The sequence below is a fragment of the Cupressus sempervirens genome, chromosome 8, assembly GCF_028749045.1.
Source record: "Cupressus sempervirens isolate cs-2001-9-10 chromosome 8, ASM2874904v1, whole genome shotgun sequence".
NCBI lineage: Eukaryota > Viridiplantae > Streptophyta > Pinopsida > Cupressales > Cupressaceae > Cupressus > Cupressus sempervirens.
Window position 1 is genome coordinate 821,093,923 of NC_143125.1, and position 288,358 is coordinate 821,382,280.

Here is a 288,358-nt window from a genome sequence, read left to right on the forward strand (position 1 = left end):
GGTGTCTAACCTAATAAATAATAAAATAATACATTTATCCTAATTAAACTTAAGTAAAGTGTAAATAATAATTATTTACACTAACAACAATAGATTGATACAAGTATGATCAATATGTTTCAATCATTGTTTTGGCATTAACGCCAAACCTACTATTTTTTGGTAAGATAACTACTTATATGATTTAAATACTATCACTTATTTGATTGATGAAGAGGATTTGATCAAAAGATATAACAATAGCACCTAAAGGAAAGGTTGAGTTATGATTTTGTAAAGGAGTACAAGAATTAGTTAAGACAATGATAACATAATGCATTGATAATCTACTTAAGATTAAAAAGGCTAGTTACACTAAGAAAATTTAGAAGAACAAGTTACACAAAGGATTTCTACCAAGCTTGACCAAGTTGATAGTAGGTGCCGAGAAAAGTCAATACAAGCCAAGCAGAAAATTAGTTAGAGCCAAGTAAAAGTTTATTCTAGTGTATGCTGAGCAAAATAATGGATGTCGAGTAAAGTTTAGTTGATGTTGAGCACCAGTAAACTTTAGTTCATGTCGAGTGATTTGATAGAGGATATCGAGCAATGCAATATGTGTCAAACAATAGAAGCTAGATAATGCCAAGTGGCTACATTATTTAAAAGATTGTAAATTCAACAGATCTAAACTGACAAGTTTGTTTTCTTTGAATGTGTGAACCAGGTGGAAGATAAGGTTGATGAGTTGGTGGCACAGAATTCAAGTTAAATCATTTTTAGGAAAACTCAAAGAGGATTCAAGGAGAATTTTCTAGAAGAGATATGAAATGAGGGGTAGATTCATTGTATCCTACCTAATATGTCTTAATCCTAAATTGGACGACGAAGAATGAGCGGAAAAAGATTTCAATTTCATATTTATAGGAATGGTTGGTTAGAAGAAAAGTGTGGCATGTGCAAGAACTTAAGGAAAACAAGGAGTAAATGGTTTTTCTTTATCAAGTGACCTAAGAGAAGAGTCTGCATTGACATGTTAAGCAAGAAGGCTTAAGGGTATGAATGCTTGAAGGGTGAACAAGCTATTAGAGCTAAAATGTATGAAGGCCAAGCAGAATGGAGGACTGAAATAGAGATTTGTAATCTACAAATAGAGTTGTAAGTTGTTCTCAATTCAAGCCTTACTATTAGTCTCTAATAATTGTATCAGTTTAGGGTAAATCCTTTGGATTAAGGTTGACCTAACATTCATTTGTAAATCCTTAACTGGGTGACATTTCAAGTGAATGGTCTAAAGTCCTCTAACAAGGCTCACTCCTAATAGGATAATTGAAATCCTTTAATAGGGTCACATTTAATAATGTGTATTGTAACCTTCAATAGGGTTGGCCTTTCACAGGGCATCACTTCAGAAGAGTGAAAAAGAGTAGCATGTTACTGGTGATTTTCTCAAATTGGGTTTCCACATAAATCATTGTGTCAAGTGTGTTGATGAATATGTTATGTTTCATGTTTGCATTTTTGCAAGTTGATTTAATAGTAACCTATAAGTTTTAAGTGATAGCATAATCTTATGGATGCATGTATGAAGATAAATGTTTTATGGGTTTACTAAGCTGTGAAAAGTTTTATTTATACATCTGGACCTTAAATAACTTATTCACCCATCCCTCGCCCCCCTCTCAGTTATTCTAAAAGAATTTCAACACCCCCTCTATACATTACTAGAAGGTGACGATCTTTCTAATAATGTACACTTATATTCAACATTGTGAGAAGATGACTTTACAATGTTAACTATCATGATGAATACTATGCTGACTTGATATTCATGAAAATGTCTTGATAGTTAATATCTCTTGGAATTATTGATAGATATTATCTTGACTTGATATCAAATGTGTATCAATACACTCTTTATGAGATAATCATGGGGGATATTATGTGGCGTAATATCCATGGGCATGCCATGATATGTAATGGTAGACATCATGTGACATGATGTCATTGCACATACCATAACTAAGATATGTAAATGTCATGTGACTTGTTGTTTTGTGTAGTCCTTGATATCACATGTTAGGTGATATCTAAACTATTTCATGATTAGTTATCTTCCCTAGCCATGAGGGAGTATTAAGATATGATAGCGTTGGTTGGAATTACCAGTATGGAAACTATATGTACCTGTGTGTGCATGCATGTATAGAAATTCACCATGTAAACTGATATACATGCATACACACACATATGCATAAATATTAGTTTTACCTTTTTGATATCATCCTAGTATTAAATTTTTTTTATTGTCATCAAACCAAGTATGAAAATCTAAGCAATCAGATTATAGCTCTCTTGGATTAAAAAATTATGCTCTTGATATAAAATATCGACCAAGTATTAGATCAAGAAAATGATCTATTTCCTTGTTTAGATAGGAAATCATAAAGGAATCTATTTAATAAACTAATTACACTTGATTAAGGATTGAGTCCTTTAATGATTTGTTAATTATACCATTGTGTCTTTTAATGGATGAATAGACTTGTCCACCCATGTCTTGACTATTGGGGTGGATATAAATATGAACCGATCTAAGAGATCATAATCATTGAAATCAATAAATGATATAGATCAGGACTGTAGTACAGTGATCGAATAAACACTAGTTCATTTTCAAATCTATGAATCTATATTCAATATTTATCAATATTGATTTATCATCATCTTCATCACATATGAATTAGATACATGAATAAAATTGCAAATCATAAAGATGAATCAAAACTAAGAGAAATAACATAAATGTAAAGTCAAACGGTGGGTGATTGGGCACAAAGTGTCCATTGGAAATCACTAGCTAGGTTAGGTTAGTTGCATTATTATTGTTGTGATCACTAGAAGTTAGAGTGCTAGAAGTTAGAAGATGGGTTGTTAGAAGGTGTCCACAGCCTCGTTGACTAGTCAATACTAACATTAGGATGCTCAAGTGGTAGAACCAAAATGGTGTACATGTACCTTAGCCTAGGTAGGGAGGGTCATTCTTAGTAGAGAATGAATGAGAACTACACTAGGTCCAAATGCCTATACTTACATAGTATAAACCATTTTCTTCTTTTGATGTGGTGTAATCTAAAGCTTGATTGTAACTAGTTATTTCTTTTAGTTTCATGTTTTTAGCATTATATTTTATGCAAGTACATTCACCTTCAAATGGTAGCTAAGATTTTGTTATCCATTTTTAAACTTGAATTGAAAATTTGAACCATGAATTTGAGATTCTTTGATCTTGAAGTGGCCAAGGGTGCCTATATGTTGCTAGTTTTGTATTGTAGATTGATGTTATCTTCTAATGATGATTAATTGATGAGAAGGCCACACTTCACATTTTGTGCTCTTGTAGGAAGTAAGCACATTTGTGTAAATGGAACCATCAATGCTTATTTATGATAGGATGAAAGTTTTGTTTGACTTAAATTTTCTTTTACAGTGTGGTGATGAGATGGGCATGGAAACATAGGTCACATGAATAGGGAAAGTGGATTCCCTAATCTTTATAGGTGATTAGTGAGCATGCCTAGATGATCTACCTACCCAAGACATATTATGAAATTTGGATTATATCAAAGCATATTACTGAGAAAATGATTGCGGATAAGCTAGTGGAGCTAACCACCTTATGGTTAGGATTTCTTTTGTGGTATATTTTGGTCATGCTTCTCAATGCATTGTTATAGATAAATGGTACACATGTTGTATTGATTTCATATGGTAATAAGTTAACACAATGTGTTGGAAAGCTTATGTTTATATTGAGCACAATTGTATTGCACTGGTGAAATGTGGATGCTTAATCATATTAAGATTAAAGACTCGTAGAAATTATATTGTTATAGAGATGAAAATACATATCTATCATGTAATTATTTAAAATTTCTTTTGAAATATTGTTGTGATTAGATAGGTATGAAGGCCCAAGTCACATAAATGGAAACATTGGATCCACTAACTATTTTATGTGATATGTGAGCCTACAAGGATGATCTACTGATTTAATATGAACTATATACCAGATGGTATATATGAATGATTTAATTTCTATGACCATGTTATTATCTAGAGCATGTTAGCTAAGGAAATGCAAATATTTGAATGATCATCTTACTCTTGATTATTGAACACTAAGAATTCTCTTTCACAAGATATCACTATGAGAGTTGAACTAAAAATATTTTAAAATTCTACATGAGTATGAAAGGAATATGGTTTAGAATATTCTAAAACATGACCAATTCAAAGTGATGCTAAAGTGGGAACAGGTAGAGTAAACACATATAAGTGTGTGTTTTCTTTTTTGATTTTATGAAATCATGTAAGAATTTTTTTGAAGGCATTGAGATAAGAGAATGATAGACCATGATTTTGATCATGGCTTAGATTTTTATTCAATTTTGAAATGAGATGATTTCATGATTATATATATATATAGTATTTGGAATATTATTTTAGTGCTTAAAATTGCACAATTCATCGAGGACAATGAAACACAAAGGGGAAGATACATTATATCCCAAATTTTGGCCCAATTTTAAATGTCATTTATAGTTTTCATTAAAATTGAAAATTTCATTGAGGACATGAAACACAAGGGGATGGTATGTTGCATCCCAAAATTTTGCTCAAATTTAAAATTTTCATATAACCATTTTGGTTTCATGTGAAATCAGCTAAAAGGTAAAATTAGTTATGATCATGTGAAATGGTAAGATGGTTAATCATTATAATTTCATATCAAGATGGCATGTTAATCTTGGAAAGTTGGTCACTTATCATGAATTCGTGGGAAGAGAAATGGTTGTTAACCATTGTGATGATTTATGAATAATCATTTGTCATAGTAATTGTGATTATATTGAGGAATATGATATTATTGTGGAGAATTTCTTTCCTTGCACAAGCATGTCAAGGGGTGGGGGGAGGGGGGAGGACATTTCCATAAGAGAATAGGGCATGGGGGAACCACCTACCATTGAGCCAATAGGTATGAGTCTTTCAAGGGAAATGGGAGCATCACAAAAAGCCATCTGAAATTAGTATGCACACCCTATATCCAATACTTTCTTGAATAGATTCTAATAAGAAAATACAAGTACATATTACTATGTCATCAAAGTGGAGACATACATAGTTGATTTCCCATAGTTAAAATCTTAAAGGAAAGTGATTTCAACTTACAGATATATCAAATTTCAGCAACATCATAACATATAGATTATAATTCTACAATAATGAAATTAGAAGAATGAGATAAAATATAGAACACATATATACATGGGGAAAATCTTTCCAACTAAACACTCCACCCTCCAAACCATCAAGTGAATGTATCATTCAACAAAAAAGTTACAATACATTTTCATTCTTCACATGGAAATTTACATCTTACTCCATTCTAGAGAAAAATTGGTAGTATAACCCTATGTAAAGAACTTCTCATCTCTCTCTCTCTCTCTCTTTTACATCTCTTCAACAACTCAATGTATTTATTGAGTTTTCATACAAAGGAAACAATTTGTAAAGCATCTATATTCAATGTATTTACAACTTATTTAGAAACGTCCTTAAAAAAGCAAAGCAAAGAGAATAAAGCCCAAAAAACAAACTTTCTATTTTTTTCTCCAAGTCCATTCTTGTGGAATATTTGGTCTCATTTAACATTTTTTGGAAAAAGCACAAATACAAAACCAATAAAATATGATAAGGTTGAGTTACTATATCCCAGAAATCTCCCAGTTGACAAAGACCTTATAGGAGTCTAACTAATGAAACTATATCATCACAACCATCCATGGAACCACATAAATCTTAAAACCATGCTCTCATGCTCCAACTAGACACCTATCCAAACATCAAAAGCATAAGATCCTAGTGATGAAAAAGGCTACAAAATAATTCAACCAATCCACTACACTCATGAGCTATACTAAATCATAAAAAAAATCACCTTCTTAGCCCAACACATTTGTAAAGTAATCCTCCAAAAAATAAGATAAAACATCAGCCATAACAACAACCAAATTGATTGCACCAATCCAACTAATAAACCCATGGGATTGAAAAATAAAATCCACAAAAAATGTTATTCCATCCAATCACCCATACCTAAAAGGTATCCAACACCAAAAAAACTCATGCCAACAAAATAACCAACCCATAAATTGCAATCTCAAGCTCTAAGTGCAAACCAGTCGATGAAGACCAAACACATACAAAAACTCTCACTGCATGGATAATGTCAACTATGAAAGATCAAATGCATACTACGTCTATTGATAACAACACAGAGAAAGTGTAACCATGTAGTACCAAAGACCATCCACAAAGATATGCAAATTTTGTAGTAAAAACACTACAAGAGACATCTCTCTCATCTAGTCTCCACAACTCTCCCACGATCTCCATGTCTAACAAAGAAAAATGATAAATGAACCACAATAAATCATAAGCATATAACACATCCTTCCACAAACACTTCTAAGTGTCAACTGTGCAAATTATGATATCCTTCACAATCCCAAGATAAAAGCTATCGCCAACATCCAAAACCATTTAACCTCAAGAGATCAAACATAATATGATATCATAAATCTACATGGATGTAAGCCTCTCAAAGAAGATCAAACAACTTCACTTCTCATTTCAAGAAATCAGCCCACTACTATCTCCTACTATCATCATGAATGAAAAAATACAGCACAAGAAGATAAACATGTTATCCACACCTCAAAATGAATCCTTCATAACCATCTAACTGCAACTCAAGATCCATGAATATGAAATAAAACATAAAGCACCTAAAAGTAACATTCAATAATACCTCTCAAGTGATAAACTTTTAGGTAGATCAAGAGGAGGGAATGAGAATGCTCCTCCAAGATATGCAAGTCACCATGACTTATCCAAGAACAATCCCCTCATAGGCCTCTATTCAACTCACGTCTAACCAAGGTGTAGGTTCCTCAGACTTTCTTCTAAAATCTCATCAAGATTATTTATCTCAACAACATGTCTCACATATCAAGAGAACTCTAGCCTCACCCAAGTCTCCAAGTATTGATGAACACCTGTAATCAATCACTTCATGTCAAACTTCACTGAAGCACTATCATGAATTATCAAGAAAATGATCAAAATACTCAATACCAAGAAATTAAAACCAAGATCATTGTCAAAGCTCCAACCATGAAATTAGGCACATGAACATGACAACATGATCTAAAATATCTCCTACAAAGAGATAACACACTCCACATGATCATATCAAAAAACTATATCATTTCACAACTCTAAACCAGTAATAAAGAGAAAACTATGACATAAAAAAACCATGATAATATATCAAATGAAAGCATAAACCACATCTCTACCAAGGACCCCTTGAATCCTAAAGATTTCAACATCTCCAATCACATGAAGATGCCATTTCTAACTAGTGAACCAAAAAATGTGGGAGACCCTTTCTCTAGCAACAAGATCTAAGGCATCCTTCAACATTTGTAACACTAAAAAAGATCATTCATCACCATGTGATGAAAAATATAGCACTTCTAAAGCTCCCAATGAAATTTGATACCGAACTCTCCAACATATGACTCACCATTCTCCAAATTTGAAAATCATCCAAGCCTGCACATCACACTAAGTGAAACCAAGATTTCCAAACTAAATAAATTCACCATGTTATAGGATTCCATAGATGACTATCCAAGTACTGAATTATCATTCATCCTCTCATCCCAAAGAAACCACACCAATGTATAAGTGACCACAAACAAGGCCAACTAACAAGTCTGTTCCAACACTAAATCAAATATGGTGGATTTATATAGACCACATCTAAGTTATCCCACTGCAATTAAATGGATAGCCTACCCACTTGACTGAATAACTTGTAGATCCAATCATTGCAACACGCAAACTCACTATCACATTAGTGACATGTAAAAATAAGATCAAAGAGAACAATCAAGTAGACAACATAAATCAAGCACTAGATTAAGCACAAATCTTATTTGCCAATTATGTCTACATCAAGCACCATATTCCATGAATCCAAAAAAGAATCACCATATAAATGTTGAGTGATTGGTCACGAACCAATATCTCCATGTAGAGGAAGAAACACACCTCTCACTATGCACAAAGAATGCATGCATGTAGAACTACAACTATCTCATCCAATAACACACTGAAAGATCTAGGGTCTAGAAAATAGCTCTTCAATAGATCCACTAAAAAAACAAAAGTTTTTTCTTGGACGTTGAAGAATACCCATGCACATGCACATCCACACCCACTTCTCATTTTTAAGACTCAAAAGTCTAAAAACACCAAAGAATTGAAACCAAGACAACGGATTATTATAGATGAGCATCACCATATATTTTTAAGGAAAATCTATAAACCCCTCAAATCCAAGGAACAAGAATCCAAGCCATGCAAATACAATTATCCAAGAAGAAAATGTAGTATACAAACTCCAGGTCTACTTGTATATCAACTCCTCAACCACTACTAGCACATGCATTTGAGAGGTAGACTATCCAAGAGTTTCCAGATCATCCAATGATGATCTTCATAACCTCTATGCATTCTAGGTAACAACAGAGAGGCCTTTTAATACCCATGCATCAAGAATTATTCTACTGCCAACCAAGAGCTCCAAATCAATATCATTTCAACATGACCAACTCTATTTTCTCTATCTTCACCATCCTTCAAGAAATTTCTATTGTCTCTTGCAACACTAAATCAATTGCAAGACTTCCACTCATCAAAAAAATTAATTAGTAGCCAAATTCTTCAAAACAAATTCCTTCAAGCTCTGCAATCTAAGAAATATTAATAGAAGAAATATCTCAAACCAAAAACATTGTGAATCCTCATATGTAAGAAACATGCAATTCACAAAACTGAGCTCCAATACAAATTGAAGGTAAAATGAAAGCATTACAGAAAGCCATCTAAGATCAGTATGCACACCCTATATCCAATACTTTCTTAAATAACTTCTAATAAGAAAATACAAGTACATACTATTATGTCATCAAAGAGGAAACAAACATAGTTGATTCCCCATAATCAAAACCTCAAAGGAAAGTGATTGCGACTTCAAGATATATCAAATTTCAGTAGCATTATGACATACACATTATTATTCTATAACAATGAAACTAGAAGAATGAGATAGAATATAGAACACATATCTATGTGGGGAAAACCTTTCCAAGTAAAAACCCCACCCTCCAAACCATCAAGTTAATGTTAAACTCAACAACAAGTTACAATACATTTTCAGCCTTCACATGGAGATTTACATCTTACTCCATTCTAGAGAAAATCAAACAACATAACCCTATGCAAAGAACTTCTCATATCTATATTTTTTACATCTCTTTAACAACTCATTGTATTTATAGAGTTTTCATACAAAAGGAAACAGTCTCTAAAGTGTCTATATTCAATGTATTTACAACTTATTTAGAAACTTCCTTTATGCACAACTTTTGCATAAAAAACAAAGCAGAAAGAATAAAGCCCAAAAAATAGACTCTCTATTTTTTTGCTCCAAGTCTATCTTTGTGGAAGATTTGGTCTCATTTAGCATTTTTCAAAAAATGAATAAATCAAAAACCAATAAAACATGACAAGGTTGATTCACCATATCCCAACAGTCTTGACCACCATGGCTAAGGGATGAAATGGCTAGACAAAAAAGAATGTTCAAAGGACAACCATGAGCTAACTAGTTGAAATTATAGCATTAAACTATAAAAGAAAAGATTGCCTTCATAATGTGGTTGATCTCATAACTTCTTGCAATTTTTATCACATCGTAATATAATCATATCGTACCTATACTCATACTTGTGTGGGTATAAAATACATACATACATAGATGTGTGTGTGTGCGTGAGACACACACACACATATGTTTGTGTGTGTGTAAAGATACTCCTACAAGCATAAGTGGTGATATCCTTATATTAAGACATGAGTTTGAAACATTATTATTGCTATCAATATTAATTTGGACCTTGGCGATAGTTTAATTATCTTGTCGAAAGAGGCCACCTTCTCTACTCCATTCTTTTCATTGGGACTTATTTTGTGGAATGTTTCCTTCAATTTATTTGAATTGATGGCCTTGCCAAATGCCTTTCCACCTTGATTTTTCTTGCATAATTAAGCATGCATAGCAGTGAGCCTTTTAGTCTATGCTCACGATGGGACTCGTACTCATTCTACTTTGTTGGTCTTCGATATTTTCTTCTTGTCGCGAGTTTCTAAATTGTAGAGCTATTGTTTTAAATCAAGCTAAAACTTATTCATTCCCTTCAGTTGTTTGAGTGCTCACAATTCATTGGCCATATTATTAGCATCCACTTTGAGGACAAAGTTGTTCTATAATTCACACGGGATTGCTGATCCCATTTTCAGCCTCGTTGTTTGAGACTATTGCCATAAATTTTATCAGTTTTGGTCTATAAAAGGAAGGGAACAATATCTTTATTGACTCTAGGAAAGTGGAATGATTTACAAGATTGATATATATCTTCCTTTATTTCTTTTAATCTAAATTGATATAAGAAAATGCAAACTTTGAATATTCTTTAGTATTTTATTTTATCTATGTCAAGTGTGCCAACTTATACAAATGTATTGCCAATATACCTCTAAGATTGATGTGTAAACTAGGATTTAAAAGTTTAATAACTTAATCCAAAATATGAATTTAATCCTTGATCCAGGTAATAATTGCATGGCTATGTGTTTTTAACTGTTGAAATTGCAAGATTTGTTCTTTAAATACTTAATTTAATTGTGTTTAATTACATAAAAGTGATTAGTTTAAAGAAACTAAAAGAATTGATTGAAAAAGAAAGAGATAGAAAAAGATGCACAAACACTTTGATAACAAAGTTCATCAAGTTAGGACTATGTCTTCAGGTCCACATCTCAATTCAAGGACTGCTTTACTAATGTTGTCAGGAAAAACACCTTATTGCAACACCCATGCTCCAATCTTGTTCATAGTCTCCTTTCTTGCACTTGAAGAAACTTTGCAAAGTCTTTGTGCTTACAAAAAATATCTCACAATGATTTGTCCTCCAAGATCAGTTTCTTCTCCCACTCTTAATTGCCCTTACAAGGAAAAATTAACCCCCTTTTATACAAATAATTTTCCTTATTTTGTGTAAAACCAAATAACAATTTTACAACCAAACCTTTTTTTTTAAAACTTCACCTTTTAAATGTATGGCTTGTATTAAACCATTTAACATTTTAAATCTTTAAAATATATCCTTTTCATAACAAACTACATATGATTAGAGGGGAATTTTGATCGTTTAAGACAACAAATTTGTTAACAGATCTTTGAATAGCTATGTATGGGAGTTCAACTTATTCATTTATTATTATTTTTGTTTTGATTTCTTTTAAATTATATATGGGGGATGATTCAAGGCCCACACCATAGGTATAGTTTTTTTTTAAAGATTTTATCCACCTGAAATCAAAACAAAGACAATATGCCACTAACTCTAAGGCTACTTGAATGGTGCAATAGTGGAGGATTAAAGTAGAAAGTGGGAGGTTTGGTGTTCAACTCCCACAAATGCCATATTTTATCCTACCAACCCACCAGCCAAATTTATGTCATCATCATGTTTTCCATGTCATGTTGACATCATCAATATCCACTTGATTATTGTTTTGATCTGAAAACTTCATTTGGTCATAAATTTTGCATATAGACTTAGATTTTGTCTGTTCAAAATGTGTCAGAAATCTCTTAATGAACCCTTCAATTTGAGACACATTTTGACCAATTTTGAGATAGTCAAATTTTTATCTTCTTGGTCAACCTCTAGTTCGCCTATTTGACCAAGCATATCTTGAGACAACAAAATCCTTTTAACATGTTGCAAGTTGTGTTAGGAACATTTCGCCATGCTTTATGGGTTGATGTTGAAATTGAGAGACTCTGAGATAGTGAATTTTTTCAAGTTCTCTAGATCCATCTAGATCATTCCTCCGCACTAAGAAGCTTTTGGACCTCCAAAAGTTTATATTACATAGAATGAAAGAGAGGGCTTGTTCGCCTCACTTGTCTAGTAACATTTGTTCAACCTATTGGAATTTTGAATATCTGACTCATCATCAACATAAGGAAACATGAGATAGCATTGTTGACACAATTATTCATCCATCCATCACCCACATAGTTCCAATTAGTAGAAAAATAAGTAACAACACTGAATAAACTGATGGAAATGAAAGTGTCAACATGTTGGACCCTTTGAATAGGAACATCACTAGAAAATGAATTATTCAAACCCTCTTTTACCAACACTAGTTGAAGACTTGAATCTACTTGCACCTGATCCTCATTAGCTATTGCTAGCATGAGAGTCAGTTTACTACTTGCATTAAAAATTGTTTTCAAATGCCCCAAATTTACAATTGATCCATCATTCTTCATCTAATAAGCCTTTGCAATGTATTCAATCACATCCTTAAATAAATGATATGTATTATGCTCCATGTAGAAGATAGCTAATATCTTTGTTTCATCATCAGAAGATAGCTAAGTATGGGCTACCCAATACAATCTCACAAATTTTAAGTGGAACCACATCAAAATCAACCTCATCTATGTACTTGGATGTTATTGCAGATCTTAACCTACATTGCTTAGTTACTCACAATTTGTTATCACTGCACACCCAAACTAGTGGATAAGGTCTCTTATGTGGCTTAGTTTTCAATCCCAATTGTTTAACAACTTCCTCTACAATTAGATTAACTTGGGACCCAATATTTATCAATGTGTCAATACTAATGTTCTTTGAAATAATCCTTATATGAAAAAGTTCACACCTTTTACTATCTTCAAAAACAACATGAGTTTTGGAAGTAGAACATGAAATAATAGTGGTAGAATATGTACCAAAAAAAGCTTTATCTTTCAAACCCACAACTAATATCTTTGTTTCATCATCAAAATCTAATCCAAGATCCTGAATAACAGTTATAGTCTTTGCCTTCCCCTTATGATCCTTCTTAAACCACTTTGGTTTCAATTCTGGGAGCAATTTCCAACACTTTGTATCTGTGTGCCCTTTCTTCTAGCAATGTGAATATGTAGGCTTTGCATATTCATATTTCTTCACAACAACTACTTTCTTACCCTTCCTGTTGCCTTTAGAAGGAAGAATTTTTTTCTTTAAAGTGAAACTTGTGTTTCCTCCACCTGCTTCAGTATAGGTTTCTTGTCAAAGTTAGAAGGACTAAACATCAATATTGTATATTTCAAATATGAATGCATCCCACCTATATACTTTAACAAAGTATCTTGTGTGTAAAGAGGAATCCCAAGAGTTAATGTCTTCTTCCTAAACACCTGTTTATTCTCTTACACAAATGACATGTACCATGCTTGAGATTTTTTCAATCCATAATGGCTTGTTGTATATAACCCAAAGGGTAGAATTGTTCTTTACGGGATAAGTAAGTTTGTACCAAGATGAAATGATTTTACCATGTGTAGCAAGATCATCCTAGATCTTACTCTCCAACTAGACTAATGTAGTACCTCTCATCCTGAGAGTAGCTACCTAGATTTTGGAAGATCATCCAAAATATTTTAAATCCTAAAATACAGTTCAATCTACTTAAGCAAGTTATCTAAATTTTTTGCATCCAATTCACCATTATATATAGGCAAATCAAACTTTACATCCAACTTTAAGAAGGGTCTCCTCACATGTTTCTTTTTAGATGTAGAAAAAGAAAATGAAGATGATGAAGATGGAGATGAAGGTTCAGGAGGGCCACTACCACCTCCTACTCCTTTTCCTTTGTCATCTTTTGATGAAGATTTAGCTTACTCCTTCCTATTCTTATTTACCTTTCTCAATTTTCATTCATGCCTCTCTTGGAGAAGAATGTCCACCAATGACTTTATTTCCACAAAAGCTCTCTAGCAGGCTTCCACATCAAATGCAAGAAGAATTTGTTCATGCACCATCTCTCAACAAGGAAAAATCCTTTCAATCTCTAGATTGAACTCTACAAGCTCACCTTCTCCTTTTTTTAACCTCAACCTGGTTAAAATTCACCACCTATAACTTTACTGCAAAATGGGCTCTGATACCAAAATTGATCTATAAACTACAATTTATAAGTTTAATAACTTAATCCAAAGTATAGATTTAATCCCCGGTCCAAGTAGTAATTATGTGGTTATGTGTTTTTAACTATTGCAATTGCAACGGTTATGCTTTAGACACTTAATTTAATTGTATTCAATTACGTAAAAGTGATTAATTTAAAGAAACTAAAAGGATTGATAGAAAAAGAAAGAGATAGAAAAAGAGACATGAACACTTTAATAGCAAAGTTCATCTAGTTAGGACTACATCTCCAGGTTTGCTTCTCATTCGGGGACTGTGTTATTAATTTTGATAAGCAAAACACCTTATTACAACACCTAAGCTTCAATCTTGTTTGCTATCTCCTTTCTTGCACTTGAAGACACCTTACAAAGTCTTTGTGCTTTAAAAAAATCTCACAATGATTTGTCCTCCAAGATCAGTTACTTCTCCTAGGCTTAGTTGCCCTTACAAGAAAAAAAATAACCCCCTTTTATACAAATAGTTTTCCTTATTTGGTGTAAAGCCAAATAACAATTTTACAACCAAACCTTTTAAAAATAAACACCCCACTACAACATTTGGGGCCAAATTGCGACAACAATTTGCGACGATGGTGTATTTTTAGGTAATTTTCATGCTTTCTTTTTGCAGTTGTCCCTGACTCTATTGCAATACTGACATTGGCATCACAATTGTGACTCCTACATGAGTATTAAAAAAAACCACAACATAAATCATTCCCCCTTTTTTTTTATTGTAGAAAGTTGAGTGCAAAAGAGGGTGGAGAGCTCTGAACATCGTCATGCCCTTGTGATCTCTGCATTTCATTGTCGTGCCCTTGCTTTGTGATTTCGTTGTCATGTTGTGCCCTTTCTCTATGATTTTTCTCAAGGGATTTGTAAAGTTATTTTATTTTCCTTCTAACTAGGTACCTATTTATATTTCCTTCTAAACATGTATATCTTAGAGATCTTTTTTAAGGTGCTTATTATATCTTAGCACAACAACAAAATTGATCCAGATGCATACATATTCCAAAATCTAAATAATAAAACAATAAAACTCACTCAACTCATTCTAATTGACTTACTTCAAGATCTTGCACAAAAATAATGTAGACCGGAAAAAAAAGGGCAAAATTTGCAAGAAATTTTACAAAAACATATCATAGCAAATATTTTTAGAAAGAAACTAGAAATTTCATCAGATTAGGTATAATAAAATGAATATTAGTTGTTCCCAGCTAGCAAGATCAAATACAGTTTTCCAAGGTGATAAAATTGCATATGCAGATGCATCACTTGCATGACAGGCATGAAGTACATTCTCCAATTTATAACAAATGGTTGGACATAAATGCTCCATACATTAGCCCAAAAATGGAAGCCAAGGATGTAACCGTGCATGTATTAGCACACTCTCCCTACGAGGATCCCAAGTATCTACTATTGCTCTTAATTTGGGCATCACTATATGATCCAAAATGTTATGAAGTACTAAAGTCGGCAGTAACTTATCCCATGTCTCCGAAAAATGTAGCATAGGTTTAGGGTCCCTTGGCTCCTATGAATTTGTAGTAGCTATTCTCACTACTAGAAGAATAACTTCAATGAAGAGTTGAGTGTAAAGAGTTGAAGAAACAAGTTCTACTTTTGTGTAAATGTCATAATCACGAGGCTCATTCCCTTGCAGAAGCCTCTTCCATAATTAAATTACATCTAAGCCATGCAAAGTATGTTGAAGTGGTTCCCAACCTTGAACCACTCTTATAAGCAATTGATACTTGGGATCATCATAGGGAGACTGTGCCAATACTTGAAACACTCTTATAAGAAAATGCAGATGTAATACATGACAAATTGCACAACTTGTAGTCCTCTCGATATTTGGACTATAAATTCTATAAGATATTTGTAAGTGATTTCAATGTCATAGTATCTACTGCAACATTTTCTTGGATTATATCTAGTGGCTCCCATAATATCCTCTATGTTGTCTAGTTGTTGTTTCTATCATGCAGTCTCTTTCTAAAGTCGCTCCTTCTCCTTCTCTCTCGTGCCTTAAATTTTGATTATCAAACTTCTAAATATCTTCCTTTACCACATCTAAAATCAACCTCGCATTGTATTGTAACTCTGGCATAGGTTTTTGATCATCGATAACTTTCATTTCAGCATTCAAGTTTGCAAGATTGGTCAACACCCTCACTTGTGGACCTCTCATGTCAAGCACTTTTTGTACTGTTTCAACACCATGTTCTTGCTTCTGAGCTAACAATTCTCTAGGTGTGTTTTCTTGTAAAACATTAATTTTGTTGAACAATCGTAAACCCTTAGAAAGTGCATTGTTATTTTCATATATGTATGTATGTATGTATGTATGTATGTATGTAGATATGTATGTATGTATGTATGTATTTATATGTATGTAGATGTATGTATGTATTTATATATAGAGAGATCTTGTGGATTATGGATCATGAATTTTTATTTTTATTTTTTAAAACACAAAAATAATCATTCCCCATTTGTTTTGATCGATTGCAGAGAGTTTTGCACGAAAGAGGGTGGAGAGCTTTGAACAAAGGTGGAGAGCTCTGAACATTGGTGGAGATCAATGGAGATCTAGAATTTTGTTGTCGTTCCATTGTGATCACTACATTTTGTTGTCATGTCATGCCCTTGTGATCTTTGTGCCCTTGCTTTGCAATTTTTTTCAAGTGGAGAAAAGGTACCTATGTAAATGTTTTTTTTTTTCCTTCTAAACATGTATATCTTGTTGAAATTTAAAACTTTGGTCAGATTCAAGGATAATTGATTGTGATGATTGTATGCATATGTGCATGCGTGTATGTATATCAGTTCACTATGTGAACTTGTTTACATGCATACATACACACTTGCATAGTACTTGTGCTAAATTAAATTAATCATTCATGTCTTGAATTCACACAAGCAATTATCCGTGCATTTAATCAAAACAGTTCATACCAAACTCTTGCATTCAATCAAAAAAGTTGATACCAAACTAAGTATACAGAAATTTGTACTTACAAATTATATTATCTCTTGGTGATTGAGTAAAGATCTCATGCATAATATTGTCTAGGTAATGATCAGATGCATTTACATTAAGTCATAATAGGATTGAGTAGATGATCCAGTTATGTTTATATAGATCAATGATTAAATATAAATCATGTTTGGTTGAGCATTAACTAAACTAATTAGTATAAGGTTAATAATTGTTTATATTAGTATTCATATCATGAGTGGACATGAGAGATTCCTCTTGTGACATGCTTTTAGGATTTGTGTCTTTTGAAACAATACTTATACCCAACTGAAAAACCAAGAGAGGTATAGAAATCAATAAATGTCTTGCCCTTTGGGTTCAGTTTCTTCAAATATAAAGACTAGATATTACTAATAATTATGTTATGAAAATAGAAAAGACATTCATAGTCAAATTTGTAAGAAATCTAATCACCTTCAACATCTCTTTATATTTCCCTCAGTAGGTGTATAGAGTAACTTGTCTTTATGTATATGTATGTATGTATGTATATATAGAGAGAGAAGCTTCTATTTATGTATATGTATGTGTATATATGCATACGTACTCACACACATATGTGTGTGTCTAGGTATGTATGTATGTATATATATATAGAGAGATTTTTTTTAAGGTGCTTATTAGATCTTAGCACAATAGAAAAATTGATCTAGCTACATACATATTCCAGAATCCAAATAATAAAAAAATAAAACTTACTCAACACATGCTAAGTGACTTATCTCAAAATCTTGCACAAAAATAATGTAGACTAGGAAAAGTGGGCAGAGTTCATAAAAATATTACAAAACCATATCATAGCAAATATTTTTGGAAAGAAACAAGCCATAACCCAATTAAATGGGTCTTTTTGTTGATTAGTTGGGTTGATTACAAATTCCTATAGAACTATCATCAAATTAGGTACAATAAAATGAACAATCAGTTGTCCCTAGCTAGCAGGATCAAATACAATTTTCCAAGGTGATAAAATTTCATATGTATGTATGCATGTATGTGTATATGTATGTATATATTTATGTATGTAAGTATGTACATATATATACATACATAGACACACACATATGTGTGTGTGTCTATGTATGTATGTATGTATACAGAGAGATCTTGTGGATTGTGGTGACCAATGGAGATCTAGGATTTCATTGTCATGCCCTTGTGATCTCTATATATGTATGTATGTATGTATATACATATGTATATGTATATGTATGTGTGTATATATACATACATGCACACATATGTGTGTGTTTCTATGTATGTATGTATATAAACAGAGAGATCTCTATATATATATACTTACATACATACATAGACACACACATGTGTGTGTGTGTATGTATATATACACATACATATACATAAGAGAACCTTCTCTAATCACCTTATAACAAGGAATATAAAGAGATACATTTTTAAAAGGAAAAGAAAATATTTATATAGGTATCTCTTCTCCCCTTGAAAATTGGAGAGCAAGGGCACAACGATCACAAGGGCATGATATGGAAACAAAATCACAAGGAAAGGGCATGACACAACAATGAAATGTAGCAATCACAAGGGCACGACAATGAAATGCATCGATCACAAGGGCACGAAAACAAAATCCTAGATCTCCACTAATCTTCACCAAGGGCAAGGCAATGAAATGTACAGATTATAAGGGCATAAAAAATGAAATGCAATGATCACAAGGACACAACAATGAAATCTCCACCAACATTCAGAGTCTAGAGCTCTCCACCCTCATTCAAATCTCTCCACTCACTTTCTCACGCAACTCTCCATAATCAATTTTTAAAAATGGGGAGTAATTTATGTCATTTTTTTTTTTAAATTCTCACGTGGGCATCGCAATTATGACACAAACATTAGTATTACGACGACCTCAAGGACAATTGCAAAAAACATGAAATCCACAAATTACCTTGTCATCGCAATTTGACCCCAAATGTTGTAGTGGCTTAAGTGTTTTTAAGACTTTCAGTTTGAAGATAGAGAAGAGCTAAAATTTTTGATCATATAGTTGGTTGTAGCAGTAAGTTTGGAAAAACTTCTAGGATGATTGATGAAGATGATTTGTGGATTAAGAATGTGCATGGGATATATGTTTTGAATTTCTTTAGATGTTAATAAGTCCTTATGGAACATCTTTTTTTTGAAACCTTGGGTGCCTAATATAGGTGCATCCTTGGGCTATTGACAATCTAGTGATCCTATGATTTCTCATGACCCTAATCCTTCTATGGATCATGACTCTTCTCATTCATCTCATGATTAGGATGAGGCTTTAAGGGTTCCTTCTGAACAATTTCATAAGATTGCTACTAAAATTGATAAAACACATGATTGACTTCTTCTAGAGAATCACAATATCGCTACTATGGCTAATTTTGATGCTCTTAAGAAAGTAATATGTAATGATGGACATGGATATTTTGTGTGGTCTTACTCACCTTGTTGACACTCACATTAAGCCTTTAGCTCAAGTTACATATGAAATAGGAATGACTTCACATATCATTAGTGTTGAACCTACATTGTCTCTTTCCACACCTATCTCTAGCATTCCTTCTTATACTGCTCCTATTGTGACTACTTATACTCAACCATTTAATCCTCCTATTAGTAGTCTTAACTATTTCTTCTCTACATGTGAGTGTTCCACCTGCTTCATTTCCTATCTCACAACCTTCATACAATAATGTTCCTTGTGCTTATCCTAATCCTCCTACTATGGTTCCTAATGTCCCAACTGTAGCACCTTCTATTCCAACTAATTTTTACACTCTTCCTAGTGTGTCGAATGTGTCATTACCACCTATTTCCTCTATTGATTCCAGTAACATTAGTAATTCTCAAATTGTTTCTTCCTTGAAACAACAACCTACTTCCCTTACTCAATCTAATTAATGTGCCTACATGTGATATGGGTAGTCCTACACAAAAATAATCTAGACCAAGAAAAATCGGTAGAGTTCGCAAGAAATTTTACAAAAATATATCATAGAAGATAATTTAAAAAAAAACAAACTATAACTTAGTTAAATTGGTTTAGTTGTTGATTAGTTGGGTTGATTACAAATTCTTGTAGAACTATCATCAGATTAGGTACAATAAAATGAACAATATGTTGTTCCCAGCTAGCAAGATCAAATACAGTTTTCCACGGTGATAAAATTGCATATGCAGATGCATCACTTGCATGCCAAGCATGAAGTGCATTCCCTAATTTATAATGAATGGTTGGATATAAAGGCTCAATACATTGGCCCAACAATGGAAGCCAAGGATGTAACCATGCATGTATTGGCACACTCTCCCTATGAGGATCCCAAGTATCTACTGTTGTAGTTAATTTGGGCATCACTATATGATCCGAAATGTTATTTAGTACTGAAACTGGTAGTAACTTATCCCATGTCTCTAGAAAACATAGCATAGATTCATGGTCCCTTGGCTCCCAAAAAATTTTAGCAACTATTCTCACTACTGGAAGAATAACTTCAGTGAAGAGTTGAGTGTAAGGAGTAGAACAAGCAAGTTTTGATTCTATGTAAATGTCATAATCATGAGGTTCATTCCCTTGTAGAAGCCTCTACCATAATGGAATTACCTCTAAACCATGCAAAGGATGTTGAAGTGGTTCCCAACCTTGAAACACTCTTATAAGCAATGGCAAAGGAAATGCAGATACAATACATATATTACTATTATTTATGTATATGTATGTATGTATATACATATGTATATGTATATGTATATGTATATGTATATATTTGTATATGTATACATACATACACACACATTTGTGTGTGCCTATGTATTTATATATACATAGAGATCTTGGCACAATAGAAAAATTGATCCAGCTACATACATATTTCAAAATCCAAATAATAAAACAATAAAACTCACTCAACCCATTTAAAGTGAATTAATTACATCAAGATCCTACACAAAAATAATGCAAACCACAAAAAATGGGCAAAGTTCGCTAGAAATTTTACAAAAACATATCATACCAGGAACAATCAGTTGTTCCTAGCTAGCAGGATCAAATATAGTTTTCCAAGGTGATAAAATTGCATATGCATATGTATGTGTGTATGTATGTATGCATGTATGTATGTATGTATGTAGAGCTCAGTGAAGATCTAAGATTTTGTTTTCGTGCCCTTGTAATTGATGCATTTCATTGTCATGCCCTTGTGATCTCTGTATACGTATGTATGTACATACATATATGCATATGTATATGCATGTGTGTGTGTATATACATATACACACACATGTGTGTGTGTCTATGTATGTATGCATGTATGTATATAAACAAAGAGATCTTGGCACAACACAAAAACAATAAAACTCACTCAACATGTAGCATGGCCACAGATACGATGGCAACGCCTATTGGTAAGTAGATTACTCTTTTTCTCTCTCATTTTTTATGTCTTTATTTCACTTGAACTATTATTTCTTAGGGGGCATTTTTTACTATTGATTCAATTTATTCAAGACACAATGAGGACATTCTTGGATGTACCTGTGTTAGATGTACATGAATCACTAAAGAATTGTGATGAATTGCTTGTGAGCAATGAAGATGGAGTTCCCTTGAGAGTAGCAAGAGGTGATGAGGACATTCCAAGTACTTTAAAGATTGATCCTTTCTTAAAGATTTTAGATGTTAATAGAGATTTTAGATGTTGGGGGAGGGGGGGTGCGTAGGCAGGAGCGGGATCAAATAAGCTTTCACCTTCACGTGGTCGGCCCTAATTAGTAGAGAATATTAAACTATTCTCGAAACTAAGTGAAGCTCAACATTAACCTATGATTGCATGACAACTAACTATGTGAATCTCTTAGTTTCAAGAAATGTAGAAGGAGATCATAGTTCAATATGCAATCTCAATTTATATGCATTTATGACATTAGGTGGAGCTGAAAAATGCAACAAGTTTGCATTTTTGTTAGAGGTCTTTAATTAGGTATTTTAATTTATAGACCATCATGAACATTGTAACTTTGACTCTGATTGGCAAGGGTAATGCCTTCAGCATGCAAGCAAATCAAGACTTTATATGTGTTGGCTTGTTAAGGATATTCTCTCAGCCATACCAGCTAGAGTTCTAATGTTCATGGTGGCCTGTAATTTAAAAAATTGAATAGACCTACTAAATAAATATAATTGTGATGTGTTTTTTCAGCTCCACCTATTGTCCATGCATATAGAATGCAGTTGCACATGCATTCTTGATTCAGAGTGGCATAATCTTATTTTGGATGTGACGAAAAAATGACATGCACTAGAAGATGGGAAAATGATGTCACTTTTGCAAGTCTGGAACCTTTTTTTGTACTTCAAAGATTGGTCCTTTCTTAAAGATTTTAGATGTCAATGAGAATTCAGATGTTTGGCGGGGTGGGGGGCCACAAATGAGCTTCCACCTTCATGTGGTTGGCCCTAATATGTAGAGAATATTGAACTATTCTCAAAACCAAGTGAAGATCAACATTAACATATGATTGCATGACAACTAATTGTGTGAATCTCTTGGTTTCAAGCAATGTAGAAAGAGGCCATAGTTCAATATGCAATCTCAATTCATATGCATACAACATCAGGTGGAGCTAAAAAAACTCAACAATTTTACATTTTTGTTAGAGGTTTGCGTAGACCTATAAAATGAATGTAAATGTGGTGGCTTTTTTCAGCTCTGCCTATTGTCCATGCATATAGAACGCAATTACATGTGCATTCTCAATTGAGAGTGGCATTCACAAGTTTATTAAATCAATGGTATGATGTTAACAAGGAATTTATTAATGGAATGAATGGATTTTAGATGTTAATGGAGAATTTAGATATTAGGGGTGGGGCCAAATGAGCTTTTCCACCTTCACGTGGTTGGCTCTGATTAGTAAAGAACATTAAACTATTCTTGAAATCAGGTGAAGCTCAACATTAACCTACGATTGCATGACAACTAACTGTGTGAATCTATTGTTTTCAGGCAATGCAAAAGGATGCCATAGTTCAATATGCTACTGTAACTCAAATAGATTTAAAGTTTTGAGAATAGAGCCCTATAAACAATTATATGTGAATGACAACCAAAATAGATTGATTTGATAACAAAAACATGCATCGACATAGATGCCACAACTATAAAGGATACACTGATATCAATTTGCACTTGTATGACAAATGATTACAAATAGCCATTTACAGACATTTGTAAGACATGTCAAATCTTTGTCCATTGTATAACAATTCTTATATTATTGAGTTTTGCATGTCTAACTTAGTCATGTAGCCTCTAGGATTGCTTCAAATCACTCTACTCTCAAGATGATCTAAAACTAAACACATATTTGGCTCCTTTTGCCTATGGTCCCATGGTATTTTGTACATAGAACATCTTTAACCCACTGAGTTTACAAGTTGGCAATGTATAACTAATCTTCACTTGTTAGAAGTAGTAATCTTTCCTTGGTTGTATTTATTTATTAAATGGGATAAACCAAGATATCCCTTATGTATTTTATCCTTTAGTACACATGTGAAGGACATGTTATTTTCTTGTCCTCTAGTCCACATGTGAGGATAACTCTCTTTTGTAATTCCTTTAGTAAGGAAAGTAGTTTATTCCTCCTTAAGAGGATATTGACACTTTGCACACACTTATTATGAATGGTGGCATTCATAGAAATGGGAGTTAGACATGCAACTCCTTTCTCATCTCTATAAAAGACATGCCTCTCTCATTCTTCTACAACTACTCCTTCTTTACATCTTCTTGATGTTATTGTAATGAGCTAATTTGCTCCACTATCTTTCTTCCTTCTCTCTCCTTTCTTAGGCTTCTTTGCCACATTCGTAATATTACACAAGGGGTTTTCTTTGCTTTCCCCTTTCAAAATATCTTGTCTCCATTCTTGTTGATCCATTGAGAAACTCATTTGGTTTATGGTAATATTCTTCACATTAAGCTCTCTTGGATTGTTTTATTAGTTTTCATTTTGCTCGATTCCTTACATGGTAACAGAGCTTTCTAATCCTTGTTTTGAGCTTTTGTGAAGGTTACCATATTGGAGATTTTTTGTTAATAGAGGAGAAGAGGAGCAAAACTTCATTTTTTAATCCTTTGTGTTGTGAGTTTTTTTTGTATAATTTTTTTTCTAACCCTCTTTGGAAGGCTTGCCGCCAAAGGGTATTTTTTTTAAAATCATTTTTTTACTCTTGTTTTAACAAATAACATTTATAAATTATTAGATTAATAGCATTATTTTTTATGTTTTATTTTTTTTTCTAAATATTCAAAATAAAAATTTATTATTCTTTCCCTAACATTTTATTGCAGGAAACTTTTAAAAAAAATCTTATTCATGATTAAATTTTTTTTTATTGAAATTCTATTTATAGGTCAAAACCTGTTCATATTATTGTTGAAAGTTTAAATATTTTAACTCTAACTATACTTCTTTTATTCTTTTTTATATTCTAATTTGATTATTTCTTTAAGTTTTTTTTGGATCAATTTCTAAACTGATCTTACCTTTTCAATTTTTTGTTTACTTGACCTAGCTGTGAGCCTATCCTTGTGCAGCAAAGTGTGGTGTGGTGAGATTCTCTCTCACCCTCTTTTCTGTGAACTGTCTCCTTCTTGCTTGTTTTAGGATCGCTCGTTCCTTCGAAATTCGAGGATTATCGAGAGGCTCGTCGTCATTGTATAATGGCGGCTCCTGAGAAAAGTTTTGGTGATGTCCCCTAAAGTTTGTAATAGAATCATCTAGGATTCTCAAAACCTCATCCTACCAACTCTAATCACTCTGTAACTTTTGCTTCCCTTTTTTCTACCAGCAATCCATACTCAATAGTTAAACATTAAAGACTTTCTCAACATTTTCTCCATGATGGTGAAGATTTATTCCAAGCATTAGCCATGTGAAGAGTGGTGGGTTGTCATTGTCTACAACGCCACCTCCGATCCAATCGTCTCTACTCGTTTTCTACATTTCTCAAGGTTTCCTCCTTTTATCGTGTGCCTGTTGTCATTTCGTGGGACTCCCTGTCGCCGTGCTAAACCTCTCATCCTCCCCTCACGGCCTTCTCCTCTTGCTCTGCATAATCATTTGATGAGAACTTGTTTGCAATAACTTGTTGGTATATCTTCACATCTGGCAAAATTTTGTAACGCTTTGCCATCATTTATTCAAAGACTTCCATATCATTATAGCTGTAAGAAACCTTTTTTAAGAATACTATAATTCCTTTGTTATAATCATTGCCACCAACTATAATTATACTATTAATGTGATCAAATTTCCACAATCCATCATAGTTATGTAAATCAATTTTTGGATTAGATTGTGTGGAGATTTTTGCCAACATTTCAAATCACACTACGTGATCCATCATCAGGATGAGAGAGCAAGAGATGTCAAACTCTTGCTCTCTAATCCTGATGATGGATCACGTAGTGTCATTCAAAACATTGATGGTAAAAATCTCCACACAATCTAATCCAGAAACTAATTTACATAACTATAATTATATTGTTTTGTATGTTTTCTTTTAACATATTATTATTCTCCAAATCCAAAAGTAATAGTTTCTAAATTTAGTTTTTAGTTATTTCAACATATATTCAATGAGTTAATTCATTCTCAGGAAAACACGTGGAAAGTTGGCTTTAATTTATCATTGTTTAATAGGTTTCAAATTTATTATAAGTAGTAAATGAGAGCATGTATTGTTATGTAGTCTTGACCTTACTTTGACTTGAAGGTAAGGAATGATGTAGTAGACTTTTTTATAAAATCCTTTTTAAATATTAAAAGTATTCTTTCAAGCTTTTTTAGTAAACTTTAAAATTATTAGAAAGTTCTTAATATCACTCATTTTTTTAAAAAAAATTCTAATTAAGTTTTTCCAAAGAATAATTTATTTAAGATTACAATTCTTGTTAAATACTTTAATTTATTTAATAAAATTTATTTCTTTTATATTTTTATATTTTATTTTATTTAATCAAAGAAGTTTTTTTTTTTTAAATCATAATTTTATTTTATCAAGGAGTTTTTTTTTTTTTTTAGTGGTACATTAATCTTCTAATCATGTCGACTTTAATACTAGAAATTAGGTTAAATAATTCGAACTATCATGCTTGGAAAACACATCTTTCTTTTATTTTTCAATTCAGACATATTTTAGATGTTGCTACTGACCCTTCTGTAGTTCTCGGTACCTCAACTACACAAGATGAACAAAATGCATGGAATACTAAAAATGAGGAAGCCCTTGGCCTCATTGGTTTATCTCTTAACCCAGATTTATATGTTCTAATTGCTCATTGCACTAATGCCCACAAAGCTTGGGATATTTTGAAGCAAATGTATGACAAACCATCTAAATCACACAAGATTCAATTGCAAGATAATTTAGAAGACTTGAGGTATATTGATTTCAAATCTATGGATAAATTTTTATTTAAATTTGATTATATTAAAAGTCAACTAATTGGATTAGGTGTTACTCTCACTGATATTAGATTAATTACCATTATTTTAAAGAAATGTCTTCCTAGACAATTTTAACAATTTATCACTAATGTTCATTCTCAACTTGCTATTCCTACTTTGTCTACTCAATTAACTTATAGTATTTTTTCAAAATTTGTTACGTCAAGAGGAAGCTAAGTTATTACAATTTGGTACTCTTAGATCTAATGAACATGCATTTGTGTCTAAAAATCAAAATCAAAATCTTAGATCGTCTAATCATGCTCCCAATAATAATCAAAATCAAAATTTTAATACTCACAATTTCAATAATAATCATAACAATCATAACTTTAATAATCGTCACAGTAATAGCAACCTATTTAATTCTAGAACTTCTTCTAACAACAACAATAATCAAAATACAAATCGTAATAATAACCATCCTAATCAATATAATAGTCCTAATAAGAAACCTCATTGTACTTATTGCGGGAAAGGTGGTCATTTGACTAACAATTATTTTAAAAAGCAAAATGATAAGCAACTTATCAATAACAATAATAAAAAATCTCATGCTAATCAATCTCGTCATGTTTTTACTGTTAGTTACAATGCCTCTAAACGATTAGAATGGATAGTTGATAGTGGTGCTTCTCAACATGCTAGATCTCATAAAGAAGTGTTTGATTCTTTGCAACCCGATCCTTCAAATACTCCAATTCAATTAGCTGATAATCATAGTTGCAAAGTTGAAGAATTTGGTGATGTTAATGTTCCAAATGGAAAGTTACATGATGTTCTTTATGTTCTTGATTTGAAAACCAATCTTCTTTCAGTTGCTAAATTATGTCAAGATTATAAAGTTGAATTTCACAAAGACGTGTTCTATTATTGATCCTAGCACTAATGCCATTGTTGCTAATGCTAAGTTGGGTCATGATAACTTATTCAAATTTTATGAGTTTACCTCTTCAAGGTACTCTTTGCAAGAAAATATTGATTTTAATGTGTGGCATGAAAGGCTTGGTCATTTGAATTCTGATTATATATCATTGATGTTAAAATCTCATATGGTTGAAGGATTACCTCATATTGTTCCATCTAAGATTACATGCACTAGATCATGGAGGGCATCTCATAAGTTACAATTGATTCATAGTGATCTTTTAGGACCTATGGAAAATATCTCAATCCAAGGTTCAAAGTATGCTCTTACTCTCATTAATGATTTTACTAGAAGAACTTGGATATATTTCTTACATAATAAAGATCAACTACTTGATACATTTTTTGAATTTCATATGTTAGTAGAAAGGCAATCTGATTCTAAGATAAAGATTCTTCGAACTGATAATGGTATTGAATATGCTAATAATGCCTTTCATTCTTACTTAAGATCATTTGGTTTTAAACATCAGCTTACTATTCCTTATACATGACAAAAAAATGGTGTAGCGGAAAGGAAGCATAGAAATATTGTGGAAATAGCTAGATGCATGTTACATGCAAAAAATATGGATTATAAGTTTTAGGTCGAAGCTATGTCTTGTGCCACTTATATTCTTAATAGAACTCATACTAAGGCTTTGAGGGATATAACTCCTGAAGAAGCTTGGTCAGGTAGAAAGCCCAATTTACAACACTTAAGGATATTTGGATCTGTTGCTTATGTTCAGACACCCAAACAAACAAGGCATAAATTAGATGCTAAATCTTCTCCATTTATATTTGTTGGGTATGATGAAAATACTAAAGGTTATAGAGTCTATAATCCTCTTACTAATAAAGTTCAAATTGCAAGAGATATTTGTATTATAAAAAATGAAGTACATGATTGATCCAAGGTTCAAGATGATGAATTTAGTGAAAGTAAGATTGTAGTAGTGGAGGACCAACCTCCTTCTCTAAACCCTACTCCTCAAGTATCTTCTTTTATTCCTCCTATTTCTTCTAATTCTAGTAATGATGTTGATACTAATGATGCATTTATAGATCATGACTCTTCTAGTGATGAATCTATTACTACTAAGAGAATATCTAAATGGGTTCAAGGTTTACTTAATGAAAGTGATGATTATCTCACTAGATTTGGTGGACTTAAACCTAGGAGAATTAATTATTGTAATTATAGTTTGATGACTTCTCTCATGAACTCTAATGATCCTCATACTTTTGAACAAGCTAAGATTCAACCTCATTGGCAAAAAGCTATGCAAGAGGAATATGATACTTTAATCTCTAATGAAACTTGGGATTTAGTCTCTTTGCCTCATGGTAAGAATTTAGTTTCATGCAAGTGGTTATATAAAACCAAACTCAATGCAAATAATGAAATTAGTAAGTTCAAAGCTAGACTAGTAGCTAGGGGATTTTCCCAAATTGAAGGTTTAGATTACAATGAAACTTTTGCACCAATTGCTAAAATGCCTACTATAAAAATTGTGCTTTCATTAGCTTCAAAACTTAATTGGCCTATTCATCAAATGGATGTTAAAAGTGCTTTTTTAAATGGTGATTTACATGAAGAAATTTATATGGCTCAACCACTAGGTTTTATCAAAGAAGGTAGTGAGCATTTAGTATGTAAACTAAAGAAATCTATTTATGGTTTAAAGCAATCTCCAAGAGAGTGGTATTCCAAAATTAATGCCTTTTTTATTTCTCAAGGTTTTGATAGAAGTAGAAATGATCCTAACTTATACTTTAAACATATTCAAGATGATATTATCATTATTATTGTATATGTTGATGATTTGATTCTTACTTCAAGTTCTAACACCTTGATTTTTGATATTAAGTTTCAACTCAATCAAAAATTTCAAATGACTAATTTAGAAATTTTACATTACTTTTTAAGAATGCAAATATGGCAAACACCTAAGGGCATTTTTCTTTTTTAAAGAAAGTATGCTCAAGATCTTTTGGACAAGTTTCAAATGAATGATTCTAACCATGTTTCTATTCCATGTGAATTAGGAACTAAGTTAATGGTTGATACAAACACTCCTTTTGTTGATGCTACCTCTTACAGACAACTTGTAGGAACTTTAAATTATCTCACCCTTACTAGACCTGATATTGCATATAGTGTTGGTTTAGTTTCAAGATTTATGTCCAAACCTCAACAAACACACTTTAAAGTAGCTAAAAGAATATTAAGATATATCAAACAAACTCTTAATCTAGGTTTATTTTATGATGCCAGTTCTACTTTTACTTTACAAGGATTTACTGATTCTGATTTAGGTGGAGATCACAATGATGGGAAATCTACTTGTGGTTATTTTTTCTTTGTTGGTTCAGGTGCTATATCTTGGAAAAGTAAGAAAGACACCTCTGTTTCTCTATGTTCTACTAAAGCTGAATATAAAAGTTGTACTTATGCATCTAAAGAAGCTCTATGGCTTAGAAGAACTCTTGAAGATTTGGGTCTACCACAACAAGAACCTACACCTTTGTATTGTGACAATCAAAGTGCAATAGCCTTAGCAAAGAATCCTATCTACCATGCAAAGTCAAAGCATATTTCTCTACACCACCACTTCATTAGAGAACACATTGAAGAAAAGAAAGTGTCCCTCATCTATTGCAAGGGTGAAGATCAAGTTGCTAATATTTTGACAAAACCTCTTTCTAGAGAGAAATTTGAATTTCATTGTAAGAACTTGGGTTTGATACCCTTTGAAGTAATCTCCCCAAGTAAAGATTAAAGGGGGATGTTAGAAGTAGTAATCTTTCCTTGGTTATATTTATTTATTAAATGGGATAAACCAAAGTATCCGTTATGTATTTTATCCTTTAGTACACATGTGAAGGACATGTTATTTTCTTGTCCTCTAGTCCACATGTCAGAATAACTCTTTTTTGTAATTCCTTTATTAAGGAAAGTAGTTTATTCCTCCTTAAGAGGATATTGACACTTTGTACACACTTATTATGAATGGTGGCATTCATAGAAATGGGAGTTACACATGCAATTCATTTCTCATCTCTATAAAAGAGATGCCTCTCTCATTCTTCTACAACTACTTCTTCTTTACATCTTGATGTTATTGTAATGAGCTAATTTTTTCCACAATCCTTCTTCCTCCTCTCTCCTTTCTTAGGCTTCTTTGCCACATTCTTAATATTACACAAGGGGTTTTCTTTGCTTTCCCCTTTCAAAATCTCTTATCTCCATTATTGTTGATCCATTGGGAAACTCATTTGGTTTATGGTAATATTCTTCACATTAAGCTCTCCTGGATTGTTTTATTAGTTTTCATTCTGCTCAATTCCTTACATCACTGCTGCAAAAAAGAACTAATAATCTTCTTACCAGTAAAAGGACCTCATTGGACAAGCTGCAATTTTTTATTAAATAATCTGGCTATCCATCGTAATTGTGACAGATTGTTCTGACAGATAGTGATCACTCTCACAACAAAGGTATTGCATACCCATCGCACTTGTAATGGCCTTCTCCAATAGGTAGTTGTTGCTCCCACAGCACGACTATCACAAAATCGTCACAATTGTGACAGTAGATTGAAAGCTTACGTCATTGTAATTGCGACGATCTATTGTCGCAATTGGGATGATGTGAAGATGAACTCTTGCCCTTGCCCTCTTCCAAGTTACGATAGTTTAATCCATCACACTTGTGTGGATGCCCTTGCCATCGCAATTTGTGATAGCAAAAGTCTGACACACATTCAATTGGAGCCAATTCGTGGTATTGTCACTTGGGTGACAAGCTGCCATCGCAATTAGGGCCCAAATGTAGTAGTGCCCCACTTTAAAATGTATGGTTTGCATAAAACCATTTAACATTTTAAATTTTTAAATATATCTTTTTCATAAAAAACTACATATAATTAGAGGGGAATTGTTATCATTTAAAATAAACAACCAAGTTTGTATGTATGGGAGTTCGGCCCATTCATTTTTTTCATTTTTTTTATGAATAGTCCTTTTCTATTAATAAAAAATACTAATATTACAATTCACAAAAAAGGGGTCAGGCGATACTAGATCACCCCACAAGAGTTCACATGGCCGAAGCCGGAATTACAAACTATTCATCAAAAAAAATACATATAAGTAACTCCTCAGGCAGCTAAAGCAGTGCCAACTGAGGGGGGTAGTTTCATCTCGATCATGAAATCTCCTGTCATCCTTGGAGTTGGTAAGCAGGCTAGGAACAGTCTAATCGTCAGCAACATCATCAGGGGCCTGGTCAACATCGTTTATATTAGGCCGCAAAGGAGAGATGGCCAATTCTAGGCAAAAAGGTGACTTTCCAAAACCCACCCGCCATGGACTAGGAGGAGGAGTTGGGGACCAACCAATGTCACCACGGGGCGAGGAACCGAGCGGTACCTCCACCCACCATCACCATCACTACAAGAGCGGTGGCCTAAAGAAGTATGCCTCTGGCGGCAGCCTCTAAGCATCGAGGTATCAACTGAAGCATTTATAGGTACCCTGGCAACAGTACAAGGGGCATTGCCCTAGTGATTAAGAAGCTATTGAATGTGGGCCACCTTGTTTGCTTGTACTTGAATCTGCATCATTACATTATTACAAATACACACCTTCATGTACATAGCAATATTTATATCAAGAAAATTGTGAGTGAAAAGAACAACATTTCTATCTTTCCGCAAAGTGAACAAAATATCCATCTTGAAGGTATGTTAGATCTGGGTAAATTTTCTAGGGATCCTGGAAGAATCCCCCAAAATAACCATGTGCCTAGAAAAGGGTTTAGGTCGAAACGGCTTTAAAAAATCATGAATCCAGTGCCAATAATTTTGAGCACATCTGCAAAACTAGAAAATATGTAGGAAAGACTCTAGTTGGCCACAAAATGGACACCTAGGATCCGAAACACCAATATGCTTGAGTCAAGGCCCAAGGGGAAGACCTTGAAAAACCAGGCACAAAGAAAAATAGGCAATCTTGGGCTCTATAATGGAACTCCAAATAGTGTCAAAGCATTTTCTCCATTGAGAAAGCGAAGATTACAAATGCAATCTCTGATTGAGCGTATCCACCATCAGCAAATGGGGAGAAATCCATCTATAACCTAGCCTTGGTTTGTAACTAGTGAAAGGATTGGCAAGATACCACTTCTAATCATTCCACCAAGGTCAAACAAACTGGATACCCACTTTATGAATTGACTTGGAATTGCAAAAAGCAATAAATCAAAAGTTTGTCGATTTGAACGAGCAAGAAAAAATTGGACTTGCATGTCTTCCCAAGATCTGAGACTCATTGAGACCCTAGAGAAAAGATCTTTAGGAGTATTGATGCCTTGTTTGAAAAAACGCAAAGCACTAGCACCATGAGTCTTGGCTAGGGGAATATCCTGGATGGCAAACAGGGGAGACCACCAAATGTTATGCTACTTCAAAGAGAGCCCATCACGGAACTCATCACCAAACTAGTGAAGCCAAGGCTTGACAACTTCCCAAGCTTTCCATATGCTCTTGATAACAAAAGAGCCCTATATGTGCATGGGTTCTTGCATGATGAGAAGGGTTTGAAGCCAATACCCTTCCATGTAGGTCTGTTAAAAAGAAACCTAGACGAAATGTAATGCCTAACCAGAATCTTCCAAGCTTCATCTCCAATGATGGCACGAATAATCCATTTGGCACATAGAGTAAGGCCTTGCTTATGAGTGGAGAGAAGGCCAAGGCAACCAGACTCTTTAGGGAGACAACAAAAGTCCCAAGCAACTCTGTGAAAGCCATGATGATCGGAACCAGAAGCCCAAAGAAAATCACGTAGCAACTGCTCTAATTTCTGATAGGAGACTTTTGAAGGAGCCCAACAAGAAGAACAATAGACATGCGTAGCAGCAAGAACTTTAGAGCAAATATGGAATTTTCCCACAAGAGAAAGCAGTTTCATAAGCCAATAATCCAGCTTCTTAGTAATCTTGGCAAGCACAGCGTTCCAAAGATCTACTAGTGATGCTTGAAAGGTAAAAGGAATGCCTAAAAAGTGGAAAATCTCCCCATGAGTGACCCATTTCCATTCAAACTGGTTAAGCCAAGGAGGAGCTAGCAAAAAGGATTGGCGATAACAAAGCATTTTATGCCATTGAATAGCAGAGCCAGAGGCTTGACAAATTCAAGGCATTATTGATGTTCTGTTCATCCTCCAAAAGAGTGAGAAAGGAATCATCAATAAAATGGCCATTGACCAACTGGGAAGAGGATTCTAGTAAAGAGATGCCACGAACCAAACCTAAGGACACAAAGTGGGCTAACAAGTAGCCAAACCTTTCAGCAGCAAGAATATAAAGCGTCAAAGTGAAAGGGCAACCTTGCCTGATGGAATGGAAAAGCCCAAAGGTGTCAGATTGTGAGTTATTGATGGGAATGCAAGCATTAGCATCTCCAAAGAGCATCTCCACAGATTGCAGGAAATTGGGACCAAAACCAAGAGCCTGGAGCATAGCCAAAATGAAAGGTCATTCAATTCGGTCATAAGCTTTAGCAAAATCAATTTTCAAAAAGACAATTGACTGCTTAAATTTGCGAACCCACTTCATACCTTCCTAGACAGCAATGATGTTGTCAAGAATATATCTGGACTTGATAAAGCCTATTTGTTCGAGCCACACAATTAAAGAAAAGAGATGGCAAATTTTGAGAGAAATTGCCTCAGCAATAATCTTATAAGACACATTAAGAAGGGTAATGGGCCGCCAATTGCAAATATCCTCAAGATCTCCAACTTTAGGTATGAATTTAATATTTCCTTTGTTGATAATAGCTCCTAGGCTCTTAGAATGATAGGCTTCAAGATAAACTTTGTGTAGATCGAGACCAATATACTCCCAAAGGTGTTTGTAAAATTCATAAGGAAACCCATCACACCCAAGGGATTTATCATCTACCATGGAGAAAATCGCCTCTTTAAGGTCTCGGAGGGTAAGAAGTTGCTCACAAAAAGCATGTTTCTCAACTGCTAGGCGGTTTTGAGTAACAGAAATACACTTTTAAGAGCTTCCTCTAGAGCAACCGAATTTCCCTGCAAAGCAAACACGTTCTCACAGTGATGAACAAATGCTTGCAGGATGTCAGGGAGATTAGAGAGAATAGAAGTACCTTGTTTAATTTTTGTAATCCCAAAATTGGTATGATGGGCTCAAAGAACCTGAAAGAACTCTTTCAAAACTTTATCGCCAACCTCCAACCAGTAAAGGCAAGCTTTGATTTGGGTCCCTCAAGTAGCATAATTATCTGCAACTTGTTTGAGATGACAAAATTTGGCAAGTTAATTTGTAAATTAACATCAAAAGAGTTAAGGGTGAGAGCCTTAGAAGCTTTTTTGAGAGTAGTGGTAGTGAATTCATAAGACGGCCTTCTAAAAATCACTAACTATTGCCCATAAATGTGCATAAAGTGAGCGGCTCTAGTAATGGCATCATTCCACCACTAAATCCACCCTGTTTGGGAATGTGGGTGTGGCTCCAAATTCTGGACACGTAGGATATGAGCAATAGTGGAGGCATGCATCAGCACTGACATGTTGAGGAAAATTTGAGATCTGACAACTCTCTGGACAGTTGTGTGCCACGAAATAGCAAAATAAATGGGATAGTGGTCAGATAGTGTCACATCTGGCAAGGGAATGACATGTAAATATTGATCCTTAGAAAAGAAAAAAGATTGTGCAATAATAATGGCACGATCGAGACACTTTAATATGTGGTCAGAGCTAGCTCGAAAGTTGGACCAAGTGTGCCAAACACCATTATGCTAGCAGTGATTAGTATTGGGATCAAAAAGGCCCAATTTTATGCGCATGCAGTACCAGGCTTCCCTTTCCCCAATTGTCCAGCAAAAAGGCAAAATTTCATCTTTGTCAGAGGCTAGCTCAACCATATTGAAGTCACCACGCATAACCCAAGTAGCTGGAGGCAAGTTGTCAACCATCCAGCCCCACAATTGAGATCTCTCCACAACATCATTGAGAGCTTAAACATTAATGACTGCAAAAGAATGATTGTTAATGGAAAGCAAAAGCCAAATGATTCTATGCATGGGGTTAGAACCGTGCAAAATAATAGCAGAATGAAGATGAGGTGACTAGAGAGTAACTACACCACCCCTACCAGAATCATGTTGAGAGGGAAACATAATGCCATCCGACCAAATAACGTGACATGCAGAAGAAAGCATGAACCCAGAGATCTTAACTTCTTGCATACAGAGAAAACCTAAATTTTTCAAGTCTATAACAGGTATCCCTGACATAGTACATTCTGGAGAGGTTTGTAAGACCTTGCACATTCCATGATTAAAAAAATCATTAAAATTCTTCCATATCTTCCTTGTCCTTGAGAGAGGAGTAGTTATTCTGCAAGAAACTTGAAACTAGGTTAAAGCCAAAAGGAAAGTCCTCTAGACTGATGGCTTGACGTTTCACCTTTGGTTTCTCAGCACGTTCGAGAGGACTACGAGAATGCCACACATTCTAAGTCATTATGGAAGAAGCAGCAAGAGGGGTGCAAATCAAATTCAAAAAGCCACCTTAATCCCCTGTGAACCAGGGTTTGAAACCTATGAAACACCAAGGTTTGATTTCGAAAAAATTGTTTGCGTCCCTACACTAGTTGGGGTTTGCGCTCCTGTTGAGATAGGAGAAACCGAAATGACAGCAACATATGACTGTTTAGGAGTTGAGGGAGCCTTTCCCTTGCACCCAACAATAGTTCATTCTTCTTTTTCCCATCTATTGGTTTGGCAAGAGCCTCTTTAGGCAGGGGTTTAACCCTAGGCACAGCCAAAGGGCAATCCCTAATCTTGTGTTCTGCTGACTGGCACCTATAGCTAGTGTTAGGCAGATTCAAATAAAGAACCTTCTAGGAAAAGGTTTGGGAACCAATCTGGATTTCCACAGAATCCTTAAGATCCTTGGAAAGATCAACCTCAATGCAAATGCGTTTCTGAGGACGAGCATTAAAAAAAAATCATGTTCCTTTGTAATAATTTTGCTAAGAGTATTGGCAATGGACTCAATAAAAGGTCAGCATGGCAAGAGTAAACCCAGGAACTCTACCCACACAAGAATCCTAAGCTTTTTATCATCAGACACGGTGAAATCTCTCGACCATCTTTGAAAAACAAGCATTGAAGAACGCAAAGACCAAGGACCATTATTAAAAATCACATCTACTTGCGACAGGTTAGCAAAGCGAAATAAAAAAACTTTTGGTAAGGTTTTGCACAACGTCAAGGCGGACTCCATGAGTCCAACTCTTGTTAACCCCATTCTCAGAGCATAGCTTTAGGAGTCCTACCCACAAAATACCCTATGAAGTATGTTGTTCTAACCAATCACAAGCAACATCAAATTCTTGCAAAGGAAGGATAATATTAGGATTACCTCATGAAAAACCTTCAAACAAACTTGCGAGGACATTTGTCCAATGGAGGCGCCATGGCTTTCCAAAGAGCAATGTGAATACCAATATCAACAACTGGGTCACCACTAATCGGAGCCATTATAAACTAGCCTAAAAACTCCTGCAATAAATGTGGTTTGACAAGTGGAGAACACAAAAGGAAAGCTCAAACAAAGAGTCGTACGCAAGGAAACTCGAAGATCACATAAAACCCTAGTAGAGCGAAAAAAGATCCAATTAATTTTTTTTATTTTTTATTTTGGTTTGTTTTAAACCATATATGGGGGATGAATCAAGCCCCACACCATATTTATAGTTTTTTTTAAAGCCTTTATCTGCCTAAAATCAAAACAAAATTAATATGCCACCAACTCCAAGGCCGCTTGAATAGTCTAATGGTGGAGGATCAAAGTTGAAAGCAAGAGGTTTGGTGTTCAATTCCCACAAATGGCATGTTTTATTTGGCCGACCTGCCAGTCACATTTATGACATCATAATGTTTGCCACATCATGCTAATGTCATCAATAGCCACTTGATTATCTTTTTGACCTAAAAGCTTCGTTTGGCCATAACCTTTATATAGACTCAAATTTTGTCCGTTCAAAATTCATTAAAAAGCTCTCGACGAGCCCTTCAATTTGAGACACATTTTGGCCAATTTTGAGATAGTCAACTTTTTACCTTTTTGATCAACCTTTGTTTGCCTATTTGACCAAACCTTTGACCAAGCACATCTTGAGCAAATAGACTCCTTTAAACATGCTTCAAGTTGTGTCAAGAACATTTCACCATGCCCTATGCATTGATGTTGAATATAAGAGATTTTGAAACTATAAATTTTTTCAAGTTCTCTAGATCCTCCTAGATCAAAGATGGGTATGACAACCATATGCCAATGAAGCAATTTGGATAGAACGATAAATCTCATTGGTAAGCCATAGGCCCAGAACGAGAAAAATGCCTTGGTTGTAAATATAACATGTTTCAACACCCTTAAGAACATCAAATATTGTGAATCCTTTGTGAAGCCATAAGCCCAGATTGGGCAGAGTGCATTGGCTATTTAATGTTAAGCAATCACTCCTAGACATTCATCCAGGAAGACAAGCATGGTTGAGATGAAGGGTGTGTATTGATATTCATTGAACCAAATGTATATCCTTGCATAATAAGAGAAACAATAATCAATAACAAATAAGTAATAGAGATAATATTAAATCAAGTTATCTCATGGTAGTCCAATGTATAGATCTTGTTGTCAAGATAAGCTGTGGGTTGAGACTTTAACACCAGGATGCTCAATGGTTGGATAGGGTGTCCCAAGCCTAATCCTGAGTAGGGAGGGCCTTTCTCGATTGAGATTGTTTGTGGATACTTAACATTTCACAATTTAGAGATTAAGCCCTTGGCAATACTTATCTTCTCTACTAGATGCCAAGACAGAGATAATATATGCATTCAAGTCTGCTAGTAAAAGGTATTTTACTTTTATGAATTTGCAATTTCAAGTTGAAGATATGTTAGATGGTTAATATCGTTTAATCATTTATTTTCTTCCAATTATGCAAATTATAGCTTTTGGTTCTCTTCCATCTAAAAATGTGTAGTTGTGAAACTATCATGTGATTATGAAAAGTAACGTATCTTTATTTGTAGAAAAGATCTATCTTCCATTAATGCTTGGCTATGATGGCATTTATATTCACCATATTTATTGAATGAATACTCCTTCAACTATTAGTTAAGTTGGATATAGTCGTTAATCTCTTTCATATGAAGATATAAAATAGTTGTTAGAATTTCTCATGCTTGTGATTATGAAATGTAACTGCCTCAACAATATGATAGTTGTTAGCTAAGGCCAAGAAAAGGGGATGTTAGACATGCCCAACAACTTGTGGCAAAAACAATGATCCATAGATCTTGCTCAACCAAGATATCTTCAACTTTAAGTTTCCACAACTAAAAGTTTGTGCCATTGAACTTTTCAATGTCTATTCTCCCTAATATACCTTCCATCTTAATTTCCAAATGAACACTTTGCAAACTCTCACTAGAACCAAATTGTCACAAACAACTGACCCTACCCAACAAGGATAACGAGATACTGGTTTGGGTTTGATACTACTTGTAAAGAAAGCTACAATGTAGAAATGCCTTCCTAATGCCAAATTTATAGGGGAAACAGTAATTAGTTTGAATCTACTTCAAAATATTGAGATAAGAAGAAGAAACAAGAACATAGAAAATTCCAAGCACACAAAATAAACAGAGAGCACTTGATTTTACATGGGAAACCCTTTTGGGAAAAACCCACCACCCAAGAACCCAAGTGTCTTCTTTGTATTATAGTAACCAATGTTACATACAAACAACAATGGATTCGCATAGGCTCAAATTGCATTACAATCAACTTGATGTTAGACCACTTTAACACTCTACCATTCACCACTTCAACTTGTCATTCCTAATGAATCCCACAGACATTTATACACATTGCAATTCATTACAAAATTTGGTATGTTAAACGTCACTTTACAAAATGGTCTACCAACTACCATTAGTCCAATCGTCGATCACAATAGAACCATGTGCCATAGCAAACACTACTCCATAAACATCATCATTCGTCATCATGTTGGCACTAGCTTCATCGACGTCATCATACTATATTTATCGTACTGTCTTCGTCATACTCATACTCGCCATCACCTTTTGGTAGACTTAGTACTGTGAAACCCATACTCCACATGGTGCACACTCATCGTACTGAAACTCTCACTATACCGAAATTGTCACCGTACCAAACACACTGATACTAACATTGAACTTGCTTTAGCTTATCGTCCTCATCATATTAGCACCATCTTCACTATCATTTGTACCACTTCAATGTTGTACCAACTTCATTGTACTTCTTGTCTTACTGCTCCACCACCAATCTCACTGTAAAAGGCCTCACTATAAATGGTTGTCTTCCGAGAGGTTGTCATTTGTACCATACGGTGGAACTCGCCCGTACCTACCTCACCAAGAGATTCGTATAGTACGATGGAACTCACCCGTACCTACCTCACCAAGACATTTGTGCGATGCCTCGAGATGGTGGAAACACCATATAGTGGTCTCACCATACCTACTTCAACAATCTAACACATTAAAAACACATCCATTTTCAGACCATAAGTGTCATCTATTTCAAATACTATAAAAGCCAATTCAATGCCATTGTGATAGTTTAAAGAATGCCCATAATAATCAAATGATTTATAAAGGTTACTTTCCATTCTCTTCAGTTGGTTTTACTAATTACTCACGCTACTTATATCAAGTCTCTCTAAGATAATTTACTGAAAATTTTCCATTCACTAAAAGTTTTATATAAATTCAGTCCTTAGTTTAGCCTTCCCCATCACAAACTAATTTTCCTTATTTATGTATGTTTATTGACTCTTAACAATGTCATTGTTCCACCACATTTCAGATTTTTCCTACATGGAAAAGTTTGAACTCTGCGACAGATGACTATGAAGATTCATGATAAAATAAAATAATTATGCTTTCATAATTTTTACCCTTGGATGCCTCATGTAGAAATTAGAATCAAAGAATATTTATCAATACAAGACAAGAATAAAAAGAATATTTAACAATGTCATTGTTCCGCCACATTTCAGAGTTTTACTACATGGAAAAGTTTGAACTCTGCAACACGACCGAAGACGACTATGAAGACTCATGATAAAATAAAACAATTACGCTTTCATAATTTTTACCCTTGGATGCCTTATGTAGAAATTAGAATCAAAGAATATTTATCAATACAAGACGCGAATAAAAAGAATATTTAACAATGTCATTGTTCCGCCACATTTCAGATATTTCCTACATGGAAAAAGTTTGAACTCTGCGACAACCAAAGACAAACTATGAAGACTAGAGATAAAAAATAAAATAATTATGCTTCATAGTTTTTACCCTTGGATGCCTCATGCAGAAATTAGAATCAAAGAATATTTATCAATACAAGACGTGAATAAAAAGAATTGTAGCTCTTACTGTTACAACTTATAAGCCATCGATGACCCAATTGTGCCCCTCAAACAATTTTATGCTACTGTGTAATGGTTTTGACAGTTAATAACTTGCCATGTATTACATGTGAGCCCAAGGATTGATATCGCGTAATTACTTTAAATATTACCAATGTAATAAGCTAACGCACTGCATTGTAAAAATGACATCCACCGAATTTTGGCTCATTTCTTCAACAATCTTATTGCATCTCCAATAAGATGCAAAGATCCTGTCACAAGAACCTGTAACAAATAAATGATATCCAAGGATAAGAATCAGTAATCACAAATCTATCCGATGTTTTATGAAAGGCTAGCTCTAAATTTAAATTGTTCAATAGTAATTTGTAAAAAATAAATTATAATTTTCAAGAAACAACATTGGCAAACTATAATGTTTTTGTTAGTAGCATTCATTTTACCTTCCCTAAACTACCAGTGCAGCCTGGAGTGACATGTAAGTTGGATGAGGAAGGGCTGGGCGGAAACTACTCAGGTTGAGTTATCAGTAATTGTGCTCTTTTCAGAAGATTACTGAAGGCAATCGCTTGTCATTCAGTCAAAGATTGGGTTGCAGTGTGTTGTCTTCAGTCTTTAGGAGCATTTTAGCGGAGAAAGATTTAGTGATTGCTAAAGCCACTACTTTTTACTGGGGTTATTAAATTTTTGTTATCTTCATGTTGTGACAAGTGTAACTCTTTATATTTGTGCTGGACTTCTTGTCAGCATCTCCATTTGAATTTGGGACGTGGACAAACTGCCTTCGTGGATTTGTCTAAACAAACTACCTTCAGTGGATTTGTTTAGACTAACTACCGTCAGTGGATTTGTTTATCTCTGGCATTTGTATTGTGTTATAACAGGTCTATCTTTTGATGTAATGGTGAAAGTGTTCCAAAAATTGGGATTTTGGACATGGACTAAATGCCTTCCACAGATCTTTTTATCTCTGGCATTTGTATCAGGTATTAACACATCAAAATATTGGTGCAACGGCAAATGCATTTCAACAATTTGTTGGTCACCTAGTTGGGCAGTGACATATCTTGCTCATACTGTAGTCTGTTAGAGGCATGTTGAATGATAGACTTTGGCTAGTGTAGTACTGAATAAATCAATCACAGTTACAAGAGTTGGAATTGCCTCAGTCTTGAATTTGGCAAAAAGAAATTAGCGAAAAAATTATAAAAACCTAAGAAATTCAGAGATTTTAAAGGACTTAAAACTTGTTTCATTCACCCTTTACTAAATAACCTTGACAATAACATCACCAAATAGAAGCTTATTGATCACATACACAATATAAATCGATCACCTAAGTATAAACAAAAATTGAAGTTAAAGGAAATAGTGTGCTTAGATTTATAAACATTGTCAGATCTATATAAAACTCATGGAATATTAAATCCATGACATAAAAAGTTCCAAACAAATATCAAAACAATAACCAGAAGTCTATGGCTTAGAGGAGCCTGCACCCTTCCTACACAAAAAAATAGATGTATTGATAAGTATTGAGAAAATTCAAATTGTAGATGAAGGAAATATCACACTAAAATATATAAAACAGTAAATTATGTATAAGTAAATCTAAATAATGGAATAGCAATAACAACATTTGGAACTCACGAGTTCTTTAGAGGAATGTGCATATAGCATTTGGAAATATAAGAAACGTATCTAAGATGAAGATTTTTGCCAAAGGAGTGTTATCCACAAAGAATTTGAAAATGCAACTATTAAATCAAAATGAATAATCTATTAACCACATGCTGCCTTCCACTTATCCTACCGTATAAAACACCGTACACATTTTAGCTTCCTCAGAACAGTATACAGCTTCAACCAAAAATAATTACTTAGCTTTAAATAGACATGGATTTACCTGCAATCGCACAGAACGGTTTTGCTGAACACATTCTCTTAGCCACTTGATTGTTGTTGGAAGTGAAGGCATGACTGCACTGAACACATTATCCTTGTGATTAGGATTGCTTTCCTGTGATGACTCATCGAGAAAAACATCATAAGATGGAGGCATTTGTGGCAGTTCTGACTCTTTCCTATCATTGACCTCTGTTTTTTAGGCGTGCACAGTAACATGCAACAGTCAGATGGTATTAAGCAACGCAGACTTGAGAAATCAAATGTCAGTCAACATATTATCAACATAATAGTAAAGTTTGGCCATCCTCTATTCCCAAAACCATGCAGGTGTTCACGGAAGCTACAGATTACTTCAAGTAATAAAATTAGCTTTAAAATTTGCTCTCAGCTGAGAATCGAATGTATTCCAAACGAAATATTTTTTTTATCTCCTTTGCATTGCCCTTTAATAAGTGATATTTTATTGTGAAGTAATTGCACAAAAATACTTCAAAAAGAAATCAGTACCTTTGCCTCTGCTGATTAGATTTCCCCATGTTCTTTGGAGAACTAACTGCCATGAAAGGTTGACTTTTGGAGAATCATTCACTACAGATGTCAAACTGGATCCAACTTGCATAAATGACAATTGATTTGGCACAAAAAAAGCTCCTTGGAAATGTACTCCTATATACACCACCAAATGTTAAGATAATGATTAACAGTGTAATACTGCATTCGAGTGAATTCAGCCTATGGGATAAGAAAAACTGGCTTTGCTCAACATAATGACGAATAATGACAATTGATAGAACACCCAGGAACAAATTGCATATGTCCTACACTTTTTTAAAACAGTGTGCATTTGAGAGTAGTCAGGCATCATAAAATAGTTGCTTCCAATTTCGATTCAAAGATATCTAAAATATGTTACAAGGATTGTTAATAAGGGCTATATATATACTGCTGTTGAAACTTATGTAATGGATACACTTTGAAATTGGCATGACAAATGTTTAATTAGTGTTCAGTATTCCTCTCAATCAGAGGAATAATTTATCAGCCCTTCTATTTTAATCTTTACTTTATTATCTAACTCCCAACAGATATCTAGGCAAAAATCAGTCTCCCTAATTAAATTTAATAATGCACAAAAGAAAAGAAACAAATGAAAAATCAAAGAATTGTGATTATTAACTGAAATTCAAATAACCCTAAACAAGAGAACCAACTCACAACACCTTTGAAATAGATGAGTGGAATTACACGAAATGAAAATTTAAAGCAAAATTCCTTTGAAATAGATGGGTGGAATTACATGAAATGAATAAATTTAAGGTGCTATACAAGCCTATATAATATCAGGGTTACATGAGCATGCTGACGAGGGCCTACACAGAGTGCAATGATCTTATTTTGTGGCAATGAACTTCATCCAAGAGATATAAAAACATATTCAGTCAGTATGCAATTCCCATCTGAAATACAGTACCATGTAGAGCACATGTATCAACAAGACGAGGAAGTAGTAGTTGTGGGTCCCTTTCAGCCATACAATTAAATATTAGGATCTGCAAGCAAAGAATATGAGAGTTTGAACACCATAAACAAACTTGCAATCTAATTTACATAAAACTTAAATACTCGCCACTACAGGATGAAGGTAGTACTGACCTGCTTTGTATTCTTCCTATACTTTCTGCTGCTGTAGTTCTGTTGCTCAAAATTTGATGATAGGTGTTGGTTGTCATTTTGGATTAAATTGGGCACTCCCTTAACTTGGGTAATTGACTGTTCCTTTATAGCATGTGAAAACCAAATGGCACATGCTTCCATGCTTTCTGGACTGTGTGCTCCATCCAAATAGAAAATCAATTCGCTAGAATCAACGTTCTCAACATCTTCCATACCATGTTGATCAGAGCATCTTACGTTGGGATCAAGAATAATTTGTCCACGACCTGGAAAATTGGTCATTGCGAGCCCTTTAATGAATGGCTCTGGAAAATGTCCGTCATCTATCTGCAACATAAACATCATAACCCATGTTAATCAAGGGGCTTCCATTTGCAACTTCAAACTAAAACATATTTTTAAACAGAGAAAAATAAATAATTGCAAATAATGAGCATCAACAGACATTCTCAGGAAGATCAAAATCTTTAGAATGCCCGGTTCTACTAAGCCAAGTATAACAGAGGGCAACAGCCAGGCCTGCATTTATATATTGGTGATCCCCAGCCAATCCTAGGTTAAAACCACCTAGACTTGAAATCCTCACTGGCAGTGCTACTTGGAGAGAAATCTGCATCATTCAAATTGAACATTAGAAAATGTTAGTAAAGCCACACTACAAAAATTGAAGAAGTTATAGAATGAAAAGTTAAAACTGAATTTATTGCACAAAAAAACTGAGATGTTAAGAAGACTTAAAAGACAAGTTGTATGAACTCCTGCAGGTTCAAACTCCGAGAAATGCTGATTTGTTTCAACATTTGTTTGTTTGATATTTTGTCAAACACTTAGCATGCAAGTCCTGATTCTTGTATGGCTTTTGCAATGTTTAACTTTAAACACCTTTTTGATTACTTGAAATGTATGCTTTTTGATCTTTTGAAAATGAAAACAATACATGAAAGGTAATCTGAGAACTTGCAAATGCCAGCCTAAGAGTGCCTTATTTAAATTATTAATATACGCAATAAATATCGATTGTAGATATCAAATCTGAAATAAATTAATAGCTGTTACGAAGAACCTGAATAATAATGCAGGAGTAATGGCATCCAAATGGAATTGCAGCTATCAGTTGGGTTGAAGAAATGCAACAGAGAGTCTATCCTTCTAATCATACCCTTGCAGACATCTGTGTTAATCTTGCATCATGTAGCTGCTATATGGGACTACGGCTGCCTTGTTGATGAGTCGTGCCAATTTCTTATTGCTGAAAACTTGACATGCAGAATAATTCCTTCAACCTGTAGCAATTCCTGAGATATCTTTGCATTCAAAACATCAATTCTTCACCCTTCAACTCAAACATGGCTTCTGTATAAAGCCAGATTTGGATTGCACAACTAGTTTGCTGTTTCACCAAATCAAACTGTTGAAGCCTGTGTAGATTTCACAACTCCACCATGCTGAAATTCTTCAAACCCTTGGTTTCTGGACTATGTCAACCTAGTTATAGGACATCCTTCCAAGTCAACCTAGTCCTTGACTCTCCTTTTTTTGGGGAGATTTATTGGTTTTGTTCCTTTTGTCATTCTATTCCACAACTCACTGTCAGAAGTTCAGAAAAGATTCAGATCCGGGAGTTTTGGAGCTTAAATACATGTGTACATCGTAGAAGCGATGTCTGTTAACCAAGCTCAATCTGTCATCGAGGTTGTGTTCGTCACCAAGGTCATGCTTGTTGTCGAGGTTGTGTGTTTGTCACTAATGCTATGTCCATTGTTGTGGTCATGTCTGTCACCAAGGTTGTGCATCCATCGTTGTGGTTGACTATCGCCAAGGCCTTGTTCATCGTGGTTGTATATGTCGCCATGGTTGTGTCCCTCCCTACTTCATGTTCGTCAATATGGTTGTGTCCATCACTGTAGTTATGTCCGTTGTCATCACCATATCTGTCGCCAAGTCTGTATCTGTCACCATCATTATGTCTGTTATCATCACTGTCATTGTGTTCATCACTAAGTGTGTCTATCGTCGTCATTGTGTCCATCACTGTCCTTATATTTGTTGTTGTTGTGTCCATCATCGAGTCTATGTCCGTCACCGTCATTGTGTCCATTGTCATCATCGTTGCCATGTCTATTGTCGTCGTTGTGTCCATCACCATCATCATTTTCGTCACCATCATTGTGTCTATCACCATCACGAGTCTGTGTCCGTCACCATCATCGTTTCCATTGTCATCACCATCGTTGTGTCCATCATTGCACGTGTCTATCACCATAGTTGTGTTTGTCGCCATCGTTCTATCTGTTGCCATCATGTTTGTCGTCACCATCATTGTGTCCATTGTCATCATTGTTGATAGGTCTGTTTTCCTTGACTCTCTTGCATCCTGACGATGGATCATGTAGTATGATCCGAAACGTTGATGGAAATAAACTTACACAATCTTTCCCAGAAATCATATTCAATATTTATGGATTGTGGAAATCTGATAGCTTTGATAGCTCTGTTGTCAAGTCTGTGTTTGTCACCATCATTGTGCCTGTTGTCGTCGTCGTGTCCATTGTCGAGTCTATGTCCATCACAATCGTTGTGTTCATCACCGTCATCAAGTCTATGTCCATTGCCAAGTCTGTGTCCATCACTGAGTATATGTCTATTGCCAAGTCTATGTTTTTCACCTCGTCGTTGTGGTTGTCTATCATCATCATTGTAGTCATAGTTGTGCCCATTGTAGTTTTTGTGGTTTCCTCCATTGCCATTGTGTCTATCATTGTGGCTACATCTGTCGCAAAGGCTACATTTGTCCCCATGTATGTCACTAAGGCATTGTTCACTGTTGAGGTTTTGTCCATCGTTTAGGCTTAAGCCGGGGTTTTGTGTTCCACCAAGGTTCTATCCATAGCTAGAATTTAGTTTGTTGCCGAGGTTCCTTCTGTCGCTGTAATATTCCGACCTTAAATTTGTGACAAATGCTGGTGTGTATTTGAGGTAATAATTTCATCAAACAGATCACAGACCCTCTGAAGTAAACTTAAAATCACTATACTGGTCACTGGTTTGTTAGATTAAAACAAGCTATAGAATATTGCAAGAGTCATTACATCAAACAGTTGGCAGCAGACCACAGTTAGAAATTATTAAGTGACTTAAACAGTACTGGAAGAAGTTTTATATCAGATCAAGAACAAACTGATTCCACAGTGCAAAACATTCTTTTTACCCAACTTGAATCTGAACGAGGCCACAAGCTTAAAAATAATATTCAACAATTAAAAACAAACAGCCAGTTCATAAACAAACTCAAAAGGGGAATGTTTTACTAAGTCGAACAGACCTCTTCACCCAGAATCTGCCGTAAGAGTCATATATCAAATTTCATTTCCTTTTGAGACTGCTGTGATATGTTACATTCATATTGTGGCATCAGAATGTCTCCAGGAGTACTGTTGATAACCGACTGGCAGTGTTATTAATCACCAGACCACGCCTTTCCCGTTAACTCTTTTGATAGCATAATCCGTGGCACTGACTGAGACGACTCACGTTTTTATTGTACTGAACGTTGCAGGGTGAGGAAGTTCTTTTTCCCAACTTGGAATACCTCTTTGCCTGCCTGTCATGGATACTGGAAACTCTACGCTAAGGTCTGTCTTTGTATAAAAGCCGTGGCTCAAATCTGTTGGCCTCCAACTTCACTATTACAAACATTCCTTCCAACACGTGAATGGTGGAAACCGAACCAAGAAGGAGCTCAGCCAGTGGATAAATACAATGCGTTTTTCCAGTAGTTACTGTCTCAGCCGTATGGCATTAACTGGTGCTAGTTTAATAAATCAAGTCACCCTGCGAGTAGTCACCTGTATATAACTATTCTTTCCGGATATAAATAAACAACTGAACTTACTTATCTTCTTGCCATTGCCGACTTCTGCCCACCCCAAAGCAAACTGAAAAATGGAGGAAGATTGGGGCTACGTCCAACTCCCTTAGTGTTTTCTAGACTTGAGGGGTTTCGTCCTCAATGTCTCAGACCAGTCACAATTCATGAATTCTTGTATGTTGTTAATCCCAATGCAAGCCCTCCTTTATAGCCTCGAAGTGAGGGAAAAACACAAGGAGCAAGGAATGTGGGATTAAACTTCATTTTCGTCCTGTAGTCACTTAAAGTCATTTTATAAAGTAAATAACTCATAACATTAAAAATGACTTAATTCCTCCCACTTAAATAAAGTTCTAAAGTAAATTAAATTAAACTCCTGTTGTGAGTGGTAGACATCCTGCCAAATAATATTATTAATCTATCTGGATGTGGAGATAGATTAAATTGGCGCCCATCTCTCTAGTGTTGAGAAGGGGACATGATAGTCACTGAGGTACTCTTCGTCGAGGCTCTCTCTGTAGAGGTTGCCTTCGCCGAGGTTCCCTTTGCCAAGTTACTCTCCATCAAGGTTCCCTTCACTAAGGTACTCTTGGCTGAGGCTCCCTTCATCAAGGCACCCTCCACCAAGGCTCCTGTCGCCAAGGTACTTACGGCTCAAACCCCCTTCGCCAACATATTTTCCACCGGGGCTCCCTTCATTGATGTACATTGACTTATTGATTGTACCACCTACCTATTGTACAGTCTGCATACCGTCATCAAGTCTCTCTATGTTGAGGTTCCCTTCGATAAGGTACTCACAGTTGAAGATCCTTCTGATGAGGTACTAACAATCAAGGCTCCCTTCAACGAGCTAATCATGACCAAGGGTCCCTTTACTTAGCCTTTGTCCGTCGGGTATTTTTCCAATGACAATATTCTACAGGGTTTATCCAAAGGGCATTTGCCAGTCAAGAATTTAATAGTGGTCGTTGTAGACGTGATAGTGTCTACATTTGTGCCAGCATCAACGCTTGTGCCTATGACCACACCCAAAGAGATTTTTGAACATGAGGACATGAATTATTTCATTGATTGGCATCATTCGCATCATAGTGAAGGGTATGACAATGTTTATATCAAAGTGGTGCAGCAGAAGTTGGACCACTGTACAATTAAGGTTTCATGTCGACTCACATGCTCTACCTATGTGTTTGATTTGGGATCTAGGATTTGATGGTGTGAATTGGATAGCAAATTACTTGAGGACAAGCAATCTTTAGGTAGCGAGGATTTGTCATATTCCCAAATTTTATTGTAATAATTTTAATTAATTAATTAATTTGTCCCAAAATTTAAATTTTATAATAAAAAAAAGAGGACCTTCAATTAATTGCTTTAATTAATAAATGTTGGGCCCAAGTTATTAAAATAAAAATTGTATTTTGGGGTTCTGATTGATTTATGTATATCTTGGGCCCATCCTTTATTTTGTTCGTTGGTATTTGTTGTTGTGTTAGCACTTGTTGTGCACCTCGGGAGTTTTCTTTCGATGGGTATTTATGACCGGCGGGTAGTATATTTGTTGGTATGCATTTTTGGATTATTTCTTTACACTGCAAATTCCTGTTGGAGTTTTGTATTGTTCGGCATTTAGGAAGTGAAAGATCTTCCCTACTTGGCTCTTGTGGTTTCAATGAGATTGAACCCTCACACTATTTTGTCTATGTATTGCTTTGCTTTGGATCTACCACATCTAGAGCGCCATCTTTATCTAATAATATAAATCCTATGTTCGCTAACATTTGCACGCATCCATTTTCCTTTGCGAATATCTTGTTAGTGAATGTTTGATTATATTTGTCATCCGATTGATATCGTAGTGCATATCTATTGGCATTCCAATCCTCCTATTGTTGACCCATTCTTGATTAGAGTATTTTAATGCATTTTGAACTAATTCTGGCTTGAAATCACCATACAAATCCTCTAAAATCTCTGTACGGCATTCAGTTTCACACGTTGCAGCATACTTCGGAACACCACCTCCAATTTATCATTTTACACCATCATTTCCCACTGTACTCCACCGTACAACCACTATAGTACCACCATACGATCACACATTCATACCGTGTAATGTCCCCATTTTAGCAGTTGACCAAGTGTATGCGCGTTAGCCTTGTTCTACATGGTCCCGAGGGCTAACGAAGGGTTTAATGGGATCTTGGAGTGTTTTGGCCTAGTCATTTCCAGTTTGGGCCAAAACGAAGTTGATTTACTTAGTTTCAGGCATACTTACTATTTTTAGTAAGTCGGCAGGACACAGTGCAGGTCAATTTTGGTGATTGGACTCGATACTCCTCGGTGAGAGCTTTTCGATGAGCTATCACTCGCATTATTCGGAGTCCGATTGCTGATACATTTTAATGCCTGAAGTTTTATTAAAGTAACGTCTAATTTAATTGTAAAATATTAAAGTGTTACTTTAATATATATTTTGTGGTGATGTGTACCCAAGGGAGACATAAGGGGTATTTTAATATATGTTTTATATTACACATCTTTTATCCCACATTGCCCATATGAGTTGAGGGGACCCGTGGGAATAGAATAAAATGAAGCATTTGTGGCTTCATTAGGCAGGTTGAATATGAGAAGAAATTGGTGTGTGAGTTGCAGCTTTGTTTTTGGCATTTGAGGACGTCTATCCTCTCTTGTAACATTCTAGACGTCATTCCCTTGGGGTTTGGCCTTTGGAATTCTTTCTTATTGGCTTCATTATCAGGCAGTTTAGTTGCATTTCCGGCTACAGGCAGATTTGATATTTTGCTCATATCTTCTTCACTACTTGTCCGACGCTTATGCCGCTTGGAGGGAATGGTATTATGAAGGTAGTGGACTGATTGGAGGACAAAGTATTGTAGCAGCAAGTTCGTAAGCATGGGCTGGAGTATTATGACAATATTGCTGAAGTAATTAGTGAGTTGATAAATCTGCTATGTATTTGATTTTATGAATTCTGAAAATAACATTTTGTTAGCAGCAGTTCATTTCCACCTTGCATATCATTGTAGTTGCTTTCTTGTTTATGTTGTATGATACCAATTCCATGCACGAAACACAACAAACAATAAATGTTTGATTTCCGGAATTATAAGGGGTTTAAAACATTAAACGGAGAAATAAGAAGTTGAATGCAAACTGTTTGACATAATTCCTTTCAGCAATTTGGTTTAGTTTTTTTGGGACATCCAAGGGTGACCATTACAGTGGTATCAGAGCTATAAGTCCTGCCATCCTGTGGAGGTCTTATAGGGAATTTGGAACAGCCGGATAGAGGGAAAAAGTAAGTAAAAAAAACACAGGCTAAGCATTTATGTTTGAGCATGCGACAGGGGTCTTATAATTTCCGCGATACCAGAGCAAGACAAAATAGGATTTCAGACTTGCAAAGCAAACAGTCTAGTACATCCGTGCAGGGGGACATTGAATTCAACCATACAGACACAGAGGAGATATTCTGTGATCAGGACAATAATATGGGTGATCGAGATGACAGGAATACAGGATTAGGCGGAGGCAGAAATGCTGGTCCAGATCAAGGGGAGGTACTGTTCCGACAGTTACTGGATACATTAGAGCAGGGGCAGCGTATGCAGCAGGAGCAGAATAGGCGAATGGACATGATGTTGCAGCTCATGGCTAGACAGATGGGTGTCAATATTAATCCAGGTGATGCCAACAACAGAAACAATAACAACGAGGGAAACAATAACAACGGGGGAAACAATAACCATGAAGGCCAAGGCAACAACAATGGTCCTGAGAATAACATTAATGGTAATAATGGACACGGCAACAATGGGAATGAGGTTGATAACTTTAGACACGTTGCACGCCCAGCACGGACTGTGAGCTCGAGACCTCTTCTACCCACTTTTCCACCCAGAGATCCGATTCATCCAGTAAACGAACCGCAGATTACCGAGTTACAGGATCAGTTCAGGAGGGACTGGGAGGCTAGTGGACCAGAGTTTCAGGCGGATATTTCTCTTAGAGATTATATGGACTTGAGGATGAGACACATGCCTAAAGCAGGAGAGAGGAATCAAAACTTTGAGCTGAGGAAGAAAGTTGGAAAACTTTCTTTACCTTATTATGATGCTTCAGGGAAGATGACTGCACGAGCTTGGTTGCAGAAGGTAGATACATACTTGCAGCTTAATCCTATGCCTAAGGAGGAGGCTATCAAGTATGCGGCTATGCACTTGGATGGCGTTGCACATGAATGGTGGCATCATGGCATGGTGACTTTGGGGCATAATCAGATTACATCTTATGAGGAATTCACCGAAACATTGATTGGGAGATTTGACACTAAGGATCCCGAGTTACATTTCAAGGAGCTAGCACAGTTAAAACAGTCAGGTTCTGTGGATGCTTACATTGCCGAGTTTCAGCGCTTGTCTGTACTTGTTACTGATATCTCTCCTAGGAGATTGGTGGTGTTATTTTGTGATGGTCTTGCTGATCCATTACGAGGTTGGGTGAAGGGACATGATCCACTCACGTTAGCTGAAGCAACTAAAAAGGCACGAGATTTAGCCCCTTCGGTATACAAAGGAAAAAACCATTGAACAGATTCTTCCTACCGCAAGGACAAAGACAAAAAATCATTTCAGAAAGAGTATAGCAAACCCAAAGAAGGATCAAAAGGACTAGACAATGAAACCTTGAATGAACTTCGAAAGAAGAAGCTGTGCTTCCATTGTAGAGAGCCTTGGGACTTATCTCATAAATGTTCTCTCAAGGCTAAGGCAAATCAAATGGAGTATTTTTCAGCAGAAGAGTCAGAGTCAGAAGGGGAGGATCAGCACTCCGATTCAGATGAGGGTAACACTATAGAGGAGAGCAACATTCCTAAGGATGATAGATCGTTGGCACGCTTGACAGGGGCCCAAAAGGCAATCACATTTAAGGTCAAGGGTACTATCCAAGGGCAGAAAGTGATATCCTTATTGACACTGGGGCTACACATAACTTCATAGATGCACAGTTGGTAGCCAGGAGAGGGTTACAGACAGAGGAGCATGATGGGTTTAGAGTCATGGTGGCTAACGGTGATAAGTTATTATGCACTCGGAAGATATCTAATCTTCGCATCAGGTTTGGAGATGGCTACGAGTTGGAAGATGAGTTCTATGTTGTGGACATGGGAGATTATGATGTCATCCTCGGCATGACATGGATGGCTTCACTAGTTGAGTTCACACTCAATCTAGCGAAATTGGAGATGAGATTCCAGCATGAGGGGAGAACTGTGGTACTTAGAGGGCTTTCAGATGGAGGTTGCAGAATAGTGTCCTTGAGGAGAATGCAGAGACTTTTTTGTCATGATGACATAGAGTGGGCGGCAGAGTGCCACATTATGCCAACTTCACCAGAGCCACAAGAAAAGAGTCATCCACTAGATGTCCAGAAGATACTTGATAGACACGCTAAAGTATTTAGCAATATTCCTCATGGGGTTCCTCCTGACAGAGGGATGGAACATGTTATTGAGCTCGAGGAGGGAGCCAAACCAGTTATGATTACTCCCTATCGTCATCCTAAGAAACACAAGGATGAGATAGAGAAGGCGATTAAGGATTTGTTGGAGATGGGGCATATCAGGCCCAGTAAGAGCCCTTTTGCTTCAGCAGTAGTATTGGTAAAGAAGAAGGATGGGACAATGCGCATGTGCATCGATTACAGGGCACTGAATAAGAAAACAATTAAAAACAGGTATCCCATTCCTAGGATTGATGAGCTGATTGATGAGTTGCATGGGGCATGCTTCTTCACCAAAATTGATTTGCGATTCGGATACCATCAGATCAGGATGAGAGCAAAGGACATTAAGAAAACAGCCTTTCGATGTCACTATGGCCACTTTGAGTTCATGGTTATGCCATTTGGTCTAACCAATGCACCTGCTACATTTCAAAGTTGTATGAACCAGGTATTCAGGAAGCAGCTGAGGAGATTTGTCTTGATCTTCTTTGATGACATCTTGGTCTTCAGTAAGACCTGGGAGGAGCACTTACATCATCTGGAGGAGGTGTTATCTATTCTGGAAAGAGAGTCATTGTATGCCAAGGAATCTAAATGTGAGTTTGGCATGACTGAGCTCCTTTACCTGAGGCATATCATTAGTGCAGATGGCGTTCGGGTTGATCCCGAAAAGATTAGAGCTATTGTAGAGTGGCCTACTCCCACAAACCTTACACAGCTTAAGGGATTCTTTGGTTTATGTGGTTTTTATAGAAGGTTTGTTAAGGGATTCTCACAGATTGCTACACCCTTGACAGATCTTACCAGGAAAGGAGCCTTCGTGTGGACAGGGGCAGCACAGAGGTGTTTTGAGCATTTCAAGCAGGTAATGTCTTCATGTCCAGTTCTAGCTCTACCGGATTTCACAAAGCCTTTTGAGCTTCATTGTGATGCATCAGGTGATGGGATTGGAGCAGTATTGATGCAGGAGAAGCATCCCATTGCATTCGAGAGTAGGAAGCTCCGAGGAGTTGAGAAAAGTTATTCTGTCTATGACCGGGAGATGTTGGCCATAATGCATGCATTAGCCAAATTTCGATCATATTTGGTAGGTGGACGTTTTGTGATCAAGACTGATCACAACAGTATTAAATACTTCATGAGCCAGCGTGATCTTAATGACCGGCAACAAAAATGGGTGACTAAATTGCAGGCTTATGACTTTGACATAGAGTTTGTCAAAGGTAAGAAAAATGTGGTGGCTGATGCCTTATCTCGGAGACCTCACTTATGTGCTCTGGCAGAGATTTCAGGAGATTGGAGAGATCGGATTATAGCAGAGTATGTCGGAGATGCTTGGGCTTCTGGATTGATTTCAGGTACCATACAGGATGATCGCTATGAGGTGATAGATGGATTGATCAGAGTTCAGGACAGGGTTTATTTGATTCCGTCATCACATTTGAGAGAGGCGATATTGAAGGCATTTCATGATGCACCCACAGCAGGACATCCGGGGGTCTTCAAGACCTACAAGCAGATCCAAGAGCGGTTTTCATGGAAAGGGCTCAAGGATGATGTTCAGAGGTATGTCAGGGAGTGTATGGTTTGTCAACAGAATAAGGGAGAACACACATTTCCTGCAGGTTTATTACAGCCCTTGCCCATTCCTGATAGGAAATGGGAAAGTATTTCGATGGACTTCATCACTGGTTTACCACGAGTGCAGGGAAGGGATTGCATCTATGTGGTGGTGGACCGCTTGACGAAGTTTGCTCACTTCTTTGCTATTCCGTCCACTTACACAGCAGCACAGGTGGCAGATCTTTTCTTTAAAGAGATATTCAAGTTACATGGGCTGCCCAGATTCATTGTCAGCGACCGGGATAGTAAGTTTATGAGTGTTTTTTGGCAAGAGTTGTTTAGGTTGTGTGGTACAGATCTTACACCTAGCACTAGTTATCATCCGCAAACAGATGGGCAAACAGAGATTGTGAATAAATGGTCGGAAGGATATTTGAGGAACTATGTAACTACACAACAAAAGGCTTGGATCAGATGGTTGCATATGGGAGAGTATTGTTATAACACCACTTATCATATGTCCATCAAGATGACTCCTTTCATGGCACTCTATGGTTATGAAGCCCCTAGCTTCATGGATTTAGTTTTGGGGGACAGTAGAGTGCCCAAAGCCAAAAACTTATTGCAGGATAGTCAGGACATCCTGAAAGTGCTCAAAGAGAATATACAACAGGCCCAGAATCAACAGAAATTGTATGCTGATCAGCACCGAATAGAGCGTAGCTTCGAGGTAGGGGATATGGTTTACTTGAGGCTACAACCATATAGACAGTCATCGCTCAAGAAGAGCGGAGCTGAAAAGTTGAAACCTAGATTTTATGGTCCCTACAGGGTGATTCGCAAAGTGGGCAAAGTCGCCTATGAGCTTGAGCTTCCAGAGCGCAATCGAGTGCACAATGTGTTTCATGTGTCTAGGCTTAAGAAAGCCATTGGTCAGAGTGTAGTGCCTTCTGCAGATTTACCCCCTTTGGATGAGGAGGGGAAGCTTGTGTTAGTACCTGAGGCTATTGTGGATACCAGAGAGAGGAAGCTTAGCAACAGGATAGTGAAGGAGTATTTGGTCAAATGGAAAGACCTGCCGGAGGAAGATTCTACATGGGAGAGTGAGCAGGTTATTCAGCAGGCTGGACTGAGGTTGCTTGAGGACAAGCAATTTCAAGGGGGGCGGACTGTAATGTCCCCATTTTAGCAGTTGACCAAGTGTGTGCGCGTTAGCCTTGTTCTACATGGTCCCGAGGGCTAACGAAGGGTTTAATGGGATCTTGGAGTGTTTTGGCCTAGTCATTTCCAGTTTGGGCCAAAACGAAGTTGATTTACTTAGTTTCAGGCATACTTACTATTTTTAGTAAGTCGGCAGGACACAGTGCAGGTCAATTTTGGTGATTGGACTCGATACTCCTCGGTGAGAGCTTTTCGATGAGCTATCACTCGCATTATTCGGAGTCCGATTGCTAATACATTTTAATGCCTGAAGTTTTATTAAAGTAACGTCTAATTTAATTGTAAAATATTAAAGTGTTACTTTAATATATATTTTGTAGTGATGTGTACCCAAGGGAGACATAAGGGGTATTTTAATATATGTTTTATATTACACATCTTTTATCCCACATTGCCCATATGAGTTGAGGGGACCCGTGGGAATAGAATAAAATGAAGCATTTGTGGCTTCATTAGGCAGGTTGAATATGAGAAGAAATTGGTGTGTGAGTTGCAGCTTTGTTTTTGGCATTTGAGGACGTCTATCCTCTCTTGTAACATTCTAGACGTCATTCCCTTGGGGTTTGGCCTTTGGAATTCTTTCTTATTGGCTTCATTATCAGGCAGTTTAGTTGCATTTCCGGCTACAGGCAGATTTGATATTTTGCTCATATCTTCTTCACTACTTGTCCGACGCTTATGCCGCTTGGAGGGAATGGTATTATGAAGGTAGTGGACTGATTGGAGGACAAAGTATTGTAGCAGCAAGTTCGTAAGCATGGGCTGGAGTATTATGACAATATTGCTGAAGTAATTAGTGAGTTGATAAATCTGCTATGTATTTGATTTTATGAATTCTGAAAATAACATTTTGTTAGCAGCAGTTCATTTCCACTTTGCATATCATTGTAGTTGCTTTCTTGTTTATGTTGATTGATACCAATTCCATGCACGAAACACAACAAACAATAAATGTTTGATTTCCGGAATTATAAGGGGTTTAAAACATTAAACGGAGAAATAAGAAGTTGAATGCAAACTGTTTGACATAATTCCTTTCAGCAATTTGGTTTAGTTTTTTTGGGACATCCAAGGGTGACCATTACATACCGTATAATGTTCTAACCTACATTGTACAGTCTCATAATAAATACCATATGATCTCCTAGTTTACACCATACAACAAGCAAATTTGAAGCTTTCTTTCTTGTTTGGAACAAAACATTACATTGGTATCAGAGCACCTCCAAAGAGAAAACACCTCCGAATAGGAATCATCTCCAGACAGAGATTGGCTTCAGAAGATTACAACATTCATTTGCAAGAACCTTAAAATTGAAGTTGCTGAAGTAAGATTGTCAAAACTATCTATCCTATTACCCCTGTGAGTTGCAATGTATAACAAGGAGATCAAATCATTGGACCAAAGATATTATATATGATACTTGGACTTTAGCTCTATGATATCCCTTATTGAGTCATACTTTGAAGTTTGTAGTGGACAAAGATCATTGATGGAGCTTTAGACATAAACATCTCATAAACGATAGCATTCCATATTTGATTATAAATGAACCAATCATTGAACGCTTCCCTCAAGAATCGTCATGTTTGTTAACCAGAGCTGAAAGCTCGACTTGATTGCTTCTATTTCCTCCTCTCATAGTGCAAATAGACTAAGGTTCAAAGATCTATCCAAAGAAAAGAAGTTTGCCATGTTTGATGTGACACAAAATCTTTCAACAATATAAGAGTGGGAATTTTAAATTGTGGTGGAAAATAATAACAAATGTTCCATTCCCATTGTTTGACAAATGCTTATATGGAGGCATTTTTTGATTTGATGCATATGGACCTTCGCCAGAGCAGCTTGTATCAAGGAGGAGGATGTGTAGGGATGTTCTTCTAGGAAAGGATAGGGGGAATGTTGCTGATGCATTTTTGTGGGGAATAACATCTGGGAATATGAAATAAAGTTAAGATGGGGGGCGCTTCCAAATGAGAGAGCATACTACAATGGGATTTTTTATGATCTTTGATCATATTTATTCAGATTGTACCATGTTGAGATGGATTCTCCAATGATCAAGAAACTGTAGCAGTCAAAGGACTATGATTCATGAGATGAAGTTCCATGTGCAAACTAAAAGGTCTTTATGCAAATGCCTAAACTGTAGATGGATACTTGGAATATTATTGATTTAAGAGCAGAGTTCCAAGAATCGCCATGAAATCGCCTGAATTGTTGGTTTGCCAATTCGATTCAACCTAGGCGATTTTTCATGAGTCGTGAATCAGATCAGTCGATTTTTTCTCATGAGTTGCTTGAATCACCGATTCATGCAATTCATGAAAAAAATCGCCTGAATCGGCTCCATGAATCGGCAAGGCAATGCATAAAGTAATTAAAGAAACATACAAAGGATTAAAGAATCATCATTCATGGTATGTTTGAGTAGACTTGCAAGAGTCATAAAAACATAGACAAAACAAAAATAACATGCATGGCATTGTGTATATTACTATATATACTTCACTTACCAAATCTAGAATAGGAACAACATCGCTAGAGACTCATCTATTAAATGTGGCACTGAAGGTATATGTATCGCATTCTTTATGTAAGCATACAGGTGATGGAATATTGCCCAGTATCAAAGAAGTGTTGAAGGATATAATGTACACAATAAAAATATTGTAGCAAGAAAAATATTCCAGTCAGCATATCATGAAGTATTAGTGGAAAAACGTAATACTACATACACATCATGCCATGTACAACAACCAGTTTTGCACTATTAATATGTAATAAAATAAGAGGATGAAATCAGTAAGATACTCAACAATTAGTATGAACAATTCAATATACAAGCAGAGACATACACATGGAACCTGATAAATCTAAGGATCTAGCAACAAAAGTTAAGAACTAATCAGCAAAAACAATAAAATCTCCCAAGTTTGATCAACAGCAATAAAAAGACTCAAGTTGTTGTGTGTATATGCCTATGCAGTGATAAAAGTCAAAACTGTTGCGTCAGCAAAGTAATAAGAATGTCAAGTAATTTATTGTGTATCTAATATTTCAAATGTGCCATTTATGGAACCATCCAGAGCAAGGATTTTTGTGTTTTTCAACTTTGAATCATTATGATCATATGATTTCTATTTACTTCAATTACAGCCTACAATTTACATTTTTCGTGTAACATAGTTATGTACGTGATGGATTTATCATTTATGTTTCATGTTTATGTATGTTAACTTCTATTTGATGATGTTATAATGTGTCTAAGTTATATTCAATAAAGAGTGCATGAAATAAATTTTAAATTGTTAAAATCTCTAAATTTAAAGGGTTTTTTTTAATTTGTCGATTCACAGCCGATTCATGGTCGATTCACGATTCGATTCGGCCTTGCCGATTCCGATCCAATCCCAATTCTCGTTACTTTTTTTAAGAGTACATTATCACTAAAGATTTGACAAGCGATATATCTCCAAGCCTTCTGCCAAAGTGAAGTTTGTACATTATTGAAAACAAGATTGGAGTTATAGATGGAAGCCTTTAGTGAGAGGGAGCCTCAGCATCAGTGATTACCTGACATGTACTTTCATGCATCCTTCTCGATGAGAGAGAAGTTTGAGGTGAAAGCTTTTATTCCACCCTCTGGAAATGTTCATGATGGATGTCATGGGAGTTACTAAATGACTCTATAGAAAGATAGTGGAAGTTGACCAGCTTTAATTGATGTTTATTTGTGGTCACTATAGTAAGGTGATGATAGTCTAACCTTCTATCATGATGGATATCATTTGGTTGATGTCTAAGCAGATTGTGATAGATTATACCTTGTAAATCAATCAACTAAGAGATAGATATCACCACATAGATATCTATGAGTTGTATTGTATAGATATGTCATGGTGGATTAACATCCTTAAAAAAACCATGAGTATAATGTTCCTATGGTAAGTATCATAGACTGACATACCTTATGAACATTTTGAGTATTTGGTGAATATCATGCAACTTGATATTCTAAGGTCATTAGTCCTAATATCATGAGATGATATCTAAATGGTGGGTATATGTTGATATCCTTAAATACACCATTTCGAGAATATCATATTGACATGATATCTCTTGGTATTATTTGAGGGCAAGGTGTGTTAATTTTATAGCAATCCTCCCTAGCTAAGAGGGAGTGTCAATGTAAAGTTTCTGTAATTTCTGCTATTAATCAGACTGAAATAATACCTTCTTGGTTGCTTGCTGAAGATGATCTTCTATATCAGACTTATATGAAGTGTCTTCAATGTTATAATCTCAATTCTGGAAATGTTCTTACTCTACAATAATTCATATAAGGCAGAAATGTAGAGAAGCAGACTTTATTTTGTATTGTGTGTTCTCTAACCTCATTCTAACCTTATATTTATAATGCACCCAAGAGGAGGAATGTCCTTAGAAAGGAAATGTCTCTTCCTAGGTTGGCCCTTATATATAACTTAGTTATTATACTCCAAGATTGGCGTCTCCTAGTTAACATCATTTGTTAGTAAATATAATAACAACAATCATGAAAAGAAACATTAATAAATGCTCCTAGGAAGGTCGCCGATAAGGTTAACAATCTAAGACATATTAAAGAGGCGAATCCAAATGAGGATATACATGCATTACATAATCAGTATGATCTGTAAAATCAGATCAGTATGAGATCGAAGTTACAGAATTAACAATAAATGTTGTAGCTTCAATCGGATTGATTTAACCATGAGATATAATGTTAAGATTACTAGTTAATCATTTCAATTAGGAATCATTAGACAATTAGTGTATATGTGTGTGTGTGTATATATATAATTAACAATTGTCTAAAAATTACTAATCATAAATTATGAAACAATATGTGTTAATGAATAGACATGTCCCATGAAGGGACATGTCTCTCCTTGTCTCATCCACAATATAAATACAAGAGGCATCACTGAAAGCACAAATATCACAAGTAGTGCTATTGAATTTGCTACAATCCTAAATTAACAATGAGGGTCGATATTTTTGTATGGAATGTAAACCAAGATTTATCAAAATGATACCTCCACATGAAGTTCTAGCGGATGGTGATACGATGACGTTAAGACTACAAGTATATACATTATGATGAATATTGGAATCACAATCTAGTTGCCACTTAATTCAGATTTGATCACATCATGAATATGGAACTCAGTGATGATATTGCTTGCAAATGTCATCGTTTGTAATTTCTGAATAGAACTACCATTTTGAATCTTTATATATAAGAGAAGTGGTAATAAGAATAATTTTGATATATAGAGGACTACAATTATCATCAAGTGATCATGAGTTATAATGCATATTTTCAAAGTCCTATTGATCAATAGATTGATGCAATATATTGTGGAAGTTACGACTTATCATCATTACTAACCCCTGAGAAAGGATTCCTCAACTTGAAGTATGTGAGCAATTTCAAAATAACTATTGCTTAGAGACATCAACTTGAACTTGAATAATACTATAGGTTATTGTAATGTCCCCTTTTTAGCATTCATAGCATGATGTTGTCGTTAGCCTATTTCCCCACGGTCCCGTAGGCTAACCAGGACATTAAAGGGGCTTAGAGGCCATTTGGCTTAGATAATTTCAGTTGCAGGTCTTTCTGAGGGGTTTTGAGGCAACTTTGGGCATACTTACTATTTATAGTAAGTCATCTTGGACATGGTAGGACATCCAGTGGCAGCGGTATGTCGATGGTAATTGTTTAAAATCGACAAGAAGACTTGTTTATCATTGATAAGATTTGTTATGCATTGATCAAAGCTATTTTATAAAGTTAAATTTAAATATTTAACTTTATTAATGCATAGACTATAGTTTGTGGGAAATATTTAAATTAAAAGAGTCCCCTTTATTTTATAACACATTGGAGACATAAGTTACATAAAGGGAGTTATGTTTTATCCCACATTGAGAAAACGAAAGACGGAGCTCTTGTGAGAACACTATAAAAGAAATGGAAAGAGCTTCTTTTAAGCAGGCTTGGAGATATCAAAGAAATTGGAAAATTTGTTGGAGATTATGTCTCAATAGTTTGGAGGACGAAATCCCTTCAAGCTGGAAATCTTGACGCCATTGAAAGATATGGTCTTGAGATTCAACATAGTAGTAGTCCGAAAAAGTGGAACCGAAAAAGCAGGCTGAAAAAAGCAGGTACGAAAAATCTGTCCGAAAAAAGCGGAACCGAAAAAGCTGTCCGAAAAAAGTGGGTGCGAAAAAGCAGGCCGAAAAAGCAGTTCGAAAAAAGCGAAGTAGAAGGGGCAGCATAGGAGAAAATTATTACAGCCATCTACAACCAGGTTCTTTGTTAAGTATTGTTTTTTAGGGTGTTATAAGCTTTCAGCTGTAAGTGTGCATTATACCAGCATTATCATTTTGTAATCCATGTAAATGCCAAAGTCTTGGCCATATTTCATGAGCATTGTAATTTTCATTGCAATTAAGAAGATAATAGTTGTTGGTGCCATTTAAGCAATTTAATATCATTATTTATCAGCTAGTTAGTTTGCATACCAACTGTTTGTAAAAATGTCAATTGGCTGTAGGTGTTCATTTCTCATGCTTAGATCATATATATGCACTGAATATTGTCAACATTAGTAGCACACTCATGTTAGGTCATTGTGTAGTCCATTGTAGTCTTCTAGCACAAGATTTTCATTGATGCAAATTGAAGAAAAAGTCATTTGAAGCTAGCTGAAATACTATATCAGTCATACATCCCTTGCATGTGAATTGTTTGATGAAATTCCTTAAGCTTTCATCTGCATTTTTTGAGGGCAGATTTGAGGAGGGTTATTACAGTGGTATCAGAGCTTGCTTGCAAAGTGTTTGACGAAATGTCAAACAACTGAAGTATAAAGATTTTTGGTGGTTGAAGAAGTTATAACCTATTGGGGTTATTACAGTTATCCTGAGCTTTGGGCAAGAGGAGATTTTCCCATAGGTGTTACAAGCAGTTGGCAAAGGCTTTACAAGGTTTGGATTCGTCCAATCGAGAAAAATGAAAGTGACTTCGGATTGGTCTTAAGTTGCCAAGGTGTCGTGACCTTTCATTGGAGCAACTTATATTAGGATTGTTAGTGTAAATAATTAATTATTATTACACTTTACTTAAGTTTACTTAGGAATATGCATAGTCATATGAGTCATCTTGTTGACAACACAAGAGTTAGCAACTTATTTGAGCACATGGTGTCTACAACATCTCTTTATGAGATATAATCTTATCTTCTCATCATCGCACAAACTCTTGTGCTCAATGGAGGATAATCCACCTTTGGTGGACATGTGCTGAGTTGTAATCCTTATCTCTTGTACAACTTCTAGACATATCGGTTGCCCTTAGATACAGGCACCCTCTATGATGTATTCATCCAACTATCCAATTATCCAATCATCTGATATACAATTATTTGATATCCAATCCTCTGATATCCATTTGATCATCATTTGTCTCTCGTGCTATTTACTGAGTTTCTTGATCTTGGCATTGAATTATTACCTTAGGAAAATTCTTACATGGTATCAGAGCTATACCAAATTCTTACATGGTATCAAAGCCATAGAAGTTTCATTGAATAGCCACTGGAGAGATTTTTTTTGCATGGTCAATATTGAAGCTTGCTGGTGCAAATCAAATATTGGCATCATATTCAAGTGGTCAAAAAAAACCCCAAATCGACTTTTGTTTTATCAAAATCGGACATCTGTGGTGAAATCTAGAGTTGTTTGATTTTTGGAGGTGCGATAGCAGCAATTCAAGAAAAATAATTATAGAGATGATTTTCAAACAACGATATCTCCTTCATACAGACTCCTTTTTTCGAGCAATTTTTTTTGTTTTGGGGTAGAATTTCGTGATCTACATTGGTGCAAGATGTTTAAGATCTTTGTTCCTGAATTTTTTTGCAAATCGCAAATCCCGATATTTGCAATTTCAAAGGCTTAGTTTGGGCTCATCTGGACACATATTCAGGTGTTATTTTTTTTGAGAGTGTATGATATTTTGTCTACTTTCCAGATCTAGTATCAGTATGGAGTAATTTTGAGTACTTTCAAACTTTGGTCTCATTTTGGCCTATTGGCACTTGTAATTAATTAGATCCTTGAGGTCTGGTGTCTTATCTTGTTGAGTCTAATATAGCTTCATATTTGTTGTTGTAATCATCAAAATCAAAAGTCCACTTTGGTTCATTTGGACAAGTGGCCCATTGTAATCGCACTATATCTAAAGTGCCAAATCATGCATTAGGGGGGGTTTCTTTGATTTCTTTTTTGCATTTCGAAGGTGCATACATTATTTGATCCCATGGATTCATGTCACAAGTGTCAGTTTGGTTTAAGATTTAAATTGACAAAAAGTGTAAGAATTTGCTTTAGGGCAAAATTCACCCAAGACCAAGGAACTCAAGCACAACCACAATAGTAGACCAAAGAGAGTATGATCAAAATGACAATATATTATTCATTCAATATGAATGAAAGTACACTAGGAGTGCCTGTATATAAAGGCCTCTGGAATGCTTCTAGAATGCATAGGAATCAACAACATAATAAGTCATACAACTAGGCACATGTCCACCAGAGGTTATCCTCCATTAAGCACAGGAGTAAGTGCGATGATGAGAGGATAAGCCTACAAAGGTGTAGCATGCAAAATAATGTTGTAGACACCATGTGCTAAATTAGGAGTGCAAATAACTGTGTTGTCTACATGACAACTCAATTAATTATGCAAACTCTAGTGTTGTAGACACCATGTGTTGAATTAGAGTTGCTTACTCCAGTGTTGTCAACATGACAACTCATAAGAGTACGCAAACTCCTAAGTGTCTCACCAAATAAATAATAAAATAATGCATTAACCTAAGTAAACTTAAGTAAAGTGTAATAAGTAAATACTTATTTACACCAACACCCCCCCTTAAGTGCAACTTAGGGGAATGCACTTAAGCTTATGAAAGCTAGTATGAAATGCATAATGGGTCCCAGCTACTAGGCCATGTTAGGTACCCATGTACATAATGAAATGCAATCTCTCATAAAGCAGAGAAAAAGGTAAAACCTCATGGGAAAAACCCTCCCCCAAAAAGAGAGATGAAAAGACAAGATGCATGGATGGATGGAGTAATCAAGACCCCCACATTATGACATACATCAAATATATATAGTAGAGAAATGTGAGAAGAACACTATCCCAAAAGAGGAAAAGGTCTCCCCCACAAGAGAGAAGAAGAAAAGAGACAAGGTAGGCTTCCCCCCACCAAATGTAGAGTGTCGATCAGTGATAGCTGCTCCGATGTAGAAGCTGATCCAAGACTACTGAATACTGTTCCTCTCCTTTGGAAGAGACAATGGCAAAGGTACAAATGAGATGCTCCTCCTGTGTGTAGAAAGAATCCTAATGGTCAATGATGTCTCTGAAACCTACTCAACTCTCCCTGTCAAGGATGAATGTAGAACCTGTCCCAAAGAATGTATTGTCTCTTCAAATGTTAAAGAGACCTCCTGCAACTACTGTACATAAGGATCCACAATCATATCAACATGTGAAGATCGATCATGTAGAGAATGGACATGAGGGTCAGAGTGAGCCCTCGCAACAAGTGAAGAAGGATCTTCTCCATCAAAGAGAAGATGTATATCATCAATGATGTCCCCCAAATCCACTATGTATGACTCCACAAACCTGAAATATCTGCTATGTAGTCATCCTCTGATGTTGGAGCTGGAAGACTAGGTGTACCTTGCTGTGTTGGACCTATCACTATGGCAATATATGCATGTGGAATGTGCTGATGTCATAAACTCTTACTGCAACTGTCGATAGAACCCCACGTATCTGAATCTATTGAAGCACTATCGCTGGTGTCACTATCAATTTCCACAATGTATGAAGTGCGGAGAGGATTAGAGGATAAGCTAGGTGAACTTTCCTCAAAGTGTACATTCCTCTCTACAAAAATCTCGTGTTTTAGGATCCATAAGTTTGTATGCCTTAACACCGTTTTCATATCCGACAAAAGTACAAGGCCTAGGTGGTGGTGTCGCGCATCCCCTAGAAGACATGTTTGCCCATGTTGGACAACCGAAGACTCTGAAGTGTGTCACTACTGGTTTTCTACCACACCATGCCTCAAAAGGAGTCTTGCCATCTAAGGCATTATGAGGAGACCTGTTAAGTATGTCATTAGCACTGTTGATTGCTTCAACTTCAAGTGATGGATCTAGAGACTTGGCTTGTATCATGCAACTTGCCATAGACTTAAGAGTTCGTATCCCCAGAGCTGCAACATCTGTCTTGTGCAGACTAGCTAGTGGATTCTGAAGATCAATACCCTCAAGTTTGCAAAAGTCTTTAGTTTTTTGTTCGCATATCTGCTTTCATTGTCCATTTGAAGAACTTTGATGGCTTTCCTCGATTTCTGTTCAACATGAGTCTTGAAGGCTAGAACCTTGTCCAACACTTCATTCTTGTGATGAAGAAAGTAGACCCAAGTATACTGTGAAAAGTCATCAATGAAAGTAAGTATGTAGCGACCCTGGTTGACTGATGTCACTATAAAAGGACCTGCTAGTACCATGTGAACCATCTGAAGAACAACTGGTGCTCTTGAAGACTTTCCTTTATGTAACTTCTCCTCTAGATGCATATCCACTGAACATGTTAAACATTTACCTTTGGAAAAGTTGATTGTAGGCAGACCTTTGACCATGTTATTTGAGCAAAGTTGCTAAAGATAGCGGAAGGCAAGATGACCATACCACTCATGCCATAATTGGATTTGTGCATTAGATTGAGTCAACAAGCCTTGTGAAGGAGACTTGAGCACAAAGTGATAAAAAGAATACAACCTTTTGTCATGATTAACTTTCCCCACTGCAACCAATGAATCATCTTTTAGACTACGCACCTTTACTGAGTTAGGAAGGAACTCAACTTTATGACCATCTCCAAGGTGAATGATTTGGTAAATTGAGAGGAGATTAGAACTTAGTTTTGGAACATAGAGAACATCTTTGAACTCCCCATTTTCCATCTCCACATTTCCTTTCCCTTCAACTTCCATTTTTGTATCATCTCCCACAAATATGTGCGGTACCTTTGACTGCTTCAATGAAGAAAAATCTCCTTTTGAAGAACCCATATAATATGAGGCACCTAAGTCAAAAACCCATTCTGTTGAAGAACTTGAATTTTCCATGAGTGCTTGCCCTTTACCCTTTGAATCTGAAGAAGACTCTCTCCTTATAAGCATTAGGCAATGGAACATTGTGTTTCTTTATGATATTCGTTAACTCATCAATCTTTTTATGATAACACTCGTGTTCTTCATGACCCAACTTACAATAAGCACACTTTTTCTTCTCCTTATTAGTGTCCCCCTTCTTGTTTGAATTTGAGGAAGACTTGCCTTGTTGATTTGATTGTGGTGTTGTCTTTTCTATATCTTCTGATTTGTTATTCTTCCACTTCTTATTCTTGCCCTTTCCTTTATTTGAAGATTGATCAGCTGAATTTTGAGAACCCTCATTATTTGCTACCAATGCCTTAGACTTTGGCGAATTGAGAATCCCCATTGATTTCAACTTCTTTTCTTCTTTATCGAACAATTCAGCATAATGATCGAAAGAGACTTTCTAATAGGCAGACACTAATGTAGTCTTTGAGGTGTTATAAGTAAAAACAAATGTGGAATACTCAGATGGCAGCTTATTATGTATGAGATAGATTAACCTATCATTGTCAAGTGCTAGATGATAGAGACAAGGTGGGTGGTGACATCATCTATTTCAAGAAAAAATCTATTTGGCAGTCCAAGATGAAGGAAAGTGGTCTAGAAGAAGACACTTGCACAAATATCATTGAACCAACACCCGACAACCAACTTGATGGAAATAAGAGTTCTACCAGTGACACTCTAAATAAGCAAGCTCTATCAGTACTTGTTCATCTTTCGAGTGATACAGAGTTGATCGAGGATTGTTTGCAAAAGAAATCCTTATAGTTGGTCAAATATGGATTTTACTTTTGGGGATTTTATCTTTTGGGTGGTTACGAGGCATATATGGTTGCCAACTCTTCATTTGCGGGGAATCCTCATAGAAACTACAAGTTGTACCTGAGCTATGAGATCCCTAAAGAAATTTATGAGCATGGAAATATGAATGCTTTGGATTCGATCATGGAGGTGTCTCAATGGGGTCCTAATGACTCTGTGCATGGCCATGTCTATATCAGAGTGGTGCAACAAAAGCTTAATGGAAATTTACTTATCTCGCCTACATCCAAGTGTGTGTGCATGATCATGATCTGACATGAAGACTTCAGTGGACACAACTATCTACACTTGGTTTGGGATGTTGGAGCTGAAGTGGGCAAACTGTTTGATGATGGATTGCTTGAGGGCAAGCAATTTTTGGGCGGTGAGGATTTGTAATTCCCCAATTTTTCATAAAATATTTTAAATTGGTTAATTAATTAAATAGTCCTAAAAATTAAATAGTATCACAAGGACTTAATTAATTAATTGATTTAAATAATAAAGAGGCCCAATTTTTATTAATAATCCGTAGGTGTTTGTCATATTGGCACCTTTCTGTAAACCATCAAGAGTTTTCTCCGAAGAAGTATTTATGTGCAAGACGTAGGAAGTTGTTAGTATGTGATTTGGATTATTTCTTTGTACTGCAAATTCATTGGAGTTTTGTATTGTTTACCTTTTCAGAAGTGGAAAACCTTCCTTGCTTGGATATTACGATTTCAATGGGATTAAACCCTCACCTTATTTTGATTCTCTATTACTTTTCTTCAAGTCTGGTACATTTAGAGCACCATCTTTATCTACAAATATAATTGGTGAATATCTATGTTCAATATCAATTCTTATGTGGCATATATCTTGTGCAATTAGTGTTCTAATATTATCTTATATGGCATATAATGTTGAAATTCACTGTAATTTTAGGATGGCAGATTCAACCCATGTACAATAGCTTTATTCCTCTAAGTGTTTTCTTTCCTTTCCTACAGCATTCAGCTTCCTTCCATGCGGCCTTCGGCTTCCTTCTATGTGGCCTTCGGTTCCCTACTGTGTGGCCTTCGGGTTCCTTTTGTGCGGCCTTCACCTTCCTACTATGAGGCCTTTAGCTTCCTTTCCTATGGTCTTTGGCTTCCTTTTGTGCGATCTTTGGCTTCCTTCTATGCATTCTTCAGCTTTTTCCAGTGTATGACATCTCTACTTGGTCTCATAGACTAAAGGAACTTCCATTGGCACTGAAGCAACACGGGAACATTACAATGGTATTAGAGTTAGTGATTCTACCAACCTGCTGGGAGAATTGAGAGTTTGGACTTGTCAGACTACAATACCGAAGGATGCAATGTGGTCTCTAGTCAATTAATATGCACATTTATTGGTCAAATACTCCAAGAATACTCTTGCATGCCAATTGTTGGATGGTTAAGTGCAGGATGACAGATACAAGGTGGTTGGCAACATCATCTACTACAAAGACAAAATCTATTTGGTATCGAAGTCCAAGATGAAGGAAAGGATTCTGGAAGAAGACACTTGTACAAATATCATTGAACCAACACCCAATGACCAACTTGATGGAAATAAGAGTTCTACCAACAACCCTCTGAATAAGTAGGCTCTACCGGCACTTGTAAACTTTCAGGTGATGCAAACTTGATTGAGGATTGTTCGCAGGACCAACCTTACAGTTGGTTAAATTTGGAGTCTACCTTTTCGTTGGGTACAAGGCATACATGATTGCCACCTCTTCATATGAGGGGCATCCTCATGGAAACTACAAATTGTATCTGAGCTATGAGATCCATTAAGAAACATATGAGCATGACAGTATGAAGGCTTTGGATCTGATCATGGAGGCGTCTCAATGGGATCCTAATGACTCTAGGCATGGCCATGTTTATATTAGAGTGGTGTAGCGAAAGCTTAATGGATGTTTACTTTTCTTGCTTGCAACCAAGTGCATGTACATGATCCTGATGTGACATGAAGACTTTGGTGGATACAACTATTCACACTTGGTTTGGGATCCTGGAGCTATAGTAGACAACCTGTTTGATGATGGATTGCTTGAGGGCAAGCAATCTTTGGGCGGCAAGGTTTTGTAATGTTGTCAATTTTTAATAAAATATTTTAATTATGTTAATTAATTAAATGGTCCTAAAAATTAAATAATATCACAAGGACTTATTTAATTAATTGATTTAAATAATAAAAGGCCCAATTTTTATTAATTATCCATAGGTGTTTGTCGTCTTGACATTTTTTTGTAAACCCTCAAGAGTTTTCTCTAAAGGGGTATTTATTTTCAGCATGAAGGAAGTTGTATGTGATTTGGATTATTTCTTTGTACTATGAATTCGTGAAGTGGAAGACCTTCCCTACTTGGCTATTACTGTTTCAATGGGATTAAACCTTACCCTATTCTGATTCTCTATATTACTTTGCTTCAGGTCTAGCACATTTGGAGTGCCATCTTTGTTTGGAAATATAATTGGCGAATATCTATGTTTAACATCTATTCTTATTTGGCATATATCTTGTGCAATTGGTGTTCTAATATTATCTTATTTGGCATATAATGTTGGAATTCACTATACTTTCAAGATAGTAGATTCAACACTCGTACAGCACCTTCTCTATTCCTGTAAGTGTTTTCTTTCCTTATGTGCAGCCTTTGGCTCCCTACCATGCAACCTTTGGCTTCCTCTCGTGCATCCTTCAACTTGCTACCGTGAGGCCTTCGGCATCCTACCGTGTACAACATCTCTACTTGTTGGTCTCATAAAATGAAGGTACTTCCGTAGACATTGAAGCGACATAGGAACATTACAATCTACAACTTTTTTTGAACCCAACGGGCTATGTTTCACTTTGTGGATAAAAGAGTATGCACTCCAATTCTGTTTAACAGCAAACGAACTTGCAACCTAGATAGTGTTCACAAATTTAAACATGAAATGAAAAACAAATTAAAGAATGTTAAGCACTAAATTGTAGAATACAAGTGGTAAACAAAACAAAACAAAAAGCTTACTTGTGAAACGACCTTGATTGCAAGAGGTTGTAGATACCTAAATGGTTGACATTAGAGGTACCACCATGCAGTCGCTCCCACGTTGATTCGGTCTCTTATTGCAATTGAACTAAGTTTCACTCCCAAGGAAAATAAGCCAAATATTATCCTAGATTTTTTGTTCATTTCTTCATCTTGGAAGAGTCTTTCAAGCGCTTTGTTGCACCCATTAATAACTTCTTCATCCGCATCTAGTGTGTTGTCCTACATTTTGTCACCACAAAATGTAAGTAATAACACGAAACTTTTCCAAGCTAGTTTTGTATTTCTCTAAGCTTATTTCATTATTTAATTGGTTTAGACTGCTCAATCAAATGACACCAATTGATATAATGAATCATTTTACTCAAGGCTTTCGTCAAATCATTTATTTTTTCTGTTTGTCGAGCCTATGCTTGATTTGTGAGGCCTTCATCATCCTTTCTTCCATTTTTTGGTGTGTCTTGGTTTTTAGTCCTTTGGTTTTGCTCAAATCATTGCTTTCGGTTTTCTCTTTGAGTTGATCTAACTTAGAGCTTAATCGGAGTTGTCAGTCAAAAGATATGACCATTTTAGTGCCCAAAAAGTTGACCTTTTTGATGCAACAGCACAAATTAAAAATATCATGTTATATTTTTTATTTGGCATTCACATTTTGAAAAATATAACTTAAATTCACTTTATGCTATGTTTTTAAGTTACTTTATCATTTAAATTTTCACTTAAAGTAACTACAGTGCACTTTATATTATATTTTTAAGTTAAGTTTCCTTTTTAATTTTTCACTTAAGTGACTATATTAACTATATAGTTCAATTTAATTTTTGACATTTAAATCAAATGCTCTAGTAAATATTACTTATTAAATGAAATTTACACATTATATTGTTAATATGATAATTTAAATATAATTTATGTCCCACTTAAGTAATATTTTATCAAAATTAAATTTACATGCGCTTATTAAAATCACTTAAATGTGTAAAAATCATTTGAAAGCGGACATTTTTCATGTCATTACATGTAAAAATATTTGAAAGTAGACCTTTTTCATGCCATTGCATATAAAATTCAACTTAAAGTGTAAAATCACTTAGAAGTGAACTTCTTTGATGTCATTGCATGTAAACTCACTTAAAATGTACAATGATATCAAAAAGATGAGCTACATGTGTTATATGCATATGCACCAAAAAGGTGAGCTTTTGTCTTGAGTTGCATGTGCATGTAACTTAAACATGTATTCACACCAAAAAGGTGTGTTTTTGCACCAAAGACGTGTTTGCACTTCCAAAACCCGTTTTTGGGCAAAAAAACATGCTTGAAAAACATGCATATGCACCAAAAAGGAGGATTTTTGCCTTCAAAGAGCCCATTACATGTTTTTAAAACATGTAATGGCCTGAAAAAGGTGTGTTTCAGTCTACTGTGCATATTTAAAACATGTAATCACTCAAAAAAGGTCCGTTTTGCATTCAATTTAATGCATTTGCCCTTCTAAAACCTGTTTTTTTGAGATTGAAGGCAAAACTTCCTGCAATTGGCCTCCAAGAACCCGGTTTTGGTGATTTCTCCATGAAATGACTTGAAATCTTTCCCTCGAGGTGTTTTTGCATCCTCATGCATTATCATGCATTTAGCAACCTCTTTCATGCTAAAAACGTTTTGTTTCAGCATTATTTGGAGCCACGTTTTTGTTTAAAACACTCAAATTTGGGGCAATTTTGATCACGTTTTGGCTCAAATAGAAGTCATTTTGGCATTTCAATACATATATATGCTGTTGAACAACACATTTTTGCCATTAGATGTCAAAAAAGTTTCAATTCATGCCTTTTATAAATCACGTTTTTGCTAAAAACGCCCAAAAAATTGGGGGTTTTATCCACTTTTATACATTTTGAAGTCTTTTTTTTGCATTTGGATCCATGTATTAACATTTGGGGAAGTTGTTTTTGTATTCACTAGTCAGAAATGACTCAAAAACATGCATTTTTTGGCCACGTTTTTGCAGAAACGGCCCAGATTTTTGCATAAAAAAGTCACATTTTTGTTCAAAAAACTCAAAAAATGGCATTTTCAGCCAATACCTTTGATCAAGAGGGGTTGTTTTGAGTTTTAATGCATGCTATTGTCTTTGGAGACTATGTTTTTGGCATTCTCATGTCAAATTCGACCATTGAATGTCCATTACATGCAAGTACGGAAGAAGTCAAATATTTGTTTGTAAATCCAGATTTAGAGGAGAATCGGTCTTCAAGTCTATAATTCTTGCTATTTTGGGCTCATTAATCTTCAAGTAAGTGGACATTTTCAATCTTGTTCATTAATTTGTGCTTATCTTGCTATTCTATTGCATATTATGGCTTGTTATTACACTTTTGTCCAAATATATGCCATGAATAGTGCATTTTTCCTTTAAATATGATGAAAATTCTCATTTTCATACTTTCGAATTTTCCCCAAACTCCAAATTTGAATTTGCATGTTGAAGTGGCTTACTTGTTGACATGTTTGAGTCATTTGCATAAGGTAGATTTTTCGTTTCTCTTTTGCATTTGAGTTTTGCTTGTTTGCTTTTCGATCTCTCTTCATTTTGAATAAGTTGCAAGTTCTTTCCCAAGAACTTGGTCATGTTTCACTTCACTCCATCTTCCATTTCATACGAGAGCATCATCACATTCCATTTCCATCTTTCCATGCCACAACACTTCGCATCTCATTCGTCAAATGCGATTACATGTATTTCATCTCATTCATCATCTCCACATACATGTAATCTCATTTTCCATTTTCGTTTCAACTGATCTCACTTTCTGCATCCAATCACATGACACGATTACATGAAAAGTCTTTTACATGTAATTGCATCTCTAAAATCAGTTTTTGACAAAAAGTCACTTTTTAAAAGTCAAAAATGCCGTGCATGTTTTCCCATGTACTTTGCTTCACTTTTCCACAACAACAACTATAAAGTTTATTTCACCTCAAGTTACATCTCCATATGCACTTACACCTCCATGAGCAAATACATGTTATTCCACTTCCCGTATCATTACGCATTTCATCTCATTCGTTATCTATACTTACATGTAAGCTCATTCTTCTTCCACATTTGCATGTCATCTCACTTTTCGTTCCTCATTACATGTTGCATATACATGTAATCCACTTTTCGTCTAATGACATCTTGAAACCCAAAGTCACTTTTTAAAAATTAGGAAGGTTTTCAAAGTGTCAAAGATTCCAAAAAAAAAAAAAAAAAGTTACAAGTGTTGGTGGAAAGTTGTTTTGAGTTTACATCTGGACACCGTCAAGAAGCTTTTCAAAGTGTCAGAGATTCCAAAATGTCCCAATCTACAAAGGAGAATCCACGACAACTTGAATAAGAAAAAGCTTGATCACATCAAGTTTTCAAATGACAACGGATAATTCATCAAAGAGAGTCAGAGGTTATCAAAAGATGCAACGCAATGGTTATCAAGGTGAATACAGTGGTACAATATACAAGAACTCCCAATCCTGTTATCATCTGAGATTGCATCGAAAAGTACAAGGCCCTTCACAACAATCCCTAGGATTGTTTCAATCCTCTTATGTCTTTCTTCTTCTCTGTCTTTCATGTTTGTAATTGAAGAGGATGCATTACATGAAAATGTGTAATTACATGTAATGCGAGTTGCATGTAACCCGATAATTTCTCTTTTAGTTAGACTATGTCAAAGTTGGTTGAGTTGTTCCCACTTTTTCCTCCACTTTTTTCTCAACTCCTTTGCTTATATAAATGAGTGCCCCCTCATTGCAAAAATCATCTTTTGTTGTATGCAAGAAAGCTCTGCCACATTTGTACAACATAACTTTGATTGTGTAACACGAATTTGGGAAAAAAGTGAACAAAAGAAGCAATTGGATTCAAAGCTTTGACTAGAAAAAATTGTGAAAGAGCAAATTAGAAGCTTTGGCTGTAATTTGTGTCTATTGTCTTTGATAAATGTTATTATTGTGTGTTCAATAATAGAGCATAGTGAGTTAAGAAACAATTGGAGTCGGAGCTTTGACTGGGAGTGACTGTGGTGATACAAAGACTGGAAGCTTTGCCTATAGCTTGTATTGCCATCTCAAATTCACGAATAATAGTTAGAATTTCCCTACTCCTGGAAGTTTTTGCACCCAATGGTAGAGGTTTTCCTTACAGAATGTAATAGAAATCATCTACTTCTGGAAGTCTTTGTGCCCCAATGGTAGTGATTTTCTTATAAATTAAGTAAACAAGACTTAGAGCCAAACCGGTAGACTTTCAATCAGCCTTTGAGTTGGTGTTGGTTTATTGGTATCACTGTTTCCAGCTACTAGACAAAAGTGTAGTTAGAGACTTCATCTTGCCCATTACTCGCTCCACGGGTAAGTGGATTCTTTCCAGAAAGTTAAGAGGAAAGAATATCGTAACACCTTTTTACAAAATCTCTCAACTTCTTGCTTATCTTGAGTTGATCCAAGGAATGGTGAGAAGGGGGGCCTTCCATTTAAAGTGGGAGAGACTTTGTCTCACACGCTGTGGCTGTTCATCCTATTTTGCAACTTGATTTTACCCAAAATTGTCGAGTGCAAAATATTCACCCAACATGGTACTACTCTATCTAGCATAGCAAGTATCTCGTCACTACAGTACCTCATAGATAGGGCATTTCCAAGGAGCAATGGGGTTGTCATCTTTTCCTAACGATGATAAATAATTGTTTCCATCTTATTGCATAAGGTTTTACATTTTGTGGGGTCATTGTCATGTGTTTGTATGGAAAGTTTAACCTTCTCTACCACTATGTCCATGCCACCATAGACATCCCCCTAGAAAGGTCTATTTGTATCAGCAAACTAGAGCATAGTCATGACAGGCTTGGTGAAATCCAATACAAATTGCACAAGAGCCCACCAAATTTCATCCAAGACCAATGTCTTGACCTTTTGGGCCCTCTCTAAATGTGAAGCCTCCCATACAGCTCATTGGTTGGAAATAAACCATTTGACTCAATAACCCTTGTACCTTGACTAGTCATCTCATAATAATAGTATGAGATGCAATTTGGGTCTCAACAACCTAAGAAAGTTAATAACAATACGTCAATAAATACTGAGCAAAGTCATACAATTTGATAATTGAACATGACATAAAATTTACTAAAATTAAATAAATTAATTAAATTTAGTAATTAGAATTTACCTTCAACAACTCTGATTTGGAGAATGATTTGAATATCGACTATGACATTTGACAATTCCTCGCAAAAATCTTTATCTCCTCCACCTCTTGGTATATTTGTTTCACCCAATGTATTTGAGTGTTAATCTGTTAAATCAAGAAATTGAGGGAGTGTATGCTGCACTGTGTCCAAAAAATATGATCATACCAGCCCTCAACCCAAGCATCTACACCCCTACAATTTTCCACATTGTCTATGGTTACCTGGACCACATTCTCACTACCCACCATCTCTATGGCGTCAATGAGAATTTTGGAATGAACTATGCATTTTTCACTTTTCCTTCACAATCAATTGCCATCAAAAACATTGCCACTTTGGCAGATATTGCAATCACATCAATTGATGGGCAGTTCTTGCATCTTTCCATCCATCGGAAACAATAGAAACACCCAAAGTTTTCCAAGAATTTCTAATTGGTTAAAGAGATCTCTCTATTGAAGTCCTCTCTTTTTATAGCAAGGTGGTACACACCTTTTCCTACTCGGGACCTATGTAATCAGTCGGTGTTTTATTGATGGCTACCAGCATCTCCTTACAATATGGTCATCTCACCAAGTTGAAAGGAAGACCTCTGGCATAGACGAAATGTGCAATGGCATGATCAGCAAGCTCTCTTGCCTCCATTTCAAATGTCATGCCCAATAGACCTTTTTTGCTAGTGGTAATTTCTACTTCCACTTCCACTTCAAGTACAAGTACTTGCAAGAATGGATGTTTGGAGGATACAACTAGTTCAATGGGTAATTTCATTTTTTCAGGATGGAGGTTGATAAGAAGTTTGTTTTGATCTTCTAACCAATTTATTAGCCTCTTCTTGTTATTTTATATATCTTGGTATTTATGCATTAAGCATCCCCTTCCCATCTTTTTTTGTGCATTTTCATTCCTTTACCAAAAGAGCCCATAAAATGAGGTTCGACCCGAGAATATGAACTATTGAATGGTTTATTACAACCACATACATTACACTTCAAAAGATATGAGACATGTTGTGAAACATGTGATATTCTTGTGTTACTTCTCCATAAAAGACACTCTACATCAATTTTGAATTTATCGGCTCCTTGTCCTCCCACTGAACTTTAAATAGCGCTAGCGACCATTCTTGCACAATACAATAGATTTATTGCTATTATAAGCAATTTAATAAATGTAAATTAGAAAAAAACTATGATCAAACATACAAGTGCAAGAAAAAAGATACAAAAACATTAAAATACATAGCTAAATTGTTTCTTTATTTCATGAAAATAAAATAAAAAATCTGGAAAATTTTATTTCCAAATTTGAAAAAATTCATCAAAATCTCAAAGAAATGCATTAAAGGACTGAAGAATGGGATCAAATGCTTACCTTAGATGCTTAGATCTCCTTTGTGGAAGCTATCTGGCACCCCACAAGCAATCCTCTTTGAAAATAATCACCTTGTCTTCAAAATTCCAAAATGGAGACCAAATGAGAAAATGGCCTAACTGTAAGCAAAATAAGATGAAAGAACAATGAATGACCTCTACTAGGGTCATTCTAGGTGTTAGAGCAAAACAAATGTTAAAAAAGACATGTTTTAAGTGACTTAAAGTTGTGCTTTTTTTCATTTTGATGTCAGTATTGATGTTTCTCTGCTCGGATGCCCTTGGATGCGTGCGGGAGGAGCCAAGGAAATGCATTCTAAGGCTGTGGATGCATTCCAACGCATCCATAGAGCATTCACAGCCTGGAGGTGCATTTCCTAGGCATTTATAGAGAGCATTTGGCTCCATCTCCACCTCAAGATGTATCTGTTTCTGCATGCGGGGTTGGGGGGAGAGAATCTGGTAACATAGGAAAATTTAGCTTGAATATGTCTTGGCCATATTTTTCATATTTGCTCTTAACAATGAAATGCAACAAACACTTCCTTTGCATCAAATACTAGTTGGAACTTCTAGAGAGTTACCACTACTAATCACGTGAATGGATCCACCAACTCACACATTGTGATAATGTATTAATTTTTCATCCGACAAGTAGGAAAACTAACACTAGATCACAGAAAATGTAATTGTACAACCTAATTGGTATGTGATCTGATTATTGTACCGCAGTCCCAATCTGAAGAGATGTATTCATTTATTGATTTCTATGATATTCTCTGTGGAATCGGTCAACTAATATAATATCTCCAAAAGGCATAAGGAGGAACAGTTGTAACTATTCAAGCATATGTCTCTTAAAAGAGACACGAAGGCAAAGTCTAATGCATTAAACAAACTCGTCTGGGTATGATTAATTATTGAACCTTTTGCACATGCACCCGATGGTTATCAGGCATGATTATATGCTAAAAAATATCACTAAGAGACTCTGATCTGACATGAGTGATGGATCATTCACTCGATCCATTCTGTAGCACACATGATTGATATTGATCAGGGATTTACAGCCCGATCCAAGAGATAGATAAATCTGATCACTCTGATTTTCATACTTAGGGTGATATGGATAATATCAGTTTAATACAAGGATGATCTCACAAAAATTTATGGCAAGTTAATTTTAATGTCTATGCATGTGTGTGTATGCATGTATATCAGTTCACATGGTGAACCGGTATACATACATGCACACACATGTGCATACAGCTGCCAATGTCAGTATATCCTTGGATTCTGACCAACGCTATCATATCTTAATAAAAACACATCCAAGCTACAATTTTGATTGAGCCATTCCATGCAATTATCGCTATGACCAAGCTAGATTGGTCATATTTCAAGACTTAATACTTTGATATCCTTTGTTGATCACTTGTAAAATGTAGGTAATTGGAGAAGCAGTATCGTTTTTCTTTGAAAATAAAGTTTATTGTATTAAAACCTAATATTGAGGAATAGACATAATAATGAATTAGTATGTAAATCTAAGCATTTTGTTGTTTACAATAATTCAATATGTTAAAAAACATCAAAACAATGTTGAAAATACAAAGTCCAATTGTGTTCTGAAATTCTATATTCATTAATTAGAAAGAGGAAATATAAATCACCGATAATTCAGAAGCCTTATCCTTGAGAACTTCCATTGCCTCTACTGGTTGAGGTACAGTGATGCCTGGGACTCCAGGCTGCATGTCATAAGAGATCCTAAGTAAAAATTTAACATATGCTAATGTTAAACTTCTATTTACAATGCATATTTGATTAAGGGTTAAGCTCTGAGACTACAGAATCCATAATTACATCATGAAGACAAAACCTAGTTTAATAAACCTAAACCTCATAATTGAGTTAATAAATCACACCTTAAAAATTCCTGCTTTCTCACCGGCAATTTGTGAGAGAGTATTCCCTGTTTACAAACATATGAATAAGTTGACTCCGTTGCTTTTATCTATGGTAAAAGTTCAATCTAAAAAGAGGGCAAAATATATTATTAGAAAACAAAGATATAACAAGTTAGACAAGATTACCTATATAATTATTTAGATATTGCTTATCAACAGAACTTTCCAGGCATGTTTATTTCCATTGCTATTAATTGTTTCTACAAATAATGTATTGACTCATATTTCAAGACAGTTACAACACAAACACTAGCTGATTAATAAAATAATTGTGTGTTAATGAATGACATGTGCACATGTTTTTTGTTGGACGGACGTGAGAACTGCATAAGAAACAAGATACACTTTTGGTGTCAAGTTCCACCCCAAAGAATAGGATGGCTCATAAGATCACTTTCCATAAATAAAAAATAAGACACACGTGTAAGGACAAGGGAGTATTCCCATTGTTGAAATGGCAGTGGCTAATTAATGGTATGAGAGAATCTTACTGAAGATCATTGCATATGTTTTTAATTTGGCATGTGAAGGAAAATGATTGCATAATTTGCAATTGAAGCAAAATTACGGTGCACGTCAAATCCAGTTAAATAGAGAATTATTATTACAAATTAAATCTGGATTTTCCAGCAGTGTTATTTCTAATTTCAGTTCATTCTTGAGTTTGTATAGGTGTTCCAATATTCTCTTTTTATCTACTATATTATTGTCATTGTTTGTATATAATGAGAAAACAATTCAAATCATAGTTGGAAAACTCGCCAAGCCCCCCAAAAGTTTAATCGGGAAAAACTCGGCGATTCAAAAAAAAAACTCGGGAAAACTCGGGAACTTCAAAAAACAGCTGAAATTTAATTAAAAATACATTTATTTTGCAAAATTTAATGAGAAGATGCATCTAATAAGTTAATTAAAGAGAATACAAAAGAAACAAGCAGAGTTTAGATATATATAAATGCACAATGCGTACAAAATTGCATTCTCATGCGGAATGCTCATGGCAGGAAGCAAAATAGTAAATAGTTCTTGGCATCAAACAATGCAGCCGAGTTTTTAAAAAAAAATCGCCGAGTTTTTAGTAAAAACTCGCCGAGTAATCGCCGAGTTTTTTCCCAACAGCCGAGTTTTTATTTCTACGAGTTTTTCTGGGATTTACTCGCCCAGCTTAAATGCTCGGCGAGTGTTTAAAACTCACCGAGTAATCTGCGAGTTTGCCGTCTATGATTCAAATAACTCAAACAAAATCAGAAAAAATACAAATAAAATTATAAAAGCCCAAGGAAGACTGCATATTACAAGTTCAAAGAAGACAACTTCAAAAAAAACTCAAGGAGGCTACAGAAGTTTACCTCCGTCGAATATTTTAAAAGATTGGGAAATAATTCGACTCATCTGTGTACTGCTACAAAGCTCTGATATTTTATTAGGATTCCTTAAAATTGTTAAATTTTCTTTAATATAAGGGTCAAACATAGGATAGTGTCATCAGTAATTATTATCTCAGATACTTTTGTCATTAAAACAGGCACTTTACATCTTGGATGAACGAAGACAATAAGATGAACTATATGTAATTTGATAAGTAGGAGATAATTTCCACCATGGAGGAAACTCCGTAGTTAAGCGTGCTCAGGCTGGAGTAGTACTGGGATGGGTGATCTCTCGGGAAGTCCCGGTGCTTCACCCCTGTGAGCATCACCTAGATCCAATGAGTGCTAAGTGTTCCATTTATTCTCATAAGAGATGGATTCATGTCGAATCACTACTCATGAATATATGGGTCAATGAGTTTGACTCAAAAATCACACAGTTAAATCCTGATAGCAATATCACAATTTGACTTGCTGTGGAAATTATCTCCTACTTATCAATTGATGAGCTTAAGTGGCTTTCTAATGAATGGTTCATAAGGCACAACACTTGGTGAAGGTTTTGCAAATGGGGTTGCAAGCTTTGGGTTTAACCATGGAGGAAACTCCATAGTTAAGCGCGCTCAGGCTGGAGTAGTACTGGGATGGGTGAACTCCCAGGAAGTCCCAGTGCTTCACCCCTGTGAGCATCACCTAGATCCAATGAGTGCTAAGTGTTCCATTTATTCTCATGAGAGATGGATTCATGTCAAATCACTACTCATGAATATATGGATCAATGAGTTTGACTCAAAAATCACACGGTTAAATCCTGATAGCAATATTACTATATGTAATTTGTTTTGTGCATCCAAGGATATGCATACTGAAAAAGACTTGGATGGATGTTTAACTGATTCATCTACTTTCTCAAAGCTCTCTAACGTTGTGCTTAAAATTTGTTAGAGCTATTGGCTTTTACTCAACATTAGAGAAAAACAGAGGCGTTAAAAACATTGTCATTGATGTCAATGTGCATTTTGTTAAAGGGAGACTGTTGAAGATATGGTCATTGATCTTAGAGTGAGATTGTTGGATGCGTTGTCATTTATAATGGCTTTGATTGGAGCCCAACTAAAGGAATTCTATTAAGAAAGATGATGCCTACTAAAAAATGCTAATAATTAAGTGGTTACTTTGAATTAGGCAGAACTAGAATCCTCAGAATGAATCTCTTTTCTCTGGAGATGGGAAAAGACAACACAAAAATAATTATATATATTAATGTCCATATTTATAAGAGGAATGCAAAAATAAGAAGTGGCTTTTTCATTCTAAGATTTCTTCATAAACAGCTACACAGCAATATACACAATTTATCAGTGTTCATGATTAAGAAAATATTATGGACCGTACCTAAAATCTCCATGTGATCAAATCCTAGTGAAGCTATCCCACAAACAACAGGTGACTTCACCTGACAAGAAATACCCTATTAGAATTCTTTGTACTAATCTGTGATGCCATCTGTCGTGGCTACTGATACTATAAAGATACAAAAATTTCCAAATTAGAACAAAGGAAATAGAAAGCTTATATTACCACATTTGTGGCATCGTACTTTCCTCCCAGTCCTACTTCCAAAATTGCAACATCAACCTGAAATTATTAAAATTTTACTTGCTTTCCTAAATTTAATATTCAACTATCAATTGTTCACAAATATATCTCTCTAATGAATATGATATTGTGAGAATCATGTGCAATCATAATGCATCTCTCTTATAACCAAAATAGTATATCAAAGTTAGATGTCAAAACAGTGCATTCCAGAACTGCCTCTATCACACATTCCAGTTTTGAATTACTGGTTCTCCCTTAACTACAGGAATAACAAAATTTATTATATAATTTTACTCAAAATAAATCACAACAAACAATTATAGATATATATTTCAGGAAGGCTTCTTAATAGTAACAAAAATTAAGATTTAAAATTTGTAACCCACCCCTTTGTTAGACAATTCACAATTTTATGACATCCTTTGAGTCTAGGTATCCTTTCCAACTATTATGATAAGATAATATATGCAGAAAACAGTAAATAACAACAGGAAAACAGAAAGTAATAGACTGATGACATAAACATCTAGAATGTTTCATGAACATCTAGACTGTTTCTATTTTTATCAAAACCAATTGATATAACATTTCATCACATTGCTCCATATCTATTATCTCATTATAATTTTTCATAACAGTGCTTCAGTTTCCATTATTACTTCTTAATAGTCATCATTTTAAATAAGTCAGATCAACAAGAAATGAACCCTTTTCCACCTACGATGTTCCACTTATACCAGCACTTAACATGCAGTATTAACAGGCTCATATGTAATTAGTGGAGACAAACCATATCTTGCATGGAATGAACTTCCATCATTTCTTTTTTGATCTTCCAAAAAAAATGAATTTATAATAAGCGGAATTGATGGAGAGGTTTAATTATTTCGGTGAGCTAATCCACTTCCCCAACTACAAGTGTTCTAAAACACTCAGATGACAAACATAAATATGCAAACACAATGACAGATAATCAAACAATAGTTTTGAATCAGAACAAAGTGAACCTTCAAAATAAGTGAACCTTCAAAATAACTATAGAAAAACAATAAAATCAAGCTTAAAAATACAATTCCTCACCTTCTCTGCTGAAAATATTTTGATGGCCACAAGAGTGAGTAACCGGAAATAATTGGGCATGGGCACATCCTTTGTACAATTATCCTGCAAGAGGAGCATACATCCATACTTAAGTTACTAGCTTCAAAAAGGAAATAAACAAAGATAAAACTCGAGATTAGATAAAAATTACAACAAATAAAATACTATACCAAAAAATGATTAGCTAGGAGTCCTTTTTATTTCTAGTCGTACACATGTAACAAAATAAACATCAACCACCTAGCCTATCTCAAGATCAACCACCTAGTCTATCTCAAGGCCTCTCTCTAGATATTCCTTTTACCCCATATATTTAATATATTTGGTCACAGAAATTGTTATAAAAGCAGTAGGATTACAGCAATAAGATATCAATATATATATATATATATATATATATATATATATATATATATATATATATATATATATATATATATATATATATATATCGCTCATTATTGTATCCACATTGCCACTGTTTTAAAAGCAGCTCCATTTACATTGGTGACATCATCAAGTAAATATATAAAATTTGAGTTCTATAAGATCCTTCATTAGGTCAATTGGGATCGAACGAGGGCCATCCAATGCACTCTAACCTTTTTGAGTTATTGAAATCACCTATTATTTCTAATCATACATATATAATTAAACAAACATCAACCAACCAGTCCATCTCAAGAACATGCAAGGAAATACAAAAAAATATGCAAGTACATGTAACCATAGATGTACTACTGGCAGAGTACTCTCCAAGTTGCCAAAATTGGCCAAGTTTTTTGGCCCAACAACTTTTTACAAATTTTACTGGTGCCAAAAACTTGTGGGATTTTCAGCAAAAACTCATTGAGTACTTGCCCATTTTTTCTTAAAAACATGATCATAGGTTTACATTACCACCTAAAGGGAAAAAATGGCCCAAATTAATTTCATTTCTCATTCTTCACTTGTATTTTGTTGAGAGGTAGAAAATAGGCTTCGAAACACTTGTATTTCAAACACTTGCAAACAAGTTTCTAGAAGAGGCAGGCTACAGAGGAGGGGGGTAGATTTGTTTTCACATTGGATGATATTGAATTGAATTAGTAGTCATTGCTAGTGCCAGGAGAAGCTAGAGGTAGAGCTACATCTAGGATTGAGGACGAACCACAAACTGAGTCAGACATACCAAGCGAGGAGGCACAGTCATACCCAATGCAAACTTCTAAGACTAGACACTCTAGTTCTCCCTCTCCCTTAGTTTTTACTAGAGTTGGGAGGACGAAGATGTAATCGCAATGATGTACTTACTCACGAGAATCCAATTTTGTACCCACTTTGTGTTTAGATATATCTAGACTGTTGGGTGGATATTTTGCAACCAACAATTTGGGCAAAATTCAGTCGCAAAATAGGATAACCAGCCACAACAAACCAGACACAATCTCTCCTACCTTAAAGGGAAGGTTCCCCCTTCTCACTATTCCTTGGATCAACTCAAGGTAAGTAAGGAGTTAAGAGATTTTGAAAGCGTATTAGAATATTCTTTCCTCTTAACCTTCAGAACAGAATCCAGTTACCTACAGAATGAGTAATGGGCAAGACGAAATCTCTAACTACACTTCTATCTATAGTTGAAAATGATGACACTGATAAACTAATACTAAATCAAAGGCTAGCTGAAAGTGTACCAGTTTGACTCGAAGTCTTGTTTTAATCTATTCAATAAGAATAACATCTACCGTTGGGGCGCAAAGACTTCCAGAAGTAGTGAATTCTAATTATTTTTATGAATTGAGAAGGAGGTAATACAAGCTACAGTCAAAGCTTCTAATCTATGCATTACCACAACCACTCCCAGTCAAAGCTTCGGCTCTGATTGCTTCTTAACTCACTATGATCTATGATTAAACACACAATAATAACATGAATCAAAGACAATAGACACAAATTACAGTTAAAGCTTCGAATCCAATTGCTTCTTTTATTCACTTTTCTCCTAGATTGGTACTACATAATCAAAGTCATGCTTGCACAAGTTTGGCAAAGCTTTCTTGCATACAACAAAAGATGATTTTTACAATATAGGCAAAGGAGTTGAGAAAAAGATGGAAGAAAAAGTGGGAGCAACTCAACCAACTTTGACCTAGTCTAACTAGATGAGGGAAATTGTTGGATTCCGTGTCATGAGGACATGTAACTAGATAATTTCATGCAATACATCCCCTCCAATCTATAAACATGAAAAACACTTGAAGAAAGTACGAGATTGTTGATTCTCAAAGAATCAATCTTGTAGACTATCAGCAAAAGCCTTCTACTTCATGATGTAATCACGGATGATAATAGGATCGAGAGTTCCTGTATTCCACATCACTACATTCTCTTTGATGGGTTTCTAGCTGCCATTTGAAACTTGATGTGATCAAGTTTTTTCTCGTTCAAGTTGTCATGAATTGTCCTTTGTAGATTGGCACATTCTAGAGTCTTTGATACTTTAAAAACCTTCTCGATAGCATCCACATGTAAACTCAGAACAACTCTCTATTAGCACCTGCAACTAACTTTCTTTTCTTTTCTTTTTCTTGAAGCAAAGCACTTGATGCATTCCCACACGAGCTTAGGTTCTCAGACAACCATTGGGGAAATGGAGACCAAATGAATTATTGCATCTCAAAGATCAAAGCATATCTTTTCAACGAGATGTCTCTGATCTTTGAAGAAGCTTTGACATCTTGAAGATTGCGCTGCAACATGAAGATGGAAACATCTTCCAATGAGATCGGATCCATGAAAGCTTTGGGATTTGAGTTACAATTACAAATCCATGAGGGGCGGGTGTTCGAAGTATGGGTTAGATACTTACGGAACACGTATAATGGCTGGAGATGAACCTGAAAGCATATGTGTTTGGGTGAAAGGGGCCAAAATCGGTCTCTCAAGGATTGCATGTGGGCAAAGATGGACTTTCGTGGGTATGGCCAAGAATGCAAGTTGGGATGCATATGAATGCGTGCAAAAGACGACTTTGATATTTAAAGACTACCAAAGTTGGATTCTCCAGATGTAATTACATGTAGAATGATTTATATGTAATGTGATCATGCATATAGATTCGAAGGATGGAAATGCATGTAAGTGGGAATAAAGAATGAGATTACATGTAAGTGTGCATGGAGGATGAGATGTAATCACATGTGAAGAATGAGATGCAATGTGCAACAGCATATTATGATAGATGGGGAACGAAACGATGCACTTGCATAAAAGGGTGAAAGATGGAATGGTGCGGATGCATTTACATTCTTGGGTAGGATTTCTCAACTTCTTCCCAACAAGGATGCCAAAGCAAGCAAACAAACAAGCAAAATAAAAAAACACACAAAACAAATACTTACCTTTGATCTTAAACTCAAACATGTCAACAAGCAAGTTGGATTTATGTGCAAATTCAAATTTGGAGTTTGGGGAAAATCCAAATGTGTGAAAAATAGAGTTTTTGTCATATTTAAGGGCAAAATGCACTATGGCACATCTTTGGACAAGTGTGCAACATCAAGCTAAAATATGCAACAAAATAGCAAGATAAACATGAATTAATAAGCAAGATCGAAAATGTCCACATAAGTGGAGATCAAAGAGCCAAAATAGCAAGAATTATAGACTTGAAGACGAATTCTCCTCCAAATCCAGATTCTCAAACAACAATGTTGACTTCTTCAATCTTGCAAGTGATGGACATTGATGTGAAATGAATGGTCATTTTTGTATGCAAATGCCAAAAACGTGATCTTTAAACCCCCAAATACAAAATGTTTTTGATGAAATGCATCTATTGGGACGTTTTTGAGGAAAAACATGCCCTCCAAATGCATGTAAATGAGTCACATTTGGAAAGAAAAGGCAAAAATGTGATCTCCACATGCATATATATGCATTAAAACTTAAAAACGCCCCTTCCTAATGCATATTTATGGGCTGGAAATGTTGATTCTGGGCATTTTTATAAAACACATGGCTCACAAATGCATATATATTGATCATTTTTGACTTGGAAATGCAAAAAAGTCTTCCGCAAATGATATAGCATGAATCCAAATGCAAAAACGTGTATGAAAAACCCAATTTTCTGGGCATTTTCAGCAAAAATGTGGCTCCAAAACACCATAAAATACAACATTTTTTGCATGAGATTCAACGTCTAGGTCATCAAAATGCATGGGAATGCAAAAATATGCAAAAAACGACCTTGATCTTGGAGTTTTCAAGCCATTATATGAGCAGATCTAAGCATGCTTTATGAAAAACGTGTTCTTAGAGGGGGAAAACATGAAGTTTTTGTATCTTCAAATTCAGGTTCTATCTTTTCCAATGCATAAAATAGATGCAAAACGCACTTTGGGAGTGCAATGACATATTTTAAAAACACGCATTTGCCCTTAAGATGCAAAACGCATTCTAGGAGCAATGCATTTTTTAAAAACATGTTATAATATGCTTTTTAGTGCAAAATGAACTCTTGGAGGGTGATTGCATATTTTAAAGTATGCAAGTCTCACTCTAGAATGACCATTACATATTTTTAAAAGCATATAAAATGCCTTTTAGTGCAAAAACGTGGTCTCTAGAGGCATTTACACATTTACATGTATTTGGGTTGAAAGACATGTAATGCACAACTTAAGTGATGAATTAAGCACATGTTTAATTGATTTTTGAGGAAATATCACTTAATTGGGTCAAAAATAATATTTACACTATATAGTTTAATTACTATGTACAAATATCATTCAAAAAATAATATTTAATTAGATGTTATAAATTAAAACATAAAATAACTCAAAAATAAAATCAAACTATATAGTTAATAAAGTCACTTAAGTTAAAATTTTCGAAAGCAACTCAACATGAAAATATAACATAAAGTGCTCTAAAGTCACTTAAGTGATAAAGTAATTTAAAAACATAATATTTTTCAAAAAGTGAATCTCAACTTTTAAATATAACAAGATATTTTAAATATGCAATTGCATCTGGAGAGTCCACCTTTTGGGCACTTATATGGTCATATCTTTTGACTGTCAAGTCCAATTAAGCTCTAAAATATACCGAATCAAAGGGAAAACTAAAAGCAATGATTTGAGCAAAACCAAAAGACCAAAAGCAAGCAAACAAACACATAACTTTGAAAGTTTTAAAAATTAAGCATAGGTTCAACAAACAAAAAAAACAAAAAAGACTTGACAAAAGCTTTCAGTAAAAGGATTCATTGTATCAATTGGGGTTGATTGGTTGATCAATATCGGCCAATTAAATAATGATCAAAACTCGTAGAAATGCAAAACTTAGTTGAAAAGTTTTGTACTGTTACCTACATTTGTTGTTGACAAAATGCAGGACAACATAGACTAAGCTTGTGTCTTTTGTGTTCTCATTTATTTACTTATTGGATGTATCTTCTCATTGAATTTTGTCAAAAAAATGTGTTTCTAATTAAATTTAAGCAATCTTTTAAGTTGCCAAGTTTTTGCCAAAAACTGGTTGAGTTTTCCCCAAATTTATTTTTTAGGCCTTGGCAAGCTTTTTACTTTTGTGAGTTTTCCAACTATGCATGTAACCCTCAAAAATCAAAGACTTTTGCTCAAACCAAGAAATCACACGACTAAAACCCTTGACCAGGCTCGCAATTTTCAACAAGAACCTTCGAAGACTAACTACAAAATATTCATAAAATACCTCCAACGATTTTTATTTTAAAAAAAAAACATAAACAAATTTCTCGAAAAATATTTGAGAACAAAAGAGACTCAATTTTTTCTTTTAAAAACCACCAAGTATTATAAAATCTCATTGACCCACTTTGATACTATGATATGGTAAATCAATGTTGCATTAAACAAAGATGATGAAAGTTTCTTACATAGATTTACAAAGATGATGTTTCTAAAAGAAATAATTGTAAACTAATGACAAAAATAGAAGCTAAGTAAAGACTAACTAAGATGATCATTAAAGAAGCATTACAATACTCTAATAGATATTCCATTCCAACCCATAGTATTTAATATATTTGGTCACATAAATTGTTATAAATGATTAAAATTGAGAGCAATTAGATATCAAAATTTATTTATTGAACATAACTACACCCACATTGCCACTAATTTAAAGGCAATTCCACATCATCAAGTAAATACATAAAAATCTTACTTATTTGGTCAAAATCGCATTGAATGAGGGCCATCCTATTCACTTTGACATTGTTGAGGTATTGGAACCACATAGATTTTTAATACAATTATTTTCTAAAAAGTTCAATATCCAATGCTAATATGATCTGATTCTTACATTCTTAGCAAGGAACCATAAATAGATAAACATTATTCAAATGCTTCATTGAAGATCTCATGAAGATTATTCATTGTTCTTACATCATCAAGTAAATACATAAAACTTGAACATTATTAAAAAGCTCCATTGTAAGATTTCTTAAGGGGTACTTTGATTTACCAGCCTTATGCTTCAGGCTGCTCAAATGTAGAACCCTTACATAGTTTTGCACATGATGCAGGGGCATCAGGAGCCTCATAAGCATGCATTATGTTACTTTTTGGTTTTTAGTGTGTTTAGGTGTTTTTGAGCCTAATAAAGTCATGACCATTTGGGATCATGTTGATCCATTTTGGAAAGTTTTCAAGTTGTTGTAAATTGTAAAAGGTGCACAGAAGTTGTCAATCAACTTTGTCAAAGTTGTTAAAAATATTATAATCATTAACAAAATGGTTGTCTGGTTGTAACGATGGGAATTGATTGTAAAGGAATATATGGCCTCCTAAATCAAATTCAGGGGCTAGATAAATTTGGAATGAAAATATAACTTATTTTGAGTCACTGCACACTAGTTTTCTATGTTTTTTTTTTTCTTGTTAACAGACTAGTATTTTGAATGGTATGATACTGTATGTTCCAATACAACCCTGAAACCAATTGAAGATGAAAGTAGAGAGTCTTAGCTTTCTAATGTTTTTATTTCGTGCAATTTATGAAGATTTTGTGATATCCCCAATTTCAAATTGAGTTTTAATAGGAAATAAGGATTAAATACCAATATTAGATTATTAAATTATTATTATTATCTATTTTAAAAATACAAATATTATTTATAATAAGATAAATAATATTAAATATCTTTAATATATATTATTGGATATATTTAGATCTAAAATAATAATATTAAGGTTGAATATAAATTATAATATATATATATATATATATATATATATATATATATATATATATATATATATATATATATATGTATCACTATAGACATACATATTGAAATAATAATAATATTAAATTATTATGATAATACAAATATTAATTATAACAAATAAGATAAATAATATTAAGTATATGTGATATATATATATATATTGGATATATCTCAAATATGTATAATAATATATAATTCTTTAATATAATAGTCTAATGGTATCTTTAATATAAGATTACATAATATTAATTAAATTAATAATAAATTATAAGTCTCATTAATATTAATAATAATTTCTATAATTAATATAATAAATAATATATAATCATTAAAAATAATATATAATTAATAATTACCTATTAATATAATATATGTTAATACACTTATATTATTAATATAACTATTATATTACAAAAAGACACAACTCTTACCATTGCAATATATAAAAAGAGAATAAAAAAGTTGGTAAGGGATCATCAAGAGGAAAAAACATAAAATATATGCACAGTTATGATTTAAAATTTAATGGCCCTCAAATGGATCATTACAGATTTGAATGAGTTGGAGCAATTTTTGTGCAAACAGCCCTAGATCTGACCTGACGTTACCAGTTCTGGGAAAAATTCATAACTTCATTTTCCACTGTTGGATCTTGATAAAAATTGGGGAGAGAGTTTTTAATTATGTTATCTTCAATCCCACAGAAGCGATTGAATTCATTATTTATTTTGTGGAAGCCATGGATGACTGTTCTTTGCATTTCACAGTAAAACAGCCTTAAAAATTCTAGTGCCTCAAGGGTTTGATAGGATCTATACTTTGGGTCAACAAAATCGGTTGGGAAACAATAGAATATGTTGTAAAATGACCGAAACATCAAGGAACGCATGCATCATGCTGGTTTTCCCTTGTTGAATGCACATTAGACTGCCATAATTATGTTTCAAATATGGACTAGAATGCATTTAATCATTGTTTGAAATGAACCAGTTTTTTAAAAAACACTGTATCAAAAGATTTTTTTTATCTGCATTAGTTTTGGTACAGAGCCAAAAAGGTTTGGGAAAAGAAGTTTGAGAGCCAAAAGGTCTGGGCAAGGAAAGTTTGCAAGTTTATGTATTGTTTTTGACAAATTGAAGTAAAATATCCTGAATGCTAAAAGACCTAGATGAGGTATCACACAAAGCAAAACGAGAAACTAAAAGAGAGAGCAAGATGCAACAGAAAACTCAGAAGGTGAAATGAAAGACATTAAGATATGGTTAAAGCAGAGTTTGTTAGAAGAATGGCAGAATGGGAAGAAAGTATTAAACTTGTAGTGCAGAAGTGTATTGGGGAAGAATACCAAGGAACAATTGGGAATTGGTTGATGAGAAAGAAGCTGAAGTGGCCCATAAAGATGATTATTCAAAAAAGAAGGCAAAAGATGAAAATAGTAACAATGGCTGAGTTGCATGATATGTTGAAAGGAAGGGTGCTAGAAGCATCTGAAGAGACCAGTAAATCTCAAGTTTTTGAAAATAAGAATCTGTGAGTATGTGTTTGAAGGTAATGATATGATGTTGTGGAAGGAAAGAGTAGATAGTATAAGTTTTAATAGATCGTGGTTGATGTAGACTTATCAAAGTGTTTGTTTTGTATTCTAGATTATAGTAGACTGGTGTCTTCCTTATACAATGTCAGACTTTCTATATTCTTGCTGTGATAATATACTATTCTTATCTGAGATCAGTATGTCACGCTATTGATATGGTCTTCAGATATGAGATAGGAGTTGATACATACATATTGAAGCATCACCAAGTAGGGGCATGACCCTATGTGGTCATGCCTCAATATACATATGAATTGGCACTGGTTTATCCTGATTAGTTAGCCAAAATATAAACTAATATATGTCATGGGATGGGAGACCCGACTACAAACCAAACACAATACTGAATACAGGACCTCACCCAATAACCCACGTGGTGTGACCCATTCGGTGACAACTGTCATTACTGCCTATCATTATCTTAATATAATGTTAATCGACAATAGACAGTTCTGAACTAATCAATACATATTCGGAAGTAATGACAATGTGTTTAAGATGAGAAGCGGCAATATTAAACAAACAGTAATTTTATATATATATATATATATATATAAGTTTCAATACTTTAGATGCTAATATTCTTAACACTACCTCTTTAGCAATGAGGGATTGAAACTTCTACATACAGTTAAGTATGATTATATCTGATAGGATATGGTATCCGACAAAATCTGGTCTAAAGAATCATAATAGCTGATTTTCATGATGTCCAGCAAGATCCGGCCTATAATCATGATGGATATCAATGTATCCGACAGATTCCGGCCTATAACAATGATACCAATAATTTTCATGATGTCTGGCAAGATCCGGCCTATAATCATGATGGATATCAATGTGTCCGGTAGAATCTAACCTATAACAATGACACCAATAACCTTCAATACTTTTGGTATTAAAAGTTCGGTCATTTATTGATAAGATCGTCACCTTACAATAGAGACCTTTAACAAAATATGAAAGATCGTCACCTTTCATTTAACAAGTTTGCAAACAATAATTTAATATAATATTCATGAATAAATTTACAAAAGAATGTAATTGCATATTTGTCATACCAAGTTTAGATCTAAAATACTCTATTTTCACTCTTGCAAGAGGTTTAGTGAAAACGTCAGCATTTTGATCATTTGTGTTAACATAGATCAGCTTGATCACATTCCTGTCAACCATGTCTCTGATATAGTGGTAAGGAGTCTCGATGTACTTTGACCGATTGTGAAACACTAGATTTGTTGAAAGTTTGATGCAACTCTGATTCTCATAATGGATCATAGTGGAATCTAACTTCTTTCCAAATAATCCAAATAATAGTTTCCTTAACCAAACTGCTTCACATGCTCCCATGGAGGCTGTCATATATTTTGCTTCAGTAGAACTCAAAGCAACTGCAGGTTGTTTTCTACTGAACCATGATATCATTGTTGATCCGAGGCTAAAGCAACATCGGTGGTACTCTTGTGATTTATGGAACAACCAGCCCAATCAAAATCAATATAGCTTTCAAGTTTGATTTCAACATTTATGGACTTTAGTCCAAGATCACTAGTGCCACTTAGATATCTCAAAATATGTTTAGCAACCATCAAGTGTATTTTCTTAGGTTCACACATAAAGTGACTTAGTACATTCATGCAATAACGGATATCAGGTCTAATGTTTACCAAAACATGAGAGATCTAATAATTTGTCTGTAGAGGGTAGGATCAATAGATTCTAAATGTGATGCTTCCTCTTTTAGCTTGTGTAGATTAGTTTCCATTGGAATTGTAAGTGGCTTGCTGTCCATCATCCCAAATCTATTCAAAATATCTTGAGTATATTTTCTTTGATTTAAGAATATGTAATCTTCCTTTTGACATACTTTTAGGCCCAAAAAATAATGTAGCAGCCCTAGGCCTTTCATGTCAAATTCAGCAGCAAGGTCTTGTTTGCATTTACCAATAAGATGATCTTCACCAGTTATCAAGAGACCATCAACATAAAGAACCAATATGATCATATCTCCATTAGAAGTTTTAAAATAGATATTAGGGTCAGCTTCATTTTTAGAATATCCTAATTTGATGAGATAGTTGTCAATTCTTTCATACCAAGCTCAAGGAGTTTGTTTCAAGCCATACAACACTTTCTTTAATTTACATACATAAAAATTTTCATTTTTTATCACAAAACCTTCAAGCTGTTCAAAATAAACTTCTTCATTTATGACTCCATTTCAAAATGCAGTTTTCACATCCATTTGATGCACCTTCCATTCTTTCACTGCTGCTAATGCAAGAATTGTCCTGACAGAAGTGAAATGAGCAACCGAGGCAAAAGTTTCTTCATAATCAATACCTGCCTTCTGTGAAAAACCTTGAGCAAAAAACCTTGCTTTATGTTTCTCAATGCTCCCATTTGCTACATATTTGATTTTATATAGTAATTTAGAAGAGACAACAAATTTGACTTTAGGTCTAAATACACAAACATCATTTTGTAGTATTGATTGATATTCTTCAACTATAGCATCTTTCCATGCTTGACAAGTTAGAGCTTCTTCAAAAGCTGTAGGTTCAGATTTAGTGAGCTCAGTTACTACTATAGTATAACATGATTTATTTTTTATTTTCTTGACTTCCTTAGTAATTTCATCTGGTTCAATATTATTTTCTTCAATCATTTTTCTTGCCCACAATGGTTTCTTTTTGATATTTAAGATGTTTTTATTTTCTGCATCTTGTACTAATCTCGTTTTTTCTGATATATTCTCCATCTAAATTTCAGGTTGTGGACTTTCATCTAAGTTTGTTGAGGGCTCATCATTTGTGCTTATAGATAGTTTTAAGGTAGTGTTTTCCTCGAATATGACATATCTGCTTACTTCTACTGATCTTTGTCTAGGAACATAGACTATATCCTTTTGAGTTTTCACTATAACCAACAATATTCCTTTCCTGATGGTTCTAACTTAGTTCTTCTTTCTTTAGGTATATGTATATACACAAGAAAACCAAAGATCCTGAGATGACTTAAGTCAACTTTATTTCCTGTAAAGACTTTTTCAGGTGTTATATTTTCTAAAATGGAGTGTGGACATCTGTTTTGTATGTATACAGCAGTATTAGTGGCTTCTGCCCAGAATGAAAAGTGTATGTTTTGATCATGAAGCATAACTTTTGCCACCTCAACAATAGTTCTATTTTTTCTTTCTGCTAACCCATTTTGTTGAGGATTATAAGGTACTGGATAATCCCTCTTAATCCCAACAAATGTACAAAAGGCTTTGAAATTCTCAGGGGTATATTCTCCCCCATCGTCAGATCTTAGAGTTTTAATTTTCTTTGACACTTGATTTTCCACCAATTCTTTGAATTCTTTGAATTTTGATAACACTTCATTTGATTCTTTAACCTTTAGAAAGAAGATCTAAGTCTTCCTAAAGCAATCATCGATGAAGGTTATGTAATAGGAGTAACCTCCCAGAGAGAGAGTTGGCATGGGCCCACATAGATTACAGTGACTTAGTTCCAAGATTGATTTAGACTTGTGTTCACTAGGAGGGAAAGGATTTGTAAATGTTCTTTCCTAGAGCACAACCTTTACATAAATGTTTAGAATTTAGATTTGGAATTCCGGAGGTGATTTGTCCTATCTTGGGTAGTGAACTAAAACCAATGTGCCCAAGTCTTCTATGCCAAATTTCATTAGAGTTTATTATTTCATGATTAAGAGCTTGGTTTTGAATGTTACATAGTTTATATAAGGTCCCATCTCTAGTCCCTACGGTGATAGCATTTTTTAGACTTGAGTTTTTAGGCTAGTACAAGACTTTGTCTTCATTGAATGTAACTTGAAATCCTTCATCCGTTAATCTAGAGATTGAAATTAGATTTCTTTTTATTCCAGGTACAAATAGAACATCTTTCAACCTTAATGTAATTCTAGTCCTTAATTGAATAGAGCAGGTCCCAATATCTTTGACTAGATGAGTAGACTTGTCTCCAATAGTAACTCCTTCAGATTTTTAATTTTCAAGTGTTTCAAATTTGTCCCTAAATCCTATTATATGTCAGGAGGCACCACTATCTATTATCCACACACTTTCATTAGAAAGTATCTCACTTGATAAAGCAAAGTAGAATACTAGATTTTCTTCTTTCTTACTTTCGGCTAATGAGGCTAAGATTCTTTCCCTTAAGGGACATTTACTGAAGATATGTCTGAATTTCTCACACTTATAGCATTTAACTTTGGAGAGATCAGTTTTGTTGAACTTATTATTATTTTTCTTATAGTCATGTTTCTTTCCTTTAAATTTCCTCTTTTTCCCTTGATGATTTGGAGCTGAAAAAAGAGCTTGATTTTCTCCTTCTTGATTTGATACAATACCTTTGCAAATTAATCTTGACTCTTCTGATGTACAATCAGTTTTTAGTTGATCAAATGAAAGAATTGAAGGCCTATTGACAACTTGAATGAATGCTTCCCATGATAGTGGTAATCCTCTAAGTGCTAATATAGAGAGTTCTTGATCTTCTACCTTGTTTCCAATGGAATTTAGGTGATTTTTAATTTCAGAGATTCTTCCAAAATAAGACGAGATAAGATAAGATAAGATAATAATATTAATGTCCGCAAGAAACCAACAAGGTTTATGGGACTGAGCATACAAACAAAAGAACTGGTCAAACAAAAGCACCAAACAATGATGGAGAAGAACAAAAGCAAGAAACAAAACAAGAGAGAAGGCAAGGTAAAGACTAGGGGTCTTTCCTTGCCACAAAGAAATCAATAATAGAGAGGTAAACCCGTGAATGATCCATAGTCTTAGAATTCCGTGTAGAACCACTATAGGACTGTCGCTGCCTAAAGAGGCTAGTGCAATGTCTAACTAATCTGGAATGAGAAGCACTGGAAAGCCCTTTTAGTATTCATCAGTTGATTCTTCAGAGTAATCAATCTAATTGAGTTGTTTATTTCAAATGCATTTTTTATTGTTGTGAATATTTCAATTGCTTTCTTCAGATTTGAAATGGAAGAAAGTATGTGATCCTTTACGAAGTCTACTATGGTTTTCTTGGCTTTATTGTTTCGCCTTTTCCACGTGCTTTTCTCCATTTCATCTTCAAGAATCGGATTATCAGATTCAATTAAGGATTCCAGTTCTAGTTGTTCAAGGATCGTGGTAATCCGAATTTTCCATGAAAAAAAGTTTACAGCACCTTCGACTTTGTCTTCTACTCTTACATTATTTGACATATTTGCAACACTTTTGATAGTCTCTCTACCAAGTAGGCTCTGATACCATGTAAGTTTTAATAGATCGTGGTTGGTGTAGACTTATCAAAGTGTTTGTTCTGTATTTTAGATTATAGCAGACTGGTGTCTTCCTTATACAATGTCAGACTTTCGATATTCTTGCTGTGATAATATACTATTCTTATCTGAGATCAGTATGCCATGTTATTGATATGGTCTTTAGATATGAGATAGGAGTTGATATATACATATTGAAGCATCACCAAGTAGGGACATGACCCTACGTGGTCATGCCTCAATATACATATAAACTAGCGCCAGTTTATCCTGATTAGTTAGCTGAAATATAAACTAATACATGCCATGGAATGGGAGACCCGATTACAAACCAAACACAATACTGAATATAGGATGTCACCTGATAACCCAAGTGGTGTGACCCATTCAGTGGCAACTATCATTAATCCCTATCATTATCTTAATATAATGTTAATCGGCAATAGACAGTTCTGAAGCAACCGATACATATTTGGAAGTAATGACAATGTGTTTAAGATGAGAAGCAGCAATATTAAACATACAGTGTATATATATATCAATTACAAACTACTAAGCATAAGTTTCAATACTTTAGATGCTAATATTCTTAACAGAGAAACCAGGAACGTTCACTTGAAGAGGTTGAGAAAGTCCATTACAATCAACTTTTTCACCATGGGGAAAAGAAGATCAATGAAAGCATGCTTGAGTTGATACAATCTCAAACATGAAGAGGATAGATGAAGTATGTCTTACAATGGCAGCAAGACAAAGTTATAGTATGTATTTGCATTATTTCCTATGGAGTTGAAACTGAGTATGAAGGATAGGAGAAATTCCTTTGACTAAGGGAACATTTAACTATTCAAGTTTTCATGAGGTAATCAGACTTTATAAAATGAGCAAACAATCTAAAATGCACTTTATAGTAGTAAGAAATGGTCTCCAGCATGGTATGTAATACTTGTTTTATCTCATGAAGAAGAAGGTCAAGGCGAATGAGGAAAAGTAGAGTGCATTGAGCATCAAGACATGCAAGAACCAAAAGAAAACATCATACAAGGGAGGAAGGTCCAAGAGAAAACATAGAGGAGATTTTAGGCTTGGGATGACAGTTGTAGACCTTTATTCAGATGGACTTGAATCTTTTCTCTTTGGAAAGTATGAGGTAGGGGCATCAGAATTCTCATAAGCATGCATTATGTCACTTTTTGGTTTCTAGTAGGTGTTTTTGAGTGTAAAGAGGTCATAAATGACCATTTGGGATCATGTTGATCCATTTTGAGAAGTTTGAGTTCAAGTTGTTACAAATTCTAAAAGCTGCACAAAAGATGTCATGTCGCAACAAAAGTTGTCAAGGTCATAAATGACCATTTCAGATCACGTTGATCCATTTTGGAAAGTTTGAGCTCAAGTTGTTACATAAAGTAAAAGTTGTCATGTTACAACAAAAGTTGTCAAGCAACATTGTCAAAGTTGTTAAGAAAATTTGTCAAAGTTGTTAAAAATGTTATAATCATTAACAAAACAGTTGGTTGGTTGTAACAGTTAGAATTGGTTGTAAAGGCATAAATATGGCCTCCCCATTCAAATTAACTAGTTGGAGAAGTTTGTAATGAAAAATAACTTTTTTGAGTTATTGTGCCCTAGTTTTTTATGTTTTTATTTTCGTGTTAACAATCTGCTATTTTGAACACTACGCTTTTGTATGTTACAATACAAACCTGAAACCAATTGGAGATGAAAATAGAGAGTTCGCATTCTAATGCTTTTTGTTTGGTGCAATTCATTAAGATTTTTATGAGTTAGAGTACTTGTGCAAACAGCCCCAGATTAGACCCAGGGTTACCTGTTTTGGAAAAAAAATGTTACATTCCCTATTTTGTTTAATTTTAAATATTCTATATCATAGTTTTCAGACTCGGACTCAGAGAGTACTTGACAAGCCCAAAATTTTCAACTCAGCAACTTAGAAAGAACAAACAATTCAAATCTCTTAAAGAATCATACATTTTTTGTAAAATTCAATTACAAAATGTATCAAATTAAAACTTGATGTCTTGAATGAGAAAATGCATGGTTTATAGCAAAAGCAATATGCGAAAAACACATTTCAACCATCATTTTACCTATGCCAACATTTCTATTCATGGTTTTTTGTGTCTATAAAAACACGAGAGTTAAACTTGAGAGTACTCGCCCAGCAAAAAAGATAAAGAGTACTCGGCAACTCGGGGAGCACTCGGAGAGTTTGCAAACTATGTTCTATATAGCCGTTCAGACTTCATGCGACTTTGAGTTGGTTAAATTTGTTAATCATTATAGCTTCATCTAGAAATGAAGTGTTAGTTACTCGTTATAATTTCATGGAACTAGAAATATTGGTTAATCGTTATGTGTGAATTGGAAATGGTTATTAACATGGTGGTTGTTATGATAAATTTTAATTTCATTAATAATTTAGAAATATGTTATTACCATGGTAAATTTCTTCTTGCAAGAATGCGAGGAAGGGCGGAAGCATTTTCAGAGAGGGAATTGGGCATGAGGGCATCAACCTACCATTGAGCCAACAATTATGAGTCCTAACCACCATGGCCAAAGGAAAATGAACTAGGCAAGCAAGGGTATACCCATGAGCTAACCAAGTCAATACATTCAATAAGATAATAAACATAACCGCTTGAGCATGAACATGCTAAGAACAATTGTCACCTTTATGAATTGAGTTGACCTCAAACTTCCTTGAAACATCAGACGTGTTCCAGTACAATGATACCACGCTACTTACATGTAATTGTACATATACATACATATATATGTACATGTGCGTATATTCAAATATGACGTACATGTATGTATGCGTATACTGAAATACAACGTATACACAAAAATGGGTCTATTCAGAATACTATGTATGTGTATGTGTATGTGCATGTGCATGTGTATGTGTACGAACATATGCAATTATATGTAAATACGAGATGGTGTCATTATAATAAAACATAAGGAGCAAATTATAATTTCCATCTTATGTCAATAGTTTACTTTTATTTTAATCGGCCTTTTATTTCTTTTATTGGCCTTCGAATTTTAAATCAAGAATGTAACTTATGCTACCAACTTTTAAGTCACCTTATGGGTAACTCCTCTTGGAGATTATAATTTGTAACTGAGCATGGTTTGAGGGATGTGAATCAATATACCATTCTATGCTCTGCGATAATCCTCTTTCATTCCTGTGATTATTTCTTTAAGCAACAGGAAGCCATACCAAGTTCTGATCTCCTCTTCCTTACTGACAATCCTAGCCACAGTAGGGAATTTAATTTACACAATTTGAGGAGCCAATCCAGGCAATTGTGAGCTACTATCCAGCAGTCAAAACTTGATGTATCTCTACCACTGCAACCTGCCAGGTTTTGCTGCCAGGTCGTGCATCTTTCTGCACTTTATCCTTTCTCATTTCTTATGAATTAAAAGCTCTGAGACATATCTTGTTGCATGAATGATTTTTAAAAATATATGAACTATGCTAGTCGGACTAAGATCTGTGATTGGATGTTTATTTAAATATGTTATCCAGTATAAACTGAATTTATGAAGATTACCGACCAAATTAAGTGGCACATGCAACCGATCTGATTCCAAGTTGATTTATTTTTTGTATATTATCTTGTTTACATTTCAGAACTTTAATTAATTGGAGTAAACCAAATATGCACTCTAATACAAAGGTATAAATAATAAGATGAGGCAACTTCACAGTGAGTGAACAATATCATCTTGTATTGCCACGAGGCCTTTTTCTAATATTTACTATAGGCCCAGGTTGGGAAGAGAATTATTGTCTAGGGTAAACAGAATTTATCCAAGATTCATGGACAGCCACACCGAGATTCATCAAGGATGACGAGTACGGTTGAGATGAAAGGTGTAAGTTGATAACAAGTGAATATGGGAAACACTTGCAAGACGAGGTGTAAATCAGTACAAACCAAACAGTCAATGTAAGAAACCATGTTAAACTAAGTCAGCTCATGGTGGTCGATAGGGTACAGGCCTTGTTTGTCAAGTTGAGCGTTGGGTGATTGGGTAGAGAGTGCCCATACAAATCCTTGGCCAAGGTAGGTTAGTGACAGTACTTTCAGCTATGTTCAGTAGAGATCAGGTTAGCTTGCAGACAAATAAATAGGCTGATGGGAAGGACTCCATAGTCTAACCAGCTGTATAGTTGCACTCTAACACTAGTATGCTCAAGTGACAGGACGAAGTGGTCTCCCATGCCTAATCCCGCGTATGGTAGGGCCATTCTAGTTGAGAATGAGAGTGGAAATATGTGGTCAATGGTTGCAAGGTTAAGCCTCTGATAATGCTTCTTCTCTCCACCAAATGCCAGGACTTGCACAAAACAAAGTCAAGATCTGCATTCTTGAGACTTCACGATTATTGGGTATCTTTATTTTTATATGTTATTTATGTTCAATTCATTATGAAATTATATTGTGCATGTAACAAATATTTTCTTCAAATTTGAGTAGTATTGATCAGTTGAACTTTGTAGAAAATGATCTCTCTCTTCCATTAAGTAATGGTTAGTTATGATGATAGTTTGAAACTGCATTTGTTGTTTAAACGCTCTTTTTCAAATGTTAGTTAAGATAATATAGAAATTCAGTTACTCTGTTGTAACCGTTAACCCTCTTTTTATGAATTATCTATTATAACTGTCTTTCTTGCATGTGAATACGTAAAACAACTAATATGTTGGCTGTAATTAAGACTAGGAAAATTGGTATGCTATATATGGTATAAGAGTCAGGTTCAACACTGAACCTTGGGCCATCATTGTTTTCAAAGAAACAGAAAAATATAATGTTGAATTGGGATAGGATGAAAAGCCAAATTACACCTCGGAAGAAACCTCATCATCTTGTATTCTTCTTCCTAATAAAGAAAATGCCAAAATTTGACTACTATTGCTCCATGCCTAAGGATGATGAGACTCTAGCCCATGCTTTACTCAAAATCAAGAAGGAAAGAGTCAGATGGACTACTACCAAGTATGCATCATTAGAAAAGAACTCATCCAAATTTGGAATGCTAAACAAACAAATGCACTCATGATGTATCATGTACCTTGTAAAGGGAAGGATAAGCGCAAGGAAGGGGACAAACAGGATACCCAAGAATAGAGTGTCTGATTTCCTTCACGAATTATGCTGAATTCTTCCTTTATACCCTCAAAAGAAGGAAAATTTTGCAAATAAGTATGGTTGCAATTGCAACAGACAAAAAGATTCTCTATCTTATTTATTGAAAATAATGAGAAATAATAGAATTTTGCACTTATTCCATTTTGAGCAAACAATTAATATTATATCTTCTTTCTTTTAGATGTTAAACATATTATTAAAAAATGAATCAACTATATTTCAGGAAACCTAAATCAAACGAAATGGCAAACGGTGAAACTCCCAACAACGACCTCGTGCAAAATGAGGTATCCAAAGAGGTTCACTCTTGTGGTTTCATGGACAACCGGTACAAGTATTACTAGACATACAAGCTAGAATGGAGAAAATGGAAAAGAGAGTGAATGAACTAATAACCCAACTTGGGCAGGGGTAGAAAGACACTCATTCTCACCCCATCCTAGAATTGAGCATGAACCCTCATCTTACAATGAACAAGAAAATCTACCCCCTCCAACACAAATAGAAGAACTAAAGAGAAAGCAAATAGCTAGTGAATTGTCTGCCGATACCAAGAAGAGTGAACCCCCTGAATTTGCAGGATTTGACTTTGGTGAAGCCACTAAGGCATGGTTGATTAAAATGGAGCAATATATAGAAATCAGAAGTTTCCTAGAATTCTCCAAGGTTGTTTGGGGAATATACCATCTTTCTAGGGAAGCCGCTACATGGTGGTGGAACAATAAAAAAGAATTGAATATTATTACTACCAAAATCACTTGGGATAAGTTTGTCACTATCTTTAAGAATTGATGGTTACAAACCTTCTATGATGAAAATTTATTAGACTTCCAAAACCTCAAACAATGGGACCTGACAGTGCACAATTATTGGGAAAAATCGCTCGACTTTTGAAATATGTATATGCCTATCAGTAAGATGGGGATTCAAAAGTCAAAAAGATTGTCATGGGATTAAATAATAGGATCGAGGGAGCAATAGATGTGCTAGCACCACGAACCATGGAGGAGGCTCTTGAAAGGGTCATCCATCAGGAACAAAAGGTAAAAAAGGATGATTCCAACCGGGATAATAAAAGGAAGGCCAACTGGACTGTATCTATTTCTGAATCAGGGGCTCACAAAAAGAACTTTAAAAACTTTAAGTCCAACAAATATGATTTCAAAGGGAATAACGGTAAAGATTTGAAAAGAAATTCCAGCGATAACAATGGTAACAAGGAAAATGAGAGGAAGGGACCAGCCAAAGGTTGTTTCACTTGTGGTGGAGACCACTACACTAATCAATGTCCTAACAAGGGGCACCTCCAACTCTTGCTAGGATGAATAATGTGTTTTACATATCTTATCTTAAGAAGTATATAGCCAGCCATGAACATGTTATTGATTGGAATCTCTTGCAGGTACACGATCCAAGGATGGTGGAAACAGAAACACTCATAATACTAGAGGTGCGTAAGCTCCACTTGAGAAATCGTTATATCACTCAGTGCAACCAGTATGCTAAAGAGAATGCCACTTGGGAAGATTATTCAGAAATCTTTCGAAAATTTCCACATCTTTTTCCAAGAACTTAAACTATGGATTGAAATGAATAAATTGTAATTCACACTGAAACATGATGATTTCATGCTACTATAGATTACAATCTTTTTATTTTCAAACATTCTTTTAGAATTTTTCATTGAGGATGATAAGACACAAGGGGAAGGGTATGTTACATTCTCAATTTTGTTTGATTTTTATTATTCTATAGTCATTGAGACTTGAAACAAATTTGGGTTCGTCAATTTCATTTTTTAATCATTATGGTTTTATGTGGAAATGAAGTGTTAGTTATTCATTATGATTTCAAGGAACTTGAAATATTGGTCAATTGTTATGTGTGAATTAAAATGGTTATTAACATGGTTATTGTTATGATAAATTTTGGTTTCATTAATAATTTGGAAATATGTAATTACCATGGTAAATTTCTTCTTACAAGAACGCGATGAAGGGAGCTAGCATTGCCAGAGGGGGAATTGGACATGAGGGCATCAACCTGCCATTGAGCCAGCAGGTATGAGTCCTAAACACCATGGCCAACGAAAAATGAACTAGGCAAGCAAGGGTATACCAAGTGACCACCATGAGCTAACCAGGTCAACATGTTCAATAAGATAATAAAGGTAATTACTTGAGCATGAACAAGCTAAGAACAATTGTTACCTTTATGAATTGAGTCGACGTCAAACTTCCTTGTAATGTCAAACATGTTCTAGTATAATGATACCATGGTAGTTACAAGTAATTGTACATATACATAGAAACTAAGCCACAAGGTTCGCCGAATTTTCGGCTTAAGATTTGAAATTCGGCGAACCCCCAAAAAATGAAAAAAAAAATTACTAAATTTGTTAGACAATATTAGCCTTGTCATTTTGCATCAAACAATATGCATCTAAGGGTCAAAGTACAGTGTTGTGTCTGAGGGTCGAAGCATTTATGAGGATCTAAACAAACACTGGAAATCATTTTTACATCTAAAGTTGTCATCCATCTATCCTCAGCTATCATTCAACCTAGACCAGCAAAAGCTTCTCCTCTTTGGTGTCTAAAACTGTCGTTCATCTTTGGCCTCTAAAGTTTCAATCCATCTTTGGTTGTTGTTCATCTTTGTTATTCAGCCTTGCCGCAGCTCCGCTATTTCTAGACTTGCCCAGTCCCTGATGGCCAAGTATTTAACATATTTATAAAGTTTTCATTTATTTTTTAGGTTTGAATTTTATTACCCTTTTATTAGTTCTTTTCAAGAGTGAAATATTATTATAAGTTTCAACGTGTCTTATAATATATTTTATTTTTAGGCAAGAGCTTACAACACAATGGTAAATTGTGAGCTCATATGAGAGGTCTTAGGTTCGAGTCTACTCGAGCTTAACACATAGTAATAATTAATATCCACAAATAATAGGCTTCGTCTATTTACCGATCAAATATATATATATATATATATATATATATATATATATATATATATATATATATATATATATATATATATATATATAGTTTAATTATTTTTTACCAAAGTTAAATATTTTATACATTGTTTTTAGAAAAACTTTTGTATTTTATGCATATTTAATTTATTTTTTATTTGTAAAATATTAATATTTTGTATCTTTATTTATGAAGGGCAGTTCAGATTACGAACTTCTTTACTCTCAAACTTCTAATCCTAGACTCAGTGGGTTCACAAATTCAGATTGGGCAGGCTATGTTGATGATAAAAAGTCAACTTTTGGATATCTGTTCAGTTTGGGATCTGGTGTCGTCACATGGACTAGTAAGAAGTAGCAGGTAGTTTCTCTCTCCTCTACAGAGGTTGAATATAGAGGGACTATTAAGGTAGGATGTAAAGTTGTTTTGCTTCGTTGGATGCTTGGGAATATGCAAATGTCACTTGTAGCACCAACCACTTTGTTTGTTGATAATGAAGGCGTTATCAAATTAGCAAGCATTCAAGTCTTCCATTAACGAACGAAGCATGTTGATGTTCATTGTCACTACATACAATAGTTGGTTGAAGACAGGACAATAGACTTGTAGTATGTTCCTACAATAGATCAGAGTACAAATATTCTCACCAAGCCTCTTGCTCTTGATAAGTTTGTTGAATTCAGAGGACAGCTTAGTGTTGTGGATAGATTAACCATTAAGGGAGGGTATTACAATAATAGATAGCTTCTATTATTAGTTAATGGTTATCTATTTGTAATCTATTGGAAATATTAGAATGTTTCTAATTTTAGTTAGCATATAGATAATTGTTAGTTTTCTCTTAGCTTGAATAGAATGTTTCTATTCTTTGTGATCGTTTCCAAAGGAAATATCGTCCATTCTTCTTATTTATATTGATCTATTGATCATTGTTAATAACAAGAAAGTATTTTACCAATTATTGTGTAATATCATCAATAATTGTTTCTCTTGAAGTTTCTACTACTTATATGCTAAGATAGTAGTCTCCTCTTGAAATATAGACCTACATAGGATTATAAAAATGATTTCATATAACCACCAAAGTAATTGCATGACTAGATTCAAGAAATCCAAGACAAAGAATATAAATACTTTAATCATAAAGATTCATTTGGAATCAGAGTATTGTGTAAAATAATACCAGCAAGAACAAACTTGAGAATAGAGAAACAAAAAGTCTTTGATTCCTAAAAGTGTATGTTGTAGCTCAAACAAGTTGCACAGATGAATCTTGAGAAAACAAAACAACATTCAAGAGGACAAGATGAAATACCTTTAAACGGTGCCAGCACCACCAAAAGTGCTTCAAAAATGTTTCTTGATCTACTTCCGATCTACATGATGATAAGAAAATAATAGATTTTGAAAATAGCATTAACAATATGTAAGCTTTAGCTTGTACAGGTTTAACTTTTGCACTCAGAAAGACAAATGTACATGACACATTCATTTTTACAGACAAGGATTTCAGATAATACTTTAGCTCATAATATCTCAAATTTATCAAACTCCACGGTTAATTGTGAGGTACTTGATAACTTTGCAATGTAGAATGATCTCCTATATTAGTTTGTATTCATCTTTTCATTACTTTAAAACTTGATGGGAGATAGCACATTCCAACTTGTACAAAAAATCAATTCCCATTCTCTCATGGGCAACTTTGAAATGAACACCAAATAAATAGACAGAATAAACCTTGATAAAATAGATATATTAGTCATTTCTTATGGAATAAATATAGTGTATGGATATGGCCAGGGTTTAGAACAGTGCTCTAAAAAGATTTTTGGTAAGTATTTTACAGACATGGAATTTGGTTTATAGCAATTTGTAATATCCCCTACAGTTGTAGTTGTAATGCACAATTATTTTTAATCCATGTTGTGACCCCTTGAATTGACTTCAAATCACAGTTATTATACTGTCATATGGTAGCTAAATGTATATTAAAATGATCAATTCAGCGTGCAATCCATAAGGAACCATAATAAATTCAAACCAACTATATAATACAAAGGATCGTTTATTTTTAATCCATGTTGTGACCCCTTGAATTGACTTCAAATCACAGTTATTATACTGTCATATGGTAGCTAAATGTATATTAAAATGATCAATTCAGCGTGCAATCCATAAGGAACCATAATAAATTCAAACCAACTATATAATACAAAGGATCGTTAACCTAGAATCCAGAGTGTATTGGAAGGGACAATTGATCAACAGCATGAACCTCTATTGGAATATTGGTCAAATTTCCCTTCTTCCCTTCTAAGAATTTTGTCAAACAGTTTTCTTGCATAAATGATTTGAGATCAGTTTACATTCTGCTTTATGGATCAGGTTTGATAGCTTCGTTTATACCTCAAAATAATGTAAATCATATGTTCCAAACTAGAGCCAATTACAAAGAACCGAAAAAAAACTTGCCTCTGCAAACAGCAAAGCCTACTAAAGAAGCATACAAGTTCTACCCCTTCTTCTGAACAGTTTGTTTATTCATAATGCTGATGTACATTCGTGAAGTTTGATGTATGAAGCCAAAGATCAATTATTACAACTGCTTCTGCATAAGAGGTGCTTGAGTTTTATCTACAACAAATGCTAAAATGTAAGATTACAATACCCAGAACTGAATAAAGTGGGTGCAAATTCTGACCTGTGCTCTTTGATTTCATCTATGAAGTTGTAGTAGACATTGCTGCTTCCAGAATCTCATTACAGTGACCTTGCAAATCATACCATAGACTGGCGAATGTCAACTCCAAAACTTTATATTGCTTACTAATTCCTGAAACGTAATTCAGCAACAGCCAATAGAGTCTGAAGCAACCTGCACCCTTGGTGCTACACTCACCGCAACCGCCATCATGTCATACCTTTTCTGCTTGAATGCTCAGCATATGAAGAACCCTCATGTTACAGTATTTGATCATTGTTATAGAGACTCACATTGGCTCTTTATATAATTATTCCTGACCATATATTGATTCTCTTGCACTCTAAACTTTAACAACTTCCAGACAGCTCCAACCAGATTACATTTCCATGGTTCCACAATTCAACGGAATTCCAAATGGCTTTGTTGTCGATTAATTAGCATTTTTTAGTCGAAAGGTTGCTGTCAAAGGTTTTTGTTGAGGGTCTGTAGTTAGCTGACGATTGCCACCCAACACCTCTCTATGTATGCATTGTACCTACCTTCGTGTGAGAATATGGAATGTTATGTGTGGCAATAATATTGTCTCTCAGAAATAATGTAAGGATTCTGAACGCAATGAATACACAGTTCTGAGTTCTCAGAGATATATTGTAAGGATTCCAAAAGCAATGAGTAAACAGTTTTGAGTTCTCTCAAGTACATTGTATGTGATTATTATTCTGTTTTATATGCATTCTATTATGTTCTAAACTTGAATCCTATGGGGCAAACATTTGGCGTCATTGCCTAGATTAATCTAGGAATGGTAGGGTATCACATGGTAGAAACAAAATAATGGGCCAACCGGTAAACAAGAAGGGCACAGGTAACAGTAACAAAGAATTGTTTGAAGGAGAAAGTGCATTGACGGTGGATTGTGTGATCATATTGCAAGCATTCATTGAAACTTGCATCTGAAGGGAGGCAATGTGAGAGGAAGTCCCCAAAGTGTGGTGTGGAATTACTGGGGGTGGGTCTAGGGATGGATTATTTGATGTGCCACTTACCAACCTTGCCCTTAGTAATTTATGACAAGAAGATAATAGAGAAAACCTATGTCAACAAATCTTACAACAATACAAGGAGTATATCCGAAGGGGAGAGGAGCGTGACAAGAGTCGCAAATAGAAATGCATCCTCAATCCTTATCAAGGGGGCAACTAATGCCAATAACCATAAATAAGGATAGAAATTGCATCCCAAGGGGGCAAGAAGACAGAAGCTAGGCCATTCATAAGCCATAGAGATTAGAAGACCAAGCAAAGAGGAGATAACAGCTATGGAGGCTGGTTGAAGGATTGCTTGAAGGGAAGAAGCATTATCCGAAGGGATTCAAGAAAGTGCGAAGGGTATGAAATGAACAAGAGTGCCGAAGGGGGTGCCTGTGTCGAAGGGGGTACCAAAGGGTACGAAGTGAACGATAGATTATTTTTTAGAAGTTGGTAAAACCAAGGTGGGCTCATGGGGCAACTTACAAAAATTATTCCAGGCAGAATTTTTAAATTGCTTCGGGATGACAATGAGATTGTCGCAAAGATCTATAGCACCAAGTTGAAGAAACATGAAAGTGTGAGGGCATACAACCAATAACTGAAGGAGTTACTAGGAAAAATGGAGAACTAATTAACCAACGGACTAAAGATACGTTGGTTTGTAGAGGGATTGAAATCCTTCATAAGAAAAACATTGCAAGTCCTGCACATGCATCATATGAAAATGCATACAACCACACAATAGTTATAGAAAGCGAGAGCAAGACCTCGTGGAAAAAGATGCACAAGTCTGATGACAATGACTCTTCTAAAAGGAGTAGCAATAGCAATGACAAAGAGGGCAGCAAGAAGGCACAGACATTACAGAAGGATATCCACTGAATGATGAAGGAATTCAAAGCATTGAAGGGGAGCAACGACAAAATTGAAAGGGAATTATGGTACACGAATTGCAAAGAAGAGGGCCACAGAAAGGCCCAAAAAAGGCCTTCGGCGACAATTGTCACATGACAGGACACTACACAAAGGAGTGACCATATTACATGAAGACCCAAAGTGTGCAAGTACTCTTCACACAAGAGAAGCCATCAACAGCCGTTGTCGCGGCCACCTCACAATAATCAAACAATATAACCACATTACCTAGTGGACACTGCAATAACCAAAGGAGCGGCAAAAGCAATAATACTAACGGTAACAATAGAAGACACATACAATATGATGCAAAAGGCCAGCTGATAATTCAATGTCGTGCCTATAATCAATGGGGACAATTTGCATGAGACTGCCAGAAGGAGAGCCCCCAACACATATGTCAATGGTGTGGTCTTCGCGACCACAAGGACACAAATTGCCCAAAGCTAGGAGTGAAATTGTTAAACATCGACAAGTCAAGTCAACAAGGGGTTTTGGTGCTCAGGAAGGCACAAGCAAAGAAGGCCACATACCCAGATCCTCACACTCAGAAGAAGAGGTTACGGGAGGCTAAGGCCAACATTGCGAAGTAGATGATGGCAGAGCAAAGGGAAACAAATGATAGTGTAAGCAATTCGCTATGTACAAAACCAAAACAAAATATAATGATACAAGTGTTGCAAATGGAAGTGAAGGACCTCCTGTAAACTATGCCACAGCTAAGGAAAGTCATCATAAGCATTGTAAATGTAACTACCCGTACATCAAACCACATGAAAGTTCTACTTAGTCCTTCAATAGACAAAAAACCGTGGGAGCCAGGACACAGATGCCTTGGAAGAGGGAAGGTACACTACATTAAGGTCATGCCGGATGATGAGCAAGTGGACTCTTCTACTAAAGATGAACACCAACAAGAGGTCCCTTAAGACATTGGTCTCAACCATATAGAGAGAGTAGCAACATTGACGAAATGCAGAGGAACCATCACCATTGTTGACAGCCCAAGATATACAATTTTTTAAGGTACGAGGAACTCTCCAAGGTCAAAGGGTGATTGTAATGCTGGACAACGGAGATACCTTGAATTTCATGAACTCATCACTCGTGGAGCGAAGGGGATTGCCCACAGAAGCTCACACAAGGTTTCAAGTCAAAGTTGTCGGAGGGTCAATGTTATCATGCACACACCTTGTTCCCGAATTAAACATCACCATTGGTAACCACACAATTACAAAAGACTTCTTTATAGTAAACCTGGCAGATATGGAAGTCATTTTAGGCATACAATGGATGGAATCTCTAGATGAGTGCACACAAAGTTTCAAGAGAATGGATTTCACTTTTGTTGTCGATGGAAAAAAGGTGGTCCTGAGAGGGATGACGAATGAAGGTTCGAAGGAAGTATCCGCACAGAAAATGGAAATTATTTTCTAACATGATGACATTGTGTGGGCTGCATAGTGCTTCGTGTTTACAGAGCCAATCACAGGGTCAACAAGCGTACCATTTAAATAATAAACTTCAAAACATTTTGGATAAGTATGAGCGAGTTTTTTCCGACATTCCGTCAGGTATATCTCCTTGTTGAGGTTTTGAGCATACTATTGAACTAGAAACAGGAGTGAAGCCGATTATCACCACTCCATACCGCCATCCAAAAAAATTCAAAGATGAGATCGAGAAGATTCGGGAACTGCTTGAAAAAGATGGATCCATCCCAGCTATAGCCCTTTTGCATCATCAATAGTATTGGTTAAAAAGGACAAAACGATGCGCATGTGTGTGAACTACCATGCATTGAATAAGAAAACAACAAAAAATAGATACCCCATTCCCAAGATCGATGAATTGTTGGATGAATTGCATGGTGCAGTTTATTTTTCTAAAATAGATCTTTGTTCCATTCTGGATACCCCCAGATCTGCATGAGGGAAGAAGACGTGGAGAAAACAACTTTTCATTGTCACTATGGGCATTATGAGTTCTTGGTCATGTCGTTCGGATTAACAAATGCACCAACTACTTTCCAATCTTGCGTGAATCGCATCTTCAACAAATAATTGTGTAAGTGCTTGCCGGTATTCTTTGATGATATCCTTATTTTCAGCAAAACTTGGGAAGGACACCTAAGACATCTAGATGAAGTACTAGAGATCATGAAGACTCAGTCCTTGTCTGCCAAGCAATCCAAGCGTGAATTTGGGATGATAGAAATATTGTACCTAGGGCATGTAGTCAGTAAATTTGGGGTACAAGTTCATCAGGAGAAGATTCAAGCTATCCTTGATTTGCCCCCACCAAAATCGCTCTCGGACTTGATAGGGTTCTTTGGATTGTGTACTTATTACCAAAGGTTTGTAAAAGGATTCTCTCAACTCAACGCACCATTAACAAATCTAAGGAAGGCTCCTTCCAATGAAATAAAAGAGCGCAACACAGTTCTGATAAGTTAAAAGAAGCAATGAGCACTTGCCCAGTTCTCGCCTTACCTGATTTCACTTGAACATTCATTCTAGAGTATGACATATCTAGAGAAGGCATTGGTGCGGTAGTAATGCAAGATAGACACCCTATAGCCTATGAAACTCGGAAGCTTACACAAGCAGATTGTTTATATTCTACTTATGACAAAGAGATGTTGGACATCGTGCATGCACTGACCAAATTCCAACAGTATCTGGTAGGTGTCAAGTTTGTTGTCCGTATTGATCATAATTGTTTGAGGTATTTTCTAGAGTAATGGGATTTGAACGAGAGGCAACAAAAATGGGTAAGTAAGATTCAGGCTTTTGAATTTGACATTGAATATGTAAAGGGAAAGAACCATGTGGTTGTAGATGCCTTGTCAAGAAAACCTGACATTTACTTACTGTCTCAGATTTCAGTTGACTGGAAAGCAAACTTATTGGTGAAATATTCCAAAAGCACATTTGCATGTAAGCTAATAGACGGAGACACTCAGGATGACCGATACAAGGTAGTGGATGACGTCATTTACTATAAGGATCGGATATACTTAGTGCCTGAATCCAAACTAAAGCAAAGAATCCTAAAGGAAATACATGTTGCACCCTTGGCCAGACAACCGGGTTTTCTCAAAACTTATAGATAGCTCAGGGAGAGGTTTTCATGGAAGGGACTTAAAGGAGATGTATTGCAGTACGTACGGGAATGTGTAGTCTATCAACAAAATAGATCTGAACACACTTTACCTCTTGGGTTATTGCAACCCTTGCTTATACCAGAACAGAAGTGGGAAAGTATCTCTTTGGACTTCACCACCGGACTTCCTAAGGTAAATGGGAAGGATTGTATCTTTATAGTGGTTGACAGACTAAGTAAGTATGTACACTTCATCACCATATCCTCAGATTTCGAGACTGCACAAGTAACTGATTTATATTTTAGAGAAGTTTTCGTCTACATGGGTTAAATGGTCAATTTCTCAGTATTTTTTGGACAAAATTGTTTCAATTGGCAAGAAAAGAATTGTCGCCAAGTACTAGCTACCACCCTCAGACAAACGGACAGAAAGAGATTGTGAACATGTGGCTAGAAGGCTACCTCCAGAACTACGTTTCGACACAGCAACGTGCATGGGTCAAATGGATGCATCTAGGGGAATACTATTCCAATACCACTTATCAAATGTCCATTGGGATGGCACCCTTCAAAGCATAATACAGGTATGAACCCCTTTCATTTATCTACTTGGTACTTGGTGATAACCATGCACCAAGGGCAAGGGACTGGCTCCAGTAAGGGCCAGACATTTTGAGGTCCTTGAAGGAGAACTTACAAATGGCGCAGAATCAACAAAAGATCTACACCAACAAACACCAGACTGAGAGAAGTTTCAAAGTGGGAGACTTGGTCTATCTCAGAGTCCAACCATGCAAGCAGTCCTCAGTGAAGGCAAAAGGGAAACAAAAATTGAAGCGACATTTTTATGGTCCTTATCGTGTACCTCGCCACATTAGTGAAGTTTCCAATGAACTGGAACTTCCAGAAGAAAGCCACATCCACAATGTCTTTCATGTAGCTTGCCTGAAGAAAGTTGTGGGACAGAACATTGCAATACCCACAAATCTTCCATCGCTCAATGACAAAGAAAAGCTTGTGTTAGAACTAGCCGAGATCCTTGATGTATAGGAGAAGACTCTGTGGAATCGTACCCTAAGGGAATACTTGGTATGTTGGAAACACTTGTCGTTGGACGACGCAACTTGGGAAGGTGAACACATTCTACAGCATCCGGCTTTGCATTTACTTGAGGACAAGCAAAATTTGGGACGAGAGGACTATAATGTTCCCATCGTAAAATAAATAATTAATCAAACCTTTGTTTATGGACCAATTGATTTGGCATATCTCAGACCCTTTTTGTTTAATTGTTTCCGTAGGTGTAGCCGTCGGCAATCTTTGTAAACCCTTGGGATGTTCCTCCGAAGGGTATTTAAGCACGACATGTAGGTAGTAATTGTTATGTGACTTTGGATTATTTCTTTGTACTGCAAATTCCTGTTTGAGTTCAGTATTGTTCGCCATTTTGGAAGTGAAAGATCTTCCCTACTTGGTTATTCTGGTTTCGGTGGGATTCAACCCTCACCCTATTCTGTCACTGTATACTTGCTTGGACCTGGCAAATCCACACACCATCCTATTTGCAAATATAAGTACTATTCGAAAATTAATTACATATATTTGTGATTTCTCTCTCTTGCGTACCAAGTTGCCTATGTTCAATATATCATATACAATTCACCACGTATTGGCATCACCAACTTTATCACATTAGCAAACTCCCTCAAGTATGCAAATCGCACATTTCCTCTACATCCATCATACACCTACAGCCCTCACCGAACAGGCTCCTCATTCCCACACCGTACAGCCTTCTCTTTCCCCCCACCACACGGCCCCCTCATCCCAAAACCGTACAAAGTCTCCCAACATAACCGTACGGTGTCTTTGCTACTACCGTATGGCCCTCTCAGACACAACCGTATGGCATCTCTATTATAAACTTAGTTGCTACTATACAACCCTCACAGACACAACTGTACAACATCTCTATTACAACCGAATGGCCTCTCAGACTACCTAATGAAGACAAAATTAGGCATATGGAAGAATCACACCTTCAACTACAAGAATTGGAACATTACATCGATTGGGACTTTAAAATAACGAAAAAATAAAATATAAAAACAAATTTAAAATTTCAAGAAGGCCCCAACCACAGCCACAGCCACAAGGGTTATAACCTATCAGTAGGCACACGGCGAGTGGCGACAAGACTGTCACTACTGACAGCAACAATATCAGTAGCAATGACAATCTTGTCGCCACCTGCAAGGGAGCCATCATGGGTTGGTGGTAGGTGGTGGCCCTGCCACCTCTTTCTTCACATTTTTTAATTGTTAAACTCTTTTCTAATAATGCCCTATGTGGGTAATTTTGATAATATCGGTTTTTTTTTTAATTATTGCCTCTTTAGTTTTTTGATTAATTGCATATGCCATGCAATGTTATGGTCATTTTGTGGGAAACGAAAAGCTTATATGGGGAGAGTAAGAGTTATTGTCAATGATTATAAAAGCGTGTTCCTATTTCATTCTTCTGTTGCAAAGAAGAGTGTATTTACAGAATATCATCGACTATCCGCATATAGTCACGTATTACATGCACTTATGAAATACACTACTTAGGAAAGAAATACTTGAAAAAGGTATGAAAGTGAAGGACTTTTGGTGTAGGTATGAGTGGCAGCATCAAGGTTCACCTCATGTTCATGGCTTTTTATGGCTTGATGGGGCACCTAATATGGACACTATTAATTGATCAAATGAGGATGAATGAAAAAGTGCAGAGAGATATTTTGACTCTACTATTCATGCATGGAATCCTAAGCTTGATCCTCATCAAAGAAATATTCATGTAAGTTTCATATTAGAAATAAATACATATTAAAATGTTTTGTTAACATTTACATTTCAATACAATAATATATGAATTGTTATTTTTAGGTTTTCCAGAATTTCGGTCAACATCCATGCCTCAAAATACAACACAACTAGCCGAGATGGATATTGATCAGGACTATGAACAGATTCTCAATTGTGTTGAAAGACACACTGTTTATAAGGAGGGTGCATGTCTTCGTAAGAAAAAGAGGAACAATGGTTTGTAGGTAAGTCAAAAACAAAAAATTTATATCTAATTTTTGTATATTACTATTTTGAATAAGTTGGATTAACAAGATTTGGATTTACAAATGTTTTAGGTATAATGCTCCTTGGCAATTGAATATGTAGGGGTCAAAGTTGTATGAGGATGTAGAATCACGTGAGAAAAGATTTGAACCAAAAAGAAATGATGACATAGTTAATACCCACAATCACTACATACTACAATTGTGGAGGGCCAAAGTTGATTGGCAACCTGTCCTTTCAAGACATTCAGTGATCATGTACATTGCAAAGTGTCCTTTCAAGACATGCAGTGATGATGTACATTGCAAAGTATGCAGCAAAAGCGGTGAGAAACTCAAAAACATATCAAGAAATGTTGATGCGTCTTTCAAATCTTGAAAATCTAGATGATTTAGCGGCTCGAGCCAACACAAAGCTTTTAACAGAGAGTTGTAGAAAGAGATATTGGAGCTCAAGAAACATGTCATATGCAATTAGAACTTATGTTAGTTGAGTGTAGTAGAAAGTTTGTTAATCTAAATGTTTCATGTGAAGTTTTCAAACCTGTTATACTGAATGATGATGGAAATGAGGAAGAACTCAAAATCTTTTGTTGATGGTTTCAAAACAAGACCACTTTGTATGGAAGGTATCAGTTTGATTGATGCGACAAGGTCTTGGTTGTACAATCCTAAAAGAAGAGATATCAGAGTTTTCCCTAGTTATTTTTTAGTTCCTCCGTGTGATTCTAATAAGTGGGTCAACTTTTGTTTGTCTGAGTTGTTATTATACAAACCTTTTCGTAATGTTGAGAGAGACATTGGTCATGATGATGATACTATAGTAGTAAATTGGGAGTCACTCAACTATAATCCTTGGCATGTCCAAAGACAAGCACATGCACAAAATGATGAACCTTCAAGTGATTCAGACGCAGATGAAAATGGAGGCATTCGCAAAAATACAACAAAACATCAATGGGAAATCATCTCCGGGTTGCATCATTGTCACCATTTGCCAATTTCCGAAATGGACATGTTGGGAAGAAGAGATATTAATAGAAATATAAATTGGTGCAATGAATATCAGAGTGAAGATCATACAATCCAAGTAGTAAATTTCATACCTGAAATGAAAAAGCATGGATATCTTATGTATGATGAGATCCCAGAATGCATCAACTTTACAACTCTCACTCAGAAGCAGCAAAAGGAAATTGACATTATTATGACACACTACCATAACAATATAGTGGAAAATCCTTATTTATGATCATTCAAAGAACAGCAAGAACGAGAAAGTCTTATCTGATTGGTAGCATCAATCAATCTCTTCAAATGGGAGCAATGAATAATCCTTCTCCACTTCTATTATTTGCACCAACTAGAGTTGTTTCTTTCAATATAGAAGCTTCTACCATTCATTCAAAGTTGCGGATACCAATTACAGATTTTCCGCAACTAGAAGGGACAAGACTTGCAAGTTTTCAACAAGAGATGGAGAATATGAGATATATTTTGATTGATGAAATGAGCTTCATTGGCCAGAACATGTTTGAAAATATAGATTGTCGTCTCAGACAAGCCTTACTGCAATGTCCAGACATCAGCTTTAGAGGTATACCATTCCTTACATCATATGTTGCTATTACTTTCTTCTAATGCTTGCTGATATTTATCATATAAAATGTGTATGTTATGTTGTAACTATATGATCCCAACTTAAAGAAATTCAACTATCTTTCAAGTGTATCTATTATTTTAGTGGGAGATTTGGGGCAATTACCTCCTGTCAATGAGAGAGCAGCATATGATAGCAACAGGTGGGCAAAGTTATTGTGGTAGGAATTCAAGACGATGGTTACAATGGATAAAGTATTTAGGCAAGATGGAGAAAAAATCGAGCAACAAAGATTTCGTCAGCTTCTCACAAATCTAGGAGATGCAAATCCACAATAGATGACTAGAACTTGCTCATGACAGGAACACCTATAAGGTTAGATGTTAGAAATGATGAGTTTGATAAGACAGTGCATTTGTTCTTTACAAATGACAATGTTCGTAACCATAACATGAGGATATTGTATTCTTTAAGACATCATGTTGCACGTAGCCTTGCAACCAAGTCAAGGAAGGGTAATAGAAATAAAGATTTCTCAACTGAAAAACTTGATACAGAGTTATTGATCAGTAAAGATGCAAGGGTAATGTTGACTACAAATTTATGGATAGAAGTAGGTTGTTTACCGTACTAGGTAAAGAAAACAATGCATACAGATAATAGAACAGAATAGCAGATAAGAATAGCAGAACTCCTTCGATTATATTTGCATATGCCAAGATATTACATTATGCTTCTGATATGATGATTACAGTGATCCCAAAGGGGGGTATAAATACTATCCGAGGAACCTTCTCGAAGGTATCCGTCGACCACATACAACATGTTGACTACAATAATAGAACCTTCTGGATACATCCCGATACATGTCGATACATGTCGGCCTTACGATATACCTCCCGATACCCTGACGGTTACATCCTGTTACCCCAATGGGTACATCGCATTACCCCGACGCATACATCCCGTTACCCTAACACATACATCCCGTTACCCTGACGGGTAAATCCCGTTACCCTGACACATACATCCTGTTGCCCCAACGGGTACATCTCGTTACCCCGACGGGTACATCCTGTTACCCTGACACATACATCCCGCTACATTATTTCCCGACGACATCATCCCCCCCAAAAAGAAAAGTCGTCTCTCGACGAATAAACAACAAAAAAACCCAACCACTAACTACATTATTCATAAAGCAAAAAGAACATGGATTTATACATCATGAAGCCGAAGGCTGAGTCTCTGACTGCGAAGACCGGCTGCATCGAAGCTGACTACCCTTGATAGCCACTTGTGCTACTTCCTCTACTTCCAACTCTAGGTCTCATCAACCGGTCACACTTCCCACGATTGATATCCACAACGACTGGGGGTCCAGGGGGCAACGCCCCTGGCAAAGTCTCGCCAAGACCAAATTAGCACTCTGAAACCCACACAAAACTGCATGGAACACACTTTCTGTGATTTACTTCTAATTCTACACTCTTTCTAGCAACTACTAATGCTTCCCCTTTCCTTTGGCATCATCCGTTACTCATTCCGAACTGCCTCAATCTGTCGTCGTTTTTTTTTTTTTTTTAGAAAACCTCCTGTCATCCATCACTCACATAGCCCTTCATGAATTCTTCTGCCAGTAGAAATCGATATGTATACTAGTAACGTAGATCTATCTTCCAGCCAGTGTTATGCTTGTGGTGTCGTACTATAGAATGCATTCGCTTGATATAAAGGGGTCGTACGGCTAATGCTATGCCTCCAATCTACAAGTCGTACAGTGATACATCTTCCAATCCGTGGGCAATACACTCCTTCAATCCGTACGGTGATGTGTAGGCGAGAGTAAGATGGTCATGTTGTACTGTGTTCCAACTGGGAATTCCGTACGGTGATGAAAGTGCCCAGGCCAAAATGATGTCGTACGGTGCTCACATGAGTGCCTCCGGAATTGTGTTGGTCGCCGTACATACATTCCTGTTTGCTGGTATTCCCGACGCCCACTCAATGTATGGTGCTTGGTGTGTGTGTTGCTGATAGAATGTCGTACAGTACATTTCCCTAATATAGAATGCTGTATGGTGCTTCACCTGGGGATGCCGTACGGTATTTTCTGTGCAGCTATAGTCAAAAACTTGTACGGTGATATAGCCATCTGCCTCCAGGAACATGACTAATGCCTCCAACAAGAAATGACATTATATCAACCGTATGGTTCAGCATAGCTTCTCACAAGATGTCGTACGGTATTCATTTCCTCTCTATTATGCCGTACAGTCTCATTTCCTTTGTACAGTCAAGAGACCGTACAATACTTTTTCTTTCCTTCTTTTTTTTTTCTTTTTTTTTTGTAATTTAATAAAATTCCTGTCCTTACTGATCTTACATATGTACAATATTTACATATATACAGTACTTACAGTCGTTTTTTCTCAGTTGTTCATCCATGGAGGTGCGTTATTTCTTTCATGGTAGACATTCAACTTCCACCTATTCATTGCATTGGCCGCGTCCTGTCCGTCTAGTATCCATAGTTTTATTGCTCCATTATCACCCACTTCCCGAATCTTGTACGGCCTAACCCATTTCATTTGAAACTTGCCTGGTTGGATCTCGTTCCATTCGTCATACTTCAACACCAACTGCCCTAGTTGGAACTTGTTCAATTTCAAGTGTCTCATGCCATGCTTTGCGCCTATTCTATGTCACCTCTGTGGCCCCTTGTGTCTGCAATCGTCGCTCATCATGTTTATTTAAGGTACACAATCTCCCCATCTAGTTTTCCATATCGCCCAGTTTGTTCCCGAAGCTCGGTACCATGGACTCCGTCAGCCACCCCTTCTGGCCGTCAATAACACCTCCACTCCGTACTGCTGCAACTTTTATTAAACCCTTCCTCTTTGTATCATGTGCAGACCGTATGATGTGTCTTCCTTGCTGCCAGCACCTTTCTGCTATATCTGTGGTTTGACGTCACACTTTCTTTTTACGCGGTCATATAGTGGAATCTTTCCTTTTTGTGGGTTTTCCTTCAACTTCAGTCCCAACCGCCTTTCCTTCTTCCACTTCTCCGTATTCTTTCAGACATTCATTTCTCTTTTCTTTCTCACCTTCATCGACCCTTAACATATTACAGCTCGGAAAGAGTTCGTAGTCCTCTATTTGCCAGTGGTAAAGACCGTTCACCGAATCTAGATCGTCGTTTGTCGATCCTCCTTCCAACCGTAGGACTCCCTCCTGATCTAGTTCCATATTCTGCCTCCCTTCATCCTCTTCTTCTTCAGAATCTGACGATAGAGCTTCTTCCCTGACCATTTGAGTGTGTAGATTGATGACGTACTTCCGCACTTTGCTTTCAAGGGATAAAGTATTTTTCTTCCAATCGTGCTTTGCCTTGGCTTGTATCAACCACCCCCGGCCCAAACTGGCATCATATCCTCTCCACTTTAGTGGGATCGCGACGAAATCCAACAAGAATGGTTGTGTTCCAATCGTTACTGGTTGCGCTATAAATAGTCCCAATGGCTTGATTCCATATTGATTGGCTGTTAACAACTGGAAGGTAGGTGGCCACAATGTCGGCTGTCCCAACTTCCTCCAAGTATCCTCTGGTAGCAGATTGACACCAGACCCTCTATCCACGATTGTGTCTGTTAACACAGTTTTGAGAATGCCCATCTCGACAACAGCTGGATAGCGTTCAAATGAAAGAGCTAACAGCATCGGGTCTTCTGCACTTGCATCCCCCTGTTTCTCCTTTTCAATCTCTACTAGTTGCTTAGCAATCGAGACTATATTCGTGAGTGTCGTACGGAGTTGAGGCATAGTGAGCAACATATCATTTATCCTGACGGGTACCTCGGCTTGCAATATTTGTCGTACGATGTTCTGTTCTGCGCAATTTTGTACGAAGGTACCAAGCATGTCCTTTAGGTCTGTTGTTTCTACCTACGTTGCTCTCTGAATCTCTACGCGGGCTCCCTCCAATCTCTTCTTTTCCTCCATTGGATCAGGGTAGAGCTTCGCCTGTTTCCGAGTGATTGCCAGAACTTCTTCCTCGTCCATCCCGACAGTAATCAAGTTTACTCTGGATTTCGGGCACTTAGCATCGTCATGATCGCCAAGTCCACACCATCGGCATAACAACTTCGGTGTGTTCGCCGTTGTGCACTCTCGGGCGAAGTGACCCCACAGATTGCATGCGCAGCATTGGACTATCGGTCGGCCATTCACATCATACTAGATTCGACTCCTCTCGCCATTATAGTCGTTGCCGCTATTGTTGTTGTTGTTTTGACCGCACCGATTATTTTTGTATCCTCCCGATGTGGCACCCTCTGTACTGTTGTTCCCGCTCCCTCCGGACGCGAACGCTTCCTGTGTCAGGAACACTTGTTGCGGTGTTCTTGTTTTCAGATTGAAAGGGCATTCCTTTACCGAGTATCCCATAATCTGACAGATCTCACAATATTGCTCTTTTGGGCAGGATCCCTTCGTATGGCCTTCCTTCTTGAACTCTGTGCACCATAGTTCATTGCCCTTAGTCTCCTTGTTCATGCTCTTGAATTCCTTCATCATCCGAATCATGTCCTTCTGAAGGGCACGAACCTTCTTGCTGCTGCCCTCATCATCGCTGCTATCTTCTCCTGAAGAGGCGTCGTCATCTGAATCGGATGAACTATTCTTCTTCTTCTTCTTGGTCTTCTGCTCACTTTCCAGGTTCATTGCCTGGTTATACACTTCAATGTATGTCGATGGTGGCACAATCTTCATCTTCTTTCACAGCTTTGGGTGAAGGCCTTCAATGAACCATCTTTTTTGTAACTTGTCAGCCAGCTTATTCTCCATCTTATTGATCAAGTCCTTCAATTTCCTTGCGAAGACTCGAACTATTTCATTCTTCCCTTGCTTAGTATTGAATATCTCGGCTACAATTTCATTATCGTCGCGTAGGAGTTGAAATTTTGCGATGAACTCCTTTTTAATGTTATGCCAACTGTTTAACTTCTGTGGATTGGTATCAGTAAACCAATCAATTGCAACACCCCATAGGGTTGCCGGAAATTTCCTCATCCATTCGTTTGTATCCGTTATACCATTGGCCCTCCAAATCATTTCACAGGTTTTACAATGTCGAATGGGATCAGCTGCTCCATCACCATCAAATTTAGGTAACTTCTCCTTTGGTCCCGCGATCCCGATGCTCACGCTTGGTATCCCGACGCTTACACTTGGTATTCCAACGCTCACACTTGGTGTCCTAACAGCTATGCTGCTTGGTGAAGAAGGGTCTTCGTTAAGCGAATTTGTTCCTTCTCGAAGTGGATCTCGGACGAAGAGTTCACTCCACGCTCTTGCTCCTTCGGCACTCCGAGCGTGCAAGTCGATTCTCTTTCGTATGGATTGTCTTCCCTCGGCGAACACCAATTCAAAAACTCCTCCCATGCCTCTTCCACCAACTCTACCCGCTGTCGAGTCTCCTTCAACAATGCTTCCGCGCTTCTGTGTCTGTCAGCAGCAATCTTCTAGAACCTCCTTCTGCATTCGGCCTGCTGCGCCAAAATTAGATCTCCGTGTGTTGTGCGTATTTCGTCCTTGTCCTTCAGGTTGTTCTTATTCTTGTTCAACTAATTCGGCATTACTCTTCATTCTCTTGCCTTTCTAGGTCCATCGGGCAACGGCGCCAAATGTTTACCGTACTGGGTAAAGAAAACAATGCATACAGATAATAGAACAAAATAGCAGATAAGAATAGCAGAACTCCTTCGATTATATTCGCATACGCCAAGATATTACATTATGCTTCTGATATGATTATTACAATGATCCCGAAGGGGGGTATAAATACTATCCAAGGAACCTTCTCGAAGGTATCCGTCGGCCACATATAACATGTCGACTACAATAATAGAACCTTCTAGATACATCCCAATACATGTGGATACATGTCGGCCTTACGGCATACCTCCCGATACCCCGACAGGTACATCGCGTTACCCCGACGCATACATCCCGTTACCCTAACGCATACATCTCGTTACCCCGACAGGTACATCCCATTACCCTGACGCATACATCCTGTTACCTCGACGGGTACATCTCATTACCCCAACGGGTACATCCTATTACCCTGACGCATACATCCCATTACATTATTTCCTGATGAGATAGGTCTTGTCAATGGATCAGTCAAATATATTAAAAATATTGTTTACAAACCGAGAAATGCTCCACCTAAGCCACCGACATATGTTACAATTGAATTTGATAGTTACTCTAGAGTACCATTTGATGATTATCATCCGAAAATAGTACCAATAGCACCATTACAAAGGGGTAGGACCTTCCAACTACCATTAAGGTTGGCATGGGCGTTAACAATTCACAAATCTCAAGGACTAAATTTTTCAAAAGCCACAAGCAACATAGGTCCAAGAGAAAGACCGAGATCGACATTTGTAGTTGTATCTCATGTTAAGTCATTGGAAGGTTTGAGGGTAATGCCACCCTTCACATATGACCGCTATGAGAAAATGAAAAATGGGAAACAACTTTCAAAGAGAAAAGTAGAAGAATGTAGACTGAGAAGTCTACCAAATCAATGATGTATTTGCAACTTATTATTATTATTATTATTGTTATTATTATTATTATTATTATTATTATTATTATTATTATTATATAGAGAGAGAGAGAGAGAGATTTATTTGTTCTCCTACATTATGTGATCATCATTTCAACTAATAAATTCTTATTCTTGTTACACACATTGACAATTTATATTCCACTCTTAATGACAAATACAATCACATAAGCTCAATGTAACATGTTAACATTTTTTTTTTTTTAATGGTTGCAGTATTCGTTTGCCTGAAATTATAGTATACTAATTCTCTAATTTGTAAACTTAACTATGATCATCAATTGGATCCTCAAATTCAGGTAGGTATAAGATTAATGCAACTCAAAAAGACCACTTCAATAAAAATATATCATTGAAATTGTGCTTTAACACTTTCAACCAATACATTGTTACTAAATTATTGAAAAGTATGTTTACGTATTCTTCACTATCTATGAAATAATAATTTCATGTTTCCATACCAAAATTTCATTGCAAATATCAATGCAACATGGTTTTTACATTGATACTTTCCACACTTCATTATACTAAGTGACCTATTATGTTTTTCAAAAACATCACTGATTTCAAATTTATATCCCTCCAATTCAGTATACATTTGTTCTGATTTTTTTGTTCGTGTTGATGTTTTTTAAATTGTTTTCCATTAATTGTTTCAATAATGGCAACCTCTGATACACAAACAAGCATCATCGACATGAGCCCAACTGCTTCTGTAGGCTCAAATCATTTTTTCAAGTCAGAATTTGTTAAGTGCGCACGAATAATTAAGGAGTGTTCTACAACTATTGTCAAAGCTCTTGAAAATGCGGCTTTGTCAATTGATCATGTACAAGAAGTGGAGATAATTGAGATGGAAGATGTTGTGAGATATGTACGTAACACACTTGCAAAAGTAGATGCATTTCCATCCATGCTGAAAGAAGTCTTTGATGATCATTGTACAAACAAAGGTGGCAATACACTTTTAATCTCTGAAGAATATGTGATGTACTTACATCATTATGAAGAAGTGTGTCCCATATAGTGAATTCACATGTTTCAATATTCACTTATTACTTCATGTCAATAATTACACTGGGAAATATAGTTCTCCTTTCATCTTTTAGAATAATAACATCTCATTTCACTATTCAGTTGAAGTTTCTATCAAGTATACTTGCAAACATTTCAAACATGTTACCCCAAGCTTTGTGTTTGTAATATTAAAGTCATTAAATTATGTATAAAATTGATGTCTTATTTACAACTATAAACCCAATGTAAGCATAATATTCAATTTTTACTCATTTTAACTGTAATCATTACCTCGGTAACATTAAGTAACCCTACATGCTACATTATGCGTGCTAAGCATATTTATCATTAACCAATGGTCTAATTATAAATGTATCCAAGAAAATCATAATGCTAGTTAAGAAACATTGTAATCCTTATATTGCTTTGTTATGCTAAGAGCTATGTCTAACAAGAACAAGATGTCCTCCTAACTATAACTCTAAAAATAATCATGATATTAACTATGACCCTAACTAAACTTCTAACTTTAACTGTGACCCTAACTAAACTTCTAAGTGTAATCATGACCCTAACTAAACTTCTAAGTGTAATCATGACCCTAACTAAATTTCTAAATGTAACCCTTTCTCCAATCATGTTTCCTAAGCCTGTAAAAACCCTGACTTGGCTAATTCTGATTTTACCAATTCCTTATATCAATTAGTTAGTTTGTCATTTTATCAAACACTTGGCAGTCATACTTTGATAGCTCAATATGTAGTTTCTCGTGTCTTGCAAATTCTAGATTTTCAGTAGATAAGATTTCGAACAAATACATAAATGGAAGTAAATACAAAATAACACCACAAAACAACCCATAGATGAAAGTATTCAATCTTCCATTCAGTTATTTCGAAAAACTTTTCACAGTCAACTTTACTGAATATTGCAATTACAAAGAAGTATTTTGGCATAAGAACCTGATGGAAATGATGTATTCTTCTCCCAAAATGTACATGCAAGTCTGGGCACAATGCTGGACCTTCTTCACATAATGAATTGCCAAATGCAGGCCACTCTTACTTGCAGACTCTTCCACAGAATGAATCACAAGGCAGCTGGCAGTCATAAACAATCCATAAATCACAAACGCAGGGATCCCAAAGCATCTCCCGTGACATCTACACCATCCATGGGCCTTAGATATCCAACAGCAGGCCCTGAAATGTCTACACCAGCCTCTTAAAACTGCCCAGATCAAATCGCAGGCCTCTGGCAGATCAAACACAGGCCTCAAATTCTTGATGACAGCCTTAATTGTAAAATGCAGACCCAAGTAGATGAATTGCTGCTCCTTAACTTTGCATACAGGGATATTAACATGCAACGACACCCTTCAAGAATGATTAGCAGCTCCAAATAATCCTCCAATGCTGCCACAGATAGGTATTGGCAGCCCAAAACATGCACAGTGGTATTACAATAAAAATTGCAGGTCTTGAGGAACAAAGGCAATTACAAAATCCTCATGAACCAGAATATAATAGGATCACCATACCTCAGCAGTGACTCAATAACCACCTCTCACCTTCAATTCTCCTTAGATACATAAGAAACAGTAGGGGAATGTTGGTAAATTGTATACATCAACACAATTGCCAAGAACTTCTCAGCCGAGACCCTTTTACTTCAGCAAGGGCTAACAATTCAGAACTCGGGAAAAAGCCACAAAGGCACAAAAAGCAAATATATATTTAAGCATGCTTTTTCCAAATGAAAATAGTTCTCATTTATAAGCTTTTCGTTGGCAAAAGTTTCCATAAAATTCCACTCTAGAAAACATGAAAGTTTCCCAAAAGAACTCAACACTAAAAACTTTCCAACTTGCTTTTTAGAAATATCTCTTTAAGTCATTATTATAATTATTTAAACATTATTATAATAACGTAGCTCAATGAATAAATAAATAAGAGCTCATGTAATTATTAACCTGATCAACCGCAAGTGACAACCAACTATCAAGCCATTCACTACGCTACTAAAAATAGCAACTGCTCATAATAGACATACTAAAAATAGTAAGTAATCAAGTGAGACCCCCAAAACACCCTATCAACTCACGAGGGTTGCTATGATGAGCTAAGTCAATCAACTGCACAGACTAGCCAAAAACGGGGACATTACAAAGCCTTGCATCTATCCATAACTCAATCGTTATTATAGGTCCTAACCCTAATGCTAACCCTAACCCTGACCCTAATCCTCACCCTAACCTAGCCCTAACCCTAACACCAACCCTATCCTTGACCATAACCCAGACCTAGGTCATAACCCTAACTCTAACCCTAACCCTGACCCTAACCATAAACTATATATATAACTATAAGTCAGTTGGTCTTATACATCCTAACCCTAACCCTAAACCTAAATCTAAACCTAACCATAACTATAACTATAACCCTAACCTTAACCCTGACTCCAACCCTAACCCTACCTCCAAACCTTCCCCTAACCCTAAATTAAAGTATGCTCCATATAGTGAATTCACATCTTTCAATTTTTACTTAATATGAATAATTGTACCCTAACCCTAACCTTAGCCCAAACTTTAACCCTGACTCTAACCCTAACTGTAACCTTAACCTTGACTCTAACCATAACCGTAACCATGACCATAAACCTAAATATAACTAGAACTCTAACTATAGATTGACCCCTAATTGTAACCCTATCTCTAGCCCTAACTCTAACACCAAACCTAACCCTAACTTTAACCCTAAAACTAAATAAAAAATGTGCTCCATATGGTGAATTCACATCCAACTCCAACTCTACACCTAACCCTAACCCTAACTCTAACCCTAATCGCAATGCTAATCCTAACTCTAACCCTGTCTGTAATGCTAAACCTAACTCTGACTCTATTTCCACCCCCTAATTCTGACCCTAACTCTAACCCTAACCCTTATTCTAACCCTAACCTTAACTCGATTTCCACCACTAACCCAGCCTACCACTAATTCGCCTTTCTAACCCTAAACCTAACCCTACTAATCCTGACTCTAACCCTAAACCTTTTTCGAACCCTGACTCTAACCCTAATTCTAACCCTCACTCTAACTTTAATGCTAACTCTCTAACACTAACCTCAATTCTTACTCTAACCCTAACCTTAACTCTAACCCTAACCATAAATCTACTCCTCACTACATTTATCTAACAATATCCTTAAAATAAAATAAAATAAAAGTTAGGTAAATTAAACACCATATATAGAATTAAAAAATAAAATGGTGAAGAATAATTTTATAGTAATTTTATACAACTATAATTAAAAATTATTTTAATAATTTAATGTAACTCTATACAGCTATAAATAAATAAATAAAGCTTTTCTGTTGTGCCGCAACTGCTACTAGCTTATTTATATATATATATGGCCAAGGGTAATTGTTCTTGAGGCGCCTATTTTCATAAATCCCAACTGAAAAAAATAACCTTGGGATTAAATGAAAATAGGCGCCTTGAGAACGATTACTGTCAACGTAATATATATAGGTATATATAAGCTAGTTAATTATATAACTAATATATAATCATAATGACAATAACTGTTATAACTAATTATAATATAATTATATTATCACAATAAAAATATATATTATATTATCTCACACCAATATAATAACTATTAATATAATTATACTATCAATATATATAATTATTATATCACAATAATTATATCATTACAACCTTAATGTTATATATGTCAGTCAAAAGGAATTCAACCATACCTACAATAACGTTAACACTCCCTCTTTCCTAGGGAGGAATCTTTCTTGATAACTTACAATTTGTCCACCTGATGCTAACATCAACACTCCCTCCTAGCTAGGGAGGATGTACTCAGATATCTAAGTTATAGGATAATTTCCACCATGGCTACCCCCAAAGGGTAAATCCATGGCGGTTGCTCCCACAAATGGAAATGCAAACAAACACAAGTGCTCATCGTGGAATCACTCATGTCATGTCATCATCTTATAGTGATGATCACCATAGCTGCTCCGAGGGTGACTCTACACAAGTGTTCTAGTCATGGAGCCACTCACATGACCTCCATCATGGCTACTCCTAGAGGGTGGATCCATCCTGGCTACTCCCAAAGGGTGGATGCATCATGACTACTCTCAAGAATGGTGATGCAACAAAATCTTTCACCTCACACTGCTTCATAAAAGTGTACTAATAAGGTTGACGCCTCAAATTTCTCTGTCTCAAAGAAATGTACTACAAGGGTTGACTCCCCAATTTCTCTTTCTCAAAAAAATGTACTACGAGGGCTCACATCTCAACTTCTCCATCTAAGAGAAATGCTCTACGAGAGCCAACATCTCAATTTCTCTAACTTAAAGAAATGCACTACAAGAGATGACACCTCAAATTTCTCCTATAGAGAAGAATGCATTAACAAAGGATTGCACCTCGAACTTCTCCCTCAGAAAAAGGAACTCATTAACAAGGAATCACACCTCGAACTTCTTCCTCACGGAGAACTCATAAACAAGGGATTGCACCTCAAACTTCCCCCTCATGAAAAACTCATTAGCAAGGGATTGCACCTCAAACTTCTCCCTCACGAAGAACTCATTAACAAGGGATTGCACCTTGAACTTCTTCGTCATGGAGAACTCATTAACAAGGGACTGCACCTCGAACTTCTCCCTCGCGAAGAACTCATTAACAACTCTTCATGACAATGCGGCTCTCGAAGATAGATATCAACCTTCTAAACTCCTCATCCAGAGTTATCTGTGATAAATATTTAGACTCCCTTTGAATGGAGACTCCCTCTTAGCAAGGGCTTCATTCTCCACAATTTGTAATAACCATCGACCAGTTATGGCTTAATCAGACATCATTTTCTTTCACAATTTGATGGTTTGACATTTCGTCAAACACTAGGCAAGCATTTTCCCATACCAGCTGCTGCTACTGAATATATAAGTAAATTGCTCTTAGTCTGATCTTATCAACAATTTATGTATTTTCAGCTAGTAAACATTTACAGTTAATTCCAATGCTGTTGCTCAAAAAAATAATTCCTTCTACCATTCACTGTTTGCTCAAAAGCAATTACAAATTACATTTCATTTATTAAAAAGGAGAACATGAAACCTGGAAATGGTATGCACAATAAATATTCAGCTTCACCACAGATCGCAGCCCTGGAATGATATGCTACAGCAGTCAAACATGGCACCTGTTATAATGTTGAGATTGTAAAACAAGAAATGCAAAAATTGGTCCAGCTAAATCTTCCCAGCTCCACAAGCAGCTTCAGCAATTTCCACCAAATCACTCCAGCACCTTCAAACTAGAACACAGGCCCTATAATCTTGATCGCAGGCCCCAAAAGCTGAAACGCAGATCTCTAACTTGTAATTGCAGGTCTGCCAATCAATTTCAGACTTTCAAAGACATCCCAAGCGCTGCCCAGAATCAGTGACAGCAGCCTCCAAAAACCCCAGAAGTAATCTTTCAACCAGAGAAGTATAATATCAATGTCCAGCAGCTATATAATCTCAAATTCTCCAACCCAAATCAGCTCCCCAAACACAAAATATAACAATAGGGGAAAAGACTCCAAAATTCAAATTAAACAATTCTCAGAATATAGTCAACCATACCTTAGCAGTGGAAAAACATAACCAGCTATCAACCCTTATACCTCAACAAGGGCACATTAACCAACAAATTTAGAAAGCCCTTCACAGGAAACAAAAGAAAATAATCATTCGGATACTTTTCTCATCAAATGGGCTCATATATATAATCCCCAAATGGTAGTCAGTTTCCCAATGTACTCCACTTAAGAAGCTTCCTCAACACATCATTTTATAAAACTAAATATATTAAAGTGCCATATAATATAATTTTTTAATTGCTTTTAACTCCCAAAACGACCTTTTCACCCATATCATAATTTTCTAAAACACAATTACAATACCAACAGATATAGCAACCTCAGAATACTTAGTTGAATAATAATAGTAATTCACTTCTCTTGCAAAAATGAATAAAGAAGCATCAGAATTGAAATCTGACAACACGAGTGATTTGGATGAAGAAAGACAATGAATGAATTCCACAATTAAGACCCTCAAATTCCTCTGTCAACTTACGAGGTCAGTATGATGAGTTGACTCAATCAATCGCAGACCCCCGCCAAAAACGGGCACATTACACAATTCCAAGCTTGTCTTGAAAGTGCACAAACTTCATCCTGACAAAAGGCTTGGTGAGAATGTCAATTGTTTGTCCATTAATGCTAATATACCTTAACTAAATAGAATTCCTTTGCACTATATCTCCACATACTTTGACCTATCATTAAATACAGGTTGGAATCTACATCACTCTTGGTGAAACCCAAGTCCTCCAACTGCTAATCACTAGAGTAACCATCTCAACATGGTCCACTCCCTCTGAACCAATATGACCAAGATCCTTGGAAAAAAATCCTCTTAGTTGCTCCCTCTGAAACTCCAAGTACTAACATCAAGTGGGCCAAGGTAATCTTGTTGGCAAGCTCACACAGTTTGTTGTCTAGGCCTCTGTCTCTCAGGTAGAGGCCTACCTCTAGTATGCTCCCACTTCTATAATGAGGAATCTATCAAAGTTAAGATTTTGCTTGATGGTTTGTGGACGAGCATCCCACTCTAAAAGGTGAGCCACAACATTATCCACAAAAGGCATGACCTCAGTCTCAGTTTTGACCATGTTAGTCTTAGATCTCAGAATAGTAGGTCATTGCAGCCTATCATATGCACCAATATACCTTGTCTTGTCAATCATGTTATCAATCCTAGCCCAGTCCTCAACTCTAAGCCTGTCTCCAACTCTAGACCTGCTATTAACCCTGGACCTCTGTGAACTGACAAAATCATCTCTGGTACCTTTCTCCCTACTTCGTCCTCTGGGGAGTGCAATACGTTGCAACGTATTAGACAGTTGTTGCAACACATTGGCAACATGATGTTGACCAACTGCAAGGTCTCTATAAGTTTCCCTTGCCTCTCTATCAATGTCAAGCCTGTGTCAACATCTTTCTATCCAGTACCACTAGACCCTCCTAACCCACCAACACCCTTGTCACCAATACTGCCAAATTGAATATCAGGTTCACCATCACAAAGTGGAGAGGTACGTCCTTTGCAGGTCTACCCGGAATAAACCTCTAAGCCATGTTGGAACCCAATTCCTTACAGGCTGGCAAGAAACCACTCTAATGCCACTGTAAGAGCCCTGCTAAGCGCTCACACTTGTTGTGCAAGAAGAAACGTAAATTTTTGTGTTTTTTTGGTTTTGCAATTTTTTTGTGCTTTATTGCAATATATGATTTTTGTGTTTTTTCCAAATATAACAAATACTGAACTATACAAACAAATAATTTGCTAATAAAGCCAAGACTGAATTCTAATTAAAGCTTGCAATTTTTTGATATTGCCAAATTATTACTTAATAATAATGATATTACACTTAATAGATGGGAACCTATGAGTGGCCGTTGAAGACAACCAATTGCAGCAGAGAATCAACCCTCAGTAAGTGTTTAGCCCAATGTATTTGGCATGTCTCCTTCGGCTTCAATTTCTTCAGAGAAAACAGTGTGGCTCAGTCTAGGAAGCTCACACAGCTCTGTTAATGCACGCTAGCAGGGTGGGGGAATTCCAGGGGTATTGACACCTATCAATGGCATTGGAACAGACCATCGGCTAGAATAGGAACGCCCAAGCTGCAGCGACAACACCCAAACCCAAACGCAGCACCCTCAATTGTGGTCGCAGCCTTCAAAATGATAATTGCAGGCTCCAATGGAGTGATCACAGCATGTACCAAGCTCTTCCTCAGCAGTTAAAACAATCAGTAGATCAGTAATAGGACCTGCCCAAGTCAAATAGAAAACATAGAACCAAGTTTGCTGCCCAAAACGATGGAGATTGCAGACATAAAATGATACCAAAATTAGCAGCACAATTCACCTTCCAAATCACAGTAACGACAGGCTAGAGGGTTGCAAACATAGACGCCCAATTCAATCAGACTACCAATTTAATTTGCATACAACAGCAGCAAATTAATGCTCAGTTCAAGAGGAATCAGTACTCAATAAATTCACCAACTCAACCTCTCACCAAGAAAGATATCGATATCTATAGGCAAATAGAGATGATCAATTCTTCTCATAAAGTGATATTTATAATTCAAAATGCAATTCAGCTCTCCAATACTCCTCTCGCTTAAGAGGCTTCACATTTACACTTTTAAATTATAACATTGTTGTCTTGCATTTTGTCACCACAAAATGTAGGTAACAGTACGAAACTTTTTCAAATTAGTTTCGCTTTTCTCTGAATTTAGTTCATTATTTAATTGGTTAGTGACTTAGTATTGATCAACCAATTAGTACCAACTGATATTATGGACTCTTTTACTGAAGGCTTTCATCAAGTCTTTTTCATTTTGCTTATTTGACGAACCTATGCTTGATTTTTGAGGCCTTCATCGTTCTTTTCTTTACTTTTGAGTGTGTGTTTGTTGGTTTTTAGTCCTTTGGTTTTGCTCAAGTCATGGCTCTCATTTTCCGCTTCAATTCGATCTAACCTAGAGCGTAATCAAAGTTGTTGATCAAGAGATATGGTAATTTAGTGCCTCAAAAGTGGACCTTTTTGATGCAACAACACGAATTAAGAATATCATATTATATTTTTTTTTGACATTCACTTTTTGAAAAATATAACTTAAATTTACTTTTTGTTATGTTTTTAAGTTACTTTATCATTTAAATTTTTCACTTGAAGTAACTATAGTGCACTTTATGTTATAATTTTAAGTTGAATTACTTTTTGATTTTTCACTTGAAGTGACTATATTAACAATATATAGTTTAGTTTAATTTTGACATTTAAATCAAATGCTCATTTAAATGTTACTTTTTAAATGATATTTATATGTTATATTTTTTATATGATACAAAAATTGTAACATACAAATTTTCCTAACCAATTTTAAACAGTATTCAACTAACAACTAATTCCTTTTCATATGACAATGACTTCCTTTAACTAATTAAAACTAGAAAGGAGTAACTGCTACCTAATCTAGTTTCATTTTAAATTCAACGAATGCAAAGGAAATAAAAGATACCATTTAAATCAATCCAAGATGTTCAACTGAAAAATAAAGTAACAACTACCATTTTAAACATCTAACATATTCTTGCATATATTCTACATTATCTATTTATGCTTCCATGAATCCAATGGTAAAGTGCAAAAGAACATACAGATATGATGGAGAATTCCCTTTGTCTTGTTGTTGATCAAGCCTCGGCATTGGTGAGAGAAGAAGCATTGACATAGGCTTAACCTCCCAACCACGAACCATACTTATCCCCACACATCCTAACTTAATAGAATGGCCCTCCCTACCTCGGGATCGGGCTTGAGATGTTCTTAGCTCTAGCCATCTGAGTACTTTGGTGGTTTGAGTGTCCCATCAGTTATTCCTAAATAATTGAAGCATCTGGACAAACAAAAGAGATCTCATGTTCGGCACATCTACCTTTATCTACCTTGGCCAAGGATTTCAAAGTTGGGTTCGTAAACCCGATCTCCACCACTCGACTTGACAACTAGTATCATCATTAGAACATGCATGAGCTATTAAATATGTTTGTTACTTAGTTATCTGATTCCAATCTTGATTCTTGCAGGTTATCTTCACCTCATCACCATTAATGGCATCCTTGTCAGTGATTTCCTCGGTGTTTGGTCTCCATGATATTATTTGCATGATGTATAAAAAGATCAAAAGTAAATTCAGATAGGTTCATTAATTCATGGTTATCATTATAATTTTATTTCTTCCATATCTATGGCTGAGACAATCTCAAATGAACAGCATATGACATGATAAATGACCCAATAAATTCCGCCTAGGAAGCTATGATTATGTATACATGCATTCACCATACAGACTGTATATGATTCGGCATCAGAATTTACTTAAACATGGAAAGAAGATTATAGCAGGACTCTGCTTAGCATGGCAAAAAGATTAAATGAAAGTAATGGATTCAAGACGTTTTCAATTAAATACAGAATATCTTACGTGACTTTTAACAGTTTGCTCCAATTCCCGCAGCGACTTATACCAATTTGCTCCTACTCCCGCGGTGACTTATACCAATCTACTCCTACTCCCACGGCTGGGAAGACTTGGACTCCGCACTCCCTAGCTCTATCCTCGCAAAAGGTAATGACAAGATTATAAAGGAAACGAGAGGGCAAATTATTGAGGCCAATAAAAATCTCAGAATCTCTTCTCTTGCCTTAACGTAAATACAAATGAGAAATAGAGTCACGGAAAAATGCAGAGAGGAAAATGTTGTATCAAATACGATCAAGGAGACTCTATTAAAAGGATTGCTTGGCTCTTTGGCTACCTTCAATTATAAATAAAGCCATTTGAATGCCTCTCTAATCGAATTTTTAAAGGAAAGAATAAGAAGTTGAAGAGCTTTTAATTTATTATTTTATTATTATTATGCATTCTTATAAACATTCATGTGTATGTATTGATGAAGTGACATCATTAGATTATAAACTTATAATTTATTGGTGTCACCTCATTTGTATATACATGTGTTCGTATTTGAGGGTGTATAATAATGATTAAATAATAAATTCAAATAATAAATCTTCATAGGTACGAGTTTCATATTTTTAATTCAGGTTATTTAAGTTTTAATTATATTGTTTTCCTAATAGCTCATGCAGTCCCATAATGCAACATGTTGTCAAGTCTATGTATCATTTCCAAGGTAGTCTTAGGTAAAACCTATCGATCCTGATGACTGGACCAATCGACCATCCCCTTCTGATGATCCCATTTAGCAATGCTTCCCCTCTCTTCAATTTCCTTCTTGCAATCACCCAAACAAAGCATTCTCACCAAGACATCAATTCAAAGATATATTAATCGTTAATTCCAATCAAACAATTGTCGATCAACTATTGACAGTTATAGATTTCATCAACATTTATAATAACTAACTCATGTCACATGATCATGAATGAAACAACTCATTATCAGTTGGTACAACATTTATATTTAACTGACTCTCTTCACATGATCAAGAAAGAATAAATTGATACAACGTCTATAATTAACTAATTTGTTTCACATGATCAAGAAGGAATTAAATTGATACGTCTATAATTAACTAACTTGTTTCACATGATCAAGAAGGAAATAAATAATTCGTTAAACCAACGGCTATGATCAATTTAAAACTTAGGGCAAAATTTGGGATTTAACATAAATATTGTTTATGTCTCACTCAAGTAACATTTTAATGAAATAGGATATACAAGATTGGTAATTTGTAACTTTTTTTCGCTCTGCAACTTTTCCTGTTTCCTGTTTTTTCCTGCTCTCTCAGTGTTTGAATTTTGACAGGTTTGGGTGACTCCCCAAAGACGGGCAAGATCCCAGAGATTTGTCTGGATCTGCAACTTGTTTTGACTTCAACTTGGAGTACCCAGGGAGTAGTGGATCTAGAGCGACCTTCAGGTGAGGACCCTGTGGAGTCTATAGTGCCACCTATGGATTGTTAGGAGACAGCCGCAGAGCCTCTCGCGACCCAAGGATGAAAGGATGTGGTCCTAGGAGAGAAATCGACCCAAATCCCCTTGAAAACCCCTAAGGTGATCAGCAGTGAGGAGGGGCTGGAGATTGTTGTTCTGGACAGCTTGGTTAAAAATGTGTCAGCCAACCTAACGTTGTGCCTGGTGGGTCGGTTTGTGGCCTTCCGCCCATCAATTGAGATGGTTAGGAAGTGGGTAAGCCATAAGTGGAAGGTGAAAAGGAGTGTCGTTGTTTCAGCGATGTCTGGGGGGCTCTTTTGCTTCAAGTTTATGGTGGCAGAAGATATGACGATGGTTTTGGTTGGGTCATGGTACTATGGTAAGCATAGCCTAATGGTGGCTAAATGGCAGCCTGCTTTGGACCCAACGAAAGAGTTGAATAGGCTGGCACCTCTTTGGGTTAGACTCTTGAGCCTCTCCCTGGAGTTTTGGGATGAAAGGATCCTTAAGTCAATTGGGAACTTATTTGGACACTTTGTTGTTGCAGATGTGGTAACCCTTCAGAAGTCTAGGCTAGTTTTCGCAAGGTTTGGTGTGAGTGTGGCGATTGGTGCTACACTACTTGAATCCATCGTGTTGAGCTCTAAGTGGGGGAAGAAGATTCAGCCTATGGTTTATGAGAATGCGGGTTATTTTGCCATAATTGTTCAATGTTTGGGCATCTATTTGTCGACTATAAAAAGAATAATAAGTCCTCTGAGAATGGAGAAGAGAACGTGAGAGAAAAGGATACTCAAGACTCTTTGAAGGAAAGGAAGGAGGAAGAGGTTGGTGGGAAGGAAATTAAGGAAGCATTTACTCTGGAGGTTCCAGTTAAGGGAAACGAGGAGATGAACCATGTTGCCTTCTGGTGGGGATAAACTAAGGGCAGTGGAGCTAGTCGTGCTCTCAGAGAAGATCCTGGAGTTAGGAGATTCTTTAGGAGTGGTGGAGGAAGGTGAGATTGTAGACATTGATGGGCGTGATCCTTTCCCCTTTCTACAAGGAATTGACGATCTTCTAAAAACTCCAACGAGGAATATGGTGTTTGAGGAGGTGTGCGAGGGATTGGAGGTAAAATGTAAAGAAATTTTGGAAGTCAAGGGGAATGATTTGCAGGATAAATAGGTGGCCCATGTGCTTAGTTGGAGTAATGACTGCCCCCTGGATACCAAGTTGTTGGAAAAATCCACTACCTCTACTTCCCTTCTAAGGGAAGGAGGGAAAATGGCAAACTCAAAGAAGACAGGCTAGAGTTTCAAAGGAACTTGAGGGGGGGAAGGAGATGAAGTTGGATGAGGGGAAGACAGTGAAGCAAAATAGAAGGACGAAGCAAATGACAAGGGAGGTAGCTAGTGGAAGGCAACCTACCCTGGAGTCTATGGCCAAGGGTAGAAAATGATTACTCTATCATGGAATATGAGGGGGTTGAATAGCCCCCAGAAGCAGTTTGTGCTCAAGCAACAGCTGTCTAAAACAAGGATGGATATCCTTCTAATTCAAAAACTTAAAATGACCATGGGTAACTTGGATAGTATTGCAGGTTATATTTGGCCAGGGGCTAAATATTGTTATAGTGAAACGGAGTGAGGGACAAGAGGTGTGGCCACCTTTTGGAACCCTAGTGTTGGTAAAGGGAACTTCATCCATAGTTCTAAATACTATATCATCACTAAGCACAAGAAAGATGAGGAGACCTGGAATGATATTAATATGTATGCCCCAAATTCGAGGCAAGGAAGATGTCCGCTCTAGGAGTTGTTTAGATTCCTGTCCCAATCCAAGAACTCTTTCTGCATGGGAGATTTTAGTTCCCCATTATACCCCTCTGAGAAGGCTAGAGGAGCGATGGATTTTATTGAAAGTATGAAGGATTTGGCTAAGTTCATAAGCAAAAATGACTTAATGGATTTGGAGATGAAAGGTGTCAAGTTTACTTGAATAATAGGAAGGCGGTTGACCTCATTCAAGTCAAACTAGATAGACTCCTTGTCTCAGCTGGCTAGAATGGGCTGACTTCTTCCACTCTCACAGGATTACCCAAGACGGTCTTGGATCATGCCCCCATCATTTTTAACTGGAAAGAGGAGACACGGGGGGGCCCAAGACCTTTTAGATATGAAATTATGCGGCAGTCTCATCCAGACTTTAGAACTTGTGTAAAGGAGTGGTGGAGTATAACTATTGAGGGAACTACAAAGTTTAGGCTCTCAACTAAACTGGACAATGTGAGAAGGAATGTTCGACCTTGGCAAAAGAGATACTTTGGCGATATTTTTAAGACCAAGAAGGAGGTGGAAGATAAATTGGAGGACTCCAAAAGCCGATGGGGGAGGTTTGGGCTTCTGCAGACATGATCCTTAAAGAAGAAAGAGAGGAAACATTCTAGAAGCAAAGATCAAGAATATTATGGCTGAAGTTGGGAGATAGAAATACGGAGTTCTTTCACAGATCGACCTCTAACCATGAAAGGAAAAACACTATTGACTCAGCCATGAATGATCATAATTTAGTTAACAAAAATGGAGGAGATTGGTAGCTGGGCTAGTAGTTACTTCAAAAATTCTTATAAGGAGGACCGTAGAGCCTTCAATAGGGAGGATACATAGTGGTTGATTGACTACATGCCTAATGTGATCTCAGCAAAGGAGAATGAGGAGCTTACACAATTGGTCACTGAGGAGGAAGTGCGCAGAGTTTTCTCCATGAAAACCTACAAGTCTCCAAGCCCGGATGGTTTCTCCCAGGCCTTCTTCCAACACTGATGGGATGTTATAAAGGTTGATTTGGTTAGAGCTGTGCATGACTTCTTTGGGACTGGGAAGTTACTCAAGACAATTAATAAAACTTACATAGTTTCGGTCCTGAAAATTAAGGACCTAGGGGCTCTTTCTGACTTTAGACCCATCAGCCTATGTAACACTACCTATAAGATATTCTCTAAGATAATGGTGAACCGCCTAAAGCCGCTCCTCCACAAATTCATAGGGAAAACTCAGAATCGGTTTGTTCCAGACCGATAGATCCTAGATGTTGCTATCACTACTCATGAGGTGTTACACTCGATGGATAAGAGTGGTAATCCAAGTATGGCTTTAAAGTTAGACATTTTCAAAGCTTATGATAGAATTTGTTGGACTTCAATATATGAAGTCATGGAGAGAATCGGTTTCAGTCAAGGAGTTATTAAGATCATTAAATCAATGGTTGAGACTATCAACTACTTGGTGTTGGTGAATGGTACGCCCTAGGGAAATTTCAATGGAGAAAGGGGCCTAAGACAGGGAGATCCTATTTCTCCTTACGTGTTCATCATGGTTGCTGAAGTACTAGGAAGAGCGTTCTTGAGAAAGGTGGATGGAGGAGAGATCAAAGGCATTAAACCTGCTAAATTCCTCCTAGTAGAGGTCATACAACAGTTTGTGGATGATACCTTCCTTAGTGGGGAGTCTTTGGTGTCAGAAGCTAGAACCTAGAAACATGTTTTGGAGATCTATGCTATCAATGTGGGCCAGAAGATAAACTTGGATAAAAGGAAGGTGTTCTTCTTCAACACTAAGCCGTATATCCAGAGAAGGGTGCTAAATATTCTTCGTTACAATACTGCCTCCCTTCCAGATACATATTTGGGGTTTCCATTAACTATTAAAGAGGTAAGTAATCACTTTTGGAATATTATTCTGGAAAAGATGCAAAAGAAGTTGATTGGGTGGAAAGGAAAACTTTAAGTGGTGTGGGTAAGCTTCAACTTCCTCTCCCTATTCAAAATCTCTCAGGCAATGGCTGAGAAATTGGAGAAAATCCAAAGAAACTTCCTTTGGTTGGGGGGGGAAGAACAGGCTGAGTTTGGTGAGTTAGGATACTATGTGTAAACCAAAAAAACTAAGGTGGTTTAGGTATAAGAAAGATTACTGACTTAAACAATGCTCTCCTTACTAAGATTGGTTGAAAATTGGTGAAGGATGAAGCCAACTGGTGTAAGATACTCAAAGCTCAGTACGTGGGGAACTTGAATTATATTCATTGTATCTGGAGAAATGACCTTCCTGTGGGGTCCAGGATATGGGGTAACATTTTAAAAAATAGAAGTCTGCTAAGGGAAGAAGTGAGGTGGTTGATCGATGAGGGTAGCCAAGCTAATCTCTAGGAGGATACTTGGTTAATAAACAAAGCTCTGGTCAAAATGAAGTTTGGTATCCTTAGAGAGCATCTCAAGCTGCAAGCGTGAAGTAAGGTGATGGATTTCATTGGGCCAAGTAGGAGGTGGAAGAAGTTACAACTGCACCAAGGTTATGTTGATGTAGTCTGGCGGAGGAATTGGAGGAGCTCCTCAAAGGTTACAAAATTCTAGGGGTGGCTCGGGATGACACCTTCTTTGGAAGGCAACCTCGTTTGGGGATTTTTCTGTCGGTTCTGCTTATAGGATGATTTTTGAAAAAGATTTGAAGCCTAATTGCTAGCGAAAAATCTGGTTCAATCATCTAATTCCGAAGGTCAATATTTTTTGGTGGGTCACTATGCATGGGAAGATCCTAACCATAGATAACCTAAGGAAAAGGGGATTCCAATTACCCAACAGATGTTGTTTGTGTAAAGGTGAGGAAGAAAGTATTCCCCATCTGTTCTTGGAGTGTAGCTTTGCTATTAACATCTGGGGCAGGTTGTTTTAGAAGTTGGAGATGGTTTGGGTTTTCCATAAGGGGATTGATCAATTCGCTATGAATTAGCAATGCCTGTTCCTCCACCCACTCCTTATCCAAATGTGGAAGGTGATCCCCCTGCATGTCTGCTGGGGCAATTGGAAGGAGAGAAATAATAGGGTCTTCAGAAATGAAGAAACAAGTGAGGAGGTTGTAACTAAGTTGATCTTCAAGCTGATTATGGAGAATACGTAGAACTGCAAGTGGCGGAAACCGTATGTTCCTCCCACTATGACAAAACAAAGGATTGTCAAATGGTGAAATCTTGAACAAGGTTTCATGGAGGTTGATAATTCCAAACAACTTGCAAGAGTAAAGACAAGATGGCACCCCCCTAAGGAGAGTTGGGTTAAACTTAACTTTGATGAAGCAGCGAGAAGGGAGGGTTCGGTAGGAGGGGGTAAGAAAAAGATTGTAATGGTAGAATGTTGTTGGCCTATGTTGGTAATCTAGGAAAAGTCTTGAATAATGTAGCGGAGGCTATAGCCCTCCTTTGGGGCTTGAAAATGGTTATAGGTGTGGGATGGGAGAAAGTAGAGATTGAAGGAGACTCGAAGATTGTTGTTGAAACAATAAAAGGCAACATGAAAGATGGTTGGGCAATCAAAAGGGTGATAGAAGAAATCTAGCATTTATTAACTATCCTGAAAAGGTATGATTTGCAACATATTTATCGGGAGGGCAACGCGGCAACTGACACGATGGCGGTGCTGAGTCTGAGAGTGCATGGATTTTGATGGAGAGAAATTGGAGTGTTACCAAATTTGGTAAGACTTTTAGTGAATAAAGATAATATCCCATGATTGGTTGTACTAAGAAAGATTTTATGGCTTTTAGTGACAACTCAGTGCTGAGTCAATTGATGGGCTGGTTCACTATGGATAGATGGCAAGGACTGAAGGAAAGGGTACTTTCAATAATAAATTTGCATGGTTCGAAAGTGAAACCAAATCAAAGTACAATTTGAGTGTATTTTTTATAATTTTCTTTATCATTACTTCGCACTGGACGCCGAATAACAATTCAAATTTAAAAAGGCTTCGGCGTCTTGGAAATGATGAAAAAGAGTGGTATTGGGATAAAGGCAGTTGGCACATGATAACAAATCAGAGAAGTGAAACCGGTTTTCATGACAGTAAAGGCCTTTATGAGTACTTAGTGCAACTTATTTTTTGGCATAAGTGTGACTATGTTTTTTAAAATTTTACTCTGGTCTAGAACTTTGAAAGGAGTGAGAATTGTGGTGAAGGTTGGTATAATGGGGGGAGATCTGTTGCATATTTAACCTTCGATGATCAAGGATAGTGCATGTAAAACACTAACCTAGTATATGCTTAAGGAAGGGGAATTGGTTCCGTTTATGGAGGCGCTAAATGGGTTTGATGAGAGTTGTTCCCAACAATTTGTCAATTCCTAGGATGAATGAAAGGTGACGGTTAATGGTATCTTTGGCAATGGGTCTTGCAATGAAAGAAAGGAAGTGGTAGAAGGTGACTAGGGTTGCAGACGAAGCTAGCCTAAATCGCTTTTTCCAGGAGGGCGAAGAACCCATTCGCCATCGTGGAGGGTTTTTGCATGAACAGCTCCCGGAGGCATGGAATGGAGTTTGTTTGGTGTTGATGAAATATTTGACTCTGGAAGGGAGGTATGGTGTTTGCTACTACTACCATTTTCCCCTCTTAAATTACTTCCGACATCATGATTATATTTCTATTCCTTTCTTCCTATTACATGAATTGGTTGATATTGCTTTCGATGTTAAGGAAAAGATGAAAAAGGGGTTAATTATACTATTCTCCACCAGGGGTTGATGTTACCAAATGGGTTCTTTACCAATTCCATCTGGCCTTGTTACCCCCTAAAATTGTGGAGGTAGATATCTCGGCTCTGCATAACTCCCGCCCCTACCACATCCCTCTGAGAATTACCGGCCCTGGACCCCATACCCCTCAACCTTCACCTAGTGGGTCCCCTCAGGAGAGGAAGATTTCCCCCTTGGTAATAAAGAAAAATAAGAGAAAGGGAAGGAGCTAGAGGACTTGGATGATGAAGTTAGAGGTGGGAGGCAAAGGTCTAGTAGAATTGTGAAATCTAATGCGAAAAGGAAGATGAGGTCCAATGTCTCGCACGAGGAGGGTTCGGATTCTAAAGAGACGGCCCATCCCAAACAAAGAGTGAAACAGAAGAGATTGAACTATGGCTTGGGGAATCAGAAGGTGGAAATTTCGGACTCTTTTATGTCTGGCTTGGGTGAGGTTAAAGGTAGCAAAGAGATGACCCACGTCTCAACTTCTATTACCATGGGTAGAGTGGACCTTACGCAAGACCAGTTCCCTGAAACTGTGGAAAGAGCCCCTTCCCCTACAACAGTGTCTTCTCTGGCTAGGGTGATACCTAAACAAAAGATTATTGCTAACCCCTCGATTTTGCAAGATAACGGCATGCACATGGTGGAGGGTAATCCAAGTGGTAAGCTAGAGGTTTTTGAGGAGACCCATAAATTGGAGGATAAAGATCTAAGAGAGAGGATGTAGCTTCCAGAGGAAAAGGTCGGACTTTTGTCTAAGTTCATCATTAAGGTGACACACGCAGTGGCCACTACAGTGCACCTACTGAAGGATAACCAGGAGGAGGACTTGACCCACGAGAACTCCAAAATGTTGTTTGATTTCCTAGCAAAAGATTGGGCCAACATCCTCCTTAAGGTAAGGATGAGAAAAAGCCCAATTAGGGCCTACTACTCTCTATTTTTATGTTTAATGGTTTGCTGGCTTTTCGACTTAGTCAGTTTAAAGGTTGTTCAGCCTTTATTTAAAAACTCTTTCACTTATGGTACTATTCCAGGCAATCTTAGTAGGATGCCTATAGACTTTATTATTATGCTCCTTCGTATTATGTTTTTGTTTTGATAAGTAGTTGTAGGGGGTAATTTTGTTTTGTTGGTAATCTAGTGGTTGTTGGCCAGTTTGTCTTTTGTATGGGCAAACCCCCTTGTTTTGGCTACTTTATTATTCAAATACATTTAAATTAAATTAAATTGACATGTGCTTAATAAATCACTTTAAGTTATCAAAAGTGGACATTTAACATTATTACAATAATAGATAAGACGTCTATTATTAGTTAATGGTTATCTATTGTAAATATTTAGTTAGCTTTAGTTAGCTTTCGTTTTTTTAGTTTTATTTGTTAGAATAGAATATTTCTATTCTTTCCACTTTATTCTTTTGAATAAATTGACCTCTTGGTCTCTGTTAATGAGAAGGAAGTATTTACCAATTACCTCGTAATATGGTATCAAAGCATCTTTTCTTTTCTGAAATTATCAGAGCCAATTTTCGAAATTATTATGTGAACCTTGCTTCCTAATCTAAAAACCTTGAGATTTTCAAAATAGTTTTTTGTCTGAGATTTTTGAAACTCGCGGATTTTTTCTGGCAGACCTGCGGATATTTTTCTGGGCGTTTTTTTTGAAATTGCGGAATTCTTTTCCTGGTGTTTTTTTTTGAGATTTCCGGCCTGCAAGCATCCTTCCTCCATTGGCGACCTTGTCTCCTCATGCAATCGCGTCACATGCCAGCGCAAATCTGAACAAATGTATGTAGAAAACGACGCGATTTTCTGGACCCGCAAAACGCCTGCAGAAAACAATTATTTCGAACGTCAAAGATCACTGTTGAAGCATTCACGACCCTCTTTGCCAGCATATCTTCCTTTTTCGGGTGTTCATTTATCCAAATCTGTCATTTTTTCCTGCAAATCCGACCTTCAAATCCGCCGACTAGGGTTTTGCTCAAAACCCTAATTTTTTGGGTCGAAAAAATGTTTTGTTTGCAAATTCTTGGTGGGTTTTTCGAGAGCTCAATTGGGTTGTCGTCCGTTTTTTTTGGGTGCCTCAATTTTTGTGCCTCGATTTTCGAGCCAACGGATCCAAAAAACGACAGCAGATTCCTTCTGGATTTTTCAAGCTCTCTTCTGGGTGCTTGGAAGCAGCGCATCATCGCAATCTTCGAATATCGAAACACCGATCAACTTGTTCTGGGTGTTAGGCAGCGTCCGACTTCTCCAAGTCTTGATCAAGATACATGGTATCTGAATAATCGAGAGGCAGTAATGCTTCTCAAACTATCCGTAGCTGATGACCAACTTTCTCAGATTCCATCCGGCAAGACAGCTGCCGAAATCTGGACACATCTAAAAGGTCTTCATGAGACTTCCGACAAGAGCAAAGCCTTCTTTCTGAAAAACACTCTGTTTTCTATTGTCATGGATGAGCGCACTTCGCTCCAGGCACACCTGAATCGGATTCAGGAAATCCGTGATTAGTTACTTGCCATCGGTCGCAAGATGGAGAAAGAGGATATTGTGGTAATCACTCTTCAGAGTTTACCAAAATCTTATGAGCATTTTATCGAGACTCTCAACATCACATCTACCGGTGTTGATCTAAAGTTCACTGATCTCTGCACCCTGCTGCTTCAGCAAGATCGGTGGAAACAACAGTTTGGTAGCAGCTCCAGTTCCACCTCCACTGAGCAAGCCTTTGCTGCGAAATCCTTTCAGAAGGATAAGGGCAAGTTTCAGCAACCATCTCAGTAAAAGTCTTCTGCTCCAGCATTCGATGGTACCAAAAAGAAGAACATTCAATGCAACTACTGTCACAAGTTTGGTCATATGAAGGTTGAATGTCGGAAACGCTTAGCTGCCCAGTCTAAGCAATTAGGTTCGCAACCCAAAGCAAACAGTGCAGAGCACACTGAGCAAGCGGAATCTGCCTTTTACGCCTTCATGGCTAAAAGACCCGCAGATCATGTGAAGTCATCTGCCTGGTACATTAATTCAGGTGCCTCTCGACATTTCACTCACCGCAGAGACTAGTTTACTGACTACCAGCCTTATTCAGATTTTGTTATTTTTGGTGGTGGAGAAGAGTACACGGTTGTTGGTAAAGGCAACATTCAAATTCAGTTTGTTGGGAGGAATCTCATATTCCTTGATGTGTACTACGTTCCAGGGATGGAACTAAATCTACTCTCGGTCAGTCAATTGCTGCGACATTCTCCACACTTGGCAGTCACCTTCAGTTCACATCAGTGCACCATCACTGATCGGGCAACTAAGTCTACTGTTGCAGTTGGTCTTGAGGATCATGGTCTTTTCAGACTTACTGATTTTGGTGATTCTCAGGACTTAGCTATGGCTGCTCGGCAATCTTCCATCAGCACAATTTGGCATCAGCGATATGGGCACTTAAATGTGCATTATCTCTCACAACTTGCTAGGGATGAGCTTGTTCTTGGTTTGCCAAAAATTCAAACTCAACACCTTGGAGTTTGTGACGCATGTCAGGCTGGGAAGCAACATCGCACACCTTTCCCCAGTGGCGATTCTTGGCGAGCTTCTCAAGTACTTCAGCTTGTTCATGCTAATATCTACGGCCCTATGGCCACTCCTTCTGTTCTTGGGTACAGGTATTTTTTTGTTGTTTGTAGATGATTTCAGTAGAAAAATGTGGGTGTATTTTCTTAAAAAGAAATCCGATGCATTTACTATATTTCAGAAGTTTAAACCCTTAGTTGAAAAAGAGTCTGGGAAATCTATTATTACTCTTATATCAGACAATGGGGGGGAATTTTGTTCTAATGTTTTCTCCAGCTTCTTGGATACACATGGCATCCAACGCCAATTCACCACACCCGACACGCCACAACAGAACAGTGTAGTTGAACGTCAGAACAGGACAATCACCGAGATGGCTCGTTCCATGCTCGAACACAGACATGTTCCGAAGCGTTTTTGGGCAGAAACAGTTAACACTGCAGTTTATCTGTTGAACCGGTCACCCACAGTGGCGGTCAAAGGTAAAACTCCGGAAGAGGCCTGGTCAGGTCGCAAGCCCAGAATCAGTCACCTGAAGGTTTTTGGCTCTCTTGCTTTTGTTTGGATCCCTGATGCTTCACGCACCAAGTTGGATGCCAAGAGTCAGAAACTGATGCTTGCTGGATATAGCAGTCTTCACAAAGCCTACCGCCTTATTGATGTTGAGACATCTCGTCTCATATACAGCCGCGATGTAGTCTTTGATGAGCAGCGAGGACCATTCATGCCTATTTCTCCTGTTCCTGATTCAGCAGACCAGCCTATGCAGGTTCATGATTTGGGAGTTCGGCTTCCATTAGGTCCACCTGATGGGAGGGCTCCAGTAGCTCCTGCAGCTCCAATCATGCCAGTGATACCTGTACAGACACCTCCGGCTTCTCCTACAGGATCACCTCATTTTGAAGATGCTTCACCTGAGTTTGATCCAGATTCTTCTAATGAGGATCCTGCTGATCAAGCATCTCCTAGTACTACTGTTGGTCATTCTCCTCTCCGGCCTAAGTGGTGGGCTAAGACACTTGCTGATCTTCATGATGATGAGCTCATTGATGGGAGAACTACTCGAAAAAAGAGCAAAACTTCAGATTCTGTTAACTTTGCTCTTATGGCCAACATTCACAGTGTGTTTGAACCTCAAACATATTCCGAGGCTAAAGGAATTCCAGAGTGGGAACAGGCCATGCAATCTGAACACCAGAGCCTGCTGAAGAACAACACTTGGGTCCTTTCTGATCTTCCCCAGGGAAGAAACCCATTAGCTGCAAATGGGTCTACAAAATCAAATACAAATCAGATGGTACTTTGGATAAGTACAAAGCTCGTTTAGTGGCAAAGGGCTTTTCTCAACGTCAAGGCATTGATTATGAGGAGACCTTTGCTCCTACTACAAAGATCAGCACCATCAGATTAGTCCTAGCCATGGCAACATAGTTTGGCTGGAAGGTCCATCAGATGGACGTAAAGAGTGCTTTCCTGAATGGTGATCTCCATGAAGATGACGCAGCCTCCTGGTTTCAAGGTTGCTGGTAAAGACCATCAGGTTCTCAGATTGGTAAAAGCTCTCTATGGTTTGAAGCAGGCCCCTCAGGCATGGTACATCAAGATTGATACGTACCTCAATGATCAAGGCTTCAAGAGGAGTTTTTCAGACTCAAATATGTACATCAAGACTACTGACAATGACATCATCCTTCTGGTTATCTATGTGGATGATCTGATCATCACTGGCAGTTTGGCATCTTTGATTTAGGGAATCAAACAACACTTATGCCAGTCTTTTGATATGACTGACCTTGGGCTCATGCATTATTGCTTAGGTGTTGAAGTTTGGCAACAGTCTTCTGATATATTCATCTCTCAGTCCAAATATGTCAGGGCCTTGTTAGACAAATTCCAAATGCAGGATTGCAAACCTGCATCTACACCTGTGGAGAAAGGTCTCAAGTTATCAGCCAAGTCTGATTCTCCTTCCGTTGATGATACTATGTATAGGCAACTAGTAGGCAGCCTCATCTACCTATCTGATACTAGGCCTGATATCAGCTTCGCAGTCAGCTATATTTCACGCTTTATGACAGCTCCTAAGGCTGATCATTGGATGACAGCAAAGCGTGTGCTTCGTTATGTGAAGGGCACTTCTGATTATGGACTTCTGTATTCTCGGAGTTCTAATCCTAAACTCAGTGGGTTCACAGATTCAGATTGGGCAGGCTCTGTTGATGATAAAAAGTCAACATCTGGCTATGTGTTCAGTTTGGGATCTGGTGCAATCACATGGACCAGCAAGAAGCAGCAGGCAGTTTCTCTCTCTTCTACAGAGGCTGAATACAGAGGGACTGTTAAGGCAGGATGTGAAGCTGTCTGGCTTCGTCGGATGCTTGGGGATATGCAAATGTCACCAGCAGGACCGACTACTCTATTTGTTGATAACGAAGGCGTTATCAAGTTAGCACGGAATCCAGTCTTCCATGAACGAACCAAGCATGTGGATGTTCATTGTCATTACATACGACAGCTGGTTGAAGACAGGACTATAGATCTGCAGTATGTTCCTACCATAGATCAGACTGCAGACATTCTCACCAAGCCTCTTGGTTCTGATAAGTTTGTCAAATTCAAAGGACAGCTTGGTGTGTTAGATAGATTAACCATTAAGGGAGGGTATTACAATAATAGATAAGACATCTATTATTAGTTAATGGTTATCTATTGTAAATATTTAGTTAGCTTTAGTTAGCTTTCGTTTTTTTAGTTTTATTTGTTAGAATAGAATATTTCTATTCTTTCCGCTTTATTCTTTTGTATAAATTGACCTCTTGGTCTCTGTTAATGAGAAGGAAGTATTTACCAATTACCTCGTAATAAACATGACATTACATGTAAAATCTATCAAAAGTGGACATTTTACATGTCACTGCATATAAAGTTCAACTTAAAAGCATAGGTTCATCAAAAGTGGACCTTTTTGGTGCCATTGCATATAAACTCACTTGAAATATGCAATGACATCAAAAAGGTGAGTTTAATAACTTAAACATGCTATTGAATCTAAAATGTGAGCTTTTCACTTAAAATGTGCAATGCTTTCCTAAAAGGTGAAATTTGCATCATGAGGAGTTTTTGAAACATGCAATCCATCCCAAAAGGTGCGATTTTCACCTTATGCATATTTTCAAAAATGCATTGCCTCTTAAAAGGTGCAATTTGCACTAAAGCTCATGGATCTGCTCTCAAGAAACCCGTCTTTGGATAAACACATGCAAAGAGCCTCCAAGAACCCAATTTTGAAGATTGTGGGAGATTTACTTCATGGTTTTTCACGAAATCTTCTCTACTAGGGTCGTTTTTGCTTAGCCAGGGGTTTTCAAGCAATAGAAATCAATTTATCTTGTTAAAAAACGTTTTTCCAAGCTCTACCTAAGGGCACATTTTTGGTAAAATCTTCAAATAAATCCATTTTTAGCTCACGTTTTTGCCCAAGGATGAATCGATTTGGCTTTTAAAGTGTTTTATATTGCATTGTAACCCATGTTCTGGTGTTCAACAACCAAAACGCTTTTGTTACATGACTTGGAGAAACACGTTTTTGGTCAAAAACGTCCCATGTGCATGCAACCATAAAAACGTTGGATATTAGAGCAATATTAGGGCACATTTTTTGCATCTCTCACTAAAATGCCTCATTTGCTGCCTTCTCCAATTCGAATTTGCAATGTTTGAAAGATTCAAAGTGTTTTTGAAGAAATTTTCAACACTAGAGCATTTCCCTCCATCATTTTTGGCATTTAATCTTCATGTAAGTGGACATTTTCTTTCTTGCTTATTAAATTTGTGCTTATCTTACTAATTTTATGCGCATTATTGCTTGATGATTGCCACTTGTTGAATTAATACCATGGAAGGTGCATTTTTCCTTTAAAAATGAAAGAAATGGTTCATTTTCATGTTTTTGGTTTTTCCTCAATCACCAAATTCAAAATTGTATGTTGAGATGCTTTGCATATTGACATGTTTGAGTCATTTACCAAAGGTATGTTTTTCTTTTGAAGTTTTTGAGTTTTGTGAGCTTGCTTTCCGGTTTTCTCCACTTTGAAGAAGTTACAAGTTCTTTCCCCAGAACTTGTTCTTGTTTCACTTCATGTGAAAACATCATCATATTCCATTTTCATCCTTCATGTCACAACACTTCGCATCTCATTCATGAAATGTGATTACATTTTTTCCATCTCATTCACCATCTGCACGTGCATGTAATCACATTTTCCACTTCCATTTTCACTCATCTCACTTTCTGTATCCACTTGCACGACACGATTACACGAAAAGCCTTACGTGTAATTGCATCTCAAAACCCTGATTTTGACTTAAAGTCACTTTTTGAATAGTCAAAAATGTCATATACATGTTTTCCCATGCACTTTGACTTCACCTTTTCATCTAAAACGGCTATAAGGTTCATTTTCCCTCAAACTTCATTTCATTTTCGCCTCTCCATATGCACTCACACCTCCATGAGAAAATTCAAGCTTGTCAATTTTCCACATCTTTCCATGCTTCGCATCTCATCTCTTATCCGCACTTATATGTAAAGTGCATCCTCCATCTACACTTGCATCTCATCTCACTTTTCATCCCCCATTGCATGTTGCATTTACATGTAATTATTTTTTATGCAATAATGCTTTGAAAATCCTAAGTCACGTTTTGGAAATCAGCGATCTTCATTTGCACACATTCCCATGCATTTCACCTTTATACATATTCATTTTCTTTCTTTTCATTTTTCATTTTCGACCTTCATAATACTTCATTCCACATTCCATCATTTTTCATTTTCGACCTTCATAATACTTCATTCCACATTCCATTTCCATTCATATTTCATCTCCATTCACAATATGCATATGATCTCTCCTTTGAAATCATCTCATTGGAACTCCTAAGTTTCAAATCCGCATTTGAACCTTTGTTGCTAATCGAGAATCAACTTGTATGGCGATTTCCTTTGATGATATGTTTATGTTTTGGGATTTTTGTGTTGCAGCGCAAGTGCAAGAGATGCCCTCACCATCCAAGTCAAAGGGCAAAATGAATTATCAATTTGACAAAGAGTTAGCTGATGCAGCTCCCTCATCCGTCATATCTATTCTAGACAACGTGCTGGACACGTGGACGTAGCTGATTTCTACTAAGAGTGCAGAATCCTGATAGTCACAAGATGAAGCGTATCAAAAGAAGTTACAATCACTTGGTGTCTACATTTCCTATGGCTGCCATGGAGCCTATTCCTTTTTAAATGCTCCAAACATTTTAGTCCAAAATCTAAAACAATCAAGGATGCTAAAGACAGGGTTGTGATTAGTCTTGATTCGGAGGTCATTGAACAAATCTTCAAGGTGCCACATCTTGTAGAATGTGTAGATCTAACCAAAGAGTCATCTTTGGAACTTCAGAATGAGAATAAGGTAGATTACCAGAAATATGTTAATCAACATTGGTTGGATAACAAAAGAAGTAACTTCTCAAGATGGCCAAAGATCGTTCATAGGTCAAATTTCAAGCAAGAATACAAGGATCTCGTCATTCTACTAAGCAGAGTTTGCGGTCTTACAAATTCCACTGATTTTGAGCCATGGGTATACAAGTTTATTCTCCAAATCATGAAAAACAAAGAACATATCTTTTGGGGGGAGTTGATTAGCACTGCACTCTGTCAACAGTTGCTCAATGTAGGGACTTCGGTGCCTTTTTACATGAACTTATATCTTGTCAACATTGCTGCTGCCATGGGATCTTTCTCTAGTCTTTCAACCAAAGGAGATCGTCTTCAGGTTCCAATTTGGGATTACTATGACCAAATCACTCAAGCAAATAGTAAGTTTCACTGCAGAAGGGTCCAAGATGCTTTCTTTGGACATTTTCAATGCTTGTTTGACAAGCAAATATCAATAAAACGAGTATCAGATGAAGCCTAGGAAAAGGTAAATGAATATAGTTGTATCTTCATTCAATTTCCCACATTTACATACTTGAGAATTGAATACTTTAAGGGAGAAAGTATACCTTAACTAGGTATGCTACTGATCAAATCATCCTAATAAAGCTAGCTCGACAACTCATGGAAGTGTAGTGTGATCAGCATATTTTGCCTAGGCCCGGTTCCGATATCACTTCAGCCAAACCCTTGGCAATTGGCAACTATTCGATCAACTCTGTGCACAAAGCAAAGAATATGGAAGTAGAATTGTAGTTGATTACTCTGAAGAAGTTCAAAGCTCAATTTGACTTTGATTATCGAAAAATGAATTCTCAAATGAAAAGGGCATTCACACATGTTCATCGCATCAAGGATATCTGGATTGATATGAGAACGGAGTTGGATATAATGAAGATGGACTACTACAGATTAACCTTGCAGCAAATAATCGATCTTAACATGTTGGAAATCCCTTTAGATTTCCAAGTCGAAGATGACGGCAACATCCTTAATACGGAATTTCATCAAGCATGTTTTGATAAGAAGTGTCATTTTACTATCCAATGGCAGCAAAAAGAAGGAATATCTATCCTGGATAGATTTCAATCTATTTTGGCAAACACCAACAAATGGCTAAAAATCAAAAGCCTAAAAAGAGTTAATCCTAAGTTGGGTTTGGATTGTGGAAGATTTGGCCCTCCGGGAAGGAAGTCACAGCTGGAAATAACTGGGAAAGATGGTGCTTCCTCTTTTGGTGTGAAGAGTTCCCTCAAATTTAAGTTAAAAGGGCGAAAAAGGATCTAAGTTATCTCAAATCTCTAAACCAATTCAATAAGCAAAGGAAGAATCAGACGAGGAATTGGAAACAGAATCAAACAAAGAATATGAGGACGAAGAAGAGGATGTCATAATCATATCTCTCCCTAAGCCTGCACAAACTCATGCACCATCTATGCATGAAGCACCTCTTTTGGATGAGGTAGATGATGATGTGGATTCATTCTCCACTGTTTTCACAACTTCCATTCCAATTTCAAAAGTCAAGACAATGGCTATTCCTACTTCTTATGTCATTCCTCTCGTCATGACAAATGAACAATATGAGCATTTGGGTAGCATGTTCGAGGACTTTCCGACTCTTACAAGTGGTCAAGTTTCCCAACCTGATACATCTTTGACGGGTTTTAAGCTTTTCCAGACAGAATCATCTCATCATGCTCCTATGAATTCAGTTGTGCAAACTGAATCTTGTTCAGTCACAACGGAGATACAATCAGGATCAATGCCAATGGTCTCCACTGTACTTGCTTCCACAGAAGAAAGTTTCAACTTGTCTACATGATTGAGTAAGATCACAACAAAGAGAAGAAAAGTGATTGTACCCCTGGACAATCTCCTTGTGAAGAAAACTAAGTCTAAATCTTTGAAAGATTAGATTGTTTCAAGGATCTTAGTTGATTCAGATAAGACTAAGTTTCTAGAAGTTGTTGAGCCACTAGTGGACAAGCCTGTTGAAGAACTTGCCCGTTCTGATTACAAGTTCACTAAGGTGGAAATCGGGAAATGGTCACATTTGAGTTGTTTGCAAGATGCTCAAGATGCATTAGCAAATGTATCTGAAAGCAATCATAAATTGTGGGAGAAGAAGAATTAACTGTAAAAAGAGGTTACTCATTTGAACAAGGTCATCCGGAAACAATCCTCTCAGAGTGTAGTTGTTATGTCTCAAACATCCAAGGAAAGAAAGCTGATTGAAGTCATCAAGTCTTGGATAGAAGAAGTCATCTCTAAAGGAGTCCAAACCATTACAAAGACATTTGCAGGTCTTAGACGTGTTAGAGAGATGAATGAATAGAGCAAAACTTGATTTCCTCTTTTGTTCGAGATGTAGATGATCTAAAGGAGATTCTTAGTGATTGGAATGAAATTGCCAAACTCGATCTAGATGCCATGGTTTCATGTAATGTTTTGCCGTAATGTGAGATGTTCTTCAAATATCAAGGACTCATAGGTTACAGAGAAGAAACATCGAGAAAGATGATTACAAAGTTGCAAGCAGCCCTTGGAGATTGCCAAGCAATGGAAACAAGTGTTATTTGTGATTTTTAACAAATGGGATGTCAAGTTCTTGATGAACGTGGTAATCTAATTACAAGTGAAAGAGCAAGTTCAAAATATACAATCAGGATCAATGTTGATTTAGATTCTGAAGACTTTGGTTCTTACACAATGAACAAGTTTGTACTATATAAATCTTCAACAAAGCACTCCTTAGATTCCTTGGCAGTAATTCAAATGTTATACAATTAGCATAGGCAGATGTAGTCAGGATTGAGGCCATATCAAAGACAATGGAGATTTTTGATCTTCCTACAGTGCGTGATGTTATCATCAAATGCAAGGCACTAAAGAACAATCTTTAGAGGTTGTCATTTTGTTTTTGTTTTTCTGTTTGTAGTAGAGAAAATGCATTACACGAAAAAGATGTAATTACATGTAATGCGAATTGCATGTATATGAAAAGGTGTAATGCGAATTGCATGTGCAGTTGCATGTAATCCAATATTTTCTCTTTTAGTTAGACTAGGTCAAAGTTGGTTGAGTTGCTCCCACTTTTTCCTCCACCTTTTTCTCAACTCCTATGTCAATATAAAGGAGTGCCCGCTCATTGCAAAAATCATCTTTTTTATCTTTATCTTTATGCAAGAAAGCTCTGAAGAAATTGTGCCAGTAGAACTTTGTTTGTGTAGCACTATTTTGAGAGAAAAGTGAATACAAAGGAGCACTTGAGACTTAACTTTGATTAAGTGAGATTGTTACTTGTGTGAATTATAAGCTTTGTCTATAATTTGTCTAAGATAACTTTGATTCACGTTATCTTGTGTTCTTGGTAATTGAATATAAAAGAAATAAGCAATTGGAGTCGGAGCTTTGACTCAGAGCAATTGTGGAGATAGATAGCTAAAAGCTTTGTCTATAGCTTATGTTTCTTTCTTAATTCACAAAGTAGTAAGATATTTTAACTTTTGGAAGTCTTTGTGCCCCATTAGTAAAGCTTTTCCATATAGAAGTACGACCGGACTTAGAGCCAAACTGGTATGCTTTAAACTAGCCTTTGAGTTAGTGTTAGTTTATCGGTATCATCATTTCCAACTTTTGATAAAGTGTAGTTAGAGATTTCACCCTGCCCATTACTTGCTCCACTTGCTCCACAAGTAAGTGGATTCTTTCTTGAAAGTTAAGAAGATAGAATATTGGTAGCACCCCTTTCATAAAATCTCTCGACTTATTGCTTACCTTGAGTTGATCCAAGGAACAGTGAGAAGGGGGAGCCTTCCCTTAAGGTAGGAAAGACTTTGTCTCACATGTTGTGGCTGGTCATCCTATTTTGCGACTGGATTTTTACCCAAAACTATCAGTTGCAAAATATCCACCTGACAAACATTAAATAAGAATAAGTCTTTCATTATAAATGATTCATTAATAACTTGTTATACAAACTCCATTTATTTGTCCAATCAACTACTAATGCAAACTAACCACCTGTGCCTCCACTTCACTGCTAAAAATAGCAATCACTCCAAAATTGACTTACTGAAAATAGCAAGTCTTCCACAGAGACCCTCAAATCAAACTATTAGTTCATGAGGGTCGTAATGATGAACTGCCCAACCCTGGCTACAGGGACTTTCTAAAATGGGGACATTACAATGAGTGTATGGGGGTTGAAACCTTTGACCCAACCCTTAAAGGGTTTTATCAATGCATCCATGAACAGTATGAAAAGTCTCCTCGCAAAAAAATGTCGGTGACCAACACTGAGAGCCTCTGAAATTCTGTGATTTTGTCCACCAGTCTGGTCTATCTCAACTGTGCCAACTCTTTGAAGTTGAGTTCCGGATCCATCCCATCAATGTAATCAATCTCTCCATGAAACCTGGCATTTCTACTGGGTGAGTGGAGCAAGGCTTGGACAGCACTAGAACTTCATAGCTGTGCCTGATTTGAGGAATACAAAGGGCATCCTACACATATCATACTCTAGCATGGGAATTATCTTTGCCATGTTCAATACCTGATGTCATCAACTTCCAATTCTTCGCTTACATTTTCTGCTATACATTTACCTTACCACTGCTGAATGGTGGTACTGTGTATAGAAAAAAGCTATATTCAGACCTGTGCATATGTACATATACACATATATATGAAGCATCTATTTCTGCTGCAATAAATAAAGGTCAGATATTTTGTTCACTGAATCTATAGCTCAGTATCTTTACATGAAGTCTCTAAAGATCTGAATGAAAACATTGTTCCCTGATCTCATCAGAATTCAGATTGTAACTACTTACCCATATTTATTGCTGCAATATTGATGCTAGGTAAACTATAATTGTGTGGATGCAAATCTGTTTATGTTCATTACACCCTTCATGATAAGATGGCCAGAATTTCATATCATATCTCTGCAACTCAACATTCAGAAAATATATCAAAAACACACAAACAGAAACCAAAAATGTTTACCCTCTGAAAACAAAAATGGGAAAACTTGGGTGGATCTTGGACGGATCTTACAAATAGACATGTGAGATGGCATCTTTCACAACTTCTGCTTCAAAATGTTCCTCCTCAACACCATGGTTGGGTTTCTTCCCAATGTTGCAGACCAATTTCAATCAATATAGATCCACTATTGTCAAACCACCTCTCCAATGACAAGGATAAATTCATTCTCTATGCCTTTTCACTACTATAAGGGTTACTTCAGCCTTGGCTGTTATGTGTGAACCTAGTGAGAATATCCTTCCCATGCCTTGTCATGGGACCCCACAAAGAGAATTATCAGACCTTGTGTCAGCCCTTTTACACTCAGTGATGAGAACAATAGCGACTTCACCATTTCTAGCCCAGACAATGATTATTATATTCTTAGTTCTCCTTTGTGACTACACTTTGCCCGTTGGGATTCTTACCCTTTCTATAGCTTATTTGTATCAATTCCTTAACCACTTGTTTGGTGCTCCCTTATTGTCATGTATCGTTTATATTTGTTATTCTCCTTAGTGGGACTTCTAATTCTATTTTATACTACTATTCTCTTGAGCCCCATCGACCTAATTTTGGTCATCCATGGACATATATATGATTTATTTGTCTAATTGATTTGTAAATCCAATGGAAGGTTGACAACACAACAATTGTAGAAATTTACAAAGAGGACAATCCTGGAACCCACTGTCAACAACTTCTAGTCTCCCATTGGAGAGATCAATCTGTAGAAGACCAGGTAGGCAACAAATATAATTCTGTCATCCACACATGACATATCCAAGGAGCTAAAAGGTGAATCTAATCCCAGTAAATCATCGGTTGAAAAAGGTCCAACTGGAAACAAACCAAAAGATTCAGTCGCAATGTGCCTACAGATATTGAATAACGTTTATTGCCTAGCAAGAAAAGTGTTGAATGGACAATAGGCGATGGCCCCAGGACTGTAACAAGGACAGGTAAGCAGACAATAGAAGAAAAATAAGACTCAATAATGCAGGAGGATTTTATGAGGAACAATGAAAGAAACAGATGTGGACGATGGATGAGAGACAGAGAAATATAGAGGCATGTTCAAGAAAAATGATTACCATTCACCTCCCTTTGGCAAAAGAGCATAGCCAATCAAACCAGTTTGCGATCCAGATGAGAAAAAAAAAACACAGATTTCTGGCTTATAAATTGAAAACAAAAGTACTTGGATTATAGCAGAAACATCAGATAAACATCAGATTAAATTAGACAATATCAGATAAACTAATTAATGTCACAAGAATCTCAGGCAATATGTTGGAAACACTTAGGAAAGACATGGTCTAATAGTTGTCCACAGTATATTCTTAAATGTTTTTTGCAGAGATCTGCTTCTATGTTCACAACTAACAAGACCTTTGAACCATAGTTTGCAAACTCTCCAAGTACTCTCAGAGTTGCCGAGTACTCTCAAGTTTTTTTGCTGGGCGAATACTCTCAAGTTTAACTCTCGCGTATTTATAGATGTTAAAAAACATAGGTAAACATGTTGATGCGTGGAAAACATTGGATTAGATGCATTTTTCACATCATTTTAGTGCTATAAAAATATACATTTTCTCTATTGAAATTTCAATTACTAATTTAATACATTTTACAATTGTATTCTACAAAAATATATATGTTTCTTTAAGAGATTTTAAATTTTAGTACTTTCTGAGTTGCCGAGTTTTCCCCGAGTTTTTGTTAAGAATATGTCAAGTTTTTCCTGAGTTGAAAATTTTGGGCTTGCCGAGTACTTTCTGAGTCCGAGTCTGCAAACTATGCTTTGAACCTTGAAGATTGATAATAGGAGATATTTGCAAAATGGAAAGATTATTTAATACAATAAGGGCTTAGGTGGCAATACAGGATAATCAAAGCATATATAGAAGATAAAAAGATCAATCACAATATCTACAACTGAGACCTGTTTCCACAAAATATTGTAACAATGAGAGCCATTATAAAATATTTCTACTGTTATTTCAAGACTAACCCATTTAGCCGAAATCGTTCACAAATATCAATAAGATGAGGAGATGTAAAAAGCCCTGTACGATAGCCACATGCCCGTAAGATGCTTTCTGTAAATGCGCATGTCGATCCCTGGAACCAAATAAATTTCATCAGCTATTATATAGGATACAAGTTCAAATTGATATCACATTTGCATACAGAATTCAAATAGCAACCAATATTTTGTATAGCATAACTAAGAATACAAGAATACAATACCTTTTGTATGCATTAAGTACAAAAGAGCTTCTCATTATTGAATGTGGCTATTGTTTAAGAAAATACTATTTTCATTCACAATCACCAAAGAAAAACTGAAACGTTGCATACAAGAGAGGGACACAAATCCATAAGCATTGTAGATATTTGCATTTTATTTAAAATTCAGAGATATTTTAATATTTGCACAAATTTCAATCTTCTTCCCAACATTCTGAAACATCCCGGCTGCAAGTCTGATGCGATTGCTGGTGTTTAATATAATTCTTTGACAGTGAAAAGAGGTAATGTTTGGTATTTTGTTGTTTTTCCTATATTCAGATTTTGGTGTTTTTGATTGGTTTTCTGAATTTTTTGTTTTGTATTTTTTAAAGAATGATATACCAAGCAATTACCAAGATTCTAAACAAAATTTACAACTCAAATTAATATATAGCAACTTTAAAAACAAATATCTTCATTTATTGCCAAAAAGTAGCATAGGCATTGGTACCAGGCCAAGGGAATAAAGTATCTGTGCTGGAATAAGTAATAAACACTATAATCTGAACAGGCGCCTGATATGGAAGCATGTTAGGTGGTGATATGGCATTGGCCGCTAATTGTGGACACTTAGAGAATGGCACTGGCTGCTGCCCATGCAATCTCTGTGAAGGGTGTTAGAATGCAATACAACCACCAAACTGCTCCAATCTGCTATGAACTGCACTACTAATCTGAAAACCATGTATTTCTTACCAAATTTCTTGCCGCCACTGCTATGAGAGGTCATGTGATCAACGTTAGACTCCCAGGTGACATTTCTTGTTCTCAATTCTCCAGATATGTTTGCACTAAAGCTGAACCTATTTCCATAAAGCGTGGGTGTGGAATTAAACTCGCTGACAGCAAGCAGTGATTGAAATTCTTCCTTCATCTGCAAATTGTACACTCCCAGGAGCAATTGGGGGTTGTGTCCCACTCTCCGGACCCAAGAGATTGCATTCTCAGGCCTTGAGGTCTGCTGAAAATACCTTCTTCCAGATACACGTCATTTCTCTGAAAGATTTCCTAGTTTATGTCATCCAAATGAAGTGCACGTTTGCTTTAATTTCTTCCGACGCAACTTTGCCGCCCAATATCTCCAGTTCAACTAGGACTTAATTAAAACTATTTCTCCATGTAAGCTCCATTCGCAGCAAGATTAATTTTTAAAAAAGATTGAACCTCCTCCAAAGTCCAAAGAAAATAATAAAATGGTTTAATATGATGCCTTTCCAAACTTGCGATCACCAAGTTTCCCATTCATTAAATAGTTGGCTTTAAACTTTATTTTGGCAATATTGAGGCATTCAGGCCTTTATTTAAAATTCCACAACTTATAAGTTGTGTGCTAGGGAATGTGCCCATAGCCCTTTATTGTAGTTTATTTATTAAAGTGAATTTAAAGTGTTCACTTAGCATAATTACTTAATAAAGTTAATATACTATTCGTTTATATTTAATTATTCAAAACCCACTTAGAAATTTATTTGTTTCCTTATTAATTAATAGAGAAATAGATCGGGACTCAGGATTGGCTCCCAGAGCCCCCTTAGTAAGTTCCCTATCTATCTTGTTGGCCTATGCAAACTCCATTAATATGCCAAGCTCCTGAAAGCTGCCAGATAGAGGGGACATGCTAGTCCTCCCCTCCCAAATTTGCTTTCCCATTGGCAACTACAATGTTGGGTGCTCTAAAAAGGATTCACCATCCCGGGTAGCATCCTCTATAGGAAAATCTTTCCAGTGCATCAGATACTTCCTAATAACTCTGCTCCTCAACCTCCTCTCCCTCATATCCAATATCTCGGTAGGAACCAGTATCAATCTTGCCTCCTCATCCAATGGAGGTAACTTAGGTGAAGGTGTAATATGCAACCCAAATACCTTCTTCAAGCACGATACATGAAAGACATTATGTATCTTGCTTTCTGAAGGTTGCTCAAACTTGTAGGCCACCTCTCCAATCCTTCATGCTACTCTCTGTGGCCCATAGAATCTCGGCTTGAGATTTTCTGCCCCACTCCTCTTAAAGGTACTCTGTCCCCCACCTCAAAGACCACGTCCCCCATCTCAAAAGACCTCTCTGTCTTGTGATGGTCCACATACATCTTCTACCGGTTCTTTGTGTGTTGTATGTATCCATAAGAGCCTTAAGAATATCTTGGCAATCTGATAGCATATCACACGCCCTAGGGCCTCTATTGTCACCCAATGTTAAATCCACGAATGACAATGCATTGTAACCATACAGGGCTCTAAAAGAAAAATGTCGACAGATATATGATACATAGTGTTATAGCATTACTCTCCCAGATGAAGCCAATGTACCCATGTTCCATGTTGCCTCAAGACAATGACCCTCAAGCCACGTATTCACGATCTCTGTCTCTTCATCTAAGGGTGATAATCAGTACTAAGTGTCAACCAGGCACTGACAAACCTGAACTACTCCTGCCAAAAAGTTCTCATGAATCTACTATCTCAATTGCTAATTACAGTCCTAGTGTGATATGCTCGTTCCGACATAATAATAATAATAATAATAATATTAAGATATAAAGATAAATAAATAATGATGCAATATAACTTAAATTTTGTTAAGTCTAGATTAGAGACTAAATTAATAGAATTTATTGTTTATTTGTTCAATGTCAATATTTATTAATGTCCAACTATAATCATACATTATCGAAGAGTTAATTCAATGTTTGGCAAATCAAGAAAATAATATCAACGAGCCTGACTTAACAAACCAAAAAGAGGATTGTTCAGTACACACCTCAGCGTGAAGGATTTACGTTAACGGGAAGCTACTGAGTTTATGTTGACATAACTTAGGACAAGCAAAGACAAACTAAGACCAATTCCTCTGTCATCTTCAGTAATAGCAGTTGTCTTCAGTCGCCAACAAAGGGTCAAAGTATTAAAGAATACCATATAGATAACCAAGTATCAGAAGAGGGATAGTTGACACAATAGTCAAACAGTGAAACATGACAAGAAGACTACATATATATGATAAGTAATGATAAGTAATATATGTCAACAGTAGAAATGTAATCATCAGATACCAAGTATTCCATTAAGGGAGAGGCCATTAATTAAAGTTTGTGTGTGATTAAGAAATAAAGGATGTTTAAGAGACCGACCATTAGTATTATGGATTATCAAAGTGTAAATGTAGATTAAATTTCTATCAGATTTAGAGTAATTGATATATTTTGTATTTCAGAATAGAATGTTACTAATCTCTGATTTGTTATATGCAGATTTATATCAGAAAATGTGGATAAATGTCGAAAGGATGTAATTTTAGTATTTACAAATACTGAATATCTCAAGTCTGATATGATTCTAATAATGCTTGATCTGCTCTAGATAAACATTTATGAATTTCAATATTTCTAGCCAGTTCATTTCAAGGATATATATAATATTTGAATAGGCATGTCCTTGAATGGACATCTCTCCACACGGTGGAGACAAGTCCATTCAGGAAAAGTCTCTAATATGCATCAGTTCATTACAAAGAAGGGACCCGATTATTAATTGGGATTAGTTAAGACTTCATTCTTAACTAAATACTATTTATATATAATCGCCAAACATGGAGAGATTAATCAGACTTAATCTGATTCAATGTCACCTGCAATCAATAAAGATTGAACATGAAATATTCATATTTAATCTGTATGAACAGATTTGACAATATAATTGAACTTACAATTATGACCTGGTATATGAATGATGAATAGTTTTTCAATACGTACATATATATAACCATAGCTATCATAGTTTAACACTCCCTCTTAGCTAGGGGAAGATAAAGATCTAACCAAGTATATATATTACAAAAGGCTCATCTATAGTGAAAAGAGATATCACCTAACTTGTGATATCTAAGGATATAATATGCTTAAGAATATCAAGTCACATGACGTGTGCGCGCGCGCACGCACACACATATATCCATGTTATGGTAAGTGCACTGACATCACATTTCATAATGTCTACCATAACAAATCATAGTATCTTAGAAAGAACATAATGATCTGCAACTGATATCAAGTGTCATAATATCATCAAATTGTTCAAGAGATACTATCATGACATGTCCGCGAGTATCAACTCACATGACATTCATCATGATAGAGAACTAATCATTGTAAAGTCGTCACCTTACAATGTTAGATAAAAGTGTTCATTATCTAAAAGATTGTTGCCTTTCAGTAATGTACATAGGGAGGGCCCATAAAGTCATGGAGTCACACATGACTTCCACTATGAAACAAATCGAAGGGTGGATCAAGCGTAGCTCAATCTAGAGCGTGAAAACAATGGCTTTCATCGCAAACTACTCTCTCAAAACGAAGAATATGAAGAATACAAATAATAGATTACTGATGCTGATTCTTTTTCAGCTTAAGGCTTCATTCTCCAATGTAACAAGCTTATCCCAGAAGTAAAAAAAACATCTCTTTAGCATGAGGCTTAGTGAGAATGTTGGCCATTTGTTCTTCAATGATGATGTCCCTCGACTGAAATTTAGAGACACCATCTTTGGCATGGTCTACTCCCTCTAAATCAATATCATCAAGATGTTAACTAATGTAGATCATTAAGTTGTTGTCATGTCCCCGTTTTAAGATATAATTTTGATAATAATTAAATAAATAATGATAATAAAATCATATTCAAGTATAGAAATAAGAAATAAAACTTACATAATATATTATCAATAAAATAATATTTAGTATAATATTTAAAATAATTAAATAATAATAAATTTACAATGAATTAATTAATTAATTAAATTAAATACAAGAGAATATTGTAGAAAGTATGTTATCTTTATAAATAAAATTTAATAATAAATGATAATAAACATAAAATAGATAAGTAAATAAATAATATACTATTTATTAACTAAATCAAATAAAAAGTCAAGAGATGTAATAAAAAGATGTCTCTTTAAAATTAAGACATAAAAGGGAGGAGAATTCATTTTAAAGAGTAAGGAAGACGAGAAGAAGAGAAAGTTAAAGAATGATTATTAGAAGAGGAAAGGAATGAGAAGAGAACAAGTGACTTTTTCAAATATTTTCAATGATGAAAGGATGTGACTCTTTGAAAGGGTTGTAATTATGAATAGTTGTGACTCTTCAAAAATATTTTAACTATGAAGAGTTGTGACTTTTCAAAGGATTCTGATTATGAAAGGTTGTGACTTTTTGATAGTATTGTGATTATGAAGTGTTGTGACTTTTTGGCAGTATTGCAATCATTAAGTGTTGTGACTTTTAAAAGGATTTTGATTATGAAGTGTTATGACTTTTCCAAAGGATTGCGATTATGAAGTGTTGTGACTTTTCAAAAGGATTGTGATTATGAAGGTTTGCAACTCTTTGAAAAGGACATGGATGATAAATACTCCCTTATCTATAAAGTTATGTGTAGCTCCACTATCAACCTAATAGTTTGCATGTTATCCCTTAATAACACCCTTGAGGTGAAAAGGATGGATCTTAGGAAAACTTCACATAGTGTTGCAACAGATTGTATCCTCAACACCAACCTTTGTTTACAATGTCTACTGTCTATTGTTTCTTGTCTCGTCATCTTTCTCAGCTCCATTGTCCTTTAAACCTGTGTCCTAAACGTACTCATCCTCCATAGCAGAGATAACCTCAATAATGTGTGCCTTGCATTTCCCAAGGCATCTATGACCAAGATCCCATAGCTCCTTGCCCATGAAGCTAACATCTTCATTATCAACTCATTCTGGGACTCCTGATCATGTTTGGAAGATTGAGGTGATGCACCCTTTCGCTAGGGAGAAGCCTTCTAGAAAGGTTTGGAACTCATGAAAGGTTTCTGATCCTGATGATAAGAGGATGGAAGTTGTGAGGTATCAAGACAAAAGGTGGTATCAATGGCCTCATTAAGGAATTTGGGCTCAAAAGCTTGGACCAAACCCTTGAGTCTCTACGTCACCATATGTTTCTAACGCATCTCTGGTATCACAACTACAATCCTCTGGAACTCATTAATATATGATTCTACATGTCCAATTTGTCTCATTAAAGCCAACTCTTGGTAACATAACTCTATATCCTTCTTGTCAAATCTCACAATAAATCTCTCAATTAAGTTTGCAGAAGATTGAACAATACCATGATGCTAGGTCACCAATCCATGGTGTCACCAATCATAAACAACCCCCTCGAGATGCAAAATTGCAAACTAGATTACCTCTCTCAAGCATGGGTCAAAGTAATAGGTAGATATCCAACTTGTGCACCGATGCTTGTGCACTTATACCCCCACTGCCATTAAATGGGACCAAGGTGAGCTTACCAATTCACTTGAGGTAACTTTTATGTTGTTACCTAGGACCTGTATCCCCTCGGAATCTCGTACTATCATGACACTGAGCACAACATTGAGGCAATGGAAAAATATCTCTGACCTACAGAGGAAGAGCCCTCCACTCATCTGTGGTTGCTAGTATAGCCTCCTGAAACCCAAGTTCCTCCAAAGGATCTACTTGAGCTTGTTGCTCACTAGAAGGGAAATGTGCTAGTAATGGCCTATCTATAAAGCAAGTGTGTGCTCATTCCCATCTAAGAGAACCAGATAAACTTTGATCCAATGATTGGGATATGTTGTTCCTACGGCTACTAGCAACTAAAACTAATATGCTCGCTCTACCATGCCTACAATGCTTGTTCCTATGTCTAGCCAACTCCAATCTATCTAACGTTTGTAACTCTGTACTATATTCAACTGGGTAGAATGAGAGTTCTCATCAAGTCTCTCTCCTAATCCTCCTACCAGTCCTATCAATTGTCATATTGACCTTGTCCACTCCCAACCTGAAGACCACCCATGTCTAAAGTACTTCCTGTACCCAAGTCCAATTGCGCTCTCCTATGAGCATAGTATCTGTAAATATCTACTCTACTCAAATGCATAGAAGGGTGTATCGATCCCACAAGCTAGCAGAATCATACTCTACTACCACTGAAAGATCCTAGATGGAGGTTCTATGTGATTGCTAGAGTTATTTAATAAAATTCTTTGATAGCAAGTAGAGGTAATGTTTTTGGTATTTTGTTATTTTTCCTATTTTCAAATTTTTTTGGGTATTTTTTATTGGTTTTTTGCTTTTCGTATTTTGTATTTTTTGAAAAATGATATGCCAAGTAATTAACAAGATTCTAAACTAAATATACAACTCAAATCAATACACAGCAACTTCTGAAAACAAATGTCTTCGTTTATAGCCAAGATAGCAGCATAAGCATTCATACTAGGCCAAGGAAATAATGTATGTGCCCTGGAATAAGTAATAAACACTATAATCTGATCAGACACCAGATATAGAAGTATTATGGGTAGTGATATGGAGTCGATTGCTAATTGTGGACACTTGGAGGTGATGCCAGCTATTGGCCATGCGATCTCTGTGAAGGTTGTTAGAATACAATACAACCACCAATTTGCTCGCATTCTACTATGAACTACACTACTAATTTGAAGATCGCCAATTTCTTCCCAAATTTCTTGTCACCACTATTTTCATATGATGTTTCTTGTTCTCAATTCTCCAGATTTGTTTACGCTAAGTTGAACCTGTCTCCTTAAAGTGTTGGGTGTCAAATAAGCTCTATAACAATGAATGATGATTGAAAATTCTACTTGGATTGCAACTCGAACACTTTGAGGAGAGATTGGGGGTTGCACCCCACTCTCCAAACCTAAAAGATTGTGTTCCCAAGCCTCAAGGTCTACCACAAATACCTCATCATAGATACCTGCCATTTCTCTCAAAGAATTCCAAGCTTATGTCATCTAAATGAAGCCCACATTTCCTATAATTCCTTCCAATAAACCGTGCCGTGCAAAATCTTCAGTTCGGTTGTGACTTAATTAAAACCATTTCTCTATGTAAGCTCCATTGATTGCAAGATTACATTTTTTTCTTTTAATATTTGAACCTCCTCCAAAGTCCAAAGAAAATAATAAATGGTTTAATATGATGCCTTTCCAAACTTGCAATCAACAAGTCTCCCATTCATTCGTGTTGGTGTAAATAAGTATTTACTATTTACACTTTTCTTAAGTTTACTTAGGTTAATGCATTATTTTATTATATTGCATTATTTTATTATTTATTTAGGTGGGACACTTAAGGGTTTGTGTACTCTCTTCAGTTGTCATGTCGACAACACAGAAGTATGCAACTCTATTTCCACACATGGTGTCTACAACACTGGAGTTTGCATCATTCACTGAGTTGTCATGTAGACAACACAATTATTCGCACTCCCTTTTTAGCACATGTTGTCTACAACATAAATTTGCGTGCTACACCACTGTAGGCTTATCCTCACATCATCGCACTTACTTCTGTGCTTAATGGAGCATAACCCATATCCGGTGGACATGTGCCTAGTTGTATGACTTATCATGTTGCTAACTTCTATGCATTCTAGAAGCTCTCCAAAGGCCTTTATATACAGGCACTCCTAGTGTACTTTCATATGGCATATTGAATGAATATATCATCATTCTAATCATTCTCTCTCTTTGGTCTACTATTGTGCTTGTGTTTGAGTTCCTTGGTCTTGGGTGAATTCTGCCCTAAGGCAAATTCTTACATGGTATCAAAGCTCGGGGAGATTCTCTACACATAGTCGTTCGAGACCGTTCATGCTTCATCACCTCAACCCGAATCCGAAGAATCTACAGAAATTGGGAGCGTCTAGAATCAGATCTGACCTCACCATTGCGTCTGAAATGTCAATTCAGTGAAGATCGACTATAAATTTGCCTATGCTGGGCTAGTGTCGACCGTGAATCAAAAAAAAATTGCAAACGAGCACCCAAAGGCACCGATTTGCAAACCAAGCATGATCTAATTCGATTTGCGAATTTATTTCAAATCTGAATTTAATTTAATTCTCTGCATTTTTCCAAATTTTATTTTCAAGAAATCTTCAGGATTATTTTGCCCAGTCAGAGAAAAGAAATTTTGCAGAACAGGGCAGTCACAACCCAGCTCTGCAATTTCGAAGGAATATTCTTTTTAATCGCAAGATATTATTATATTTCAATGGGCTATTCGCCCAAATCCGGCTTACAATATTCCAACACCCGTGGCCGTACAAAAGGAAATCCGCCGAACGCACATATTTTTCCCGACCCGCTGATTTCCACCAGCGAGCAGCCCACAACTCCCACCGGCGGTCTCCATATTTGTTTAAGATTGCACAGGCATAGTGTTTTAAACAACACTCAACCCGCTAACCCCATGAATGTGGGATGATTCCAAAACAATCCCGGCCCGCGAAATCAAAAACTGGCATCCCACATTTCATTCCAGACTACTTCACTCTGGCGCCCGTAGTATATACTACGGATGCGGCGTTATTAGATCCTCCGAGAATCGCCAAATTGAATTTTGGCGTCTAGAAACAGTTCTCTAGCACGGCGTTTGATTTTTCGTCGACAACACGAAATACGACGCTTCATCTCGTTGCCACGCAGTCTACAGTCCACATCCCCTCTACGGCAACAACATACACCACCACGCAGCGATATCAGCAGCGTCCACGCGGCGCTTTCTTACTCATCTGCCTACCTAATCAGCCTTGCCACAGCAGACAGAAATCCTCTCATCACCACCCACGTAGCGCCCTTTTATTGGCTCGGACAGTAGACCCCACCACATTAGCTGTATAATCAATACAGTTAGCCGCCAACAAGGCCTGCACAGTCATCAGTGACTCGTCGCCCACGCGGATCAATCTGCAAGCCAACACATGTACAGGAGTCAAATAATCTAGTCAGCAATGACACTTGGCAACACGTCAGCACCAGCACAGAACCATACCAAACACACAAACAGACACGTTTTTTCCATACCTATATGTACAATCTATACAGTACGGTCATGTGATAATATACCGCTGACATCATGCCGACATCATCATAGGCCAAGGGTATGCTGACATCATCAATCTACAAGCCTGAATTTGACGGTCGTCTAACCGTCATTCCAAGGCAAATTAGAACTGCTACGACAGTCGTATGACCGTCAAATTTAACCCTGTCTTTTGCTGATGCAACCCCTCTCCAAATTCATTTTTGATTTTGCAGTTAGTCATCTGGACTCCAAATCAAGTGCGATTTTTTTTTTAATTGGGTAGAATTTCCTAAACTTTTAAGTGGTGCAGCTCTTTTCTAATTTTGGTGCACAGATTTGTCAGAAATTGCGTCTTTTGACAACTGTACCTGTCTAATCTTACATTTTGCAACTTCAAATGCTCTATACGGGCACATCTGGAGTCGAAAATAGGTTTCTTTTTTCTGAGAGTGCGTTATTTTACGTCTACTTTCCAAATCTGCAGTCAAATTGTAGGGTTGTGTGGACAAAAGTGTCACTTTCAAAAATAGGTCTTTCTTTGCTTATATTGTTTCAAAATTGTTGTACACTGTAAAGTTCCAGATTTGTAATCCATTAAGAGGTTGTAACAAGCAAAATCAGAAATCCACGAAGGCCAAAATTGGCAAGTGGCCATTGTAATCACACTACTTATAAAGTGCCAAAAAGCATCTATTTTGAAGGGGTTTCTTGATTTAGTGAAAAAGGGGGGTGTTTTTGGTGTTGTGTTCCTTATTTTTTGCAATTTTCTTTCATTTTTTGCATTATGGGAAATTTTAAGTTTCCAAAATTAACTCCACATAACTATGCTACATGGTCCATCAAAATGTGGTATCACTTAATGCATAATGGAGTTTCTCAATATGTAGATGGTACTCTTCCTAAACTAGCAGGTGATAATGTATCAGCAAGTGATATTTCAGCTTGGGGGGCAATGGATAGGAAAGCCCTAGGTGATATATGTTTGGGAGTTGATGACAAGATCATGTATCAAATTAAGAAGTCTACTACATCCAAGGAAGCTTGGGATACCTTCGAAAATCTATATGGTAAAGTGTCTAAAGAGGATGTTTTCAAAATTGAAGACGAGTTTGTCTCCTTAGATCCTAAGTCATTTGATTCTATACAGGATTTCATCATTAAGGTGAATGAACTAAGGACAAAGCTTATTGATTGTGGGAGTTCTATCAAAGATGACAGATTGATCTATCTCATACATAACAAGCTGCCATCTGAGTACTCCACATTTGTTTCCTCTTATAACACCTCAAAGACTACATTAGGGTCTGCCTATAAGAAAATCTCCTTCAATGAATATGCTAATCTATTGGATACAGAAGAAAAGAAGTTGAAATCAATGGGGATTCTCAATTCACCTAAGTCTAAAGCATTGGTGGCCAACAATGAGAGTTCTCAAAATTTAGCTGCACAATCTTCAAATAAAGGAAAGGGTGAGAATAAGTAGTGGAAGAAGAACAAATCAGAGGATGCAGAAAAGACAACACCACAGTCGAATCAACAAGGCAAGTCTTCCTCAAATTCCAACAAGAAGGGGGACAACAATAAGGAGAAGAAAAAGTGTGCCTATTGCAAGAAAATGGGTCATGAAGAACATGAGTGTTATCATAAAGAGATTGATGAGTTGACCAACATCATGAAGAAACATAATGTTCCACTGCCTAATGCTTATAAGGACAAAGGATCTTCTTTAGATTCAAAGGGCAAAGGGCAAGCACTCATGGCTAATTCAGACTCTTCAAAGGAATGGATACTTGACTCAGGTGCCTCGTATCACGTGGGTTCTTCAAAGGAGGATTTTTCTTCAATGAAGCAGTCAAAGGTATCACACATCTTTGTGGGAGATGATACTAAAATGGAAGTTGAAGGAAATGGAAATGTGGAAATGGAAAATGGAGAGTTCAAAGATATTCTCTATGTTCCAAACCTAAGTTCTAATCTCCTCTCAATCTACCAAATCACTCGCCTCGGAGATGGACATAGAGTTGAGTTCCTCCCTCACTCAATACAAGTGCATAGTCTAAAAGATGATTCATTGGTTGCAGTGGGGAAAGTGAATCATGACAAAAGGTTGTATTCTTTCTCCTACTTTGTGCCCAAGTCTCCTTCACAAGCCTTGTTAACACAATCAAATTCTCAAATGCAATTATGGCATGAGCGGTTTGGTCATCTTACCTTCCGCTACCTTCAGCAACTCTGCACATACAGAATGGTCAAAGGTCTACCCCAAATCAACTTTTCCACAGGTGAATGTTCAACAGGTTCAGTGGATATGCATCCAAAGGGGAAGTTACATAAAGGGAAGTCTTCAAGAGCACCAATTGTTCTACAGATGGTTCATGTGGTATTAGCAGGTCCTTTTGCAGTGACATCAGTCAGCTAGGGTCGCAACATACTTGCCTTCATTGATGAATTTTCAAGGTACACTTGGGTCTACTTTCTTCATCATAAGAATGAAGTGTTGGACAAGTTTCCAGCCTTCAAGACTCATGTTGAACAGAAATCGAGGAAAACCATCAAAGTTCTAAGGATGGACAATGAAAGCAGATATGTGAACAAAGGACTTAATCACTTAAAGACTTTTGCAAACTTAAGGGAATCGATCTTCGATATCCGCCAACATTCAGTCCGCATAAGACAGATGTTGCAGCATTGAGGATTCGCACTCTTAAGTCTATGGCAAGTTGCATGATACAGGCCAAGTCTCTAGATCCATCACTTGAAGTCGAAGCAATTAGTAGTGCCACTCACATTCTTAACAGGTCTCCTCATCCAACCTTAGATGGCAAGACTCCTTTTGAGGCATGGTGAGGCAAAAAAACTATTGTGACACACTTCAGAGTCTTCGGTTGTCCTGCATGGGCAAAGATATCTTCCAGGGGATGCAAGGCATAGTCACCTCGGCCTTTTACTTTCATTGGTTATAAAGACAGTGTGAAGGCATACAGACTATTAGATCCAAAGATGCATCAAATCTTTGTGGAGAAGGATGTACACTTTGAAGAAAGTTCACCAAGTTTGTCCTCTTATCCTCTCTGCCAATCATACTGTGTGGAAACTGATAGTGACACCAGCGATAGTGCTTCAACAGGTTCAGACATGTGGGGTTCTATCAACAGTTGCAGCGAGAGGTCACTACATCAGTCCAGTCCACATGCATATATCGCCACAGTGATAGGTCCAGCACAGTAGGGTACATCCAATCTTCCAAGTCTAGCTTCAGTGACAAATTTGGGAGACAGTATTGATGATCTGCTTCTTCTTCTTGATGCAACAGCACCTTCTTCAGTTGTCACAAGGGCTCCATCCAACCCTCTTGTTCATTCTCTACATGATCGATCATCATAGGTTGAAGTGATTGTGGATACTTATGATCAGCAGTTGCAGAGGGCTTCTTCATCAGTTGAGCAGACAGACAATTCTTTGAGACACGTTCTTCAACCAGTTGAGCAGGTTTCAGAGACATCACTTACCTATGGGATTCTTTCCACGCACAGCGGAAGCGTCTCATTTGTACCTTTGGCATTGTTTCTTCCTAAGGGGAGGAACACCATTTTGCAAACTTCGATCAACTTCTTCATCAGAGTAGTCATTGGCAGACATCCTTCTTTGGGGGGGGAGCCTATCCTGTCTCTCTTCCTCCTCTCATTTTTCTCTTATGTAAATACTAGATGTATGTTGTAATGGGGGGGTCTTGATTACTCCATCCATCCATACATTGTATGTGTTTTTCATCTCTCTTTTTAGGGGAGGGTTTTTCCCATGAGGTTTTCCCTCTTTCTCCGCTTTATGAGAGATTGCATTTCATTATGTACATGGGTACCTAACATGGCCTAGTAGCCGGGACCCATTCTACACTTCATCCTAGTTCTTGTGAACTTAAGTGCACTCCCCTAAGTCGCACTTAAGGGGGGTGTTGGTGTAAATAAGTATTTACTAATTACACTTTACTTAAGTTTACTTAAGTTAATGCATTATTTTATTACTTATTTAGGTGGGACACTTAGGAGTTTGTGTACTCTCTTCAGTTGTCATGTTGACAACACAGAAGTACGCAACTCTATTTCAACACATGGTGTCTACAACACTGAAGTTTGCATCATTCACTGAGTTGTCATATAGACAACACAGTTATTCGCACTCCCTTATTCGCACTCCCTTTTTAGCACATGTTGTTTACAACATAAATTTGCATGCTACACCATTGTAGGCTTATCCTCACATCATCGCACTTACTTCCGTACTTAATGGAGGATAACTCATATCTGGTGGACATGTGCCTGGTTGTATGATTTATCATATTGCTGACTTCTATGCATTCTAGAAGCTCTCCAGAGGCCTTTATATATAGGCACTCCTAATGTACTTTCATATAGCATATTGAATGAATATATCGTCATTCTGATCATACTCTCTTTGGTCTACTGTTGTGCTTGTGTTTGACTTGAATTCTGCCCTAAGGCAAATTCTTACAATTAGAAATTTGGCTTTTAACTTCATTCAAACAACATTGAGGCATTGAGGCCTTTATTTAAAATTACACAATTTATAAGTTGCATGCTAGGGAACAGGCTCATGGCCCTTTATTATAGTTTATTTATTAAAGTGAATTTGAATTTATTCACTTATTATAATTATTTAATAAAGTGAATATACTACTCACTTATATTAAATTATTTGAAACCCACTTAGGAAATATTTATTTATTTCCTAACTAATTAATAAAAATAGAGATTAGAGCTTAGGATTGGCTCCCCGAGTCCCCCTTGTGAGTTCCCTATCCATCCTGTTGGCCTCCGCAAACTCCAGTAATAGGCCAACCTCCTCGAAGTTATTAGGCAGTCTAGTGAGGGGGCATGACACTTTCAGTTGCCCCTTATTCAAACTAAAAACACTATATTCAAAAATCATAATTTGAATAGTACAAAGGTTTGTGTCATCTAAACATTGTATCTTCACAAACCAATTTTTGGTTGTATGGTGGCAGAAGTCGAAAGTCAAAAACACTAGCACATTGGGCTTCAACTTAAGTGAGTTGGTTAAGATTTTGAAGTACTAAAAATTTAGAATATATTGAGACTGAGGTTTAAAAAAACATGTGAGGAACCTTATGAACGTACAATTTCCTTCCTAGTAATAATTTTGATGGTGCAAGCTCATATAAAACTCTTGTAAAGGTTCCTAGTTAGGCAAAGTGATTCATGGCTTCCTCTTCTTCTGTATAATCTTGATTTGCTATTCTTGTAAGCTTCATTTTGTATCCAGATATTTATTATCTATTTCTGATATGGATCCTTCTGGGAAATCCTTTTTTCAGTCTATTTCAACTTTCTTGGAAAGTTCTAAGATTCTTTAAGGGAATCTATTTTATTTAAAAATAGTTTTTTAACAATGAAAAAAGTGCTCTAGAGATCAAGAATATTAACATGATAATGTATTATTTCAATAGTCATCTTTAATAAGTTGAGTTTTATTAGATAGTTTCTATTTTCATATTTAGTTAACCATTGTTTTATTTAGAAACATCTTCTACTTTTCTATTTAAGAAGACTTACTCTCCATTTTTTAATAATATGAAACTATCAAGTTTTATAGCATTATATCAAAGTGGGTTTGGGTCTAACTCCCTCACGGGAGGCCTAAGGTTATGTGGACTACAAGGTTTTGTGGATCACATGTGCTATTTTCCAAATGTAAAGTCTCGTATTTTGCCACATGAAGATTTCTATGATGGGTTGTTTTGTTTGCTGAAGATATGACTTGTTTTCCTCTATAGTGGTGTGAGGGTTTGTGTAAAAACCCCTATCCAGCTATATCCTTAACAAACATCAATTTGCTTTTGCTAATCAACGGTTTGATATTTCCTCAAACATTTGGTAAGCAAATTATTATCACTCAATAAATAGTGCTTTAAATTCACAGCCCATTGCTCACAATTTTAATTGATTAAGTCTTTATCAATTTGGAGAAATGAACACCACTAAACAATTCAAAAGTAATTCTATAATTGATGGCAATGCTACTAATATCCAATTTAAAAATTTGACTTCTGGAAATTTACAAGCATGCAATAATGAACCTGGAAGTTGACTTCTAACAGATGAAAAATGAATCGCAGCTCTGAAGAAATAATCCACTTTACTCGTAGGTTCAGAAATACATCCTCCCTACTTTTAATCGGAGGTGCTCTAAAACCTGATCGCTGCCCTCCAATAATTAATTGCAGCCTTCCACAAAGTCTAACATCGCTGCCAAATACAAGGACGATAGCCACAGTACATTCCTCTTATAACCACGCCAAACAATAGGCAATAATGGCATTTCAAATCACAAATTCTCCAGCCACAATAAAATTCCCAGGTATAGTACATAATAGTTGGGAAATACTATAATTTAATTAAGACAATTTTCAGAATTAATTCACAATACCTCAATTGTGAATTACCAGACACTTTTTAATTCCAAACCCTTATACTTCAGCGAGGGCAAAGAAATCGGTGAACTCAAAAACTCTTCGCAGGCAACAAAAGAAAATAATCAATCGGATGCTTTACTCATCAAATCGGCTCATATTTATAATCTCCAAATGGCACAAAATTCCCAAATGATCTTCACTTAAGAAGCTTCCCACACACAAGATTAAAACATAATAAAGTGCCATTATAAACTAATTTATTAATTGCTTTTGGCTCCAAAAATGACCTTTTCCATCATAACTTCAAATTATAACACATAAGGCCACTGTTTCTTGTTCCCATGATTTACAACTTTTCCCCCAATTCCAACGAGCTATGATACTGAGGTGATCAACCAACAACACTATAAAAAATAGCAACCTTAGTGTATTTATATGAATAATGATAATAATTCGCCTGTCTTGCGAAAACAACTGAAGCGGCATCAGAATCAAAATATGACAACAACAAAGTGATCCTAATGATGAAAGATGATGAATGAACCTGACAGGGTGATTTACTATAAATAGACACTCCCTCCAAGATTCTTGGAGCTCAAACTAGAAGCCTGAAATAAAAACTAATAGCATCCTCTAACTCCTCTAACTCAATTGAGCTCATCGGAACCAACAAAATGACTCACTATAAATAGTAAGTCCCTCAAACGAAGCCAAAACACACCATAGGCTACTGAAAAGCCTATAACCACATAACTAAGATCCTCAAATCCTACTATCAACTCACGAGGGTCATGATGGTCAACTGACCTAACCAACTACAAAAACCTGCTAAAAAAGGGGACATTACAGTTTGCATGATTTTGTCCTAAAAATCATAGTTTCTTGGGTTTTTATTTTTGCTCTAAAAATTTAGTCGGAAGGTTTTAATAATTTGTTTCCCTTTAAAAAATTATGTTGGAATTTAATAAATTTGTCATCAAAAATTATATTAGGGAATGTTATTAATTTTTCCTTAAAAATTTGCTAGTGAATTTTCGTGAATTTTTCCCTTCAAAAATTCTAGGTGGGTTTTCATAATTTTTTCCTTAAAAAATTCTAGGAGGGTTTTGTAATTTGTAATGTTCCCTTTTCAGGTGACAAGAGATGAGCAAAGGGTTGCCCTATGACTCGAGTTCTCGTAGGTTAATGATAGTAGGGAACTAATTATAAGGACCACTAAGCATGATATATCTATACAATACAACTCATAGATATCTATGTGACGACATCTATCTCTCAGTTGATATTGATTTACAAAATATAATCTATCATGATCTACTTAGATATCAACCATATGTCATCCATCATGATGAAAGGTTAGACTATTGTAAGATTTTCACCTTGCTATAGTAACCATATACAAACATCAGTGACAGATCATCACCTTCCATGATGTTCCTACAAAGTCATGCAGTGACTCACATGACATCCACCATGAACATTGATCATCACCTTCCATGATGTTTCCACAAAGTCATGTAATAACTCACATGACATCCACCATGAACATTTCGACAGGGTGGAACAAAGGCTTTCACCTCAACCTTCTCTCTCATAGAGAACGATGCATTATAGTACATCTCAGGTAATCAATGATATTGAGGCTCCCTCTCACTAAAGACCCCAATCCATAATTCCAAGCTTGTCTTCAATAATGTACAAACTTCACTTTGGCAAAGGCTTCGAGAAAATATCCATCTAGGGCTAATGCATTCGCATCAAGAACTTTTACTCTGCACATATGGAGCTTCATCTCATGAATCATAGTCCTCTGAATGCTACAATTTTCGGTCACTAGACAAACCATCTCAACATACTCCCTCTGAAAAAACATGATCAAGATCCTCAATGGTCAACTAAACCATATTCTTTATCTGCTCCCTCTATCACGAAAAACATACCTCTTTGTCCAAATCATAGTCCTCTAAATACTACAATTTTTGGTCACTGGACAAACCATCTCAACATACTCCCTCTGAAAAAACATGATCAAGATCCTCAATGGTCAACTAAACCATATTCTTTATCTACTCCCTCTATCACGAAAAACATACCTCTTTGTCCAAAGTTGCCTCTAATGACATGTCAGGCTCCCTCTTGATATAGAAGGATACTCATAATCTTAATCATCAAAGATATTTGCTTCAAGAGCCTCACTTTATCTAGCATGATCATCAAATGACTAATGAATCCTAGATCAAAAATTCTTTAGAGCTATTGTCATAAGATTGAGTCCTGCACAATATTTGGTAGCATGTCTAATGTACCAATCTTGTTTTCCTGCAAGAACATCCTCAGAGATTAAAAAAAAAAGATCAAGGAAAATAACTCTTTATCGTACATATAGAAATACAAATAAGAGAGGGACTACAATGAGTAGATAAATGTAATACCCAAGGATAATAAATAATTATTTGCACATCATATGTTTGATACAAGTTGCTCCAATGGAGGTCCATATGCATCAAATCAAAAAATGCCTCCATATAAGCACTTGTCTAACAATGGGAATGGAATATTGATTATTATTCCCCCCCCCCCCCAACAATGTAAAACTCCCACACTTATATCATTGAACAATTTTGCATCACATCAAATATATCAAACTTTTTTTTGTTTAATAGATATGGAACCTTTGTCTATTCACTCTATGGGAGGGCGCAATAGAAGTGATCAGGTTGAGCTTTTAGCTCTGGTCAACAAACACATCACTATCATAATTAGTCATTTCCAACTATTGCTTCATCGTAAGCTTTTACAAAAATTGCCCTAGTCTATATTCAGTATTCTATTGTATTTGGCATACGCATTTCCTATAACATCTTATTCCAACCCATTTTCAATAATCTTTGCATGGATTTTCTGAACCTATGCATCTGTAACCTTCAAGCTAAAAAACACTATAAGAACACTAGCAAAGGTTTGATTTGTTGTAATGTTCCCATTTTTTAGCAAGTTCCTACAGTTGACCAAATCAGCTCATCATCACAACCCTCGTGAGCTGATAGTGGGATTTGAGAGTCTTAGTCAAATCCCACTTGTGTGGTTATAGGCTTTCCAATAGCCTATGGTATGTTTTGGCTCCATTTGAGGGACTTACTATTTATAGTAAGTCAATCGATTGGTTCCGATAAGCTCAGTTGAGTTAGAGGAGTTGGGTGACGCTCTCCATTTTTATTTTGAGCTTTTGGTTTGGGCTCCAAGAATCTTGGAGAGAGTGTCTATCTATAGTAAGTCACCCTATCAGGTTCATTCATCATCTTTCATCATCAAGATCACTTTGGTGTTGTCAAATTTCGATTCTAATGCTTCTTCAGTTGTTTTCACAAGACGGGTGAACTATTATTATTACTCATCTAAATACGTTGAGGTTGCTATTTTTGTTAGTGTTGTTTGTTGATCATCTCAGTATCATAGCTCATTGGAGCTGAGACGAAAAGTTTTAAATCGTAGAAATAAGAAACAATGGCCTTGCATGTCAAAATATTGAGTTATGGTGGAAAAGGTCATTTTTGGAGCCAAAAGCAATTAATAAATTATGTTAATGGCACTTTATTATATTTTAATTTTGTGCAGAGGAAGCTTCTTAGGTGTTCTTTTGGGAAATTGGTGTCATTTGAAGATTATAAATATGAGGACATTTTATGAGAAAAGCATCGAATTATTTGATAATCTTATTTTGCTTTGTCATCTTTGTAACATTTCTAAAGTTTTGATTTTTTTGTACCCTTGCTAAAGTATAAGGGTTTGAGATCTACACCTGATGTATTGTAGATTCAATTCTAAGATTGCTTGGCAAATTGTTATTTGTCATTTCTCCTACTATATTAACTGTTGCTAAGAAGAAGTTTAATTTTTCTTGCTACTGGAGGGTGTTCTAGAATTTGTGAAGGGATTCACTAGAATTGTTATATCAAATTGAGTTTTGGTTAATTTGGAATTGGTTGAGCACCAATTTATATCTGTTGTTGGGTGTTATTTTCTATCTGCACTTTGGGAGCAACATTTGCCAAATCTGCAATCGCATTTGTTTGTTGAAGAATTATTTGTTGCTGCTAGTCTTCAATTCAAACGTTTCAAGGCATGTCTTACCTGTAAATTCATGGATTGTAACTTCTAATTTTTCTAGGTATTGTTGATTTAGATAATAGGGGATATTTTATCAACTGGGTTGTTGGTGTTTTATGAAAATACTCAATATCTAAGTTGATATTGAAATCTGGAATTTCTCAGCTATATATTTCTTATGTAATATCTAAATATTTGACTTGAATTTATTATTGCAAAATCTTCTAGTTTGCTGCTATATTGTTGTATCAAAATTGCAAAACCTCAAGAACAAAAAAAAGAAATCAATTCTTCAGCACAGATTGTTTGTGAGCTACTCGGGTTATTACAATGGTATTAGAGCTTACTTGCAAAGTGTTTGACGAAATTTCAAACAACTAAATTATAAAAGAATTTGGTGTTTGACGATGTTATAACTGGTTGGAATTATTACAGTGGTATCAAAGTGGTTTCCTACCATCCTCTGGGGTAGGAAATTTATTTTATTTTCAGATTTGTTGTTGCATAAGGAGTGACCAGCACTCTAGTTTTTTCCAGCCATGGACAAATACAGGAGGCCTAGTAGTTCCGGGAGCTGGCGGAGTAGTAAGGAAGATAGCAAGAAATTGAATTCCCTGTGAGAGAGTATAGAGAAACTTAAGCTTCATCAGTAGAGGATGGCAGAGAGCTTGTCGAATCCAAAGACAATTGAGAGAGCCGTGAGATACATGGTTTCCACCTTTAGAAGGTCGGCAAGAAAGAGGCTTGAGTTTTCCCTGATAGGTGTACATGATGCAGATGTACCTATATTTAGTACAGCACCTACTAGTCCTATCCACAATATTGATGATGGACTTATTTCACAGGGACATGTGGTTGTGTCTGTGGCAACGGAGGAGAGCGACACTAAGCTTTAGTAGGTTGAGGCTCCCAAAGCTATTGCTGCAATTAGTGTAGAGATAGCTGATGCCATTTTTACTACTGATACTTCACACTCTCTTGAGGAAGGGATTATTATTGGAGATTTGTATGTGATCTGTCATAGTGTTGCTCCACTGCAAAAGGCAATCGCTTCCTCAAGTGGGACCGATGCATGTATGGAGTCACTCAGCTGTGATGTAGGTGATTTGGGTGATATAGCAAAGTTGGTAGATGTGGGTTCATGCTCTAGCATTATTGATTCACAAGTTAACGGTGAGTTATGTGTGCGAAGTCAGGTGTCACTAGTTGAGGCTTTATTAGGAGATGTGTATGCAAATAGTATGGACACCTCTAATGATACATTTGATGATGCTATGAGTTGTACCAGGTATGATATCCCTTGTCAGGTATTGGTTGATGACTCTGAGGAGGTTTTGGATGGGTACCCGAATCAGTGTTTACAGGATCTATTTTTTGAGGTGGAAGCTGAGACATGCAAGGATATTGATATTGTGAGGGCTTCCATTTCTTCAGATGAGGAGTTAATTGAGGTACATAGTAGTTGTATCTCGGATGTAGAGTTGTGCGAGGTCAATAACACACATGCAGTGAATGATCTTGTGGTTGGTAGTTCTAATTCAGTTTCCTATCACAGTGTAATTAGTGAAACAGAGAGCTTACATAGGAGGCAGGGGATACAGAGGCATCATGTGACCAGTCAGTTAAAGGTGAGTGTAAGTGACATCTCTTCAACTTTCGAGCATTATGATGTGATCCGTCAAGTGTTGGCTACATTTGGTTGCGGTGCTCCTATGTTTGATGAGCGCGGTAATAGTACTCTTTCTCTAGCAGAGGTTCATGCGCTTTGAGAGGTTGTCAAGATCTTTAAGCATAACTATTCGCAGCTAGTTGCTGACAGGGATTACCTTCTAGATTAGGGTAGCACCTGTTATGAGACATTGCTAGAGAAAGAGGAGGTGATTGAGCTCACCCAAGAGCTTGAGGTGACTATGGACTCTCTTCAGTGTACTCAGTTGACTCTTCAAGAGTCATGGTCACGATTGGATGAGGTGACCGTGGAGTTGGAGCATGTTCAGACCACACCAACCCTAGACCCTGTTCAGTTGCATATTGTGGTTGGTGGTGAGTTTGCTTCTATGGTTGGGGATGATGGACGTGATGATGTGGCAAACACATCCATTTCGGATATGGGTGCAATAGGTACGGATAAAGTAAGAGTATCAGTGGAGTCGTGCTCTCATGTTGATTTGCTTCCTTCTGCTGAAAGCGAATCTATTTCCTCATCTCATATAGCTGATAGCATTGGATAGTTGGGGGTGCACATTTTTAGAGGGATCAGTTGTGGGTTGTAGGGGAGCAAGTTGATGCTTCCACATATAATTTCTACTACACAAAGTCTTTCATGGTGTATCTTTTGGAGAGTTCAAATGTACGGGAGGATTCATAGTGTCTAAGCGTACTCTCATCTGAGGCTCTCGTGCCATTCAAAGGTTGGTGGGAAAGATTGTAGAGATTCTGTCTACCATGCTTCCCCACAGGGATTTCGAGGTTGAGTTTGTTGAAAGGATTGCCCAGGACCCTACCCGACCAGTAGTTCGAAGTCAGAGATTGGAGTCATCTTCTGATTCACAAACTAATACTAATGAGCCCTTGAAAGAGATTGGGAGTTTTTATCGACATTACACTGTGAGGAGTACTCATCACTTTTATTTTGACCCACAGGTAGAGGATTTGGTTTCGCGTCGGTGTGGGTTGGCTCCACTTTTATGCCATCCATTATGGGATGGGTTAGCACCATCTTTTGCAAATAGGATTGATAGCTACAAATCGGACCCCTTGCAGTATCTACACACCCACGACAATTTGGTAGAGGTTGGAGTTGGTGGTAGTGTTTCAGGTACCTATGGTTGTTACCATCTCCACAGTGCAGTTGGGTGTGAGTATTAGTTTGGTGGGGACTAAGGTGTGGACAGAGTTGGTATTTCAGTTGGGTTGAGTTCCGATGAGTTATTGCCTTCATCAATGCCTCAGGTCAGTTTTCAGATATTTCTAATATTGACGTCCATTATTTGGGTGTTGGTGCTACAGGAGTTGCTTGTACACAGCAGGGATGGTACCCAATTTTACCTTAGGGATCCAGGTGTATTGTGATGTCCATTTTGCTCTAGGAGGGAGGACTATAATGTCCCCATTTTTTAGGAGGTTCGTATAGTTAACCAAATCAATTCGCCACGCGACCCTCGTCAATTGATAATGGGATTTGAGGATCTCAGTTGTGTGGTTATAGGCTCCAGCAACCTATAGTGTGTTTTGGCTCCATTTGAGGGACTTACTATTTATAGTAAGTCAATCTATTGGTTTCGATGAGCTCAATTGAGTTAGAGTTGGGTGATGCTCTCGGTTTTTATTTCGAGCTTCTGGATTGGGCTCCAAGAATCTTAGAGGGAGTGTCTATTTATAGTAAGTCACTCCATTAGGTTCTTTCATCATCAAGATCACTTTGGTGTTGTCAAATTTCGATTGATGCTTCTTCAATTGATTTTGCAAGACAGGTGAATTATTATTATTATTCATTTAAATACGTTGTTGTTGTTATTTTTGTTGGTATTGTTTGTTGGTCACCTCAGTATCATAGCTTGTTGGAACCAAGAGGAAAAGTTTTAAATCGTGGGAACAAGAAACAATGGCCTCGTGTGTCAAAATATTGAATTATGGTGGAAAAGGTCATTTTTGGAGCAAAAAGCAATTAATAAATTATAATAATGGCACTTTATTATATTTCAACGTTGTGTAGAGGAAGTTTCTTAAGTGGAGTTCTTTGGGAAACCAGTGCCATTTGAAGATTATAAATATGAGGACATTTGATAAGAAAAGCATCCAATTATTTGATCATCTTATCTTTCTTTGTTGTCTTTGTGACACTTCTAAAGTTCTGAAATTTTGTGCCCTTGCAAAGTATAAGGGTTTGGGATTTACAGCTGAAGTATTGTAAATTCAATTGTAAGATTGCTTGGCAAATTGTGTTGAGGTATATGATTTGTCATTTCTCCTACTATATTAACTGTTGCTAAGGAGAAGTTCAATTTTTCTTGTTGTTGGAGGTTGTTCTGGAATTTGCGAAGGGATTCATTGGAATTGTTATATCAAATTGTGTTTTGGTTAATTTGGAGTTGGTTGAATGCCAATTTATATCTATTGTTGGGTGTTGTTTTCTATCTACACTCTGGGAGTAGCATTTTCCAAATCTGCAGTTGCATTTGTTTGTCGAAGAATTCTTTGTTGCTACTAGTTTTCAATTCAAAAAGTTTCAAGGCATGTCTTACCTATAAGTTCATGGATTGTAACTTCTAACTTTTCTGGGTATTGTTGATTTAGATAATAGGGGACATTTTATCAACTCGGTTGTTGGTGTTTTGTGAAAATACTCTGTATCTAAGTTGATATTGAAATTTGGAATTTCTCAGCTGTATATTTCCTATGTAATATCTATATATTTGAGTTGAAATTATTATTGAAAAATCTTTTAGTTTGCTGCTATGTTGTTGTATCAAAATTGCAAAACCTCAAGAACAAAAAAAAGAAATCAATTCTTCAACACAAATTGTTTGAGAGCTAGTCGGGTTATTACAGTGGTATCAAAGCTTGCTTGCAAAGTGTTTGACAAAATGTCAAACAACTGAATTATAAAAGAATTAGGTGTTTGACGAAGTTATAACTGGTTGGGGTTATTACATTTGTCAGGGAAAAATGCTTCTCCCTGACCATTTTGAGCCAAGGTTGCACAAGGACGAGGGTACTTGGGGTATTTAGGGTACGGGTATGGGTACAGCTATCTTTCATAATAGGAGACAAGTGTACTTGGGTATGTCAAACTTTAGTTTTAATTATACTTATATATTTATAGAAAATCTGAAATTATGAGTCGTGACAATGATTTTTCAAAACAAGAACACTGATAAAGTTTGCAGATGTAATGTATTGTTTTCAGTTTTAGATTTGCTATATGTTTGTAATAATAATATTATATATATGATATATGTTTAGATGCATAATAGAGAAGGCAGACTTTAAACATGAACAAGAAGATCACAAATCATATGACAATGGCATATTGCAAATGATAAACTTCTAACTTGAACAGTGATAAAGTATATTGTTAATCAATATTTTACCAAAGTTTTAAACTGATTAGATATTGAATTAAGCTGATATACAAACAAAAAACCAAAAAATAAAAATCAGAAATCTTAATCAAGATCCTTAGCTATGATGCTCTCCACTGAGTACAGGGTACATGGGATACGTGTACCCAGTACATGGGTAAGAGTACCAGGGGTGTGAGTAGGAGTACCCATGCAACCTTGTTTTGAGCATATCCTATTATTATGGCATTCCAAGAATCCAATTTGTGTTCTTCTCATGGTGGCACTTCTTAGAGGCTCCACCTGTGATGAAAGCTAATGAACTAAGAAATGCATTCCTGCATAGTCTCCATCAGTTCCTTCCAGATCTTTGCATTGGTTGGCAAACAGTGCTTCATTATTTCCCCAAAATTGGCTGTGGGCAAATATATATCTTGCTCACATACTTCATGTACTACCATTGTTGTCAGCCATTATTGATCTTGTTTGCAAAGAAATAGAGGAATGTGTGTTATTGGACAGGACACGATCAAGGCATGAAGGGAGACTAGTTTATCATTTTGTTTAGCATTATAGATCCCCATACTTGTTGGGGAGTTGGAGTTTTATATTTGTAGAGATTATGTGGATTTTGACTGCACTACACCAGTTATATCAACAGCAAAAGTTCCATTTTAGACCTGCAAAGTGACGATTTCTGATTTTGTTTGATGTTCATTGTGTTCATGTTCCGATTTTCATTTCAGTGTGTTTTGGAGTAGGTTTCAGCTTATGCAAGTTGAGTAGCATATTGGGCACACTATTTGCAATATCTTGAAGTGTTAACAATCCAGGTCAAAACTGTTATTCAATGTTTTGTTAACCACAAAGGAAGTTCAGAACATTGTACTAAAATTTGAGATGAACTTATGAAACCTACATCAGTTGTGTTTCAATTTGAGATGTGTTTCCTTCAGTTTAAAGCTTTTGTATCAGCATATAGTGGTGTTTACAGCTTATCGATTCCCAGTTGGGCAGTTCCTTAGTGGCAACAAGCATCAAGGAATGCTCATGTTCACAATCTAGTGATTGTTTTCATCCATTCTATGGACACTGGAATTTTGACTAAGGATATTGTTGATTTTTGGTAAATATTTTATTAAAGAAATTGCATTGGCTTGTATTCTTGGTTGTGGAGATGCGTAAGTAGGTTGGTTAACAATATTAAATGTAGCCACAGCTTGCAGACTTGGACTTGGAGAACGCTCAGCAAGCCCAAAAATTTGAACTCAGCAACTTGAAAAGTACTAAAATTAAAATCTCTTAAAAAACATATTCTTTTTGCAATAATCAATTACAAAATGTATTAAATTAAAAACAAAAACAAGTGAAAAAGGCATTTTAACCAGCCCTTTACCCACATTGGCATTTTTACCCATGTTTTTCCTATGTCCATAAAAATTGAACTTGTAAAAACTCGCTCAGCGAAAAAAATTAGAAATTGCTGTGTGTCAAAGAGTACTCCCAGAGTCTACAAAGTATAGATGTAGCCAACAATATAGAACAATTTCTTTTAATTCCAAGAAGATGGAATGTTCAAGCTTAGCAGTGAAAACAATAAACTTTCACCACTAATATCATTTGACACTGAAGAAATTGATTTAAAAGCATAACTACTAGTATATCATATTCATTAGGAAATTGTGGAACAGAAGAAAAAAAACCCAAAAATCAGACAGAAAATGAAACTTTTTCTTTGCAACATCGCAATATTTTCCCCAAAAACAAAAGATGGAAATTAAAAACCAAACTAAAAAAACCTATATAACTTAAAGAGCTCTTCTCTTGGTGTTTGGCTGGTTGATTCTGGAAGTTGATTAATTTCCCGTTAACAAGCAATCATTCAATCTTTTTAGTTTGTGTATGCAGTTCAAAACAGTTAAAACTAAACATAAAGTTAAACAATAAGAAAATTGTGTCCTGCAATCCACTTTACTAGCTTCCCCCCTTTTTTTTTCTTGGAATAAAATGGGTAAATATAGAATAGCTTAGGCTTATTTTTCAAATCTATATAGGAAATATTTAGTTACGCTCAGGAAAGGAGTATGAAACAAGACCTACATGGTATTACGCAAAGTAATTGGCAAAATATTTGATGTATTAACAAATGATCAAAGAGATCATTATAAAGACATTTACAAGTGTAGAAAATAGAAAGTTTCTAATAAGAAACTTAAGAAGATCGTAGAAATGATCTTATCTACAAAGAATTAAATATATTACATAATTGACCATTAAAGGAACATTATAATATTCTAATACATGGTGTGTAACACAGAAAATGATTTATAACATTGTGTAATAAAAAGTTCAAACACAAGCACATTCGTGCACACACAATTAAGTACCATGGTAGTATCCATTCATCTTCCAGGCAAAATATTGTCACTGTAATTCTAAAAGCTGTAAGATTCTCAAGAATGAAAAAAGAAAAGCAAATTTCACACGCAACATTTAATGCTTATTCAAATGTTCCTCATTTTAGATCCAAAGAAGTGTTAGGTATGCTAGAAAAACATGTGAAAAATAGGATTACCTTTCCTTTAGTTCCAGCAACATGGATAACATTGAGCCGTGATAACGATTCTTCTAGGTCTAGTATCTGTACAAAAAAATGACGTAAATTGAACATTGTGTTAAAAAATAAAATGTCAACAACCTGATATCGTGCATGATAAGTTCAGATCAAATTAATAGTTAGACCATGTGATGTTCAAGTTTAAAACTGTTTTAAAATTTAAAGCCATTTGTTTTAAAGCTTGAAACAAAAGTCAATCCAGGCCAAAATTCGCTTCTTTTGATATATAACTTTTTGGCATGTAAACTAGAAACTATTCTGTGTGTTATTCAAGTATCAATGAGAAAATAAATTGAGTTCATGTCCATAAAATAATCCTTTTTGCATTCTAGAGTAAAAATGGCTTTCTGCCTATGATTTAAAATCCATAAAATCCTTATGCTGTCAGCCATATATCTAGCCTTTGAGTTATTGGTAAAAGGATATTGGAGTGCATAATGAAGAAGGAAAATAAGATCTTGAGATAATAGTCATACACAGAAATTATGCATGAATGTCAACTAATTGGGATCTAATTTAACTGAATGATATTTTCTTTGACTTTTATTTATATGTTATATTGTTTCTGACAAAGTCGAGGAACAACTTTACTTGTTCGTCTTCACCCGTCACCTCTATGCATTTATGAAACATAGTCTCTTCCTTTTTCAATTACATAAGTTGTGTTCTGTACGAGTAAGATTTTTAGAACATAGAATCACGTCTTGAAGAGATCTAGTTTTAACTGTTGCAAGAGTTCTAAACATAAGACAGCCATTGAGAAATTATTCTAGTTCATTTCCCTAATCTAGTAAAGCACGATCCTAAGTGTCACAAACATATTACAATAGCTTTTCAAAATCCATATGCTAAGAGACATACAACCCTATTAAGTTTAAATTGTTCAGAGATTTTCATTATAGATCCAATGAATGAGCATTATACTTTGTTCTCTTGTTATGGCATCAATTGGTGAGATACCAAGCATAGACTACTGCAATATGAAAATCTGAATTTGGTATACAAATATGAGATTAAGTACCTTAATGTGGAATTACCATGATTAGATCCATCCTCTTTATGATGCTAAAACTCAGCTGACATAACATTTTAAATAACACCACATTGTGGGAACTTAAATAGCAATAAATATAACATCACCATAAGATAGCAGCAAAGAGGCACAAATCAGAAACATAAAAGCATCACATGGCACAACATTACAAGGAGAAAACCTTGCAGAAAAGAAACCACCAAAAAGAGACACCAACTATGAATTATCTTTGAAAGAAGAATATAATTTGTCACACACTTCCATACTCCTCTTTGCCACTATGGACAGGAACTGCAATAGTAGATTTCATCCTTAAATTCCTATTGTTCGTAAAAGGGAAGAAGCCGCTATTGTTTCAAAAGAGTGTGAAGGAATATGAAAGATTGGCATACATGCAAGAACAATCCATGATAGAATTTGTAATGAAGCTAAAGGAAATCTACCAAAAAGGATGTTAACAATAGAATTGTATATTGCTCTTTTTGTTAATAATGCATCAAAAGGCATTGTCCAATCATCCTTGGTGTAGAGAACGATATCTTGCTGTCATTTTGCCCACATGCATCTGTCTAGAAGCAGTCACTGGTGAAGAAGACAATGGCATGGAGCATGTCAAGAAGAAAAGAAGCCTTATGGGAATGCGTGACAAAAATCCAACACTTGAAATATCAACAAATATAGACACTCATATGTGAGCAAATAGTTTGAAGTTCATTTTTTCAAAAAAGTGGTTTTTTTAAGAAATATCCATTGGCAAAGAGATGTAAAAGCAAACCAAGGAAACTGTCAGCACAATTAAAAAGTAGACAGCTTGGTGATCTTTGTCTGATTAACAATCCCAAAGTTAGTGGCTTGGAGACCTCTTAAGTTTTTTTAATCACATCATTTTCTTTTGGTTGAATCAATTAAATTTGGTAAAGAAAGCAATTTTGGGGAACTTTTGTGAACAATACAAGACCATACAGGAAAGTTCGCACATATAGATTTTGTGTGTTTAGCATATAGATTGATTGGTGTAAGAAAGAGTTAAAATTTTAATGATGCTGGTAAAGTGATCTCAACTTCAAATTTTACTATAAGTTCCTTAACTTTATTCATGTTGTATGAGAGATGAGTTATAAGGACATTTTGTATACACACAAAGGCCACATTGTCAAAGGTGCATTATCAGTTGAGTCTAACAGCTTGAAATTAAAACTTTATTTGTGTAACCCTATGCTTGTAAAATTAACGTCCACACTACATTTAATGATGCTTTTATGTATTCCAATGTTGTATTTGATGAACAGAGGGCGACTGAATCATATAGAAGACACATGACATTGAAGGAATCAACCTGTCTCAAGTTAGCTTCTTGCTCTAAGATGGTCAACTACATGAGGCATAAATTTCTTGTTTGTGTCTCATGTCAAATCAAGGGGGAGCTGGTAGTTCTTGTAGTATTTGTGGATAGTGTGTTTATTTCTAGTTGCTGGAAGAGATGCGGTAAGGGTTGTTATTTGTTTTTATTCTCATTGTGTGGGCACTAGAGAAGAGACTCGGGACACTCTTAGAGGAGGAGGTGGACTACTAGAGGAGAGTTAATCTCTCATTTGCAAGAAGATCGAGATTTGTTCTCTCCTCTTGTGTGGTGGATTTGACGGTATACTTGTAGATATGCACTATAGTGATTTGCAAGTGGTTTTTGACATTGAAGATTTTGGAGATTTGGGGAGTTTTGTGTATGTCCAGGTTAATCAAGTTTCTATTTGGAGCTGATGTGTTTGGAAAATTCTAGGCCTGTGAATGGACTTGTTCGAAGATCAATCGGTTTGAATTGTGAATATTCATTTCTCCTTTTTTACTGCTGACTTTTTGTTTCTTATTAGTGATTGCAATTGTGCCTAGACAATAACTACCTACAAAACCAGAATCCAATATCGGTATGTCTGCTAACTTTTCTGACCCACAAAAAAAACATTTTTGAACACATCAACACCTGTAATAGCTCGAACAACATTGCCTTTTGTCCAAAGCATATGCTACAAATCTAAAATGTCGCTCATGTTTATAGTAACATGGTATTTGACCAAACAGCTTTGGTTGAGAACGAAAGTTTGAAAAAAGACAATGTTCTTCTAAACCAGGTTTAAAAATATCAGATTAAGAATATGGAGAAAAAATTTGAAACAATACTTGGCAAGATATAGAAGCTTACCTTCAAATATTCAAACATGATAAGAAATTCATCAGTTACGTTGGTGTTGTCTACCCGTGTTCGTCGGGTAATGGTGGATGAAATTGCATCTATAGCTGCTGCATATGAAGATGGTGATGTACAATCTTCATTTAGTGCTACTGCTGAACCTGCACCACCTTGAAAAATCCATTAAACAATCATGTCATTTCCTTGAATTTAAGAATCAAAACTTCAGAACAAAAGTCTTTAAATTTCAGGAAGATAAGAAAAAGGGCTACCAATTAATTTTGATTATATAGTTTTCAACAATATCTTATTCCTTAAGCTGAAAGCAAAATTGACGAGTTAAGTTTGTCTTGTAATTGTGGAATTTATTTGAAATTTCCATATGTGGTGTACCTTCTAGAAGCCTTGCATATTTAATTAATTTTCAAAACAATATGCAAGTTGTTCTATGCAAGCTGGTGAATGTTACAGGTAGAAAAGATAAGATAATGATATTAATGTCCAACAAAAGATCAAAAGAAGGTCTATGGGACTGAGAGATTACAAAAGTGAGGTAAACAACAGCATGAACACACAAAGGTGTCTAAATATAAAAGACTAAAACCAAAGCAACAAAACAGAGAAAATGCTAAGATAGACTAGGAGTCATTCTTAGGCGAAAAGAAGTCAGTCACTGAATGATATGCATGCTGAAATGTAGGGGCACTGTGCTATCTCTGGCCACTCGCAGAGGATTGTCGCTGGCTGCAGATGCTTCCACTTAAACTCGGTCAACTACAATCACCCTTGGAACCCGGCCCCCTTAAATATCCGGAACTAGATTTGACACATCTGGATAGCTCGATAGATCTAATAGAACTAGAAGGCCTTTTCACCCCACACAAAGGAGATAAAGGTGTAAAAAAGGCAGTAATGAGCTGATTAGACGAGTGCCGGTGTGGAAGCAGTCACTGGATCGTGGTATCACGGAGCATACTGGCCTCACGAAGATAAAGTGCAAAACATTTGTGATCATAATAGCTGAAAAAGTCATAGAGAGAGAAGCATTCTCGGAACAAACAAAAGAATCTCCCTCTGATCTCATGGTATATAGGGCATCGAAAAAGAAAATGAGCCTCAATCTCTACCTCCCCTAAAGTACAAAGCATACAGATCCGCTCCCCACTAACAATATGATGATCAGTCTGAGCCCGAAGATGATGAGATCCCACTCTGAAAGAACCTAAGGAGATCCGCAAGGCATGAGACCACCGCTGGGAAAGGTAGCTAGGACGGACAATAATCCCATCAGAAATCTCTATAAAGTGCTCCACATAAAAGGACACCCGTGGGCGTAACCCGCCAGAAGGTTTAACCCAGGTAGTGGCAATGTACCGTCTATAAATGTCAAGCTGAACATGTTCATTCAACTCCTATCGAGAGGGGAAAAGATGAGCAGGGGCATCCAAAGAGAACTGAAAAGGGGGGAGGCGATCACTATTAATCCCAATCGAACCTAGTAGAGAAGAAGCCTGTGCATATCAATAGCAAGCACGAGAACTAGACTCAGCCTTCGCAGTGGAAGCAGACGAACAATAAGCTAAGTAGGAATATTGGTCACGATCCCCAGCATTATCCACAAACCCACGAAGGCAATGGAAGAACCAAACCAAATCAAAGATGGCCACAAGACTAAAGGATGAGCACCAAACTCAGCCAAAACGACACTATGAGGAGTGAACCTGTGAGATTTGATGATGCGCCTCAAGAACAAAGTCTGAACCTGCTCTATCGAGGCCTAATCAAAGTTAAGAAGAGAAGGGCCCCAAACCACAGAACCATAAAGGACAGTCAGTCACACAAGAGAGTCTAAGAAAGATAGCTTAGACAAGGTATCCTGGAAGTGATGTCTAAAGCACTATTTCTCAAGCAAAGCAAGAGAACCCATACCCTTATTAACTCTAGACTGAATAGCTGGTCTCATAATGAAACGTGGACTAGAAAGCATAACCCCCAAATAAGTGTAGGATGAAGTGATCTCAATCTCCTGACCCTGAAAAATGAAGTGAAGATGAGAGGTCTTTAAGCAATTAAAGACAATAACCCAAGTCTTACCCAAGTTAACCACAAGTTGTCGCTGATCACAAAATCAAGCCAAGTCATCAAGAAGTCTCTGTAACCTGTCTGGAGACGAAGTAAGGATAACCACATCATCCACAAAAAGAAGGATGGAGATCAGGACCTGATGAAGATAACATCCATCCCCAGGGAGCGAAGACTTCAGTAGGAAGTCCTCAAGCTCATCAATATATAACCCAAACAAGGTAGGAGAGAGAGGACAACCCTACTTAACCCCAATGGTGCTATGGATCAGATCCAAGAAGCCCTCAAGAGTTCTGAATCTTCCAACCACAATCTCATACAGTCTCATAATAGCAATACGTAACATCTTAGAAATACCAACCTCTAAGTCTCTCAAACAGAGCCACCCTAGGAACAAAATCAAAAGCTTTACAAAAATCAACAAAGCAACAATAAACCTTCTCCGATCTGTGTTTGGCCTCCTCAGTAATAGCCCGTAGGGTGAAAATCTGATCCATAATCTGATAATCAGCCCAAAAACCAGCCTGTTCTCTAGCCCTACAACCTTTCCTGTCTAGCTCCGCAAAAAGCATAGCATTAAGGGTTGTCGCATATAGTTTGGCAAAAGTGTGTCCAATCATGATAGTTTTGTAATTCCTCGGATCCAAGACAGAGCTGGTCTTATGAATGGGATAAATCAGATGCTTGGACCAAGAGGTCGGAAAACCAGTAAGAATCACTCTATTAAATAGAATAGAGAGATAGGGACCCAAAATAGAGGCGCCGAACTTGAAAAGCTTAGCCTGAAAACCCTCCTCATCAATAACTCTACTACACTTCATGGATCTAATCGCCTCATAAATATGGGAGGGCGTAAAAAGGCAAGCAAAAGGAGGCGAAGAGGGGTGGATAGCAGGCTGCCCAAGAATGTCATAAAGAGCCATGGTGTGCAAGGTAAGAGAGTGAAAGTCAAGTGTGGAGGGTGGAGGGTAGAGGAGAAATATAAGGGAAAAGAGTGCACCGAAAGAGTTGGGAATTACGGATCAGTGTGGAGCAAAGAGACTTGCACTTGGAAGCAGCAAAGCAACGCTTCTTACTCCGAAAAAAGTGGAGATAAGACGAGCAAATGTGGGCAAAATCAATGGAGCGAGCCTCAAAAGCAGAACGCATAAAACGATGGAAAGACTTGCAATCCGAATCGAACCACTGGTTAATAGGGCAAGCATTACAACGTTTGCTACAAAGGAGCAAAGAAGGACGATGGGGAATGGAAAGGGTGGTCGACTAAAGGATAGCCGATGCAAGCAAGTCAAACACGGCGGTAGCCTCGCACGAGTCTGAGAAGCACAACGGGCTGAGGAGTCTAGAAAGACAAGCGAAAAAAAGCTCATAGTCACCATCGATAAAATGGAAGCGAATGTGTGAGTGAGCAATGACAAATGAATGATGAGACGACATAAGAGGGGGCGTAAGAAGAGGGAAGGGGCGAAAATGAATACAGAGGAGAGCATAGTCCGCCAAAGGAAGGCGCAAGATGGTGAAACTGCAAATACAAGGGATGAAGGAGGGACGGGCAAGAACATAATCCACAACGCTAGCACCACCACAATGAGGCCAACAAGTGAAGAACTCAGAACTAGGGAAGCAGGAGAGGTCGTTCAAGATCACAAAGCCAGAAGACTCACAAAGCCGTAGCAAATGTCTACCGTACATGGACAATGGCCCAAGAACATCCTCAGAAGACCTCTGAAGCCCTAAAGAAGTTGAATCAATCTCGGTGGTGCATATGGAATCCAAACTACGATCATAAAGTGGAGTTTGTAGAACCCTAGTTCTTGCATTGAAATCCCCGAGAATAATAATGTCCCCTAGAGCAGCAAACAGTGAGATAGTCTCGCAAAGCTCGATAAAAGGGTCACCATCATCGGTGCCATGAATAGCATAATGAGAAGAGCATAATCCGCCAAAGGAAGGCGCAAGATGGTGAAACTGCAAATACAAGGGATGAAGGAGGGACGGGCAAGAACATAATCCACAACGCTAGCACCACCACAATGAGGCCAACAAGTGAAGAACTCAGAACTAGGGAAGCAGGAGAGGTCGTTCAAGATCACAAAGCCAGAAGACTCACAAAGCCGTAGCAAATGTCTACCGTACATGGACAATGGCCTAAGAACATCCTCAGAAGACCTCTGAAGCCCTAAAGAAGTTGAATCAATCTCGGTGGTGCATATGGAATCCAAACTACGATCATAAAGTGGAGTTTGTAGAACCCTAGTTCTCGCATTGAAATCCCCGAGAATAATAATGTCCCCTAGAGCAGCAAACAGTGAGATAGTCTCGCAAAGCTCGATAAAAGGGTCACCATCATCGGTGCCATGAATAGCATAATGAGAAGAGGTCAGTGGAAAGTAGCAAACAGCCAAATAGAGATCTCTCTAACGGTGACACTTATGGTCAATGCAGACCCACATAAGCCTGGCAAACATGTCTGAGTGTACAATAGAAGTGCTACTAAAAATATCTTCCTTAATCAAACAAGCCACACCTCCCGAGCCCTGTACCCCACCAAAAACACGAACCTCCTCTCTACAAATGGATAACCACTGAAAACCGGTAACACTTGGAAGAGGGCGCATAGGACTCTCATGAGTCTCAAATATGACAAGAATATCTGCGCATCCCACCGCATCATGTAAAAGACCAGGCAATGATCATAAAGATCCATTACCATTCCAGTAGTTAACAAGAAGGGAGCAAGTGGGGGTGTCCCTCTTGTCCGACTGCTAGTGGGACCATCATTTAGCCTTGGGGGCATGACTCTCTACCCAACCACTGGGTGGGGAATCTCTAATAACTGCTTTTAGATTTCTAATAACTGCCCATTTACCAACCCGTCTTACATCTGCAAAAATACCACAAGCACATTTGAGCTCTACAACTTGAGCCTTCGTGAGATCTTCGTCTAAGAAGATCTTGGAAGGAAGAGAAAATAGCTTCCTCTTAGCACGTAGAGCCCGAAGCCTATCTGCAAGTGAAAAGAATCTAATAAAAAGGACGTCACCATGACCAATCCAACACCTATCCAATGTGGTGTCAGTAAGACCAAGTTGATCACAGAGGAAAGAGCCTCTAGCTGCGAGAGGATCATGAGTAGAGGGAAGTCCATGAACCCGCAAGTTGAGCTCACGAACCCGTCTCACCCTCTCATCCTCAATCTTACCTTGTACTATTTTGTCAATAGTAACCATAGGTTAAGAATCTATGTTACTACAAAGAGAAGCCCATGACTTGACTTTTAGTTCGGTTTTAGATACAAGAGAGGAGTGCTTAGTTGCTATGATGGATTGTTGTTCTTTGATGGCATCAAGACCCTCCAATTGTGAAATAAAAGAGCTGATACCCGTTTTGCAATCCTGCTGTCTAAGTAGTGAAAGTATCCCAGAAACATTGAAATCGAGTCGTATTGGAAGTTGTAGCACTCAAGTTCAGAAATGGTAACAATTAAGGAGGTAACTTGCTCTCTCAGTTGTAAATTATTGGTTTCAAGCTTGGAAATTCTGTCACATAACCTCTGATAAGTGAGGAGTTGTTGGCCATGGGTTGACCCTAAATCCACACTGTCTACCATAACCAGACAGAATATAAAAACCGCAGCCAAAGATATAGAAGACACCTGTACAGAACCCTAGCAGAGGTACTCCTACACACATAAAAATGGAAGAAGAGGCAAGTGCTAGAAAGATATAACCACAGCAGAAAACCTACATCAAAGCAAACGCAGGATGCACACCCAGCAAACATCCTAATACCACAATCGAAAACCAATCTAGGGGGAAAACCTACATGCAACAAACCTCATACGACAACCAAGAACAGGCGGCAAGAATACCCCGAAACCCACCAACAGTCAACACACAGACACCCCGTAGAAACACCAGCGACGAAACTCACGGCAATTTGTAATTACGCAGTTCGCATACCACAGAGATTTCACCTTGGCCGCAGCAGGAGACACGGCGAGCACGAATGATCAGACAAAGAAGAGAGAGGAAGGGTCAAGGGAAACATGAAGAGAAGGGAGAGAGGGCGATGACGACGATCTTGGGATGTCTAGCAGCAGCCATGGTCATAGGTCGCGAGCAGAAAAAAGTTGCAGAAGAAGGAATCGCAGGTCGTAGGCATGGTAGAAGTGTTGATTATGAGAGATGACCAAAAATTAAATAGCTAATGCTATGTGTTTGAACAATCAGCTACCTTCAAAATTATTGGGAGGGAAACAAAACTGAAAGCTATAGATTATTGCTGCATATGTTTTTATTTTCAGCACAGGTGGATTTGAACTATAATTGAATGCTCCTTCCATTTTTTCCACAATATAAATGCAAGTGGGTACCCACCGTGTTGGAACCAGGGACCTCACTAGCACTAGGGAAATGTTTCATCCCTGTTGTTGATGTTTGGTAGCTTATGTCTGATAAATTTATATATATGAGATATAAGTTTATATGATATATATATATATATGATTAAGCTTTTATTATATTAATTATCTAATTTATGAATAGTGTAATGATCTGAACTATTACCTACAGCAAGTCTGTTAACGCTATACGTCTGTCCTTGAAATCTGGCAATTTACTGTTACCAGGTTGTGAATGCCATTTTGTCAACCAGTTCGCAGACTCCTGGACTGACCCCCAATTTACTGTTCTTCCAATGTATCTTATAATTCGCACAACATAAATTAATAGAGAAGAGACATTACAGCCATGATAATCCTATGAGTTTCACAAAAAGCATAATACCAATACAGTTATGAGTATCCTCTTAGATTTACAATGCCATACAGCACGCTTAATCAAACAGTGCTTCCTTATATTATCATACCCAGCAATGTGACATTTAGTCAAACAGTTGGAGGCAATATCCCAACAGTCGACTCCCCTATTAACTTGAATCCATAAACATAGTTTGGTCTGATACGAATATATTTACACAATCACTTGCAACCGCAGAATGTTTACACTGTTATAATGGAAACAGCGGACTACAAAGAAGTAATGTATTCACCTGTTCCGCCCGGGAGTCGCGAGTCTGCTACTTGCTAGAGAGAAAACCCGACTGCTGACTGAGCTGTATGTGCGTGCGGAATATCCAACCCAAGAGACCCGAACTCAACTCCTGTAACCGGTGGCTCCAACGAATGTTCTTTCCCTTACGCGCTGTAGGAGCTTCGACCCCGCGCGACCCCTTCTCCTCCACGGCACTTACTGATCTACCTTCGCAATATTACCCATGGTTGCTGATGCGAGTCCCTCCCTAAACACCAGTAACCATCAGCATATGGGAAGTCGCCCTTCTGAGATCCGACGTGCACCAGCATTTACCAACATGCGAATCCGACGGGGAGGCGGTTTCTCATCACTGCGGGCTTAACAATCACAACCGGCTAGCTCTTTACTGTGCATTCAGACATTTAATCCCTATGTGCTGAGCCTGAAATACCTTCTATAACCAAACAATATCCGCTACCTCTGCCTGTCACCAATTACTCCAAAAACGAGTCTTGAAGATCAAATGTGAAATCTGGGTGATTCCACTCTCAATGCAAAGCTGAGACTACGTCCAACTCCTGCATTAATCCCAAGGGATTTCGTCCTCAGGAAAGAAGCCAGTCACATTCAAGCAACCAGAAATTTATCTGAATATTTAATTTCAACTTCATGGTGCCAATCCCAATGTAGGCTCTCCCTTTTATAACCTCGAAGTGAGGGAAAAGAGTTGGCATGAGATATGTGGGATAAAAACCACTGTTTCGTCCTGTAGTGACTTAAGTCACTTTATAAAGTAAGACTTTAATAAACATAAAGTGATTTTATAACTGGATGTCCAAATTAATATCAGATAAACCTTTAATTTAAAGTTCTCCATGTGACTAGTAAAACATCCTGATTGATGCCGTTAATCTATCCGGATGCGGAGATAGATTAACCCAGCGCCGACACTAGCGCGGAGAAGGGGACATGACAAATAGTCTCTTCATCACTATATACTAACATAAAAGCACCACTTTGCAGTAGACTTAAAATGTGCTGCCACATAAGTTGATGACTACATACTGACATATATTGAGTTATGAAAGGAGCAACTATACAAAATATGCATAAAGAAATGAAAAAACTAGGTTCATAGAAAACTTTCAAGTCTAGGATTCTTTGATACAATTGTATGATTTGACAAAACCATGGGTATTTTGGGGGCATTTCGACCCATGCTCAAAGCTCTCTGCTGTTTTTGGCAGAGTCTAGTGTTTCCACACATCCTCTATATCTGATCTGCTACCAGATCTGCCATTGTTCTACAGTTAAATCTGCAACTTTTTGGGTTTTTCAAAAACAACAAGGGTTTCTTTCAAAATTTCTTAGGTGCTTGTCCAAGGGGTTTAGCTTAGTTGGTTAAAGCAATGAGTTCTCATTGCGGAGACCTTGGTTCAAATCCCAAGACGGACATCTTTGTGGAATTCTAAGTTGGGACTCTTGGTCTTCTATTGGTTGTATTTGTATCATTGTAAAAGGTGGAATCTAAGTTGTGACTCTTGGTCTTCTATTGGTTGTATTTGTCTCATTGTAAAAGGTGGATTCTAAGTTGTGACTCTTGGTCTTCCAATTGTTGTTTCTAGTGTGGTTGCTCGTAAGGAGCTTGAATAAGATTGTAAGTCTCATGTTGTTGCTTGAATAAGCACAAGATTTGTAAACGATTTCAATATAAAAAAAAAACTCTCAAGTGCTTTGTCATTGTGAAAAAACTACATGTAGATTCTTGGTGGGTTTTTGAAGATCTCATATGGGTCGTCGTCAGAATTTTCTAGGTACCTCAATTTATGTGACTCGATTTCCATGTCATTGAAATTTCATTCCAATTTCATACTCTTTTTGTTTTTTTGAGCTCTTATGGAAATTTGTCATATTTTTTTGGGTCTTCCGATAATTTTATCTCAAAAGTCATGGCTTGATTTTTGTGCCAACGGATTTGTATTGAAATCTATACATGTTAGTGCATTGAAATTTGCATAAAGAATTTTGTGCAATCAGCATCTTTATATTCCCTTGTTTTTCGTGACTCAAAAAACATGAAGATGGCTTCATTGACCAACATCATATTGGAAGGCAGTCAGCGTTTCAATGGCAGAAACTACAACACTTGCAAGCAACGAGTGATGACCATTTTTAAGTATTGCTCCTTTGATAAGATCATCTTGGGCGCCACTCAACCAGTCATAGTGGATAAAGATCAGGAAAAGTTTGATGAGCGAAATCATGAAGCTGTCATGCTCATTAAACTTTTTGTTACATATGATGAGCTTCCACAGGTTCCCTCTGGAAAATCAGCTACTAAGATTTGGGAACACCTCAAGGCCTTGCATGAAAACTCCAATAAAAGTTGTGTGTTCTTTTTAAAGAATCGGCTTTTCTCCATCATGATGCATTAGAGAATGTCCTTACAAGAGCATCTAACAAAGATTAAGCACATATGTGATCAGTTGGAGGTAACAAATTAGATGATGGAGGAAGAAGACATGGTGGTTATTACCTTGAAGAGCCTTCTAAGGTCTTACCGTCTTAAGAACATTTTGCTGAAACTCTCAACATTACTTCCACGAATATTGATCTAAAGTTTCTAAACCTCTGAACCAAGCTTCTGCAACAGAACCATTGAAAACAACAGTTTGGTATTGCTCCTTCCTCATTCTCTACAAAACGAGATTTTGCAGCACACTCTCAGTTGCAACACAAAGGCAAAGGTCAGCCTTCTCAGTAGAAAGTCTCAAATCAACCTCAAGATAGTTCTAAGAAAAAGAACATAGTGTAATTACTATCATTAATACAGTCACATGAAGGATAGTCGACAACGATTGGCTTCTAGACAGAAGCAAAGGGTCTCAGTAGAAAGTGCATGTCACTGAGCACACTAAGCAGAAAGAATATGCCTTTTACACCATGGCTAAAAGATTTGCAGATCATGTGAAATCTTCTACCTGGTACATTGACTCAGGTGTTTCACGCCCTTTACTCATCGGCATGACTACTTCGTAGACTTCTCTCCATTCATTGATTCAGTTGTTTTTGGAGTAGAAGAATACACTGTTGTCAGTAAGGGCACTACTCAGGTACATTTTGGTAGGATGGATCTCCTAGTCCTCAATGTGTACTATGTTCCTAGTATAGAACAAAATATTCTCTCAAGCAATCAGATCATGCGACATTCTCCTTAGCTGGATGTTGTATTCAGCTCAAACAAGTGTTTGATTGTTGATCGGGAGACTCCTGCTATGTAATGTCCCCAATTTTAAATGTAATAATTTAATTTAATTAATTAATTAATTGATCCCAAAATTTAAATAATACAATAAAAGGACCTTTAATAGTTACTTTAATTAATTAATATGGGGTCCAAGTTAATATTTGTATGTGTGGTTCCGACTGATTTAGTATATCTTGGACCCATTTTTGTTTTAACTTCCATTGGTAAGTGTTGTCATCGGCTATCTTTGTAAACCCTCGAAAAGGTTTTCCTCGACAAGTATTTAAGCATGACATGTAGGTAGTTGTTATGCGATTTGGATTATTTCTTATGTACTGCGAATTCCCATTGGGATTCTCTGTTATTTCGTCATTTCGGTAGTGAAAGATCTTCACTACTTGGCTTGTCCGGTTTCGTTAGGATTCATACTGATGGAGCCCAAAATTATAGTCTCTATTTTTTGATCTTGAAGAATGAACAAATATGAATCTGGAAAGAGAAGGGGTTAGGATATTTATATTCATATGCAGGGCTCGCTGGACAGAGATAGTTTTGAATGATAGGATCTCAAATGCACTTGCATATATGGTCTGATTAGTATATTCTGGACCTCATATATCTATATCTCGCTGTTCATTTTTGCATATCCTTAATCAGGATTTTAAATATGTTGTTGATTACAGTAACTAGAAAGATGAAACATTTATAGAGAAGACGTCAGAATGCTCATCAAACTATACAAGTACAGCAGAAATCCATCATGAAGGGGATACATAAGAATTTGTATTCAAAAACTTGTATGAAAGATTCTTTCATCACATGGTATGCTCAAAACGTGGAGAAGACACATTATGTTCTCATGTCACAGGATAACCACCAAGCAGATGAGTATTATTAATAATGTATCCACACCCAACTAATATATCAGTATATGCATTGAAGATGGTCCTATAAGCAAAAATTAAAAACTAATTCATATGAGTTGATATATATAGCCATGTATATGTATCCAGTGATTAAATAGGAGACTATGTCGCATATGAAGAATCATTCATACGAAATGTACAGGTAATAGTATCAGAGGAATGGGGAATTGAAGGAAGTGGACAGTATTTTAACAGATATGAAATAACAGGGAATAATTATGTTATCTCCAGCAGCTGTCAGAAATTACCCTTCGTCCACGAATAACAACATTTACAAATCATTTTTTTTAATGTATATGTGTTTTGTCGCAAGTTCTAAGCACGGACGGGAAGGAAATTTAGATTGTGTGGAATTCCTGATGAGCCCTATGCATCACCAGTTCGGAAGCACATCAAACATCAGAGGCACCCAGAGCACTCACGCCACAATTCAGAGGTTTTAATTTGTACTTGCGGATCAATGGAAAGCCACCCATGTTAATACCTGGGAAGATTGCAGTGATTTTTTTAGACGGCAGCAACTCTGAATCATCACTCTAAATTTGATCCGAGTGTCTTGTGGAAAGCAAAGTAGAACACACGATTTCCTCTCAGTCAAAACTGGATATTGCAATAGGAAGAAGTCCAACACATTCACGGATAAAAAGTTCACAAGGAGGCAGTCACAAGAGTCAAAGAGATTATATTCGGTTCTGCAAGGAGATTCAAGCACGTATCTCAAGAATTAATGAATTCACACCCAAGTCGATGGACGCAAAGGTTATGCATTAATGCCAATGGAAAATATAAAGCACGGGAGTCTAATTATATTTTGATAAAATTAAAACATATCAAGTTTTTAACATTAATTAGTTTTTATTTATTAAAGGGTGTGATGTTTCATAAGGCAACCGACACCCTTAGATTCTTTATAAATATATGTAATAGAAAATCAAGCATACTACGAGACAATATTTATTCTTACATTTTAAAATTTTATCTATGCTATGCTGTATGATGTATTATATTTTCCAATTGCAGAGAAATGAATTTTTGAACTAAGCCAGTGATTTGAGTTATTGGGTGGATTTTGTTCGATCCGGATATATTCGTAGTAGATGGATCATCTATAAGAATGCCTTTATTGTGATTTTATTTCTGGCATTATTATTTATTTTAAAATTTGGAGTTTTAAATTATTATTAAGTTGTGTCCTTTATAAATGTTTTTTATTTATTTTCTATAAATATTTTAATATTCGGATAAGTGGACTAGGTCGTTATTGCATTTTAAATTAGATAAACATAAATATTGTAAAATATTTAATTATTTTTGTATTTATGTCTAATTTGTCTCTGCAGGAGTTAAGGTGCATTTTAGACTAGTTTAAATTGCATTTATATAATTGATCCGTCGCATCTGAATTATTAAAGTTGTTTATAGTTAAAATATATTAAACTTTATAAAGTTGTACGTTTCAACTTATAATATTGACTCTAATTGCCCATTTAATTAAGCACTGGTCTTTTACTCCTGATTTATAATCCATATGCTGGCAATTGTTTCATTTCTTTCCATTGAAGAATTAATATATTCATTTGTTGCAATCATTTGTAATAATCACTTTTATTTAAAAAACATTCATACAATTATTTACTTTTATTCTTAATTCGTAATTCGCAATCTTAAAGCTTTCTATAATTCTTGTTGTCTTGAAAGCTTTCATCGTATTCATGTTTTCACCAATCTACTTTAAGCATCCTGGATATAAGGCTATTGTCCAGGATCAGGTACCACCGCCTCGATTTTGCAAAGCTGGAAGCGCAGGGGATTTGGATCGCATCGATCAATCCCGTCAAGTTGGCCTTAACCGGTTGGATATCCTAGCATCGAGCAGGCAAGGCTCATAGGATTCCAATCTGCGGTTTTGGGAACCAACACATACCTCACCCTATTCCGTCTGTGTTGTTGGCTCAGATCTGGCAAATCGAAGTGTCTCTATTGTTTGTAACTATCATATCAACTTGGTAATAAATTGGTTGTCTATGCATATTCACTATTTGTGTGTATCTATTCGAACTCTAGCTTCTGTGAGTTGTTTGTGTTTAGTATATCGCATTTCTAATGGCATTATCGAATTTCCTCAGCACTTTCCACTGGCTGTGTTCGCCTTAAACACTCCACTCAAACTCCTGTTAAATCATCGTACGAACATACGGCATTCTGCACCCTCCAGTGGTCCTATCGTATGGCTTGCACATACTGTACGACCTTCTTGGACTTCACCGTACTTCCCTCCTCTTCACCCTTTGGACTCCTATCTGCATTGTACGGCTCACCTTCCTTGCTCCCGTACGGCCAACTATCCACCATACACCCACCCCTTCACATCTCCCATCATACGACCCTGTTTGAATCCCGTACAGCTACACTAGCTTCTACTATACGGCTCCCTGTTCATCTGCCCCTACTCACCGTAGTAGTTTCTAGGCTCCGTACAAACCAACCAATCCCACCATATGGCCTTCCTATAGCTCTTCATTGGGGACCCTCACTATTTGTGATTGACCATCAGACCACCCTCTAGGAACAGAACATTACATACTACTATAACAGTTGGCATACAGGATCATGATCTTTATCGACTTGTGGATAGTGATGATTCTCTAGAGTTAGCCATGGTAGCCAGAAGTTCTTCCATCACCAATCTTTGGCATCAATGGTATGGGCACTTAAATGTGCACTATCTCCCTCAGTTGACTCAGGAGGGACTTGTAGCTGGTTTACTTAAGATCCAGACTCAACATCATGGTGCTGCGAAGCTTGTGAGGCTGGGAAGTAGCACAAGACACTGTTCACAGATGGTGACTCATGGCGAGCCTCTAAGGTACTTCAGTTGGTTCATATCGATGTCTGTCAACCAATGCATATACCTTTTGTTACTGGTTGCAAATTGATGATTTCACTCATAAAATATGGGTTTACTTTCTTAGATAGAAATCAAATGTATTTATTGTATTTCAGAAGTTGAAGGCCTTGGTAGAAAAAGAGTCTGGTTATTTAATCACTCTTAGGTCAGATAATGGAGGGGAATGATGTTCTACTGCATTCTCCAACTTTGGTGATACACATGGTATAAAACATCAGTTAACCACACCCCACACTCCTCAACAAAACGGTGTTGTAGAGCGACACAATTGCACTATTGTTGAGATGGCTTGTTCCATGTTACAACATAGGACTGTTCCTAATAAGTTTTGGGCAAAAGCCATTTTCACTGCGGTCTATCTCCTTAATAAGTCCCCTGCACAAGTTGTTAAGGGAAAGACTCCTAAAGAAGTTTGGATTGGTCGCAAACCTAGGATCAGTAATCTCAAAATCTTAGGCTCTTTAGCTTATGTATGGATTCCAAAGGCCTAATGCTCCAAGTTGGATTCCAAGAGTCAAAAGCTTATGTTCACAGGGTACAATGACAACCATAAGGCTTACCGATTGATGGATGTAGACATTGATCATCATGTCTTTGGTAGGGATGGTGTCTTTGATGAAGCACGTGGACCTTTTCACTAGTCATCATATGTGCAAAATTCTGAGGATCAGCTTTTGGAGGCTTCTGATTTGGGTACCCGTCTTCTAATAGGTCTACCTAATGGGAGGGATAATGCAGATTCTGAGTTTGAAGATGTTCAACCTGAGTTTCCTTTGGATGATGATGATCTTCCACCTATTGAACATGTTCCACATCCAGTACCAGTTCTGGCTACTACATCTAATGTTGGTTCTTCTACTCTCTGGCCTAAATGGTGGGCTAAGGCTATTAGTGATCTTCATAAAGATCAGCTCATTGAGGGTATATCATCCAAAAACAAGAGCAAACAGCAACATGCATTTAATTTTGCTTTCATGGCCAACATTTACAGTGTTTACGAGCCTCAAACATATTCAGAGGCTTAAAGGATCCCTGAATGGGAAAAGGCTATGGAAGTCGAATATCAGAGTCTTCAAAACAATCACACTTGGATCCTTTCTGATCTTCCTTCAGGGAAAAGGCCCATTAGTTAAAAATGGGTGTATAAGGTGAAATACAAAGCTGACAAAACCCTTGACAAGTAAAAATCTTGTCTCATTGCTAGGGGGTTTTCACATAAGGAAGGCATTGACTATGAGGAGACAGACGAGTACCATTTAGCTTGTCCTTGCCTTAGCAGCCCAGTTTGGTTGGAGAGTTCATCAAATGGATGTTAAAGAGTGCTTTCCGTAGTAGTGAGTTCAAAGTAGTCTATATGACTCAGGCACCACGGTTCAAGGTTGTCAGTCAAGAACACAAGGTGTGCAAGCTAGTAAAAGCACTCTATGGCCTGAAACAAGCTCCTCAAGCTTGGGACATCAAGATTGATAAGTACCTCACAGATCATGGCTATCAGAGATGTCCATCTGATCCTAATTTGTATGTCAAACAAGTTGGTAATGAGATTCTGCCGACTATTGTCTATGTTGATGACTTGATCACTACTGGCAACTCAGAATAGTTGATTGGTGAGCTCGAGCAAAGTTTGTGCAGCTTATTTGACATGACAGATTTGGGACTTCTCCATTATTATTTAGGTGTTGAGTATTGGCAGACAGAGAGCAATATCTTCATCTCCCAGTCCAAGTATGCTCAAAATCTTCTAGATAAGTTGCAAATGCATGATTGCAAACCTGCCTCCACACCCATGGAAAAAGAGCTTAATTTGTTAGCTAAGTCTAATTCACCCGTTGTAGATGAATCATTGTTCAAGCAACTAGTGAGTAGTCTCAACGATCTCATTGCCACTATAGTCTGTACCTGACCTCAATTTCGCAATGAGCTACATTTCATGCTTCATGACAACAATTGATCATTGGATAGCAGCAAAACATGTGTTCCATTATATGAAGGGCATTTCTGATTTTTGACTCTTGTATACTCATAGTCAAGATCCTAGACTTCTTGGTTTTACACAAATTCAACATTTGGGTATGTGTTCAACTTGGAATTTGGTGCAGTCACATGGACTAGTTAGAAGCAGCAATTTGTGGCTCTCTCCTCGATAAAAGCAAAGTACCGTGGAGCTGTTAATGCAGCGTGTAAGGTAATTTGGCTTCAATGAATGCTTGCAGATATGCAAATATCTCAAGCGGGTCCAACTCCTTTGTTTTGTGATAATCAGGGAGTTCTCAAACTTGCCAAGAGTCCAATCTTCCATGATAGAAACCAAGCATGTGGAAACTCATTGTCACTTCATTCGGTAGCCTATTGAAGACAGATCCATTCAATTGTATGTTCCAATAGCGAATCAAACAACAGATATCCTCACCAAGTCCCTCAATCTAGATAAGTGTGTAAAATTCAGGGACTATTGGTGTTGTTGATAGATTGAGCATTAAGGGAGGGTATTAAAATAATGTTTTATTAAATACTCAATAATGTACTTCACAATAATTTAAGGTGATACAATTGTCTCTGATCTTATCTGTAATTTCCTTTTAGAAACTTGGTTATTTTGGAAAATTGTACACTTATTTATTGAGCATCTTTGCTCATTGTTAATACATCAAATAACTTACCAATTACTTGCATAATAGTTAGATGCCTAGTCTAAGATGTATTGCTAATATAATGCAATTATAACCATTCAACATATCGCATTAACCAAAGAGAATTAACCTAGAGAGTACAACATACAAGAAGATATGACATAATGATATGGTTTTTCACAGCATCATAGTTTCCTTCTATAATCACCACCATCATTTGCTTCCTTCCATCATAGATACAAATAGACCCAACAATCGGTTAAGTCCACCAACCAAACCTAACTGAAACCATTTAGAAACAACTAGTTTGTTATTCTATCCCTCAACTAACAAAGTATTATTATGGCATAAAAGACGCCTACATCATCCCCCCCAAGAGTTATCATCTTCCAAAGGACAGAAAACAAAACATCAAAAACTCTACTAGGATGGGTGACAGGATGTCCCTAGAGTCATTGAAGTGGTGGACTGTGGAACTTGGTGATGCAAAATCTTCAACTCTCTATCAACTACTGTCTACTTCTCATGTGCCGCCTTCAACAACCTCAAAGCATTCATGAGATCCTTCTCAGCAGTACCCAACTTCTCCTCCATCTATCTGGCTTCTCCAACTTCTACACTTTGGTCTATAGGGCAGTCTTCTTTTAGACAGTGAGCATATACTCCTAGAACTTCAAAGCCATCCATGTAGCCCATCGCAACTATAAACATATAATTCTAAAAATCTCTTCCATGCTAGTAAGGGTGTGCATCATCTATGTGTGCCCTATATGCCCTATCAAGACATATAACATACTCCACGCCTTCAATTTCTCTTGTATCTCCCGCTCTGGCTACCTATGTTGTATGAGACGTTGAATTTTGTGTGGCGCCCTTCTGTCATAAACATCAATAGTGTTGTTGCTGCCTCTATTGCCATAGTCAGAGATCCCATATCCAACTTCCTTACTCGGTTTTCTATGTGTCGCATGACAACTGCAATAGCCTCCAATTCTACCAAGAATCTCTATGTTGAGCCTCTGAATGGAGGGATGGGACTTTCTCCACCAATGGTTCTTACTTCTTGTTGTTCTCCCATATGTTGACTTCCACCTTCAATCTCCGCAATCTCTAGTTGGGCTTGGATAGCCTCCTCGTCCTAGTGTCCCATCATCAAGGTGGGAGAGGGTGGTGATATATCCTACACCTCCATCAAGAATTTTGTTAGCAGATTGTCAGCTTCTACATCCATATCTCCTTCATTGTGATCACTTCCTATCATGCCTGCTATCTTGGTGACAACTGCCATCTTGCTACTACCAACTACTATCACCCAACTACAAACTACCACCTCCATTGCCAATTGTCATTTGGGTGCCAACTGCCAAGACACTGCCAATTACCATACTATTAACAATTGTATTGCCAACTCTCATAGTGCTACTAACTACCAAAGCACCGGCAAACTACCATGGTATGCCAAGTGCCATAGTACTACCAACGATTGTACAACTTGTACAAAAGATCCTCCCTACGGTCTATATGTTCCACCAATGTGGTTTGTACAGTCCACCAGTGTGGTTTGTATGTTCCACCAGTACAGTCTGTGTGGTCCCCCAGTATAGTCTATACATTCCGATAGTATACAATGTATGGCTTCTACAAGGTGCACAATAATCTACTATTCCTTTCGCACAATGCCCAACGAGTTTTTGCCTTGGCTTTGTATAATGATGTTCCTCTTCTTGTCGCGAGGGTCTTTTATAGGTTTTTATTAGGGTTAGGTACCAACAACTTCAATAATAAAAATTGAGGCAATTTTGTAGTCTTTTTATTTCTTGATTTTATTATTCTCAATTCCTTTATTATTCCTTTCATTCATTAGTTGTTAAATTATGACTTTTTCCCTACATTTTTTCAACTATTTTTCTTTTTATTCCGACCTTCTCAACTTTAAGTCGTTTAGTTTTACTTAAATATAATTTTTTCGAAGTCCTTAACACTAATCACTCCTTCCTTGTACTAATCGTACTCTTGCAGGTAAGTGTCCTTTGCTTCCACTTCAACTTTCGATTTCCAACATGTGACAACTGAGCTAAGAAATTTTGTAATCTTCCATCTACTAGTGGAAAAACCCATGGAGCCAACTAAATTCATCTTCTGAAAGATTCCCTAGCCTTAATACTCATTTGATATCAACTTCCATCCCCCTCCCTTAGTATACTCCCCTTCATTAGATTCGGAATCTAAAGCCAATTCCTGGCTCACTATTTTGGTTTTGAACATTGATTATTTCCTCCCTTCACTCTCAATGGAGAGTGTGTTCTACCGATTGTGGTTTGCCTTTAATGTGATGAGCCATTCTCTCTTGAGGAGGGTGTCATAACCTTTCTTCTCTAGAGAGATGACCACGAAGTCTAAGAAGAATTGTTGGGTCCCAATAATAAGATTTTGGGCCATGAGTGTCCCATGCAGTCGGCATAAAGTAACTATTATGTTTAGTACTTGTTAGAGCTAGTCAGGCTGGGTAGTTAGGTGGTGAGGAAATGCGTCGGTTGGTTTCCAACCAACCGCCCCTTCTATAAATATCTGGAATATTGTCAATGTACTCATGTTGATTTTTGGTATTAATAAAGAAATCATTTCCTCACCACCTAACTACCCAGCTCGACTAACTCTAACAAGTACTAAACATAATAGTTAGTTTATGCCAACTACATACCAATTGTTTTATATCATGTTAGTTTTCACCTACCAAGTGGAAGGTTGGTGGCCACAGCGTGATTTATCAAGCACCTTCCACGTCTCCTCTAGAAGCACATTTACTCCAGACTCTCCACCCACAATGGAGTTGGTGAGGGTACGGCAAAGTTTGTTACACCTACAGTGAAAAACATACGTTTTGTGAGGTCACTTGTGAAAGTAGCCTTTCTTGGTCCTTTTTTTGTCTCTTCCATCCCTCACTTGCCAACCTCCTAACCACCTTGTGTATCACCAATGTTAGTGATTGCCACCCTCTATTACGATAGTATCTCCAGTAGGTTTGTCACTTGTACTCAAATGGTTGCCCATAAAATTTGTCCAATGATGTCAATTTCTGGTGCTAACCATACTGGGGTACTAGCAATGCCCTGCCTCAATTAATCCGACATTGTCAACTCCATCTCAACTCTAGCTTCCTTCAGTCTTGCCTTCTCCGTAAGCAGATCACGGTATGTGGCTTGCTTAGCCTGGAATCTCATGACTGCGAGGACTTCCTCTTTGGGGCATATTACTTCTAACATGTACATGCCCCTTAGCACAATCAACATCTTTGTGGTTTCCAAGGCCATATCATTTGCATAAGAGACTTCTAGCTCCTTGCTTGCTCTAGCAATCTCACAAGTATTGATGTCAGTTTTGTTCCACTACAACATGAAAAATCAAATACCTAGTGTTCCAGAGTGGAACACCAAATACCCATGCTCTCTTGATATAAGGTCACCTCTCATGCTAATCTTGCAAATTAAGATCAAGAAATGACTTCAAGGTTCCTTCTCAATCATGGACTTCACTCAGTTTTAGATATGTTGGTTATCACAAAGGGACTTCCACTATTCATTCAATGGATATCAACTCTTGCACTTCTAAAAATTTGGCTTTACAACGTGCAATGAAAATATACTTCAACTTTTCCACTTAAACTTCTAAGCTCTATTTCTACTTCTACTTCTACAATGAATGCAACGAATCATGGATGACTTGGACTCTACAAGGTGTAATTTCATCGACAGCTCCACCCATCTAATGCAACCTTCTAAGGATATGCTCAAATGGTTTTCAAATCAATATCTACCCTCTTCTATCCCATCAATGGATGCAAACTGAAGATTGGATATCAATTGAACTTTAGTGCATTCAATCATCGTCTTACCACACAAGGCACTCTTACCATCAGCAAGAAGCTAGTGGCCTGGATTTGTTCGAATCAAACAAGTAAACATCCACAACAACTTCCATTAAACTAAACTAATTCAACATGAAAATAAATCTACTCCAAGTGAAAGATTGAGGAAACCATGCAACACTCCAAGGCAATAACAAGCAATTCACCATGAAGACCCAACAATGAACTAACCATTACTTTGAAAGCATTATAGCAACAATTTGATCAAGTCTTTCCCTTAGCTATTGTAATAACCATCACCTGGTTCAACTATCCAATTGGCAATATGTATGAAATCTTGATTTTGTTTCTACTAATTTTAGTCTGTGTATGAATATTTTGGTGGTATACGTACCCTTGCCGTTCAAAAGCTTGTAATTTGAATATACAATTTAACACCAATTTCTTGCCAAGATAATTATTGTGAAAATATATACATGATGCACCAAAGAAATACTGAATTTCACATTTATTTGATACAATTGAAAGGAAATATCGAATTGAATAATTGATACAAAAATTTCACTATGCAATTTTATTGAGCTTCTAGGAAAGTTGAATTTTACAAATTACAATTAATGGCACCTGATTTTTATATCAGAACCAGCCGCCCAAAGCATATGCACTCTCCTCTTTAACTGATCACTGCTCAATTAAATGGTAGTGGCAGATTGATGGCTCCAAACACCGGATTGCAGGTATATAATGATAACCGCAGCCCCTTTGAACTCACACGCAATGCATCCAAATGGAGATGCAAGCTTCCACTGTAGACCAAGACCTTCAAACAGAAAATGCAGACCTGATATAACAGATCACAATACCAAGGAATATAGATTGCAGGCCCTCTACTTTGAATTTCCAGCCTTAAATACATCGCAGCCTCCTGGACATGGATCAAAAGCACTAGAGAAATAATGTTCCTTCTCCCAGAATGTCGTCTCAGCCTTGGCAATGGTTGCAGACATCAGTAATACCCTCAAACGTGGCCTCCAGATGAAAATGGCAGTCTGAAATGCCCAGATTGCCCCTCCAAAATACAAACGCAGGCTGGTGTGGAAGACTCTAATGAATCTCCTCACAAATGTAGATAATAATCTTCAGCAATGAAGATCCAGGTTGAGCTTCTTCAAATGTAAATACAGGTTGACAAGTATTGTCCAGTAAATTCTCTTCACATATCTTCACAATTACCTCCAGCAAACTAATCTCCTTAGACATAGCAAATACAGTAGGAGAGAAATATAATCCAGATAAAACAATTCACAATACCTCGTATGTGAATTGCCAAGCACTTCTCAGAATCTCAGTCTCAACCCTTATACTTCAGCAAGGGCAACAAAATTCAGAACCTCACAAAAAGCCACAAAGGCAACAAGACCAAATAAATATCCAAGCGTGCTTTTTCCAATGAAATGAGTTCATATTTATAATGCTTTGTTGATAAAAGTTTCCAAAAGAACTCAACTTCAGAAACTACGAAAGTTTCCCAAAAGAACTCAGCTCTTGAAACTTTCCAACACGTCACTTCAAATATTTAATACTTGGCTTAGGCATATAATTAGTGGCCCCTTCCAATGATGACTCAACCCTCAACTTAAGTGAAATTGTAAAGTTAAATTATAACTTTATAATAAACCATTTAATGATTTAATGATAATTTGGCCACTAAAAATATAATAACTCCCAAAATACTCATCGTTTAAATATGTCGCCTAAAATAGGAGTTACACCTATTATTTCTCCATGTGACCAAATGCACTTTCCAAAAATAGAAAGAGTCCATCTCAATCAACACCCAACTTACCACAAATAGTAAGTACACAAAACTAAGCCCAAATGAAGTCCAATTTGAGCCAAACGAAGACCAACCTTTAGCTTACTGAATTGTGGAGAAGATAAACCCTCCCAAGCCTAACCACTACCTCAGAAGACCCTCTATCAAAAAAAATTAGCCTACTAGGATCACAATAATAGGCCGATCCCTCAAACTCTGATGCTGGCAAAAATGGGGACATTACAGCTATCCTACTCTACTCTAGCTCTCTAATCTCACCTCCTAAACTAATTTCCTAAGCTCATCTCCTAAACTAATTTCCTAAGCTCCTCTAATCCTTTAAAAATAAGGCCTTGACATTTTATAGTAGTTCCATTACAACAAAGGGCCAAGATCAATTCAAAATCACAGGTTGAGATTTCTTCCAACAAACCCCAATTAGATTTGCCAAATTTACAACCAATTACATTAAGGCACCAATTCCCGAGCCAATAAAAAAATTATAATGATTTTTCCAACCAATGAGAAAATAGGACACTTGGCACGATTTGATTGATTGTGCTTGAAACTGAAATTTTCTAGTTGGAAGAGAGAACCAATTGCCACCTCATCATGTGCTTGGAGCTTTGGCCTATAGAAGATGTTTGTTGAAATTGCAAAAGTGTCCCTCAACATTTGAGGTTTTCTCCATCTTTTGAAATTTCTTCATGGAATTGAGTTGAACCACTTTCATCTTCGTGAACCTATGAACTTGATCTCTCTTGATTCTCCTTGAGCATGTCCTCATGTAGTTGGATCCTCGGTGTTTTCCTGAATTTCCTCTTGATTTCAATCTGCATTTCCGGGTTTGATAACTTGAACACAAATCTTTCCTCCTCACTTGAGTCCTCAAACTTGAGCCATCTTCTTGTAGTATCCAGTTGAAGTTTTGAGGCCTTGATCATCACCTTGCCCTCTACCTTCTCCTTTCATCGCCAATTTATGTTGATGTGACAATGGAGGGTATGTGCACCAACAACGCTATGATCTTTCAAGATTTTCCAAGAATGAATTTCAATCCAGCCCTCCTTGAATTTACCTTGCTCAACAAAGGAGAAAAGGATTAAGTTTGAGAAAGAAATCTGAATATAAATTCACATTAATAATAAACAAAATTAATCCCACTTAGCGTTAAGATCCATTTCTCTCACAACTCTCCAATCTGCCCATTTGATTTGTCTTTCATTTTACATAAGGAAAATAAGGCTAAAAGGAAAGGGGGAAATTCCAACTCGGGAGCAATAAAGTGGTGGAAATCCTAAACTTTAAGGATTTCCACCAAATTCACTTAGTGCTTTGTTTCCTTTCTTCCTTGGGTTGCGACAATAATTCATGGCAGGCAGCTTTGGCCATTAGAGGATAAGAGTTGGCTGGTGGAAAATCCTTAGCTTTAGGAATTTCTACTGGGGAAAATCCTTAATGTCAGAAATTTCCACCGAACATGGTATAACATGTCTTTGTCTTTAGATCCTTTCAAACTTCATCATTGTCACCCAATTCCATCCTAACTCAATCTCCTCTATTCCAACGCTTGCTTAAAATCCATTTTAGTGAAAAAATGAAAAGGGGAAAATGTGGTGGAAAATCCTTATCGTTGAGAATTTCCACTTGGGAAAATCCTTATTGTTAGGATTATGCACCGAATAGGATTAGCTCAATTTTTTACCTCATTTCAACATTCCTTAGTGATTCCTTGTTCTATTCTTGCTCATGATGTTGCCCTCATGCCATAAATCTATCTTTAAATGCCTTAGAGGATGGTGAAATTTGGGAGAATTGAAGTGGTGGAAATTCCTTAGCATTAGCAATTTCCACTAGGGAAAATCCTTAGCATTAAGAATTTCCACCGTATCCACTTTTGCCACTTAGACTCCCCAAACCTTGCCATTTCGCCCGTTAAGCCCATTTTTTCACTATTTTTTTCAATTTGCTATGCCTTAGAATGATCTTGCATCTCTTTTGGGTTGATGAGGACGAGGGGAAAATCCTTAGCTTTAGGAATTCCCACCAAGTATGGTGTCAACCACCATCCTCAAGAAAATTACCATTTTTCTTCTCTTCATCATTTAGCATTGCATTGATTAGTTTGCCAGCATAATAAGGATCTCTCAAAGCACTTGCCCCTCATTTTGGGTCGATGAGGGGAAAATCCTTAGCGTTAGGAATTTCCACCAATGGAAAATCCTTAGCTTCAAAAATTTCCACGAGTGGAAAATCCTTAGCTTCAGGAATTTGCACCAAGTATGGTTTGTTCGCCATTCTTCTCCTATTTCTCAAACATGCAAACCTTTCTCACTCGAACTAAAAAATTCTACCCACCAACTTGGACTTAGGCTAAGAAAACACCCCGGACTTGGAGACTTGAAAATGTTGCCAACTAAAACCACTTAAAATAACGACTCCTACTTGCTAAAGAAAAAAGAGGGGATCCCTATTTGCAATGGGATGATGGTGTGAAAATCACACAATAGCATGAAGTGACCCCATTTGCTACACCTACACCATTGTATCATCAGTCATCCCTTCGCATCATACTAGATGTGACTTCTTGGGATATTGCTATTGCTTTTATTGTTGTTGTCTCATTAGTTGTTGTGGTAGCTCTCACATGAGGCATTAGAATTTAGGGCTCTTGGTGGTGTGGTCGATGGGGTTGCTCATTCCCCTTGTGTAAAGAGCACTTGGGTACTCCTCACCTTTGAGATTTCTTGGGACAATTGGCCCTAGTTTGCCATTCATTCTTGCACTTGGTACACCATACTTCTTTACTCTCCTTTGTCTCTTCTCCACTCTCATTTCCTTCATTATCCTCATCACAGCTTTACAGGTTGCCTAGATTGTTAGGGAATCGCCCTATCACCCTCACTATTGTCATCACCAATGACCCTCTTATTCCCTCTAAATGTTTTGTTTTTGTTTTCATTGTCCCTTTCCCAGTCGCACACCTCCTTGTAGGAGGATGGAGGTATTAACTTCATTTTCTTCCACATAAAGAGTGTTTGTCCTATAAACCATCTCTTCTTTAGCCTATGAGCTAGTTGGTTTTCCAATTTACCAATAAATTCATTTAGCCTAAGATGGTAGGCCTGAACTATCTTATTCTTCCCTTAGAGGGTATTGTATATTTTGCTACCATCTTATTGTCATCACAAACTAGCCTGAATCATGTTTCAAATGCTTGCTTCGGGTCCTTCCAGGTCCCTCTCTCAGATGTTGAGAAGTCTATGTACCAATCAATTGTTGTACCTCTTAAGGTGGGTAGAAAATCTTTCAGCCAGTAGTCCTCATCATCTTGTCCCCCTGCCTGCCAGATGGTCACGCACATTTGACAACGGCAAGTCGGGTCCTCCGACCCCATCACCACTGAATTTTGTCAGATTTTGTCTATCTGGGCTATTCATTATTTTTGCTCCATTGTTGGCACCTTTTGTGTTATTAGACTTGGGTGGGTTGGTTACTCCTTGTCCTTGTACTTCCTTTTTACCTCATATTACATACGAGTTATCTTCCCTTCCCCCTCTATTATCGCACTCGCCTTGATGGTTTAGATACTCCCTCCTCCTAGAAGTTTTGGGTTATGTTCTCCATACCCTTGTTTCTTCAAATACGATAAGATTCATGATGCTCCATAGGGTACTTTCAAATACATTAAATACCTCTCCCTCAAATCCTTTTCTTTGCTACTAACTTCCTTGGGGTGCTCTGATGGCTCTGTCTCTATCTGTACATAATCAATCTCCCAACTTTCTGCATTGCACCCTTGCGGTACATAGGGAGCGTCTAGAAGAGATCCCCCATCAATGTGCATACTAGTGGTGCTCCAATTGTTGGCAAGGTTAAAAGAGCTTCCCACAAGTTGCTGTCATCATTTTTTTCTCTCAGCTTGTTGTTGGATCCACAAAGACCTTACCAAAATCTCTATGTCCTAAGACTATGCTTCCTTCTTGTGGGCCTCCTGGCTTTATTTGGCAGAAGGGGCATTAATTTTGGTTGTCGGGAGTATGGCACCGACTGTGTTACATGGTTCTTCCTCCCTCCAGTTCATTTCTTTGTACCGTTGGAGTATTTGCTTCCTACATTGTTCTCTTTCCCTTGCCTCACATTATTCATGGACTTCCACCAACGTGAGTCAACAACCTCAAAAGGCTACCTAGAAGATTGTACACTAGAACCGTTTCACCATGAATTCAGCATTACGATACAAGGGAATATTGTTCTCTCTCTAGCCTCTCACTTCACATACTCGTCAATTGACACGCCCTACATGGGAACCAAATCTTGTGTCAACGGGTCTTCTCAGGTCACTTATGTATTGTCCTCAACATCACTATCAATTATTAAGACTTGTTGGTCAAAAGGGTGATCCATTATGTCGCTATCGCACCTATCCTTCTTCGTCAGACATCCAGATTCGGACTTAGGTAATGACACTAAAATGTTAGATGCCTAGCTAGAGATGTATTGCCAATATAATGCAATTATAACCATTCAACATATAGTATTAACTAGAGAGAATTAACCAAGAGGGCACAACATACAAGGAGATATGACATAATGAAATGGCTTTTCATAACATTATCGTTTCCTTCTACAATCACCATCATTGTTTGCTTGCTTTCATCATGGATACAAATAGACCCGACAGCTGGTTAAGTCCACCAACTGACCCTCACTAACACCGTTTGGAAACAACTATTTTACTATTTTGCCCCTTAACTAACAAAGTATCATTACGGCATGCTAAACGCCTACAATCCTCACAAAAAAAGAGGAAGATGGATGATTACAAGAGCACCGAGGGTGATAGTAATGATGAATCGACAAAAGTCCAAGCCTTATGTGGGGATATGATGAGAATAATGAAAGATTTGAAGACCCAAAAAGGAACTAATAAAGAAAGTAATGAACAATGGTGTGCAGAGTTCAAAGTTGAGGGGCAAATGAAAGGTAATTGTCCTAAAATGATGTTCTATGAGATTTGCCAAGTGATGGGTCACTTAATAAAGCAGTGTTCCTATAATTTGAAAACTAAAGGTATACAAGTACTCTTCACTCAAGGAAATCACACTCCATTGAAAGCACAAAATGTATCACCAAGTGGTAATGGGACTTGATGGAAGAGAGAGATCAAATACCATACGACTCCAGATAATGTCTCATCATATAGTGCCAACAATATAGTGAATGGGGGCAACTTGCGAGAGACTGCCAAAATAAAGAAGACAATGTACAATTATTGCACAAATGGTGTGGACCAGATGACCATGAAGAACCAACTGCATGAAGCAAAAGGGTATTAATATGTTGGATGCGGAACGAGACGACAATTTTATCATGAGAGTGCACAAAGAAGGCAGTGTACCCAAACCCTCATATAGAGGATCGATTCTGAGAAGCGGGAGTAGAAATAGAACAAATAACTAAATTCCAACGAAACTGCAAGTGCATCATTGCAATTAGAGTCATAGTAGTATAGCAAGTGCTACAAGCAACCATACCCATCAAGGTGGCAGATGTAATGTCCCCATTTTGAGACATTAGAGAAATTAAGCCAAAAAGTAAAATATTCTGAAGTGACTTGAATGGAGTGTAAAGCAAACTATTTAAAGTCAATTTTAATATAAATAAGCGATCAAAAAGTGGCGAAAGGGGAAGAAGATGAAGGACAAGAGGAGGAATGTGAAGAGTCGCCAGGTTGAGTTTAAAGAAGGAAGAGGAGCTCATTGCAGCTATGCTTGGAGATTGAGATTGATTTCAGATTTCTCTTTGAGAAATGTCAAAGCTTGCAGCTTTCATTTTCAGAACCTGAGGATGGAACCCTTCAGGCTTCTTGGGTGGATTGGACACAAACCTGATTCACTTATGTGGTGAATTCAAAACAAAGTTCACATCTAGAGTTAAAAGTGCATTTTACAGTTTTTTCCCAATCTGACTGTTGGCACCATTATTACGATTGGATATTTTATCATGTTATTGTATTGCTGAAATTATAATGCAATAACAATTGTCTGAGTATTTTATATGAGCATTTACTAATTATTTGTTGAATTTTATTCCATGAATTCTCTATTATATTTCTGAAATATTTTGTGAGGAATTTGGATTCAATATCTGATAGAGGGTATTACAGCATATGTTTTGCAAACTATGTTGCAACTAAGAGTGGCAACTCCCAACACCGTTGTTAATGATGAACTCAGCCAACATGAATGTAATTTGCAAGGTGAACTAACAACAAAGTCAACAACCCTATGTTACTGATGATGGGCATTGGACAAAAGTCAACCATTGTAGAGATGAGGATAATGGGACTTTAGTTGACAAACACCATCGTCAACAAAGGTTTTGACATAAACGTATGCCATCGACCTATAGAATCAGGCAGTGAGTCAATAGTTGACATTGGACTCAGAGTCTAAGGGTGAAGACTTTAAGATGAAGGAAGGGAAAGTAATGGAGCCCAAAGATGAAGGGGTGCTTGAGCTGAAAGATTATTCTAAGGATGAGAAGAGTTCCTGATGAGGTACACATGTCAGCCTGTAGTTCTTGAGGCTACAACACTCCATGAAGAACAAAGGATAAAAGCAGATGATACATCTAATAGTATAGAGATAGAAAATGAAAAGGAAAAAGAAAATGCACCAAAAGTGGAAAAAGGGGCTGATGGGAGGAAAGAATTGCATCCAAATGGGCTAGGTATGACACAGCACTAGAAAGAGACAACATGCATTGGGAATGACAGGAAAGTGGCAAATGAGGGGGAGTCGTACAGCAATTGTAGACACCGCGTACAAATTTTTTATTAGTTGTACAATGGTGCACATTGTTGTATGAGGAGGCACAACCTTGCAAGGAAGCAAAGACATCGAAGGTGTTGTATGGACAAAATTTCTTGATGAAAGTGTCGTACAGATGCACTTTAAAAACAAGGGTGTTGTACGTCGTACATGAGTTGCAAGCCAAAAATGAACTATAGAGGAGAGTAAGTCAAACACCATACGAGACAGTGGGTGTAAGACCTTACACAAGATGCAAACGTCACAAAATATCAAAATTGTAAGCTACTTGAAAGATCCCAAAAGGATCCTTTCATTGAACTTCTATAAATTTTAATTAAAATAATAGCTTTTCCTGTGCTTTCCTTGTGGTCTTAGAGAATTAGACAAAAGTTGCAGAAAGATTGTTTCTTTTTCTTTTTTCCAGACAAATAAAACAATAATTAAAAACAGCAGCAAATAATATAATGTTCAGTCAACCAGAATAGCTACAAATCGTACCAGGCAAGATATGTAATCAGTATGCCAGCAAAGGTGTTTACAAAGAAAGAATGATGATGCCAGCTGAAAGAATGGACCAACCTCGCATCAAAAGGGCAGAGATGGCTGATGTAATCCAACTAACAAACCACGTGCCAGCTGAAAGGCAGTCGTACGGCTGCTATAGTCACGCCAAGGCAGCAAGAAGATCCCAACGAGCCAAACAAGACCCCCAACGTGCAATGCACAAGCACCCTCAACGCTAAACTTAACAATCTTTGTCAACTGATGAAACAATATTGTAGAATGTTGTTGAAACCACCTATTGGGGTTTGCGTCCCAATAGCCATGCTCTAGGGTTTGCACCCCAGACCTCTAGAATCGCTCCTTAGAGCAAAATTGCAAATACCAAGAATGAAGATGTAAAAGATAATGAAAAAATGAGTCAACATCTCCTTTTATCTCCCTCTCAAAGCCAATTGAACCCTAAAGGGAGAATATGCCTTTCCTTTTATTATAAAATGGCATCTTCTCAATTAAAAGGTCTTTATGTATAGTAAAAACACCTCTTTCCTCAAATAACATAACTCTAGGTGCCTGAAGGTCTCCAGATGATGAAAATAAGGTATAATAATACAAGACCTTTCCAACTAGCTATAACACATAGGTCTGCCTGACCAAATAGAGACAAAATCCCCTTATTACTCCAATTAGCTATATAAATAGCTTTATTTTAATTTATTTAAAAGCAAACTTAGGAAATATCCTTTTATTCAACTGGAAAGCCAAATTCAACTGGAAAGCCAAACCAACCAAATAATCAATGAATGGGTCTTGTCACCTGCCTATGACTGATGTCGAGCAATGTGGGCCAACTGGCAGTCCCATCCCTAAAAACTAGGGGTACTCCTAGAAACTAGGGGATATACCCTGTCACCCTGAAACTGAAACTATATACTGGTCTCGAGGAGCCTCATATTTGATTATTGCCACAACCTCCTAAATTTTAGGAAAATCCCTAAAATTAAGGAACTGCCCCAACTGGCTCTCAAACCGACTATAGAACCAACTCTAGTCACTGAGTATCCAATATGAGACTCTATTCACCACTGCTAGCCTACGAGACTCCAATAATAGGCCAACTCTCATGACTCTACTAGTCAAACTAGAGAGGGGACATGACAGTACCACAATGAGGAATACTAGCAGTTCATATGCTACACATAAATCTTTTTGTACGGCCAAGGAAGAATGCAAGTTATGTACATGAGAACACAAACTTTCCTATAAAATCTTTGTATAATTACGCGAGAACAAGCACTGTACCAACAAGACAAGCACAAGTCGAACATACCAAGAGACATGAAGTCGTACAGGATCAACTCGTACATAAAGGGAGGAATCAATAAGGTGAATGACAAAAACAAAAGAAACAAACCGTACATGAAAATCAGGAAAGGGAAAAAACAATATGGAAGAGACTACATTGTACCGTCAAGTGGGAAGGAGAATGTGCCTAGAAAAAAAATAACTCACCGATACATAAATTCCAAGTCATGCATGAATGCCAATCGCACCATCTATCTGACCACCCATACGTCCATATTGCCAACTGTACAGTCCACTAAGCCAATCGCGTGACCCATTCAGCCAACAGTATACTACCAACTTTAGGATCCATACTACCAACCATTTGGTCCATCTTATCAGTCAAACATGCCCTTTTGCCAGTTGTACAATTAATCCTATAAGCTGTACATGCACTCCTCCAAGTTGTACGGGTTTGTCTTCAAGTTGTACTCTCTCATTCTATTGTGGACACAATAAGTTCACATCAGTACCACTCTTCCATACAGCAGCAGCAGCAATTCTATAAGTCCCAATGCTTTTTTCAACAACTAAGAGATATGGCAGGAAGAGACTTGGCACCCCCATTTTCAGGCTCCATCAGTATGTTTTTTGGCATCTTAAAAAATCAACAAAATGATTCACACCATAGAGTTTTGTGTGATTTTGAAGGCATTAAATTGGTGTTCCTATCCTCCATATGAGGGTCCGGGTACACTACTTTCTTTGTCTGTGATAGTGTGACAACAATACCAGAGTGTTATCAGACTTGCATCAGCACCTTACATCATTTATAAGAGTTATACTTTACTTGGTTATGTATTTAGCTATTGTGACAATGATATTCCGTGCTTATTATGCATCTTTCAAGCTAATTTAAATTGTTACGGCGGTCTAATCTTATAATCGGAAAATTATATAGCTTGTTTCAGCAGTGCACTTGTTAATTTGCTATACTGTAATGCATCTCGCATATATTTTGCAGACCTCGGAGTGCAACACTGCCAGAGGAACATATTTTTGTATGCATTTCATATTGTAAGATTGGAGAATTTACTACCAACCACTATAGCATATCATTTGGCTCATTTTGGCATTAAACAATGCTAACATTATCAAACATTTCGGTATGAACTAAACTTGGACATTCTGCCAGTGGCTTGCATTGCAAGCATGGTGTCCACTGAAGAGGCGTTGATGATGCTGGTTCTACCGCCTATGTGTCACTTATGCAGTCTGCTAAATGTTTGTTGATTAACCCGGCTCAGTGGCCTACATATTTTGGCCAGCTTGCCACCATTCATCTTTTTGCATACATAATAGATAGTAATTGGGTCAGAGCATTGTACTCTCACACCTTGCCCACTCAAGATCTGAGTGATCAGAAAGTGTGGGAGCATTACATATGCATTTCCAAATTGAAAAATAGTAAATACATAAAAATAAAGAGTAGTGTGGGTTGTTACACATAATCAATCTATTATCAACAAGGCTTGAAGAAATTGAACACTCCTTAACACATGGCAACATGTGCAATGAATCTGGTATGTAATCTGGTATGTAAAAGGCTAGGAGAGAGTTGTCAGGTTGAATAGAGTTGTCTCTATCAATGATGATGAGGTGAAAAAAGGACCTCATGAAGACCATCATCAAAATGTACAAACTTGATGAAACTTTGCAAATTAGAACAAATTCACTGAACTAGATGGCCATAAGAGTTAAATACAAATGGAAGGGACCAGTTTCGCACGAGGGAGTCGAGATAGCAAGTGGCAACTATATAGGCATGCATGATTATTAAATCTACTTTCCATTCCCCTCCTTTTACTGGATTCTAAGTTCCTCTATTGCTGAGAAGAATTGGTACACCTATAGCTTCATGCAGTATGTTATAGAAACAAACTTGCCTATACAAGAATGGAGAAGCTTATAGTACATTGTATCTTATGTCTCACTGATTGGAAGTCACATCATTATAGTGAAAGTCCAATAGCACAATGGTATATAAAGCCCAAGGAACCAATGCATATTGATGAGAAGAACAACCTACATCCATTTGGATTTCTAACGCAGGAGGCTCTTAAGTTGAACAATTCTAATGATGATCTAAAATATTGATCAAATGGTTACTCCAATTCATGAGCTTGTCGCAAAATGTACCCACAACCTATACACTAAGCATGATGCAAATTAGAGCATATATCCCAACACCCCCTCTTAACGCTACAGCATAAAACAATAAAAAAATACATTCTGCAAAAGCTGCTTTTTTGAAAAATAGTTCTCAGATCAGCAAGACTTCTTCAAGCTTCTCCCTGGTACAGGTATATAGTCGCCTAAATATCATCCAAGTTCCCAACATTATTAAACACCATTTGCACATTAAGTATTTTATCACCGCCGTAAACGTGTGATGTAAACTTCCATATTTCGGATCCCCCTCTAAACTATTGGGTATCAATTGTCACATCTATATCTTATAACTCCAACGAGATATAGATTGTCTGATCCACAAGCATCTTAAACTATTGAGTATATATCCATCCTTTGCTGCCTCCTTCCCTGTCTCCAAAATGTTGACCTCTTCAAAATATAACAAGTGGTTCATCTTCCACGAAGTCCTCATCACTTTTTATTTCTGGTGCTCCTTGAACAACGACTATTGCCATTTCAATATGCTTGACTTGGCAAAAGTCTTCTTCTCAAGCTTAGCGGATAGGGGCTTCTTCACCTTTGCTGGCTTCAACACAGCAGTTATCTTCACAGATGATAAATCACACGAATTTACTGAAACTGCACATCTACCTAAAGCTTTAAAAAATGAATTTTTCAACAGTATTATGGATATCTGGTACGACAACACAACCCTAAATTCTAAATGAAAATGAATCCAATTCAATCCTACAACCCAAAATTTTCCCAAATTGAGTACAACTCGCAAAAAATCTAAAGAAAACTAAGAGGGTCACTAATCAAACACCGCTGAAACCCAATACTAAAGCGACTATTTCCCTCGATGCACAGGATTCAGACAGGTGTTACAGTAAATCGTAAAACACTATACATAGAGAAGACCCGTCCGAAGAAAATTAAGATTAGTGAATGAAATAAAAGATTTTAATGACAGACTAAAAATAATAATTAGAACCATTGCAAGAAGTGAAATAGACAATGATTAGATTTAGTTTTCCTTAATGCGGTAATCGATACGATCCGAGATTTCTCCGAGGTTTGAAAGCAACTACGCACTTTAGACATCAATAGCTGTAGTAAATGTTGACTGATAAACAGATGCTCAAATAACATATAACTTACTGCCATTGTTCTTGGTCTCCATCGTCAGTGGGTGGTGCAGAAACGAAAATTAGCAATAAATAACGCATGCGCTATTGCTATTTATTAGTTATAAAGCTCTGAGGCATGGTTGTGAGTTAACAGTTTATTTAAAGTTTAAAATTGTCGTCTTCCTCTTCTTCTACGGTACTTGGGATTTGTAGGGTGAGCTTCTCTGTGGTTGTGGTTGTAGATCCACGTTTGTTGCTTCGTGTGCTTTGAAACTCGAATGGAAGATGTCCCAATCCATAAATTTGAGGGTAGAAATTACTCTATTTTGTTAAGAGATTTTATGACTTCATAAGGCTCTGTTTGGTTGGGTAAGATGAATTTCTCTTATAGCCAGGTTATCTCATAACTAGGTTTTCAAAAATTCGGTTATGCGTTTTAGGAAGATAGTTGGACCGTTTGGTTGACACGGAAGATGAATATACAAATCTATATTCTGTGTTTGGTTGCCAATTTAGAAATTGGAATTGGAACGGAATATGATGGAGAATATCTTTTTCTTGCATTTGGTTGTTCATTTTCGAATTAGAATTGGAATTTGATGTAAAAAAATTTAATCTTATTTTATTAGTGAAACACAAGGATTATAATGAGTAAAGTATTAATATTTATGATTTAATTCATTTATAATTAGACTATATTATTATTATTTTTAATTCTTGAATATTCACAGTTTTATTTTATTAGTCAAGAATAAATAAAATGATTATTATTTTTTATTTTAATTCTATTTATTAGCAAAGAAGAGTAAAAAATAATCATACTTGCAATCATTTGTACAAAGTTATTTTTTGTCCCATAGTTGGAAATTGTGATCATATATATTATATATTTTTGAAAAATTATATAAGACAAATTTATCGTCGAATTGAATTTATTGTCGAGCTCATTCAAACTCGAACTCAAACTCAAACCTTGTGACTTAGCCACTAAATATGTGTGTGTTTGTGTCCTCCCTCTGTCCCCTCTCTCAACCTAGCCCACTCTTCTCTCCCCCCTCTATGTATATATCTCTCGAGGACATCTTTCTACAGATGCAAGAACACACAAGCTCCTCTCTCTCTCTCTCCCTCCCACCCTCCCTCCCTCCCCCCTTCCTATCCCGCACTCTCTGCCCCTCTATGTATCTCTCCCTTTCAATAAATTTATTAAGTTAGTTAATTATTCAACAAAATATGCAACTAAAATTTTACGTGAAATATTATATAGGAAAAAATATACCATTTTACATTCACACACATTAAACATCTGATGATAACTTTAACAAGAAAAATGATGCTTTGTCAATAATTGTTCTTAAAAAATGTAGAATTTTGGCTACATAGATTTTACATGCAATTTTTAAAAAAGATCATGAAAATCATTAATCATATAAATCATATTTTAACATCATAAAATTTTGATAAGGAATTTCACATAATTACTACAATATGAAAACTTGCTAACTAGATCACATATCCATGAACAATATGAAAACTTGCTAACTTGATAGAAGATAGAAAAACAATATCCATGAACTGATGAGAAAGAACAATATCCATGATCTGAATGGTGGTGTGAAAACACACTGTTAAATACAAAAACACTGAAAAATCCATGATGTATGCCCTTATGCCTCACATTCGACGGCAACCCTCTCATGCTGCTCAATCTTCTCATTACTGTCTATATTGTTAGATGGTCAATCCTGCATATATGAACTAAACATGCTTAAAAAATTAAAACCTAATTTTTTTTAATGGAATACACCAAGAAGTGGCATTAAAAATATTGACCGTTTACAAACACAGTAAACAATCATCAGATAGCTCATTTTTTATCAGCATGTGTGGTCTTGCAATATCAGCGAATCAAGAGCAATAAAAAAATACAAAAAAAAGACACTTTATCAATACCGTTGACAATCTTGTTAAGAAGCACATACATAGGAAATCAAATTGTGGAAAAAAAATAAGAAATTTAAAAAATATCCAAGTAAATTAGGAATATACATATAACATGGGACAGAATCATGAACTGTACAATCATCTACCATAAATCCTCAATACTTTTGATAATCTTGTCAGCGAGAACATACATAGGAAATCAAATAGGGATAAAAAGACAAGAAATAAAAACATATGCAAGCAAATTAGGACTATAGATATAACATAGGACAAAATCATGAACTATATAATAATCTAGCAAATCACATTTTTATATGCTCTCAAGTTCTACAATTGAGCATTCATCATTTGCCACTCCTTGTGTATTCCACGTATGTATGGTTCAAATACAACTCTAATTAACAATGCAATGAACAACTATACCAAACGTTTACAAGATCATAAACTACGTGTTGTGAAAGATCAATGCAATACCATTAAACAAAGCCAACTAACCATCTAGAATTACTTCACATGCAAATCGTGTGAATGCCAATGAAATGAACAACTAAACTATGTATTGACCAATGCCAATAATGTCAATGAAATGGATGACTAAACTATGCATAGATCAAGTATGTATACATACGTACATACATGTGTGTACATACATACACACATACGTACGTACGTACATACATGTGTAAATATATATGCACGTACATACATACATACATACATACACACATATATACATGCATACATGCTTAGCAAAATAGTAAAAATGTGCTCAGTAATGAGTTCCAATATAGTGTAGTGAGAGATCAATACAATACCATTAAACAAAACCAACTAACCATCTGGAATTACTTCACATGCCAATCGTGTGAATGCCAATGAAATGAACAACTAAACTGTGTATTGACCAATGCCAATCATACCAATGAAATGGATGACTAAACTATGCATAGATCAAGTATGTATACATACGTACATACATGTGTGTACATACATACACACATACATACATACATACATACATATATACATACATACACACGTACATACATACATGCTTAGCAAAATAGTAAAAATGTGTTCAGTAATGAGTTCCAGTATAGTGTTGTGAGAGATCAATGCAATCCATAGATCAAGTATGTATACATACGTACATACATGTGTGTACATATATACGTACATACGTACGTATGTACATACATACTGTTTGTTTCAAATCTGTTTAGCAAAATAGTCAATATGTGCTCACTAATGAATTCCAATATAGTGTTGTGACAGATCAATACCAATGAAATGGACAACTAAACTTTGTAACAATTTCTTACCAGTAATGAGTTCTAGTATACTACAGTGAGAGATGAATGCAATACCATATAAATAGAGCCAAGTCATAAACTATGTATAGATCAATGGCAATCATGGCTTTTATCTAGACATAATCAATATGTGCTCAATAATGAAATTTACAAGTATATCAATAGCTTTTATCTATACATAGTTGACCTATACATAGTTTATCATGGTTCTATTTCTATCTGCTATCTGCTTAGCAATTTAGTCAATATATGTGGTAACTATTTGTTTCAAATCTGTTTAGCAAAATAGTCAATGTGTGCTCACTAATAAATTCCAGTATAGTGCTACGAGAGATGAATACCAATGAAATGAACAACTAAACTTTGTAATAGTGTCTGGTTGTTTGTTTCAAATCTGTTTAGCAAAATAGTCAATATGTGCTCAATAATGAATTCTAGTATGTGCTCATGTGATTACCTGTATATATCATAGTGCCAATCATAATAGCAAAACATGGCAATCATGCTTTTATCTATACATAGTTGACCTATACATATGGTTCAAATCTGTTTAGCAAAACAGTCTAATATATGCTGTAACAGTTTGTTTAGAATCTGTTTAACAAAACAGTAAATATATGCTCACTAATGAGTTCCAGTATAGTGTTGTGAGAGATCAATGCAATACCATTAATCAAAGTGAGTCATGCCAATGAAATGAACAACTAAACTATGGATATATCAAGTATGTATAGATCCATGCAAAATCATTCAACATACATGTGAGGTCATAAACTATGTAGAGATCAATGCAATACCATTAAATGCAGCCAACTCATAAACTATGTATGGATGTTCGTCCTATATTTATGAGTATACATGGAAGATCAATGACAATCATGGCTTTTATCTATACATAGTTTATCATGGTTCAAATTCATTTAGCAAAATAGTCCAATACATGCTGTAACAGTTTGTTTAGAATCTGTTTAACAAAACAGTAAATATATGCTCACTAATGAGTTCCAGTATAATGCTATGAGAGATCAATTCGATACCATTAATCAAAGTGAATCATGCCAATGAAATGAACAACTAAATTATGGATATATCAAGTATGTATAGATCCATGCAAAATCATTCAACATACTTATGAGGTCATAAACTATGTAGAGATCAATGCAATACCATTAAATGCAGCCAACTCATAAACTATGTATGGATGTTCGTCCTATATTTATGAGTATACATGGAAGATCAATGATAATCATGGCTTTTATCTATACATAGTTGGCATATACATAGTTTATCATGGTTCAAATCTGTTTAGCAAAACAGTCCAATACATGTTGTAACAGTTTGTTTAGAATATGTTTAACAAAATAGTAAATATATGCTCACTAATGAGTTCTAGTATAGTGTTGTGAGAGATCAATGACAATCATGGCTTTTATCTATACATAGTTTATCATGGTTCAAATCTGTTTAGCAAAACAGTCCAATACATGTTGTAACAGTTTGTTTAGAATCTGTTTAACAAAATAGTAAATATATGCTCACTAATGAGTTCCAGTATAGTGTTGTGAGAGATCAATGCGATACCATTAATCAAAGTGAATCATGCCAATGAAATGAACAACTAAACTATGGATATATCAAGTAAATAGTCAATTAAATAGTCGAAATGTGCTCAATAATGAGTTCCAATATAGTGATGTAAGATCAATATAGTTTCAGTTTAGTGCTATTAGAGATTAATGCAAAACCATTGAACAGAGTAATCATGCAGCATATGTCATTGTAATCCAGTCAGTAGATGAAATAGCAAAATCGAACCAAATGTCATTGCAATCCACTCCACTCTCTCCGCCTCATCCATCATCAATAACCCTTTGGCTCTTTCACGTTGAAGCACGAAGGTATCATGTGCTTTCACGAAAATTGCTCGACTCAATTCAGGGACAGCTTTGAGAGCAGTATATGCAGCACTCAAAATATTATCATCTTCAAATTTATCCACTTTTACAATCTAAGGCTTACCGAGGCCATCTTTTAGTTTCTTCATAGTTTCGCATATCACATCCAATGATGTAGACAAATATGTCTTCTTCCTCTTTCCCCTCCTTGATGATGATGGTGGAGTTGTCCCTCTAGCACTTGCACTCGACTGATTGGAATGATATAACTCTTCATCAATATCTGGTTGGCTATCAAGAGGTGTACCACAATTGGTATTGTCCTCATCAGGCACGTTAAATGCTTCATTCATAAGGTGCCCTTCTTCAGCATCAAGGGGCGTTGTAGATGCGAACCCTTCAGCAATGTCATTTTCGACAATTACAGCCAACTCATTGAAATATTGGAAAGGTGACCTCTTATACATTTTTGCATTTTTGAATTCTCTCCTCTACATGTAAGCATTAATAGATGGATTAGGTTGTAAGTTTTTCATTATTAAAATAAGAAGGGAAATTTTCTTCAATGAAAAGAGTACAAAGATCATCCTACCTTCAAAAGGTCATCCCACACTGAATCCTCAGCATCCACAATTTGAGTTTCTTCATTCCAAGCTAACCCACTTGTATTTTTCAAGTCCTTCATTACTTTATATCCTACTTTCCATGTTTTTAGCTTATTCTTAAAATGATCTCGTGACAAATTCAAGTTCATCGCTGCATTGAATGTCCTCTCTATCGCAGTCCATGTCTCTTTTTTAAACCCACCTTCACCTTTTCGTCCAAGATGGACTTTTTCAAGGAGCAAGTCTAGAAACTTGCGTTCCATCAGTTTTGTCCATATTTTCTTCTTTGAAGAAGAAGATTTGTTGCTCACAGCGAGGGATCCATCTATATCACTCAAAGTAATGGGAGAACACATCTAGTTCACATGATCAGATTTGTCCATGCTCATCATGAGCTCAGTATATGCCATTGTGTACTCCTTCCTATATTTCATTTAAATTTGAAGGTGAAAAAATTTAACTATCAATTTGTAATACATCATAATGGAATGAGGCTAACATATTGAATAGGTAAACGTATTATGATTTAAAGTAATCATACGATTGAAATTGAAAGTTACTGCTCTTTAAATTTAAATGGAATGCAGCAAGGAGTAACATCAAAAAAATAGGGTTTTTAGCAAATTTGTTGTTCTCTTCTTACTAGTGGGCTTATGATCTTCATCATTTGGTACTCCTTGTTGTATTTCATTTAAAATTGAAGACGATAAAGTTTAAATATCATTTTTTAATACATCCTAATGCAATGAGGCTAACATTTAATAAACTTGAAAGCATTTAATTGAAGATGATAAACATTATTCATCTACATCATGTGACAGTTTGAGTGGTTTTGAGGCAGCATATAGGAGGAATAGTTGGGAGACATTTGAGCTACTCCTATCAGATGATACACATTTTAAGCAATAATTGATGATAACACATTAGCATCAAAAAAACTACCAACAAGACAAAATGGTGATATCAATGGCAAGTAAATAGTCGTGACCCCCATTATGAAGCATGTTATTGTACTTTCTCAATACAAAGATGTATAATAATTGTGCTTTCTTGCATTTAAAACAATGAAATCTATATTTCAAGTTGGATTGTGTATTGCAGATATGATCAACAGTTTTTGTACATAATGTAGGTGTGAAATTGAAAGTTAATGTTCTTTTTATTTAATTAGAATGTAGCAAGGACTGATATCAAAATAACGAAATCACACACCATCATTGTATATGCATACATCAATTTAATCATATAAAGCACATTGCCTTCGAATAAATCATTTATTCTTGGGATCTACAATCTTCCCACATCCTACTTGCTATATCTTCTCGAAATTGGGCCCACTCGTTTCTATCCTCCTAAGCCAACCCATTCGTCTCAAGCAGTGGTACCTCTATCCCATCACGATCATCTTCCTCTTCAATAGCTTCTTCCAATGGAAGGCCATCCTCTATCGTAATGAAATTATGAAGTATGCAACATGCTAAAACAATATAGGATTGTGTCATGATATCATAACACGTTGCATGTCTTAAGATTACCAAACGTACATTCTATTGCATTTCTAAGAGAGGAGTGTCGATGGTTGAACAACTCATGTGTAGAGTTTATTGGGTTCTCTCTTGACCACTCTTTCAAGTGGTAGCGTGTACACTGATAAGGAGCGAGAAATCCAGGTGCATTTGGATTTCCAACATCCACAAGATAATATTTTCCTACATAAAGATAGTATATTGTCAATACTTGAACCATTTAGCATAACCTTGAGTATATTAAAATGTGATTTGGCTTACCAAGGGGAACTACAAGTGGATCTAATCTCGATAGAGTTGAGGCTAGAACACAACTATCTGTAGCAGAGCCTTCCCAACCAGCAAGGCAGTACTGAAACTTACAATCAAAGGAGCAAACACCCATAACATTTTGCGATAGGTTCCCTTTTCTATCACGATATTTACCCTATATGTTGACATCGACACGCACTGGAATATGGGTTCTGTCGATGGCTCCAATGTAATCCTATGGGATATGATACACTAATCAAATGTATGCTCAAGTAATAATAAGATAAGGACAACATTCTAGTCAATAAACTTGTAACAATGTGTGATTTACCTTAAAGAACGGTTCAAAACAATCCTTCCCACTAATTTTGGGAGGAGTGCCTGGACCAGGTGGTATGAAGTAATCTTTGTGAAGGGCTAAGAAAGCCATCAAAACCTTGTGGAAGTACCAACTATTTGTCTCTCCTGAGTGCCCAAAGTTAAGGGCAATCTTGCGGTTCCTTAGATTGTGCCCAAGGGTGTGGATGAACATCACTAGTTGTTCCTCTAACTTCAAGTGGATTGTATCTCTCAAGCTTCCTTTCAGCCTCAGAATACGAGCTAGAGAAAAGAAGGTTGCCCTACTCATCCGAATATTATCATGACAATCCACCTCATTCAAATGAATAATGTCGCTACAAAAGGAATTTCCTTTTCTTATTCATTTACCCATTTGACAGCCTTCTCGGGCTACCAGTACTTTGGCTATGCCAACAAAAGCAAAAAGAATTGCAAGAATGCGGGTGTATGTGGTCTTCCTAACTATGCTTCCTTGAACCTCTATACTCTCCATAGGATCCATCAGTGACCTGAAACATGGACAATTTAAACACTATCAGTTATGAGATATCAACTATCACCTATCGAGATACAACATGATTATTTGCTAGCCTCATTGCATTAAGAAGTCAATTATTTATTCAAATACAGCAAGGAGTATCAACTATTGAAGATCATAAGCCCATAATGAACAAATTACAATAATGTGTCATTCTACTCCATGTAATCTATATATACCAATGAAAGCATAATATTGATTCCATTTGTCTATATGTATACACACATGGATGTGTATATGTATGTGCATATGTATGTGCACACACATGTATGTATGCATGTACATACACACACATGTATGCATGTATATACGTACACACACGCATGTATGTATGCATGTATGTATGTACACACACATGTATGTATGTGTGTATGTGCGTACACACACATGTATGTATGTATGTACGTACACACATGAATGTATGCATGTATGTATGTACATGCACATGTATGTATGTGTGTATGTGCGTACACACACATGTATGTATGTATGTACGTACACACATGAATGTATGTATGTATATATGCATGTACACACATGTATAAATGTACAGACACATATGTATGTATGTACACATACACATGTACAAACTATAACCTGAATTTGGGTTTTTATGAATGTGTTTTAATAAACCGTTAGGTCCGCTGAAACTGAGGCTCATCTTTTTGAAGATGAAAAGTAGAATTGTTGGCAGTGGGAATAGAGTTTCTTTCTGCATTGATCTATACATAGTTTGAAATCATGGCTTTTATCTATACATAGTTTATGACCTCACAAGTATGTTGAATGATTTTGCATGGATCAATACATACTTGATATATCCATAGTTTAGTTGTTCATTTCATTAGGATGATTCACTTTGATTAATGGTATTGCATTGATCTCTCGCAGCACTATACTGGAACTCATTGGATTGTTTTGCTAAACAGATTTGAACCATAATAAACTATGTATAAGTCAACTATGTATAGATAAAAGCATGATTGCCATGTTTTGATATTATGATTGGCACTATAATATATACAGGTAATCGCATGATCACATACTAGAATTCATTATTGAGCACATATTGATTATGTATAGATAAAAGCCATGATTGCCATTGATCTATACATAGTTGATCCATACATAGTTTATGACTTGGCTCTATTTAATGGTATTGCATTCATCTCTCACAGTAGTATACTAGAACTCATTACTAGCAAGAAACTGTTACAAAGTTTAGTTGTTCATTTCACTGGTATTGATCTCTCACAACACTATACTAGAACTCATTAGTGAGCATATATTGACTATTTTGTTAAATAGATTCTAAACAAACTGTTATAGCATATATTGGATTGTTTTACTAAATAGATTTGAACCATGATAAACTATGCATGGGTCAACTATGTATAGATAAAAGCCATGATTGCCATGTTTTGCTTGATTGGCACTATGATATATACAGGTAATCACATGAGCACATATTGGAATTCATTATTAAGCACATATTGATTATGTATAGATAAAAGCCATGATTGCCATTGATCTGTACATAGTTGATCCATACATAGTTTATGACTTGGCTCTATTTAATGGTATTGCATTCATCTCTCATAGTAGTGTACTAGAACTCATTACTGGCAAGAAACGATTAAAAAATTTAGTTGTTCATTTCACTGGTATTGATCTCTCACAGTACTATACTATAATTTATTAGTGAGCACAAGTTTATGACTTGGCTCTATTTAATGGTATTGCATTCATCTCTCATAGCAGTATACTAAAACTCATTTGCATTCATCTCTCATAGCAGTATACTAGAACTCATTTGCATTCATCTCTCACAGCAATATACTAGAACTCATTACTGGCAAGAAACTATTACAAAGTTTAGTTGTTCATTTCACTGGTATTGATCTCTCACAACACTATACTGGAATTTATTAGCGAGCACAAGTTTATGACTTGGCTCTATTTAATGGTATTACATTCATCTCTCACAACAGTATACTAGAACTCATTACTAGCAAGAAACTATTACAAAGTTTAGTTGTTCATTTCACTGGTATTAATCTCTCACAACACTATACTAGAAGTTTTTTAGTGAGCACAAGTTTATGACTTGGCTCTATTTAATGGTATTACATTCATCTCTCATAGCAGTATACTAGAACTCATTACTGGCAAGAAACAGTTACAAAGTTTGGTTGTTCATTTCACTGGTATTGATCTCTCACAACACTATACTAGAATTTATTAGTGAGCACATATTGACTATTTTGCTAAACAGATTTGAAACAAATAGCCAAAAACTATTACAAAGTTTAATTGTTCATTTCACTGGTATTGATCTCTCACAGCACTATAGTGGAATTTATTAGTGAGCACATATTGACTATTTTAAAAATAGATTTGAAACAAACAGTTACCACATATATTGACTAAATTGCTAAGCAAATAGAAATAGAACCATGATAAACTATGTATAGGTTAGCTATGTATAGATAAAGGCTATTGATATACTTGTAAATTTCATTGTTATGAGTACAAAAAATTAAAACTTTAACTATGATATATACAAGTAATCAGAGTTAAATGGTGTGAGCACATACTGGAACTCATTCCTGAGCATATATTTTAACTATTTTTCTAAGCAGACTTGCAACAAACTGTTATGTTTGAATGAACAAAAAAAACCCAAAAAAAATCCAATATGCAAAGGTGGGTGAGAGAAGAGAACCGTTCAAAGCCACCACCATCGTTCAAAGCAAAGAAACCCTAGCCACTGCCACAAAGAAACAACAAAAAATGCCACGGCCACAGCAAACCTAGCAAACCAGAAACCCTCGCCTTCGCACAATAGAGCACGAAAATATCACAAACCCTCGCCTTCCAAAAACAACAAAAAAAACCCAATTTGTTCTTCCAAAAACCTAAGGCGAATTCTGCAGACCCGACAATTTCTTCAAACGTATTCATAAAAACTCAACTTCGGGTTTTCATTTCAACTTCCACCTATTTCCTGGAAGATGTTTCTTCCAATTTTTGAGCAAAATTGGTAGACGAAAATCGAAACTGGGTCCATGTTTTTCCTCCATAAAGAGATGGAATTGATGGCATCTTTTTCATGATTTATTCTCAAGATAAAGAGATGGAATTGAAAAACTGCATGTGCTAATTTCTATAAAGTATAGAAATCTAATGTCTCTAAAGTTAGATGTGTTATCTTAATTTTTATTAATTTCTATATGCACATTTTACTTATTTAGTCTTTGCATTATTTTTTTAAGCACGTTCTCTAATACATTCATTCAAAACTTACATATATTACCCTCGACAATACAACTACCTTATTATAACTTGTATCTAATTAGGATTGATCATTTGCCTTCTTTATGCATTTTTCTAGTCATTGAGTTGACCTTGCAATTATAGGCGTGGCCAATGTGTTTATACAACTCAAAGTCAAATTTAAATTTTGGTTGATTTGACCCCTTTCCTCCCTTAAACCACATCAATAATTTTTATTGCGAAGTTGGTGGTATGTACTAGTATATAAATGCTTCAAAACAACATTTATGAAAAAGGAGAATTACCAAAATATCAATTTGCATTCAAAGAGGAAAAAGTGGTGCACTAAAAGGAATTTGGATTTGCATGAACACTTAAGTAACATATGTATGTTTAAAGAGTGTTGTTTTTAGCATTTACAAACATTTTCATTTGCTTAGATAGGAGTACATGCCCCTTAGTGATATAGAATCCCTACTAACATATATCAATATATCATCAATATTCATAAAGTGATTCATGGACAATCAAAATCAACCAAAAAAAAAAGTTTACTTTCTTGATACGATTCAATTTTGGTTGTGTTAAGTTGGTTTTAGGATTTTTCTTTAGGAGAGGTTTTCGAGGTGAATTTAGACAAGTTGAAGATGACATCCTATTAAATAAGTTGATAGGTATTCAAGGTTTACATCTTGTGAAAATTGGTTCTGTACCACCAAGTTATTAAATTTTAACAATTTCACAGGTTTGCAAACCACTTTGTTCACCATCAGCTTAGTTCATAGACAACTCAATTCATCAAAGCCTAAGTTTTTTAATTTAATTAAAGATCATTGAAACCCAAGTACATTAAAATTCAAGCACTTTCAAAACCAAGTTTGTCAACGAGTTATGGAAGAAAAGTTCAAAAGATTTCAAGTTCATTGGAAATCTTGGTGCATGAACACTTTGATTTTCCATAAGAAGAAAATAACCAAAAATAAGTTATTGAATGGTTGATTTTATTGGAAAACAAAATTGTGAAGTTCATTTTTTCAAAAAAGAAAGGGAATATGAGAATGAATAGTTCATGGAGGACAAAAAAATGTTGATGGAAATTTCTAACATGCATTGATGATTTAAATAGTTGAACTAAAATAAATACTTAATAATGGTTTACAAAAAGAAAATTTAACAATAAACCTTCTTCAAGTAAGTGATAATGAATCATTTAAAATCTAATAGTTCAACTTCCTTATGATGGTATGTATGATGAGTAACAATGCAATCTTGTACTAATACTTCAACTTCCTAGAATATGCTGGAAAAAAGGTTTATTTTTCATGGGTGTGAGGCCCATTCACTAAGATAGATAAATTTGTGTGTGTGTGTGTGTGTGCACATGCATGCGTGTCACAGAGAGAGAGAGAGAGAGAGAGAGAGAGAGAGAGAGAGAGAGAGAGAGAGAGAGAGAGAGAGAGAGAGAGAGAGAGAGAGAGAGAGAGAGAGAGAGAGAGAGAGAGAGAGAGAGAGAGAGAGAGAATTCTAGTGAAGATGGTTAGAGTTGAAGGAAAGGCATATTAGGAGAAATAGAGGCAATGAGTCCAAGGCCAATTTTGATTTGTATCTAAATGTCATTTATGAAGCATCAATGAAATAAGATTTGTATTCTTCTTTTGACTCTGAATTAATTGATTTGTTTATAAAAAATTTGTTGTGTGGTTGCTTGGTCGGGATGTATGATAATATCGCTACCATGGCTACATAAAAGGGGGGAAGAATAAATTATGTGAAGATCTTTAGAATGTATAGAAAAGAAAATTTAACATTACACGAGGTTGAATCTAAGAATAATATGCCTATAAACATGATCCAGACCAATTGAGAAGATCTATTATAAAGAAAAAGAAAAGGATTATTAAGCCAAAGAGGGGCTATTCCTCACATAAATATTGGTGTAGTTCTAGAGTGTTCCACTGTAATGTCCCCAATTGGGACTTTACTTAACTTGTCCAAAATAAATCCCAACAAGGTTTTGTATTACACTCAAAAATGGAAATTTTTAACCTTCCCTACTATCAAGTTGTCAATTCCCAATGATTAACATACATTATTATGTGATTGAATTAAATTAAATTTAAAAATGATGGATAATACATTTTTATGGTCAGCAATCTTAAGTGCCTAGTTCCTTACTTCCCTCCTAACCATCAACCTTGATAGGTGTGGATAAAGATAAGTGGCGGGAGATAATAACAGGTTATGTGAAGAGAAGTACAATTCTAGTGCTTGGTTATGTTGTTGATAATTTTGGTTTTGTTTGTGAGTTTTTTATCTAGATTGTTGTAGTTCAAAGGATGTGCAAATCATATTGGAGAAGGAAACAGATTCTTGATTGCAGGTCCATATTATTGACCGTGATGATTAGGAAACCAAAGATCAAAATGAAGCCTTGAGATCAATTGTGGACGTCTTTTGTATTATTGAAGTGAGATGCTCAGTTTTCAATAAGCCTAGGTTTTTAATGTGAGAGCATCCTAGGTTCTTGGCAATCTTGCATCACCCAAAATGATTTCCCTTTCAATTTGGTTGTAGTTTGTTATGATGTCCAATTTTAGTATTTGGATTGATGATACTTCTTGTTTTTGCTATGGTGTATGATGGAGATTGATTAAAACTTATATTTGGGTTTGTATCTTGATTTATTCAATCTTGGAGGAGATTTCTTGAGTTTTGGTTTAGGCCTATATGTTCTTCACAATAATGGCTAATTTGAGTCATTGGATCTTTAAAAGTTTTCTCATGGATTGCAGATCTAATTGCCACATTATTTAACAATGTTATGCTTATGGTTGACTTCCTTATTTGGTCACACTTTATTCTATATCACTTTGGAGGCGTTCCTTATAATTTGTGTCCTGGCCTAATTTTTGTAATATGTTTTCTTCATCTTTGAATAATTTGATCTCATGGATGAACTTGTAACTTGTGATCTTCTATATATTTTTGTGTTTTTTCCTTAGTTAGTAAGCTCTTAGTTGTAAATCTTTTAGAGTTTATCATTAAGGATAGTTTTGGATTTATGTATGTAATCAGGCATGTGTGCCTTAGAATAAGTCAACATAATGTTGAGCAAGTGTGATATAAATTTTAATTATGTGATAATGTAAAGGCCTAAATGGAGATTTTTATTGTTTATTATTGAGTTATTATTATTCAAGAGTTAATTATTTCAGCTTTAGGACTCATGTTGCATGAATAAGACCATCTCAATTGGGGAAACTCCTTTCATGATTGCATTCTTCATCCATTTTTTATGAGTAGTGTTTCACTATAACCCATCTCTCATAAGAATGAGCAAAATACTTTCCCTCATTACATCTAGGTGATGCTCAAAGAGGTGAAGCATTGGGACTTCCCAAGAGGTTACTAATTGTGTTATTACCCTAACTCAAGCATTCTTAACCACAAATTTTCCTCTAAAGTTAATCTCACTTTGTTTCCGACCCCATTTGAAAACCCTTCAACAAGTCTTGTGCCTTATGCAACATTCACTATAAATCCCCTTAATCTCTTCAAATAAAAAGCAAGAGGTATTTTCCACAACCAAAATTGTGATAATTAATATTGGGATTCAATTGTGTAGTTTTTTAGTCAAACTCATTGAACCATGTTTCACGACTAGTAGTTCACAAGACTAGCCCATCTCTTATGAGAATGAATGAAACACCTAGCACTCATTGCATTTAAGTGATGTTTATAGTGGTAAAGCATTGAAAATTCCTAGGACATCAATCATTCCAATTGTACTTCAACTCAATCCTAATTATTAATTAACAAGCTTATAGGGTTTCACAATGAATAGTTCATAAGGTACACTGCTAATTGAAGGTTTTTTAAATGAGATTTCAAGAAAAATATGCTTAACTTTGGAGGAAACTATGTAGTTAACACATACTTGAGATAAAGTAGTATTGGGATGAGTAACCTCCACAAAATTCGTAGTACTTCACCTATTTGATGATCATCTATATTTAATGAGTTTTATCTATTTCACTAATTATCATGAGATATGGGTTCTTATGAACCACAACTCATGAAACATGGGTCAATGAGTTTGACTCAAAAGTTATACAATTAAATCATGTTAGAAATATCATAGTTTGACTTGTAGAAAATACCTCCTACTTATCAAGTGTGTATATTTCTTAGACTAATTTAGGATATTTGTTATCATTTCTCAAAATTATGAGTACCATTCAATGTAGTCCTTTCAACACCAACACATGTATACTAACTTGTATCATATTGAATTCTATTCACTCGATTATTCTACAAAATTTGATATGTAGAATATTAAATGGACCAAGGTATATTGTGAAGTATAAATCACCACAAGTATATATAAATGGAAAACCAATGAAAGGGCACCTACAAATAAAGTAAATGCTTGCACCAATATTTATGCCAACATAGGTAAAGTAAAACCAAATTCACAACCAACAACATGAAACCTTGTAGAGTATGAGGTATTGAACACACAATAAACATTGACAAGAAAATTTAACAAAATCATATTATACAATGTAGAGGCAACCAATTATTGCTAACCATATAATTGAAAAAGTGCACTTAAGTGGATCATAACCTACCCAACAATTTTCCTTTTAGTATCATGTGAATTTCACAATCCATTAATATAAATTGAGAAGCTTCTAGTTTAGATTGTGTGTGTATGTTTTAACGTTAATATTTCAAATCCCAAATTGCAATACATCATAAGGATGTAAGAGAGAAAGAGATGCACAAATGCAAGATCATAGATCAAATAATGTGATCCAAAATATTGATGATTAAAAACACAGACAATTTAAACCATAAGATACGCGATTTAAATGTCTCCCCATCCCCCAAAATAGTAGTTTTGAAATAGGAAAATTTATAGCTTAAATTTGTCTATTTAATTTCTTAAGCATGATGGTGATGTTGGTTTAGGCTCAAATTGATCTAGAAATTATAGTAACCATTCTTCAAAAAGTTTCAAACCATTTGCAGATTTGGAGAAATACAACCTAATTTGATAAAACTATTGGTCTCAGATTGGTTTTGACAATTGAGTGTCAACACACTTAACCAATTCTTCAGTTGATGCCGAGTATAATACAGAAGTCGAACTACAATGTATGTCGAGCCAAAAAATTCAATAGGTGCCGAGTGAACTTCAAGTGCCGAGTAATCTTTAGGTGCCGAGTAAAGTTCAAGTGCTGAGCAAAGTATAGATGTCGAGTCACTATAAATGTCGAGTGAAACATAATTGTTGTAGGAGCCGAGTGAGCTAATTTTTCTATATGCGTCGAGCATCAGCAACTAGTATGTTCTGAGTAACATAGAATTAGCATATGAGTTTGTTCCTTCACAAACTCAAATGTAAACTATTTTTGGAGCTGACATGGGATGAATCTCAAAGGATCTTGAAGATAAGATCAAATCTCTTGCATTACCTATGTAATCAACATGTAGCCAATAAGAAAATTGGAGAAGGAATGCAACCAATAAGAAAAGTGCAAGAAAGAAGTGGGAAATGAAGATTTAATATTGATCGTAGATTCATACCTAACCCTAAGTCTTCGAAATCTTTAAAAGGAGAACAAAGTTGTATTATAGAAAAGTGAGGATATGCATGGGCGAATTATAGCGAAGTGCAGAAGGGTAAAAAGGGTTAGTGAAGAATCGAGCAAGATAGTAGAATCTACTTGTTGAAGAACAGAGTATCAGAACCTCAAAGAGTGACATATCAGATCAGCAAGAGAAGAACAAGGATCTGGAATCAACAATTGAAGATTGCAAAGCTATCAGGTCAAAGACTTTCTAATACTATCTAGTAATTGTATTAGATATGGAAATCCTATGGACTTAGGTTGGCCTAGTAGCCATTTTTAAATCCTTTAATAGGGTGGCATTCCAAGTGACTGTACTAAAGTCCTTTAACTAGGCCTACTTTTAGCAGGGTAGTGAAATCCTTTAACCAGAGCACTTATAACAAAGTGTGAAGTCTTTAACGGGACAAGCCTTTTATAGGGCAGACTATTGGAAGTGGTCAAACATTGTAACCTTGAACAGTTACACATTACTGTAGTGATATTTTGTGGGTGTCATCCCCACCCCAATTTTACCTTCTCATTTTGGAGGGTTTCTGGGTTACCAAATTTGTGTGTTGTCTATTTTCATGCATGTCTTTACTTTCATGTTTATTAGATGAATTAGATGCATGTGAATGGTTTCAGTTAAGAGGATTTGAAAAGGTTAAAGTTAGCTACTTCTGATTCACACCCCCCCCCCCCCCCCCCTTCTTAGAAGTAGATCTTCCCACTAGTTAACTCCAACAATTGGTATCAGAGCCTAGTTCTCACAAGAAGGAGCCTTAAAACCTGGAGAAAAGATCTGGAAATGGAGGTCTACAAACTTGGGAAGATCATAGAAAATTAGACAATTGACATACAACTTGCTTTACATGCTTTGGAAGAAGCTAGAGAAGAATTGAAGAAATCCTTAAAAAGAAGAAGAGAGATTGTCATAGCTAAGAATGACACACAGTACAAGGAGATTGACACCTCAAATCTATTTCCAAATGGAGATTCCAAAGAGTTTGATGCAACAATAACAGACCTAATGCAGAAGAATAGAGCTCAAGCAGAAGAAATCAAAACACTCAAGCTTGAACAAGAATCACAAGCCATGATGCTTTGTGAGGTGACTAAACAGAAGAAAAGAGCCATTGAAGATAAGGCTATGATAGAAGAAGACAAGAGAAACCTTGCCAAAAAACTAGAAGAAAATTCAATTGAGCTTGCAAGAATCTCAAACATGCAACTGGACACCCTGAGTTAGATGATGAATGCACATCGTGAACTGAATGTTAAGGACATTGAGATCTCTACGCTAAAGATGCAAAATGAACAACTACAAAATGACCTGAAAAGAGAGAAGGAGATTTTAGAAAGCTTCAACAAACCTAATGAGGCCATCAAGTACTTTGGGCAGCTACTAAAATCACCAAGGGCTAACAATGACACTTCAAGACTAGGTCACATCAGCACTGAACAAGGAGAGTCATCCAAAACTGCGGAAGAAAGGAGTAACCAAGGTAAGAACACTAAATCTACTTGTCATTTTTGTGGTAAAAAGGGACATACCTCTAATCTATGTGGGAGAAAAAATGCCCATCAGCATGACAAGCCTAAGAATGCAAGTTATTGTCATAAGTGCAAAAAGCAAAGACATCAAGCACACAACTGCAGAACTAGGACTATCAGAACATCAAAATTTGAAGGTCACTGCTATAATTGCAAGAAGAATGGACATAGAGCTTTTGAGTGCAGATCAAAACCTATGTGGACACCAAATCAGGCAGCAAGGGAAGGTAACCATGATCATCGCTACAATTGGGACTACAACACTAGGTATAGCTGTCATTACTGTTAGGAATATGGACACATTCTTGAAAATTGTCTAAGGAAAAATTTTAGAGGGAACTACAGTAGATGGTTGAGCCAAACCACATGTTTTAGTTGCTTGAAGACTGGTCATATCAGCAGGAATTGCCCAACAAAGTCAAAGGCACCCAACTCAAAGAATGACAAAGGTAAAGAGAAGCTAGATGTTGAACACATTAGAGGAGAAATAAACAAAACATGGAAGAAGAAAGATGGGAGTAGAACATCAAATGAAGGGATCACTTCACCTAACAGGTCAAGTGGTCACACTTCATCAAACTAAGCAAGATAAGGCATAAGGGACTAATTTACAAAGTTTTATTATACATCAGTTCCTAGACAAGAAAGTAATGGAAAAGAATAGATCAACATGAACAAAGATGCAAAGTTAAAAGTTCAATATTTTGCAAGTGTTGCCAAGTTGTCCTCAGATGTCAAGTAAAAATCTAGTACAAGCTGAGTTGGTTGTCAAGACTATATGAGCCGAATGATTAGTAGGAGCAGAGTTGGTAGAGGAAGCTGAGTGAAGAAGAAATCTCAATTGAGGCTGAGTAAGTAATACTCCAATGGAAGATGAGTAAGGTAGAATCCTTCAGAAGCTAAGTGGATAGTTGTAAATGCACTAAACATTAAATGTGATGAAAATAGGATATATTATCATATTTTCAATCATTTTTTCCTCATCGCGAACAAAGAGCAAAGACAAGAAAGAGTGCAAAGCGAATCCAAAGTAGAGAATCAGTATATATGAAGATTTCAACAACATTCCAAGCATAATTCCATCTATTTCGAGCTATTTATGACTGTGCCGAGCTACGCAGATTCATGTTTTCTTTGTGTTAAAACCCTAGATTGTGTAAAATGGCTTCTAGATCTAGAAAAACTTAGGAAAAGAAATCATTTGAAGTCCAATTAGTATCCAAAGAGGTTAGACTGACTAATTTTCACCCAATACTTGAAGTTGTATATAAGAATGACCCAGCTAGAGCCCTTTCCATCATACCCCCTCAGGTTGTAATGGTTCAAGATGTAAGGAGACACTACAATTGCAAGATTGGAGCCATAGGTGACATGGAAATGAGGGAGGCCTATGAAAAATTGTGTGATAATGGAGTTTTGAAGGAAGAATTTTAGATTGTTGAGAGGAAGGGTTTAATGTAAGCCCTAGAATTCCCCACCATTTTCAAGACTGAATGGATTAGACTAGTGTTGAGCAGAATGCATGATGGTAGCTTATGGTTGGAGGATGGTCCTATAAAAATCACAAAGAGAATTGTTCATAGAGTGATAGGGTACCCAACCCTAGATCGACCGAAGACCCTTAGGAGTGATGTTAAGGAGGCAATTGAGAAGAATACAAGTGCTAAGTGGAATAAGAGAGGGATGACAATTGACACTATCCAAGACCCTCTAGTTGACTTTGTTGTTAGGGTCATTGCACACAAATTCTACCAATCTAGCAGACTCAACAGTGTGTCTTGTATTGTAGTAGATGTAGGATACAAATTGGTGAAGAAGGATCATACATATGATCTTGCAGAGCTGCAATTGTAACAAATCAATGAAAATATAGCAACAATCAGGAGAGCCAAGGGAGCCCAATGCAAATTTGGTGCCATTTTGATATGTATTTTCTTTTATGTTCAAAATGAATTTCCTTCTTTTGGTAGAGTGGCATGGAAAACTGATAGGTCAATCATAGCTCAAGTAAATGAATACATAGAGCGGATGGGAGCTAATTTTGAGACCTTGATGACTAGTTATTTTGAAGACTTTAAGAAGACAATGAAGAAAAGGCTCAGAATTCCAGTTTCATTAGTAGAAAAACATGTAAATGATATATGTTTTCTTGTAGATATAGACTATACATACATACAAGCTGCCATACCAAGAGTGAGATGGTTGAGACCTCTTGGGTATGAAATAAACATAGATGAAGCATTAGCAGCAATAACTACATTATTGGCAAAGGAAGTTAACAAGGATGCACCACATTTTGGAACTTATGACATGGTGAGATCAAAAGTGGATATGGAGTTGAAGACTGCCTCCACTTTGAAAAAGAAGGACAACTTTGTTAAGAAGCTAAAAGCTAAATTTGGGGAAGGTACTACAAAAGAAGCAAAAGAAGAAGATGAAGATGTCGAGGGTGATAAAGAAGAACAAGATCAGGGGCCACTTGCCTTAACCCAAGGTATGGGAGAAGATGCAAATAAGGAGGAAGGTGTTGAGCAAGAAGCACCGAAGGTTGAGCCAAAGAAGAGAAAAGCTCAAAAACAGCCAACTACACAACCTAAGGGAAAGAAGAAGGCTACAAAGCCAAGCCTAGCTAAGCCAATTACAAGGGCTGACACCAGGGCTACAACTCAAAGGGAAAAAGAGCAGGAAAAATAGAAGGCAATAGAACAAGGAGGACCTGTAGAGCAGAAAAAGAGAAGAAAGTATGTTGCACCTCCTGAATCAGAAGAAGAAAGAATAGAGTCTGATGAAGAACAATTCAGATTGGTAAGTTGTTCTACCACATCTAAATTGGAAAACATTTGCAATAATATTAGAGATAATGTAGATTTAACTAGTCTAAAGACCATAGGTTTCAATTAGTTGTCAAAGGAACAACAAAACATAGTGGAAGGATCCATCTACACTATGATGGCTAAGTTCAAGACAACTCGACTTGAACTAGACAATTCAATGCCTAAGGAGCTAAGCTCATTAGTTGAGAATAAATGGTATTGCTGTCTCAAAATGGAGAAGGAAATAAGAGAGTCTACATTGGCTCATGTAATGCCAAACCTTACTAAAGGTCAAATAACAAAGGCTAGTAAGAAGCATGGGAGCAAATTTGCACCCAAATACAGAGCCTTCAAAATTTTGCAGAACCAAATAGAAGATGTTGTCCAAAAGTCAATAAAAATGTGGAAATTAATATATGGATTGACAACTATGAAAGAAGGGCAGGAAGACTCATTTGAAAGTAGAAATGATGAAGAAGAAGGAGAAAAAGAAAAAGATGAGGAAGAGGAAAAAGAGACAGTGGAGAAGACACATGGTGAAAAGGTAATAGCTGAGGAGCAGTAGACTAAATAGAGTGTCCAAGACACCCAACTGCCACCACCAAGTCCTCCACACACAACACCTACAAAAATAGTAATTATGAAGGATGTTCCTTACACCTTAGGTCAGAACATCAATCCTTTAACCGTAGAGGATCTCAAAAAGATCCTTCACCAATCTATATTTGAAGCAAAACTTTGTACAAATCTAGTTTTACTGAGTATTGATGAGTTGCAGAAAGTTGTAGTAGAGCTAACAAGGGAGAAGGAAAGCACACAAGAACAAACTACACAATCTCCCACAACTACAGTAGATCAACCCAAAGAGCAAGAAGAACAAGACAAAATTGCTAAGGTTTATTCTACAACAAAAGTGACAACAACAGCCGAGGAGCAAGTAAAGGAACAAACAAGGCAAGATGTTCCCACTACACAAAGTCAAGGTGCACCTCCTCAAATTATCATTACTGATCAAAACAGTAGAGAAGAGGAGAAAGAAGAAGAGAAAACCCCTAAGGAGCATGAGGCAATACAAACATTGGTGAACTTGCCTACCTCGAGGACTCCTAATAAGAAGCCTAGCATTGATGTAGTACCATTGTAGATTTCAGCACTAGGCTCAAGATCTACCAAGGTTGCAAGGGTACTTCACAATGGATACCCTACACTCGATGAAGAAATAGCCATACCCAGTTATGACTCAAGAACCATGAATCTACAATGGATAAATGAAGTGCAAGAGGCACTAAAGAGGAGGAAGAAACAAGAAATACTCATAAATGAGTTCAGGCAAAAGCAAACACTGGTGGAAATCAAGGACATATTTCTTGATGCATTTAGCTTGCAAGTACCTGATGAAACCCAGCCCATAATGGAGCACCTGTCCAACATTATGGACCAGGTACAGAATGAGGACCTAGAAACTAATGTTAAATTATTAGAATGGTCAAAAAATAAGTTTCAAATGAAAGTAAATGAGAAAATATCAAGTGAAATAGCACTTTCACAAGTTGAATTGGCAAAGAAGATTGAAAAAGTGAAGAAAGTACTTGAGAATGTATTCTCATTGTACACCAAGTTGTGGGATTCCTCGTATTTCACATAGAAAACTATCCAAAGGATACTAAGCTTGGAACAAAATCTAAAGATTTCCAACACTCAGCTACCCAAAGATCTAGCTCAAAGTGAGAAGCATTTTGTAGCTACGCTTCACATACAAAAATAATTAGTTGTATTGATAGTAGAAGAGGCCAATACTAAGGCCAAATTGATGCAAATTTAATCTTCCATTACCCCACATCTGGAAGTACTCCATAAGGAGTAGGCTTATGCAGAAAATGTTCTAAGGAAAGCTCCTAATCTTTCTACTCTTGAAGGCCTTGTACATCTTGTAGCAGAGACGACCATCCAACACAAGTAATTGGAGATTGCTTTAGATAATTGGGATGCTTCTCTCAAGATAATTATGGAGGTAAATAAAACATTTTTGGCAAAGTATTCTATTTATCCTTAGGACCCTTTGACATAAGTGTCAAAAAGGGGGAGAATATACTCCTGGGGGATATAATTCATTACTTATTGTATCTAATAAGAATGGGGAGATATAATGTTTTGAGGCAGATGTGAATAAGAATGGTTACATAATACATTCTTTGATGGAAGCAATAAAGAATATCTAAAGTGGGAGATATTGAAATTCACATTTTAAGGAAGTAATAAAGCCAAAAGGATACAAAACTGCAAGAAGATGTGAAAAGGGAACAAATATAGAGTACAGGGAGCAGAAAATAGGGTAGAAATAGATACAGAGTGTAGACAAGGCAAAAAGTATCAGTTATATCAACATGAGACACATTTAGCATAAGAATTTTGGTTACAGGAATGGAAATGACACATTAACTTAGGGGGAGTTACAAGATTTTGAGGTATACAAAAAAAATTGAATAAGTTTTTGAAGTCTTATACACATGCTGAACAAAATATGTAGTATACTCATAAAGATCAGATTTATAATGTCTAGTTAAGTGTTTTTGCCACTCATGTCAAAGGGGGAGATTGTTGGTCTCAAATTGGTTTTGACAATTGAGTGTCAACACACTTAACCAATTCTTTAATTGATGCCGAGTATAATACAGAAACTGAACTACAATGTATGTTGAGCTAGAAAATTCAATAGGTGTCGAGTGAACTTTAGGTGCTGAGAAATCTTTAGATGCCGAACAAAGTTCAAGTGATGAGCAAAGTATAGATGTTGAGTGAAACGTAATTGCTATAGGAGCTGAGTGAGCCAATTTTTCTATATGTGTTGAGTATCAACAACTTGTATACACTAGTTTAGTAGAGTAAAATGAACACTAATCTATAAAAATCATTCTCAATACTAAAAACAAGTAAACACTGATGATAGGACCGATTTGTTATCACCAAAAATGGAGGCAAACCAAGAGTGGTAAGCTCCAAATGGTATAACATAATGATGCAATGGATTTGTCCTTGATTTTAGGTATGTATGCTCACAAGTTATGCTCAAGCTTAGATGGATGGATGAAGTGAATGAGGTAAGGTTTTAACAATGGAGTCATGGAGTGATTTTGCCATTATAATGGTATTTTGGTAGTGTTTGTGCTCTCAAAACAATATTATAACTTTGCATGGAGGATGATTGATTTTGTGAAGGGAGGAGGTTCAATTTATAGGCCAAGGGCTTGAGGGATGGAGGGCTAAGATGCAAGGAGAGATGAAAGATTAAGGAGGGCTAGGATGCACTCAAAGGGGAGCACATGGATTGTGCTTGTTTAGCACCAATCAAGGAGTGACACATGTCATAGGGTGAGTGGATGGAGGAAAGGGCAAGGATGAGTCAACAAGGGAGGCTCAAGGCTTTAAATGGCCCTCATAAGTGCTTGTAAGAGCTTTTAAGGGCATGTAAGAGCATTGAAAGCTTTGTGGTTGGGATAAAGTTTTATGGTTGGGATATTTTGAGGGAGGAGACTTTGGTTTGGCTTAGGAAAGTCTTAAGCTTCACTTAGGGAATGTGACAAGGTTAGGGGGGGGATTAGGCTTGGGTTAGGATTAGATTAAGGATGTTAGAGGGATGCAAGTGGATGGCATTCATGAGGGTGGGTGAGTTAGTGTCTAAGCTAGGTTAGTATGGGTGGATGGGGTGGATTTAGGCCATATGGAGGATTAGAGATAAGTTAGGGGCTATTAGATTTGAGGGATTTATTTATCAAATAGGTTTATCCAATAAAAGGGGATTTGAAAATAGATAGGAGAAATAGGATTAATTGACAAATAATAGGTTATTTGATTTATCAATTAGAACTATAGATGATTAAATAAGATTAGTCAGCTAGGGAATGGCAAAGGATTAATTAAATAGGAATTTAATTAGTGATGCCTTTAAAGATAACTAAATAGGATTACTAAAGTGGTGTAATCAAATTTAGGTGTCTACACAACTAGTATGTGTCGAGTAACACAAAATCAACATATGAGTTTGTTCCTTCACAAACTCAGATGTAAACCATTTTTGGAGCCGACATGAGATGGATCTTAAAGGATCTTGAAGATAAGATTGAATCTCTTGCATTACCTATGTAATCAACATGCAGCCAATAAAAAAAGTCAAGAAGGCATGCAACCAATAGGAAAAGTGCAAGAAATAAGTGGGAAATGAAGATTTAATATTGATCGTAGATTCATACCTAACCCTAAGTCTTCGAAATCTTTAAAAGGAGAACAAAGTTATATTATAGAAAAGTGAGGATATGCATGGGTGAATTATAGCGAAGTGTAGAAGGGTAAAAAGACTTAGTGAATAATAGAGCAGCATAGCAGAATCCACTTGTTGAAGAATACAGTATCAGAACCTCATAGAGTAACATATTAGATCAAGCAAGGATCATATCAGTAAGAGCAGAACAAGGATCTGGAATCAACAATTGAAGATTGCAAAGCTATTAGGTCAAAGACTTTCCAATACTCTCTAGCAATTGTATCAAATATGGAAATCTTATGGACTTAAGTTAGCCTAGTAGCCATTTGTAAATCCTTTAATAGGGTGGCATTCCAAGTGAATCTACTAAAGTCCTTTAACCAGACCTACTTTTAGCAGGGTAGTGAAATCCTTTAACCAGGTCACTTTTAACAAAGTGTAAAGTCTTTAACAGGACATGCCTTTCATAGGGCAGACCATTGGAAGTGGTCAAACATTGTAACCTTGAACAATTACACATTGCTACAGTGATATTTTGTGGGTGCCATCCCCACCCTAGTTTTACCTTCTCATTTTGGAGGGTTTATGGGTTACCAATTTTGAGTGTTGTCTATTTTCATGCATGTCTTTACTTTCATATTTATTAGATGAATTAGATGCATGTGAATGGTTTCAGTTAAGAGGATTTGAAAAGGTTAAAGTCAACTACTTCTAATTCACCCCACCCCCCCCCCCCCTTTCTTATAAGTAGATCTTCCCACTAGTTAACTCCAACAAAAACAAAAGGCAAGCCCAACTTTATTTAATTTATACGATTTCTAAACTCACCTGTCCACCTGAGGTACATCATCCCACTATCTCATCATCATTCTTCTTGTGACTTGTGCATCATAATACTATTCCTCATTTATACCTACCCAACAAATTTATTCTCCTTTCAGATAAACTTACTTCTCTAAGTTGCTACATCATCTCAAAGACGAGAAAAATGTAGGCACCTAAAATTGACCATAGATATCCACATCTAATAATATTCACTAAGTTAATATTTTTTGTTATTTATTTAATTATTCTATTTCTCCTATTCTTATCCAAAATCACAATTTAAAAATATTTATTATTTATTTAATCATTTTATCCTTATCCTATATCATTAACTAGATAAATTTTTCTTATTTATTTTCATTAATTTCGCACTAGAGAATAGTAAATGATGTCCCTCTGAAAATTCACACTCACTTTGGACCTACTTTGATGGATATGCCTAATGTATGTGGTTCACTCTCAATCTGCTCAATTTTGGAACAATTTTTAAAAACTTTTTGTGATCCTCTACTCACAACCTTTATTTTCACTCAAAGTTTAAGGACTAGGTCACCTAACCTCTATCTAGGTAGTTTGTCCTAAAATGTTTAATTATAACAATTGACTTTTCTAGTAGCAGGATATTACTTCTTGATGTTGGCCCTACTAAAAAATTAAATCCAAAAAGGTTTAAGTTGTATATAAATACAACGCCCTCGCATATTTGGATTCTAAGTAATGACATCTAGCAAATATGATTTACATAATCAAGCATATTCAAGGAAAATAATTGATGATTCAAATATGCAAGTTTGAGAAATCATGATTAGGTTTTATGTGTATTGATAGAGCATCCTTGGGTCATTGGCAATCGTTCATTGACCAAAAGTATTTCCTTTCATCTTATATATTTATTGTTTATTTGGGTTAATCTTCTCTTTGGTTTATCTTGTGATCGATCTAGTGGGCTTATTTTCTTATGCGATCCTTATGGTGCAATCTAGACATCATGGAATTCCTATGTCTAGCTTTACATGGTATTATAATATTTCTAGATAAAGTTATATTAAGATTTGTCCAATCATATTTTGGCTTTCTTGTTCAAATGGTCAAGTTGGAAAGATGCATCTTGCTAAAAGGAATAAGAAGCAAAGCAAGTGAAAATAAATCCAAGAGAGTTAGATGAAAAAGAATTGTTACCATGAGAAAACCACAACAAGGAGCAAGCACCCAAAATCCAACAAGAGGAGACAAGATATTTTGAAAGGGGAAAATCAAAGGAAAACCCCTTGTGAATTATTATGAACGAGGAAAAAACACATGGAGAGAGAAAGAAAGAGGATCATCACAATAACATTAATTATGATGTGTAAAAGAATTAGAGAGACACATCTCTTAAATAGAGATGATGAGAGGAATTGCATGTGTAACTCTCATTTCTACGAATGTCACCATTCATAATAAATGTGTGCAAAGTGTCAACGTCATCTCGATGAGGATTGACTAAATTCCTTATTAATGGAATTATAAATATTACATGTCCTCCCAAATATACAAGAGGAAAACAATATAACATGTCCTAATGTAGTGCAATGTAGGAGAATCCACAAAGGAGATGTCCTCGCCCTCAGCAAACAACCACACAGTGGAAGATAAAAAATAATGTATAGACTTAGATCCAAAATGACACTTATTTTCATAAGGTTTACGTCCAACATGCCTGGATGTAAGGCCTTTCGGATAATGACCATATACATCAATAATTCCAATAATAGTTTTGTAAGGCCTCGCAAGATCCAAATCTTAATTGGTCCAGGTCCACAATCTGGTAGAAAACCCCAAGAAGAATCTTAACCTATACTCACAAGCCACCAAGAAACCTTCTTATTTTCCCAAGCCCACAGTCAACTACTAGCTCTACTCAACTTCAATCCTCTCAACTACTCCATGTTCTCCATTCTGAATTGAAAAATATTTGAATCAAGACAAGACAAGACACTCAACTTCTACCCAACTAACCCATAGGTTGACCTAGTCAGTTACATCGAATAAATACTCACATTAAATACATATTTAAGAAACAATTCAACTTGCAATAGATATTAAATATATGAAATAACCAAATACTTAGGACTGGCCCCAAGTTTACAACCAGAACTAACTCAAATGTAAACATAAGACTACGTGGACTTAGACATAGGTCCACATGCCATCCAACGATCCAAATCCAAGAGCGCACATACCGATTCCCATACATCAAAGCTCGTAGAAACTATCTCCAAAGCTTGCCAGTAAAATAGGAATACATTACTAGTAGCTGCTAAAAGGGTTCTAACTCCAATACAATCACTCCAAACTTTACACACATTAAGGACAAGGTTCCCCAAAATGCCTCATACACATCCCTATCGCATGAACTGTAACTCCACAAATTCAAGCTCAATGTTTCTATAAACATGATTTCTCACTTCTCTAGAATGCTCCTACATCAAACACCCTGGATGTAAAGAAAATATATTCTTTATAGCTAAAAGAACATCTTTTAACACGTAAACCCCAAACTAGTTCTTTTCATACATGTCCTCCAAATCATCCACTTGTATACTTTTTCCTTTGTTCCACTTCTATAAATTGTTTATAGCAATAGGTGTACAACAAGTCTATTTTCATATTGATCTCTAACCCTTTAAGAATCCTTCAACTCAATTTGTCTACCAAGATTCATGTTTGTCCTACCAAGTTCTACATTCTCCAAAGGAATCAAGGAATGTTTCTTGCCACCCTTCCCAACAGTAAACACATTCTTGACATAATCATGCGCTGCCCTGCAATCATGCTGCCAAGGTATACCAAGTAATATGTGACAAGAACTCATGTCCACAAGGATGTATCATTCTCTTCAAACAAAGTTTTTCAACCATCTCCTTAGCAACTAAGTTATCAATACTACCACCATCCATAATTACATTCCAATATTTACCTATAGATTTGCATCGAGTTCTGAACAAATTTCTTCTTTGACAAGGTTCTAGTATCTTCTTACCAAGTAACACTCTTTGAATCAACAAGTTCTCCTCCACGTTAGACTCATTCACTGGATCCACATTCTCTTGTACCACAACAATTCTTTTATCACTAACCTTCTTAGAAAACTCAAAAGATTTGTGACCTTCACCACATTTGAAACAAGTAACCATAAACACAACCTTACCCATTCTTCTCCTTTGCTTAATAGGTTTAGGTTCATCTTTGACAATTTTCTTATCTTTCACTTGCTTCTTCTTCACTCAAAAGTTATCTTGATGTCTTATCTTCAACTTTTTTGTTTCCATCAAAGTATATTGATAAGCATCCTCAACTAAATCAATATTCAACATACCAATCTCATCCTAGATATTAAATCTCAAGCCATTAATATATCTAGCCACCTTTTCCTTATAAATTTCTCAATCTAGACTAAATAGTCAAATTGTAAAACTCCTTGGTATAATCCTTCATAGTCATATCGTTTTGTTTTAGATTATGAAACTTCTTAAATAATTCAATTCCATAATCAATAGGTATGAACTTAGCCTTCAATTTTGTTATGATCAATCTCCACCTAGTGATCTTTATTTTACCTTCTTCTCTATCTCTTTATAATTATTTCCACCATATAGCAACATGTCCTTTCAACTTAGTTTGTGCCAACCTCGCTCTAATTAGATCTCTAATATCCTCTAACTCAAAGCAGTTTTCTAATTCACCAATCCAATAAATTAATTCTTCCGGATCCAAAGTACCTGATAAATTAGAAACATCCATCTTATGCTTCAATTTCATATGGGTTCCAAATCAATCCAATCGATCAATTCTATCTTCCACAAGTCTCTCCATCCTATCAAGTTTGTCTTCACCACTAGATCCAAAAACTTCAAAGTCTTCAACAACTTTTCATAACCATCTTTAGTACCCACATTCTTCAGTACACTAGCTATAGCTCTTATTATCTCAGCAACCATGTCATTCTTCACTAGCTCCATCTCAATATTTGAAATGTGATTTAATCTTATTTGTAATCCTTGGCTCCATAGCATCACAAATCTCTACAATTGCCTTAGGGTCCAATCTTCTTAAAGGAATCTTCCAAGACCTTTGAAAACCCAAAGAAAAAAATGCACAAGATCAATTAGCTACATAAGATCAACCATCTCCATAAGATCAACCAACTTTGATACCACCTGATGTAGTACAAGGCAAGAGAATCCCCAAAGGAGATGCCCTAGCCCCTAGCAAATAACCACATAGTGGAATATTAATAACACAAATATTTAGATCCAAAATAATATTTATTCTCATAATAGAATCATAAGATTTACATGCAACATGCCTAACTATAAGACCTTCTAGGTTACAGTCACATACATCAGCAATTACAATAACAGTTCTACAAGGCCTTGCAAGATCCAAATTTTAGCTAGTCCAGGTCCATAATCTGGTAGAAAACCCCAAGTAGAGTCTTAACTTGTTCTTGCAAGCCACCAAAAAAAATTGTTTTCCCAAGCCTACACTTAGCTACTAGCTTTGCTGAACTTCGCTCCTCTCAGCTACTCCATGTTCTCCATCCTAATTTTTTTGAAAATTGATGCAATACAAGACAAGACGCTCTACTTATATCCAACCAAATCACATGTCAGACTAGCTACCGACATTAAATAATAACTCACATTAAATACATATTCAAGCCACATGGTGGCTTGCAAGAGACATTAAATATATGAAATAACTAAATACTTAGGACATACCCCAAGTTTACAATTAGAACTAACTCATATGGAAACATAAAAATACATGCACTTAGACATAGGTACATGTGTCATCGAATGATCCAAATCCAAGATTGGACACACCAATTCCCATGGATCGAAGCTTGTTGAAATAATCTCCAAAGTCTACCAGTAAAACAAGAATACATTACCAACAACCACTAAAAAGGTTCTAATTCCAAGACAATCACTCCAAAGTTTATGTGCACTTAGGACAAGGTTCTCCAATATATCCCAAACACAGCCAATCACATGAACCATAAATCTATGAATTTAATCCTAATGCTCCTGCATACAAGATTGTTGACTTCGCTAGAATGCTCTTGCATCATGTCCTCACTCTTGGACAAGAAGGCAAACTAGTTGTAGGGATTCTTGGAATATCCCTTATTTAATTAATCAAGGAAATATTAATTTTCTAACACTTGTGATTGATATTCGTGGCATGTGACGCATGTCGTGTAATGTCCCCTTTCCATGTAGATCATGATTAATGTCTTTAAATCAATTATAATATTCATAGTAGTAATTTTAGTTATCAAATAATTTTCCCTCAAAGTTTATAGGTTCAAGCCAATTTCATGAAGATTTACAAGATATTAAGCCCTATCCTCTATTGGGATAAGATCCATTAGATTGGATTACAAGCCCCTCCTTGGTAACCTTGTATACTCCTAATCACAAACTAAAAAACATTTCTTCATAATAATAAAATTATTTCTATTATTAATAATAATAGGAAATTATTTTGATTCTCGAAAAAAGATTTAATTATTTATAGCGATAGTAATTTGGAGACTATCCTTCATAATTATTTATATTAATATTAATTCAATTCTTAATATTCCTTTGAGAATGAATTGTATTTGAATATAATTTGAATCATAAATATATATAAATATAAATTATCATAACATTTATGTACATAAGTCTTTAACTTAATCACATCCTAAAAATTTATACTTTTTCATGATGAACATAATTATATTCTATACTCCCTTTGTTCATTGGCCATGTGTGATCATCACCTTTAACTATGCGAGTTGACCCCGTTGTATTATGTTCACTTTTTATTTTTATTTTCATTTTGTATCTCTCCATGCTTTGTCCAATGTATTTTGCTTACTTTTATATGTGGTGTTGATAGGGACACAACTTATGTAGTTTAGGTTCATGCTAGGGAAATAATAAATAGTAGATGATTATTTAGTTGTTTTTTTATTCCTTACAACTTTAGTTATTTTCGTTTGTAGTTTTATATATTTAATTTATTAATATGTAATATTTATTTCTTAATAATCATTTGGATATTGAGATAGTATTGTTCTATATTTAAAATAGAAATGGTGATTATATATGTCGACTGATAATCATTATATAGGTTAGTAATAATTATATATTATAATATTCTTATATATATTCATTAATGATGTTTTGTTTAATAAATGATTCGTGCAATGATTATTCAATGTATATTTAATTCAATTATTTAATTAATCTATTTATTTTTAAGCTCTAGGTTTGGAACATTACATGTTGGCATATTGTTTTATGGTATATTACATTACATTGAACCTCTTGGATATTCGCATGACATAATGTACTCATTTGAGAATTATTCTTATGATTTGGGTCTTGAATTATCTAATTCATATATATTTCCTTTTCCTTGGGATTTAATGGTCAAATAAGCTGACTTGTTGCTAGAGATTGTGTATACAAGTAGGTTAGAGGTTCTTGGTTAAGTAGTGCAAAGTAAAGAGAGGAAGTGTGGAAAAAAGTGATAGATTATCAAAGGCATGTTAGAAGCAATTTGAAGGTTGAGTTTATTTAAGATTCCTAGTTTTGAGGGATGATTAGTTGTGAACTTGCTAGTAGTTGTATAGTGACAATGGTGATGTAATAACTCCATTTACATGCCAACTTGATGGTAATATGGTGATATTCTTCCATATTATCTCTTACTTGTTAAGTTTTTTTTTTACATTTCAGTTATTACTTGCTCTAGCTACAAGGTTAGACATGTCCCTTGGGGATTCTCTGATCTTGTTTGCATGAAGTAGCATCAAAGCTAGTTATGATGGTGGTTCATGACTATAAGAACTTGGAGTTTTATATTTGACTCACATCTCTTATTACCGTAGAGTGGAAAAATTTGACGTTATGATCTACTTCAATGAGAGTTTAGTGCAAGGTATGCAAGGATTCATAATTGGAAGATTAAGACCACACTTTTGAACCTAGTTATAGGGTGGTAGAAGATCAAATCTAACCTATAATTATAGAGGTTTCATAGGAAGGTTTGTCTTGTTGGTGAATTTGGCAAGTTTTTAGATACTAAGCATACCTATTATTTAAGATAGATTGTTTGTGTTGGTAGATTGTCATGCTAGATTAGAGAAATCAACACTTGTGATTAGATTGTTGAAGCTAAGCAGTTGAAGACTAGTATGTAAAGATAACACATAGAAGAATGAATCCTTGAAGACTAAAGTAGGTGAGATAGGATTTTAGAAATGAGATGAGGACTAAGATCCAGAATACTTTACTTGGGGCTAGGAGAAAACCTTAGACTAAAGATGAATTTGAAGAAGAAGTTGAAGAACTTGAGATAGCTAAAGATGAGATTCTTTTCAAGGAGGCAAGATTGTTAAGAGCTATGGAATTTTTTTGTAAGTCTTATCATTAATGTTACGTACTTTTCTAGTTCATTAGATGAGGAGGAATTGGTAGATTAAATTAATGAGCTAGAGAATTGCTTTGATCTTGAGGATGTTAAGGATCCACAAAGAGTTAGAATAACACAGACTAAGTTGAAAGGTCATGTTGCTAGAGATTACTTTAGTGTCAAATATTCACCTTTTTGCAATCCTGTCTCATGGTTCGATCACCATTTGGCGAATAACACATGCAACGTAGGCCAGCCGTGTCACTGGATATTTATCAAATTTGGGTTCAACACTCGTGGTAGTCGCCCATTAGTTATCACATGATTGGTAAAAAGTATTGGTCCAATCACCAATGCAATATACATTTATTTTAAATATTTCGCCAGCTTTTGCATGTTTGTTTCTTATTGGCCCATGTTATTTCGCCATTACTACAACCAAATAATTTTCCCTTGGGTTGGGTGACACCTACCATTTTCTCGACATGTGTCAACCACCAGCCCCATTCAACCAATTGTTTCCTACTGTGGGCTTGCATAGGAAGTTGTGCTTCACCTATGTTTGAAATTCCTGCTTGTTAATCCTACGTAATTCACCAGCCTAGATTAGACTATAAGATATTATTATTCTACAAAATTCACTATTTTCTAGTCTAGAGATTGGCATTTCTTATTGCCGCTGAAGTTTCAGAGTGCTGAGTGCATTGCCCATTGACTCGTGGACCTTGGTTTTCATAAAAGGCAAGTGATTTTTTTTTTTTTATGTCGACAGTGGTACTACCATACTGGTACAGTGGTAGTAGTTATTTTTTAGTTTTACTATCTAGTGTCCACTGGTGACTGGACATCTCACATGCTAAGATAGCCTATAGGTTTGCAAATTATATTAGGTAGTACCGTAGACTATAGTACTATAGCAGTAGTACTATTTTTTGGAGAATGAATCATATTATTGTTATTATATGTAGTTTAAGTAGTCTACTGTCACTGTTCATATTCTTTGAGTCATCACTATTTGAGTCTTTTGTTCAACAACTCAGTTGATTTATTTTTTGCAGCATTTATTGATTTGCAATGTCAAACAAGAGGGGTAATAAGGGTTCCAGTAGGATCCCTAAAAGCCAAGAGAGGCCACCGTTACCAAAATGTAGAAGCATAGCAACATATTTTGGTGGTGGAAATGTTGGCAAACTACAAGATTCATAAGTTAGGTCTCCAGTGCTTATTGAAAAAGGAGATTTATCGCAAGTTGCAGACTCAGACCGTATTGAAGTTCAAGTTGGTGAACCTGATATCTTAATTGATGACAAACTTGAACATGATTTGGAGGCACTTCCCCTAAGTAGGGAGTTAGAAAATGATATTATAGAGTTGGAGTTGGTCTCGAACTAGTTAGGTGAGAAAACCAAAAGTGATTCCATAAATCATGTTCATGCACAAAAGGGGAAAAGAAAATTGGAATCAAAGAAAGATTAATCTCACTGGGATCTGTCCAAAAGAAATTTTTAGTTAGAATGGGTGGAAAAGTATTGGTTCATTGAACCAGTAGCCAATCTAATTGATGGTGAGCCTCCTATAGAATGTAGATGTAAGATTTGCACAGAGATAACAAAGAAGGAGAAGAGGCTACAACTTAAACTTGATACCATAGAAAAGCATGTCGGTAAAGTTTACAAAGAGGAAACTATAGATGGAGTTGAAAAATCCATGCTAACTTTTAAAACAAAGGACAATTGTTTGTATATTAGGAATGCCGAAATATATGAGTTACACCAGCAAATATAGGAGAAGCATTCTGTAGTAAAGGGTTCCATCGAAGATTTCATTGAGAAAGCAATGGAAGTGCAAAATATGGAAAAAGTAGTTCAATTAAGTGTGGCCTTTTATATTTTGATTAGAGGATGTCATATGATGGAATACCCTTCAATTAGTACCTTATTATGCTTTTTCAAACTTTGAAACTATCTGAACAATCACTGGTCAGTAAACAGTGGGTGGGAATGGGCTAGATGTCTTACACAGGTTGAAAAAGAAGATGTGAAGAAAAAAATAAAACACTCAAATTTCATTGCACTATCTCTAGATGAAGTTACAATACTTCTTGGGTGTGTATACATGTTTATACTGTAAATAATCTTTGTCGTCAACCCTTTCTACTATCTGTTGCTAAATTGAATTGTAGTGCGATAGCTGAAAATTTATATGATTTATTAAAGAGTACTCTAATTGAATGTGGAGGTTTGGATAAAATTGTAATTGCCAAAAATTTGGTGTGTGTTGGAGTGGATAGAGCTTTAGTTATGCAAGGTCATAAAGGCAGTCTTTGCAAAAACATCAAGAATGATTTGGCACCCTATGCTATTCCCAATCATTGCGCGGCCCATTGAATGAATCTAGCTTTTGGAATTGTCAGCAATTTTGGTTGTGTGAGTAAAGTGGAATCTCTAATCAAAGAGATTTACCAATACTTTTGTCAAAATCCAAAATGAGTCTGAGAATTTCAACACTTTTCTCAAGGACTTACTAATGGGAGGAAGCATCTTAAAGACAATGATACCAGATGGATCTCTTTGGATGGACCAGCGCATTGAGTAATCTCTGAATATTCATCATTGCTTGGACTAATCCACTATGTGCGAGATAGATTCCCTTAGCTATATTCAAGTCTAATTAATGTTAAGATACTCTTAACTTTAGTATCTATTCTCCCCATGCTATAGGACATGAGAAATATTATAAAAATGTTCAACAAAGAGCTATGTACATTGCAGAATATAATAAGCTACGTAAAATAACATGTAATAGCCTAGATACTCTATATCGATTACTACCATTAGATGAATCAAAGTTTGCAAAGTGGATAGAAATGAAAGATTTGAACAATCTTGGGAACTTTTTACATATTGGTGCAAATGATGAGGTTTATGCCAAAGTATGTAGAGTTGACATACCAATGCAGTACTATGCCCGCGTCAACCCTGACTCCAACCCCAACAAAGCATGAAACGAAGTTGAATTAGAACCAGAGAAAGTACTTTCATGTGTTATAAGTGAAGACTTCAAGAAGATCAAAGACTCAGTGCTTGACTCTTTCAAGCGATTTTGCTACAATCTTACGTCAGAAATTAGATTCAGATTCCCCCCAGAGGAATTGCTTGAAGCAATGTCAATTTTTTTCCAAAATATTGGTCTCTAAACTATCCAACTGATTTTCAAAGAAGGATGACAACTTTGATTCAACATTTTTTCTAACCTAAAGTAATCAATAGAGTAACTATAAATGGAATTTTAGATGAATCTCAATTGAGAGATCAATCATATTCTTTTGCAAATATAATGAGGGAACAATATGATCTTATGGAGAACCCAAATGAAGAGGAGCGGTAACAAAGCTTTGGAAAAATTTTGGTGAGAGAAATTAGTTGAGAGAGTCAATACCAAAATATTTCAAGCTTGCCAATTTATGTTTGACAATGATATTGGGTTCACTAGAGGATGATAGAGTTTTAAGTACTTTGGACTTCCAGAAGTCAAAGGTTAGAAACAAATTAGACAAAAATTTGGATAATTGTTTGAGGCTCTATAATTCTAGGTATGAGGTAGATAGTTTGCCTTATGATAGGGCTCTCAGCATTTGGAGAAACCAATGTCAGAGAAGAGAGATTGCCAACATTTCAGACCCAAGTGGCAGCAGCAATGGCAATGGCAGTGGTTCATGTCCTGATATTGGAAGCAATGAAGTGATGATGTTGACTTTGGCATGCATATTGATGCTAATAATGAATCTAAAGAAAACACAATGAACAATGAAATGTTATATGCAATAAATGAGGAGGATTTTGATGATAGTGATGTTGAGTCGGTCCAGGTGGATTGGCAACTATAGCAGCTTCTCAACCTCAAGTTCTAACTTTTGTGTGAGTCAAGTAGTAGGCTAGTAGTAGTAGCTCTGATCAAAGACTTTATCTACTAATTAATTTGTTGGAATATTCAAATATGGAAAGAGTACTTATGAGGGGGGGGGGGGGTGAATCATAAGTATCACACTTTAGCCAATAAAACTTTTAATTGAAAGTAAACTGCATGCATGTAAATACATCAAGTAGACATGAAATTTAACACATGCATCAACTACTCATAACACTGGAATTTTGGTAACCCAGAAACCCTCCCAAAATAAGAAGGTAAAACTGGGGTGGGGATGATACCCACAAAAATTACTATAGCAATATTGTTCAACCACTTCTGATGGTCTGCCCTGTTAAAGGCTTTACATTGTATTAATAGTGACCTGGTTAGAGGATTTACAAACACTTAACATGAAGTGTCACCCTGTTAAAGGATTTTAATCACCTAATCAAAGGATCTACAAAATAGTTGTTAAGCTAACCTATCACCATAGGATTTTCATTCTAATACAATTGCTAGAAAGTATTAGGTATAATGAACCTAATAGATTACAATCCTTGATTGCTGAATGCAGGCACCTTTTCCGCTTTCTCTGATCTTGATCCTTTTGTGATCTGATAACCCTCGCTTCTGAAAATAGTTTTCCCTTGTGCACCCTTGTATGTCCACTCATGTGTATTTACAATGAAATTTCTTCTTCCTTATAAAGACTTCAAAGACTTAGGGTTTGATTTGGATCTACGATCCATATTGAATCTAAATTTTCCGCTTTGTCCTTTACTGATTGGTTGCATGCCTTTATCATTTTTCTTATTGGTTGCATGTAGATTGCATAGGAAAAATAAAAGATTCGATCTCATCATTAAATCCCTCGAAGTTTACCTTATGTCGGCTGCAAAAACTATTTGCATCATAGTTTGTGCAATTTCAAACTTTTATGCTGATATTCTGTGTTACTCAGCTCTTGAAGCATTGCTGATGCTCGGCACATGTTGTTTCCTGGATAACTCGACACCTAAATAAAACTGTATCACTCGGCACCTGTTAACACTCGACACTTGTTACTCTCAGTACTTGTTAACACTCGGCACTTGTTAACACTCGACACTTGTTAACACTCGACACTTGTTAACACTCGGCACTTGTTACACTCGGCACTTGTTGACACTCGGCACTTGTTACACTCAGCACTTGTTGACACTTGGCACCTGTTACACTCGGCACTTGATATAGCTCGGCACTTACTCTTGATTCTTGGTTAAGTGTATTGACACTCAGTTATCAAATTTATTCTTTAAGCTAACAATCTCCCCCTTTGACATGAGTGGCAAAAACACTTAACTAAGATCCTTGTGACTCCTTATTAATTGATCCTGTATGTACACTTAGTGAGTTCTGTCTTGTTCAAAATTTGCTATCTCAAAATTTGCTATCTCCCCCTTTTATCATACTTATTATTTCATATATTCTGTACTTAACTCCCCCATACTTAATCACTTCTTATCACGCTATCTCCCCCTTTTTGACACTTATGTCAAGGGTCTTACAAGGAAATTGCCATACTTGGCCAAAAATGTACTATTTACTTCAAGGAGTACCTTGAGAGCTGCATCCCAATTTCCTAATGCGACATCCAATGTCTTATGCTAGATGGCAATCTCTACTGCTAGGTGTACAAGTCCATCAGATGAAGAAAGATTGGGGTCTTTCTTGAGGACTGCCTCTGCATTTATCTGCTCCTTGTGAAGTAGTTCCAAATGAGGAGTTATTGATGATTGAATTTGCATCAATTTAGCTTTTGTGGTTGCCTCCTTTGCTGCTAAGACAACTAACTCTCTTTGTGTGTGAAGCGATTGGACAAAATGTTTCTCAGTCTGAGCTGGATTTGTGGGGAGTTGCATGCTAGAAATCTTTAGATTATTTTCCAAGCTCAGTATTTTCTGGCTAGTGTCCTGTGTAAATGTGGAAAAATCACACAGCTTGTTTTACAGGGAAAAGATGTTCCCTAGTACAGTTTTAACTGTTATAACTTTCTTTGCCAATTCTTCTTGTGACAGTGCTATATCACCAAATATTTTACTAGTTACCTTGCTTTGGAACTTCCGTTCTGACCATTCAAGCAATATGGCATTTGTTTCCTGGTCTTCATTAGTCACCTGGTCAACTATATCAGATAGTTGCTCTATAATTGGTCTTAACTCATCTAGAGACTGTAAGCAAAAAGCTTTTGTGAATATATCTTTGATCTCACTCAGCGTAAGCTTATGCTTATGTTCTTTTCTTAGTGCTTCTTGTCTCCTTCTTCTGTCCAATGCACTCTAAATTTCATTGATCTTTTCTTTAGCAAGAGTGCTAGATTCATAATATGGGATCTTTATTTCTTCATCAAGCTCAGGAACTCCATAGTGAAGTTTCTTGACTACCTTTGATGAGCTCGAGCCTGGTGTCCTGATTTGTAGCTGTAACCCATCTGTGCTCGACTGCTGAAGAGTCTATGTTGGAGTACCGAATTTTGGTAATGCAACCAGTGTTTGTATTGTTGTCTCCTCCTTCTTCTTTATATCATCTTTTTCTTCAGCTTGAGTATCCCTTTTATGACTGCTCGGTGGGGTTGAACTTGTTGGTTGTTTAGATGTTTCTTTTATTTCCCCTGTTGCTGTGCTCGACATTTGAAGTGTATATGTGACTACACTTGGTGGAGGTGGTGGTGGAAGAAATAGAATACTAGTAGTTTGTATGGTCAAAGGTGGCACTTGTGTTTTTACCTTGACTATCTCTGTTTTAACTTCTGGATTCTGTAATTCATCAACACTGACCAATATAGGATTTGAACTTAATTTTGCTACTAGTGATGATTGGTCAAGGATTTCTAAATCCTCTGCAGTTAATGGATTGATGTTTGGATTTGAAGTGTCTATAACATCTTTTATTTTTATAATATCTGCAGGTGTGATGGTGGCATGAGGAGGACTAGGAGGAGATACCTGTATGTCTTGCATACTTTGATCTTGTGGCTCAGCTGTATCTTTCTCTTCTTTTTTCTCCTCTGTATGTGCCTCTTCTTCCTTTTCTTCTTCACTCTTCTTCTCCACTTGTTCCTTCTCTTTTTCTTTGGTTCCTAACACCTTCTTTTCCCTTGTCTTGGCACTTGCCTCTACCTTATATTCTTCATTATATACATCTTCTATTTTCTTGTAAACTATTTTCCACAATCTTGTGGATTTAGTAACTACCTCTTCAATTTTATTCTGCAATATGCTGAATGCTCTATACTTGGGAGTGAATCTATTATTATGCCTTTTTACTGCATTTGTTACTTGATCTTTAGTCAAATCAGGCAACAATTTGGCTAATGTTGACTCCCTTATCTCTTTTTCCATTTGTAAACAGAAATGCCATTTATCCTCTACAATTTTATACAATTCTTTTGGCATAGATTCATCTAATTCTAGAGGTGCGTGCTTATATTCAGCCATCATAGCATACACAGATTCCTCTAATTTATTTTGCTCTTCTTTGGTAAGCTTAGAAAAATTCAGGTTCTTTAAACCTTTCAAATCATCATTCCTAATTTTTGAACATAATTTATCAACAACAGTCTAGGGTTTGTGTCTTACCACTTGAAATTGACTGTTGTCCTCTGACTCTGTCTTCTCCTCATTTTTTTTTCAGCTGGGGAATAAATTTTCTTTTCTTTGACTTGGCAACAGTCTTCTTTGAGTCTTTCTTCTTTCCTTTTGCCTCCTCTTGGGCTTTTTGTGCTGCAGCCCTTGTGGTAGGTCTCTTTGGTGCAGGAGTAGCTACTTTCTTCCCTTGGATTGAGGAGCAGGAGGAGTTGTGGTCTTTCTTTTAACTGGTGCTTCCTTGGCTTCTTCTACCTCAGCACTTTCCTCTTTATCTTCTCCTAACCCTTGAGTCAGACCTTGAAGTTTATCTCCTTCTTCTTCAATGTCTTCTCCTTCCTCTTCTGATGTTTCTTCTTCTTCACCGCCAAATTTTCTCTTGATTTGTCTCACCATTTTCTCTTTCTTCTTTACTGTAGAAGCAGTCTTCAAATCTGTTATCACCCTTGATTTGGCAACATCATAGGTTCCAATTTTTTTTGCATTTTTATCAGCTTCTTCTGCAAGTAGGGCTATTATTGCTGTAGAAGCTTGATCAATATCAAGTTCATAACCTAGTGGCCTAAGCCATCTTACTCTAGGTATAACTGCTTGTATGTAGGTATAATCTATATCTACAAGAAAACAAATGTCTTTTTCATATTTCTCAGTAAATGAGACTAGAATTCTCATTCTTTGTTTCATGGACTTTTTGAAGTCCTCAAAATAACTAGTCATTTGGGCATCAAAATTTTCACCCATCTGTTCAATGTATCCATTGATTTGTTCAACAATTGTTTTGTCTGGATTCCATCTTACCTTACCCATAGAAGGGAATTCTTTCATCAGATAGAAAAACATGCACATTAAAATTGATCCAAATTTGCATTGAGCTCCCTTGCTCTTCCTTATAGCTCTTAGATTTTCATTAATCTGTTGAAACATGAGCTCCGCTAAATCATAAGTGTGATCCTTTTTTATTATTTTGTATGCAACATCAACTGCTATACAAGGTACACTGTTTAACCTGCTTGATTAATAGAATTTGTGTGAAATGATTCTCACAGCAAAATCTAGTAGGGGATCTGTGACTATGTCGATAGTCATGCCTCTGTTGTTCCATTTAGCACCTGTATTTTTCTCTATTACTTCCCTTTTGTCACTTCGCAGGGTCTTTGGCCAATCTAGGGTTGGAATACCAGTAACCCTATGAATAGTTTTCTTGGTGAATTTTACTGGCCCTAACTCTAACCAAAAAGCTCCATCGTGTATTTAGCTCAAAACTATTCGTACCCATTCAGTTTTGAAAACAATCGAAAATGCTAGGGTTTTGGTTAATCCTTTTCTTTCTATTATTGAGAACTCATCTTTCAGTCTTTTGTTCTCACATAGTTTATCATATGCATTATAGATTTCTAAATCTCCTATGGCACCAATTTTGTAGTTATAACATCTGCAAACATCTTGGACCATAACAAATTTGTCCGGAATAACTGATAATGCACCTGTAGGATCATTTTTGTATGCTACTTCTGGAATGGGCTTAAATTTAGGTTGTTTAACTTCATTGCTGACCAACTATATCTCATGACTCTCTCTGCCCTTAGTGGTTCCTGACCCAGATGCCATTGTTTTCCAAACTAGGGTTTACGATTTAAACAAGTTTATAAGTTCTACGTAGCTCGACACTTAAATAAAATACCTTAAATCGATGAAACTTGTCCTGAATCGCTGTTGAAATCTTGACAAATGGCTTTTGAGCTGATCTTGATCTTCTCCGCTCTTCTCGGCTTTGCTTCTCGTTTGAATGGTGGGAAAAATGGTCAAAAATCAGATTTATGTACCCTTCAAAATAGAGTAATTAATGCTTAGTGCGCTGCCAACTGTCTATTCGGCACCTGAAAGGTTTCGACATGACTCGGCTTCCATTGTATTTTACTTTGCTCGGCTCCTATTGATATTTCACCACTCAGCATCAACTATCAACTCGGTCGTTGTTAGCAACTCGGCTCCTGAAGACAACTTTGACAGATCTTGCAAAGTTCTCAGTTTTGACTTGGCATCTTTGCTTATGTTGATTTCTTCTTTGCAGTTCTTCTATGTCTTGGGACTGATGTATAATATGACTTGGTTTATCAATCCCGCACACTTATTCTTGCTTAATTTGATGAAGTATGATCACTTGACCTGTTAGGTGAAGTGATCTCTGCACTTGATGTATTATACTCATCTTTCTTCTTCCATGTCTTATTCATTTCACTTCTGATATGTCCAACATCTATCTTTGCCTTTCCATTGTTGAACTCAGAACTTGATGTCTTTGACCTTGTTGGGCAATTCCTACTGACATGACCAGTTTTTAAGCAACTGAAACATGTAGTTTGACTCAACCATCTTTTGTAGTTCCCTCTAAAATGTGTTCTTATGCAGTTCTGTGGGATTGTCCATATTCTTGACAATAGTGACAGCTGTACTTAGTGTTGTAATCCCAAAATTCATGGTTTGATGTCTTTGCCGGTTGATTTACTGTCCACATAGGCTTTGATCTACATTCAAAAGCTCTATGTCCATACTTTTTGCAATTATAACAATGTCCATCAAATCTTGATGTCTTAGTAGTTTTGGTTTTGCACTCATATGCTTGATGACCTTGCTTCTTGCATCTATGACAATGATTTATGCTTTTGGGTTTATCATGCTGATGGGCATTCTTGCTTCTACATACATTAGATGTATGTCCTTTCTTTCCACAAAAATGACATATAGGTTTAACATCTTTACCTTTATCACTTCTTTGTTCTGCACTCTTTGATGATTCTCCAACTTTAGTGCTGTTGTATCCAAGTCCTATTGTATCATAGGTTGATCTTGGAGATTTCAGTATTTGCTCAAAATATTTGATGGCTTCACTTGATTTGTTGAGATTTTCTGCCACCTCTCTTTCTCTGTTCAATTCATTCTGCATTTGTTCATTCTGCATCTTCAAAGTAGAGATCTCAATATCTTTCACATTGAGTTCATGATTAAGGTTCATCATTTGAGCAAGTGTATCCATCTGCATGTTTGAGATCCTTGTCAATTCAGTACATTTTTCTTCAAGTTTGTTTGCAAGATTTCTTTTGTCATTTTCCATCATGACCTTATCTTCAACTGCTCTTTTCTTGTGTTCAGTGATTTCACATATCATTATGGCCTATGACTCATGTTCCATCTTGAGAGATCTTATCTCATCTGCTTGAACTTTGTTTTTCTCCATTAATTCTACTATTGCTACATCAAACTCTTTAGTGTCTCCATTGGAAAATATATTGGTGGTATCAATCTCTTTGTAGTGTATGTCATTTTCAGCTATGGCTAGATCCTTCCTTTTTTTTAATGAGTTTTTCAACTTGTTTCTAAATTCCTCCAAGCTATGCAAAGCAAGTTGCACATCTATCACCTGATTTTCAATGATCTTTCCAAGTTTGAAGGCTTCCATCTTTAGATCTTTTCCTCCAAGCTGTTAAGCTTTTCCTTGTGAGAACTTGGGTTAGCTCTGATACCAATTGTTGGAATATTCAAATATGGAAAGAGTACTTGTGAGAGGGGGGGGGGGGGGGGGGGGGGGGGGGGTGAATCATAAGTATCACACTTTAGCCAATAAAAACTTTTAACTGAAAGTAAAATGCATGCATGTAAATACATCAAGTAAACATGAAATTTAACACATGCATCAACTACTCATAACACTGGAATTTTGGTAACCCAGAAACCCTCTAGGAATAAGAAGGTAAAACTGGGGTGGGGATGATACTCACAAAAGTTACTACAACAATATTGGTCAACCACTTCTAATGGTCTGCCCTGTTAAAGGCTTTACATTGTATTAATAGTGACCTGGTTAGAGGATTTACAAACACTTAACATGAAGTGTCACCCTGTTAAAAGATTTTAATCACCTAATCAAAGGATCTACAAAATAGTTGTTAAGCTAACCTATCACCATAGGATTTTCATTCTAATACAATTGCTAGAAAGTATTAGGTATAATGAACCTGATAGATTACAATCCTTGATTGTTGAATGCAGGCACCTTTTCCGCTTTCTCTGATCTTGATCCTTTTGTGATCTGATAACCCTCTCTTCTGAAAATAGTTTTCCCTTGTGCACCCTTGTATGTCCACTCATGTGTATTTACAATGAAATTTCATCTTCCTTATAAAGACTTTCAAAGACTTAGGGTTTGATTTGGATCTACGATCCATATTGAATCTCAATTTCCCGCTTTGTCTTTTACTGATTGGTTGCATGCCTTTATCATTTTTTTTATTGGCTGCATGTAGATTGCATAGGGAAAATAAAAGATTCAATCTCATCATTAAATCCCTCAAAGTTTACCTTATGTCGGTTGCAAAAACTGTTTGCATCATAGTTTGTGCAATTTCAAACTTTTATGCTGATATTCTGTGTTACTCGGCTCCTGAAGCATTGCTGATGCTTGGCACATGCTGTTTCCTGGATAACTCAGCACCTAAATAAAACTGTATCACTCGGCACCTGTTAACACTCGACACTTGTTAACACTTGGCACTTGTTAACACTCGGCACTTGTTACACTCGGCACTTGTTACACTCGGCACTTGTTGACACTCGACACCTGTTACACTCGGCACTTGATATAGCTCGACACTTCATCTTACTCGGCACTTACTCTTGATTCTTGGTTAAGTGTATTGACACTCAGTTGTCAAATTTATTCTTTAAGCTAACATAATTATGTTTGTAGAAGTCAATTTATAGCTTTCATTCACTATCCTTTTATAGATGCTTAATTTTTTTTTGAACATGTTGATGTTACAAACTTACATGTTGAGATTTTCATTGATTCTAGTTTCTTTAAGAAATTGTAACATAATGCATTTAACAGAATAAGCTCTATTTTTAAAAAAATTGTATTATAATTTATAATTATAAATCAACTTGTAACATAATACATTTAACAATTACAAACAATTACAACCCTTTGCAAATGACTCGATGTCAAATTAAAATGACAATTGTATATATAATCAAATTAATACTACATAATACATTATGTGTATACAATCACATTGTCAATTGTACAATTTTTTCAAATAGTAGGGAAATTTTTTCCCTCTGCTTTGTGTAGTAATAGTATGTCAGTGCCTAGCTGCCCAACTATCTTGATATGCTGGCTCTTGATTCCTGTAACAATTAACATTAAACAAAGTTGAATTTAATCCAAAATTTGAAATTAAAGAGCAATAAGTAACAAAACAATTATAGTACTATCACTTACTAAGTTGTTACTTCTTAGTACTATTAGCTATGATTGCCACTGACAACAATAGTAACACTTTGAGAAGATGACCTAGCTTCAATGAATTTCTGTAGGGCACTCCATTCTGCATCATTTGGAAGCTTCATTTGTTTGAGGTTGTAGCTAAATAGTTGTAACCTCCTCAACAATGTATACTTCAGAGAGATAGTTTTACATGAATCGAGGAATTTATCTATAACTTCATTCATTTTTGCTAGTGGTTTGATGCAACTTGCAATTCTTTCTGGAGTGGTTTTCTCAGGCAAGTTGCCTAAATCAGAATTCATGTTGTCCTATAACTTTTTCATGTAATCTTCTTTTCTAATGAATTTGTCATGCGAGTTAGCTAGATTTGGTAATCCAACATTTAGCAAGTTTAGTATGATGTGATTAATCTTTATCAAGTCTTTGGAAGAAAATTTGAGAGCTTTACCTATTTCTACCACTTGTTCACAATTGTGACAGACATCAATGGTCATTACAGAGGCATCCAAGCAGTTGTTTATTCCATGGTTTGCCAAATCCCTGTCATTGGATCTTTGTACTTTATTCAAAATTTGGTTAGCAAGAATTTTTAAGGAATTGGTGAAGATTTGTCTTTTACCCTGAACATCATTTTTTATATTTTCAAAGACAAGTAGGAGATTGCTATTTAAATCAAGGCATTCAAACAAAGTATCACGTTCTTCATTATTTTGTCTCAATTTTCTTGTTTGATAAGCTTAATTGTGTTAATTATAGTACCCTTTAGATGATGGTCTTCAGAAGAGGTTGTTCTATTTTGTGCAATTACATTCTCCATCTTTTTCTTCATTTTAGACATCTCTTTTTCACTCTTTTTCTGTATTTCCTCTAGTTGCCCTTGTCAATTAGTTTCTCTCTTCCTCTCATCCTCTAATTTATTCTTCAAATCTTGGATTGTTTTTGTAGTAGTTACCTCTTTTTTCTTCTCATCCTCAAGTTCCCTTTTGAAATCATGGATTGTCTTTGTAGTGTTCTCCTCCTTTTTCTTTGCATTGTCCAATTCCTTCTTCAAATCATGGAGTCTTTGAGTAGACTCCTCTTTCTTCGCGTTCTCCAATTCCTTTCTCAAATCGAGGATTTTCTTTGCAGTTGACTCCTCTTTTTTCTTTGCATTCTCCAATCCCCTCCTCATATGGTGGATTGTGTTAGTGCTTGTAGTAGCACTAGAGTCCATTTTCTTCGCATTCTCCAGTTCCTTCTTCAAATCAAGGATTGTTTTTGCAATTGACTCCTCTCTTTTTTTTTTTTCATATTCTCCAATTGCTTATTCAAATTGTGGATTGTGTTTGCACTAGACTCTTCTTTATTCTTCTCATTCCCTAATTCCTTTTGGAAATTATAAATCATCCTTGCCTTAGACTCCTCTTTTTTCTTTTTATTCTCCAATTCAATCTTCAAATTATTATTTTCCTTGACAACATAGTTCAGGTCAGTTTTCAATTTATTGTTGACTTGTGCACTACTCTCTACAGACTTGAACAACTGTGCAATAGAGGCTTTTTCATGCTGAAGTCCTTTTTGGCACTCTTCCAATTCTTTAGTCAAATTTTGCACTTGTTGATTCATCTTTTCTTGTTGAACAATTGCCTCTATAGGAGAAGAATTCTTTATCCTATTTTACAATTCTTTGAACCTATTGTTTGCTACTTTCTCCTTGGCCTTCACATTATCAAGGTCTACCTGTAACTTTTCTATTTGCTTTGTAAACCTTTTGTTTTCCCTCTCTGCTTTCAGAAGTGTAGAGTAGACCATTTTGTTGCTCTCTTTTGATATATTGATTTTGCCAATATTTTTCACTTTTGACAAATCTATTTGAAGATTGGTAACTTGTATATCATTACGATTTATTACATTTTTTGGTGGATTATTATCTCTACCCAGGGGCATAACAGCCATGAAGTTCATCATTTCTTTGTTTGGATCATATGTTGGAAATATTTTGTTAGTAGATCCCTGACATTCAACAATGACATCACTTTTCAAAGTCATCATAATTTGCCTATTTCTTTCACTTGTCTATTCAAACTTTGATGCAAACTCGTTCAAACTAAAATCTAGATTTATTGACACAATTGAGTGTTTAAACGGTGAATTATCAGTTGTATCGTTGTACGCTCCTCCAACTCCAATTAAATTTACTCCACTTACAATTGTATTTTGAGGATTATCAACAGACTGAAGATGGCCCATTCCAAATCTTGGTGTTTTAGGACTATTTTTTGGGTTTTGTACAAAAGCTATTGGTGCATACATTGGTGAAGTAATCGCTGACATTGCTGGTGGTATAATTGTCATAACTTTTTTCTTTTTTGCACAAGGTTCATCCATGCTAGTGCTAGTGCTAGTGGGATCAACTACAACTAGATTTGAAGATTTAACAAATAATGTGTTGGGATGACCTTCAGAAGTAGAAGTATAATGTTTTTTGCCCTTTCTAGATGAATCATCTTCAATCTTAGAGAGTCCAATGATTGGATTACATCCTCTTTTGGGTGGGTCTGGTACTGAAACTAGGTTCCAAATCCCTTCACCACTTGCACTAATGGGCCCTATACCTTCATAACTCATTTTTTGTATCATAGTTACCCCTTTACTATGCATTTGTTTAACAGAATCACTCATTTGAAGTTTAACAATATCTCTACCCCTGGTAGACCCAGAATCCTAAATACCTTAAATGTCAGCATTAGACTTAAGGTCCTTCTGTCTTTCATTATCATTATCATTGCCAAAATCATGCAGTACAGTTGGATGCTCTTTATTCCAATAATCGCTGAAAAGTTCATCCTCCTCAATTTTCTCAAAACTTGCTAATGTCCTTGGTTCACCCAAATTTTGCCTCATTTTCCAAAAATTAGTCATCTTGGTTTGACACCACAAAGTAGATGCACATGCCTCTTTAATTGCTTTTCACATAGACCTCTTAGAAGGTTCAAATGCTTTCTCATAGAAATTTAAGTATGTCAAAGGCTCTTGTGTGACTTTGATATGTCCAATGTCGTAATTTGGGATGACAATTCTTGCATTTAAATATTATTCTCTGTTGCATGTTTCTCCATCTCTTTCTTAAGCTCATCCCATGAATCCTTGTTTTTTAACTTTTCTATCAATGGCATCTCCTAATGTTGATATTTGCTCACAGAGTTCCCATTGGCAATAAGTCTTGTTTTTATTATGTTCAATGGATCATAATTCCAGTGATTGACAAAATCAAAGCCAAAAAAAGTTACCAATTCATTTGCCACTTTGAAAGCCTTTCTCTCAAATGTGAGGCCTCCAATTGTGAAAGGCAAAGAAGGAAATATCATTTCTTTTGTTGTCCACTAAAAAGTTCATCTACGCTCTCCATCTGTTGTATATATTCTAGTGCAAAAACCCTTTCTGTAACATGCATTAGAAGTTTGTAGGGTTCAACCACTAAACTGTAAAACCTTGAGACGGTGTACCCTTCCATGAAGAACCAGTCAGCCAATTGAATTTGACTTCCTAGTTGAATGCAATCTTTACAAGACACAGGCAATCTAGGCATCGAAGTGTTTGTGATTTTTTGGTAAATAGGTGCCAAAAAGAAGTCTACAAAATGGTTGTAGTTTTTATTTGTAGTAGTCATTCTCATCTTATGTGTCCACTCATATACTGGACTTGGAGTCTCTGATTTCTTTTGAGTTTTCTCATCAAACTTATAGACCTCAATATCAAGCTTATTGTTCTCTGTCTCAAATATTGGGCGATGCTTTGCTAAAAAAAGGTAGCACAAGTAACTTGTAAACCTAAATGTCTTTGTCTTGCCTGTAATTATACTTTGTTTAATCATTAGCAATTATTGTTGCATAGATTCAACAATGTGCTAAAAAAAATTATATCTTACATCTACCTTCTCAACTAACTAACCTCGACAATAGATATTATTAATCATTTCAAGAACACTAGCCCCCACTTCCTTGTTACTATCCAATTCTAAACAAAATAATAACAAAGAAATAGTATTATGAACCCATGGCACAAAAATATTATACTAATAAAGAGGCTTATGGTCTATGTCTAGTGTAACACTAGTAGAGGACTTTGAGTTTATTAAACCCTTAATAAATGCATCTTGAAAAACTCCTTCTCGTTTTTCATAAGTCTGTGCTAGTTTATCCAAGTCAATGTGCTTGTTAAAGCTTTACAGTTTAAACCCTAGCCCTAGGTCTAATAGAGTGAAAAAATCACTCTCAGTTATATGTAAAATTTCCTTCTGAGTGTTTTGGTTTACAATTGTCTTTCTATTTTCATCATAATTCTAAGTGCATAGCATTACAATTTCAGGGCAAGGGAATACTTCGAGTACAATGAGGTTTGCTAATCTAGTAACCAAACCAGCTACTTTATTTGTATGTGCACAAATACTATTGTTATATTTGTAATAATTTCTCCCCTTCAGTGGATCTTTCCACTTATAAACAATGAATGTCTAATTCCCATGATTCTAAAATCTCCATGGATAATAGGATAAAAAATATCATGACATTCATTGGTGAAACCTGGAGCTTGTAGCACTTGCTTGAGTTCTATTATGTGTTTCTTTTCCTTTATGCTTGCACTCGTACGGGAGGTTTTTTTACTTTGTTTTTCCCATGCTTGCTACTGATTATTACACAAAATTCTTCTTTATGCCCTATTTAAAATAATTGTAAAGTGTAAGCCTAAGATAATTAAAATCAAGATTTCTATTACTGCAAATTGCAATGAAAAAAGTTTTTAAAAAATTAAATACTCGAAATCGAGATTGGATAAGTGGTGATGTCGTCTGATATTCAAGTTTCACACTTTCAGTCTTCAGAACACAAAATAGAATTCTGCCAGTCTTTCAAAATTTGAAATTTGAAAACCCTATTGTATCGGACTCGACTTGGAGAACTTTCAACTTCATACTCTAAAAACATAAAGGGTTAATAGTTAAAAGTTAAAGCGAAAGTATTAAGTAATTAATGATTTTAGGTACTTTACTAATAGTATGTACAATGTACATGTAAACAACATAAAGAGTCAAGACTCAATAATTTAGTAATGTACATAGGAATAATAACAAAAAAGTAAACATTTATTACATTAATCTACATTTGAATAATTTTTTTATTTAAAATAAATAAATTAATAAAAATTGAACTTAATTATCAATATGATTTTTGGGTCAATTTGTGAAATGCTATTGCTGTTGCCAAGATTCATCCGGAACCATGACACATGTCAATCGTGACACTTGTCAAGGACACTGTCACGATTCTAAATGTTTCTTGACAACAACAATACCAGACCCAAATTTTACCCAAAATTCATCATAGATTGTTCCTGTTGGCATTGATATGCCTTTTACTTAACAATCGCAGCATTGTCGAGTCGGAATAAGTAATAATTTTTTAAAAGACTAAACATAATTATTAATAAATTAATCGAGTCCTAACACTTAATTGAGCTTTGCAATGACTGGACACGTGTCATGATTTCAGATGAATCTAGGCACATGGAAAAACATTCTCCAAATCGGTCCAAAATTCATCTTGGGTTGTCGATCTTTCTTTTAGTCATCGGTCAAGATTTCAAGTAGAATCTTGGAGTACACGTGTCCCGATTTTAGGTTAATTAATTATTTATATAAACAAATTATATATAAAAAATATAATTTATAATTATTATTATAATAGTTATAATATAATATAAATAAAGGAGATTTTCTTTTCTATTATAGAAATCATTTTCTTTTTTCTATCATAAACTTTTTTATTGTAAAGATGATAAGAAAAATTCAATGAAGATATATTAAATTTTATAAAATAAAATTGGTGCAAGATATGAAACAAGTGCCATTACTACTTGCCTTTAGTTTTTATATAAATCTAATTTAAATTTAATAAATTTATTATAATATATAACATATTTTAATTAATAAAAATGTTATATAATTATATTTTTTTGTAATGATGTTAATTTAAATTTAAATTTTATTCATAAATATAATCATTGATATATATGTTTTATTACATATATATCATATGGTTATAATTATATTATATTATAAATAATTATATTATATGTTCTATTATATAATAAATAATTATAATATAAAAATAATAATATTTTTATAATAATAATAAATCTTAAATGATTATATAATATAAGTAATATTATTTTTAATGGAGTGATAAAAAAACATATTATAATTTATAAAAAATACATTATTAAAATATAAAATATAAACTAATGCACTTACATTAAAAAATAAAAATATTAACGTTAATGAATCACATTGAAAGTGAAATATTTAGCTATTAGGCCTAAGCCTACCATCAAGTACTAATAATAAATTATAATGACAATAGTTTAATTTAAATAAAATAATTAAAATTAAAAATATGATTACAAATGTTATATTTGTATTCATATTTATTATTTAGTTTCAAAATTAATATGTAATATAGTTTAATTATCTACAAATTATTAACATATATTGATAATTGTTATAATTGTTTATAAACATAATTATTAATAATATTAACTAAGTCTTCCAATGAGCAGACATGTGTCACGATTTTGGATGAATTTAGGCATATGGGAAAACATTCCCCAAATTGGTCCAAAATTCATCTTGGGTCGTCGATCTTTCTTTTATGCAACGGTCAAAATTTCAAGTAGAATCTTCAAGTACATGTGTCTCAGTTTTAGGTAGAAATAGACTTTATCTTCAATCTTATAAAATTTGGCCCGAAATAGAGCCGCAGTCATTGAAAAGAATTTACATAGCATATTAATTAATATAGAGAAAAATGTTGAAGTAAATATTGTTAAAGAAATTGTTATTAATTATTATTATTTTACTTTTAAGCTTGAGCATATCAAAATCATGATGTTAATTTAATTATTTATATAAAATATTATATATATATATATATATATATATATATATATATATATATATATATATAATATAATATATAATTTTTATTTTTATTTTTTGAAAAAAGAGGAGTAAAAATTTATTCAATCAAAACCAAGTTACAGAACAAAGGTCGAAGGCCCAAAACAACACTACATACTCCTATCCTCCAATACCATCTGATCAATGATCTCACAATACTCAGAAGGTAACTCATCCCTACCATTAATATCCCATCTACCCACATTCTCTGAAGCCCACTTTGCCAAGTAATCTGCCACATTGTTCCATTCACGAGGGATATAACGAAAGGAGACAGAGTCCAAGGAACTACAAAGACTAAGAGTTTGTTTAGCCAAAGGGGCAAGTTGCCAACTAACATCTTCCAATCTCTGGTTATTCAACATATCCACAACAATCTGAGAGTAAGACTCACAGATGATCTTTTGCCACCCTAATGAGCATCCTCACTCAATAGCAACCTTAATAGCTAGGGGCCTCCATCAGATTATTAGAATGTTGACCCTTGTAAACAGAGAGGAGAAAATTCGCACCACCATCATCGCCTCTACCAATAGCCCCAATACCAGCATGACCAGGGTTCCCCTGTAAAGACCCATCCGTATTGATCTTCAAGAACCCAGTCGGGGGAGGAGACCACTTCCCATCTCTAGTCTCCCGTTGCTTACCATGGCTCAATCTTTTTCCAGGAATGCATCCCCGACAGCTATCTCCCAGGTTCAGATTCCTCACAATAGCTTGATCCCTAGGATATATATTAACAGACATATCACACTTAGCATAAATCATCTCCTAGAGCCTATTAAGAATTAGCTTCCACAATTGGGAGCTTCCAAGTTTGGAACCACAAAAGATTCTGCGATTCCTTTCCAACCAAAGGTTCTAGAGAATGAAGATCGAACCAACCAACTAGGCAACCTGTAAGAAAGAAGTCTTCACTGAAGGTCTGCCCAATCTTTCCCAAAAGCCAATAAGAGAAGTAGCATGAATACAACCATGACACCAGGTCTCCCACCATCGATGCCATATCTCTCTTGAAAAGGAGCAGAGAAAAAACAAGTGGGAGACACACTCCTCATTGTGCAAACAAAGAATGCAAACTGAAGGTCCCTAAAAACCTCGTTTGCAAAGATTCTCCCAAGTGAGGCATTTCTTCTAAGCCAACAACCATAAGAAAAAGTTACACTTGGGCCACGAAAATCTACTCCAAACCTTCTTCCACCAATACACTTCAGCCAGACCAGGAAGGTTCCTGTCGAGAATAGCATAGCCTTGAGCCACTATGAATTTACCTTTTGGACTTGTACTCCAAGCCAAGTTGTCCCTCCCACTAAGAGAGCTGCAAAACCTATCCTCTAGAACTCTAGAGAGAAGGGCTCGGTCCTCATCAGAGCCACCCATCAGCCACTCCTAAGAATCCTTCCAGCAAGTCATCTCATCCTGCCCCAAGCACTTGACAACTTTAAAATGCTCCACCTTAATCCATCCAACATTAATAAAAGTTTGGGAGAGGGGGAGAAGCTAGGGAAAACTAGAAAGAATGGGAGGATGACCATCCCATGAGTCCTGCCAAAATAGAGTATCTGACCCTTTGTTACAAATTCAGAAGAGCCCCTCCTTAACAAGTTGGGCACCCCTCTTAAGAGTAGCCCAAATACAAGAGCCTTTACCCACCAAAGGAAGACATGGTACTTTAGAGCAATCTGCACTAGGAAAGTACTTGTGGGTAAGAATCTTGGCCCACTCTTGATCTTGACTGTTACACCATCACCAATACAATTTAGCAGCCAAAGCCATGACAATAAGAGCCATCGAGCGAAGCCCAAGGCCAACTGCATGTTTTGGCCTACACACATACTCCCACTTGACCAGGCTCCACTTCAAGGATAGAAGACTACTAGACCAAAGGAATTGCCGAGATAAAGCATCAAAGTCCCTCACGAAACTAGAAGGGGGAACCTATACACAACACCTATAAATGGGTAGAGACTGCACCACAGTCTTAGGCAGAACCAATCTCCCAGCAGAAGATAACCATCTGCAAGTCTAGTGACTAACCTTACTCTTGAATCTATCCAAAATCCCCTGCCAGTAATCCTTCCGCTGAGCCCCCAAGGACAAAGGGACCCCAAGGTACATTAGAGGAAGGGAACCAATTTGGAACCTAAGAATTCTAGCAATCCTATTATGAATAAGCCGAGGAGTGTTAAAGAAATAAATAAAGGACTTATCATCATTAATTTTCTGACCTAAGGCTTTCAAATAGGTATCCAAAGCTTTCTTGATATTCACTACCTCATTGATTCTAGCCATGCCCATCAATCTAGTATCATCCACAAATTGAAGATGAGAATACGAAGGAAGGGTATTATTCCAACTCCAACCTTGGATAAAACCCTGTCGCACCTGAGCTTTTAAAAATATACCAAAACCCTTTGCCATGATAATGAATAAGTAGGGAGATAGGGGGTCTCCTTGTCGAAGTCCTCGAGAGGCACCAAACAGCTCAAAAGGTTCTCCATTAATAAGAACTGAGAAGGAGGACGAGGTCACACAACTAAGAACCCAATCGACCCATTCTACAGCAAACCCAAAAGTCAAAAGAATTTTTTGTAAGAACTCCCAATTCACCCGATCATAAGCCTTGGCCATGTCAAGTTTAATGAACATAGCTTTCTCCTTAGAAGTGGCCATAGAGTGGACAACCTCCGTTGCTATCACAACTCCATCCAAAATTTGTCTTCCGTCAACAAAGCCACCTTATTTAGCAGAGATCAAAGAACCGAGGAATGGCTTGAGCCTCTCAGCAATCAATTTGGTGATGATCTTGTTGACAACATTACATAATGCTATAGGCCTGAATTGATCCAACTAATTATCCCCCTCCTTCTTAGGTATGAGAGCCAAGAAGGTGGAATTCAAAGACTTTAGCATCTATTTATTCCTGTATGATTCCTGGACCACATCTAGGAGATCATACTTTACTATCTCCCAAAATTCTTGGAAAAACTCAATCGAAAACCCATCTGGACCAGGGGCCTTACCTTTCTTCATAATAAACACAATTTTCTCCAATTCTAGAAGAAAGATAGGGCTTAAGAGGGTGTCGTTCATTTCTGTAGAGCCTAGGTGAGGGATACAATCCAAGATGACTCGCTCCTCAGGCCCAGTACCAGTATCCTCCCTAGAATAGAGATCAAAGAAGTAATTGACTGCTTCCCTAGAAATATCTTCACAAGAAAAGATATGAGTTCCATCCGTTAAGACAAGAGAGGATAGAGAGTTTCCATGCCTTCGTGCCTTAATAGAGTTGTGGAAAAAAGTAGTGTTTCTATCCCCCTCCTAAAGCCAATCAATACAAGATTTCTGCTTCCAGAAAATCTCCTCCCAAAGTTCCCATTCTTCCAGTTCCTTAAGAGCCAGGGACTCAGCTTCACTCATCTCAAACTTCAACCCATGGTCCTGAATTTGGCGGGTAATGGTATCTAGCTTGGTTTGAGAAATAGTCTTCTAAACATGTAGATAATCGAAACATTGTCTATTCCATCTCTTAAGCCTGTACTTCACATGTTGAAGCCTTTTACTGAAAGTATACATGGCTGTACCATGATCGAGCATCCCCTCATACCACCAATCCCCCATAAGATTAGGTAAAGACAAGTCTCTGAGCCACATCAATTGGAATTTGAAAGAGGGATTCTTGGTGACCCTATATGATGTGATGGAAAACTTAACATGCCAGTGATCCGATCCCCTCCAATCAAGAATTTTAGAACTGGTGATCCACCTGTTATCCATCCAATAGCATAAAACCAAAAATCTATCAAGCCTCTTTGATATAGCCTCACCACCACATCTCCGATTATTCCATGTAAAGACACCATTAATCGGCTTCACATCAATGAGAAACAATGAGCCAATCATATCTCTGAACAGATTTGAAGATTGGTCTAGCCTAGCAAGCCCTCCCCTTTTTTCCTCCAGGCTAATGACTGCATTAAAATCTCCTCCCATAATCCATGGGAGATAAGGTTCCAAGGATCAAATGAATCTAATATGGGCCCATAACTGGGATTTACCTGCAAAGTCCTTGGGAGCATAAATATTGGATAAGAAGCACCTTTCTCCATTCCCAAAGCTAGTGACAATCAAAGAAATGGAGACCGACTGGAGATCCACCATAAAGGGGAGACTTTCCTTGGGTCCCAGAAGCAAGCCACCCCACCTAAACTATTCAAGGCACCCACCCCCTACCAAGAGCCCTGGGGCCAGATATAAGCAACACAATTAGCCAATCCATCCAATGAAAGCTTAGTTTCTTGAAGAAAGACCATATCAGGCGACTGAGACTCAATTAATTTGCAAACAACCTTTTGTCTGGGGATGTTGTTCAACCCCCTTACATTACATGATAGCACAATCATTTATGGGGGTGAGAGAAATGAGAATCAATGGGTCTCACGGACCTAGACTCAACCAAATTTTCACCCATTATCTTCACTTTCTCCTTATCAGTCTTCCTGCCTCTTTTTGACGGTTTATCTGAAGGCCCCTTTTTGAAGGGTTTTTGTTGAATGCCTAAAACAAGAGAAGCCTTATTAATCTTTACAGAATTAGATGTCCCCTTAGACCTAAGGGGGTTAGTGGCCACCAAGGCTAGGCCCTACAAACCCTATGTACCATGAAGATCCCCGATATCTTGAACAGGAGGGGGCATCTCAATATCCAACTGCTCGGCCTGTAGTTCCCCTACTTGAATCTCATGCTAATTTTTGGCCTCAGAAGAGAACTCAACTGGGATACCTTCCTCTTGGACCAAGTCTCCAAGAGCATCAAACCTGTTAAAGGTGTCATCAGTCTGCCTATCCATCCAAGTTCTCTTCTTACCTTTGCCCTTGTTACGAGATTTAACCTGAGTAAATCCCTCATTGTCAACAGGTCCATTAGATACCGTAGCCTTTCCCTTGTCCTCCCTAGGGGGGCCTGGAGCATCCAAGGAGGGATTCTTATACCTAGGACATCCGCAAAATAGATGCCCATGTTCATGGCAGATCCTGCATCTAAATGGTAGTGTCTCGTAATCCAACTGCTTGATCCAGGAAACTAAGCCGATACAAATCTCCAAAGAATCTGGCAACAAATTATTCAAATCAACTTATACACAAATACAAGCAAAAGAAATTACCTTACGGTCTTGAGTCTGTGTAGCCAATCCCATAGGTTTTCCCAAAAGCATAGAGACTAAGTGAAGAATATCTTCCCTCCAGAATTCCAAAGGAAGTCTAGACAAGCGAACCCACACTGGAACCTGAGAGGGGATTTCCTTAGAAGAGTTAAAGCCTGTGTGCCAGGGCTTGATGAATAGCCCCACTTGGTTAAAGAAATAAGGGCCACCTTCAAAAACCTTATTCCTATTTGACATGCATGAGAAGATAACCATAAAATAATTATTAGTTGCTAACAGAATTTCCATATCTCCTTTTGGGTTCCACACCTAATGGGCCTAGGAATCCAACATTGGCAATGAAAGATGAAGGCCTAGAAATTTGTAGATAAGAGCATGATTACATCCTCTGAAACCTGTTCAGGTTGAATGACCAAAATTGGCTAGATCTTGGCTTTCTGTAAACATCCATTAATTTTTTGTAGTCGGAGCTTCCCATTCAAAGAGGATTCTCCTTTCCTCGATTGGGAATTACCATTCAGAGCCCTATACTATAGGCATGCACCCTCGAAGTCGGCTCACCCATCTCCAAATCTCCACCGGTAGGCTGAGGAGAGGTGACACCAAGATCCCCCATTCACCTTGAGCCTGGATATAGTAAGCAAACAAGGAAAAGATAGGGCAGAAGCCCCTTAATCTCACATTGCCGCAAATTCCTTCCAAGGACACAGCAAATAAAACAAAGGACAAGCTACCGGAAATAACCCACGGCCAAAAGGGAACCAGATGCCCAAAAAATTGACGAACACCCACTTTATAGCAGGCCACGCACCTTGGAATAGCCAAAAAATAGCACCAAAGGAAGTTGAAAGGTCGCAGGTCAAGCTAGGGCACACAAGCCCTAGCAAACAAGGAATCGCTCTTGACCGCCATCAATTTTTTCAATTCTATGGGCCAACTTATCCAATATAATTTATAATTATTATTATAATAATTTTAATATAATATGACTAAAAGATTTTCTTTTCTATTATAGAAATTATTTTCTTTTCTATCATAAAATTTTTATTATAAGGATGATATGAAAAATTCAATGAAGATATATTAAATTTTATAAAATAAAATTGGTGCAAGATATGAAATAATAATGACAATAGTTTAATGTAAATAAAATAATTACAATTTTAAAATATAATTACAAATGTATATTTTTATTCATATTTATTATTTAGTTTCAAAATTAAAATGTAATATAGTTTAATTATCTATAAATTATTAACATATTGAAAATTGTGATAATTGTTTATAAACTATTCTTCATCATTTAAAAGATTTCATAAAGAAAAAAATTTAGGAATAGGTGACAAGATAGGTATGAAATAAAAATTTGACACATAAATTATCAAAATTATATTTAACTTTGTTAAGGGTATAATCTTTAATTTTCCTTGAAATATGCTCTTATCGCTCCATTTGTGTTAACCAATCAAATTAAAGAAAAAT

General features: G+C 36.2%; 1 protein-coding gene across 4 annotated transcripts; it reads right to left on the reverse strand.

Moving 5' to 3' along the window:
- Positions 1-41,012: 41,012 nt before the first annotated feature.
- Positions 41,013-227,910, reverse strand: LOC149544918 (folylpolyglutamate synthase-like). Of its 4 annotated transcripts, XR_016355077.1 has the most exons (17): positions 227,726-227,891; positions 193,271-193,428; positions 189,999-190,064; positions 161,609-161,718; positions 108,498-108,558; positions 84,824-84,907; positions 83,723-83,779; positions 83,537-83,597; positions 80,730-80,776; positions 80,475-80,552; positions 45,281-45,445; positions 44,815-45,162; positions 44,633-44,711; positions 43,669-43,827; positions 43,160-43,350; positions 42,904-43,010; positions 41,281-41,517 (listed from the first exon to the last, which is right to left on the reverse strand). XR_016355077.1 is itself a non-coding variant. In XM_089795462.1 (16 exons), the coding sequence occupies exons 1-16, from the start codon at positions 227,745-227,747 to the stop codon at positions 41,458-41,460; spliced, it is 1,746 nt and encodes a 581-aa protein (XP_089651588.1). In that variant the 5' UTR covers positions 227,748-227,910; the 3' UTR covers positions 41,013-41,457. The 4 variants fall into 4 exon arrangements, 3 of the variants coding, with proteins under 3 accessions (XP_089651588.1, XP_089651589.1, XP_089651590.1); XM_089795462.1 differs by lacking the exon at positions 42,904-43,010 and having other exon boundaries at positions 41,013-41,517; positions 227,726-227,910; XM_089795463.1 differs by lacking the exon at positions 42,904-43,010 and having other exon boundaries at positions 41,013-41,517; positions 193,271-193,419.
- Between the last annotated feature and the right edge of the window lie 60,448 nt (positions 227,911-288,358).

What these genes read in the sequence shown, in the direction of transcription:
- LOC149544918 (XM_089795462.1), bottom strand. Translation starts at nt 227,747, where the DNA reads ATGGAGACCAAGAACAATGGCA. An exon ending in AGTACGATGCCACAAATGTG is followed by an intron (nt 83,598 to 83,722) that starts GTAATATAAGCT and finishes ATTTCTTGTCAG; the next exon opens with GTGAAGTCACCTGTTGTTTG. An exon ending in ATAAGGCTTCTGAATTATCG is followed by an intron (nt 45,446 to 80,474) that starts GTGATTTATATT and finishes TGAATGATGCAG; the next exon opens with ATTTCTCTCCAAGTAGCACT.